This window comes from Trichosurus vulpecula, chromosome 2 (assembly GCF_011100635.1).
Source record: "Trichosurus vulpecula isolate mTriVul1 chromosome 2, mTriVul1.pri, whole genome shotgun sequence".
Lineage (NCBI taxonomy): Eukaryota > Metazoa > Chordata > Mammalia > Diprotodontia > Phalangeridae > Trichosurus > Trichosurus vulpecula.
The window spans coordinates 431,058,714-431,347,071 of NC_050574.1; the positions used below are offsets into that span (position 1 = coordinate 431,058,714).

A 288,358-nucleotide genomic window follows, 5' to 3' on the forward strand; every position below is an offset into this window, starting at 1 on the left:
ATAATTTATTGTTTATGTTTGTGATAAGATTATATTGATTATAATAATATATTCATTGTAAATACTATAATGTTTATAATTTTGATTTATTAAATTATGAATTTACTAATTAATGTTGACATTCTTAAATAAAATTTAATAAATAAAATAAAACCCTCATTTTACACAGGAATCATTTTTTCTTGTGCTCCTTTATATACCTCGATCACCTTCATAGTCATTCATTCCTCCTCTCAAAACCCTAAAATACGTCCTTTTTTATTTTTTCAGGGATTTTTTTCAGCTATAATAACTTCCTACCTAGGACAGGGAGATCTTTTATTTCCCTATTTAAGAGCTTAGTTTTATCCTCATTTTTCTTTTTGTTGCTGTTGTTGCTGACAGATTACACCATGCTTGTGTGGAATATTGATAGACCGATTTCCTGATGAACCTAAAGTTCTAAAGCCTTTGTTTGAGCATTTGATGTCTCATCTATTAGGGCTGAATTGATTAATTCCAACTGTTGTTGGTCTGAGCCCCTTTTTTTATACTAGGCCTATAAAAAAGGAGGTCAGTGGTAGGATCTGCCTTTGCCTTTCTATCCTTTTTGTTGTTCTTGTTTTCCCCTGTCAGAAGACAGACCAGAGAGCAGCCAAGCTAAGAGCTGACCTGCATTCTGAGAGCAAGAACTTATTCCTGCAAACAGCCCCTCCTCCCAGTTCTGGTAGCTACTTTGAGGCAGAAGCATGGGAGATCTTTATAAAGAAAGTTGCTGCAAAGCTTTTTCCCAGTAACTTATTTCCTGTCTAAATTTAACTGCATTACATATGTTTGTGCAAGAACTTTTAAACTTTATATAATCAAAATTGACCATTTTACCTTCTGTGATTCTCTCTCTCTCTCTCTCTCTCTCTCTCTCTTTCTCTCTTGTTTGGTCCTTACCATAGATCTGAAAGGTAATTTCTTCCTTATTCCTTTAATTTGCTTATGATATCACCTTTGATATTTTAAGTCATCCATACAGGAATACCTTGGGTATATTATGGGTTTGGTTCCAGACCACCACAATAAAGTGAATATTGCAATAAAGAGAATCATACATGTTTTGGTTTCCCAGTACATATAAAAGTTATGTTTATACTGTACTATAGTCTATTAAGTGTGCAATAGTATTATGTCTAAAAAAGAACAATGTACATACCTTAATTAAAAAATACTTCATTGCTAAAAAATGCTAAGCGTCACCTGAGCCTTTAGCAAGTCAGTCTTTTTTGCTGATGGGAGGGTCTTACCTCAAAGTTGGCTGCTCCCTGGTCAGGGTATTGGCTGCTGAAGATCTGCCAATTTCTTAAGACAACAACGAAGTTTGTGGCAGAGACTGACTCTTCCTTTCGCTCGAACATTTTGAGGCCATTGTAGGGTTACTAACTGGCCTAATTTCAATATTGCGTCTCATGGAATAGGGAAGCCCAAGGAGAGGGAGAGAGACTGGGGAACACTGGGTCAGTGAAGTAGTCAGGCCGCACACAATTTTAGCAGTTAAGTCCACTGTCTTATATGGGTGCAGCTCCTGGCACCCCAAAACAATCACAACAGTAGCATCAAAGATCACTGCTCACAGATCACCATAACAGATAGAATAGTGACGAAAAAGGCTGACATATTGTAAGAATTACCAAAATGCGGCACAGAGACACTATGCGAGCACATGCTGTTGGAAAAATGGCGCCAATAGACTTGCCCAATACAGGGTTGCCACGAACCTTCCATTTGTGAAAAAATGCAGTGTCTGTGAAGTGCAATAAAGCAAAGTGCAGCAAAACAAGGAATGTCTGTGTTTGGAATGTAAGTCGGTATGCCATGTGAGTGAGATATTGGTCTTCTTAAAACTCTCTACAAGGCTGATAGGTGGTGCAGCGGAAAGCATGCCAGCCCTTGAGTCAGGAAAACTTGAGTTCAAATCTAGCCTCAGACATTTACTAGCTGTGTGAGCCTGAACAAGTCACTTAACCCTGTTTGCCTCAATTTCTTCATCTGTAAGATGAGCTAGAGAAGGAAATGGCAAACTACTCCAGTATCTTTCCCAAGAAAACCCCAAATGGAGTCAAGAAGAGTCAGATATAACTGAAAAACAACTGAACAACCTTCAAAAACTGTCTACGATCTGACCTCCCTGGCTTCTGGTAAATCCCAGCTAAAACCTCACCTTCCTTCCAGGGGAACTTCCTGGGGAAGGAAGCATTCCCCAGCCCCTCTTAATTGCAGTGCCTTCCATCTATTAATTATTTCCTGTTTAGCTCACTCTGTATATATTTGTTTGCATGTTGTCTCCCCCTGTTAGATTGTAAGCTTTCTGAGGGCAGGGACTGTCTTTTGCCTCTTTTGTATCCCCAACTCTTAGTACAGTGCCTGGCACATACTGGGCACTTAATAAATGTATATTGATCAGGTGCCTGATGTGGGTGGAGACAAGAGCTTTTGGATCCCAAGTTACAGAATCCAACCTTCTAACTACAGAAGATGTCCCAGGCAGCTCCAGTCTGATCGCTGGCTATTTAGCAACGCTGAGCTCCTTCAGGGTGTTGTTAACTAACTCTGGGAGATTAGGTAGAGCCCTAGGATTTATAAGGAAGGAAGAATTATATTTACTCTTTATGTGATGCTGGGATTCCTTTACACATTTTCTTAATTTTAGTAGAACAAAATAAAGTCTGTACTACATATTTTCACATTGAATGTTGATGTGAGAGCTAAGTACCCTACTCCCCTACTATGGAGATTTAGGCATGAGCTAGGTTCAGAGATTTCCCAGAGTGAACTCTTAAATGGATTTTAAAAAATGGGCAAAGAGAGAGTGACTTGAAAGGACTGGAGTCAGGAGGACCTGAGTTCAAATTCAGCCTCAGACACTTGATATACTTACTAGCTGTGTGACCTTGGGCAAGTCACTTAACCCCAATTGCCCTGCTTCCCCCCCTGCAAAAAAAAAATTTAAAAATTAAAAAATAAAAAGAAAGAACTGTCCCTATGTTGAACCTGGTCTGTTTAAGAGGGAAGGGAAGAGAATAAGAATTTACATAGTAGCTATTATGTGCTGGGTATTGTACTAGCTACTTTAATCAAATTAATAAACATCAATTAAGTGCCCACTATGTGCCAGTATGGTGCCAAGTGCTTTACAAATATTATCTCATCTGATTCTCACAACAACCTTGCAGGGTAGATGTTGTTATCCTCATTCTACAGGTGATTAAACTAAGGCAAACAACTATTCAGTGACTTGCCCAGGGTCACACAGCTAATAAGTATCTGAGTTTGGATTTGAACTCAGGTCTTCCTGACTCCGGACCCAAGGGTCTCTCCACTTTGTCATTTAGCTTACCTTAGGTGCCAGACCACCCCTGCCGTTGAACATGGCATGTTTAAGACTAGCACATTAGGTGCTGAGTCTTGAATTAATAACATCTATCAATCAAAAAGCAACATGTCTTCTTAGGTAGGACCCGGGGCAGCTAGGGGGAGCAGCAGATAGAGTGCTGGGCTTGGCATCGGGAAGACTCATCTTCTAAGTTCAAATCCAGTCTTAGCCACTTAGCTATGTGACCCTGGGCAAGTCACTTCACCCTGTTTGCCTCAGTTTCCTCATCTGTAAAATGAGCTGGAGAAGGAAATGGCAAACTACTCCACTATCTTTGCCAAAAAAAAACCCCAAATAGGGTCACAAAGAGTTGGGCATGACTGAACAGCAGGCATGGCACAGTGTGAGGCCCTGTACAAACCAAGTAAGTCTGAGATGGCTTCTGCCCCCAAAACTTGTAAGCTCACATTCCCCATGCAAATATCTACTCATTTATTTCTGTTATACCCAGCAGGAAGGACAGGACCACAGGATGTGAGGGTGGGACCACCTAGTTCAAACCTCTCATTTGATTGTTGAGGAAATTAGGATCCAGAAAGGTGAAGGGTTATGTAAAAAATCACACCAGGAGAAATGACATAGCAAAGCAGATCTTTGGGTCTTAGAGTCTTCCTTTGTAAAATGAAGGGGTCGAAATCGATTTCTGAAGTCTCTTCTCTCTAAATCTGATCCAATGACTCCTGGTCCAGCTGACTTTCTACTATACCACACTTTCCTTCTGAATCAGTGTTCCTAACTACAGTCACTGTTCATCAGATCGTAAGATTTAGAATTGGAAGTTCACTCAGTCAAGTAGACTTCATGAAGCACCTACTATGTGCCAGGTACTATGCTAAGCACTGGATCTTATAAACCACCTAACCCTGCCCCTTCGTTTTACAGAGGGAGAAACAAAAAGGCAATATGACTTTTTCTTCTTATTTTTTCAGACTCAGTCACCCTATCTCACTCAGGCTAGAATGGTAGGGGCTACTCAAGGATCCAATCTCACTCTGATCGATGTGGGATCTTTGACCTGCTATGTATCTAACCTGAGCTAGTTTGCTCCTCTGCTCAGGGTTGCCCTTGCCCCCATTCCTGGGGGCTCACCATATTAATGTCAAATTTAGCTTAAACACACAGGATTAGTTTAGTCCACTGAAGCCCAGAACTTTTGAACTCGAGAGATCCATGAGCCTCAGCCACCTAGTAGCAGAAAGCTACCTACCATGCCCTGCCCAAGATCATATAGGCATTTATGGGGCAGAGTCAGGATTCAAATCTAGGTTTTCTGACTCCAAATTGATCCATGATAAGGATAAAAATTTTCTTTAAAGCTAGGAGCATTCACTTCAGCATTCCATCCAGACTTCCAACCTGAGGACATCCTCTAAGTCCCTGTGATTTTCCATGGTATGGTTTTACTTATTCAATATAATTTATTGCTACACCATATGGCATGTGGCATTAACATTACTGCTTAACAATCTCTGCTGGATAAAATCAGTATCCCAACAATATCACCAGTCCAATTTCTGTTCCCCTCAGGTGGCCTGGAAGGCTGCTCAGGTGTTTCAAGTTTAAAGAGTTTGCTGAGTGTGAGATAGCAGAGAAGGGGCTTAAAAGAGATTAAACAAAGGCTAGAATTATGCATGTGTATTATTGGCTTAGAGATAGGGAGGAAATGAGCAGAACCACAGACTTGTAGAGCTGGAAGGGACCTCAGGAGCCAAAGAGTCCAACCCTTGACTGAACAAGAATTATTACAACAGACCTTACAAGGTGGTGTATTGGTAATTAAGGTGGGACTTATTTTGACTGTTTTAGAATGCTAAATTAATTAAGTGTCTTTGATTGAGTCTTACTAGGTGCAAAACTGGTTAGCAAACTAGTTTACTAGTTTGAGAGAAGTGGGAAACCCCCAGGGCCCTAAGGGGAGTTGCTAAGACCAGAGCCAATAATAGGTGCCTAAGTTCTGGTCACTCAGATGATGTTTGATGATGTCTGAAGACTCTATAAAAAGAGAGAACAGAGTCATTTGCTTGAGGCTCTCACTCCTGGAGGAGTGTTGGCATGGGACTCTGGGCAGCTGCTCTAAGAGCCTCCCAGCTCATCAACCCAGATGTTGATGCTTTCCTGGTAACTGTGAATTGTGACTTGGTCTGTTTATATTGTGTATGTTTGTAATTTGTTTGTACTTGCTCTGAAGTTCAGGTTGCTGGCTTTTCCTCCTAAACTCAGTGAGTTTATATGTCTATGTTGGACTAAAGTAAGATTGTTAACCCCTTAACATTGCTTTCCTTAGTAAAGCCTATCAAAAGAACCTGTGCTGGCAGCATTCTTGTTGTTGGGCTTGTGTTGGTCTTTCACCCCACAGCAGCTGCTAGCCAAATGGTTGCTACAGGTGGTCATATAGCTTTTGTTCCAATACTGTCAATGATCAGGGAACCCACTATATCCTGAGGCATCCTGTCCCACTTTTGGATACTTCTCCTTGGTGATAAAAGTCATCAACATTCTTAATACCAATGTAGGGAGAAGAAAAACCTTGTTATTAAATGCCATTTCTTCTTTTGCTGACATTTTCTCTCCCAGAAGAGGAAGGACACTTGGCAAAAATCTAAGGTTTCTTTCCCAAACCTCCACAAATTCCTAAGAAGATGCAAATTCAAAGAAAAGGTTGAGTCCTTCCCTCATTCCCTCCCTCTTCTCTCCCATCCCCAACAGCAGCTGGGCAAAGAGAAAAAGGATAAGTCCTTTTCTATAAATCACCCCATATGATCTGAGTTATATATTGGATAGATCACTGGACTTGCAGTCAGGAAGCCCTGAGTTCAAATCCAAGCTCAGACATTTATTTGCTCTATGACCCTAGGAAATTCGCATAATCTCTGTCTGCTTCAATTTTCTCATCCATAAAATGAGGCTAATAATAATTTCTACTTCCCAGGGTTGTTATAAGGATAAAATTAGATAATGTTTGTAAAATATTTTATAAACCTTAATGTGCTATATAAATGCTGGCTACTATCAGCATCAGCATCATTATCACCACCATAACAATTCCTTTAGATAGGCGGGACAAATCATACTATCCCCATTTTTTAAAACAATGAAACAGGCCCAGAAAGAAGGCGTGACTTGCCTGAAGTGACACAGTTAAATTTTTCCCAGAACCCATTCCGGACCCTCTCATTCCACAGATGAGGTCACTGAAAGATGATGTGATCTGTCTGTTTTACACTCTTAGTGACAGAATCAGAATTTGAACCCAGGTCCTCCGTCTCCTGGGCCAGCACTCTCTCTACTGGACAATGTTGCTTCTCTTCCAGCAGCAAAGTGTCAATAATTTATAACAATTCCCATTTGTGATTTATTTAAAAACATTTGCCTCATAACCACCCTGTGAGGATGGTAGGAAAAAACATATGGGATCATAGGAGTTAGATCTGGAAAGAACTTTAAAGATCATCTAGGCCAGGGCAGCTAGGTGGCGCAGTGAGTAGAGCACTGGCCCTAGAGTCAGGAGGACCTGAGTTCAAATCCAGCCTCAGATGCTTGACACACTTACTAGCTGTGTGACCTTGGGCAAGTCACTTAATCCCAATTGCCCTGCCTTCCCCCCTCAAAAAAAAAGGATCATCTAGGCTGACCTTTATATTTTATAAAGGAAGAAACTGAGGCCCCAAGGGACAAGCTTGCCCAAGTTCACAATGTTAACAACAGAGCCAATTATCAAATTCAGGTCTTCTGGTATTAACTCCACTGCCTTTAACCACTACAGAGAATAAGGTAAAAATCAAGGTCACATTTATTTGTTTGTTTGTTTATCTATTTATTTGTGGCTACAGAATAATTTTGTTCCTTACTCAAGATGAAATAATAACAAAAATAAGAAACACAACGATTCACTGGGTAAAATGTAGTTTGGCAATGCGATTTGAAATTTGAGATTCCTTTGAATGAAAACTACCACAAAGATAAAATATCACAACAAATTATTAAATTTCAATGCGATGACTAGACCCAACATACTCTTTGACTTTGATGTTTTCGGAGTTGTTAATATGGCATAATAGAAAGAACACTGACCTCTGATTCAAAAGATTGTGGCACAAATCCTGGCCCTACCACTTTACTTTGTATGAACATGGGAAAATTATTTTATTTCCATGAGCCTCAATTTCCTCCTCTGTGAAATAGGAATACTAGAACAGGCAGTTTTCAAATGTAGAAATTAAAGCTATCTATAATTCTATGAAAAAATGCTCTAAATCACTATTGACTAGATAAATGCAAATTAAAACAACTCTGAGATTGTCTTACATCACACCTATCAGACTGGCTAACATGATAGAAGACGAAAATTATAAATGTTGGAGAAGACATGGGAAAATTGGAACACTAATGCATTGTTGGTGGAGCTTTGAGCTGATCCAACCATTCTGGAGAGCAATTTGGAACCATGCCCAAAGAGTTATGAAACTGTGCATACCTGTTGACCAAGCCATATTGTTCTAAATCTCTACCAGAAAGAAACCATAAAAATGGGGAAAGGATCCACACGCACAAAATATTTATGGCAGCTCTTTTTGTGGTGGCAAAGAATTGGAAATTGAAGGGATGTCCATCAATTGGGGAATGACTGAGCAAGTTGTGGTAACTAACTGTAATGGAATACTATTGTTCCATAAGAAATGATAAGCAGGCAGACTTCAGAAAAACCTGGAAAGACTTATATGAACTGATGCTGAGTGAAGCGAGCAGAACCAGGAGAACATTGTACACCGCAACCAGCTTTGATAGATTTAGCTCTTCTCAGTAATGCAAGGATCTAAGACAATTCCAAAAGACTCATGATAGAAAAGGCTATCCACATCCTGGGAAAGAACTATGAAGTCTGAATGTAGAATGAAACATAGTATTTTCTCTTTTTTTCTTTTGTTTATTCTTTCTCATGTTTTTTTTTTCCTTTGGCTCTAATTCTTCATTACAACATGACTGATGTGGAAATGTGTTCAATATGACTGTATATGTATAACCAATACCAGATTGCATGCTATCTTGGGGAGGGGGAAGGAGAGAAAGGGGAAGAAAATTCAGAATTCAAAATCTTATAGAATTGAATGCTGAAAACTAAAAATAAATATTTTTTTAAAAATAGGAATAACAGTACTTGCACAACCAGTTTCACAGGTTGTCATAAGCATCAAGTTTGATAATGCATCTGAAAGTATTTTGTCACCATCAAGTCTTGTGCTAATCATTATTATATTTCATTATTATAATTAATTTTAATATGACTGTAGATTCTTGAGAAAGATATCATCTGTACTCTATAAAGAAAAACAAATTCCTGTAGCACTACATTGTATAGCATTACCCTGTAACCTTCAAGGTCCCCAAAATCACTACCTCAGATTCAAGATACCCTGTATGTCCACATCCATTCAAAATGATTACTCCATGTTTATTTTTCTTTAGTCAGCCGAAGGAGACAATTAGTTCAAAGCAAAGATTTTAATGAAATAGTATTGTGAGAAGAGAAGTTTTCAACAAAACATTCCCCATCCGCTCAGAAACGAAAGGGAGAGTAAACATGTAGGCCCACTTATGGGGAATACATATGGAAGGGCAATTCATACCACCAATGTTGCATCATCAATGATGTCATGGGGCTGCCCTCACTGGGTTTGCAGTTCACCAGTCTTGACAAATAATGTCTCTGCTGCGGGGTGCTGCTAAGGTCTTGGTGGCCTTAGGACAGAGTCTCCACCAGTTTCTTGGTGACCACTGTGCATCTCATGAGGACAGTTGTTCTGCTGGTCCTTCTGGTCTCAGTAGGATGGTGTTCCAGTATCTGCTGAGCTCATAGGGTTTGGCTCCTGTAATGTTAGTGGAATAGGAAGATCTTTCCTGTCCATTAATAGGCCTATGTGAACACGTGTTCAGTCATGGATATTTTATTGTTTTGAGCTTCAGCCCAGTTGTGATATATCCTGAGTCATATAGAGCCCATTGGGGAGGGACTTGACTAAGAAGGAGCTTGCTTAGGGGGAGGTTTGCTTGTAGGAAGGCTTTCACACCTTTTGGTACTAAGTTAATTAGGCACTGAGCTATGAGGGTTGTGATGCCTTCTGACTCTAAGAAGTATATATTATACTCTGAGTTGGTATTTTGCTTTGGGGGGAGTTGCTTATGAGAAGGATCTTTTAATTTCCTGGTCGAGACTCTCAGTAGTCATATGTTCAGAGCTCCCCGACTGCTCAGATGTGAAGGCTCTCTCGATCCAGTGATATATGTAAAATATATAGCAATATTGCTTTGTCTATTGGTCTGTGCTAATTTCTCTGCTTGTAATTTCTCTGCTTGTATTTTCTCTGATGTTCAGGGTGCTGACTTTTCCCCTGAACTAGTGAATGTAATTAAAATAAATTGCTGATCCCTTTAAAGTTGCTCTCCTTTAAAAATAAACCTGTGCTAGCAAGCCATCCTGGGTACACTAGGGTGCTTGCTGCTACAAGTCCCTGCTTTCACATCATATCTCTTCAGGCCCAGTCAAGCCCTCTTGGTTTCAGTCTTTCAGGGCACAGAGGCTAGAACCTTTTCCTCAGAAAGATAGGCAGACATCTTTTTAAGCCAAAGCTGTCACATCATCTCACATCAGGGAGAATTCTGTCAAATTTTCCCTTCACTACTCCGGTGTCTAGCCGGAAACCAAAGCCTTCTGTTACAGCTAACTACCTAATTGGGACAGCAGTTAGGTGGCACAGTGGATAGAGTGCCAGGCCTGGACTCAGGAAGATTCATCTTCCTGGGTTCAAATCTGGCCTCAGACACTTATTTACGAGCTGCGTGACCCTGGGCAAGTCACTTAACCCTTTTTGTCTCAGATTCTTCACCTGTAAAATTGGACGGAAAAGGAAATGACAAACCACTCCAGTATCTTTGCCAAGGGAAAACCTCAAATTGAGCCACTAAGAGTCAGACACAATTCCTTCAGGGAGTGGACAAATAGGGTCATGAAAAGTCAGTCAGGACTAAAACAACTGAATGACAACAACTTAAATGGGAGTTAAATCCTCTCACCTACTACTAGGGTCCTATGTGGCTTACCTACAAATGGTTTTGAGCCATAGCAAGAGGTAAGTTAAAGAGGGAAAGTCATATTCTCTCTGTACTAGACCATGTTTCTATTTTGATTACACATCAGGAGCAGCAAAGTATGATTTTATTCCTGCTATAGATTGGCCAGAGGATAAATTTCAGTGTCCCTTCAGTACCAAAATAATTGAAGCATTTATGTTATTCACTAATTTAATCGTTATAACAGCAAGTGGAAATAAGTGGAAAGTTACCGTGCTTATTAAAGCATATTGGGCGCTTGGGTGTATGAGACCCCCTGCTAGGAAAGAAGACAGGAGTACAGAGCAAGGGGAAAAGCTCTTATCTGGACCTGAGAGCATCAGATCAAATCCTGATTCTTCCACTTCTTATCTGTATGACTTGAAGCAAGTAGCTGAACCTCTTGGGGGTCAAGTTTCCGCATCTGTAAAATGAGTGGCTTGGACTAGATGACCTATAAGGATCCTTACAGCTCTAAGTCTATAATCACACGAAGACTTATATCCTTTCAATTTCATCTGTCAGACAGGAAACCTGCATTTATTAAGCACCTATTAGCCCAGGCACTGTGCTAAACGCTAGAAAGAAAGGCAAACCCCACCTCCGGCCATCAAAAAAAAAAAAAAACCATAGCCCATATTCTCAAGGAGCTCACAAAGCAGAAAACATACCAAAAATATCCCTGTATAAACAAGAGAAATTGGGGGGTACTCTTAAAAGGAAGCATTAAGATTTAAAAAGACTGGTAAAAGCTTCTTGCAGAAGGTAGGACTCCACAATCAAAGTATGTTCCACATATCTCAAAGCACCAAGAATGCCAGAATAAAAGGCAATTGGATTTTAAAGTTAGTCTCATCAGTTTTTCCCAGTTAGTCTTATCTTCCCAAGACCTCTCACTATTACATAAGTTAAAAGGTGAAAATATTTTATAATAGACTTGTTTTTAATCTTTCAAATTTCCTATGAGAAAGCTGTGCGCTAAGAAACCAATCTTTATGTTCAGAATAACAACAGAAAAAAAACTGAAGGAATCCACTGAAGCTAGGAAGCAGAAATAAGGAGGGAGAACATTCCAGGCATGAGGGAAAAGGCATTGAAATCTCTCAAAGTCAAAGTTGGAAAATGGAGTGCTTTTTTTTGCAAGAAACAGTACAAAGGCCAGTGTCACTGGATTATAGAGTATAGTAGTCCCTCAACATTCTTGGGGTTAGGGATGCAGGACCCCCATGAATGTGAAAAACCATGAATACCTCTAGGCCTCACTCCAAAACTTATTTTTTAGTAATTCTGATCATCTTTATTTAACACACAAAGCTAGTAAAACAACATAATTCACTCATAAAACAGTTGCCATTTCTATTCAAGAGAGTTTAGTGGGGGGGGGGGGTCCAATCTGCAGCCTTAAGGCCGCATGTGACCTGCAGGTTCCCCACCCGATTTATTATCTTGCACACTATGAAGAGTCTTTGCAATCGCAGGTGCAAGTGTAGCAACTACTTCACAGATTTTTTTCTACAAACAGCACTAGATACTGCAGGAGAAAATTACGTGACAGAATCTGGATGGTGGTAAGATAAACAGGAGGCTTTACCAAAGAGATTGTATAACCCGCAGTTCTTTACCACACCGAAACTTTTAACCAAATTTAACTGTTTATAATAAATTTATGTAGGTATATTTATACTAGTAAATGATTAAATAATATACAGTATTTATTCATTCAAGACACTTTTTTGTTTTCTTTTCATATGCACATAGTCTTCAATTTTCTGCCATATACCACAAATCTCCAAAAATTCCCATTTAATTATCTATATCCAAAACCTCAAATAACTAAAACCTATGTCTGTACATGGCGGGAGAGTAAAGTGTACAAAAACTCGAAAGGTAAGAAGAGACCAGCTTATGAATGACTTTGACTGTCAAACAGAGGTTGCTATATTTGATTCAAGAGGTGACAGTAACCAACTAGAGTTTATTAGATAGTAGAGATATTGTCAGACCTGTGTTTTAGGAAGATCGATTTGATTAGCTGAAAGGAGGATGGATTTGAGTGGGAAGACATTTGAGTCAGAGAGATTCACCAGCACAGCAGTTGCAGTATTAAAAGAGAGAAGTGGTAGTATAAGAGAGATGTCATAAAGGAATATTTAAGATGAAAATAGGACTTACAATTTTATGTTGAACAGTTGTAAAGATAATAATCCTTATACTTACTACCTACCTCACAGAATTGTTGTGAGAAAAGAACTTTGCAAACCTTAAAGTGCTATATAAATGTCAGTTATTATGGAGATCTTTGTTAGAAATGGATGTCAGAATCTTCTGATGCTCAGTTGTCCTAGACAAGAGGGGCAACTTACTTGCATGAAGGCCTTCACTGGGAAATGATGTCTTAATTTGTGAAACCGTATCATTGTAAAAGTCCACAATCAAAATGTGTTCCATTTATCTTAAAGCCCAAAGATGTCACAATAGAAGGCAATTGTGTTTAAAAGATAGTCTAATCTTTCTAGGACTTTTCCCTATTGCATGAGTTGAAAGATGAAAACATTCTACAGTAAGCTTAAACTTAATCTTTCAAATTTCCTATGAGAAGGCAAAGTGTGCTAAGAATCCAATCTTTACAGTCACAAAAAATATTAAATTTACTTTGTTAGTGGGTTATAGCTACATGAAGAGCTAAGCCCAATAGATTAGACTCCAACCCAGTTATTTTGATTAAAAACTTTAAGGAAAGCACCCTCTTGACACAAAGATTAAGACAGCATTAATGGTAGTAATCTATTGATTCTGATGAGAAACTGGCTGGGTGCAAAGGTTGTAACTAATATTTTTAGAGGCAATTTGATATACTTTAGGAAAAATTACTTATAATGGGCTCATGCAGCATTACAATCTAATCTTTGCTCACAGAAATAGTTATGAGAAATTATGACAAAGTTCACTTATATTGCCAATGACCTGTATTATTATTTTACAACATAGGACAAAGGGTACACAAGTAAAGATAAATTCTGTATTTAATTAATCTCTTGTGCTTAGATATTTTTGCCTGGTTAGAGGGAAAAATGAGTAAGTAAGGTAGAAAACATAAATCAGACTCAAAATGAACTATCCCTGACACTCCCACAGCTTGTATAAATTTGTCTAACTAGTGGCACAAAGCAGCTAGGGATTCACACAGTTCTCAGGTCAAATCTTGGAAGCTTCTCAATAAATTTACTCTTTGCCCCCTGCCTTCAACTAGTGTTTCCCTCCAGATCACACAAAGTATGGCTCATTTTTTTAGCTCTCCCCAGGGGTATTCATTTTCTTCCTGCAAGCAACCAATGTATACTAAAATCAAACTTAATTAAAATTGATTTTATAAAGATTTAAGACTATAATGAACCAAAATTAGACTAGAATCCTACACCCTTTACAAAGGAATATGTGTGTGAGAGAAATGATTATTTCATTAATTACAATTACAATTAACTAATTGTGAATATTGGGGAGATCCAGAATTTTTTCCATTCCTATTTCCTCATTCTCTACTAGGTCAAATCAGCCTCTAAGGAATAGGGCTGATAATAAGATTGAATTTCAGAGTGTCTTCAATCTGGTTCTGACCCCTCCCAACTGGGAATGTTAGGTCTGATCAAAAGGTAAAGAGATTCTAACCTAGGTGATTTCCAACCGATTGTTCTAATCAGAGTGGTCTGAGTGGAAGTGGACCCCTTTTGTCTAGATTGGCCTAAGAAGGCGTGATCTCGGTAGAGATAAGTTTCTTTGTCTAAAACTGGGTGATCAGAGTCACATCCCCAGTCCCTCATTAGAATAAATCCATTTCTTATTATAATACTCATTTTTTCACTAATTGTTAACCAATCAAAGTTGATTGCTGCCTGTCAGGAACACCCACTCTTCTAAGGATACATAAGTGTCTAGAGGAGTCCAGGAGGGGTCTTTGATTTATGAGAGACAGCCAAATAACCGTCCTTTTATTAATTATTCACTAACCATAATTAATAAAATGATTAATTACCCAGAATTTATGTCTAAGTTTTTATATGTATACATTGTGTGTGTGTGTGTGTGTGTGTGTGTGTGTGTGTGTGTGGTGTTCATCCTTAGTTTTCAAAGAAGCCCAATGACATCATGAGGTAACGTCTTGACTTGCATATTAATTGGATTTAAGTGATGCAGAATTACACAAAGTTGTCAGCCTTACTCTCTCTTCCAGAGTCATCAAAGTCTAGTGGTAGGATAAAAGTCAGGATCTAAGATGCAGTGAATGACCTTGGCATCTTTGACTCTGACCAGGCTCTAAGCACTCCATCTGCCTTCATGAGTATTGGGAAAAAATTGTTCTCATCCATCCATTGTTCCAGGGGAAGTCTTCACAAGCTTGGGGTAGACATTTCATAATTCACCAATGGGTTCAAGAACTGTCAGTTACCCTCAACGTGGTTTAGTCCATCTGCTGAGAAGCTTTTACCAGGGTGTGGCCACTGTGTATGCTACAGGCTCTTGGAGCCACAGGGGAGAGCTAAGTGACAGGTAGACACCAAAGGTGGATGAGCAGCTGTGAAAAGGGCTAGTCCTCCATTCCCCACTTGTTCTGAATTTTTGTCCTTCATAGTCCCGTCTCAGATTTCCTAGCCTTCCACGCTCTAAAGCTAATTATGGCTGTTTGTTTTTTAAAAACTCAATAAAACTTTCCTCTACCTAAATTCAGTAAGGAGGGAAAATCAGAGCAGTATATTATGAACCATTTACAAAATGAAATGGTAACTGGCCAGAAGAGCTACAGGACACTCTTTAAGGTCACTTCCAGCTCTGAAATTCTATTAAACTGCTACCTTTATTCTGAAAGTATCCACCTGATTGATACCTTCAGACTGTGTGTGTGTGTGTAGAGGGAGAGAGTTATAATGTATATCTGTGCCTGTAATATTACATATTGTATACATATGACATGTATATGTGGTACACATAGATGTAACATATATACAGACATTATATGCATGTGTATATACAATATACATATATATACATACACACACACACACACACACACACACACACACACACATACACACACACACCTCCAGGTGAGTTCCATTCCTTTCTTTAATCTCCCCAATATGGTTCTCCTGCCCCACAATAGAGTAGCAACGCCTACAGGGAGTCTCAGTAGCCTGACTACATGCTTAGATAGGTCTTGAGTGAGGAGCAAGCTCTGCTTCCCCATCTACTGGTCTGCCTTTTTCCTCTGGGGTCAGGCACCTACCTCAGAGCTGATGGGGGTTCCTATTGTTATCTGCAGTTTTGCTGCCCCGTGACAATATGAACCTCTTGCCCAACTGTGGATGCAGCATCTTCTGCAGTTCCTCTCAACTTATCTGAAGCCCTTCTGGCCTTGCATCTTTCAATTTCAACTCACTTCCTATAGCCTCATCTCTACTGGCATTGATTCTGCTCCTGTTTCTCAGAAGTCTCTTGTGGTTCATCTCACAACAATCCCTGCTTTTCTCCAGAAGCTCTTCTTCCTTCTTTGGTAGAGTCCTTATTTTCATGGTCCTTTTCTTATTTAGTACTTGCATCCTCCTGCCTCCATCACTGAGGAGAAGGGGGAGAAGTTGGCAAAAATAAGAAAAAGGAGAAAAGGCTAGGAAGATTACCGCCATTTATTTTAAATCTTTTAAATATACAAATAGCAGCATAATAGTTGTATAATGGATTATTTCCTAATTTTCTTTCATATATGTATGTGTATAACATACACGGTAATAATAAAACATAGCACACATACACACATACACACACACACACACACATACACACATATATATATATATATATATATATATATATATATATATATATACATACATACGATGCCACTATATCATGTAAAAAAACAAGTAAAATAATTTATGGAACAGTTTTATATAGAATAAACTGGCATTTACTTCTTGAATTCAATAAAGAGAAAATCATTTGTGCCCTGCTTAGAAAAAAAGTAAAAATGACACATCTCTAGTTTATATTCATTCACCCCAGTCATATTCTTGGGCTCTCTCTCATTCTCTCTCTCTGTCTCTGAATATAGATGCGCATGTGTATATACACATACATATATACACATATATACACTCATATATGTGCATATTATATATATACATGTGGACACATATATAGACAATATATGCACATATATAGATATCTCTCTATATATACAAACATATGTAAATGTATGTTATATGTATACACGTATGTACGCATAGTAGGGGTGGGGTGGGGGTGTGTATGGGAGAGAGAGAGAGAGAGAGAGAGAGAGAGAGAGAGAGAGATTGAATTCTGTTCCATCTAATCAAGTCCTGTACCATCAGTGTCTGCCAGCTGATTTTCAGTTTTGATAATACCAGGTCATTAGCCAGATCCCAGCATCCCAGATCCCCAGCTATCATTATATACTTGGTAGCCTTCCGGAGCCAGATGCCAACAGACTATTTGATATTTTTCAATTTTGTACACTCTGGACAATTGGAAAACAAAATATCTATTTCCTAAAGGCATAGTGTCATCAGTGACAGCAGCAGAACGATTCTTGTAGTCAAGGATGATTAAATCCAGTGTAAGTGCCTTTTCTTCTCCTAGGAAAGCTGTTTACCCGAACCTCAATGGTTTCCAGCATGCTGATGGCTTTCACTAGTTTATTGTCATCATGTCATTGAGTAGTAATGCACTCAGCTGAGAACTGCAGTGGCAGTGGTTGTGTGAGAATGTTTCATTTGGTGTCCCATACTACCAACAACAGTACTTGTCTTCAGAGCCAAATGTCCTGGCCCCTTTCGATGGATAGTCTAATAAGGCTCTGAATAAAACACCAGTCTACAAACGTAGTAAAGTATCCCTCTCTCATAAAAAAAGTTGGAGGCCAGAACCATAGAGGTGATGGTTATAAAACTCTGAACTGGTTGTTCTGGTGATTAGCTGGTTTCTCTGGTTTTATTGTCACCTTTAGTTAACATCCTGACATTGTGATTTGATATCTTCTCTGGATTTCTTCTCTACAGAGCATCTCTACTAGTCTCATATGAAGACTGCCTTATTCTTTGCATTTAATGAAGATCTCTTATCTTGAACTTTTATCATAAATGTAAAATTTTTATTCAATTTTCACCCTTTTGATTGTTTTGTTTAGGATATCGTCTAACTAACAAACTTTGTTCCATGAGGGCCATCCCCAATTGTCCTGATCTATATCTGGTCAATGGACCCAGATGACTCCAGAGGAGAAAGTGAGGCTGGTGACTTTGCACAGCACCCCCTCACTTAAGCCCAATTCACTTGCATGTCATAGCATCATTTTCTTGATGTCATGGTCTTTTTTAAGAATAAAAGACAAACAACAACCCTTGTTTCTTAATTTTAAGGTACATTGATTTTATATAACCCTGAAAGTTATTAGACTTTTTATTTTTATTTTGTTCTTCAATTCCCCTTTAAGTATTTTAATAATACCAATACTCCTTTATTATGGTACTTGATATCATCCACACCTATGTCTATATTTTATTGGTTTTAGTTTACTACACATGTATTCATTTAGAGTAGGGATATGATTGCAATTAACTAATAGGGAGAAAAATAAGGCTACAGAATGATAAATTTAGGATAAAAATAGGGATAGTGTATTTTTAGGGACTTTGTAAGGCTTAATGTTAGGGATAGTTTTAGGGAAAGTAATGGGTTTTGTGAATAGAGACAAGTCAGGATTTAGTACATAAATAGATTTAGGTAAATATTGGTAAGAGAGATAGATGTTAAGGTTAGAATTAGGGAAGAAAAGCCTCAGATTAATTCAGACTTCAGATTAATAGTGTCAGATAAGGAAAAGCATGGCTCTATAATAAACTTTTCCATTGTCTGAGGATTCTAAGTGTCAGATATGTGATCCCCTCCCAAAGTTTTATAAGAGGCACGGAAATATCGGGTGCCAGGTAATAATCTACATTCTCATAAAGAGCAAGAAGCACCAGCAACGGACCATACTATGGTTCTAGTTTCAAATAAATGCAAAGTAATTAACTACAAAGAAATTTGTGAGGGAAAGCCCTAGAGTTTCATGGGATCAGGAAAAGCTTCATGAAAAAGTTGGTACTTGGGCTGAGTCTTTAAAAAAAAAAAGATTAAGATTTTATGATGTGGAGGAAAGGAAGGAATGCATTCCAAGCCTGTGCAGAAGCAATGAGATGGGAGGTACAGTGTCATGTATGAAGAAAATTAATAATAGCTAGCATTCATATAGCACTTTAAAGTTTGCAAGGTGTGTACATACAACACCTTATTGATCCTCCCAACACCCATGGGTGCTATTATTATCGATGAGGAAATTGAAGCAGAGGTTAAGTTTGCCCAGCGGCACATAGCTAGTAAATGTCTGAGGCTGGATTTGAATGTTGGTCTTCCTTACTCTAGTTCAAAACACATCTGTATTGGTTCATCCTGTGAAACTCACTCTGCTCCATTGAAAATGAAAAGCAGAGGAGAGAGGGAACCCAGGCCTTAAGCAGTCATTGCCCCTTATTGCAGAGGCCACTGACTAAGAGCTGCCTGCCCTGGTGGAGCCAAGAGGTTATCTATAGGCTGTGTGGTGGATATGCTGGGTGGTAGTGATTTCCCCAGTGGTACCTGCACTGTGCCTGCTGCATGTATCTGGAGAACAATTTGGTTAAAATTTCCCTGGGAGATTAATAACCATCAAAGAAGGGAGGAGAAGGTTCAAAGTTTGCAAAGCTACAGAAGAAGGTAAAATGGAGGAGTATGGGAGGATAAGGGTAGGTATGGTTGTATGAAAGTCCCACAAGTGGATACTATGAGGAAGGTGAGATTCAGCCCATCTTCTCACCTTTCAAATGGTTATTCACTCATCCCTAGGGGTTAGATATGCCAGAAGAATGACCCCCCCCCACTTTGGGGAGCACTGCCATAGATAACTATGAACCCAGGGAAGCTTGAGTTTGAACTGCATAGCAAAAGGGAGCAGCCTAGGATGCATTTGTAGGCTGTGCACCCTTTGTTGGCCAGTAGGGATATGGCAGCATTTAGGAAAGCTGTCCTATATCCTGTATAAGAAACAGAGGTGGCTAATGGGCTGGTGGCTTAAGGAGGACTCCACCCTATGGGGAACTCACATATTGCCCTCTCTTGATGATTAATTAATATAACTAAGGCATACTGGTCAATTTGGTTGGCTTACACCAGAATATCAGAAAAGCATTGCTTCCGAGTGTAACATGTGGGAAATAAGTGTATTTTTTTCATAATTCTTTTCAAAAATAAAATGCCAAGCTAACGGGCTGAAATACTTGATATATTGACTCATTCTGATAGTTAATAAGAAATGTAACCAGAAGGTGTTATTTTAGGATCTCGGTCAGCCAAAAAAAAAAAAAAAGTGTTTCACCATCATAGCCATTCATAGAGTGTGGGTTGGGTGTATCCAGGGTTTGCATATCCTAGGGTGACATTACCATTGGTTCTTTCCTTTCTACTCCATGCTTACCTATTTTAACATCAAACAACTATGGAGATGGTCTAAGAAGGGGAGCTGTACTCACTCAGTGGAAAGAATGGTTCATTTTTAAAGAGATGTGGGCTGGACGTGTTATTTTTCTTTTGCTTTGGAGCACAATTCTTCTTTGTTTGGGGTATTTTAAAAATGTATTTAATATTTTCTTTTTCCCCAGTTATATGTAAAAACAATTTTTAACATTCATTTTTCAAACTTTGAATTCCAAATTCTCTTCCTTCCTTGTCATCTCCCCTGACTCCCCCATTGAGAAAGCAAGCAATTTCAATTTGATATAAGTTATACATGTGTAGTCATTTGTTCTAAGTATTATAAGACCAAAGTTGTTAAGTCATGTCAAAATCTACTTTGGGCTTCCAAAACGATCAGAAATGGGTACAGATAAAGAGAGAAAGGGCACATACTGTGTAAGTGAACTTTTCTTTGTATGCCGTCATTCTTTGGAGTAAATTATCTTCACTACTGGATCAGTATGCATTCTGCCTGTTTTCCTGGCTGTGTTGTGGGATGAATACTGAATGTGTGTGAACAAAGCAAGGGGAAAATATTCAAACAGTATGTTTTGAAGACTACATCACAGAATCTGCCATGTTACCAATTAGAGACAAAAACAGAAGCCAACAAGGCTGAACATTCTTGGAAAGCAATACATCTTGAAGGAAAACATTACTGCCAATCAACCCAAACCCTTTATGTAAATTTATAAGAAGGATGTCACCAAGAGAAATTGTGAGTCTGACAGTAAACAAAACAACTGTATGAAAATACTGGTGCTTAAGGGACTACGTATATTCTAAGCACTATAATAAATTTATTTCTGTACCTCCTTCAAGAAATTCGTTTAAACAAATATAACTGGTATATGCTCTAGCTCACTCTCTCAAAGCCAGCTTGGCTACGTTTCCCACTCAGGAAGCTAGGGTATCCTGAAGAATGAAATCCCCACCAACTGTCTTCCCCCACCGAACCCTATAATTAAGGGCCAGCGACCAACCCCTCAGTTCCATTTAACCACTTAACACCAATTAGATTTTACAAAGGCATATTTACTTCAAAGATATAGCAAAAACAAACAAAATCTCTGGGGAATACTCTTCCCTAGGCCACTTTGATCTCTCTCTGGTGGAGTAAACTCAAACCTTAGCTAAATTCCTACATAGCCTTGGTCCCACCAAGTTCATATCCAGATGTAGCATGCTGTATGAATACTCGCCTGAGCTTCCATTGGCCTAGGTCAAAAAGGTCACTCATTGCTCATCAGGGCATCCTGTCACCTAGAACATAAAAAGGACAAACAGAAATGTTTAGACGCTAGGCCTGTTGGACATTGAGGTCCTAAGATTATCCCCCTTTCTTCATAGCCTATCACCAGATACTTTGAGCAAAAGAGTCACTGAACTTCCTTAGATAAAAATGAAGCAGAAGAGGAAATAGCTAGCCTTTTTTTAATGCTTCTAAAGCCAATTATAGGGACAGCTGGGTGGCACAGTGGATAAAGCACAGGCCCTGGAGTCAGGAGGACCTGAGTTCAAATCTGGCCTTAGCCACTTGACACTTACTAGCCCTAGGCAAGTAATTTCACCCAGATTGCCTTGCAAATAAATAAACAAATAAAACCAGTTAGAAGAGTTGCTCATTTACCACATAGTTATTCAGCAGGAACCAATTATACAGTGTATGTGTAAGCTCCACAATCTCTTCCAAGGGCATTACCCTTACATGTTACCATGTGGTTGATGGGGTACCACCATTACACAAAAACTCATTGAGCATTTACCACAGGCTATCTGGGGTAGGGAATCTGAGGACTTGAGGACAAGTGGCTTTCTAGGTCCTTGGGTGTGGCCTTTTGACTAAGCCCAAGTTTTACAGAACAAATCCTTTTATTAAGTGGATTTGGATTCAAAGAGCCACACTTGAGGACCTAGAGGGCTACATGTGGCCTTGAGGCTACAGGTTTCCCGGCCCTGGTAGATAATGGGGCAAGAATCTATCTTCATAGATCTGTGATCTCATAGATGTGAATTTTGCTTCCAATGTTACAGACTACAACCATCCCATGCCTGCCAATCCTGCAAGTCCCTTGTCCATGTCTTCCCATAAATCCTCCACAAGGGATCATCCATCCAATAAACTGGGCGACCTTCCTCCAGCTCTAGATCTCCTGACATCTCTTGGATACCAATGAAGCATTTGAGTTATGCATTGATTCTCCCTAGCTCTCAATACATGATTCTTCTTTTTTTTTTTCTGGTTATACATCTCTCTGATGACACTTTTTATGCCACTTCTCCTCCACAATTCTTTGTTCCTAAAGTGACATAGCATGTTCCCATGCATGACTTAAATTCTTCAGAGATTTTAGTATTGGTATATGATTCATAGTCATATATTATCCTTGGAAAATACAAATATTAGTAAGATTAAACCCCTACCTTCATGGCACTTACAATCCAATAGGGGAGAGGAGGTATGAGTACATATACACAAGTAAGAGCACAATAGAATATATATAATAGAATATAATAGAATAACAAAAATGCAGTGAGATGGGGGCAGAGGAAAGAAGTAATAGGACAAAAGCAAATTCTTAGAAATAACAAGCTTTCAAAAACCGTATAAAAGTTTGCTCCTAATCATTAATACTAGAGAAATACAAATAAAAATAACTGAAGTTTTCTATTACTTCTCTGCAAATGTCAAAAATGACAAAAGACAAAAATAATCAATGCTGGAAAAGAAGACAGGAACATTAATACATTTGTGGAATGTGGATTGGTCCAACCATTCTGGAAATGTTCTCTAATTGAGTGACTTTGTGAAAAGTCGCAGTCACACCAGAAACATGAAGGACAGCTCCTGCACAAAATTTGCAAATCCTAGTGAGATTTCATAAAGAAAATAAAAGACTGGGTTTCTCTATCCTGCCTGAGCTGGAGCTGCAAAGGCTACTTACAGACCAATCCCACACTGAAAAGCACAGGAGATTTGATCTGATCCATTTTTTTACCTCAGTCAATTCACATCTCCCCAGACAGCTTGGTTATCCCCTATTCCTAAAGAGTGCACAAAAATTAATGCCAAACTTAGTGCAGACACCCAGTTAGTTGCCTTAGTCCATCTCAGCTCAGTACTCCCCAGCTTGAGATCTAGCCTCAGCTTCCCCAGATGTAAGGGACTGTAGGCTTGTACTACCCTAGTGAGGTTTCTTGAAAGGATATGCTTTTAGACAGCTAAGCCCTCTGATAAATGATCTAAGACTGAAATTGTGAGTATTGTATGTTTTCTCCCAGGTAGTTCTAAGAAAAATGTCTTGCTTCAGGTCTCTAAATCAACTCTTACCATTTGCTGCCATCGCCCAGAGATCAGTTCACAAGGTACAGCAGCAGAAAAATGTCCTCACAATTTCCCTTTTATATTCAGGAAAAGTCAGAATACTCCTAGGTACTTTGATCTAGGCAACAACATGACATCGTGTCTTTAATTTGATATTCTTCAGATTTCACACAATGTTGAAGCTGAAATTCTTCAAGTTGAACTGAATCATAAAAAAGGTCTTTGACCAACAAAGCATACCTGTGATCAAACTGTAGAAGCCATGCTTTCTTGATATGGTTACAATACATTCTGTGCAATGAATGTGGCAGTTCTGAAACTTGCCAACCTCCCTGTCAGTGTAAGAAACATATATACTCAATAAGAGTAACAGGAGAGGGGCAGCTAGGTGGTGCAGTGAGTAGAACACCGGTGCTGAAGTCAGGAGGGCCTGAGTTCAAATGTGGCCCCAGACACTTGACACACTCACTAGTTGTGTGACCTTGGGCAAGTCATTTAACCCCAATTGTCCTGCCTTTCCCCTGCAAAAAAAAAAAAAGTACAGGAGAACAGTGTGGTGTCATAAAAAAAAAAAAACCGGGGCAGCACTGGCCCTGTAGTCAGGAAGACCTGAGTTCAAATCTGGCCTCAAACACTCGACACATTTACTAGCTGCGTGACCTTGGGCAAGTCACTTAACCCCAATTGCCCAGCCTTTCCCCCATCAAAAAAAAAAAAAAACAACCAAAAAAACCTAGAATCTGGAGTCAGAAGATGTGAATTGGACTGTATGACCTGTAAGGAACCTTCCAGCCCTAAGTTCTACGGTCCTAGGAACTAAATTGAACTTTTTATAGGGGTATTGTTTACTATTAAATATCAATTATCTTCCAATTCCCTTCATCCCTGGATATCCAAGTTTTCCATTCTACAGGTAAGAAAACTGAGGCTTAGGGAGGTTGCTGATGATCATATGATAAATGCTAGAGGTAAGATTTCTGATTTCAAATCCAAGGTCATTCTGCTGTGGTGTAGCTTCTCCAGAGTATTTATTCAGGAGGAAAGGGATAGGATGAAAGAGTGTCCATGAGAACTCCCCCACTATCCAATTGAAAATCTTCTCAATTTTTAATTTAATTATGGCCCAACAGGCTGCCATCTGGTAGGCAGTTAGATGAGAAAGACTGGATTCATTTGATTATCATTACATTAACACCCAACGACTTTTACAACTGTAAAAGCTTAGCATTACCAAAATTACATTTATTCATTCATCTAATATTGATGGAATGCTTACCATGTAAAAAAAAAAGTGTGCTAAATGCAGACACTATTTTTTTTAAATGTCAGTTTTCCCGTAGAGATATAAAGTGATTTTAGCACAATGTCATGAATAACCAGTGCTCCGAAGAAACGAAAGGCAGGAAGAAATGAAAACTTTGAAGATGGGACATTAAAGCTAGCAGGGGCAAGAGAGAAAGAAATAATGAAAAGAGCACGCATTAAAGAAAGAGAGAAAAAATAAGGTAAATTATGACATGAGATAAGCAAAATCCCAGAAAACTCCACAACACCAGCTCCTAGATGGTAAGAATGTTTTTTTTAAATCTCATCATTCTAATTTTCATTCTAGAAAGGCATGAGGTCACCTAAAACATTATTGTAAACACTAATAACATTGCCCCTAGGACTCTCTCCTGGGAAAGCTTCAAAACAGCAAAATGCATCATGTCAGAATGAGTTAATACTTGCTTCCAGAAGCCACTCAACTCCCAAACAGAAATAGATTGGATGAGGTAAAGCCAGTTAATCTAGTTTTATGGCCAGACTCAGGGAAAATGCAAATCAGATCATTTCCTCTCTAGACACAAGTTCAGTAAGTTATGCTACATATTTCGCTTACATTTTTATGGCTCCAGAGTCTGGCATCCCTGTCAAAGAAACGCCATCTTTTCATTTGGAATTTACAAAGCAGAGTGAAGTACGTGCAATAGAGAATAGACTTTAAAGTCATATTCTAATATTGAGTGGAATTCAAAATTTTATCTTTTAAGAAGAAATGACTGCAAAGCTGAAAGTACTTAGAAGAATTAGAAAACTCTAAGGAAAGGAAGAGAAAAAAGCTGAACGAGACTTTTGAGATCACCTGTTTCAGCCCTCTCTTACAAGAAAAGGAGATCAAAATCCAGAAGTGGAGTGATTTGCCCAAATTGAAGTGTACTAAGTACCAGAACCAGAATTCCAAAACAGGTCCTGTGGTACCAAACCCAATGGTCTTTCCACCTCACTAGGATGCTTTTATGAGGGAAGAAGGTACGGAAAATTGTAGGGGAAGGGTGCTGGGGATTAGCTTAACATTCAGGCTCAAGATTTAAAAGGCAATAGGCATTCTTGGGCTGTAAAATACATTTAAAGTCAATTTTATATTTATTTTGCCCACTTAAAGCTTTATTTAAGCATCACAATGATACCTTTCCAAGTTAAAAGGATATAAAATTACTCCCCTCCACCTCTACAATCACCAGGTCAGGAGACTCAGAAGAGGGAAAGCATCCCTGCAGACAGCAAGGGGTCAGCAGTTGCCATGACAAAGAGTCAGTATGACATTAGCCTGAAAGTAGTTTTTTTCAAAGTTACCATGGCAACCAGTCAGTTTGCCATTCCCTTGAAAGTAGTTGCCATGGCAACCAGTCACCTTACTGTTCTCCAAAAGCAGGAAAAACTCAGCAATATTCCCCAATCACCATTCTCCTTATGTCAGACCTTTTGTAGCATCTTAGCCAGGACCACCCATCTTCCCCTTGAAGGATCAGGGCAGCCTACATGCTGCTGGAGCAATTACCAGGTTTACAAAGCACAGGTGTTGGGCCATTAAGGAAAAAGGAGAAGGAAGTTAGGGGTCAGGGATGAAAAGGAAAGGAGGGAGGAGGGACTCTGACAATAAAAACCCAGTGGAGGCACAGACACAACCCTGCCCTCAGAAATGGGCAGCCATATTAGCCTGGTTTCTCCTCCCTCTAGTGCCCCACTCACTGTTTACATAAAATTATATCGCTTCCACCACATCCCACCCTTTTATGACAACATCCCAAAAATTTCCTAAGGGACCTTCCACTACTAAAACAGTTTCAAAGACACCCTAACAATCAGAGGAAGAGCTTAATACAAATAAAGACATGAAAAAACATGAACAGTCTTCTTAAAAAGATAGGGAAGTGATAACAAAGATAATTCATAAAAGTCTTCTGAGATAAACATCTATGATAGCCAGGAGTGGAACAGGGAAAATCTGGTCCACCAAATAAATGATGATAACTCCAACACCATCGCCAGTCCCTATCATAGGCCTGGATCATCTGACTCAAAACAGCTAAAAGGTTTACAGCTTCTCAAATGTAACTTCCATCAGGCCCAAAGATGACACTAGGACTGACCCCATATTACCACACATTCAGGGTTCCCAAGTTCACCAAGTGTTTCAACAATCCGGCTAGCAGCTGTTGTGGGGGTGAAAGACCACACAGCCAGCACCCAGAAAGCTGCCAGCACGCTGCAAAAGCACAGGTTCTTTTGATCTGCTTTAGTAAGGAAAGCAACATTAAGGAGTTGACAAGCTTACTTTAATTCAGCATACAAATATCATTCACTTAGTTCAGGGGAAAAAAACCACCACCCTGAGCTTCAGAGCAAAATACAAACAAATTACAAACATTAACAGACAGACCAAATACAGATTCATAGTTACCAACATCTAGGTTCAGCCCAGGAGCTCATGAAAAGGGCTGGTCCAGAGTCATGCACACCACCACGGCTGTGGGTAAGAGCTCCAAAGAAGAGAAAGCCAACCCCTGGTTTTATATCTTTTTCAGGGTCAGGGATGAGTCACACATGCGACTCACCCCGGTGACCTAGAATCATCACAAAGAGGTGACTTAAACCCACGTGGTCTAAAAGCCTCTGCTGTCCCAGACATGTCACTCAAACTCATGTGTAAACTAGGCCCTCTCCTTAGTTAGCGCCCCCTTGGGTACCACCTTAGTCACCAATCCATACCCATATAGGTTTAACACCTAACAGGGGTTTGGGCCTGGGGCTTAGCACCTAGTAAAACTCAATGAAATACACTAAATTACTCAAAGGAAACAAAAGCCAAACTCTTCAAGGGCACTTGGTTGAACTAAGTGCTAAGAGCCCATTTTGCTTACCAACACACCAAGTAAAACTTCTTCCTATCTTCATCCTTCTTGACTTCTTTGCCATCTTTGATACTGTTCATCACCTTCTTCTCCTGAACACTCTCTTCTTTCCAGATTTTTAGGACATTGACCTCTTCTATTTCTTTTCCTCCAAGTCCGACAGCAGGTCACCCACACTTACTGTGAACATCCTCCAAGGCTCTGTCTTGGGTCTTCTTCTCCTCATCCTCTACATTTTGATTGGTGATCTCACCAGTTCCCAGGCCTTCAATCACCATCTCTATGCAGATGATTCTCAGATCTATTTGCCCAGATCTAACCTTTCTCCCGATCTCCAGTCTAGCATTTCCAGCTTCCTATCTGATATCTCTGGGGCAGCTGGGTGGTACAATCGATAGAGTGCCAGGCCTAGGGGAGGACTCATCTTTCTGAATTCAAATCTGGCCTCAGATAATTACTAGCTATGTGACCTTGGGCAAGTCACTTAACCCTGTTGGCCTCAGCTTTCTTATCTGTAAAATGAGCTAGATAAGGAAATGGCAAACCACTGAAGAATCTTTGCCAAGAAAAGTCCAAATGAGATCATGAAGAGTCAGACACAACTGAAAAATGACTGAATGACAAAAATATGGAATCTCTAAATGTATATCCTGCATCTCATATTATAAAACTGAGCTCATTCCCCTAAACTTTGCCCTCTTCTAAACTTCCCCGTCACCATGGAGGGAACCACCATTCTTCTGATCACACAGATTTACAGATCTCCTTGCTGCCCTCTTCTACTCCTCTCTCTCTCCTCTCTCTCTCTCTCTCTCTCTCTTTCTGTGTCTCTCTCTCCCCCCCTTCTGTCTCCTCTCTCTCTCTCTCTCTCTCTCTCTCTCTCTCCCCCTCCCATATCCAATCTTTTGTCCACTTCTGTCATTTCAACTTTCACAACATCTTTTGAATACATCCCCTTTTCTCTCCTACAGCTACCAACTTGGTACAGGCCCCCATCACCCCACACCTGGACTATTTCAATAACCTGCTATTATTATTAAATAGCCTAAAAGTCTCCCCTTTCAAGTCCATCCTCCTCTCAGCTACCAAAGTGATCTTCCTAAATCTTAGGTCTGACTATGTTTACTTCTTTACTCAGTAAACCCTCGTAGCTCCCTATAACTTCTAGTATCTAATTTAAATCCTCTATTTGGCTTTTAAAGTTCTTGACAACCTGGCCCTTTCCTCGTTTTCCAGTCATTTTATACTTACTCCCCTCCACATATCCTACAATTCACTGACACTAGCTTTCTTGCTGTTCCTCCCACAGGATGCTTCATCTCCTGACTCCATGGCTTTTCCCCATGCCTGGAATTCTCAGTCTCCTTCCTCCTGTTTGCCTCCCGGCTTCCCCAGGTTCCTTCAAAACTCAGCTCCAAATCCACCTCTCTTGCCCCAACCCTCCAAATGCCTTCTCCCTTCAAATTTCTGTATAGTTTTTACATGGTGTTTCCCCCGCTAGACTGTGAGCTCCTTGGGGGAAGAGGCCATGTTCTTGTCTTTCTTTGTATTCCTAGCTAAAGTTTAGCACAAGACCTGGCACACAGTATGCACTAACAAATGTTTGTTGATTGATTGAAATGGCCTGGGGAAATCGGGTGAAAGTACCTTAAACTTCCCAAGAGAAAGTAAAAAGCTCCTGACTGGTCTCAGTTACTGGAATGGAGAACAAGACATTGAGATTAATAATCCATATCACTTACGGAGGCCCAAGCTACCTGGTCCCAACACTGACAAGATCAGGAATAGCCAAAGCATTTGACATCATAACTTTACTCAGCTTCCAATAACATAATATCACTTGCCAGGTACTATCCCCATGGGGTTATTATAAAGACAATTTGATTAATGAAGTACTCCAGTCTCCTTCATCTTTATTACTAGAGAGGAAATATCCTTAACACCACCTCCATCCCAGGCTTCAATATTGTTTAATATTAACCACATGCAATGGCTCAGGAAATTCCAAAGCCTTCTATTTAACCCAGTCCATGATAACCAGTATAGAAGCTATTCTAAGCTCTGGTGTAGGTACTGGTAGGCCAAAACTCATCATACACTGCCCCTGGTCAGACACCACAAATGCAACTCAAATGGAATCCTCTACCGACATCCACATGAGCAAGGCACTCCTTCCCTCTGTGGTCTACTCCCCAAAATCCCTCACAGGAACTGGATACCCCATGAAGCCATCAAAGGTACCTGGTATAATAGAAACCTGTTTGCCAGTATCTAGCAATCTCTTACATATTTGGCAATTCTCCCTTTCCAAGCCACAGCAACTCAAGCATATAGGCTCCAGTCTTCCTATGCCCTATTATTAAGACTGCCTGAGCCTCAGGGACCTAGGGTCTCGGAACTTTGTGTGTATGTGTGTGTGTGTGTGTGTGTGTGTGTGTGTGTGTGTGTGCGTGTGGGGGGGGGCTTATATAGACATATACACATATAGACATACATAAACATAGGTAGATACAAACACATACCATATATGCATATATATATGTATACAGATGTGTGTGTATATATAGATATATAGATATGCAGCTAGGTGGCACATGGATAGAGTGCCAGGTCTGGAGTCAGAAAGATTCATCTTCCTGAGTTCAAATCTGGTCTCAGAGACTCACTACCTGTGTGACTTTCTCTCAAGTCACTCAACCCTGTTTGCCTCAGTTTCCTCATCTGTAAAATAAGCTGGAGAAGGAAATGGCAAACCACTCCAGTGTCTCTATCAAGGAAATCCCAAATGGGGTCATGAAGAATCAGACACAATTGAAAAATTACTGAACAATGACAATGAGAGAGAGAGAGAGAGAGAGAGAGAGAGAGAGAGAGAGAATTATCTTTCAAGGTAATTTATTTCCTCAGTAATCCTATGTATTTTATACATTGAAAAATATCATTCTGAGAATAGGTCCATAAGCCTTAGCATACTGCCAGTGGGGTTCATGATACAAAAAAAGTCAAAGAACCCTGCCTTAGGAGTCCCTCACATATCTGTATATAATAATTTGTATGGCTCCAAACAACTAGGTAGGGTAGTGGAATGAGCAAGTGTGAGGGGAGAAGGGATGCAGGAATGACCAAACAGGGTGAAGACTTTTAAGGATATCCTGAATTTTGGCAGGGCAAAAATACTCTTAGTACCTTGGTCCTGTATATCTTAATACAATTTTACTAACATTTATCTTATCCACCCCAAGTTTTGAAAGCCATGACCAAAGTTCCTTAGAGAAAGGAATATCATTACCCTCTGCCCCATCTAACATGAGGGTGAGCATCAGCCCTTTTCCTATCACCCCCCCAAAGGGCCTATATGTATTAGTAGTCCTATTTTCCGGGACAGCTCTTGGGCCTCCCCCAAACTCACTCTTAAACTTCACCAATTGACCTGCTGAGGCCCATATTGTGATCTAGCAGATGAAGACCATAGCTAAGGCCAGACACTGTTCAGATGAGGCACCATCCAAAAGGTAAGAGGTAATCACATTCAAAGCGGGTTGGTCATAAGGAGTGGGGACTCATGGGAAGAGAACATAAATTTAAGCCACAAAACCCATCTCTTTAAAAAACATGACCCCTTCTTTTGCAGTCCCCAATCAGGGAACTGTCTGTGGAGTAATGAAATATGAAATATGCAGAACTTCCATTTTATTCCATGGAAAATGGACAAAGGGCAACCCCCAAATCTAGAACCTACAATTGATTCAAATGACTTGGCAAAAGCATATCATCTGTAAGCTCTGCCAGTTGATGAAATTTTGCAACTTACAAATACTCTGTCTCCATTAGATGCTAGTCTCATTACTCATTGTTCTAAGGATTCTTTGACTTACTGTTAATTTTTTTAAACCACCCACCTTTATTAGTGTTAAAAAAGTATGACAACAACAACTCATGCCAAAATATCGTGAGCTTAGCCTACCATTCACGTTGTGGGTTTAAAATGGAATAAGTACTCCTAGACTATAAAATCCAATTAAAACCAATTTTACTAATTAAGCATTAAAAAGATACACTTCAAAGTCAAAAAGGCTATAAAGTAACTCTCTTCCACCTCCACAGTCATCAGGTCAGGAAACTTAGGAGAGAAGGCCTCAGGAGATAATCTCAACACTCACCCCAACAACCAGGCAGTTTGGTGTTTCCCCTGGAAAGCAATAAAAACTCAACAGTACTCTCTGACCCCCATTCTCCTTAACTGAGGCCTTTAAATTTCAGCCTAGTCTCCCTGTCCCTTAAAGAAACAGGCTTCCTATTAGAAGCACTGGGTGAGTCTAGGAAGAAAAGGGAAAAGAGAATTGAGGTAGGAAGGAACAAGAAACAAAGAAGAAGGGCATCCCTCTATAGCTGGGGTTTTCTGAGGGTGGTCAGGATGCTCCTCCCCATGTTTCTCCCCAGTGTCCCACTCACTCGCTGTTCACATAAAATCTTCTACTTCCTAGCACAGGGTGTGAATTACAATCTAACACATACCACACTTAAAAGTGAACCATTTCCTAGAAAGTTCCCCAAAACAAAGTGCAGTTAGCAGAACCAGGACAATATGTAGAACAACTACCATGTAAATGGAAAAAATAAGAACTAACCCCCCAAAATCAAAAATTAATGTTGCAGTATTGCAAAAGAATGAGCTTGACTCCAAAGAGGAGTTATGAGAAGATACCCTCCCCTCTTCTCTTTGCAGTGTTCAAGGGCACATGGGTAAGTACCATAGCATGTAAGTATTGGGTTTTTTCAATGTATTGGTCAAATGTTTTGCTGAAGTTTTTTTCTTCTGTTTCCTCTTTTTCTTTTTAAAAAGAATTCTGTGTTGTAAGGGATGTGGGGAGGGGGGAATACAGAGGGAAATCTAGGTTATGTAAAAACAAAGTATGTCCATTAAAATATTTTTTAAAAATCAATTAAGAAGTTCTGTGTTTAATATAGTCTTTTTTTCATAATACTGTCTGTTTTTCTGGAGCTCCTCAAACTATGACACCTATTATTCAATAATAATTTAAGATATATTTATTAATTATTTACACAATTCAATCATTCCAGGTCTTCATGTTTATAAAACAAACCTTGGTTTATTTCATCTTACCTTTGGGATTTAATCCTCTACACCAGTGGTCTTCAAAGTAGAGGCCATAACTCGACTCTAAGAAGGCTTCATAGTGACCTCAAGTGTGACCATTCAACTAAAGGATGGAGAGATAGATTTCATCCCCCTCTCTCAGAATTAGACAATCCTGTGTCTACAACACATCTATCCTTATCCCGCAATGCTCTGTGACTTGGCCCCCTCCTTTGAAAGCATAAACTTCCAACCTCACCCCTTCTGAACTGGGGATGAGCCTCTCACAGGAGTTACAACCTAACTTTCAACTGAACATATGCCTTAGCAGGTATACAAGTGCAAGTGGGAAACATCTCACACAATCTTACACCCAGCACACATCCTAGGCACCCCTTACCCCAGATCACCTCGTGAGTCCACCTCTGCCCTTCTTGCTTTGGGTGGGACAGTGAGTCTCATAGGTTAAAAGGCATGAATGAATTTTGATATTCCCTGAAGCTCTCGTTAAATTATCTTTCCTCACCAAATCTGTCCCTCTTCCAAATGTTCCTATTATTGGTGTTGTTGTTCGGTTGTGTCTGACTCTTCGTGACCCCATTTGGGGTTTTCCTGGCAAAGATACTAGAGTGGCTTGCCATTTCCTTTTCCATCTCATTTTACAGACAAGGAAACTGAGGTAAACTGGGTTAAGTGACTTGCCCAGGGTCACACAGCTAGTAGGTATCTGAGGCCAGATTTGAACTCAGGTCTTACTAACTCCAGGCCTAGCACTCTATCCACTGCACCATCTAGCTGCCCTAAACTTTCCCATTACTGTACTGTTATTTTAGAAGTCCATTCCAGGACTCTGCTATGCTAGACACCCAAGTTAAACCCCTCACCCTATCTCACTCCACACATTTGGGCACATTTCTTTCTTTACATCTATACATACATGCATCATCCCCTTCTCTTTACTCATGCAGCTACCACCCTACCACCTCATCATGTCTTTCATGGACTATTTGGTCTCCATCTGTCAAGTCTCTCCAGTCTCCAATCCTGCCTTCACTCAGCTGCCAAGTTTTCCTCAAGTGCAATTCTGATTATGTCACTCCCCTACTCAATAAACTCCAAGGACTCCCTATTGACTTTATAATCTAATATTATTTCATTTTTATCTCATGCTTTTCTAATGTCTATTTTTTTGTTATCTAATGTATTATTAGTGTATTGATGCATATGTTTTTTCAAAGTAAGTAAATGTACATATCTTGGGTTATGTGTACAAAAATTTTTTTACCATTGGAACGTAAAAATAAAAAAGTCTGGAGTCCATTGACCTGGAATTTAATGAAGCCATGCCACTTTTTACAGGCTCAAATTCAGATTTTGGAACAAAGAAATTAGGGTGAACTGTGGAATAACTGAAATGAATCAGATGCCTAATTAACTTTCTAATTAGCCTGGGAAATATACCACTACCCCAAGGCTTCATACACTAAGGCTCACTACTGCAAGATGCAATATTGTCACCATAGGGAAGCAGTATGAAAAATACATTTTAGTAGACTGATTAAAGGCAGCTAGGTGGTTAAGTGGATAGAGATCCAGGCCTGGAGTCAGGAAGGCTCATCTTCCTGAGTTCAAATCTGACCTCAGACATTTACTAGCTGTGTGATCCTAGTCAAATAACTCAATCCTGTTTGCCTCAGCTTCTTCATCTGTAACATGAGCTGGAGAAAGAAATGGCAAATCACTCCAGTATCTCTGCCAAGAAAACCCCAAATGGGGTTATGAAGAGTCGGACACAACTGAAAACTGATGACTAACAACAGTGAAGACTGATTAAAATGCGGGCAAACTGTCAGCTTTGTAAAATTAAAGTTAAAGGTGTTTAAAATGGCATTTTGTTGCATTTAGTCATTGGTTACTTTTTGCTTTTGTTTTTCACTCAGCTCTCCCTCAATTCTAAGCCACCATGTCAACTGAACCCCACTCTCAGCTATTTTTTCCCATACCCACCCAAAAAGGATAATGGATTTAAAACAATAAACCAGTCTACATTTCTGATCCTGTGACTTCCTATGTGACTTAAGCTGTGCTATTGTGTTTCTGCTCCTCTTGTATAATGAAAGCTAACCATCCTATCATGCTGACATTTGTTTCATATGGTCCATTCAGCTGTAGACAAAAGGTCCCCAGTTCTCGAAACTATTTTTCTTTTTTTCCACTTAATAGTATTTTATTTTTTCTCATTACATGGAAAGATAGTTTTCAACACTCATTTTTATAAGATTTTGAGTTCCAAATTTTTCTTCCTCCCTCCTCTATCCAAGACAGCAAGCAATCTGATATAGGTTATACATGTATAATCATGTTAAACATATTTCCACATTAGTCATGTCGTGAAAGAAGAATCAGAACAAAAGGGAAAAACCACAGGAAAGAAAAAACAAAAAGCAGTGAAAATAGTCTGCTTCAATCTGCATTCAGACTCCATAGTTCTTTCTCTAGATGTGGATCGCATTTTCCATCAAGTCTTTTGGAAAAGATTTTTCATCGACTGTTCTTTGTAATCTCACCTATAAGCTTCACGAAAAATGTCTCTAATTAGAATGTTTTCTAACACCTTTAAGTTTTCACAGGACTCTGCCACTCAAGGAGGCTACAAACTCACAATAAGACAAATGAATTAACTCTCTCTCAATGGCATAAACCAATAAACATTTCCCCATCCCCCTCCCCCTACCCTCCTCACTATCCCACCTTTCCTACCCATAACCCTTCTTCACCATAGTGAACTGCTTAGTTCTAGGGAAGTCATCAGGTACCAGTATAAATGGGATTGCTTTAGGTTCAGGATTCGTTCGAAGCTTTGGAAAGCAGATAGATAGGTCTTGTAGTATTTCTTTGGAGAAGAAGAAGCAGTTGGAAGGACAAAGTTTGAGTCTCCCCAGGACTTTAAAGAGATCTTATTTAGAGTAGAAGCCAGTGCCTTAGGTCTCATTTATTGCAGATGTCAGAGATATATACAATTGTCTAGTAGAAGTCAGAGATAAATATAATTGTCTAGTAGTAGTAAGGAATATATACAATTTTCTGTATCTAGAGTCAGAGATGTAGACAAATTGCCATGTGGAGTCCAGGGGATTTGTTGTGAACAGGGTGAGGCCGCATCAGTTTAAAAGGAGAGATACCTTCTGCTGTTGTTCTGAAACTGTGAATTTTAACTCTCTCACTGAGACTCCCAATGAGAACTGAGGAATCTGGGTAGACCTCACCTCAAGAATTGGTTTCCCATCACCTCCTATCAGAAGTTAGTTGGCAAGGCAAATTAAATGAGAAAATGTGAGTGGAAGAAAAAGTTAAAGAAAATTGTAAGCTCCCTGTTATCAAAAGAACAACTGATACAGAAGATAGGACAATAAGGAATAATTCTATAATTATAAGAAATAATTTAAGAATCATTATACTTCTTGAAAGCTACCCTGACAGAAATGGCAACTGTTCATATATAATAATGGTTAATATCTTTATAGCACTTTAAGTTTTCAAAAAAAAAAATTATATCTGTGGCAGCTAGAGAACATGGAATGGCCTAGAAGTCTCTCTGGCCACCTTCTCTGCTGTGTGTCTCTTCTCCTGAGCGTAGGTGAGTGAACACCAAGCCTGAGATGTATATTCCTGTGAGTTTAAAAGCTTGGTCCCAACCTTGGTGGAGGGAGGCAGACAGAGGAACTCAAACTTTGGTACAGAGAGACAGTGTTAGTGTCTATAGCAGTATTCAACTTTGGCACACAGGGCAGTGGTCAGGGCCCTGTTTCTGTGTTAAGGTTGATGTATTTCTCTACAAACTGTGTGTGTGTGTGTGTGTGTGTGTGTGTGTGTGTATGTGTGTGTGTTCCCTCTTTTGTCTAGTTCAGATAAGAATGAGGTTCATCTGATTCCCTCACCCCCAATCCGTTCATGTTTATATAGTCTACTCACATTCTCTGATTACAAGAAATAATAAGGTCTCTTTCTACCCTAATGTATATTTTTCACTTTTTTCCCACTCTACCTTTTCTTCTGTGAAACCCATTAAAATAGTACAAATTCACCCCCAGGTCCTCCGTTTGTCTTACTTAACACCCTCTATTTTGTCTTGCTTAACACCTTTAATGTCTAAAGACATTAAAGTTCTGAAGGGACATTTGTTTCTTCTGTCTTTATTAAAATGTTAGCACTTTATCATCATAGTGGTCAAATATAATTGCCTTTCTAAATTTCTCTTGACTCTTATGTTTGAATTTCAAAATTTCTACTCTGCTCTGATCCTCTAATCAAGAATGTTTAAAGTCCTTTATTTCAAGAAAAGTCATGGATTTTCTCCTAGAGAATTGTATTCTGTTGCTTGTAAGCCTATATCTTTTGCTTTTTGTAGTATTGTATTCCAAGACCTCCTCTCATGTAAGAAGAAGCTACTAAGTCTTGTGTGATATTTACTGTGGTTTATCTGAACTCTTTCTTTACAGCTTTGAAACATTTATTCTTTGACATGGAAGCTCTAGATTTTGGCTGTGGCAGTGCCAATAGTTTTCCTTTTGGAATTTCTTTCAACAGGTGATTAGGGGATTCTTTCTATATTCACTTTGCCCTTTTGTTCTAACAGATATGTGCAGTTTTCATTTATTATTTCTTGAAATATAGCATCCAGACCTATTTCTTGGTCAGGGCTTTCAAGAGTACAAGGATTCTTGAGTTAATTCTTATTGACCTGCCTTCCAGATCTTTTTTGTTTGATTGGAGTTTCTTTTGTTGTTTTTTAATATCAGGGAGCTCACATTTCCTTGAATATTTTCCTCCTCTGAAGCTCTTTTTACTTAAATTGTTTTGTCAACCCATTTCTCCTAATGGGAGCTGATGAAAAGACCAAGGGAAAAAGTATATATAGAGAAGAGCCCTACCCCCCAAAGGCCCTGGAGCATGCATAATAAAAGTATACATATCCATCCATCCATCTATCTAGCTATCTGTGTATCCATCCATCTTTGCTTTTGATCCCGTCCAGTGCTCAGGTTCAGAAAATCTACATTTGGCTCATTTTTAGCTCTCTAGATCTGGAGATATTTAATTCTCTCTTTCAGTTGATAAGTGCCTTCCCAATGTCCAGTTAAACATAGAACAAATTTATTACAAAGCCGATACAGCACAGAAGAGCCTAGTTAGCAAGTGCCATTTCTTTCCCAGTCATTCTTCCCAAAAGTGCAGTCCCTCTCTTCATGAAAATAATCTCCCAACACCTCTAGAAAAACTCCCAATAGCATGAGAAGAGTTTGGGGAGTCATTAAAGTCAGTGCTGACATCTAGTTTCTCCCTTGTTTCCTCTGGAGCTCTGGTGGGGAACTTGCAGCCTTGAGACCACATGTGACCTTCCAGGTCCTTGGGTGAGGCTCTTTGACTGAGTCCAAATTTTACAGACCAAATACTTTAATTAAGGGGAGTTGTTCTGTGAAGTTTGGATTCAGTCAAAGGGCTGCACTTGAGGATCTAGAAGGCCACATGTGGCCTTGAGGCCACAGGTTCCCCACCCCTGCTGGAGGATATGCTCATTACTGGTTTTGACATCTAAGTTACTAGACCAGGGGTAGAGAATTGTAATAGCAATTTAGATTTGAAGAGCTTTCCCACCCATTAATAGGTCATGTGACCTGCTTACATCATAGGAAACCTAAGTCATATATGGTGGGAGTAGCTTGCTGAGAGAAAAAGGAAATTGTGTCACAGGAAATGCTAAGAGAACATTTACAACAGTTAGAGCTGAGGGAAAGAGAGCAGACATGTGATAGCTGTTCTGTGGTGGCTACGAGTATATTTGTGGGAAGGCCCCAGCAGGGGGGCGGAAGGTTGTGGGATGGAGTGGTTCTCTGCTGTGATGTTGTAGACTTATTGGTTATGGGATCTGGTTATTTGGTGTCTGAATAAATGGTTTACTTCTTCTACCTTCTATATGGAGAGTCCTATATATTTTGTGCCACAAAATGCCACATAGGCATTTTGACAATTATCATCTACATTGTGATTATTACCTTCCTGGTACAGGAATCTGCGGCCTCAAGGCCACATGTGGCCCTTTAGGTCTCCCATAGGTTTCCCATAATCAAACTAGACTATGCTAGTCAATTATCTCCTGATCCTACAAATCTGCACTCCATATAATACTGATAGAAAATTATGACTTCCATAGTTCATGCATTAGCTCAGAAATTCTGTGTTGCTTGACCATTAACATGCAACCATATCTATGTTTCTAATAGCCATCATAGTCCATAGGACACTGTCCATCTGCTTATGGATCCTCTCCCAAATAAAAGTTCATCTTTATGCCCCTTTGTGCATGCAACTTGGCCATAGCATTATGGGAAGGGAACTGCCATTCCTTTCACAGTAGATTTGGTCCTTCTTCATAACTGCTTGGGTTCTTTCCTATCAATCCTTGTCCACTGCTTATAAAATGAGAATAAAGGGTTGGAAAAGACCATGAATTTGGACCCAAAATGGACTTCAAAGTTCTAATCCAAATTCCTTCTTTTAGAGGAGGAAATAGAGACCCAGAGAGTTCATCCCTTGGCTAAAGCCATATATTCAGTCATCAGTCAATAAATATTTGTTTATTAAATGCCTATAATATCCCAGGCACTGTGATAAGTGCTGGAGATGCAAAAAAAAGGAAGAAGACAGTCTCTGCCCTCAAGGAACTCACAATCTAAAGGAGAAGACAAACAAGCAAATAGATATGTACAAACAAGCTATATACAGGGGGGAAAATAGGAAATAATTTAAAGAAGGAAGGCACTAAAATTAGGAGGTATTGAGAAAGGCTTCCTGTAAAAGATGGTATTTTAATTGGACGTTAAGGAAAGCCAAGGAAGCTTTAATTAAGGGGAGTTGTTCTGTGAAGTTTGGATTCAGTCAAAGGGTAGAGATGAGGAGGGAGAATACTCCAGGCATGGGGGGGGGGCAGCAAGAGAAAATGGTTACAGCTGAGAGATACAATGTCTAATTCATGGAACAGCAAGAATGCTATTGTCACTGGATTGAACATGATGGGCAGTAAGATGTAAGAAGAAAGGGAAAAGTAGGGGTGGGGAAGAAGTTATCAAGGGCTTTGAATGACCAACAGAAGATTTTTTTTTATTTGATCCTGACGGTGACAGGGAATCCACTGGAGTTTGTTGAGTGTAGGGGGAGGGGGTGATATGATTGGACTTCCCTTGTGATCTAGATTAGGATCTAGCAAAGAAGTCTGAGAAGGAGTAGTCAGATAGATAGGAGGAGAACCAGGAGAGAGTGGGGCCCTAAAAACCTAGACTGAGTTGAGTAACAAGAAGGAGAGGGTTGGTTGTTGTCCTTCATTCTTGAAGAGGACAAAAATGACATCACTATGTTGGAGACAAGTTACAATGCATCCAGTTGTGGCTGATCAGACAAGCTTGGAATGCTCTACCACAGATCAGGCACAATCCATGTGAACATTTGGGGTAGATTCTCTAAATTTGCCCATCTTGTGTTTCTTTTGAGCTACTTCAATTCTGCTTTGCTCATAGAGTACGGCACCTTCTCTGATGAGGGCACACCATGCTGGGCGGTCATGCTGGGCTGTACCAGTGGCTTCCATGTTACACAATCAATTCCAAAGTTCTTAAGAGAGAGCTTGAGAGTGTCCTTGTATTGCTTTTTCTGACCATGATATGAGCACTTGCCCTGTACAAATAGTCTTTTTGGCAAGGATGCATTTGGCATTCAAACAATTTGGCAAGCCCATCAGAGTTGTGTTCTCTGCAGTAGAATTTGAATGCTTGGCAGTTTAGCTCAAGAAAGGACTTCAGTGTCTGGTATCTTATCCTGCCAAGTGATCTTCAGAATCTTCCTAAGACAATTAAAATAGATGATTCAGTTTCCTGGCATGATGCTACCATACTGTCCAGATTTCATAGTCATATAACAGTGAGGTTGGCACCATGGCTCTGTAGACCTTCAATTTGGTAGTCAGTCTAATACCTCTTCTCTCCCGCACTTTCCTTCAGAGCCTCTCAAACACTGAGCTAGCTCTGGCAATGCATGCGTCAGCCTCCTTATCAATGTGTACATCCCTAGAAAGTATACTGCCAAGGTAATCAAACTTATACACAGTGTTCAAAACTTCTTCATTTGCTGTAAGCAATGGTTCCACATATGGGTGGTGTGGTACTGGCTGATGGAGTACAGCATGTTCAGGGAAGACTAGAAAGAGAGTCTGATCAATTGTCAATCTTATTGTTAGAAAACGTGACCTGGATGAGGACCCAGCAAAAGAGCCTGAGAAAGAATGTTCAGTTAAGTAGGAGCAGGAAAAGACTCAAGAAAAGGGCCGGGTAGAGTTGAACTGGTTCACCAAGGGATCAAGATGGAGAAAAGAGGCAAGGGTGGCTAGTACAAGGAAGATGGCCTGGGAGAAAATTGAGAGTGAGGGTTTAGAGATCATTGTATGGACAAAGAATAGGTTTTGGTAAGGGAAGGCAGGAGGAGAATTTAAGAATTCTTAAACCTGGAAGTGGTACGTTTATGGATGGTGGCAAGTGAATAGCAGAATTGGGATTCCAACGTAGATTCTCAGAGTCATAAGATCCTAGGTCTAGATCAGCAGGGTGCTCAGAGGTCATCTACTCTGACTTCTTCATATTACTCATAAGTAAACTTAGGTCCATGGAGGTCTACCTTTCCTTCTAGTTATATTTTTATTTCCAGTGCCTGGCACTTAATAGGCTCTTCAGAAATGTTTGTTGACTTGACAACTGACTTAAATTGGACTTTACCTGATGTACTAATGACCAGCTCAAACTGGTTTATGAGAGCCTATGGTTAAAGTGTGAATATTTATACCTTGAAAATCTGTAAAAGTTACAAATTGTTACAAAAAGTTACAGACTTGACTTTTTGTTTTGTTGAATTCTCTGAACTTAAGTAATGGAGAAAATATTCTTAATGCAAATTAAACTTAAAGGTGTGTAAGGAGTATATTCTATAGTACCCTACCCCACCACCAGCAAGTTGTTAAATATTTACCAACACACCCCTGGGCTGTTGTGTGATTTAAATGAAATAATGTGTGTCAACTGCTTCATAACCATAAAATCTAATGTAAGAAGGAATTTAAACATCCACTAGCCAAACTGAATTGTCTTTCTGTGGTTGTATGAGGAAGGCACCATGGTGTACTGGAAACAGCCCTAGATTTAGAGTCAGGAGGTCTGGTTACTAATCTATCAAATGACCTAGATAAGTCCTTTAACCTCTCTAGGTTCCAGTTTTCCCATTGGTAAAATGTGAGAAGGTCGAATTATATCAGAAGTTCTTCATCTTTTTATGGTCATGGACCCCTTCTGCGGTCTGGTAAAATCTATGGATCCTTTCTCAAATTAATGTTTTTTTAAATACATAAATAAAATGTTGTTGTTGTTATTCATTCTTTGTTTTCTAAGAGGACCAATGACATCAAGGGGTGATGTCTTGACTTGCAAGAGAATTGGATTTAAGTAAGGCAGAGTTGCACAAAGTCATCAGCCTCAATCTCTCCTCCAGAGTCGTAAAAATCCAGGGACAAGACCAAAGTCAGGACCAATGGCCCAGGATGTAGTGGATGACTTTGGTATCTTTAATGTCTGACCAAGCTCTAAGTTCTCCAGGTGTCTTCACGGCCACTGGAACACATTGCTCTCATCTGCGCATTCCGCAAGGGAAAGTCTTCACATGCTTGGATTAGACGTTCCCCCTAACTCACCAATGAGCTTGAGGACTGTCAGTTACCCTCAACCTGGCTTAGCCCATTTGCTGAGATGCTGACTGGGAGCACTTAGCAATTGAAAAGTTAAGGGGCAGCTAGGTGGCACGGTGGATAGAGTGCCAGCCCTAGAGTCAGGAGGACCTGAATTCAAATTAATCTCAGATACTTGACACTAGCTGTGTGGCACTGGGCAAGTCATTTAACCCCAACTGCCTTGCAAAAAAAGAAGAAAGAAAACAAAAGTTAAATAGGGAATTGAAAAGATTTTCTGACTCTAAGTCAGACCACTTCCTGTTGTTGACCAGTAATAGGTCAGATAGCAGCCTTCCTGGCTGTTGGAACAAATTATTCTCATTCACCCTTTCTGATAGAGAAAGTCTTCACATGACATCCCCTAACTCACTGATGGGTTTGAGGCCTCAACCTGGTTTAATCAGTCTGCTGAGATGGCTTTATTGGGATGTAGCTACTGTGCATGCTATAGCTTCTCAGAGAAGCAGGGGAATATAATACATAAGATCATAAAGAAAACCAATTGTAAGGAAATGCCATTATCAATTTTTTTAAAGTTCACAGAGTCAGAGTTAAGAACCCTTAAAAGAGATGATCTCTAAAGTTATAGAACCCTCTGAGCCTATGTTTTCTCCCTTCAGTGTCTTTGCTCACACTATTTCGTATGCATGTACGCCTGATTTGTTGAATTCCTCTCTGTCCTTAAAAACCCAAGTCAAATGTCTTCAGTCCTTCAGGGTTTTTATAGAGGATCTGGCTCCCTTCATAATTGTTGGGGTCCTTTCTTATTAGTGCATCTCCTGTATATATAAAAGAAATGATTTCTAAGTGCTCTTCCAGCTCTAGATCTAAGATTTTCAGTGCTCAGGTCAGTGTTATATAGAGGCACATCGCCCTTTTAAGTTTTATCTGCATTATTAACATTTCTTTCATCACTTTCTTAAGTACAGATAGTCAACAAAACAATAAACTAAACCCTAATTTTGTAGTTTACCCATTTCCCAGGTCACACTGAAATTTTAACAATTTACTCTTTAAAAAAGAATAGACATGGACTAAGAATTCTTGGGTTCTAGTCCTAGCTCTGACATTTATTAGATATGTGACACTCGAAAATTTACTTAATTTCATTTGTAAATTGGGAATAATAAAACTGTTCAACATACAAAGCTATGGCTAGAATGAAATGAAATAACGTGTCAAACGCCTTGGAACCGTAAAATCTTATGTAAATGTAAGGTATGTAACCAGCAGGTGTTGCTGTGCAGAGCAAAGTGGCTAACTTTATACTCCTAACTCCCTTCTGGAGAAGAGACTGAGATGAAATCTTCTCAGACCACTCAGATCTCTGCCTATAGCGCATGGCTTTCCTCTCAGGTAAAGCCCCTATTACTCCTCCTTTCCCCTGATGGTGGAGCTCTTGCCTAAGGAGCTGGACTATAGGTTTTCTTCCCTTTTCCCTCCTCTCCCTGTTTGAAATGGGGATTGGAAGTTTAATCAATCACATCTTGTTACAACAATAAACTAATTAATCTAGAGAGGATAAAAAAGAAACCCCAAGTCTGCTTTGAAGTCTGCCTTTCAGAGGTTTTATTGAATTATTTAATAAACAACATAGGTCCTGAGCCCCCACTTTAGGGATTCCCTAACTATTGGCCACAGAATGGAATCTTACTCTTATCTTATAATTTATGTGAATTTCAGATAATTGCTAAAGTCTTCAGATTAACCTCCTCAAGTCAACAGGCATTTAAGTGCTTAGCATATGCTAAGTATATATTAAGTGCTTAGCAATAAGTTAAAATGTGGGGATACAAAGAAAGTAAAAAACAGTCCACCCTCTTAAGGAGCTCACATTCCAATGAGACTACCTTCAACTATGTGCACACATACAAGATACATATGAGGTAAATTGGAGATAATCTCAAGCGGACGGTACTAGCATTAGAAGGAGTCAGGGGAAACTTATCGCAAAGGATTTTAGCTGAGATTTGAAAGTAGCCAGGGAAGTGAGCATTCCAGACATTGGTGACAGCCAGTGAAAATGCATGGAGTGAGGAGATGGAATATGTCCTAAAAAGAGAAGCCAGGAGGTCAATGTCATTAACTGTAAAATATGTGGCGGAGAGTAAAGACTGGAAAGGTAGAAAGGGGCTAGGTTGTGAAAAGCTTTAGAAGCCAGAGTTTTTCAAATGATATGAAGAATTGGACATGACTGACAAAATGACTGAACAACAAACAAATACTTAGAGAATCCTATAGAATCAACTAAAATACTAATTGAAATAGTTAAAAACTTTAGCAAAGTATCAAGTATAAGATAGATCCACATAAATCACTAGAATTCCCAAATATAACCCCCCACATCCAGCAAGAATAGCTAGAAAGAGAAATTGCGTCCAAACTAACTAAAGAAACTATAAAATGCTTGGGAGTGTATTTTCTAAGATATTCACAGAGACCATGTAAATCTAATTATAAAATATTCTTTGCAGAACTAAGAAGACCTAAATGATTGGATAAACCCAATAGTATATGAATACTATTGTGCTATGAGAAATGATGAAAGGCAGATTTCAGAAAAACTTGGAAAGACTTATATGAACTGATGCTGAGTGAAGTGAGCAGAACCAGAACATTGTACATAGTAACAGCCTGTGTTGGCAATCAAAATGGGCTCTTAGCACTCAGTTCAACCAAGTGTCCCTGAAGAGTTTGGCCTTTGTTTCCTTGATCAGATTGGGAGTCCTTGGTGACCTCCTTGCCTCAGGGGAGGACCTAGTTTACATGAGTTTGAGTGGCATGTTTGGGACATCAGAGGCTTTTAGACCACGTGGTTTTAAGTCGCCTCTTTGTGACGATTTAAGGTCATGTGGGTGAATCACATGTGTGACTCACCCTTGACCCTGAAAAAGATAAAACCAGGGGTTGGCTTTCTCTTTCTCAGAGGTCTGAGCCACAGGAGGAGTGGCAAGTGACTTTGGGCCAGCCCTTGTCGAGCTCCCCGGCTCGTGAACTCAGATGTTGATGCTTTTTGGTAACTATGAATTGTGATTTCGTCTGTTTCTAATGTATCTTTGTATTTGTATTTGCTCTGAAGTTCAGGGTGCTGGCTTTTTCCCCTGAACTAAGTGAGTGATATTTGTATGCTGGATTAAAGTAAACTTGTCAATCCCTTAATGTTGCTTTCCTTAGTAAAGTAGATCAAAAGAACCTGGACTTTTGCAGCGTTCTGTGAGCTGGTTGCTTTTGATTTTACACACCCTCACAGCAGCTGCTAGCTGAATTGTTGAAACACAGCCACAGTATGCGACTTATTTTGATAGACTTAGCCCTTCTCTGCAATGCAAGGACCTAAAACAATTCCAAAAGACTCATGATGGAAAATGCCATCTACATCCAGGGAAAGAACTATGGAGTCAGAATGCAGAGTGAAGCTGACTATTTTCTTTTTTGTTTTGTTTTTCTTTCTCATGGTTTCTCCCATTCACTATAATTCAACATGCAACATGACTAATGTGAAAATGTGTTTAATAGGAATGTATGTATAGAGCACATATCAGATTGCATGCTGTCTTGGGGAGGGAGAGGGAGAAGATTTAAAACTTATGGAAGTGAATGTTGAAAACTAAAAATACATAAATTAATAAAAAAATAAATAAAATGTCTAATAGGTAATAGATGTAAGATGAGGTCAGGAGAGGTCAAGGCTAGATAAATAGATAGGAGAATCATTTACATAGAGATGAGAAATAAATCCATAGAAGTTGATGAAACCACAAAGAAAAATAGTATAGAGGGAAAAGAGAAGAGGACATAAGACCTGTACCTAGGGGGATACTCACAGCTTATGGGTGCTTACTATAGGAAAATTCAGGAAAGGAGACTGAGAAACAGTAGGTAGGAGGAGAACTAAAACAGAACAAGTTTACAAAAACCTAGAAAGAAGAGACTATCTAGGAGAAAAGCTTGATAGACAATTTTAAAAGCTGGTGAGAGATCAGTATAATGCAATACAATATAATACACATTTATTAAGTGCCTATTACGTGCCTGGCTCTCTGCCTGGGGATATAAACAAGAAAAAGAAAGACAGTCCCTGCCCTCAAAGAACTTACAATCTAACAAGAGAAGACTACTCACAAAAGGAACCAGAAAAGGGAGGAAGGAGGTGAAGGTACCTGGCTTGGGGACAAGATGTTGGAGGAGTCTAATGGAAGAGATACAGCTGATGAGAAATGAAGGTCAAGAAGATGAAGATTAAGAAAAGGCCATCGAATTAGGCAATTGAGAGATCTTTGGTAACTTTGGAGAGAACAATTTCAGCTGAAAGATGAAGAGGAAAGCCAGACAATAGAGTTAAAAAGAGAGTGAGATAAAAGGAAGAGGAGGCATACTTGTAGACACAAAAGGAAGGTGAGCTATAAAGCTGTAAGGCAATAGCTCTCTGTGGTGGATAGTTTAAGTAAGGGTTTTTTTAAAAATAGGAGACACATGGGTATGTTGTAGGCAGCAAAGAAGCAGCTAGTAGAGATTTAAAAATAAGGAGAGTAAAGATAACAGAGGTGTCAAATCTACTGGAATACATGGGATGGAATGAGATCAAGGTTGCCTATGTACGGGCTTTTCTTGCCTAGAAAAATGGCTACCTCCTATGTGAAAAAAGAGTGAAGGAAGAAATGATTGGGGAAGGCATCTGAGTAATACGAAATGAGGAGGAGGAAGGTGGAGCTCTCAGCAAATAATCTCAATTTTTTTCATTAAATATGAGGCAAAGTTCTCAACTGAGAGGTTGGGAAAAGGGGAGCCATGTGAGATTTTTTTTGTTTGTTTTTTTGGTCAGAGCAATTGGGGTTAAGTGACTTGCCCAAGGTCACACAGCTAGTACATGTGTCAAGTGTCTGAGGCCAGATTTGAACTTAGGTCCTCCTGACTTCAGGGCCAGTGCTCTACTCACTGCACCACCTAGCTGCCCCTACCATGTGACATTTGAGAAGGGATGAAAATCGTTTGGAAAAGTTGTTGTGGTGAGTAGAACAATGAATTTAGCAAGGAGGTATAAAAGAATTGCCTTGCTGTAGGGAGGGCCCATATATAAATATGTATTGGACTCATCCAGCATGATTGTGATTCCTCAATTAAGCAGAACAAAAATAGGAGCAAAGGCAGTAGATGATGGGAATAGTCAAAGGCAGGGGCTTGTCAGAGTGACTGTGGCAATAGGATAAGAGGACAAGGGTGGGGTAAAGTTGAACTAATTCACCAAATGGTTGAAATGGAGAAGGGAGCATAGGCAGTGCTGGAGTCAAAATTAGATAAAAAACCAAGGGGTGAAGGGATTGTTAGGTCAAAGAATAGGGTTGGGGTGGTAAGGCAGAGAGAAAGATGGAATGATAAAATATTATTCTCAGGTAAAGGAATTTCAGCATTTATGATCATAAAAGTATAATATTTGTGGGTGACGGCCTGATAAGGATATGGGTGGCTGAGGTTAAGTGGAGGAGTAGGTCACAGGAAATGAGTAAACTGAGGAACAGGAAAGCTTAGGATGTTTGAGGGAACATCAACGCATATTTTGAAATCCCCTAGTATGTGAACAGAAGCTGCGGAGAAGAGAAGTACCATGAGCTAAGCATCAAACTCACTGAGGAATGAAGGAGAATATTCTGGGGAACAGTAGATAACAGCTACCAGAATTTGGTGATAGATGTGAACTGAATGAACCTCAAAAGAGGCAAGGTTCCTGACTGATGGTGGTACAAGTCTGGAAGTGGCACACGACCAACGAATTGGGATGGCATTAGTAAAACTGCAGCTAGTGCTAGGAAGGGGGACTGGGGAAGTGTCATTAAGAGAGAGACAGGCTTAGTAAACATAAAAAGATAAAAAAAGGAAAAGGACTAATATGAAATGGAGCAGGAATTCCAGAGAACACAGTAGAAGGAATGGGTAGATTGAGAGTGGGATCTCAGTGGCCTCCAATTGATAGGGATGGAAGTAAGAAAGCAGACAACATGGAACGGAGTTTGTACAATGACAGCAAGGGGTTCAAATTCACTGAGATAGGTTTAAAGAGGTAGGAGAATGTTAATGATTGAGGAAAGAGTTCAGGCAGATTATCAGTGACTAAAGAAAGTTCATGGAAGGAGGTAGATAATTGGACCGAACAGGGCCCTCTCTCAATGTCCAACTGTTTGACATGTAGTGTGAAGTTGGGTCCTCTGAGACCAGAGGCTCACCTCACATAGTCTGGAGGAGAAAAAGGTACAGCCACGGGGGAATAGGGAGCTACAATTTAAGGTGAGTCTGATCTGATAATTGCCTCCACAACACTGAAGAAGCTTCGGACAAAGACACAAGTTGGAGAGACCTCTGGCCTGGATCTGGGCTGATGCAAAAGCAAAAGCACAGGGCAGCATAGAGACAAACAGTACACAGCTCCAAATCAGGATAAAATACAAATTAAGGAAATACAGGGAAATAAACTGTATAATACCTGATAACCAGCAGGTACAGGTTAGAGGGAAAAACAAAACAAAACTTTCTGTAGTTTCTTAGAATTCTGAGAAAAAAAAGAACAATTCAGTTCAGCCCCCTGTGAACTTTTTGTTGATGACTGAAGGTTCGGCTACAGAGCCCAGCCTCTTGTGGCTAGAGGGGGAGTGGGGGGGTGGTGGTGGGAAGGGTGAGACTGTTTTGGCACCGTGGCTCAGCTAATCCCCTCTCCTTTTGCCCTTTCCCAAATCAGTTAAAAGACTTCCTCCTGCACAGTCTAACCCTGCCCCCAGTCTAGTATGTTAGTCAACATTTTATCTCTTCCCAGGCTAAGAAGAGGACAATAAAAATTTATAAGCCCCAGGCATCTCAGAGGGTCCAAACTACTTCCAGATGTTTGCAGGGGGAATTCAGCTGAATCTGTCCAAATGAGTAAGTGTCCAGGAGAAGGATAGGATAAGGAAAATAAAGTTTCCAGAAATATGCTATTGGCCAGTATTTTATTTCACAGAATCTCTGAGTTGGAAAGGTTTTCTGGGACCCAGGGGTGGGTAACCTGCAGCCTCAAGGCCACAGGTGACCCTCTGGGTCCTCAAGTGCAACCCTTTGACTGAATCCAGATTTCGCAGAATTTGTTCTATGGGCCACATTGGTTCTGTGAAGGAGGACCTAAAGGACCACCTGTGGCCTCAAGGCTGCAGGTTCCCCACTCTTGTTAGTCCAACCTGCACTTAACTAAGAATTCTTTTTACCCCATCATTGATAAGTGATCACCCAATCTTTGCTCAAGAATGTTCAATGAGGAAGAACCCACTACTTCTTGATGCTGCCCATTTCACTTTGGAAAAAAACTAATCGTTTGGAAATTTTTACTTAACACCAAGCCAAAGCTGCCTCTCTTAGTTCTGTGTTCTGTTGCCAAATAAAACAAGCCTGATCCCTCTTCCACACTGCAGGTTTTCAGATACTCAGAAACTACTCTCATGGCTCTTCCAACCCTGTCTCCCACTCCTAAGTCTTCTCTTCTCAGAGCTAAACATAATCAGTTACTTCAATCCCTGTGGCTCCATTGGGGCCCCAGTCATCTCACTGTCCTAGTCACCCTTTTCTGAATATACTTCAGCTTATCAGTATCCTTCCCAAAGTGAAATACTCAGAACTGGGCAAATGGGCTTTGACCTGGTCAGAGGAAAAGCAGGATTAGAAGAAATCTTGCTCTGATATATTTCTGTCATGCAACCTAGGATAGCATTAGCTTTGCTTCTGCCCTGTTACAGTGTTGTCTCAGAGTGAGTTTGCCATCAACTAAAACCCCCCGACTTTTTTTTTTATGCAGATTACTGTCTGGCCACAATTTCCCAATATTGTATTCTCTATTCTAGGCTAAAGTTCCCTATTATATCAACCATTCCTTATATGGTACCTGCTCACTCTTCTCTGGATATATTCCAATTTGTTAAATGTCCCTCTTAAAATGTGTTGCCCCAAACCAAACACAGTAGCATAGATATCAGAACAAAGCAGGGTACCGAATTTTTTTTTTCTGTTCGGTATTCTTCTGATAATGTAGCCTGAGTACACTTCCGAGCTGCCCCGCCTCCATAGCAATATTTAATTAAAATATGAAATCAATGTAAATAACAACAAAGAATCAAGTAGTAGAGTCTCTTTCCACCAACCCTACACAAATAAATGGAAGTACTTACAGGACCTAGGAAGAATATAATCTAATCCTCTCAATTCCCATCAATGTACCCTTTTCCCCTGTGCAAAGACATGGAAGGAAGTGGGGATAATATGTCATGGATGACTAACACCAAGTAATCTAAATTGGTTGGAATATAGAGTGCATGAAGGAGTGTAATGTACAATAAGCCTGGAAACGAAGGCTGAAGGCAGACTCTGAAGTATTTTAAAGCCAAGCAGAGTAATTTATAATTTATCCTAGAGGCAAGAGAAAGTCATTTTAGCTCCTTGAGCAGGGGCGGGATGTAGTCAGACCTGTGCTTTAAGAATACCAGTTTGGCAGCTCTCAGTGCAAAGATGAGGTAGGGAGACCAATAACGAAGTTATTGTAATAGTCCAGGCCAAGAGGTAATGAGGGCCTGAGCCACATTAGTAGATATATGATTGGAGAAAAGGGGAACAAATATGAGATATATTAGGGAAGTAGATCGACAAATCTTGGCAACTGATGGAATGTGAGGGGTAGGGAAAGACAATAGCGAAGGAAGACTAAAAAGGTGGTAGTAGTAACAGTAGTAGCATGAGCAGCAGCAGTAACTACTACTACTAGTAGTAATAGTATCAAATGGCCTCTGAAATCCCAACTCTGAGACTCCGTGAAAAAGATAATCCATTACCAAGACCCACAGGAGAATCTCAGGTTGCACTTGATTTATAATTTGCAAAGCGTTCTCACATACTTCATATGATCCTTAGAATACACTGTGTGTTACACAGGGTTCATATTATCTTGATTTTACTATTGAAAATACTTGAGGCTCAAGTCAGAAGTTCATTCAATCTACTCTTAGTTCAATGCTCTTTTCATTTTAGATTGTACCTCCCTGATCCAGCTTTTTCCCAAGATACACCATTTCTATCTGTTCCAATGAGTTTTTAGTACACATGTTTGCTCATTTTTTTTTCAGCTTTATGCAATCCAAAAATTAAATCAATCATGTTTATGCAGAATATTCTGTTGGCTTTTACAAGGTTATAGGGATTAATTTTGTATAATAAATCTTTATTAATAAAACTAAAGTAAATAAATAATTCATTCTTGTGTTATACAATTTGGAAATAAAGCTTTCATTAAAAAGTCTGGAGGTCCCATCCTTTAACCTAATCATATAATCTTTTATCCTAAATTACCATTTGTAATTTTACAATTTTGCAATTATATTTTCTGTTAAATACATACATAACAATCAGCACCTTGAAAATGTCCACCTATGAGGTTGTAGTCTCTTGGAGGACAGGGATATTTGAATGGTCATGCAACCCAGGGGCTACTATACTATAATGCTTGAGTGAACCAAGGATTTCTTCTTTTTGTTGGGGGTTCCTAACTTCTTACCTGTAAGGGTTTGTTTTTATTATCATATTTTGAGAAATTTTTCAACATAATTGGCTTTCTTTGTAATCCTATGTATTTTATTTTACACATTTAAAACCATTATTTGAAGAAGGGGACCATAGATTTCACCAGAATCTAAAAGGGATCGTGTCACAAGGGGTCAATAATTCCTTTCTTGAAGTTGAAGAAAGATTTTGAAGACAACTTTATACATCACTAAAAACTAAAATGCCTTCACATCCCTGTGAAGGATTCTTTTTTTTGGTAGCTAAATAGAATAATGAAAGCTGTAATCAAAATAAGCAACTATCATTAGAAATGTAAAGTTATATTCCATTTATAAGTCTTAGCAGGAAAATCACAGAACTTGAATACTCATTTTCTTTTCAATATGTGGTGCTAGTTTAGATTCAGTTTGAAAAAATTTTAGACACCTAGGACAAAATGTCTGCCTAAGCAAGTTGAATAATACAAAAAAAAGATAATTCACATGTAAATGTTAGCTATGAAATTATGTACCTAAATAATTCTGTTTAAGGGAGATTCCTAGATTTCATCTTTACACTCAAAATTTCCATAGAACCCGCAAGTGCCAACGACTCTATAGGCACACAGGACCCTGAAAGCCTTAGTAAATACTGTGATTAGTTAACAAGCATTAAATGAATACCTACGTTGAGCAAAGCAGGAGACCAGGTGATTTAGGATGACATAAAAGAGGTGAGGAAATCGCTCTAGCCCTTAAGCAATTTACCGGGTGGTTTAGGAGATAAAATACAAATGTATGGAGGATATGAGGATAATTAATATGCCAGAGAAAGGCCCAAGTGTTACAGGGTGATGAAAAAAAATTTAAATAGGTTTTTATTGACGTCTTTTGTTTTCAGCTTGCCTAGACTCTTCCTGCATATCCCTCTCTTTCCCTCTCCCAAAGAGCTAGAGGTTGTTACAACTGAGTTTTTTTTTTCAAAAAGACATTAAAAAAAGGGAAGGGTGGGGGAAGGGCCAGTAAAACTGATCAACAAATTGAAAAAAAAGTTGTCAGTGATTTAAGTCAAATACACGAGTGATTGAAAGAGCAGAAAAAAGCAAATAGAATTGGGCAGGATCAATCAGGGAATGAACTCATTCTTGCAACAAAAGCTGAACACACTATATTGTCAGAATATTAGAGGTGGACAGGATGGCCTGCACGAAGACAAAGAAGCAGAAATTTGAACATCATTGTAGGGCAAAATGGCAAAATGACAAGCAGAATACCTTGACCAAAGTGGGACAAGCATCTTGGTAGATTATGAAAATACAAGGGATGGTTTCTTCAGGCCATGGAATGCTAGGTTGAAAAGCCTCAGTTTGCTTTGGTAAAGGTCTTGGTTTCTTAATCAGGGAAATGAAATGATAAAAATTGTGGTTTAAGAGTATCGGGGAAGCTATCTTTCAAGATGAGGTGAAGCAGGAAGAGCTGTGGATGGTAACCAAGAAGGACAGAGGTTTTTAATTTTTTTGTGTCATGTAACCTTCTGGCAGCCTAGCGAATGTTACATGTCCCCTTCTCAGAAAAATGCTTTTAAATGCATCAAAAAAATGCGCAGGATGGCAAAGTACACTAATTCTATCCAGATACAGTTGTGAAAGTATTTTTAAAACAAGTTTACGGATCTCTGGTTAACAACCTCTGAGACAGAATAACATAAGGAGGGCCTTAGATTAGGATGGTCACTAGAGGACAAGTAAGGAAGGCATAGATTCTGGTGACATTACAGGAAGAATATACAGAATCTGAAAATGATATGAGAAGACAAACAAAAATAACTCCAAGATTATGAGCTTCAGTGACCTAAAAAGGGGATTAAAATTGTGATGATGATGAAAACAAACATAGTAAATAACTCAAGAATGTAACAATATTACATGGTTTAAAAAAATCAATAGATACACAAAATTATCTAATCTGAAAAACCTACATTAACGTAATCTATATTTACCCGTACCATCCATAGCCATTCCTGTTCCCTGTCTGATTTTGGTTTATGCCTCATCATTAAGTACAGAGGTAGTGGGGAATCCGTATCAACTTCGTTACCTTAAGAAGCACGAATAAAAAATATAAATAGTTTTATTGATCACAGATCCATAGAGGCTTATTAAAAAGTACGTCAGGGATATTCAGATTTACAGAGGCATAGTATACCATGCTGTCTCACAAAAAAGCCCTCTGTCAGCCAGTCAAAATACTGGGCACTGGCTATAGTCATAGAACATTAGTTTTAGAAAGAACATTAAAGGTCATTGATTAAATTCCTTCATTTTACAGCTGAGAAAACAGAAATCCAAAGTGGCAAAACAATTTGAGGAGACATTGTGTTACAGTGGAATGAATATTGGCCTCGTTAAGATATTAGGAGACATCCTGTTTTCTAGAGCTAAGGCCCAGCAAGCAAACTTGTGCCCTGAGCTTGACATAACAACAATCCTTTGCACTCACCCTCTGGATGATCTCAGACACAGTGAAATCCCAGAATTGTTTCATATATTTATTGTATTGCTTTGACCACACCAGGTGTTCTCTGTGCTCAGACAAGCACCTGCTGTATCCATGTTCTGATCATGAAGTCCTACTATGAAGTCAAGATCATTGAAAGTAGCTCCTGATAATAAATAGCTTGAGTGAAGGAAGGAAGAGAAGAGATTCTGACTGTCTCTCCTGCCCTCCCTTGACAAGATGATGACCTTGTGGATTTTGAAAAGCAGAACATTTGGGACTTCCCATGGTTATCCTAAGGGGCAGCTAGGTGGTATTGAAGATAGAGTGCCAGATCTGGAGTCAGGAATTTTCATCTTTCTGGGTTCAAATGTGGCCTCAGACACTTACTAGCTGTGTGACCCTGGGCAAGTCACTTAACCCTGTTTGCCTTAGTTTCCTCATCTGTAAAATGAGCTGGAGAAAAAAAAATGGAGAACTACTCCAGGATCTTTACCAAGAAACCCCAGATGGGGTCACAAAGAGTCAAACAAGACTGAACAACAACATGTGTATTCTAGTAGTGTCCTTAGAACAGCTGATGGCAGTTTCTACATCAGGAGCTGAAGACAAACTAGGCATGCTGAGAAAAGGCAAATTCAGAACTCTTAAGAGGATCCCCATAAAAATCTACACCATACTTAAAGGGAGCGTCATGAATGTTTCACAAAAGGAAAAAAGGAGTTCCAATCAACTGCTGAATTTGCCACATGTGCTCTCTAAGCTTGAACCCATTTTTCCCCAGGCTCTGTAGCATAATGGTTGAAGCTAATTTGTTAAGGTATTAGAAGCTATAGTATTAGAAAAAGGCATCCTAACCTCTCAGAGTTACCCCTAGAGAACTCTGAAGGAAGAAGTAGCATCCATCCTCTGGGGTTAATGGGAGTAGGGAGTTAGGTTAGCTACATCAAGCAAACCAAACTAAGAAACAACGGAAACGACAGGCAGAATCTGAATGTTATTTATCTTCAGGACCTCTGTTGAATTTTCTTTGAATTCAACATGATTCCTTCTAAGTCTGTGCTGTGCTTATTTTCATGGTTTGACTGAAAGCATGTATGATTCCACAGCTGACTTGACCCTGATTAGAAAAACTCTGTACCCTCATGACCTGCAGAATAATCATGATGTGGACCAAAGGTTCAAGGTGTGAAGAGCATCCAACTATTAAAGAAAGATCTAGGAAATAAGAAGTTTGAATGAATTTCCAGAATACAGTATACAAAAAAATCAAAACCTAAGACTTCTGTCTACCATATATTTCCAAATTACCTTCTGGTCCTTCCTTCCATCATTTGTCATTTTCTCCAGTTTTCTTTCTGAGGTGGTTTGGTAGGAGTATTCAACTTTTTTGAAAGAAACAAGCAGAAAAAGTTAGTGACAAGAGAATTTGTCCTGAGAGAAAGGGAAATTCTGTGTACTCAAACAAAGGCAATCAATTGTGGACAGACACAATACATACAAATATAGGTATTTACAAAAACAACTTTAATTGTAGGTGTGTTAATGTATATCACCTTGGGCCTCCCTCCTCAAGAAGGGCTGAAGACTAAAGGACTGATTGATGGTGAAACAAGACACCTAGAGTCATCTGCTGAATGAGGCAGTGAAGGGGGAGGGGGCGGTACTTCTGTAGGGCTGGTGGTGCTGCCGCCCCAACTCTGGGCCTGCTGGCTCTGGCCTTGGATATGTTAGCTTCTCTGAAAGACAAACGTCCCAGGACAGTGTCGGGGACAGTTTCCTTTAGCCAGCCTGCTCCCTCTCCTGAACACAGCTCCTTCAGAGGCTCTGGAAAGCATGGATTGGTGAAAGCAGGCTGCTTGGGGGAGGGGATAAAAGGGGAGTCGGATTCTAGGAATCCACACCGACTCCCTAAACATTCCCCAAGTCATGCACTCTAGCAATATCCAAGGGAGGGCTAAATGGGCATTGCACTGGCGGGATTCTGTAGTCACAGCAAGACTGCAAAGGGAACTCCGGGACGCGCTTCCACGCAAGGCAAAGCTCCCCAAGTGCAGCCCGTGCTGTTAGAGCTCCCGGTCCCCAGTGGCTGTGGCGGCGCCTCCACCTCCGCCTCAGCCTCCGCCTCCTCCACCCCCGCCCAGATCCAGTGGCCCTTTCGCTCCGGCTCTGGCAGTGGCGGTCGCAGCTGGAGGAACGCGCAGGCGCTGAGGCCGCAGCTGGCTGGGAGGGAGGCAGCGGCTGCAGCAGCGGTGGTCGTAGTAGCAGCTGGCCGGGCTCGGAGCGCGAGTAGCGGTGGCTGTCCTGCACGGGTGAGTGGGACCCCTACCTATTGGCCCTACCTTCCCGCCGCCCCCGCGTCCCCCAGCTCTGTTTTTCTTTGGGAAAGCTTTAGGGACTGCGAGTGGGTCTAGAAGAGGATTCCCGCGTGGGAAGGGTATTTCCACGCATTTCCAATGCCTTGCATTTCCCCGCCTCCCTGTCCGGAGCTACTCCCGGCAAGACTAGAGAAGCCGAGGGAGAAATGAAGCAGTGGGGCTCGTGCCACTGCTGCCTGGGTGTCAGAATCCAGCTGTGGGGCACGCATGTCCCCCGTAGCGCCCAGAGGACGGAGTTGGGGCTTTATCAGGAGTTTTTTGGGTGTTGGTGGGAAGGGGTAATGAGCACCAACCTTCCAGCACCGGGAAGAAAGTGGGTGACTTGCCTCCGGGAAGGGGATCGGACTTGAAGTTTGATTGCACCCACCAGTTCTCGGGCTTTGTCCGACCTACGGGCCTGAAGAGTTGTGCCGGATAATTTGGGGAGAAGGACTTGAGAATTTGGCTTGGGGCTTGGGGGGAGGGGTCGCGGAATAGCTGGGTCCCAGAGAATGATTTTCCCTGCCCCGGGAAAGGCAGAGCCGGAGTCCTTTTTTGGGGGGAGGTGCGCGATTGTGCCGAGTTTTATATCTCTTGTCTTTCTCTTCGGGGCTGTGGAGTTGCTGGAAAAGTTCTTCGTCGTTGGGGGTGAGGGTCGTGGAGGGGTAGTAGTCTAGGGTAGGCTACAGATCTAGTCCCCGCGTAGTGCCGGGGTAGGCGTGACGATTTATGACTTACTCCCCCACCCTTCGAGATTTTATGACTCCCACACTCTCCACTCCCTCCACGTGAGCATTGACCATTTTTCCGCTTCATTGTGTTGGTGGAAATTTTAACAAAGGGAATGGCTGTTTTCTAGGCAGCAATGTGTGACAGCCACTGGGGAGGAGGGAGGGAATCAGAGCTGGTGCTTGACTGTTGACTTAGGCTTGGCCCTCGGGGATTGGGGAACTTTCTTTAGGATATTAACTCCAGAGCTAGAAGGGACCTCTGGGGCCAACAAGTTCTTCCCTTTTTCTTTCTACCCCTTTTGCCCCCGGTCCATTTTTCAGATGTGGAGACTGAGATCCAGGGAGAAGTGACTTGCTCAACCAGTTCACACAGGTAAGTAACATCAGAGGTGGTATTTGAACCTTGGTCCTCTGGCACCCAAATCTGTGCTGTCTCCACTTTCCCAACAATTTTGCCTACTTCTGAGGAGTGAAGGAAGTGAAGAAAATTTTCTCTTCCCCTGACATTTGATATTATTTTCGTAGAAGCCATGATGGAGATAACTCTTAAAAAAAAGTGAACCATAGTACAGATCTGGGGCTGCTTTGGGCTAGAATCTGTCCGATTTTGTGATTGTGCTGTGAATGCTACCTACCTTTAAGTTGAAGGGGGTTCAGATCCATAAAAGATAAAGGAGGGGGATTTGAGAGAACATAGTTGGAAGGACGGGCTAAATGGCAAAGTTAAAGAGAAATTACGGGTGTGAAGTTAGGGGAGAAGTCAAATCTCAACACTGGAGAACATTTGGAGAAAGAAGAGATCAAGGTGTTACCAAAGGGATGAACAGTACTGATTAAATTTAATAGACAAGTTGGTTATGTGTAAAAAAAACTTCAGTTTCATTATGTTAGGACCTTGAAGATAATATGGTTTTTGTAAAAAACAACACAACACTGAATCTTGTATTGGCTAAAGATTCTTAGGCTTCCATTGTCTAATTTCTATTCTCAGTGGCACAAACAGTATGTGCATATGAGAACCTGGCTCAGTTCTGATGTAGATATTTTTACTCCTTTGTTCTGGTTAATACAACAAAACATTCTGGACTTCTTCCTCCTCCACCCCTTTCCCTTCATTGTTGAATCCTGTTTTACAAACACTGATTTTCAGATCTTTGTTCTGTTTAAAAGACAGTCACATCTTCCAAGTATGAAACAATCAGGGTTTTTGCTGAATACTGATTAAGGAAGGTCTTAATCCTTTAAAAAAAATCATTAAGACTAGTGCTTTGCAGTTAACAACACAAAATGCAGTATTTCATTAAAATGTAAACCTTTTCAATATTAAAATTTCCAGCATAGGTATACATTTAAAAAGTCCCACTAATTGGCAGTGATGGAACATGATCGCATTAGGGGTGGTATAGTATAACATTATATTCATTATGGCTTTAAAAAAAAACCTAGATATTCAAAATGGCAGACATATTTTCAAGTATTGTTGGAAAATGAAAATATTCTAGGTTTAAGATGTTGGGAACAGCCGTTAAAAAATAGAACCACTAACCTGTGTAACCACATCAAGGCCCTGGATTAGGCCCTGGAAGAAAAAATTATTCAAATATTCATATGCCTGAAAGATGGATAAGGATAAGGAAGCACTGTGAAGAGGCCTGGATTTAGAGTGAACTTCAGATCTTGGGTCCGACATTTACCAATGTACGTCAAACCCAAATCTGCACCACTATATCTTCTAACCATTACTTTCAACAAATACTTGAAAACATCTATCATGTCATTCCTATGACTTTTCTAGGTATACATCCCGTCTCTGGAATCAATCCAGATGTGGCATATTACCTAGTTTTCTCCCTATCCTGTTGAGCCTCGTCTTGACCTGGCTTTCAGTTCAGTATAACAAACATTTCTTAAGCTTCTACTATGAACAGAAGTTGCTCAGAATGAGAAACTGTGGTTGGGTTTCCTCCTTCTACATCTATGTGGTCAGAGATTCATTGAAGTATGTAATTTGATGTGCCAAATACTGTGGTATCCTCTAGGGATACAAACACACAAAAATAAAGCAGTGAAGGGGTTGTGTGAGAAATAGTGTGTACACGTATAAGTAAATGCAAGTTAATTTGAGGGAGGAGAGAACACTAACACCTGGAGGGCGGGGGAAGTAGTGGGAGAATAGGAAAGGCTTCCTTGAAGTTAGATGATGTTCTGAGAGATAGTTTTAGCTGCTTGGTGGTTCAGACGAGGTGATGATGAAGGCAACTTCTTTCTAGAAGTTTGTGAAATAGAGAATTCAATTTGGGATCATTGGATCATAAATCATATATAAATGCTAGACATTATTAATATTATAGAAGGGGGGATGGTAAGGTAAGTATTTACTATGTGCTAGGCAGTGTACTAAGCACTTACCAAATATTGGCTCATTTAATGTTCCCTACAACTCTGGGAGATAAATGCTGTTATTATCCCTATTTTACAGTCGAGGAAACTGAGGCATCTAGAGGTTAAGTGACATGCCCAGTGTCACACAGCTCGTAAGTGTCTGAGGCTAGATCTGAACTCCGGTCTTACTGACTCCAGATCTATCCCAGCATCCACTTTATCATCTAGTTTCCTCAATGAAGGGGGATCTCAGGAGGCCACTCAGTTCGTTTGACTGATGAGGCGGTCAAGTGAACTTAAATGACATCCAAGTTTGAAAGCTTGCCGGGAAAGCAGGCTTAAACGAAGGGAGAGGGAGAATGGGAGAGACTTGGTCATGTGTGTAGGAGAAGTAGAGAAGGAGCCAGTGAGTAAGGAGAGATTGTAGATGAGATTGGTAAGGGTGGATGAGGTAATTTATGGGAGAGTAGAGTTTACATCAAAGGTACCAGAAAGGGGGTTGGAATCTCCAAGGAGAAAGGCCTCTCTCATCACTAGAGACTGAACCAAAGGAGGAAGGTTTTTGAAACAGAGTAAGCAAGAAGCAAGAGCTTGAGCCAGATAGCCTATGTTTTCATTAATTCATCTAACAAACATTTAAATGCTTTCTGAATGCCAGGTTCTTGTGCTAGGCTCAAGGGGCTTATTAGGAGCTGCAACAAAGTAAAACTAAAATGGAAGCAAAGTAACTACAAAGTAATTTAGTGGAGGTGGGGGAGGCTGGCAGAAGCCCTCAGGGAGATCTGGATGGATCTTATGCACTTAAGGTGAGCCTTGAAGGAAATCAGAGGTGAGAAAAGGAGTGCATTCTGGGTGAGGAGGACAATGGCACAAAGGTGCAAAGATCAGAGGTGGAGTGTTGTACAAGGGAAACAGCAAGTAAAGAATTTTGGCTGGAGATGAAGTTTGCAATAAACTTAGACCGATTGTTAAAGCTTTAAATGGCAAGTTAGAGAAGTTTGATTCTAGAGAGGCAAGAGGGAGTCACTGAAGGTTCCTGATGGAGGGAATGTCGTGGTCAGACCTGTGCTTTAGGGATTTTGTCAGCCTCGAGGAGAGAGGATAAATTAGATAGGGAAAGCTTGGAGGCTAGCAGACAGTTAATTAGGAGGCTATTGTAGTAGTTCAGGTGAAAGCTAGACAAGAATCAGGAAAACCTGAGGCTGTGTTCCTACTGCCATATATTGCCGATGCGATCGTGGGCAAGTCACAAAATCAGAGCTTCAGGTCCCCAGTCTATAAAACAGGGATAATACTTTCACTATCTAGCCTCATGGGACTGTTTAAAGAAAGACACTTTGCTAGACATAGGAGGGGTAGGGAAATGCACTGGATCTATGGTCTCATTGGTATATGAAACCTTCCAGGTAAGGAAACTTCCTCTACCAAAACACTTGGGTATATTCTTTGCATTTCTATAGAGAGCTGTCTGGAGTAGCGATTTCAAATTAATCAAAGAGGGGGCCTCTAAACCATGTATAAGGATCCCTGCAGTCTTCATATGACTTAAAAAACCACATGTTAACATAATCTATGTTCTATTGTATTTTTATTTATTTTGTTAAACATTTCCCAATTACATTTTAATCTGATATGGGCTGCACTGGGAGTGTGGTGGGCCATGTATTTGATGTCTCTGGACTAGGAGACTTGAGAGATGGAGACAGGTGGGACGGGGGAACCCAGGGCTATCTGTGTTCCTAGGCCAGCTTTCTATTCACTCAGACTTGCTGCCTCTCTCCAGACACTGAACAAGTTACAAATCTACCTACTTTTACTCCAGCTCATATCTCTTCATCTTGCTCTTAAAGACAGCATGAGACTTTGTGGAAATCTTCTTGAGCTATTTCTACAACATTCCTATCATATATGAGTTCCTCTGCCTAGGAGGGAATAAGATGAGTCTGACATAACCTGTATTTTATTGATAACCACAGTTATCCCTTCCACATTGAGACTTTCCCCGTGGTGGTTTCGATATATCAAGGGTTGGCATAAGAAATTAAATGGGAATTTTTGGGGAGTTTTGCTTAAGCTGCAGATGACACACGAAGGCCAGCAGATGATACAGAGTCTATGACCAAATATTTAACCCAAATTTTACAATAAGGTACTGTAAACTCCCCATAAAAGAAAAAGAAAAAATTCACATTTACTTCTCTGGCATGGAGGGCCAAAAAATTTTATGTAGATTTTCCAGATCTCAGGAGGGCCTTGCCCCTAACCCAGGGGTGGGGAACTTGCAGCCTCAAGAACAGAGGAAGTTTGGATTCAGTCAGAGAGCCACACTTGAGGACCTAGATAGCCAGGTGTGGCCTTGAAGCTAGAGGTTGCCCACCCCTGCCCTAACCCCTTTGATGTGGAAAGGATAACTGTACTTTCTTTTCTGAATGCTCACAAGCCATTCATTCCCTTAATAATATGTCTACAGATAATGAAAGATACTCCCCTCCCTTTCAAGAGAACGGTGGGAGATTTTGGGTGCAGAATGTTTGCATGTATTGGTAGACAAGTTCACTGTTGCTTGTGTTTGCTTAATTGTCTTTGTTGTAAGGGAGGACTCATTGTGGGGAGGGGGCGATGTGACATAAGGTGAGTTGGATACAGAAATGAATTCTCTTCAAAACACATCAGAACATTTTTTAACAAGTGTTTTGGAATTTTGCCAATAGAAGCCAAGCTGAATGATCTTGTTAGTTATGAGGATGAACCCCCAAATCTGAAATAATTTAGAAGGAAATTTATTTGGTAGATAAGGAAAGCCAGAAGGAGGCCCCTTCCTCTGTCTCTGTGAGGTTTAAGTTATATAAAATACCAGCATTGGCATCACTGGTTGAAGTTAAGGTATTCTGTAGAGAGGGTAATTTCCAGTCAGGGTCCATTGTTATGTACACAAATAAACATGAACGTTCAAATTGAAGTTGATTGAGATGTAAACATAAAGCTTCAAATATGGGGTACCCTAAATGCTTTGCACCCTAGATTTGGGTGGGATCCAAGTATTCCCTGAAGCTATATGGCTTCCCTGGGAGTGTTTCCCACGTCACCCAATTTGTAGCCACATCAAGCTAGGTTTAAACAATATTAATAAATAGCATTTTCTGAGCAACATAATAAAATATTTCCCTACAATCTATAGTTTGTAGTCAGTATATAAACGTTTATTAAGCACTTCCTGTGTTTCAGGTACTCTACTAAGTACTAGGGATATAAAGACAGTCTCTGCTGTCAAGGAGCTCACAGTCTAATGGAGAAGACAAAATGCAAACAACTGTACAAAGAAGATACATGCTGGGTAGAGTGGAGATAATCTGGGGGAGAAGGACACTAAGAATAAGGAGGACTAGGCTTTTTCCTGAAGGTGGGACTTTATTGTTCTTCAGTCTTTTCAGTCAGGTCTGACTTGTGACCCCATTTGGGGTTTTCTTGGCAAAGATGTTGGAGTGGTTTACCATTTTCTTCTCCAGCTTATTTTGCAGGTGAGGAAACCAAGGCAGACAGGGTTGTCACTTGCCCAGGGTCACACAACTAGCAAGAGCCCAGATTTGAACTCGAAGATGAGACTTCCTGACTCCAGGCCTGGCACTTTATCTGCTGTACCACCTGGCTGCCCTATGTGACTTTAGCTGAGATCTGAAAGAAGTCGGGGTGGAGAGAGGGTTCCAGAGGAGGAAGAAAGTTCTATTCATGAGAGACAGCCAGTGAAAATCCAGTGTTTTGTGCAAGGAACAGTAACAAATTCAGTGGCATTAAGTGGAAAAGTACTTATGGGATTAATAAGGTGTAAGAAGACCAGAAAGGTATGTGTGTGTGAGAGCTGGTGATGAAGGCTTTGAGTGCCAAAGAAAGGATTTAATATTTGATCCCAAAGGCATCAGGGATCATTGGGGTTGATTGAATAGAGGGTTAACAAACCTGAGTTTTATGAAAATCACTTAGGCGGCCAAGTAGAGGATGGATTGTAGTGGGAAGAGACTTTTATTTACAGACTATATTCTCCTCCCTCTTTGAAAATTGGGGTGTTTGTCCTCTTCTGGTCCTAGACCACTTCTCCCTTTCTCCGAAAGTTTCTAAAGAGCATTGACAGTGACTTAGTAATCAGATCAGTTCATTAAGAAATGGTATTTTTAAAAATTTGGGATTGTGCATTAATTTTCTGTGCATTCATATTAGTTCTTTTGGGCAGTTCTTTTTTCTTCCCAATTTTCCAAATTTCATTTTTTAGATAAAGCTTTTCATCTCAAGATGAGAGGTATTGTGGCATTGTGGATAGAGCCAGTCTCAAAGCCTGGAGGATCTGTGTTCAGTTTCTGCCCTTGCTACATACTTGTTCCGTATGACCCTGGGACCACTTAACTTCTCAATGCGCTGGCAATTGCATGTGATTCCTAGCTTCAGAGAAGGTGCTGATGTGCTTTAATAGAGGGAACTTCCTTTCCTGGGAGCTCTTTATGTATATCACCTTAACTCTTCCATTCTACTGGCAGGTTGGGTTCCCAGCAAATAGCTACTTTTTCTCCTCAGGGTCCTGGGGACAACCTTGAGGGCCTGGGTTTTTTTTTTCCTAATACCATTTCTTTCAAATCTTTGTTCAGCGTGTTCCTCCATTATCACTCTACCAGTTCCCATGTCCCAAATATCAATTAACCAATTAATAGCAATTCGTTTTTATGGAGGGGATATATTGATGAGAAATTATAACAAGTACAGAAGAACAAAAACATTCTCAAACTCGGAACATGTTCCATTCCATACACCTTGGTCCCTGGGAAGAGTGATCTCAAACTTAAAATGGTAGCTATAAAACATTCCCTTCACCAAGAACGTCTGGCTGTGTGACACAGTAATAATAACTAGCATTTGTAGAGGCTTTCAAAGTTTGCAAAGCACATTACAAAAGTTATCTCATAACTGACGAGCTGCTCCCTTGAATGTTAGATGATGATGGGCTGGCTCCTGTGGCAGAGGGGCACTTTGAAACTCTCAACATCAGAACAAACCAATCCTCTCTGATACTCCATCACCTAAGATCAGGTGGGAATAAATACAACAGAGAGAAATAAATACAGCAGAAAGAAACAGAGGCCTTCAGGGGGAGAGACAGCCTAAGATCCCTGTCTCACCTGGAAGCTCACAGCATTTCTCCCCTTGCTTATCACCAGGGAAGAAATAGACTCCATCTGTTCTAGTCTTTTTATTTGCATTAAGTTTGTGCTCAGCAGCCAGTTAAAAGGCTTTTCATCACTGTAAAATAGATGGGAAACAGTGAGAAAATACCTGCTCTTTCTCCAAAGTGGTGAGAGGAAGCCTTCATCATGAATTTCCAGAAACAGGCTTATCAAACCTCCATCTGGATATTGCACATGCTCTCAGTTAGCCTGTGCTCTCATTGGCTAGTCACCCCTTTGCAATATTGATTGGTATAAGTACATGAAATTTATTCCTATCCCTTTATAGTTATCAAAATGCTTTCCTTACAACTACCCTAAAGGATAGGTAGTGCATTATTCCCATTTTATAGATGGGGGAATTGAGGCTCTGAAATGTTATGATTTATACATGCTCTAAAAGCTTAATAAGGACCTGAGGCAGGATTTTACCTTATACTTACTAACACCAAGTCCAGCACTAATTTCCCTTTTGTATTTGGTTTAAAAACTCCAGAAGACGATATGATATCTTTCTGTATACTCACCAGGCTAACAGTAGTACGTAATCATACACTTGAAATTAGTATTACTGGTGAATAAGTAACTGTCTCATTTTTCAGGTGTTAAATGTATAAGTAATTGAAAATGTGTTTATGGAAATGCCTTGGGGTCTTGTGGCAAAAGTCACTAGTAGGTTTATGCCATAACATATCATGGCTTAAATAGGATAGGCATCCAGTAAATATTTGTTGCATAAATAAATATCTGTTTTTGTTATATCCTCGTGCTATATCAATATAGAATTTTGAACCATTTCAATGAATAGGCGTTGAATAATTGTGATAGGAATTAGTGTGTGTTTTAATTTTAATAAACTTTGAAAATTTAAGTGATTTAAATTGCTAATTTACATTTGAAGCAAATTAAATGTGCTGGTAATTAGTATATCTTCTTCAGTTTTTTTGGGGGGGTGGGCAGGTGGGCTTCATTTCTTAGAACTTAAACTAACTTTTCCATAGAAATTAAATCTGACATACCTTTTCTTTGAGTTTCTACAGGATAATCTGACAAGGGGAAGGATAGGTTGGTTGAACTATAAACCTTTTACTCTTGCATAGAACTTTTTCTATTATGCTGTTAACTCTAATTAGGATGGATTTTTCAAGTTTAATGATGCTTGCACATGACATACACTACTGAATGATTTAAACAACTCTGGAGTCTGTTATATTTCTAGTGTGTTAGAATTCCTTTCTTCATTAACTCTCCTTTGGGGCTGTGTTAAATTCAGCTATATTGCAAGTTTCAATGTAAGATATCCTTGGAACCTGAGACTTCCACATTAATGAATTTCTTCAGTATCTCTGAACTAGTCTTTAGATGGACTATGGGGCATATTTGCCTTACACAGAATTCTGCTGTAGTGGAAAGAAAGTGTTATAAAACAAACAGGCTTGTAGTAAGTTTCCAGGACGGTCTATTTTCTTTATTGTTTCCTCACGTACCACGTACTTTTGGTAATTTATTATGTATCTTTTCTCCTCTTTTTGAAGAGCCTTAAATGAAGCAATAACTTAATGGGGGTGAAAAAACAGAGAAGTGCCCTTTAGCAGGGTATATCATTAAGGCACAATTCATGCTTTCAAAGAAAATCATGAATATGCCTGAATGGTCCAGAATCGCAAGATATAAGGAATTTTCTAAGTAGAAGGCAGAGGAGTTAAAGCATTTATTCAAGGTCCAAAATAACAGACCCATGGACCAGTGTCGCCAGTTCGATAACCTGGCAAGAACTTTCCAAAACCAATATGCCCATCTCACAATAGTGGCCAGGAGGTTACAGAAAAATATTATGGCAGAAAGCCAAGCCATACCGGTGCTTCCCCCCAATGCTAGGGCCCTCCAGTAAGAAGATTACCCACTGGCCTCAGGCCCTTGTTCAGCACTCTCCAGTCTAGATGAGAGTCCTGCTTTTAGTAGCGCCTGCTGCCACTGCCCCCACTTCTCCTTCTCCTCCCTCTACTACATCTCAATCTCCAAGCTATGTTCTCTCCTTTTATATAGTCACCAGAGGTCATCCTGTCGACTAGAACATCATCTGAGTGACCAGAACTCAGGTGCCTACCACTGGCTCTGGTCTTAGCCACTCCCCCTAGGACCCTGAGAGCCCCGCCTGGAGTCTATTCAAATGGGCAGGACAGATCTTCTCATTTATTGATTGGCTGTACACAGGGTGACCAAGTGTTTTCTGGAATTAGAAGCAGGAAGTTTGCTCTCCTTTCTGAAGATTACTAGCTGTTTCTGTTATCTATGTGGTACTTAATAAAACTATTTGATTTAATTAAGGCCCAGCTTAGAGAGGTCTGTCTTGTGGTTTCTAGGACATTTTGCCTAAACCCATTCAAGAGGTTTTTAAGGTCTATTGTTAAGGACTACAAAATTGAAAATTTGATGTGTGTATGTATGCATGTATGTATATTGTATCTAGATGTATGTAGATCCTTTTGTGACTGTAAGTGTAGATGATAATAATGGTGATATTTAATTTTTTTCCTATTTAGAAAATTTTATTTAAATACATCATCCACTTAGGCAGTTTGGGGCAGTGGATACGGTGCTGGACCTTGACCCCTCACTCTTAACTCTCCATAGCAAATATGTTGCCAATACCTGTTTATTTTAACTTAATAAACTCTTTTACAGATGCTCTTATCGAGCCTTGGACACTTGCCACCACCCTGATGCAAGGCCCTTATCACCTCCTATCAAGACTATTGCATTAACTCTCTGGGTGTTCTCCCTGCCTCAAGTCTTTTCCTAATCCATCCTCAACCCAGCTGTCATTTTGACAGCTCTTTCTAAACTTCAGGTCTGATTATGTCACTTCCTCCCCTCTCCCCTTAATAAGTTGCAGTGGAACTTTATCAACTATAGGATCAAGTATAAAATGCTGTTTGGCATTTAAAGCCCTTCATAGCTTTGTAACCTCTCCCCATGACCTCCTCCTCCACTTTTCTAGTCTTCTTACACCTTCCTCCCTACCAGTTCTCATACTATCCAGTGACAAGGGCCTCTTTGCTATTTCTTGAATAATACATTTGATCTCTGTCTGGATTCTGGGCGTTTTCACTGACTGTTCCCAGTACCAGGAATGTTGACTTTCATCTCTGCCTACTGGCTTCCCTTATTTCCTTCAATATCAGCTAACATCCATCTCCTACATGAAGCCTCTCCCAATTCTAGGACCTCCACTCTGCAGACCATTTCTGGTTTCTCTTGTATATATCTTGTGTTGTTTGCATATTGCCTCCTCCATATTATTAGACTGTGAATTCCTTGAGAGTAAGGGACTTATCTTAGTGCAGAGAACAAATGTATTAATGCCTAGCACCCAGTAGGCACTGAATAACTGTGTATTGACTGACTTACGTGGAAGTTTTGGAGACCAGAGTTCAAATCCTGCCCTATGAAACTTACTGGGTTTACAGTCATTGGTAAATCACCTTACCACTCTGAGCCTCAGACAACTCCCGTAGAGTGGAAAAAACAGCCCAATGAAGTCAGAAGCCCTAGATTCAAATTCTGCAGCTGATGCTTCTTGCTAAGGTAGAGTTGTCCATGATAATGACATAGTAACAGTAATGACGTGCTAACTAGTTTGGGATGTTTTACTAAAACAGACACATGACACAGTAGCCCAAGTACTCCTAAAATAGGAACCATAGTAATTAATGTAGTTCGCATTTGTGTTTTAAGCAAATTGCATGATTCCTGTGTGCCTTAGAGTCATCCCGTGCAAAAATAGATGTACATTATCTTCGAGGAACGATGAGATGTAAAATAAGATAATGTGCCCCAGTGCCCAGGGAGCTCTAGAAATGCATAATAGAGATTTTATCCCTGAAGTTGCTTAGTTCTCTCATCCTGGCTTGGTAATAACTGCTGTCGTTATTGTGAAGCCTATTCAAACAAAGATAATGAGCTTGTGAAAGAACCTATTATTAGATCTTTAAAAGGTGTGGCAGTTGAGGGGGGGGTGTGTGTGTGGAATTTAAATGAATTAGACTTCCTTTTGACTAGTGTTCAGCATGACTGTAACATAGAACCCATGATTGCTGTGGGAAGGGATGTTGGTCTTTTCCGAATCCTGAGCTTGAATTAAGTCAAACGTAGACTAGTTCTCCTTCAAATCCTGGCATTTTATAAAAATAAGATAAGTGTTTTTAGGACTTAACCTGTAGTCCCAAACTACTCGGGCTTGGTGCCAGGGAAAGGGTTGTTATACAGTGTTAGATTGTAGAGTTGCTAACGTCTTTTTCTGTCGGTGCCCAGGCTTTGTGGTCTGACATATAACATTATGAATTCTTTTTTTATGTGGTAAATCTACATGAATAACTTGCCCCAGTAATCCCTTAAGTAGCATTTTGCTGAAATTTAGAAAAAAAAATGTTAAAAATTGTTTGTATATGTACTTGGGAAAAAAAATTTTTTTTTTAAAAAAGGTATTTTGCTGAGAAGCCATAAGTCAGAAACATATGCACAAATTTGAATTTGCTGTCTCTGCAAGAAAAAAGTTAATTGAATGTTTCATGTTTCTCTATGTTACTGTTACTCATATGTCCAGAAAAATTTTTTAAAAATGTTCCTTTCTGTGTAATTTCCCCATACTTAGTATCCCAATAGCTTTTTTGGATTTTTCTACTAAAATATTATTGCATATGAAATTTGAAAGTAGATTTTTTTCTGTTAATAGACAAAATAGACTGAAAGTCCACATATTTTACTTTTATGAATATGAAGTATTATATAAAATGATAATTTTCTGTGTGGAATTCTGTTTGGAAACCTAGACTCCTTCAGGGCTTTAAAAAAAATTAGTTCTTAACATTTACATTTTGATCTATATGAAAGAATTAGGTTAAACATGCTTTCTAATGTACAAGGGTTGTGTATTTTTTTATTTGCAATTGAAAAGTTAATAAAATTAAGTAATTCAAATTAGCTTTGCCAATCATCTAATATCTGAAAATTTGATTTGTTCAGCAAATGTTTATTGAATGGATACTATTTACAAGGCACTATGGAAAACGCATTTATTCAGTAAGCATTTATTAAACTTCTATGTGTAAGGTACCGAGAAAAGAGAAAAATGAGCCCCTTCCCTCAAGGAGTTTACGTTATATTGGATGATGGAGAGGGAAACAATGTGCATAGAAAATTAACTACAAAACAGGTACAAAGTAATTGGGGAGGGGGAGCAGGGAAGACTATTAGGTACTGGGAAATCAGGGTAGGCTTTGCTACTTTGATTAGGTGGCCAATGTTGGTGGCCCTGGAGCTGAATATTAAAGAAGTTAAGACTTTTGAGAGGCAAGATGAGGAGGAAGCATATTCCTAGAATGTAAGAGATGCTGTGCAAAATCATGGAGGAGGGAGGATGAGGGAAGAAGGACCAATTATGGTGAACGGGAACCAGTGTGGTTTTGCTGGAACATAACATTAATGCTAAAGAATAACGTGGGAGAGATTTGAAGCAGGATTTTAAAGACAGATTAGGGGGCAGTTATACTAGCCTAAGTGAGATGTGAGGAGAACTTAACCCAGGAGGGTTGTGTACAAGTGGAGAGAAAAGTGTGGATGTCAGACTTAGTGTGGAGATAGAATTTACAAGATTTGGCAACTAATTGAATATGAGGAGGTTGCAAATCTTGGTGAGTGGAAGGATGTTGGTGCCCAGAAATAGAGAAGTTTGGTGGAAATGATAATGAATTCAGTTTTGAATGATTTGAGTTTGAAAGGTCTATAGGACCTCCAGTTGGTGATCCAGTTGGTGATTCCTGATGTTCAGTAGGCTTTCCTAGGTGGAGACTACTCCTTTCCCATGGAACTTATAGTTTACTAGGGAAGGTTGGACAGAATTAAATACAACGCAAGGAGAGAATGTAAAAATGGAGAACAGAAGAACAGTAAAAAGGGCTAAGGATAAAATGACTTCTGAACAGAGAATCAAGGAGGAACTGGTATTGATTAGTGCCTTGTGAACAAGGGGTCGGTGTTGGGTTGGCAGGATGGGAGGAGAAGGTGGGGCAAGGCATTCTTGCCAGGAAGCTTTAGAGCAGGAGTTTTTAAGTTTGTTGTTGTCATCGTTTGTCTAATGGATCCCCTTTAGCAGGGCAGCCAGGTGGTGGCCCAGTGGATAGAGCTCCAGGCCTGGAGTCAGGAAGACTCATCCCCCCGAGTTCAAATCTAGCCTCGGACACTTACTAGCTATGTGATCCTGGGCAAGTCACTTAAACCAGTTTGCCTCAGTTTCCTCATCTGTACAATGCAATGGAGAAGGAAATGGCAAACCACTCCAGTATGTTTGCTAACAAACCCCCAAATGAGGTCATGAAGAGTTGGTCATGACTGAATCCAATCTTCCTGACTCCAGGCCTGACACTCTATCCACTGCACCAACTTGTTGTCCTGATGGTATATAGGAGAAATATTATATGTATATTTATTTATGTGGTATATAATGGCTGTGGGAAAACCTGGAATTGGGGAGACCAGTTAAGAGATTACTATAATCAAATAAGTAATGAAGCCCTGACCCAAGGCTGTTGCAGGGGGAATGGAAAGAAGTGTGACAGCTATTTTGCATGGGAGAGATTATAGCAGCAGAATTGGTAGGACTACCCTGTCCCCATACCTGGAACATACTCCCTTCTCATTGTGACCTCCCAGAAGCCTTACATTCTTTAACAGTTCAGCCCTTAAGCAAAGCCTTCCTGATCCCATCAGTATTTTCTTCCTCTTAGGTTTCTTCTTATTTACTTATAGGTTTACATATTATTTCTTCTCAGTAATGTATGTGTCAGAGCCAGGGACTTTAAAAAAAAAACCATTTAAGATTCTTAACAAATGTTAAATGGAGCCAGGTGTGGTGGTTCTTGCCTGTAATCTCTGAAGTTAGAAAGGCTGAGGCTTGTGGGCCTGGTAGGGCTAAAACCAATCAGATGTCTGTGCTAAGTCTCAAACCAATATGATGAGCCCCTGGGAGACTGGGCAACCAAATAGAGCACACCATAGATTCCACCTCCGTCAGTTGTGGGGTCAGGCTGGTGAGTGGCTGCTGTACTTCCAGCCTGAGAGAGAGATAGGGAGACTGAGTCTCTTCATCCCAAACTCCCCTTACCCATCAACATTAACTGATTAATTTTAGGTGGCAGGCAGGCAGAAGGAATAAAAAAAAACACTCTAATGTTTAAAGCCTGGGTGATTGGGAGCTTTGCCATTTTTTAGAAGAGATGGAAGTCTAGTTCTACGTAGGAGATATTTGAAGTTTGAGACATTTTGAGGTTGGGCAGATTTTACGTTTGGGTGTAGATAGTTGTTCAGGAAATGGTTATGAGTCCTGGGTTCTAGTTTTGATTCTGCCTCTCTCTACCTGACTTTGTAACATTGGACTAGTAACAGCACTAAAACTCACCTTTAAAAGGAGGGGTTTGGTCTACATGAGCTTAAGGTTCTCTGGAATCAAGAGATTAGTTAATTTACCAATCATTCATGGAGCACCTGTTGTGTGTCAGACTCAGTGCTAGGTAGTAGGGTGTAGAGACCAAAATAAAAACAAAAACCAGTCTGTGCCCTCCTTGAGTTTACATTCTAATCTAAACTAAACTTACTTTTTGCTCTAATCTAATCTAAGAGGGGAAAAACTGGTACACAGATTAGATAAGGCAAATCAAGTGAAACAGCATTTTATCTGTAAGCACCATTCTGAGCCAGACACTGTACCACATGCTAGGGATATAAAGAAAAGCACCCTGCCCTCAAGGAGCTCACAAGGAGCTCACAATCCAACATGTAAGCAATTGTGTACAAAGAAGATGTATAGGGGATCAATTATAAATAATCACAGAGACAAGACACTAGCATTAAAGGGAGGCTTCTTGCAAGAGGTGAGATTTTAGTTGTGACTTGAAGGTAAGCCAGGGATGCCAGGAGGCAGAGGTGAGAAAGGAGAGAATTCCAGGTATGCCATACAGCCAGTGAATGAATTGTCTTGTTCAAGGAATAGAAAGAAGGTCTGAGTATAAGAAGACCAAAAAGGTAAATAAATAAAATAAATTAAAAAATAAGGAATGGTGAAAGATGAATAAGTAAATAAAAATATTTACAAACTTAGAAATTAATTTTTTAGGCATTGGCAGGGGAGGGAGATGCGCCAACAATCAGGATAGCCTCACAGTAGGATGTGGCATTTGGGCTGAGCTTGAAAGGAATGTAGGGTTTCTAAGAGGTGTAGAATTAAGGGGGAAGTGTATTCTAGGCATGAGGAGACAAGTTGTGCAAAAGCACACAAACAGGAGATAAAATATTGTGAAAGAGGAACAGCAAAGCAAATCAGTTTGGCTAGAGCATTAGTGTGTGAAGGAGAATACTGTACCAGGCTTCTAACCTGGAAGCACATTGTGTGAAGGGTGTTACATGTCAGGCAGAAGAGTTTGTATTGTATCCTAGAGGCAAGAGGAAGCCCATGGAGTATGTTGAGAAGAGGAATGATATAGACATATCTGTGCTTCAAGAAAATCACTTTAGTAGTTGGATGGATGGATGACGGATAAAAATGAGAGAGACGGGATTCAGGGAGACCACTGATTTGGACAGAAGGTGACAGAGACCTGAACGAGGGTCATGGCTAAGTCAGTGGATGGAAGGTGAGAGATGTGAGAAGGTGATGGGATTGGTGGCAGATGTGGTGGAACTGATAAGATTTGTCAGCTAATTGTGATGATCAAGAGAGAAGAGTTTAAGGTTGACCTCAAAGTTCTGAACCTGGGTGGCTGGAAAGAATTTTGGAACAAAACTAAAAATGAATCTTTTATCTCCTTTGACACCCTAAAGACCAAGGACATGTCTCTGATTTGCACAACCAGGGTCCAGAAGTCCTAGACATAAGTGGGGGGTGGAATGATGTGTGAGGGGAATAGAAGTGTACCTCAACAGAAATAGTAAGTTTAGGGAAGAAGGAAAGGTTTTGAGGAAAAGAAAATGAGTTCTGTTTTGAATATACTGAACTTGAAATCCCTATGAGATATCCAGGTGGAAATATCCAACAGACAGTTGGAGGTTTGGGGCTGTAGCTCAGAAGAGAGAGTAGGTCTGAAGCATAAAGATAATTTTGTTATTCAGTCTTGTCTCTTTTTTTTTAAGTTAACTTGTAATATATTTCCATTTTGGTAGCTTTCGAAAGGTTGTATCCCTTTGGTCTGACAGTATAATAAAAGAAATAGATAAGGATCATTTTACACAATGGAAAAATTAATAGTGGTACAAATGTCATTAAAATATTCCTGAATCTTGTGAAAATGAATGCTAAAAAATTACTTGACGTGTAACTGGGGGAAAAATAAAATACTATTTAAAAATAACAAATAAAATATTGCTGAAAGTGGTCATCTAAAAGAAACACAAAGCCATAACTCAATATCACTTATCCCTGTAATACCCAACTTCCTAATTATGATGATTTTCCATTATTTTGAGCCACTTACTTTCTTATAATAGAATTTCCTAATTTAAAATAGTATAGACTTATTGCTAATAAAAAAGTCTTCTCTTTTTTCTTTTTTTCACATCTTCTGTTAGCATTTATTTTTTAAATCATTATTTAATATTTTTGGTTTTCAGCATTAATTTTCACAAGAGTTTGAATTACAAATTTTCTCCCCATTTTTACCCTCCCCCCCACTCCAACATGGCATATATTCTGATTGTCCTGTTCCCTTCTGTCACCCCACTCCCCCCCCATCCCCTTTTCCCTTACTTTCTTGTAGGGCAAGATAGATTTTTATGCCCCATTGCCTGTATATCTTATTTCCTAATTGCCTGCAAAACCTTTTTTATTTTTTGAACATCTGCTTTTAAAACTTTGAGTTCCAAATTCTCCCCCCTCTTCCCTCCTCACCAGCCCTCCCTAAGAAGGCAAGCAATTCAACATAGGCCACATGTGTATCATTATGCAAATCCCTTCTACAATACTCATGTTGTAAAAGACTAACTATATTTTGCTTCTTCCTATCCTATCCTCCTTTATCTTTATCCTCCCTTGACCCTGTCCCTTTTCAAAAGTGTTTGCTTTTGATTACCTCTTCCTCCTATCTGCCCTCCCTTGTATCGCCCCCTTCCCCTTTTTTTTTATCTCCTTCCTCCTTCTTTTCTGTGGGGTAAGATACCCAATTGAGTGTGTATGTTATTCCCTACTGAGGTCAGATCTGATGAGAGCAAGATTCCCTCATTCCCCCTCACCTACCCCCTCTTCCCTTCCTACAGAACTGCTTTTTCTTGCCACTTTTATGTGAGATAATTTACCCCATTCTGTCTCTCCCTTTCTCCCTCTCTCAATATATTCCTCTCTCATGCCTTAATTTTATTTTTTTTTTTAGATATCATCCCTTCATATTCGACTCACCCTGTGCCCTCTGTCCATACACACACACACACACACACACACACACACACACACACACGTATTTATGTATATTCCCTTCAGCTACCCGAGTACTGAGGTCTCATGAATTATACAAATCATCTTCCCATGCAGGCATGTAAACAAAACAGTTCAACTTTAGTAAGTCCCTTATGATTTCTGTTTCTTGTATACCCTTTTCATGCTTCTTTGATTCTTGCGTTTGAAAGCCAAATTTTCTATTCAGCTCTGGTCTTTTCACTGAGAAAGCTTGAAAGTCCTCTATTTTATTGAAAGTCCGTATTTTGCCTTGGAGCATGATATTCAATTTTGCTGGGTAGGTGGTTCTTGGTTTTAATTCTAGCTCCATTGACCTCTGGAATATCGCATTCCAAGCCCTTCGATCTCTTAATGTAGAAGCTGCTAGATCTTGTGTTATCCTGATTGTGTTTCCACAATACTCAAATTGTTTCTTTCTGGCTGCATACAGTATTTTTTTCCTTGATCTGGGAGCTCTGGAATTCCTAGGAGTTTTCTTTTTGGGATCTTTTTCAGGAGGCGATCAGTGGATTCTTTCAATTTCTATTTTACCCTCTGGCTCTAGAATATCAGGGAAGTTCTCCTTGATTATTTCTTGAAAGATGATATCTAGGCTCTTTTTTTTGATCATGGCTTTCAGGTAGTCCAATAATTTTTAAATTATCTCTCCTGGATCTATTTTCCAGGTCAGTGGTTGTTCCAATGAGGTATTTCATAGTCTTTCATTTTTTTCATTCCTTTGGTTCTGTTTCATAATATCTTGATTTCTCATAAAGTCACTAGCTTCCACTTGCTCCAATCTCATTTTTAAGGTGGTATTTTCCTCAGTGGTCTTTTGTACCTCCTTTTCCATTTGGCTAATTCTGCCTTTCAAGGCATTCTTCTCCTCATTTGCTTTTTGGAGCTCATTTGCCATTTGAATTAGTCTATTTTTAAGGTGTTATTTTCTTCATTATTTTTTGGGTCTCCTTTAGCAAGTCATTGACTTGTTTTTCATGATTTTCTCACATCCTTCTCATTTCTCTTCCAAATTTTTCCTCTACTTCTCTAACTTGCTTTTCCAAATCCTTTTTGAGCTCTTCCATGGCCTGAGACCAGTTCATGTTTTTCTTGAAGGCTTTTGATGTAGTCTCTTTGACTTTGTTGACTTCTTCAGGCTGTATGTTTTGGTCTTCTTTGTCACCAAAGAAAGATTCCAAAGTCTGAGTCTGAATCTGAGTCCATTTTCACTGCCTGGTCATGTTCCCAGCCAACTACTTGACCCTTGAGTTTTTCATGGGCGTATGACTGCTTGTAGAGTAGAGAGTACTTTGTCCCAAGCTTGAGGGGCTGCGATGTTGTTTTCAGAGCTGTTTCTACACAGCAAGCTCTGCCACACCAGTGCTCCTTCCCCCCCAAGAACTGCCAACCCAGACCACGACTCAGATCTTAAATAGGCTCTGCATTTCTGCTCTGATCTGCCACTTAATTCCTCCCACCAGGTGGCCCTGAGGCCGGAAGCAACTGCAGGTGTAGTTCTGTCCTCAGAACTGCACCACCTCTGCTGTTCCTGGGATGGTGGCTGAACCTCGAACTCCTTTCACTTTGTCCCCGCAGCTTTTCCCACTAACCTTCTCTGTTGTCTTTGGGGTTTGTGGGTTGAGAAGTCTGGTAACTGCCACAGCTCACTGATTCAGGGTGCCAGAGCCTGTTCCACCCGGCTCCCTGTCTGGTTGGTCCAGGCGCTACTCGTGCTGGGCTCTACTCCCAGCTCAGTGCAATAGACCTTACCCCATGACCATCCAGGCTGTCCTGGGCTGGAGCCCTGCTTCCCTCAGCTATTTTGTGGGTTCTGCAGTTCTAGAATTTGTTCAAAGCCATTTTTATAGGTGTTTGGAGGGTCCTGGGGCAGAGCTTTAGGCAAGGCTTTCCAGCTGCCATCTGGGCTCTGCCCCCTTGTCTGACTCTTAATGACCCCATATGGGGTTTTCTTGGTAAAGATACTGGAGTAGCTTTCCATTTCCTTCTCCAGTTCATTTACAGATGAGAAAACTGAGACCAACAGGGTTAAGTGACTTGACCAGGGTCACACAGCTAAGTGGCTGAAGTCCAATTTGAACTCAGGTCTTCCTGACTCCAGGCCTATATCCACAGTGCCTTCTAGCTGCCTCATATAATGGGAGGAATTAAAGACAGGGATGAAGATCTTGGAAACGAGACAGAAGGTGCAACCAGATGAGTAGGAGGAGAAATGGGAAAGATTATCCTGAAGGAGCAGTTGATACAGATTTGAAGTATAAAGGTGATATTTATCATCATGATTAACATAACATGTTAATAAAGTATATGAAATATCTATTAATAATAATATATACATTATACAGTATAATTAATGTAATTTAAAAACTCATTCCTCCGCTATTTGTTCACAGATCATTGATTTAACAGACCTAAAGTCAGAATTTTTAATAATCAAGAAAACAGAATAGTTCTTTATTAGGAAATTAGGAAGATTTAATTGAATTATTTAAACAGCCTACTGAAAATAAAAAATGGAAAATGGACAACAGAAATGACATAGAAACCTAATATAATAATAATTTCATCAATAATTTAAACTAATGTAAATTAATTGTTACAATGAGGAGACCAAAAGAGCCCAGAAAGCGCCTTAGCCAACAGATGTTTGACTTAGTTGCTAAGCAGAGAGAGATAGCTGCCAAAGGTAACACTAGGATAGAATATAATAAAGTTGTTTGTAAAAATCTTATTAAGGAGTATGATGGGTGATAATGAGCAAATATCCTCATAAAGGGGAAAAAAGCAATAGTGGGCAAAACCAACCTAGATGATTTTTAGATATCAATGCTTTTTTCTATGATTTTTTTTCTACTCCACAGCTTCTCTTTAATTATATTGATTTATTTCATGCAAAAGGTTTTTTTAATTTTATGTAATCAAACTCATCTCTTTTATCTTGTATGTTTTTGCTATTTCTTGTTTGGCTCCCCCAGCATAGTTGTATGCAGTACCTCCTTCCATTATAATTTTTTTTATAGTGAGTCTTTTTATATTTAGGTCAGGGTGATTCATTTTTCAAAACATAAACAAAGTGATCCTTTTTCTTCAGTGTAAAGTACAAATTGAGTCAACTCTTACAATAACTGAATGGTAGTTATTAATTTTATGTGATCTACAATGTATGCTTGATTACAAAATAATTTCCTTCTGCATTCTCCCATTCTGCCTCCCCGTCAGCTCCCCCCCAAAAAACATGTTTTTCTGAACATCTTTCCCTATTGGTAAATCTGAGGAATGCAAATTTATCTTATTACCATCCTGCATCAAATAGAATTTTGCAAGAAGACTAAAAAATAATCTGTATCTGTCTCCCGTGATACTTGGAAAACCAATGCCATTTCTCTGACTGGGTGATCTTTCAAGGAGCAACCCTGAGGAATTTGTATAACCAGAGCCCAGAGGACCTGGACTTAACTGGGAGGGTGCAACCACATGTGGTGGGACTAGAAATGTATCTCCAAACCTTAACTCATTTGAGGGGTGCTAATGTGAGTGGAAAGCATACCCCTTGGGTTCTGGGTGAGAGAACCTATAGATTCCCCTTGAGCTACCCTAGGGAACCTAGAGTGGGTTATGGAGACAAAGTTGAGCCATGGAATGGGTCATACCCGTGTGAGGAGACTGTGTGGAGAGTTGGGCTGAGGTGCTTCGATGGAAAGCAAAGCAAGGTTTAACTATACTAATGACAAACCTGTTGCCCAAGGGACTATGGAGGAACTTTAACCCTCCCTCAGGCCCTAGTGTAATTGGTTTGTGGGCCTGTTCCCCAAGAGCTAGATGCTGGAGAATAGCTAGCACCAACTGGTAGGAGAGGACATACTCATGCTCTCTTACCCCAATATTCACATCAGTTCTCAAATCTCAGCATTTCTCCCTTCCCAACATCTCTAGGATACCACCCCTTCCTTCCACTCACAAAGCTACCACTTTAATTGCAGCCATCATTACCTCTTGTCTGGAGTATTACAACAATTGGCCTCCTTGCCTCCAGTCCCTCGCCCCTCCAGTCCATTCACCCTGTGGCTGCCAGCCATTTTCTTTACATGCAGATCAGACCATGGGATGCCTTTACTCTGTCAACTCTGGTGACTTCCTGTTGTCTCTCCTGTTTGGTTTTTAAAGCCTTTCACAACCTGCCCCCATCTAGCTTCCCAGCCTCATTGGGCATTACTTCTCATGTATTGGGAGCCAGCCAGACTGGCCTTCTCTGTGCCTCACATAGGACAGCCTAGTGATCATTGCCTCATGACCCTGCTGTGTTATTGCCCACCTCGAATTCCAGAATCTCCCTTCCTCCTCACCTCTAGTTCACAGAGTTCCTTTCTTCCTTTAAGGTACAGCTCAAACACCATTTTCCGAATGAAGTTTTTTTTCTGAGTTCCCCGCCTGTTAGTGCCTTCTTTCCAAATTACCTTATAATTTAACTAGCTAGATCAGGGGTGGGAAAACTTAGACCTCAAGGCCACCTGTGGCCCTCAAGATCCTCAAGTGGGGCCCTTTGACTGAGTCCAAGTTTTAGAGAACAAATCCCTTTATTAAGGTGATTTGTTCTGTGAAGTTTGGATTCAGTCAAAAGGCTGCACCCGAGGACCTAGAAGGCCACATGTGGCCTCCGCAGGTTCCCCACGCTGAGCTAGATGGTGAAGTGAATAGAGTCTGGGTTTGGAGCTAGGAAAACCTGAGTTCAAATCTAGCCTCAGATACTAGCTTTGTAGCCCTGGGCAAGTCACCTGACCCCTATTTGCCTCGTTTCCGAGCTGTAAAATAGGGGTGATGATAATAATAGCATCTCTCTCCCAGGATCATTATGAGAATCAAATGTGACATTTGTAAAACTCTGTTTATTTCCTGACACAAAATAGGCAATTAATAAATGTTTGTTTTCCTTTCTTCCTACTTTGTACTTGCTCATTTTGTCTCCTCCTTAAGAAAATAGGAAGCGTTTTATTATGCTTGATTCACCAGTGCCAGCACAGTGCCTGGCGCACATAGCTGGCACTTCGATGCTTTTTTGCTTGCTTGATTGACAGGTGTAAAAAGGATTCAGGACAATGTGTCAGAACTAGGGAGCTGTGTCTTAGAAGAGCAGGTTTATAAATGAGCTATGGAGCACAAAACACCAACTGGTAGAAGAGCACCTTGTAGGGATGCAGAGTATGTGACCCTGCTGGTAAAGGGCAGTAATGTGGGACTGAAAGTGTAGGGAGGGAGAAGAACCAGGGAGGAACTGCAGAGAAATAAAAGAGTAGTGAAGTGGGAGAGAGTGCATGGAGAATCCAGTCATCAGTTTATCCTCCTTGCAAGGGCTTCATTCAGGGACAGTATTACAGGTTGTCCCAGAAATCGTAGTGCAGTCTTAAACTTCAGTAATTTCAGACATGTAACCCCCTGTTGTTGTTGTTCAGTTGTGTCCAGTTCTTCATGACCCTGTGGACCAAAGCAGGACCATACTGGCCATGGGGTTTTCTTGGCAAAGATACTGAAGGGTTTGCCATTTCCTTCTCCAATTGAATAAGGCAGACAGAGATTAAATGATTTGCCCAGACAGCTAGTAAGCATCTGAAGGCAGATTTGAACTCAGTTCTTCTTGACTCTGGGCACAGTGCTCTACCCCACTGAACCCTAGCTGCCTCAAACTCATAACTACTATAAACCTACAAAAAATTTTGAAAAATAAATTATTTCCATTTTTAAAACATAAGTATACTTCTTGTTAAAAATAACCACTGCCTTGTGTTACACATTGCTCTAGGCAATTTTCGAACTTGGTGAAAACTTTCATCAGCTGCTGTTCACGAAGGGCTTGCATTTGTAATCCTAACCTTAAGATCATCCAAATAAAGAGTGAAATTTTCAAATGATTTTTTAAAAGTCTGTGCTTCTGAAGCATTTGTGCTTCTGAAGTTTTTGAAGCTCAAAAATGCACTAAGACTTTTGTGACACACTGTATGTGTTATGGGAACTCCATAGGCAATGCTGTATGCCCATGAGGACCCGTTAGGTCCCTGGGGAGAGGGTGGACTAATGGAGGAGGATGACTTTAATCTCTAGAGCGTGGATGTTAGTCCTTTTTTGTGTGTTTTACTGTGTAAATAAAACTATTCTAGGTTTTGAAGGCTTGTGAGCTTAAGGGCTGATAGGGAAGCTAGTGGTTCTCCTTGGGAGGGTGCCAGACGCTGAATTACCCAGCTTTCATCTGACTGGGGGCAGAGAGCCAGACAAGTGAGAGGTTCCCAAAGTGTACTTTGTGTCAGGAGGGAGACTGACACATTTGTTACATTTGGAGGAGTAACTTGCCAGAGGGAGAGGAGATGGATCCTATGTGTTATTCTGGAGTCAGGATTTTGTATTTTTTACTTAATCTAACCTTCATTTCAGTTAACGTGAATAATCAGTTAGCTGAAAATAAAGTATTAATTAGCCTTGGGTAAAGTAGGTTGGGTACTGTCATTGTCTTATATTTCTATACTTAGAATAGCCTTAATTTATTGACTAACTCTTGCAAATGGAGACCAGAGCCTCTTTGCCACATTTTCCTATAGGAAGAACCCATTATTTACATGATAAAAGGTAGGTTTAGGATTATAATGATACCTGACCTCTTGTTTTTTCTTCAAATGAATGATTCCTCTGGTTTCTTTTGGGGATTTCTTTCTTTTCCTTCTTTCCTTCCTTTCTCTCTCTTTTTTATTAATGGTATAATTGGATGGTGCAAGAGGTGCCAGGAAACATTTCTCAAATTGCTCCCGACACTCTCATCATGGCTCTCAACTATGCTGTGGAATGTAAAATAGACATTCGTGTTGCCAGAGATGATGGATTATGGAGACTCCGTTCGGCCCCTCTGGTACCATACCAGTTTTCCATAGTCAGGTGTTAACTGACAGACCTTGTCAGTCCCAGATAATAAGTAGGTCATCCACTTTTTAAAAATAGTTTTTGCAAAGGGGTATTTACTTTGAAAATATAACAAGAACAGAAATAGAAACATTTTCCCTTAACACAGGGAAAGGGAGGGTGCTCTTTTCCCTATACCACGTTGGTCCCTGAGGAGAGTAGGCTCAGATTTAATGTAGTTTTTAACCCAGCATTGACCCCCACCCAAGTTCACCTCCAAACGCAGCATGGCCTATGGATGGATGATTTCGCATCTCTACCACTCCTGGACTGAGTGGTGTAGGTCTCTCTGGATTTCATCCCTCACCATCTAGTTCCTAGAAAATTCTGACATGAACTCTGATTACCAAATCTCTGGTGCCTTGCTCTCCCAATTTCTGGAAGCTTACGAGGTCATAGCCATCTCCAAGCTCCTTCACTTGAAATAGAAAAGGGAAAAAATGCAAAGAACATAGGCTTGCGTTCACAGCCTGCTTTGGCTTCTAAGGGGGAGGATCTTACTGTATTGTTGCTCTCTTTCTTTTGAACAGCAATTAAGCAGGACCAAGGGACCGCCATATATGAAAGTAATATAGGACCATAGGCTGCAGGACTTAGGCTCTATAACCTCAGTGGGGAAATAAAAGCTTGAGCCCTGTCTTCCCAAGGAGGTCTTAGTCCTTACCTCCTTACTTGGACAGAGCCAAAGAGGAATAAGGGCCACCATTTTTTCTTTCTGTTTTAAAACATACTTATTAAGGCAAAATTTTACATGCATTCTATTTTTACTCTTTTATCAAAAGACAACTGGGACATGGGAGACAACTAATGACTTTCCATACATGTGAAAGGTGTTTTTCTCTTACTATGGTTTTGTTCAAGCTCTTGCTATGGAGAGTTTTACAGGACTGAACAACAGCTCACTACTGGTGCTCTCATCATCTTGAGTTTGCTTCATATATTCAGTTTGGCCACATTTTCGGATTCCTAATTCTGAAATTCTGGATTCCCTTCTGAAGCATGAAGCCCCAGAAGATAGCTTAATTGGAGATGATATCTACCTCCTTGGGCTAGATGAGTCATTACAGGGGCTCCAGTGGACTCCTGGTTCTTGAAATCTTTTCCATATTCCTCTTCCAGCACCCATTGTGTAGGGAAAATAGAGACCCAGAGGATGCAACCCTGGGCATGCTTCCTGGTCTTCCAAGTCTTATGCTTGTATTTCTGCTATAAAAATGTATTTCACTGTTTGGTACTGTAACAGCCTTGAGTTCTGTCTTTTCTTGTGAGTACACCTATGTGGGAAGGCTTAAAAGAAATTATTAATCATCACCAAACAGTATTTTATGAACTGAACTTGTTTCTACATAATGTTGACAGAAATCCCCAGTGTCTCTTTGATATATTTAGGAGTGTTAACAATAAATTTACAAAGGACGTTGAAAAGAAAGACAATGTTTGGGATCCCCAGTGAATGGAATCCTTTTTTAATAAGAAAGAAAAACAGAATGTTTTTGGCGAATGCAATTCTCTGTCTCTGTGGCACAGGTTTCAAAACCAACTCTGCGGTTGTCTCTGATATCCTGAGCTGGCGTTAGGGACTTGGGGCTCTGATGTTGCCCAATAATAATTAAAAAAACAAATGTCTAACATTTATATAGTACTTACAATGCTAAGCACCTTATATTTATTATATCATTTGTTCTTCACAACATCCCTGGGAGGTATTTGTTATTATCATCCCCATTTTATAGATGGGATTACTGAGGTAAACAGAGATTAAGTGACTTGCCCAGGATCACAAAGCTAGTAAGTATCTGAGAACTCAGATCTTCCTGACTCCAGGCCTGGCACTATATCTACTGCATCACTTAGGTGCCCAATAAGCCAGCATTTAATCAGTGCTTTAAGGTTTGCAAAGAGCTTTACAAATTTTATTTCACTGGATCATCACAACAACCCTAGAGCGGTTCACTGGATCCTCACAACCACCACTGTGAGGAATCTGAGGTTAAATGACCAGCCCAGGGTCTTTCCGGGTAGTGACTGTTTGAAGCTGGATCTGGACTCTTGTTTTCCTTACCCCAGGTCCAGCAGTCTCTCCTCTGGGTCAGCTAGCTGCCTTTATCTAGAGACAGAGAGATGTGCCCTTGTTGGTTACTTTGTACTGACCACTTCAGAGCCATAGCTATAGACTTTCCTGTCTCCTCTCCCTGAATATTGATTTGGCCATAAGAAGCAATAGGAAATGTTTGAAATCCTAGCTCCAATAATGCTTCCGGTCCTAAGAAAGCAGGTAGCTTGGGCATCTTTTCCTGGTACATAAAACCTCTTGTTAGGGATACCCTTGAGTTGTGTGCCTAGCTTCTTAGTGGAATGGTTTGTGGAGTATTTTGACAAGGGCAAATGTTAGCACCCACTGGTTACAGATTGTGTTGGCTTCTTGTGTAGTAGGAAAGCAGAGGGTCGTGAGGAGCTGAGCTGTTCCTCTGGGGTAGTGTTTGTACCATAGCTGGAGGTAGTCATGAGCAGAAACCCACACTACTTTTTCACCCATCTGGGCTTGGTAGAGAAGCAGGCACAATACCAGCACTTAAGCCCACCCGGGCTTCCTGACCCACCAGAGGTGTGGATGAGCTGGTTACCGTGCTCTTCACAGCTTACCGGGGGCACGGCCAATCATGGGATTGTTTAACCCAAAACAAAGAATCATTGCAGCTGAAGAAACAAAGTACATCTTTTCAGGTACTGTTCCTGTTTGAGCCTTATTAGCAATTGGAATGCCAGTTCTTCAAGTCTCAAAGTAAGAGGTGGAAGAAGAAAAGGGTCTTTTCCTCCACCCCACCCCCAAAACTACTGAAGTGGGAAAGAGCTTATTCTACACCTGTAGTCAGGAAGACTGGAGTTCAAATTCAGCCTCAGATACTGGTTGGCTATGTCAACCTGGCAAGTGACTCAGCCTCAGTTTCCTCATTTGTAAAATGGAGATGATGATTCCCCTCACAGGGTTGTTGTGGGGATCAAATGAGAAAACATGGGAAATGCTTTGTAAACCTCAAAGCACTATCTAAATGGTAGTTATTAGGATTGTATTTTGTAAATATTTGTTCAGTGAAGTAGCATATAAGCTCAGACCAACTAGAATGGTGTCATATAATACCTGTATGAATGGAATGTTTTTAATGACATAGATCCTTGTATGTCTTAGATATCCATGTAGGAAGGCATGAATTCAGGGGACATTCTTTCATGGGCAAGTAATGTGTTGAAGGCCCTGAACCACCAAAAATGTTTCAATTTGTCTTGTTTTGTGCAATAAAATCTTTCAGGAAATGTAGACTTAAAAAAAATTAGTGGGGCAATTTTAAACTGAATTCTTAGTGAGGTTATAAGTAGTAATCACAGAACATTATAGCCCAATTGGACCTTGGAGATCAAGTCACCCATTTTACTGATGAAGGAACTAAGGTAAGAGTGATGGAGCTAGGATTTGAACCCAAGTCTTCTGACTCCAAGCCCCACCCTACACTAATCAGTTAACTGAATGTGAATTATTTTTTTTTTGGTTTGGTTTTTTTTGGGGGGGGGCAGGGCATTTGGGGTTAAGTGACTTGCCCAAGGTCACACAGCTAGTACATGTGTCAAGTCTGAGGCTAGATTTGAACTCAGGTCCTTCTGACTCCAGGGCCGGTGCTCTACTCACTGCGCCACCTACCTGCCCCTGTGAATTATTGACATATCCTATTATTGTATAAGAAATTTCGAATTAGGCAACTAGGTGGCACAGTGGATAGAGCACTCAGCCTAGAGTCAGAAGACCAGAGTTCAAATGGGGCCTCAGACACTTCCTAAATGTGTGGCCTTGGACAAGTCACTTAACCTCCGTTTGTCTGTTTTCTCACCTGTAAAATGGGGATAATAACCGCATCTACCTCAAAGGATTGTTATGAGGATCAAATGAGATATTATTTGTAAAATGCTTAGTATAGTACCTGGCACATAGTAGCATTATAAATACTCCTTCCTTTCTCTTCCCTTTACCTTAAAATGAGGGTTAAAGAAAAAAAATTGTCCAGTAAGCAAATTGATCAGGAAAAGTACAGCCATAGATAAGTAAGTCAGTATGGAGAAGGTACATTATAAAATTCCAAGTGTTTTTGAAGAATAAATATTCAACAGTTTAATGTATTCATGATAGACTGAATAATACAGCAAGAATAAAACATTGGAAAAGGCTTGAACAAATATCATTTCTTACTTCTGCCTGCATGTGTAAGGACTGTGGGGAACAGTGAACTAGGTAATTAAATACATCCATCTTCATCATTATTACTTTCAAAGGCAGCCAAATTAAATCAGACTGTTTACATGAAAAACTCTAAAATTTGTACAAAGGTTACTTAGACCACTTCTCATTAAAGATTTAGGAGCCCAAACCTGTGCTGGAGCTATGACTGCAAACAGGGACAAGCCAAATGTTCTTTTGTACTATTTATTATGATTATAAATATAACGGAGACTAAAATTAATCAAAATACACTTTGCTAAACTCTGTGATTTTTAACTTATTCTCTCCTTCCATCTCCCTCGACCTCCAACTACTTATTCACAATTCTGACTGGTTTGTAGTACAAGCTACAACATTGGAATGAATTACAGGTCCCATTCCATTTGCTGTGTGCTCGTGAATGTTAATAAGATGCAAATAGCATGTTGGCATGCCACTGAAATGAGAGATTTGGCATTGCCTTACTCCATTACTAGGTGTTTTGAATTGAAACTTGAGATCCAGCCAGGTTTATTTAGCTTTATGATGCAAAATTTTTTCGATAGCCCCAGGATAGTTGTTGGAATTGGTTAATACTGCTTGATTGAAAAATATATAACAAAAACTACTGTAAAGTAAGTGACACTTTAAAATTAATATTTTGTTAATCATAGTATCTGTGAGGTGTAGATAGAGAGCTGGCTTTAGAGATAAGAAGACCTGGATTCAGGTTTTGCCCCATACTCATTAATGTCATGTTGTACAGGGTTAGTCACTTAACCTCTCAGAATGAGTATAATTACCTTACAAATGTGCTGCTGGTCTGCACCAGTGGACAGTTTTCATTCTGGAAGTTCCTCATACCAATGAAATTGTACTTTAAAAAAACAACAGCAGACAACTTAAACCCAAATAGCAGCTACATCCATTAGTTTGTTTGTTTTGAGGCAATTGAGATTGAGTGACTTGCCCAGGGTTGCACAGCTAGTAAGTGTCTGAGGTTGGATTTGAACTCAGATCCTCCTCACTCCAGGGCTGGTGTTCTAGTCATTGCACCATCTAGCTGCCCATAGTAGTTTTTTAAAAAAATTTTTTTTTCAATTCCAAATGGTCTCCCTGTCCACCTCTCTTCCACCCATTGAGAAGGCAAGAAATAAAAATACTCATTCAGATGAAGTCATATAAAATATTTTCACATTAGCCATGAGTAATTGTATACATTTAAGGAAAAAATGGTATGAATGCATGTTATGTTTCAGGCATAGGCTGAAAAAAGTATATTTGCGTATTTATTATACTGAGTCATATTGCATATTTCATTGTTGTGGGGGAAAAAATTTAAAATGGTCTCTAGGTCTACCTAGATGTTGGGCCTGGAGTCAGGGAGACTTCATCTTCCTGAATTCAAAGATGCCCTTAGACATTTATTAGCTGTGTGACCCTGGGCAAACCACTTAACTTCCATTTGCCTCAGTTTCCTAATCTGTGAAACAGGAATTGTAATATCGCCTCCCTCCCCGGGTTGTTGTGAGGATCAGATGTGACAATACTTATAAAAGTCTCTGCAAACCTCAAAGCACAATAGAAATGCTAGTTATTTTTGTTATTAGGATATTCACAAAACCTTTGCAGTCATTCTGTGCCTCTCCTTCCCTCTTTCCTACCCCAAACTGTTCTGCCCTGCCCCACACACTGGGGGAACCCTTGTTGTATCGAAGCCTTAGCTTTATCACTGACTAGCTGTGTGTCCTTCAGAGACTGCTGGGCCTGGAGTCTGAAGACTTTGTCTCCTTCGGGTACTGTAAATGAGGATGATAAGAGCATTTACCTCCCAGGGCTGTTGCTAGGATTAAAGGAGATAATAAGGTGACGTTGAAATAAGTTAATATTCGCAAAGCGATGAGCCCAGTGCTTGGCACATAGAAGGTGCTTAATAAATATTCATTTCCTCCCTTAATTTCTCTAGTGTAAGATAAGGGAGTTGGACTTGATAATCATCTCTCAGATTCCTTCCAGGTCTATCTTTGAATGATTCTATAATAGAAGAAAAGAATGGTGGTTGTTTGTTTTTATTTTTTTTGTGGGGGGGGGGAGGTATTATGCGGACACTGTCCTTTGACTTCTCTTTGGGAGATGAATTACAAGGTATTGACTCAATATCAGAGTCTGAAAGGTAGAGAAATGCCCTTTCTTAGAATAAGTGTAATTGGGGAGGGAGAGAGGCTTGCTGTATGGGGGAAGACTTTTCAAGATAGATACCACCTTGAATTGGATTCTTGTGACTTAAGAAACTTTTAGATGAATAAATATTCATACAAAGAACCAATCGTTTTTTCTTAGTGTCACTAAGAACTGAGCAAGTCCTTGTGGAGGTTAGAGTGCCTCTTATCCCAAAGGCTCAACCTTAAAATGCTGTTATAAATGTTAGTTCATAATTATCATTTTTTGTGGGTGTTCCCTGTAACAGCAGCATTATTAGATCAAGCTGCATGTATGTAACATGTCTGTTCCCTAGTAGTTTACATAGATGTAAGGAAGTAGATGATTTTTTTTAACTGAATCCAAATTATTTCCAGTGCCCGGGAGCTACACAATGGGATCATGTGATTTCTTTGGTTCTTTCCCAGTTTTACAGTGTTTACCCTGCAGTTTTTACTAATTGGCAGTAAATTGGTGCTGCCCCTTTAAGTCAGGAATCTGATTCCTGGATACTAAAGAACTCGAAGAACAGCTTTTAGTTTGGAGGAGTGAGAAGAATGCATTTCTTGTCATCTAGAAATGACAGTGAATCTGGGGCACTGGATTGGCATTCAGAAGATCTGGTTCAAGTTTCTTCCCTCTGCCACCTGTTCGCTGTCACCTTTGGAAGGTCAGTTCAAACTCTCAGGTCCTGTGTTCTTGATGGGGTGCTTGGATGCCTGTGCTTGGACCCTAATTGTAACATTTCTCTTTAGCCTCTGCTTGGGTGCCTGCACCCCAATTCCAAAATCACATCTCTCCCTAGCCTCAAAACATTATCCCTAGCAGTTTCTCTCTAGCAAAATTGGACAGCATGCACTGGAAAAACACTATCTCTCTTCCTGATACAGTAGCCAGCTGTACCTATAGAATTCATTGGTCTGACTCCCTGTGTACGTGCTAAATTGTCTGTGCACTGGGCTATAACGATATTTACTATTTACTGACCTTACTGATATGTATCCTAGACATAGTCAAATGTCTTACATTCATCTTGACATTGATGGAAGCAGCCTGGATATTTCTAGTCAGCCTCGACAATTAGTTGACTTAGTGACGTTTCAGGCCTAATACTACACCTCCAGGTAGCCCACCTTGGGCTATTTCCCAGTGAATTCTGGGTAAGATACCTGTGCAGTAGATAAAAAAGTGCATGTTCCTTTAAGAACTGACCACCCCTTAACCACTCCCTAATCCCACCCTAAAACACCTAAATTAACATATTTGGCACGTTTTACTAAAGAAGATCCTATGAAAACTTTTCCTGCACCCCTGTAAGGTTGCAGCTTCCCTAAGAACTCTTGCCTGCTGTAAGGCAGAATAAATCTTTGCCACCTTGGCTTGAAGAATGCTTGGGTCTGCAAATTCATTCCAGATGGCCCCAACCCTCTCCAGTACTCGGGTCCTTGAGGGGTACTCCCCCTCAACTACCCTGTCTGGGAACTCCGGTCTTGGGGTTCCTGGACCTCGTCTTCCCAACTCTCAACATTCTCATCAATGAAATCAAGGGGTTGGATCAGATGGTTACGAAGGTCTCCTTTAGCTCTTAATCTCTGATCTTGAATATGTTTTATGTTGCCCACATACTCAGTAACATTCAATGGCTCCCTGTTGCCTCCAGGTGACAACTCTTTTGTCCCATGCAGTTTTCATTATTGATTTCTTGAAATATAGCTCTGGAAAGCTAGGCTTTGATAAAGCACCTTGGAATTCAAAGAGAGCTAATTGATTATGCCTTTAAACCCAAAGGCTCTCACTGATTGACCAATAATAGATCCCAGCCCAAGGCTCACTTGCTCATGGTTTGGGTTTTGATGGCTCAGAATGAGTGTAAGTTAGCAGTTGTTTCTGTTCTGGCCAGAAATTCTGGAGATCTTCCGCTCCCAGATTAATTCTTTTGGGAAAGCAAACTAGGCCATCTTTTGGCCTTAGTTCCTACCTAGCCATTAATCACTGAATGGGCATTGCCTGAGACCAGGGAAAGATCTTAGCTTTTAAAAGGCCAGGGTCTCCCACTGCATCCTGGGCCATCGCCTGTTGTTCTGACCTAAGTCTTGCCATGATGACTCTGATGACTTCGCACAGCCCCGTCTCATTTAAATCCAATTCAGTTGCAAGTCAAGACATCTTCTTAGAGAATAAAGGACAAAAAACCAGCAACAACAGTTGTGCCAACACATACTCTTTGATCCAGACTGGCTGTTCTGCAAACAAAACACTCCAGCTGTCCCTTAGTTCTGAGCATTCTCTCTGCCTTTCCCCCTTGCCCTGACGTGCTTTTCCTCCTCCACTCTGACTACTGATCTCCTCCCCTTCCTTTCAGGCCCAACTAAAATCCTGCCTCCCACAGGAAGCCTTCCCTGACTTCTCTTAATTCCAGTGTCTTCTCTCTGTTAATTATTTCTAATTGTCTTGTACATAGCTTGCTTTACATATGTTTGTTAGCATGTATGCTCCCTGAGGGCAGGGACTATCTTTTACCTATTTTTTGTATTCCCAGTACTTAGTACAATGTCATATAGTAGGTGCTTCATGAATATTTATTAAATTGAATTAAATTTCAAGGCTTTGGTTAATTGGTAGCTAACATTTATTTAGGGCTTACTATGTGCCAGATACTATTAGGTGCTTTTAAATGTTATCTCAGGTAATCCTCACAGCAACTCAGAAAAGTAGGTGCTATTATCCTCATTATATAGTTGAGGAAACTGAGGCAGAGGTTAAGTGACTCGCCCAAGGTCACACAGCTAGTACACATCTGAGGCTATTTTGAACTCAGGTCCCCTTATGTCAAGCCCAATGCTCTTACTGTACCACCTAGATTTTATCAGAAGGTGTTCTTGGGTGTAGTAGGGAAAGGGAACTTCCCTAATGTTTACTGGTAAGTTCACCAGTGTTTCAGCTTGAAAAACTTTTGGGTAACAGTGGTATGTTCAGTAGTAGTAGACTTCCAGCAACTGAAATGGACAGGAACTAACCACTTCCATCAATCTCCTTTCCTAGAAAAGTGTGGCTCTGGTTACAGTTTCTCATTAAACTGAATGTTAGCCAGCGGTTCTTCCAGGAGCCTATATAAAGTTCTCATTCCTGTGACTATGAGTAGAAATGGGCAGGTACGGAGGAGAATCTCATTCCAGGAATTCTTGGTTCTAATAGTTTTGACATGTAAAGGGGGCAGCTAGGTGGCACAGTGGATAGAGAGCCAGGCATGGAATCAGAAGGACTCATCTTTGTAAGTTCAAATCTGACCTCAGACAATAGCTGTGTAACCCTGCGCTGGTCGCTGTTTGCCTCAGTTTCCCTATCTGTAAATGAGCTGGAGAAGGAAATGGCAAACCACTCTACTATCTTTGCCATGAAAACCCTCAAATGGGGTCATTAAGATTTGGACATGGGAGAGGATTCTGGGAAGATGGTGGAGTAGGTCAGAAAGTTCCAAGCTCTCAAGATGTCCCCCCACAAAAGAGTTAAAATAGCACCTTAGGACAAACAAAGTGGGGTGGAGACAAGAACAGGAGGACAACCAGGATCTTCCAGGGACAGTCTGAGATATGAAGAAGAACCTCAGGACTGGGTCTGGTACAGGCAAGGAGTAAACACATCCAGGTTAGGTTCTGTTTTAACAACAAGCAGCAAACCCTGGGGTTCGTTGGTTTGAGAGGCTGCCTCAGCCCCAGTCACTGGAACTTTTTACCCCAGGGTAGTAAGGGAAGTCATGCGTTTGAGCCCAGGAAGATTGCGGGAACCTCTCCTGATGTAGAACGCCAGACCCAGCTGTGCTGTGAAGAGCAGTGGGAGCGAGAAGGAACCAACACACGCCTGGTGAATGCAGAAGCAGTGGTGAAGAAAGCCCCTGGTTGTGGACACTTACAGGAGGTTGGAGGTTTGGCTTTGGTTCCAGGCTAAAGGGAACTGAAGATCTGGGGCAAGAGGCACCATTTCCCATACCCCAGGGCTAGAGGTGATTATAAAAATCAAGTTATTACCACAAAAAATTGCATAGGCAAAGGAGAAAGAATCTAACCACAGAAACCTATTACAGGAATAAAGATGACCGAGGTTCATTTTCAGAGGAGGACGTTGAAGTAAAGAAATCCCCAAAGAGCAATGTTAAATGGTCACTTGCCCAAAAAGAATTTATAGATCTTAAAAAAGACTTTAAAAATCAAATGACAGAGATAGAGGAAAAACTAAAAACTAAAATAAAAATAATCCAAGAAAAGCAAGAAGGTTATGAAAGGAAAGTCAAGCAATTAGAAAAGGAGATCCAGAATCTCAAGGAGGAAAATGACACCTTGAAAATTAGAGTTGGGCAAAGTGAAGCCACTGAAATTATAAGAGATGGAGAAATGATTAAACAAAACATGAATAATGAAAAAAAGCAGAGAAAGTGAAACATCTTCTAAGAGAAACAACAGATTTGGAGAATAGATCAAGAAGAGAAAATATAAAAATAATCAGAGTAACTGAAAGTCATGATCAAAAAAGAATCTTGATACAATAATACAAGAAATAATTAAAGAAAATTGTTCTGAAGCATTAGGACAAGGTAGGGAAGTAGAAATAGAAAAAATGCATCGAACACCACTTAAAAGAGATCCTATGAGAAAAACTCATAGGAATATTGTAGTCAAATTCCAAAATCCCCAGAAGAAGGATAAAATATTAAAAGCATCAAGATTAAAACAATTTAAATATGAGGGTACCACAATTAGAATTACACAAGACCCAGCAGCAGAGACATTAAAGGACTTGGAACACAATATGTCAAAGAGCAAAAGACCTGGGGCTCTTACCAAAAATATCATACCCTTCAAATTTCAGTATTATCTTGAATGAAAAAAATGGACACTTGACAAATCCTCAGACTTTCAAGACTTTGTCAAAAAAAATCCCCAACTTAATAGAAGATTTGATACAAGAACTAAGAGACACATAAGGTACATACCAAAGACTGACTATAAGGGATTTACAAGAACACACTGCTTGCCTTTTACATAACATAAAATGTAAAATGTATGTCTAACATTCTTATTAATAATTGTTGAGCTTATAAGAAAGAGAGTGATAAACCTGACTATGATATGAATTTAGAAACAGCAAAAAGAGTAACTATTTTATACAAGAGAGGTGCAAGAAGAAGAAAGGATACAGAGGATTTAGATGGGGAGGAGTGCTGATAGTTCTGGTAACCTACTTTCACTGGGAATGGGTTTAAGAGGGAACAATACATATATATTTAGAAGAGTATAAAAGTCTTCTAAATTTAGAAGAAATATAATGGTAGGGGTTTAGTGAGGGGGGAGAGGACAAGGGAGGGATTTTTAGAGGGGAGAATGAGGGAATAGGTAAAGGGAGTTTAGATTAATGGGATGGGGGATAGGGAAGAGATCCTTAGAGGGGGGAAGGCAAGTAATAAGAAGGCAATGTAGCAGGTAGAAGTAAAGTAGAGGAGGCAGGAAGGATAGGAAACAAAAGATATGTACAAACATAAAAAACAAAGATCAGGAGTAGATTATGTTTGGGAAAGTTTATGTCTATATATGCATGTATATATGTATAAGTGTATGTATATATCTGTATGTATATGTATATATCAAGAAATATCTAAATTATATTGTAGCCTTCTGGGGGGTTGGGGGGAGGGGAAAAAAGAACAAAGTTAAAAAGTGCACAGCAGAGAACAAAAGAGAACACAAGGAAGCAAAGAAAAGATGGACAATTCTCAACACAAGGTGTATGATTTATCATACAGGCTTTCTTGAAATGAAAATTTATTGTTACATATTTTGAATCCTCTGCTATATTCCGCTGCACACGACATGCTTCTTTTTTCTTTCTTACTTTATATTTAAGTTTCAATATTTAAGTTTATGATATGTTTTTGTTTCTTTTCTCTATTTTGTATTTGTGTTCTGGTAAAATAAAATTTAATAAAAAAAGAGTCGGACATGACTGAACAGCAAAATAGGTACAATGGTTGATACTATCAGAGTTTCATTTGTAGCACTGCGTATAACCAGAGTCCTCTGATTTGTAAGTACTTGTAAGCTATAAACAGCTGCCTACAATGCATTAATATTTCAGAAATGGTTTTCTTGTTTTAAATAAATTAACTGTTAATTGTTAAAAGTCATCGAATTCATTTTGTAAGAGAAACTTGAGTAGCCACTGTGCATTTTTTAATTGTAGTTGAGAAATAAAGCTTTTTTTCAGTGTTATCTGCTTGCCTGGATCTTTGCTAAGGGGATACAAATGAACGCTAGCTAGACAGTCACTGCCCTTAAGGGGCTTATATTCTAGTAAGGGAAGGTAACTTTAAAAGGTCCCAGAAAGGGTGGAGAATGCCCTTAATGGCCTTAGTGTGGAAATGAGTGGCTAGATGGGGTAAAAATCTCAGGTGTAAGAGCCTGAGGACCCAGGATCTGAGTCCAAAGTTCCCATGGAGATGGGGAGGAGGTAGTGGTCAAAGTAAAGAAAGCCTAGTGAGATGGCTGGAAATCTTTAATTATAAATTTCTTCAATTATCTTATTAACATAGTAGCTAACCATCCTATATATGATTAGCAACACTCTATACATTATCTCATTTACTAGTGTTTGGGCATCTGGCTCTATTCCTTGGTGGTAAAGTAAAGCTGAGGATAGGAGCCTCAGGCTGCTCATGAAGGTCTGCCATCTTGCTTTGTTGGGTTAGGCTGTAATATAACTGATAAACTGCTAGAAGAGATTTCACCTGTTAAATGTTTTCCTTTCTGTTCTCCTTTAGAAGACTAGAAGGGGGGAGGGTAGAAAAGTAAGGTTTTACTTATCTTTCCTTGGTAAGCATGGGTTGAGCACAATTATTTGCATTTAGTGAATCAACAACCCTAAGCCATGTGGAGCAATAAGGAGGAGTCCATATCAACCTATACAAAAGAAATTCTTAGCTACATAAACACAGAGGGAGTGTAAAGAAGAGGGAAACTTTTGCCTTCTGTGCAATTCTTTCTGTCTTTTAAATTAAGAACGGGAAGAGGAAAAAAATTATCCATTAAATGATTTAAGAGATGCTTTAAGTTTTACATAATGGTTAATTAAAGATCTAGTAAGACTGAGATTGCTCTTCTGTTCTTCCCTCCAGTCCCTTTCCAAAAAGAATAGAGAAAGGAAAAGGCAAAGCCACAAGTACTTATTAAAGGTCTGCTGTGTTTTGAGCAGTGTGCTATGCTCTGGAGAGTCCCTGCTCACTAGGAGTTGTCAGTCTATGGGGAAGATAACCTGGACTATGTACAACTAAGGATAAATTGGAGATAATCAACCTAGGGAAGGCATTAGCATATAGGTAGGGTTTTAACTGGGACTTAAGGAAGCCAAGGAAGTTAAGTGCCAGAAATGAGGAAGGAGAGCATTCCAAGCACAGGACATAGCCACTGAAGATGCACAGTGTCTGGAAAATGGAGTGTTTTATGTAAAGGAACAAGAAGAGGTCAGTGTCACTGGACTGAAAAATATGTGAAGGGAGGTAAGCTGTAAGAGGGCTGGTGTTAAGAAGGGCTTTGAACATTAAAGAGAACATTTTATGTTTGATACTGGAGGTGATAGGGAGCCACTAGAGTTTATTGAGAGAGGGGGGCGGGAGAGAGAGAGAGAGAGAGAGAGAGAGAGAGTATGTGACAGACAGACATGGTTATACCTGACTATATAGTTGAGTGAAGGATAGATTGGAGTAGGGAGAGACTTGTGGTAGGGAAATGAACCAGAAGGATATTACAATATTGTGGCAGTGGCATCAAAAAAGAGAGCATATTCGAGAGATATTACCACAGTAAAACTGAGAGGGCTTAGCAATAGATTGGATTTGTATTGATGAGAAAGTGAAGAGGCAAGGATGACACCTTGGCTGTGAACCTGGATGACTGGGAGGATGATGGTATCCTCTACATTAATATGAAGGGCTTGGAAGGGTAGATAGTAAATTCAGTTTTTTACATGTTGACTTGTATATGTCTATGGGATATTCTGTTTGAAATGTCCAGTAGGCAGTTGGAGATGAAAGATTAGAAGTCAGGAAAGGGATTAGGACTACATAATTAAATCTGAGAATTATCAGCATATAGATAATAATTGAATCCTTAGGAACTGATGAGATCACCAAGTGAAATAATATAGAAGATAAAAAGCCCTAGGACAGAGCCTTAGCTGACAGTCCATTGAGGTGGTGTGATCTGGGTGGAGATGCAGCAAAGGAGACTAAGGAGTGCTATGCTGGTTAGAAGGAGAACCAGGAGAAAGCAATGTCAGGTAAACTAAACTTAGAAAAGGGGCCAAGAGGGAGCCTGCCAAGAGGCCAAGAAGGATGATGATTGAGAAAAGGCCATTAGATTTCGTAATTATGGCATTCCTGTAACTGGAGAGAGCAGTTTCAATTCAGTGATGAGGTTGGAAACGAGAGAGTAGAGTTAAACAGGAAGTGAGAGGAAAGGGAATAGAACCATAAATTTTAGATTCTTATTTAGATTTAGATTTAGACGTTCTCAAGAATGTCAGCCATAGTAGGCAGGAGAGAAGTAGCATGATAGCTATTGGGGAAGACAGTGTACATATTTGGGTATACACAAGACACAAGGTAAACCTTTGTGGGGAAGGCATTGAGCTAATCAGATGTGGGGAAAGGGGTGAACATGGAGAGAGGAATTTGGAAAGAAAGGCCTTGCAAAAGATGAAACTCGATCTGGGTCTTGAAAGAATCCATGATTTCAAGAGTTGGATATGAGGGAGGGTGAGCATTTCAGGCATGTGAGAGAGGCAGATAGATAAAGCATTTTTTAAGTCCCTACTGTGTGTCAGATATTGTTCAAAATGCTGGGGATACAAATACCCTACCCCCGCAAAAGATAGTCCTTGCCTTCATGGAGCTCAAATTTTTTTGAAGAAAGATAATACATATAAGGGAGCTGAGATGGTGGGGAGGGGAGGGAGCAGGGAAAAAGTACCCAGGCCAGGGTAAGGTGAGAGACTAAATCTGGAGAGTCAAGAACTGAGCTATGTTTTAAGCAAGCATGACTGGCATATATACTTCCTCACATGGAGATTTACCCATTGGAAGAGGAGGAAGTGGGATGAAGGTATTGCCAAGATGAGAAGGCTGCAGGGTTAGAGTTGGAGAAGTAGATGGATTTCGCAAGTAATATTGTCCTGAGAAATCATTCAAATGATCCTCGAATGGTCACACAGCTAAGCACAAGAGGTAGCATTTGAGCCTAATTTAATTATTCCTGCCTTTTCCCACTCATTATCTTCTGCTGCTTTGATGGAGATGGGAAGAGAAAGATCTGGATTGATTTGGAACCAATCAGAAGTAGAATAGAAGAACTGAAATTACTTAAGAACAGGAGCACCAAAGTCTTTACTGACCAATGTCCAGGGGTGGGGAACCCCTGAGATAGGCATTTAAATGTTTCATTTTAAGGTTGTAGGCTTCAGTTCGCCGGCTCATTTCATCTCCAGTTGCCTTTTTTTTCATTTCTTTCCTTTATTTTTAGTGCTATATTTGTTTTGTAAGCTTTTATAGAGGAATTTTCTCTGATATTTTTCCTCAAGAATGAACCCCAAATGAGTGGCTAGCCCCTGATCATTTGATGATAGAGAGAACCCTTGATTCCTTGGAGTGGAAATATACAATTAGCCCTTGTTTTAGCTTTTTCGTATCAGTCCTTTTATTAAGAGGCCTAAGAGAGAAGATAGAGTGAATTACCTAGACTATTGATTATGTAAGCCTTGTCTGTCTTGTTAAAATAATATTTCTTGATGACTAGAAGTCATAGACAAATCTCCTGCCTCTAATCAAACTTCTGACTTCTTCTTCATGCTTTCTGCTCATCATTGTAGTTTGAGAAATAAGTTAAAGGTGTAATTTTCTCTGTTTTCTTCCTGAAGTGATGCTATATCCCTAAACTACCCTTCCCCCAACCCCTGCATTTCTAAGAATTCTTTACAGATACAATAAGCAAGATTAATTTTAATAGTTAAAAGTAAATTTAGTAACTTGCATCTGTTTCTTATTTCTTGATTATGATATGACTATAACAGATCATCATGACCTCATTTGAGGTTGCCAAATGGGTAATATTTCAGTGGCTGTTAATAATTATGATTTGAATGGGGTGGCTGAATGCTCCACTAGTATACCTTCTGTTTGCTCTCAGATTAGCCTTGGAGTAATCCCAGTTTTTTCCTATCCATCACCACTAAACCAGTTTCCATTTCACTATGATCCTGAGGAGAGAGGTCAAGTGGAATCAAGGAATAGATAACAGAGGATTAGGACAGTTTGCCTGATTTACTTGCAGGGGTTTAGGAGAGAAGTTATTATTTCGGGGAAGAGAGAAAATGACTTGCTCTTCCCTCCCTAATTTTCAGACCAATTGGTGATGGTAGAAGTAGTAGTAGTACTTAATAGTAGTTTGCGAAATAATGAGCATTAAGTGACAATTTTGGTTCTTTTTGAAATTGCTGCTTTTTATTTCGTATTGCTGTTATTTCTCAATTCTTCTGCACAGCCCCAACCTCCCTTCCCACCCACCCTCCCCCCACCCATTGACATAACTTTCTCAATCTTCTACACCCATAGTTTACTATCTAGTGAACTAGGTGGTGCCATGGATAGAGTGCAAGCCTGAAATCAAGTCTCAGATACCACCTGGCTGTGTGACCCTGGGCGAGTCACTTAACCCTGTTTATCTCAGTTTTTCTCCTCTGTAAAATGAGCTGGAGAAGGAAATGGCAAACCACTCCAGTATCTTTGCTAAGAAAAACCCCAAATCGGGCCACGAGAGTCAGACATGACTAAAATGACTCAACAGTGAACTCTTTACCAAGAGAGGTCCTCTGGGAATAAAACTGTTCTTGACATTTCATCCAAATACTTGTCTTACAGTGTTTTCGTTTACATTATCATGATCTCTGTGTACATTGTATCACACTGCTCAAGCATAATCCTCTAAATAAAATCGTCCCTGGGAGATGGAAGGGAAAGGAGCTGAGTGTTAGAAACTTTACTTTGTCCTTCCTCCTGAAAGAGCCTTTCCCATTTAAAAAAAATGCTCTTACTTTTTTCACTGCAAGGGTTATCCTTAGCTCAATTTCTCCTCCCACCAGCTTCCTGTCCAGTTGCCCAATTTTAGCTTTGCTCATCTATAAAGAGAGGCAACTCCTGCTGTACAGTGTACATAAGGCAAGCCCAGCCCTGGACCATAGGTGTACGCAGCCAGTCTTGGCATAACTCTACATTTCTCAGGGTGGGCTAATTTGCCAAATGGGAGTTTAGAACAGTGTTCAAGGAATGAGTACATTAAAAAAAAAAGCTTCTTGGGTTACATAGTTTCAGTTATTTTCAGACTGGACTCCAGAATGTCTTTCTCATTGGTCTTGTTCTCTTCTCTCAACTGGCCTCAGAAAGGCCAGAATCAATACCGATAAATATTATTATTTATGTAAATTGCTTGCCTAATTTTGCCTAATTACCATTCAGCATAATAACAATATGCATATCATCACATGTTCCAGATTAAGTTTGTTATAGATTTTATTACAACACTAAGCTATTCATTATGTCTTCATAGTTTGTTTCTTACGTAGTTTAGTCATCTCATCATAAATTAAAAGCCAAAAACCCCAAAAGAGTACTTTCTGATGCTTAAAAATATTTTTAAAAGGAGAAGGAAGAAGTTCCAATTAAGAAGTTCCAGTTAAGTCCCTGCTAAGAGGTTTGGGATTTTAAATTATGGTTACAAAATGTAGTGCCCATTTTCTTCTCTCCTTCCTTATTCTCTACTTATCTCTCTTACTTCCTCTTGGCTCTACTTTTCTTACCTTAGAAATTCACAAAACCTTTTAGGGATGCCAAATTTAGAGCCTTGTAGAAAATTCAGAGGGTCTCTAAACTTGGATGGGAAAAAAAATACATCTTTGTTTTCACTAACGTCTAGGAAATATTTTTTTTTCTTCAGTTCCTTCTGTTATTTGAAAACATTGTACCAAGAAGGGGTCTATATACTTCACCATACTATCAAAGGAGTGGGGTGGGGGAGCTATGTTACAAAAAAGGTTTAAAATGGCCTGATTTAGAGCTAAAGGATTATATATCCAATTCCCTAATTTTTGTTTTTTGTTGTTCAGTCATCTCAGTCGTATCTGACTCTTTTTGACCCCATTTGTGATTTTCTTGGCAAAAGTATTGGAGTGGTTTACCATTTCTTTCTCCAGCTCATTTGACAGATGAGGAAACTCAGGGAAACAAGGTTAAGTTACTTGCCCAGGGTCATACACACGGCTAGTAAATATCTGAATTCAGAAAATAGTCTTCCTGACTCCAGGCTTGGTACTACATCCACTTTGCCACCTATCTGCCCATCTTAATTTGACAAATGAGGAAATGGAGCAGTTAAGTGTCTTGCCCATGACCACAGAGGTTATAAATAGCCAAACTTTGACTTGCATGTTCTTGCCTTTGAACCACACTTAATCCCTCCACACGTATCCTAAATAATGGCGGTGAATGACAAGCTTTTTGCACCACGTATTTTATGAGTCAGAGCATGTAGGTTTGAATTCCCCTTCCCCACTTATTATCCATGTGACCTTATATGAGTAGCTTCTCTGGAACCCAATTTTCCCATCTATAAAATGAGGTGGGTTGAGCTGGACTGCAGCTCTAAATCTGTGATCCTGAGAGGATAGATTGAAATGTGGATTATTTAATAGCCTCACAGAACTCTGTGGCTCCACAGCTGTGGATAGGAGATGAGTCCTTGACCAAAAGATGGAACATGATTCTTAAGGTCAACTGTAGCCGTGTGGAGATAACTGTGGTGTACTGGGAAAAGCATTGGATTGTAGTCAGATAATCCCAATTTGGATCATGACTGTTACTTATTTGTGGAGTGTTCTTGGACAAGTCACTTAATTGCTGTACCTCAGTTTCCTCATCTATTACATGGTGATACTATTGGTACCGTTTAGCCCACTGGTCTTTTAAGATAATGTGTGTAAATGTTTCATAAAAGAGAAAGTGCTATACACAATGGCAGATTGTTTTATTATTGTGAAAGTGAGGTTACTCCATTTTCAAAGCCAGATAGGGGAGCTGTATGAATACATGCTCTACTGATGGGAACCAGAAATGGGAATTTTTGGTGAAAACTCTGGTCAGAACTCATTTTGATGAGTAACTGGAAAACTTCAGCCCACACACTTTACAATTTTTGGCTTAAGGCTTACATTTGAATTGCCTCCCTGGCCACCAAGCTTTAGGTCTCTTAGCAACCTTTAATGAGTATTGCTTGAGTTTGCACATTTCAACCAATGATATGCTTCATTAGGCACTCTTTTAAAGGTCCTTCTGAGAGCAGTGTTTTCTTCTGTAATTCCAGAAGCATATTCAGTTTGTCTTAGAAGATGTGTGATGCTGCTCACTGGGAATTTGCTAGCATTATGGTACACATATACACAGGCTTTGTAGAACAGTAAAACTTTTTAGTTCTCCCAAAGTGTCCTTGTTGAAGTGAAATTCCTCAGTACAACTGGATTTGTTTTTTAAAATTCTCCAAGAACAAAAATTGTTTGTAGAAGAAAATTTAAATTACAGTCAATTTATATTCCTTTTAGGGTTAAGATTCTTTGCGAAGTTAAATCTAACAAAACCACTTTTTCATTGTTGATTTCCAGTGATGCTAACTTTTACTGATTCTTTTCTCTTAATCTGAAGAAGCGCATTAAAGTTTAAAAGGTAAACCAAAATAAGCAGTTAATGCCATAGTACATGCTGATAACTAATAAAAGCAGAAGTTTAATATAGACTTCTCAGGATACTGCTGTGATGTAGAAAATTTCTGATTTTATTAGTGAGTGTGAATTCTCAGCATATTAAAAACACGAATTGTTCATGCCTCAGTTTCAAAAGAAAGGAAGGGAAATATGTGTATATATCAGATAGAGGTAGAAGGAAATGGCTTTTTATAAAAACTTCTTGTAAATTTTTAAATTTTTAATGATTTTTATGTCACTTTTTCTAAATATATCCATCCTTATTCTTCTTAGAGAGCCAAAACTTTTCAGAACTAACACACTCACACAATCCAATAGTGTGTGTATATGTATATATGTACATGTACATATATGCATATGTATATATATATATATACATACATAGAGAGAGAGAGAGAGAGAGAGAGAGAGAGTTCTAAAATGAGATAATATTCATAAAGTACTTAGCACAGTCCCTGGCACATAGTAGGTACTTAGTAAATGCTTGCTCCCTTTTCCTTTCTACTTCTACACTTACAGGCCTTCACTTCTCCAGTGAATTAAGGGAGGTGCGTTTTCTCGTCTTGCCTTTGGAAATAAGCTTTGTGATTATAATTACACAGTATTTAGTTAAATTTTTCTTGTTCTTTCCATTTACGTTGCTCATTCTTGTACTTAGATGTGTACTATGTAATATACATTTTCTTGTATTTCTTTGAATCCTTTATATTCTTTCTTTATAGCGAAGTGATATTCTGTTACATTCGTACAATCTTCTTTCCAAAAAATGGTTTTTAATGCTAGTTTTTACATTGGTCCATTTCTTATCTGTCTCCATTTGAAACTTCACTTATCAAAAAGACACAATAGTGCATTAGACAAAACAAATTGACCCATTGCCCATATTTGATGACATATGCTTCATTCCGTACCTGTTGTCCACTACCCTACCACTGAGAGGAATGAGGTCTGTTTTTTCATCAGACATTTTGGAATTAAGATTTGTCATTGCATTGATCAGAATTCTTATCTTTTAATGTTATTTTCCTTTGCATTATAGCAGTTATTTTATATATATTGTTTCTCAGTTCTGCTTACTTTGTTTTGCATAAGTTTACACAGATGTTTGTAAGTTTCTCTGAATTCTTTGTATTCAATTTTTATAGCATAATTATATTTGATTACTTCCCTAAACCACAATTTATTCAGCCATTCCTCAATTGATGAACATCCATTTTGTTTCCAGTTTCTGCTACCAGGAAGAGTTGTGTTAAAACTATTTTTAGCATATATGGAGCTTTTTGTAACTGATCCTCTCTGAATAGGTTTCCAGTAGAGGAAGGACTGGGCCAAGAAGTATGAAAGTTTAGTGACTCTTCTCACACAGTTCTCAATTATTTTCCAGAATGGGTAGGCTGACCAATTCATGGCTGCACCAACAGTATATTAATGTGCCTGTAGTACTACAACTATTTTGGTTGTTTTTTCTCCTTTTTTCTCCCTTATTTTCTCCATTTTGATGGGTATGAGATGAACTACAGAGATGTTTGAACATACAGCTTTTCTTTTTTTTCTTTTTCTTTTTTCTTTTTAGTTTACAACACTCAGTTCTACATAATTTTGACTTCCAGATTTTCTTCCCTCCTTCCCCAAGACCATATGGAATCCGATATGTCTTCTACGTTATAACTTTGTATTGAACTGATTTACACATTAGTCAAGTTGTGAAGAAGAATTATGACCAATGGAATGAATCATGAGAAAGAAGAAACAGAACCAAAAACAAAAAAAGAGAAAAAAAAAGGGAAAAAATGGCGAGCATAAAGTGTGTCTCAATCTGCATTCATACTTAATAGTCCTTTCTCTGGATGTAGATAGCATTCTCCATCGTGAGTCCTTTGGAGTTGTCTTTGCACCTTGTGTTTCTGAGAAGAGCAAAGTCTATCAGAGTTAGTCCTCAGAGAATCTATATATCTGTGGTTGTGTATAATGTTCTCCTGGTTCTGCTCCACTCATTCAGCATTATATCATGTAGGTTTTTCCAGGTTGTTATGAAGTCCATATCATCCCCATTTCTTATAGCACAATAGTATTCCATTACCTTCAAATACCACAACTTGTTCAGCCATTCACCAATTGATGGGCATCCCCTTGATTTCCAATTCTTAGTTACTACAAAATACAGCTTTTCTTTATTGGTAAGTATGATACATAAGGGCATTTTTCTCATTTTATTTGAGAGGCCTCATTTTAAAAAGTCTTTAAAGACAAATATTTTGTGTCAAGAATGATATTTAAAGAACAAGTAATTTTTGTTGCGTTGTCTTCCCTCTTTGTTGTGGTAAAATTAACAGGGCCATAATGTTTAGTCTTCTTTTTTTGTCCATTTTGCATTGCTGGTGTCAGATAATAGTTATTTTCATTTTATTTGGCTTAACTACTACTCTAGAACACCAAAGAGAAAGGTTTCTAATTCCAACTTTTTGGCTTGAATTGATGGCCTCTTGACGCTTTCCATTCTGTTCCTTAATTTTCTTTGAAAGTTTTTTTATATTTATACCTTGTTTTTTCCATCATCTTAATTTTTTTATATATCTCTTCTCTCTTTCCTACCTTGTGAAGAATCTCTTTGTAATAATAACAACAAAAAGAAAGAGGGTAAAAAAGCAGTTTAGTAAAATAAACATATCAGTCATGAATGATAGTATACGTAATTCCATATTCATGCTCCCTTCCCTCTTCAAAGAAGGGATCTCCCTGTTTTTTCTGCTTTTAATCCTTTCAGGTTCTAAATTCGTCCATGATGCTAATGTACTGTTGGTGGAGTTGTAAACTGGTTCAACCATTTTGGAGAACAATTTGGAACTGTGACAAAGGACTATAAAACTGTACATATCCTTTGATCTTGTAATACTACTACTAGGTCTTTATCCCAGAGAGATTTAAAAAGAAAAAAAGGAAAAAGCCCTGTATGTATAAAAATATCTTTAGCAGCTCTTTTGTGGTAACAAAGAATCAAAAAATGAAGGGATGCCTATCAATTGGGAATGGCTAAATAAGTTGTAGTATATGATTTCTTTTGAATACTACTTTGCTGTAAAACATGATGAAGAAGGTGATTTCAGAACAACCCCAGAAGACTTTTAAGAACTAATACGAAGTGAAGTGAGCAGAACCAGGAGAACATTGTACACAGTAACAATATTGTAATGATGATGATCAACTGTGAATGACTCAACTACTCTCATCAATACAGTGATCCAAGACAATTCTGAAGGACTAATGATGAGAGAGAACTAATGAACTAAGTGTAGATTGAAGCATACTTTTTCCACTTTCTTTGTTTTTCTTGGTTTTGGTTTTTGTTTTGGGGTTTTTTTTGGCAACCTGGCCAATGTGGAAATGTATTTTGATGACTTCACATGTATAATTGATACCACATTGCTTGCCTTCTCAATTGATGGGCAAGGCGTAGGAAGGAAGGAGAACATTCCGAGCTCAAAAAAAAATTTTAAATGAACACTAAAAACAAATAAATAATGAATTTGTTTTTGAAAAGTGAACAATTAAAAACTATAAAGTGCATGTAGTCTAGGAGACATACCTTATCTTTAGTTCCATAAGGCAGAAGAGGGAGAGTGATTTTTGAGGTATGGAGTACTGCCAGTTCAGGAAACCAGACTCCAGGTAAGACCAGCTTCGAAGTTACTCGGTGTTGTTTCAGGTTTACAATACTTGGTGCAGACTTTTGCTGCCACTGGTTCACTAATTGAGGTCCTTTCTGGCTAGAGACCCACCCCCACCTCATTCTGTGCCCTAGTAAGTTCTTAGCTCCTCCCTTGAAAGTCATCTGTTCTGCTTTCGCCTTCCCCATTCTGTATTCCTGCTGCCACACTCTGTTCTTTCCTGTTGTTCATTTTTAAATATTTCAGGACATCATTTCTGTCCCTGCCTTGTCCTTTGAGTTGGAAGGAACCTCAGTGGCCATGTACTGTGAGTTAACAGATGAGAGCTCATCCAGACTCTACTGGAACACTTCCAATAAAGGGAACCCAACCATCTCCTGAGATAGCCCATGACAATTTTAGACAGCTCCAGTGGTTGAGAAGTTTTCACTGTCATCAAGCCTACATTTGCATCTTCTATCTGTTGCTTCTTGTTCTGCTCTCTGGAGCCAAACAGAACACGTCTCATACTTCTATCATTTCTAATCTCACCCTTCTGCCCCACCCCACCACCCTCCATCGGTCTTATTTCTAGACTTTTAAGAAACTTCTTTACCATCCTGGTTGTCTTCCTCTGAATGCTGGCATTGTTATCATTGCTCTTCTGCACACAGGATTGCAGTTGTGGTCAGACTTGGGCAGAGTACAGAGAAACTGTCTTCTTTCTTATTCCTGCAACTTATGTCTCTCCTAATGTAGACCACATGACCTTTCTTGGTTGCCACATCATCCTGCTGACTCATTTTGTGATGTCATTGTTACCGAATAGCAGCCAGGATGCCATGAGGCACCCCCACCAGTTTTGGATTATATTTACAAGTGTTTAACACCCCATAGAAAGATCCAATAGAGCATTACTCCGACCTGCTTTCCAGAACTCTATAGTCACTCCAGTTGGGGGGGAGGATGAGGACATTCTTTTAAAAAAAAATTTCAGTTATTCTGTACTTGACAAGCACCAATTAACTTGAATATTTCTGTATGTAGAGATGAACAGAAAAAAGGGATTCTAAATATTAAAACACATTGCCTTTTAAGATATATATATATAATAAATTGAGTATGTAAGTTTTAAAGCTGTCTTGCTTATCTGTGTTTCCAGACTTCTGTTCCCTTCTATGGTTTTTTTTTGAAATAATAATAACTAACATGTATGGCACTTTAAGGTTTACAGAGGACATTACAAATATTACGCTATTTTATCCTTAGAACAACCCTGGGAGGTAAGTGCTATCATTTTTCCCACTTTACAGATGAGAAAGCCAAGGCAGACAGAAGCCAGATGATTTGCCTGGTCAAAAGCTAGTAAGTGTTGGAGTTAATACTTGAACTTAGGTTTTCCTGATCTCCAGGCTGCATTCTATCCACTGTGCCACCTAGCTTCCTGGAAGTACTTTGAAAAAAAAAGTAATTCCATGAACCTCTTATTTCTTTTGTTCCTTTTTTAAATCACTATTACTTAATATCCTTTCTTACCACATCTTCTCCCAAATTAAAAACAATAAAACAAAACAACTCTTGTAACAAATTAGCACAGTAAAACAAATTCATTCATTGGGATAGGTGGTACAGTGGATAGAGTGCGGTGCCCGATGTCAGGAAGACTTGAGTTAAAATCCCACCTTAGATACTTACTAGCTGTGTGACCCTCGATAAGTCACTTAACCCTGTTTGCCTCAGTTTCCTCATCTGTAAGATGATCTAGAGAAGAAAATGTCAAACTATTCCAGTATCTTTGCCAAGAAAACCCTAAATGGAGTCATGAAGTGTCAGGCTGGAATGACTAAACATCAACAATGCATTTTAAGTCCCGCACCTTCTGTGTTAGCAGGTGAATAGCCTACCCCTTTTCCCTTAGAAGAGGTCATTCTGATACAGATAAGCAACATGTTCCTATTCTGGGATCTGAACTCTCAATTCAGTAAACATTTATTTCACACCTTTTACGTATGTGTGTGTGTGTGTATGTATATATATATAGTCTCAACAATCATTTATTTAGTGCCAACTGTATGGCAGGCACTACATTGCTGGGCACTGGGAATACAAAGATCAAAAGAAAGCAGTTCTTGCCTGCAAAGGAGCTTATGTTTTAAATAAGTATATACAAAATGAATAAAAGAAATCTTTAGAATTGGTGTCCTGGCTTTGACAATATAAAAATGCAAAATTCAAGTGTTAATCATACATATGCTGTGATAAATGGGAGTTTTGTAGATATGAAGCTCAGATTGTACTCTGAACATACTGTAAGCAGGCATTTTGCATATTTTACACAAGGTCTAAGCTATCTGAAACTTTAATTTAAAGCAAAATTATCATCATATATATTAACATCTGTAGCATGTTTTCTCAACTAAAATCCTACGAAGCCTTATCATGTAGGTAACACCCTAGGTTCCTGAAGGTTATGTAAACAAAGAATAAACTCAGATAGGTTCTGCCAAACTTTAAACTCTGAGTATGGGCTTCATGGGAATCTATATGTCTCTAGACTAGTCTAGCTTAATTCATGGAGGTTCAAAGACAAAGTGACTGTAAGGTAACTCTACAAGACCATCTACTAAATTATATAAGGGTTATTTGCCATCTTCATTGGTGGAAGACAAAATTATAGATCTTTACAGCAACTAAGGTATTGTGACATTTACCTGAAATGCTTTCCATTCCATTCCCTTAACACATTATATATAGAAAATGATGCCTAATGGGCTTTAGATCACTTTGTTTCAAGGTCTCTGCTACAGCTCTTTTACTTTTCTAAAGTTAAAAATTAATATTTTAGTATATTAAGCATTAAATAGACATTCCTAATAAAAAGTCCAACCATACCCAGCTATGCCTTTATGTTTCAGAATTTTATAGATAAGATAAAAAAGGATATAGAAGGCTTCAGCAGAGAACAGAGTATTTCTAAAATAATATTTTTAAACTTCATTCAGGAATGGGTTGAGAACATAGCTGTAATTTGGGGCTATTGATATTTGCTAGCAAAAAATTCAGTTTTTCTATAAAGAGAAGTGATTTTGAGGAACCTTTAAATAAATGTAATAGATATTTACCTATGTATGCCAAGGTAAAAGCAGTTATTATCATAATAGTTTGGGGTTTTTTATTTGAATACAAAATATATTTTGTGTTATCTATACATGTAAAAAGAATGTCTGACTTGTTAGTAATCTTTCTGAGTCAAAATAGCCAAAGATAACATTAGTGTGTTTATACATGATGGAAGCTTCTCTTTTTAAAATGATGCTTCTGAAAGCAAGTAAGATAATTTCCTTATCCCACTCCCTAAAGCATTCCTGGAGGAAATTGCCATTTGGAAAATACGATGATATACTTATGTGAACATACTCATCTTTGGCCTAGTGCCTGGCACACAGTAAGTTCTATATAAATATTAGTTGTCTTCGTTAGTATTATTGTTATTACGAACCTAATATTTGTTTTGAAGAAATGCTGACATAAATAAGATTTAGAGAACATTTATGTTAATACAATTAATGTAATTATAATAGCAATAGAATATCAAAATACAATTTAAAAACCAAATTGTCATAAGATACTTTTTCATGTCCAATGAGAACTGATTTTGTGGCTGAAATGCATATAGCTGGAAAAATGTTTGTACCTATAACCTAACGTAATAATGTCTCATTAGCCATGGCATGCAAAATGTTTCAAGAGGATATTTTGTCGTTTTTACATGGTATTTACAACTGTAAAGGCTATATCACCACCAAGGTAAACACAAATCAGAATATACAATGTTAAACATTTGCATAGATGGGGAGATTAGTTTTAATTTATTTTAAATGTATGGAGAAATATTTTAACAGGTTTGGGGTTTTTAGACCAAGTCATACAAATTACTTAGAGGCCCGATTGCACACCAAAACCAGGTCCTTTGGGTGGCTCAGTCAAAGATGTAAGACTGCCAGCTGGCTCACAAGAGAAATGACCACTTCTTGGTCCAGGTTTTGCAACATTGCCAGCTTTCAGCTCATCAATTATCTCTTCAATATCCTTGGGTGTCGAAGCTTCATAGTAATTATCATTTATTTGAACCATTGGTGCATTTACACAGGCACCTAAACATTCCACTTATATTAGCGTGAAAAGCTTGTCAGGTGCAGTTTCTCCAGCCTTAATACCAAGCTTTTTCTGAATGGCCTCCAGTACGCTGTCAGAATCTCGAAGCATACAAGGTGCAGTGGTGCAGACTTGAATATGATATTTTCCAACTGGCTTTCGATTATACATTGTATAAAACGTTGCTACTTCATATACTCTCATTGGAGGTACTTGTAAAATTTCAGCAACCTTGTTCAAAGCAGAGATGGGCAACCATCCATTCTGCCTTTGGGCTAAGTCCAGTACTGGAAGCACAGCTGCTGCTTTATGTCCCTCTGGGTAATTCTTTACAATTGCTTCTATCCTCTTGTAGTTTTCTGGTGTGAAATCAAATGGAGTATCTGGGTTATTTTCAGGAGTATCTCTGTGCACAAATGAGGCTCCTCCAGCTTCACTTTGCACAGCTGTTTTGTGTAAGCATCTCATCTGTCTCCCCCAGTGGGCAACGAGACTGGCTGCCACCACCCGGAGTGACTAGGAGAAGAACATGGTGGCTCAGATTCTTCGGCTTCCCCCAGCTGAGTCCGAAGTCCTTGGGCACCTTTTTAACACCTTTTATATATAAAGTACTAGGTAGGCATGGAGATACAAAAGAAAAATAAAACAAAGCAGTCATTCCCTTCAAGATAGGTATAAAACAAGTACATTGATATGTGCATATTAAATATAGAAAATGCTTTAAAGTTAGATAAAGTATTTATTATGTATGTGCCAGCCACTGTTCTAACTTCTGGGATTCAAAAAGAAGAAAACAAGACAGTCTGTACTCAGGTAGTTGATAGAGGTGGAGTGGACCAGAGTGACCTGAGAGGGAGGCAGAACTTCTGATGATATGGCATTTCCAGGCAGGGACTCACTTCCCAGTCATCTAAATGAAGAGAGCACTGAAGACAGGATTAAGTGGGGGTGGAAAATGAGAAAGTCCTTACAAGGAAGCTAGAAATTCTAAGGGGTAGAACTAAGAGGGAATATATTCCAGAACAATTCAGTCTAGATGCCTAGCAAGTGTGAATTAATGTATGAAAAATCGTTTATTAGTCAATATTTAGCTAGATCTCTGCCAAACACTGGTGATATACTTACAAGAGATAGCCCTTGCCTTTGTGAAGCTTACCATATAATGGAAGAAGCTAACACATTGGGGAAGGGTGATTATGAAAGGGTGTTTTGTTCTGGGGAATCCTTGGTGGTCCTAAGGCAGTAGATAGAAGCAGTGATAGTATTAATTTGTTTACTATTGCAGAGCAAAAGATGGAAGAACGAGAATGGAGGTGTCATGTATGTTAGAGTGATAGGGAAGATGGTCCCAGTAAAGAACGGTCAGGGTCAGGCTGGCTAAACATAGGTGACTCTTACCAGGCTGAATAGCAAAGTGCCAGGGTGAGTTCCAAAGCTAAGCAGGGGTTTAGTTGCTCCAGAACACTGTCTTTGGAGGCATAGTTGGGAGGGCATAGCATGGCAGGAAATAAAAGTCTTCTTTTAAAAACTAATATAAGACATCGTGGGGCCTTTATTGAATGGGACTCAAATCCACCAGAACTTCTGAGCCTCTCTGAGCAACAAAAGTCCTTAGAAAGTAGGTGCTGCTGGGGACTCAGCTCAGCCATTGAGTGTGTGCCCTGCTAATGGGATTGCTCCTGAGAGTGTCTCATTTCCTTCTGTCTTGGCGTGAGGCTCTGGACTTGGTGCCAATTATGAGTTCAGCCTGGCATTAGGAACCTGAATTCTGGGTCTTGACTGACACAGACTCATGGCCAAAACTTTCTCCTACTTCTGGTTCATGACCTCTCTGCCAAGAGGTGGGAACCTTAATTCATTGTCAGATTTCTGGAGTCATAATTGGCCATTATATGATCATAGTTATTATAATAAGTAATTAAAGAGGACAGTAGGTGGTATAGTGGTTAGAATATTGGACTTGGAATCAGGAAGACCTGAGTTAGGATGTTCTCTCAGATCATTACTACCCGAGTAACCCTGGGCAATTCACGTAACCTCTGTTTGCCTCAGTTTCTTCATCTGTAAAATGGAGATAATAGCACCTACTTCCCTAGAATGTGAAGATCAAATGAAATAACCTATGCAAAGCTCTTTAAAAATCATAAAGCATTGTCCGATGTTAATTATTATCATAGTTCTGAAGCCTTTCACGGTTGTTTTTCTTTATAATGCTATAGTCATTTTACAAATTGTTCTCCTGGTTTTGCTCACTTAGCAAATTTTGCTCAAATTTGCAAATTTGTACCAATTCTTCCTATTTGTCATTTTTCATAGCTCAGTAATGTTCCATTATTTGCATGTACCAAAATATATTCAGCTATTCCCCCAAATGATGGGCATCCACTTTGATTCCAGTTTTTTGTTAAAATAAAAAGTCAGAAAAAAATAAAAAGTAAAAAAAGAGTCAGCTGTAAAAATTTTTGTGTATATAGATCCTTTCTCTCATTTTTGGGGGTTATAAGAAGTTGAAATATTGTTATGGAACCCATCAATGCTGGTTTGGGGAATTTGGGAATATGGATGAAGGGAAATTTTTGTTTTAAAGTAAAGGCAATTAAGCTTAGTTATATATACAGAAAAAAATTCACAATTCCATTTTTGACCTATAATTTCTTATTTTATTTTATTTTATCTTTTGGTTCAGACTTATTTCTGGGAGCTTTCCATTGCAAATTGACGGCTTGCATTTAATTCAGTCTTGGTTGCCTGGGATACTGAGAGTTTAATTCATTAGTCCAGTGACTTCTACTGGAAGTATATGTTGTGAGGTGGACTTGGAATCCTTACCGTCTTAACTCTAGGGCCAGCTCTTATTGACTCCTGTCTTCAAGACTGGCCTTCTCTCCACTCCACTACACTGCCTCACATTTGCTGTTTTCAAGGGGTAAATTATCATTAATATGGACATTTTATTTTGGAATCCCCTTTTTACGTCATGTGGAATACACTTTAGGGAATACTTGGTTGGGAAATCTCAGACAACAGAACAGTGGGAGCAAAGTTGTACTACTCTGTTGAGATGGCGTGATAGATTGGCAAGAGTGCTGGATTTGGAATCCGGCAGAGATCTGAATTTGAATCCCGACTCTGCCACTTTCTAGTTTTGTGACCATGGACTAGGTAACCTCCCTAAGTCTCACTCAGTTTTCTCAGCTTTAGAATTAGGATAATATCTTAGAACTAAACTTGCTGGTTTGAATATAGTTATCCCTTCCACATTGTGGGGGTTGGGGACACGGTGTCCCTATGATCTGGAAAATCTGTGTAGAATTTTTTATCCTTCTCCTCATACCAGAGAAGAAGTCTGAATTATTATAACATTAAAAGATAAAATATATTGATGCTATAAAAGCTATACATATATTTTATGTATTCCTGAATTTCTAAACTTTTTCTGGGTTGTCTGTTGGCCTTCACATGAAAACTCCCAAAAAGCTCCCATGACTACCACGATACATCGAATGGGGAAAGTCACAACATGAAAGACATAACTATATATTATTTTGTAGAACTTAAGGTGTTCAATGAATAATAATTGTTATTATCATATTGAAACAGTGCAAGGTATTTTGAAGGAATAATGAGTAGAATGATTTGTGTGGAGACAGCTGGGTGGCACAGTGGATAGAACACAGGCCCTGGAGTCAGGAGCACCTAAGTTCAAATTTGGCCTCAGACAATTATTAGCTGTGTGACCTTGGGCAGTCACTTAATCCCAATTGTCCCCCCCCCCACCCCCGCCCCCAAAAAGAATAATTTGTGTGGAGTAGTGTTTTCAAATTTGGGAATAGTAGAGATAAGTGTGAAAAGGTGGATTAAGGTCTTATTGTAGGGCATCTTGAATTCCAGGCTTAGGAGTTTGGTTGTGTTGGGTCAGTAGTAGGGAGCCAGTGCAGGGATTTTAAGGACAAGAGTGACTTGTTAAAATACTGTTTTAGGAAGTTTAGTGTGATAGCAGTGTGCAGGATAGATTGAAGTGGGAAGAAATCAGGTGTATTTTCCCAGAACCTTTATTTAAGGAGGATGCCCAGGCCAGTGAATTCTCATTCCTCTGCAGGCTTTACTCCAGACTATTTATATTGTTTCTCCCTGGCCCCACCTTTGTCTTACTCCCTCCTCCCTCACCCCCTTTTCAGCTTCCTTTTACATGTTGACTTCCCCCTTTAAAATATAAGTTCTTTGATGTCTGGGACTGTCTTTCTACTTGTATATGTATTTCCAGAGCTAAAATAATCTTTTCTTATACAGTGCCTGGTATATATCTAGTGATTAATCTATAGTGGTATAATCTAGTGATTAATAAATGTTGGTTAACTAGATTTGAAAAAAGTTATTGGAGTAATCTAGATGTGAAGTGACAAGGGCTTAAATTGAGATATACTGTTTGATAAGAGATTTGGATTCAAACCTCAACCCTGCCACCAGCTTTGACAATTTGGGCAAGTCTGTGATCCTCAGTTTCCGCCTTCGTAAATGTGGCGGCTTAGACTAGAAGCCGTTTTTAATGTCCCCTCTAGCTCTGACATCCTAGTGTGGCCAGTGGGAATGGAAGAGCAGATAGTACCAGAGGGACATTTTGAAGGAAAAATCAACAGGACTTGGTTAGCAGGTATGATTTATGACATAATCAGAAATAACTACAAGGTTTCCAGTCCCATGACTGAGAGAATGGTGCTAATAACATCTCTAAAGAGGGAAATTAAGAAGGGGAATTGGATTGGGAAGGAAGATAGTGTTTTAAATATCTCAGGTAGACATTTCCAGTGGACAGTGAGAAATTCAGGACTGATGGTTGGAAAGAGGGACGGACTAGGGATGGAGATTCTAGAATCAATCATTTGCCTGAAGGCAATAGCTGAATGTGGGATTGATGTAATCAGCGAAGGAAGAGAACATAGGAAATTGAGTTGACTTTATCAGTCAATTTGTAGATATAATTTATGGCAACTTCCATACTTTATTCATTGAAAGGTTCTTTTATAGAGTTATAATTTATTTAGATTGTTATTCCATTATCTTTAATATTTTATTGAGTACTTGATATACATTCCATTGTCATATAAAATTAATATCTATGACTTGGTAGTTATTAGTGAAATGATGGCTTTATACCTGATATTATTAATCATATTGAATATTTGTTCTTCAGTCTGTGTTTTATTCTGCACTTTTTTGGGCAGTATTTTTTTAAATAAAAAGTCAATAAACTATTTTACAAAAGCTACCACCTTGTCAATGGTAAAATAATGAAGTCATTATTTTAAGAACAGAAGTGTTCTTTTTCCAAGTAATTTCATTATAATTAAGCAAACTAATTTGTTCTAACCTTTCTATATATCAATATTTAATTGGACAGAATCCTAAGAGTTGGAGGTGAGAGAGTGAATTGGGAAGATGTCCAATGGAAAAGAAATGGAAAAAGAAGTGTGCTGAGTAAGGAATAGGGAGAAGACTTGCTCCTTTGTTCCTTCTTTCCTTCCTTCTTCTTTCCTGCTTTCTTTACTTTTCTGGCTCAAAGAGAGAGAGGTCCAAACTGATACAGTTTCCCCATGAATTCAGACATGTCTCTTCCCCCAAGATGATTTTAGGTAACATTTATATCAGCGGTTCTGGTTCCAAGCTTTTTGGTTCCAAGACCTTTCACACTCTTAAAAATTTAGTACCCGAAAGAGCTTTGTTTATGTGGCTTATCATGTTAGAAAATAAAAGTGATAAAGTATTTATTGTCTCATTTACAATAGGTTAATTCATTAACCCATTACATGTTCACATAAGTAAATTGTTATGGAAATAACTAGATTTTCCAAAATAAAAAATAAATTTAGCAAGAAAACTGGCATTGTTTTATATAGTTGGGTTTTCATGCTTGCTTCTGCATTCACTCTGTTGCAGTATTATTTCAATTGAAATAGATAAAGAAAAGCCAGCCTCACACAGATTGTAGTTGGAAAACTCTCAGTCTTATTATGAGAATAATTTTGAGAACCTCTGATTTATAGGAATCTTTGAGGAAAATCACAGTTTGGAGTTAAAACTATAGTAACTACTCAGTTCCTCAGTTGACTACTCCCTTCAAGTTGTTTTACTGGAGTAAAAAAGGGATCTCCTTCCTTGATCCATATCTTAAACCCCTCCTCTTGGAGAAGTTGGATTAAGGTAAACATACCATGGGCAGCTAGGTGTTTCAGTGGATAGAGTGCTGGGCTCGAAGTCAAGAAGACTGAGTTCAAATCTAGTCTCACTTATTAGCTGTGTGACCCCCAGGCAAGTCACTTAACCCTGTTTACCTCAATTTCCTCATCTGTAAAATGCATTGGAAAAGGAAATGGCAAACCACTGCAGTATCTTTGTCAAGAATACCCAAATGGGGTCACGAAGAGTCACACACAACTAAACAAAAGTCATACCAATTCCTTCAGGGAATGCACAGATAGGCGATTGCCCTTAGATGGCTCAATAGCCCTATTTAAGGCTTGTCTAATTTTTGATTACCATGTTTAATCCATTTCCCTAAGAGAGGCCTTTATTAATTCTTAATATTTTTAAAGAAACTCTAAGTGAAGTTTTAACTGTTTCCAAAATGTGACTTTCTCCATACAAAATACCTAACATGGCATTAAGCAGAGCACTTAGTGCCGTATAAAATACTTAGCCACAAGAGTGTTGGAAAGGGAAATGTGCATTTTGGTGTCTCCATGAGCAAATGGCTTACAGCCTCGGTTTCTTTTCTTGTAAAATGGTGATAATACCTGTTCTGACTTCATTAGAGGGTTGTTGTGAGGAAAGCATGCTGTAGAATTTTCCTCTCATTTATAGAATGCTTTATTATCATCACATGCGGTAAATAAGTACTGTGATACTCCGAGGTTACTGGCTAGACTCAGGTGTTAGCTTGGGCCATTGCCAACTGCTCAATTTGCATCTCTGAGTAGGCAAAACAAAATTATAACAAAATTTTGCAAACAACCTTACTGTGTCATTTGGTTCTCATGAGGATATTGTCAACCTTGGTTGGTGTGGGCATCGTTACTCACGTTGTGCCGGTACTTCTTTATTCCTGCCCTCTACACAGTCAGTTATGACTGTAGTGGTCAATTATAATCAGTCCCTGAACATTTATTAAGTGCTTACTATGTGGCAGGCTTTGTGCTAAGTGCCAAAGCTGCAAATAAAGCAAAATATTCTCTGCTCTCAGGAGCTCGCAGTCTAATGAGGGAGAAAACATGCAAACGACTATGCACAAATAAGATACATTGAAGGATAAAAAATTGGGGGTCAGCAGAGCCAATACCTAAGAACCTGGGAAACACCACCAGTCTTTTGTAGTCCCAAAAGTGCTCTGACCATTATGTTCTTCTGTGACATTTCCACCCTTGCTCTGGGCCTAGCAGAAATACTGGAGGTGTAAATCAGGTCTGTGGTGTTAATGAAATGATATACTCTGAGAGCTCTAATCTTGTTACTGTTCAATTTGCATATGGGACCAGAGGCCTAAGAATTATAGTTAGTTCTATTCATTTATCTCTATTTTCACTGTAAAATGAATTCTCTTTCCCATATGCTTTTTCATGTGAGGATGAAATACTTATGATATTAATTTATATTTCTGGTCAGTTTAGTTAGTAATATTGAGGAAGCCTGGAAAATTTTAAGTTAATTGAAAATAGGTTTTAGTTAAACTAGTTGGAATGTCTTAGCCTAAGATGAAGCTAATTTGCCTTTAGCCACTCTGTAGAACAAAGGGCTGAACCAGGAAGTGAACTTGTTTTTTTAAAAAAAATATTTTGGTAAAGGTATTTTGATGTAATTGGTTTCCTTTGTAATCTTGTGCATTTTGTATTGTGTAAATTATTCCAGAAAACTATTGTGGAAAATTATTACAGAAAAACAGCTTAGTTTTATAAAAACCATTTAATCACAAAATGGAGTTGCTCATGATAAGGAAGGAGGGAGGGAGCTGTGTTGCTCAACTGGAACTAGACAGTTCCCCAGTGGGGTTGCTACTACAACTCACAGGTTGTTGTTCATCCTTCCTTCTCAAAGAGGACCATGATATCAGGAAGGAGATCAGAATGAAAGCATCTTTTGTAGAGAGCTTGTCAGAACACTTCAGCTTCTCTTTGGGCTAGGCTTTTTTCCTCCCTCCTCCCACCACCCCACATCCTATATGTGCTTTGTAAGTGTCTCAGTTTTCCTCTGTTCTCTCATTATGGCTTATTCTCAGTTTTCCACATTCATTGGTGAAAAGATCAGTTTCCACATTGGCTAGGTACACGGGAGTCTCTGTAGAGGCTGACTCAGGAGCAGGTGATAATTAATTCTTGGCCTTACAAATTATGGGCAGGAAATCTTGAGGGTGCATTAGATATGCCACTAAGGGAACAGACTCATTGATTTTAGAGTAATAAAAGAGATGATATTGCAGGCAGCCAGAAGAAATTTTAGCAGAAGTTTTAATTCTGGAAGTTTCCTAATCTCACATGAAGGATTTGAGAGTTGTATTTTTTTCTCCTCCTTTTCACTTCCAATTCATTTGTGTATAGCATAATTTTATTCAATGTTATTACAGTATAACATTGATTAACGTTGCTTATATTTTCATTTTTTTTCAATGTATTAATCAGTTTTGCTAATTGTTTTTTTTTTTCCTTTTTAATCATTGTTAGATTGGATGGCTCTTTGGGATAGTGGAGGAATACAGGGGAAATTTCAGGTGATGGAAAAACAAAAGATAAATGTTTTTAAAATCAGGTCAATCAACAAAGCAAATTAATAAGCATCTAATAAGCTCCTACAGAGTACCAGGGATTATTCTAAGTACTGGGGATACAAAGAAAAGTATGAGGCGGTTCATGTTCTCAAGGAGACTCTAAGGGGGAAGAAAACCTGCAAACAACTTAGTACAAGCAAGATATATACAGCATACTTTAGAAATAATCCGCAGAAGGAAGGGAGGCACTAAGATGGAGGAAAGACTTCTTGTAAAAGATAGGATGTTAGCTGAGACTTGAAAGAAGCCAGGAGTTGGAGATGAGGAAGGAAAGAGGTCCAGTTATGGGAGCCAGCCAGTGAAAATTCACAGAGTTCAGAGATAGGGTGTCTTGTAAGAAGACAGCAAGGAGGCCAGTATAAATTTCATTACAGAGTACATCAAAAAAATTGCACAGTGGATAAAGTTCTTCTGGGCCTAGTCAGGAAGACCCGAGTTCAAATGTGGCCTCAAGATTTGTGTGACTCTGGGCAAGTCCTTTCCCCCCTGTTTCCTTCGGTTTCATCAGTAAATAGGGGTGATAACAGCACCCCACATCCCCCAGGGTTGTCATAAGGATCAAATGACACAATAACTGCAAAGGTCTTAGCGCAGTGCCTGGCATGGTTGTTGCTGTTGTTCCTGAGTCATGTCTTACTCTCCTTTGGGGTTTTCTTGGCAAAGATACGAGAGGGTTTTGCCATTTCATTCTCCAGCTCATTTGACAGATGAGGAAACCGAGGCAAACAGAGTCTAACTTGCCCAGCTGGTAAGCGTCTGAGGACACATTTGACCTCAGGAAGATCAGTCTTCCTGACTCCAGGCCGGTCACTCACTCAGCTGCCCGCTTGGTGCATAGTTAGCCCTACGTAAATCCTTGTTGTTGTTATTTGTCGTTTTCATCACTAGCAAGAGGACTCAAGATGTGGATTCTAGTTCTGATGGCCACTTTTGTGACCTTGGGCAGTCATTGAACCTTTGTAATCCTCAATTTCTGCATCTATTTAAAAAAAAAATCACTTTTCCTCCCTACTTTCAGTTACTATGGGAAGTCAAATGAAGTATAGTCTATGGAAACATGTTGCAAAACCTAAAATGCTGTAAAGACCAGCAGTGTGAGCCATGAAAAGCATCTACATTTGGATAGTTCTGATGGGTAGGTTTTATATCTTTGCACTAGTACCACTGTAGCTGCTGCATTAAAGGCAGTCATGACCCTCTGGTGCTAATCCAGCCCCCAGCCCTGCAGAAGGGGGCTGCTCCTGAACAAATTCACAAGGGAAGGACTGGACAAATTCTTACTCTTTTTTTAAGTCGGGTTTGCAGGAGAAAGCCATTTTTACTTTAGGACTGAAACATTCATCACTGTATATATAACCTCAGATTCGGACTATTATCTCCTGGGTCACCTACAGATTTACCAAATCGTGCTCTAACATTTGTACACCAAACACCATATACTTTTAAGATAACAGTCAATTAATCTGGTGTGGGACTTAAACTAAGATCTTTCCGACACTAAGATCATTGCTCTATTGGCTGTATATTATGCTGCATCTCTCAACATAAATCAAAACCACATAGTTAACTACAGATTAGTTTGTGATCAAGGGCACTTGCATTTGGGAACAACAGGAAAGGCTTCATGTAGACAGTGGTACTTGAGTTATAAGAGAGGGAACTCATTGAGGTAGAAGTGAGGAGGGGATACATTCCATACTTGGGAAAATGCCAGTGCATAGACATAGATATGGTAGATGAAGTGCCATGTGTGAGGATCAGAGAGAAAGCCTGTTTAATGGCATCATAGAATTAAGGGAGAAAGGTGAGAATAGAAATAACATACAGTGAAGCTGGAAAGATAACTGGGACTAGCTTGGGAAAGACTTTAAAAGCCAAAGAGTTTATATTTGATGCTAGTACCTTTATTGAAGATGTACTGTTATGTTCTGGGGAAAAGGAAATAGGTTATCTCCTTTAATTTACACATAAGCAGACTGAGTCACAAAGAGTTTTATTTGCGCAAGGTCAACAAGCCAGTTGTTGAGAAGGCCAGGATTTAGAATGTGTGCTTCTAGTCCATATTTTATTTGACATCACCTACTATACAATTTAGCACAATTTATATTGGTTTTGCTTCTAATTGCTTCCTATAGGCATGTTACTTATCCTCATGTAAGTCATAAACTTGTGGGCAGAGACCGTGTCTTATGCTTCTTTTATTGCCCTTGAAGTATTCAGTAATGACTGGTACCCCACCAAAAAATGGCTAGTTAATTGATTGTTTCCTCTCTTCATTAAGGGTTCAATGCTGTTTGAGTAAGACCACTGTTGAATTTTTTCAGCCTGTGTATGTTTTGTTCATGCCTTTGGGAAAAATTAAACAGAGCAGGATTTTTTTTTACCCTTGCATACTTTTGTATTTGTGTGTGTATTTTTTCTCTTAAGTACTCTATTCTATGTCCACTGTTAATTCTCTGTTCATTAAAGACGTTTTTGTGTGATTTCATTGGTGTAGAGAGGAAACTAGCTTTAATAATGCAATCTATAGTAATCTGCAACTTATGGTCTGAGTTAAGTAGGGCCACACAGCCAGTATGTGTCACAGTTAGGGATGTCAACCTAGATCTTCCGGACTCTCAGCTGGATTTTATCCAATACACCATACTGCCTATCTAATCATTAAATTAGATAGTTTAATAGTAATAGCTTGCCTGGAATGCTGTGCTTAATCATGACTCTGTCAATTTCATTAGCATCCCAGAGGGTGATGCTTTCAGTTAATGTGCAGAAAATACATTGAACTTAATAGAGAATTAAACTATAGTTGTCCAAGGGATGGAGAACAGACAAGTTGATAAGGAGAATATGCAGGAATATAAGCTGTAGCTGGAATCTCTAGGCATTTTCTACAGCTGAGAGTTAAGTAAAGTGGTACGTAACTTTCTGTCTCTCTCTGTCTCTCTCTTTCTTTCTCTCTCTTTTGGTCAGCAATAGAAACTTCAGCTTGGGGGTGGGGAGTAGGGAGTGGAGGCTGGAGAAGAAATATGTCCAGAGGGCAACTATGAACTTTGCACTGAGGTTAGACAGCTTGTCTTTTGTATTTAAGTCAGAAAGAAAAGATTAATATTAAGATCAAGTGGTTTGATATAGACCAAAAGGAAATGCTCACATTTACTGTATAAGAATCAGAACTTCAGGAAACTCATCCTAATTCACAAGTTAACCTTTGCAAAACTGATGATATGTTTATATCATGTTTTATACAGGGTCATTATCATCCAAGGGCCTACCTAAAACCAAAGAGAAAAGTCATGGAGAGAGGTAAGTTACTCTTTACTTTTAGGTGGTGTTAATGTTGCAAGTTGTTTTAGGATTAGCTTACCCCCAGGCTGGATAATTCTATTTTTAATGGCAAGTTCTTTTGTGGGAACTTTTTTTTTTCTTCTGTTGTATCACAAGGTTTGTACCTGAGTGGGTAAATTCAACCTCAGCCCAACCCAGGTATGTGAAGTAAATGACCTGGAGCAAACCACATGCAGCTAATAAAACCACTTCTGCCTGTGGCCTCCTACAAACAAGGGCAGAAATATGCCTCCCTTCTCCCTCCTCCTCTTTCATTTCTTTCCCCTTTGGAGAGCTACCATGTAGTCATTGATGAAGGGAGAAAGAGGGATTCTAAATTAATACTGGTCCTGATTAGTAACAACTCTCCCCCTCAGATTTTACATAGTTTTATTGTTATCCTGGGCCTAAAGGAAAAGAAGACATTTGCTCATCTTGTATTATGGAGCTCATGGCTAAATATTCATCACCATAAAATAATCATAGCTCACATTTTTAGCACTTTAAAGTTTCCTGTGCTTTACACTCATTATTGTACTTGATTCTGAGAACCGTGTGCCTGTTTTATAGATGAGGAAATTAAGACTCAGGGAGGGAAGTGATTTGCCAAAGATCACACAACTAGTGTCAGCGGTGAGATTCAAACCCAGGTCTTAATACTTCATGCACATATAGAAATATTTTTTGTGCATATACCTCTTTCACGCCTATCTCTGTCCTCTCTGGGGCTGTTGTGGTCCGTGGTGGATCATATAGGGTATACATGGTATAGTGACTTTGGGGGTATAGTTCTCAACTGCATTCCCAAATGTTTGGCCTACTTCATGGTTCCACCAACAATGAAGCAGTGGTCTATCTCAAATATTTGCTAGTTCTGCGATCCTGGGTAAGTCACCTAACCTCTATTGAGCCTTAGTTCTCTTCATCTGTAAAAGACGGATAATAGTGGCACCTACTTCATGAAGTGGTTTTGAATATCAAATGATATAGTATAGGTAAAATTCTTTCCAAACCTTAAACACTTTATTTACTTCATAAATATTAACTATTTCTTGGCTATCAGACTATTATGAGAGAAATTTGCTGTAAAGATTCTTTGACTAGACTAGATTAACTTGTACCAGATTATTTTGTGGTTTTCTGAACAGCTTTTCTCATGTAATAAATCCTTACTCTAGTAGACAGTGGCTTGGGTTTATCAAATGGTGTGCCACTGTTAGAATGCTTCTTGGTCTTGTTTACCTAATCTGTTCCACTGAACAGTTTTGCTAAACTTTAATTAGTACTCAGTAGTTTTGATGATTACTGCTTTTGAGATATAATACTTGCTTCTTTGGTTGACGGAAGTGATTATAGTTGTCAATTTCCCCCTTAGGACTTTTTTGGCTACATCAGGGCTGTCCAACCTCAGGTTTTTATTGAAACAATAGACAATATATTTTGATCTGCTGTTTTAGGGAGAGCTCTGCAGTAGCTCGGCTTCATTTACTAAAGCATTTATGTAAATTTCTATGCTTGTAGGCAGGCTGCATAAATCGCACTGCAGCTGCATTTTGGACAGCCCTGGGCTACATCCTAAAAGTTTCAGTTTGTTGTTTTATTGCTATATTTTCCTTTGGTAAAACTGTTGTTTCCATCATTTGTTCTTTGGTCCACACTTTTTTAGGATTATATTGTTTAGTATCCATTTAAGTTTGAATTCTTTCTTCAAATGTATCTTACTGATGATAGTTTTTATTCTGTTCTGGCTAGTAAAGGATATGTTTAACATACTTGCTTTTCTATTATTTGTTATGAGTTCTTTGTACCCTAGTGATATGGATAGCTTTGTGGTAAAGCTATCGTACAAAAGTAAGAATTATGTGTACTCTTCATGATCCCCATTTAGTGATTACCTAAGCCTTCATATGCCTAACTTTTCCAAAATTCTATTCATTCTCTTTCTCGTATAATTTTCTTGGATTTTTTTTTCTGAAAGGGGAATCTTTTTTTTGCTGTCTGTTACTCCCCGTAATTAAATGAGCTTTTGCTTGAAATTTTTATATACAGTGTCATTTAGTATATATTGATATTTGACATTGATTTTTATTTCATTATCTATTGACCCATGAAGCATATTGTAGTTTCCTCCTTATTTCTTCTATGTGTTTTTATTGCCTTATCTGAGATCATGATCTCCACCCCTACTTTTTTAATTTATCTGAAATGTAAGATTCGACTCAACCCCATGTGAATCTTCATGTTTCAAATGAATTTCTTGTAAGCCATAAGTGGTTGGATTCTCTTTCTAATCTATGTCACTCACTATCTTCCTTTTCTGTGGGTGACTTCATCCTGTTTACATTCATGGTTCTTATTGAGAGTAGTGTTTTTCCCTTCCTTATAACCCTTTTAATTTTCCTCTCTTTACCTTCCTTTTCTCTTCCTTACAAAATAAAATAAGATGTTGAAAAAAAGAGAATATGGTTTATGCTAGTAATCTATAATTGGGGTTGTCAGATCCTGTTCTTCTACCCTTTCTTCCCCCCTCCCCCATCAGTCTTCTGTAGTTAAAAGTTTGTTTAGCTCTTGATTATTCCTGTCTCAATTCTCCCTTTCCTCTGGAAACTGCTTTCTGTCCATTCCTGTTTTTCCATTGACTTGAATGCTTTTTTTTAACACCAAAACTCGTGTGTGTGTGTGTGTGTGTGTGTGTGTGTGTGTGTGTGTGTATGTGTGTTCAATCCCCCTTTGTTTGGTTCAGATAAAAGGGAGGTTCATGCTATGCTTGCTCTTTCTACCACTTCCTCCATTTGTGCACAGTCTCCTGCTTCTTGTATTTGTTTTGCATATTCCTACATGTGTACATGTTGTTTCCCTGATAGAACCAAGACTTTTGAGGGCAGAGGCTATTTCATTTTTTTCTTTGTATCCCTAGAAACACTGTGCTTGGCACATACTAGCTGCCTAATACATGCTTGTTGGTTTGCAAAGTAACACTAAAACAACTGTGTTGTAGGACTTCTTTGACTAACAAGATTGCAGGAGTTTTTATATTAGTCTGATTTAAAACTTATTAAGTAATTTCAGGCTGTTGAATGAAACAAAGAAGAGATTGAACTACTTTAAATTATTTATTCTGTGAAAAACAGTATTCTTTATCCTCTGGGAAGCTGCCAAGACGAATTCATTACTGTCTGTGCTCAAGACCCGCGTTTTCAGTGTTTGTTTCTTTGGGTAGTAGAAAACAGATTAGTCTAATGTTGGGTTTCTTCCATCGGTGGGTGTGGTACACGCACTGGCAGAAGCTCTAGGGATTCTGATTTAGTCTTAGGGATCCCTGTACCCAAAAGTTGGTGAAGTTGGGCCAGTTTTTGGCCATTTTTCCTAGGAGTCTTAGCTGCTTTTTAGCTCAGGGTTTCCGATGAAGATACCTTCCTTCTTCCAATAGAACAGTGACTTGAATACTAGGGTTGGGGAAAGGAAGAGAATAAGCATTTATATAGGCTACTCTGTTTCAGACACTAGGCTAAGTGCTAACTATATGATCCTGGGCAAGTCACCTAACCTCTTTATCTCAGTTTCCTCAGTTGCAAAATGTGGATAATAAGAGCACCAGCCTCTCAGGATGGTTGTGAGGATGAAATGAGGCAATATTTGTCAAATACCTAGCCCAGTGCCTGGTACATAGTAGGTGCTATATAACTGCTTTCGGGGAGGAACAAACAAGCACCTGGGGGGATCTGGAACATTCTCATACACTTTATATGAGTTTTAAAGGAAATCTAGGGATTACAACAATTGGAGATAAGAAAAGAGAGCATCCCAGGCATGAAGGACAACCAGTGCAAATACATGATGATAGGTTCTGCTACCAGAGAGCAATCCCCAGCAGGGTCTATCATGCTTAAAAGGCTTTAATTGGGCTCTGAGACTATATCTGTCTGTGATGGCAGGTAAAGCTAAATACACGAAGGCTCATTACTGGTAAACAGACTTCTTGGTGATGTGTCTTGGCTGTGTCAAATTATGGAACCAAAATTCCAAAGGACACTTAGTTTTGCATGACCACTTTCTCTTTCAGCAACAATGGTGGCCAAGAAGTGTTAAGAATCACTCTTTGTAGACTTCCCCTAAACATGGGCTTAACTGTTGACATTCCAAATGTGAGATCCTTTTCCAGTGGCGAACAAGTACACATACCACTTAATCGTGTAAGTTTCGATGCTTTAACTCCAAATGAAATTAGAAGGTACAGGTAGCCATGTGGATGATTTCCTCACAAGTTCGAGGCAAACAAAGGAACTGGGACAGGTGGTTTTATTGTATGTTTAAAAGCGACCAGAAGCATTTCATGGGACATTTGGTTTGAAGAAATATGCTATAAAAATCATTCCATGTTTTTATGGTCATGTAAGAGATTGTAAATTAAGTCCATAAAAGCTAACCAAAGGAGAATGCAGTAGAGGTAGAGTAAGGATCTGAATTTCTCATCAGGCAATCATTGCTGCCCATGATCAGCCAATGTCCATGTACTCTTTGGGCCTCGGAAATCCATTTCACTGTATATTGAGCCTTTGTTTACCTAGCAAATCATAATAATTATAGATTTAGACCTGGACACAACCAAAGAGGTCAAATACTTCAACGCATGCTTAAAGCATGAGCTTTATCGGCAAGCAGCTTCTGTCTTAAGACTTCCAGGTATGGGGAAATCACCACTCCCTGAGGTGCATCACATTCTAACACTTGTGTGTGTAAAATAATCGTGTATGAAGTCAATGAGGGTATGATGACTTTCTTCTCCTGAGAAAGATACACTAATAAATTCTTGTTTCAAGACCGTATTGCTAGATACAACATGGCATAGTAGCAATACAGCTGAGTGCCTCCCCGCAAAAACCATTCTAAACATATATTAGACTGAAATGTTACCAGCCTGAATCCTGATGGGGAAATCCAAGAAAAAATCATAGGGAGGCAGAAAGGAAAGTCTGCTGACACTGGGGATGGGGCTTAGCTAGGAGTACATTGTTTGAGAAGCACTCCACTGAGTAGCAGGGCAGCAGGAGGTTCCAAACCCACACTGGGGCTCCAAGTATGAACAGGTGCCAACCAGCAGCTTTGTCACCCACTACTCCATCCTAAGCTCCAGATTCAGGAACAGGCTACAGAAAGGTACCTGTGCCCAGTTGTGGCATTCTAAGGTGAGAAAGTTCTAGGATGAGAGGAGAAATTTGAGCAGCAAGCATTAGCAGTGTGACTCCAGCACCAGGAACAGAGATATGTTTAAGTTCCAGCTTCTAGCCCAGTTTGAACGCTGCAAAGGAATAACCAGGGAAGTAATCCTAAACCGAAAGGAGGCCTACAGTTCTGTTATTTAGAACCAGCAGTGCTTTCCAGCTGTCTGATAGTGATGGTGTCAGGCAACAGTTGGTCTATTATTGTTCAGAACTTGCAGAGCTCAGACCCAGGGAGCAGTAACCAGACTCTGTGCTGGATTTTTTTTTTTTAAATTGGACATAGCGGCATTTAATGTTTGTTGTATTAGGTTGTATTTCAACTCTATATCCTTAGTGAGTTGCCCAAAGCAGGCACTTACATATTTACTGAATTAAATTCAATGGCTAATACACAGTTTTTGTTGGGCAATTTTTAACATGTACAGAAAACTGGGTTCTTGGTGGCTCCGGCAGCTCTTCCTCCTCTTCCTCTCTCTTCTTTTTTGGTTGCCTTTTTGACCATGGTTTGCTGCCTTTTCTCACTTCCAGCAGAGCTAGGGCAGTAGCTACTTTGGGAGGACTAAAAATTTGCAGATCACCAGCCTGAGATCTTGGAATAGCACAACACTCAATACCCCCAAGAAAGCAACAGGATTAGCCCAAACCTTCCCTCCAGAAGTGCCTAATATCAAGCTTGAAGGCAGGAAGTAGGTTGGAAGAATGAGGAAACAACAAAAAGTAACAATCCAACCATAAAAAGCTGTTATGGTTTGTGCTTAGGATGACTTAGAATTACTCGAAAATATCTACATGTAGTTCCTCAAAGGAAAACTCAACTAGAAGATGAAGCAAGAGTTTTTTTAAAGAGTTTAAAATGTTTTTATCAATTAAATAAGAACTTTAGAGAAAAAAAAATAGAAACTAAATGAGAACTATGGAAGAAAGAATTGGAAAGCTAATTAAAACCTTGCCCAGCCAACAAATTCCCTGAAAATTATAATGACCCAAAAAGAAGCCAGTGACTCCATGAGTTACTAAATATTGAAACAAAGTCAAAAGGTGGGGAAAAAATGAAAAAAAATGTAAAGAATCTCATCACAAAACAACTAGCCTCAAAAACAGATTGAGAAGAAAAAAAATAAGAATCATTTAAGCTATCAAAATGCCATGACCAAAAGAACCTAGACAGCATATTTCAAGAAATTAAAAAAAAAAACTATCCAGATCATTTCAAACCAGGGTAGAATAGAAATAGGAAGAATCTACTGGTCACCTCCTGATAGAAACCCTAAAATAAAAACTTTTAAGAACACCATAATCAAAATCCAGAGCTTCTAGGTTTAAAAAAAAAAGGTTTTACAGGCAGCCAAAAAGAAAAATTCAAGTACAGAGGGACCACAGTCAAGTTCAAAAATGATTTAGCTTCTACCACCATAAAAGAATGGAGAGTTTAGGATACAGTATTCCCAAGACAAAGAATAACATATCCAGCAAAAACTAAGTAAAATCCTATGGGGAGAAATGGACTTTTAATGACATAGAGAACTTCCAAACATTCCTGATTAAAAAAAAAAAAGACCAGAGCTATGTAGAAACTTTTATTTATTTATTTATTTTAATTAAATTTATTTATTTAACATATTTGGTTTTCAGCATTGATTTTCACAACAGTTTGAATTACAAATTTTCTCCCCATTTCTACCCTCCCCCCCACTCCAAGATGGCTTATATTCTGGTTGCCCTGTTCCCCAGTCAGCCCTCCCCTCTATCACCCCCCTCCCCTCTCATCCCCTTTTCCCTTCCTTTCTTGTAGGGCAAGATAAATTTCTACACCCCATTGCCTTGTGTATCTTATTTTCTAGTTGCATGCAAAAACTTTTTTTGTTTTTGAACATCTGATTTTAAAACTTTGAGTTCCAAATTCTCTCCCCTCTTCCCTTCCCACCCACCCTCCCTAAGAAGTCGAGCAATTCAACCTAGGCCACACACGTATCATTATGTTATATGTTATATATCATTATGTTATATCAATACTCATGTTGTGAAAGGCTAACTACATTTTGCTCCTTCCCAGCCCATCCCGCTTTATTGAATTTTCTCCCTTGACCCTGTCCCCTTTCCAAAGTGTTTGTTTTGATTACCTCCACCCCCATCTGCCCTCCCCTCCATCATCCCCCCTTTTTTTTATCTTCCTCCCTCTTCTTCCCTGTGGGGTAAGATACCCAACTGAGTATGTATGGTATTCCCCCTCAGGCCAAATCTGGTGAGAGCAAGGTTCACTTATTCCCCCCTCACCTGCCCTCTCCCCTCCTCCCACAGAACTGCTTCCTCTTGCCACCTTTATGGGAGATAATCCACCCCATTCTATCTCTCCCTATCTCCCTCTCTCAGTATGTTGCTCTCTCATCACTTAATTTCATTTTATTTCTTTTAGATATCTTCCCTTCATCTTCAACTCACCCTGTGTCTGCTCTCTCTCTTTTACATATATATATATATATACACACATACATACATATACACATAGATATACACATACATACATATTCACTTATATATATACATAAACATATATATATATATATATATATATATATATATATATATATGCATATTCCCTTCAACTACCCTAATACTGAGGTCTCATGAATCATACACATCCTCTTTCCATGTAGGAATGTAAACAAAACAGTTCAACTTTAGTAAGTCCCTTGCAATTTCCGTTTCTTGATTACCTTTTCATGCTTCTCTTGATTCTTGTGTTTGAAAGTCAAATTTTCTATTCAGTTCTGGTCTTTTCACTGAGAAAGCTTGAAAGTCCTCTATTTTATTGAAAATCCATATTTTGCCTTGGAACATGATACTCAGTTTTGCTGGGTAGGTGATTCTAGGTTTTAATCCTAGCTCCATTGACCTCCAGAATATCGCATTCCCAGCCCTTTGATCTCTTAATTTAGAAGCTGCCAGATCTTGGGTTATTCTGATTGGGTTTCCACAATACTCAAATTGTTTCTTTCTGGCTGCTTGCAGTATTTTCTCCTTGATCTGGGAGCTCTGGAATTTGGCGACAATATTCCTAGGAGATTTCTTTTTGGGATCTATTTGAGGAGGCGATCGATGGATTCTTTCAATTTCTATTTTGCCCTGTGGCTCTAGAATATCAGGGCAGTTCTCCTTGATAATTTCTTGAAAGATGGTATCTAGGCTCTTTTTTGATCATGGCTTTCAGGTAGTCCAATAATTTTTAAATTATCTCTCCTGGACCTATTTTCCAGGTCAGTGGTTTTTCCAAGGAGATATTTGACATTGTCTTCCATTTTTTCATTCCTTTGGTTCTGTTTTATAATATCCTGATTTCTCATAAAGTCACTAGCTTCCACTTGCTCCAATCTAATTTTTAAAGTAGTATTTTCTTCAGTGGTCTTTTGGAACTCCTTTTCCATTTGGCTAATTCTGCCTTTCAAGGCATTCTTCTCCTCATTGGCTTTTTGGAGCTCTTTTGCCATTTGAGTTAGTCTGTTTTTTAAGGTGTTGTTTTCTTCAGTGTATTTTTCAGTATTTTTTTGGGTCTCCTTTAGCAAGTCATTGACTTGTTTTTCATGGTTTTCTCATATCCTTCTCATTTCTCTTCCCAATTTTTCCTCTCCTTCTCTAACTTGCTTTTCCAAATCCTTTTTGAGCTCTTCTATGGCCTGGGGCCAGTTCATGTTTTTCTTGGAGGCTTTGGTTGTAGTCTCTATGACTTTGTTGTCTTCTTTAGGCTGTATGTTTTGGTCTTCTTTGTCACTAAAGAAAGAATCCAAAGTCTGAGACTGAATCTGGGTGCGTCTTCACTGCCTGGCCATATTCCCAACCCACTAACTTGACCCTTGAGTTTTTCAGTAGGGTATGACTGCTTGTAGACTACAGAGTTCTATGTTCCACGTTTGGGGGGGAGGTGCCAGCTCTGCCACACTAGCACTGCTCCTTCTCCAACACCCAACCCGAACTGGGCTTAGATCTTCGGCAGGCTGTGCACCCCTGCTCTGATCCGCCACTTAATTCCTCCCACCAGGTGGGCCTGGAGCCGGAAGTAACAACAGCTGTAGCTGCCCCACCTCCGCTGCCCCCTGGGCTGGAAGCCGAACCGCGAACTCCTTCCACTCCCGCAGCTTTTCCCACTAACCTTCTCCGCAGTCCTTGGTGTTTGTGGGTCGAGGGGTCTGGTAACTGCCGCAGCTCACATATTCAGGGCGCTAGGGCCCCCTCCACCCGGCTTCTGGTCTGGATCGTCCATGCCGCTCAGGCTGGGCTCTGGTCCACTCCGTTCCCAGCTCCCAGCTCCGTGTGGAATAGACCTCACCCAAAGACCATCCAGGCTGTCCTGGGCTGGAGCCCTGCTTCTTTCTGCTGTTCTGTGAGTTCTGCCGTTCTAGAATTGGTTCAGAGCCATTTTTATAGGTTTTTGGAGGGACTCGGGTACGGAGCTCACACTAGTCCCTGCTTACCAGCCGCCATCTTGGCTCTGCCCCCCCAGAAACTTTTATTTAAACATAGGTGTTAAGAGAAGCATAAAAAGGTAAACAGGAATGAAAAGTGATAAAAGACATTACTCATAGCTAGCATTGATATATCACCTGTTATATGTCAGGGACTGTGTTAAGTGTTTTTAAAATATCTCATTTTATCCTCAGAACAACCCTTTGAAGTGGGTGCTTTTATTATCCCCATTTTGCAGTTGAGGAAACTGAGGCAAACAGTTTAAGTGAATTTGATAAACAGCTCACATTCTAACATGGGAAAATAATGCATGTTTCCCCTATGAGCCTTATCATCGTCAGAGCTTATAGAGAGAGTCTAATTAGATAAGGATTGGGAATGCTTCTCTTCTATCTCAATTTTAAGAGAATAGAGAAAGGAAAAGGAATCTAGTGGGGGTGGGGAGGAGAGGAAATTCAGGGGAAATTCTCTCTGGTAATCAGGGTACACAGGTAGACATTTATGCAAACAAAGAGAGGAGGATGATGGGAGGAACAATTAATACTTGCATCTCACTCTCGCCCGAACTGGGCAAAGAAGGGAAGAATACCCACAGTTGGGTACAGAAATACATAGCGCTCAACAGACAAATGGGGGCAGGGGGGAGGAAAGGGAGAAGGGAATAGGAGAATTAGAGAGAGAGTAAATTCAGGAGAGATTATCCGAAGCAAAAGAAAATCTAAGAAAATACAAAAATATTTTTATCTGTTTTAGAAGATGCAAATTAGGGGAGTACCCTTAAAGTCTTAAATGGGGTTGGACAAGAAATGGTATACAAATATGGAATATTATCATACTGTAAGAAATTAAGGAAGTGAGGGACCATTTGGCAGCCTCTTTTCTGAGTAATTAGAACTATATTCATAAAGATAATTGTTTAACACTCCTAGAAAGTGGCTGGACAAAAGCCACTAAAGTTTCATGGCTTATAAAATGAGGACTCTTAGAAATATCTTAATAAATTGGAAAGATCGCCAGAATTAGAGTCAGAATATTGGGATGTAAATTCCAGTCTTTGTGACTGTGAGCAAGTCCCTTTCACTCTCTGGGTCTTCATTTCGTTGTTCATAAAAGAGTCCCTTCTTCACTTCAAAATTCTGTGATATATGAACAAAGATAATAGCCATTGCATCCTTAGAAGTTTGGAAAACTTGAGTTCAAATTTGGCCTCAGATACTTACTAAGTGTGTAACTTTGGATAAGTCACTTAACCTCTGTTTGTCTTTGTTTCTTCAATTGTGAAATAGCTACAAAGTTTCTGTGGCCAAATTTGAACGAGGGTCTTCCTTACTCCAGGTCTACGGTTCTATTCACTGTGGCACATTCTATCCACAGGATTCTGTCCTGTATGCCTACTAATGGCACACTAAGAGCCTGCTTTTCCTAAGAGAGACTGAATAACCATGGAGTGAGTTATTTTTCCTTTTTCTTTTTGCTAAGAGCAAAAAGATAAGACAGTAAGTAGCTAGGTGTTAGTTACTAATTGTAATGTTGCCAAGGATGACTAAGTAACAACCCTTTCATTTCCTCCCTGAACCATTTAGGCATTTCAGAAGAAATGATAAAAGTTCAGTCTTCCTTACAGGGTTATATTATGAAGAAAGCCACTGAGTTCTTCCTTGGAAAAGTATTCTGAAAGTGACTTGTTCTTTTATGCTCACACTTGAGTAGAATTTATTGTTTTTTCGTGATGGTTTTCTGTCTCAAGACGTCTTTGTCAAAGTGTACCACTCTTTATCTTCTTAGTCATGTAGCTGCAATGTTTTTCTTCTTTAGTTGATGAAAGATTCCATTTTAATTGAGCATATATAAAATCCATTTTTCTGTAAAGCATCACCAAAAATTGTTGGAACAACTTGAAAAACAATTCATTAGTTAAGGCATATTATGTAGCATTCCGGTGGGCTAAAATGGCGATAGCCTTCCTGTGCCAATGTCAAGGTCAAACTGTTTTTAGAATTAATTTTACCCATCACTCTAGAAGGCTGATTGGAAAATCGTAAATGAGAAAGAAGAAACGAAACCAAAAAAAAGAAGGAAAAAAAAAGAGAGCAAAAAGTTTGCCTCAATGTGCATTCTTTCTCTGGATGTGCATAGCTTTTTCTGTCATGAGTCTTTTGGAGCTGTCTTTGAACCTTGCAGATGAGAGGAGTCAAGTCTATCAAAGTTAGTCCTTACAGATACCGTGTGTCTGTAATCGTGTATAATGATCTCCTGGTTCTGCTCCCCTCACTCATTCCAGGTTATAATGAAGTCTTGGTTAAAGTTCTTCTTTACAACTTGGACTACTATATATATAAGTTCAGTGTGAAGGTATATGTAGAACCTGTGTTGGATTACATGCTGTCTTGGGAGGTAGCGGAGAGGAGAGGAAGAGAGAGAAAATTTGGAACCCAAAAACTTGTGGAACTAAGTGTTGTAAACTAAAAATAAAAAATAAATTTATAAATAAAGAAAAAAAGAAAAATCCTAAATGCTTTTATGTTGAATTTGTTATGTAGCTTACATTGGTTGAATATTCAGTAAGCTTTTTTTCTTTTCTAAGATGACAATCTTCTGGAATATCTAGCACGGTAAAGGAAACTTTGAAATGGAATTCGAGCCCATTGCTGACAAATGTTTGCCTTTTCTCAAAGATAAAAACTTTCTCTCGTCATTTTTAATCCTCTGCAAGTGTGATTATTGTTGTTCAGTTGTTTCAGTTGTGTCTGACTCTTCATGTCTCCATCTGGGATTTTCTTGGCAAAGATAATGTAGTGGTTTGCCATTTCCTTCTCCAGCTCATTTTATAGATGTAGGAAACTGAGGCAAACAGGTTAAGTGACTTGCCCAGGGTCACACAGCTAATCAGTATCTGAGGCCGGACCTAAACTCCGGTCTTTCTGCCTCCAGGCCTGGCGCCTGTCCACTGCACCACCTAACTGCCCAAGTGAGGGTTTTCCAGGGCTTTATCCTGTCCTGGATTCTCAGAAGGCTATGTTAAAGTATAAGCTCTTCTATCAGGTTCAAAGTCAGCTCTCAGACTAATCTAAGGTCAACCCTACCAAAGGGTTGGCCACTGGATAATGAGTTCTTTGGCCATGGTAACCCAGGAAAGGCAGCATGACTGAGTATATAGTAGCTTGAGTATGGTATCAGGAAGACCTGAAATTCCCTGAATTTCTTTTAAAAACTGTTTTTATATCACCTCAATTTCCGCTATATTCCCAGAAAGCATCCCTTATAAAAAAAATTTAAGATTTAAAAAACTTACAAACTCAAATGATACTGTTGGTTCTTTTAACTTTTTTAAACTGAGGTGGACCCATTTATCTCTGTAAGAAATCTTCTTGGGCATATGTGCCATATTTGTCCATCTCCCCAATTCTAGGCCCCTGGGGTAATATTAAGCGCTCTTCTCAAGTTCCATCCCCAGTGCCTTTTACCACGAAATAGTCCTAATAAAATCAATGCGGTAGAGTTCCTAATGGTCTCCCAGATGTCATTTAAAAAATCCTAGGTAGTTCTTTTCTTTGGCACAGTTCTCAGCTCTGAAATTAGAATCTGGTAGGGACTGGGGGGAGGTGGCACAGGCCTTCAACAGCTTTTTAGACCCTGAAGATCACTATTGCTCCCAAATAAAACAATTATGAAAATTCAACACATGATAATTTCCAGCATTTAAAGAGCATTTAAAGAGTAATAGTTAACATTCAATAGTCCTTACAATGTGCCTGGCTAAGCACTTTACAATTATTAGATCATTTATCAACTTCAGAGCATGGTTCTTTTTTCACTCCTTCCTCTAATTTACTATTTATTTTTAGCATTTAAAAAAATTAGTTCTGAATTTTTCCTTCCCTCTAGCCCTTCCCCTAGGTATTGAGAATGCAAGTAGTGATGTCAGTTATACATGTGAAATCAGACAAAACGTTTCTATATTAGCCATGTTGCAAAAAAGCAAGAAGAATAAAGTGAAAAAAATACATAGTTTAGTTTGCACTCAGAGTTCATCAGTTCTCTCTCTGGAGGTAGTTACCATTTTTCATCACGAGTCCATTGGAATTGTCTTGGATCATTATATTGATCATTGAGTAGCTAAATCTTTTACAGTTGATCATCATTATAATACTGCTGTGTGTGAAATGACCTCCTGGTTCTTCTCACTCCACTCTGCATCAGTTTAAATAAGTTTTCTCAGGTTTTTCTGAAATCCTCCTGCTCATCATTTCACCCAATCGTATTCCATCACAGTCGTGTGCCACAACTTGTTCAGCCATTCCCCAATTGATGGGCATCTCCTCAATTTCCAATTCTTTGCCACCACAAAAAGAGCTGCTATAAATATTTTTTTTTTGTACAAATAGGTCCTTTTCCGTTTTCTTTGATGTCTTTGGTATTTCTTTGAACTATTTGTGATCTAGTAGTGGTGTTGCCGGGTCAATGGGTATACACGGTTTTATAGCCTTTGGGCATAGTTCCAGATTGTTCTCTAGAATGATCGGGCTAATTCACAATTCCAGTGCTATTATTAGTGTCCTAATTTTTCCATATCCCCTCCAGCCTTTGTCATTTTCCTTTTCTATCATGTTAGCTAATCTGATAGGTATGAGTCTAGTATCTTAGAGTTGTTTAATTTTACATTTCTCTAATCAATAATAGAGATTCTTTTCATGTGATTGTAGATAGTTTTGATTTTTTTTTCTTTTTAAAATGGTCTATTCATATCCTTTGACCTTTTATTGATCAGGGAATTGCTCTTATTTCTATAAATTTTTCTTAATTACCTATATATTTGAGAAATGAGACCTTTATCAGAGAAACTTGCTGCAAAAATTTTTAACTTCGTTGTCTATGGCACTGTTTAGTAAGGTGTATTTGCTCTTTTAATTAGGTCTATTTTTGCTTTTACTTTGTCTAAGATCATGATTACTACCCCTGCCTTTTTGACTTGGGCTGAAGCATCATAGATTCAACTCTAACCCCTTATTTTAACTCTGTGTGTTTTTGTTTCAAGTGTGTTTCTTCTAAGCAATATATTGTTGAATTCTGGTTTCTAATACATTCTGCTATTTACTTCCATTTTGTGAATGAGTTCATCCCATTCACATTCATAGTTATGATTACTTTGTATTTTCCTCCATTCTGTTTTCTTCTGTTTTTCCTTCTCTCTTTTTATCCTGTCCCTCCTCAAAAATTGTTTTGCATCTGACAAGTGCCTCCCTTAATCCACTCTCTTTTTGATAACTCTTCCCACCTTTTCTTCCTAATTCTTAGCTTTCCTTCCTACTTCCCTGTTAAATAAGATAGATTTCTATACCCCACTGAGTGTGTGTATATTTTTTTTTCTTCCCTCTTTGAAAACCAGTTCTGGTGAGAGTGAGGTTCAAACATTGCCCACCACTCTTTATTTTCCCCTCCACTGGAAAAGCTCTTCCTTCTGCATCATTTTTTTTTTTGAGATCATCCCAACATTCTCAACTCACACCCTTGTCCTCTTGTCTATGTAGACTCCCATCTGATTATTCTAATAATGATTAAGTTCTTAGGAGTTACATGTTTCATCTTCCCAGGAATGTAAACAGTTTAACCTTAAGTCTCTTATGATTTCTTGTTCATGTTTATGTCATTTCATCAGAAATGGGATTTAAAGTCCTCTATTCCATTAAGTATCCATTTTCCCCCTAAAGGATTGTACTCAGTTTTGCTGGGTCATTTATTCTTGATTATAATCCTAGCTCCTTTGCTTTCTGGAATATCATATACCAAACCCTCTACTCCTTTCACATGAAAGCTACTAAATCTTGTTATGACCCTGACTGCATGTGTGACTCCATGATCTTTGAATTACCTGTTTCTCGCTGCTTGCAATATTTTTTCATCCTAGGAGTACAAGAATTTGGCTATAATATTTTTGGGAGTTTTCATTTTGGCATCTCTTTCAGGCAATGACTGGTGGATTCTTTTAATTTCTATTTTGCCCTCTGGTTCTAAGATATTAGGGGAGTTTTTCTTTGTAACGAAATATGTTGTCTAGGCTCCTTTAGATCATGGCTTTCAGGGAGTCCAATAATTCTTGCATTATCTCCTCAAATCTATTTTCCAGGTCAGTTGTTTTTCCAGTGAGGTATTTCACATTTTCTTCTGTTTTCATTCTTTTGACTTTGTTTGGAGTCATTAGCTTCCACTTACCCAATTCTAATTTTTAGTTATTTATTGTATTCGGCAAGCTTTTGTAACTCTTTTTCCATTTGGCCGGTTTTGCTTTTTAAGGAGTCCTTTTCTTTAGTGAACTTTTGTGCCTCTTTTACCATTGGCCATTTCTGTTTTTTAAGGTTTTTCAGTTAATTCTCTTTTCATGATTCTCTTGCATCACTCTCATTTCTTTTCCTAATTTTCTTCAACCATTCTTATCTGTCCCTTAACTCTTCCATGAATTTTTTTTAGGCTTGTGTCCAATTTGCATTTTTTTTCCCATTGAGGCTTTGCTTGTAGCTATTTTGACATCACTGTCTAGCGAGTTTGTGTCTTCATATTCCCAGTCACCGTGGTGGGTTTTTGTAGTCAGGTTCTTTTGTAGTTGTTCTTTGCTCATTTTTCCAGCCTGTTTCTTGATTTGAACTTTATATTACAGTTGGACTGTGCTTACCTGAGAGTGGGGAAGTGCTATTCCGAGCTTTAGTCTGTTTCATGCTCCTGTTTTCAGAGCTAATTCTGGAGTCTGAATTTTTTTGTTTTTTCCAAAGTGGTGTTATCCTGGAAGAGATGTGATCAGTGCTCTCCTAGTCTGTGCGCTGATCTTTACCTGGGAAGGGCCCTTAGTCCCCTGCAACTGCAAGCACTAGTGTCCCTCTCTGCCCTGGAATTGGGACCCAGGGTCAGCACTGCTTTGCGATATACCACAAGCACTTCTTTCTGCTCTGGAAATACAACCCACTACTGTGCGTGGGCAATAGGGTTGCCAAACAACATCTCAGCCTGTGCCCAGTGTCAGCTCAGGGTCCCTTCTAAACTCTTTCTGACAAGCTGTCCAATCCCTTTACTGTCTCGGGACTCAGGGCTCCTGATATTTCTGTTGCTGCTATTGCTGGTGTTCCTGCTGCTTGCTCTCTGGCCTGGCCCCCACTCCAATGACACACACCTTTCCTGGTGACCTCCTAAATCGTCTTGAACTGGAAAAATGTATCACCTGAACCTTTTGTTGGCCTCGTCTCTCCAGAATTCAGTATAATATGTCATTTTAAAGTCGTGTGGAGGGGCTGTTGGGAGAATTTAGATGGATCGCCATCTCCCTCTGTTACCCTGGCTCCACCTCAGACGATGGTTCTTCAAGAACATTCACATCTTCCTTAATTGGCTGAATGCCCACAGACAATTTACTCTCTACTCTCCCTTCCTGTAAGCGTTTAGCGCTGATAGAAGCTTGGAGACCACCTGGCTCCCCTTTCTCTTCATCTCCCTTCCCCAAATGCAACAATGCCTGTCTGATCCAGTCTTTCCAGTTATACCAAATGTAAAAGGCTGCATTTGATGGAGACCCATCTGGTAGTTCAGCTTTGAGATTAGAATGAACTCAAACAATTGTGTATCACTTACCAGTTAAAAAAAAAAAAAGCTTAGCCATAGTGGGGAAAGATTACTTGGCAGAAGTGCAGCATTGATTCCATTGGGCATAGCTTCCTTGCTTCTGGGTGGGTCCCACTGATATACAACTCAGAAGCTGGAGGAGGGAGCGGTAACTTCTCATGCCCCGTCTCTTTTTGTTCTTAGGTACCAACAAAGCCATAGTCATAGTCGGAGCCTTAGGCATTTCAGCCAATTGAGTTTGAAGGATGGTTTCTGAACTTTTTAAAGGAAGGGCTAACCTAGTATCCGTGGGGGAGGGTCTTGGAAGATAGTTCTTAGCCTGGGTCAGCTCTGGGAGAGCTTGGCTTTCTACGTGGCCGTGTCGCCATCTTAACCAGAAATCATGATCATGTTTTCGGTGAATATTCTCGGGGCAGCAAAGTGACAGCTTTTTAAACCCCAGTACTATTTCAGAACTAATAGCAATGATGATGATCACAACAAAGGTGCTAATAACAGCTAGCATTGGTATGGTACTTCCTGTGTGTCAAGCACTGTGCTAAGTGCTTCACAGTTATGATCTCACTCTTCTTCAGAGATAGATGCTATTATCTCATTTTACAGATGAGGAAAGTGAGGCAAACAGGTTCAGTGTCTAAGGCTGGATTTGAATTCAGGTCTTCCTAACTCTATGCCCAGCACTCTATCCACTGTGCCATGTAGCTGCCTGCTTTCTGCTCCTTCCCCATTTGCAAAGTGGCCATAAATAATACCAGTTATACATTTAATTTAGTTTAATGTAGCTAATATTGGGTGGGTGGGGAAACAATGAATAAAACACATTTGAATGCAGCCACGAGCATCCATGTCAAAATCAGATTTCTCTCCTCCACTTTAAACTCTTTGATATATGTTTAACCTTTTCTTTAATCCTGGCTTTGCTATTAACTGCTTTGTGGTCTTGGGTAAATCAGTTCTACCTGGTTCTCTTTTTCCTCTTCTGTAAAATGAGAAGATTGGATCAAGTGGTCTCTAGGAGTCCCTTCCACTACTAGAATTTCATGGCTATCAAATCTTTAAATTCTGCATGACCTTTTTTCTGAACCTTTATTAATCATTTACCCATATTTGGACCCATAACCTTTCCCTTTACATCTCTCTCTTTCCCTCCCTTTCCCCATAAAGGAAGGACATAGAGGTGATTTGAACTTCCTGTCCTCTCTCTCTAAAGACAGCTCACATTACCCCTAAGCCACTTGTTTCCTGCTCTGGCTTTTAGGCATCGTTCCTTTCCTCTGCGGAAACAAAGCTAAACTAGCACTGCCTTGATTATCCTGGGGATGACTCCTTTGGAATTTATACTCATGATCTGTGTAATATGGAGTAGCCACTGATCTATAGACACCACTGAGAAATTCTAGAAGTTTGGATTTCATAAACTCTCTGCTCATTTGTGAAGGTACATGGAAGCAATATTCCTTCCCATAAAGGAATATCCAACTTAAATTTTGGCATATATCCTGCTTCTTACAAAGTAGTATGAGTAATTTCTGAGCCTCTTGTCCCTCTGCCATAGGAGATCCCAAAGAAGCCCTGGTATGTTTCTATCTTTCATTTTTTTTCTGGATCTCACTGTGAAAAGAGATAAAAGTGAAACAATTTGTCCTTTCTTTAAAGAGCTTATTAGGTTCTTAGTCAGGTCAAGTCAACAAACATTTATTGTCAGTGCCAAGCATTGTGACAAGGGCTGGGGACAAGAAAGGAGGCAAAAACGTCCCTGCCCTCAAGGAACTTCCAATCTAACAACTGCGTACAAATAAAACACATGTAGAACTTACATTAGGGATGGTCTCAGAAGGAAGACACTAGTGTTAAGAGGCGACCATGAAAGGGTTATTTATTATTATAATTTTATCCTGGTGCTTGAAGGAAGCCAGGGAAAGAAAAACTAGGAGGAGGGAGAGAATTCCAGTCTATAGGAACAGCCAGTCAGTGAAAATGCACAGGTGTGGAAGGTGGAGTGTATGAGCAACAGCAAGGAGGCCAGAGCTGCAGGTTCAGAGAACTTGGAAAGGAGTAAGGTGTAAGAGGAAGCCAAAGAGAGGAAGAGGCCGGGTTATGAAGGGCTTTGAAAGCCAGCCAGAGGATTTTCTCTTTGATTCTGGAGGTAATAAGGAGTAAGACTGACACGATCAGTCCTGTTCTTTAGGAAGATTACTTTTGTTATGGGAAACAACATCTGGAGTTTGAGGAGTTATTAAACCCCTCAATGGTAAATGCTGCTGATGATACAAAAATGTGTAAAATGCACATTCTCTGTCCTAAAGGAGCTCCCAGCCTGGTTGGGGAGGTGGTCATACAGATGTAAGAAGACAACATTACTCTGTGCACAGTAAGTGGCATAGATAGAAGTAAGAAATGCTAGAGGAGTTCTGAGGAGAGGGCTGGTTGCATTAGGGTATGTTGGGGCTCTCTTGGGGAGTGAAAATAGGAGGTGCCCAGGTGATGCAGTGGATAGAGCGCTGGACTGGCAGTCAGAAAGACCTGAGTTCAAATGTGACCTCAGACGCTTAGTAGCTGTGTGACTCTGGGCAAGTCGCTTAACCTCTGTGTGCCTTAATCTACTGGAGAAGGAAATGACAAACCATTCCAGTATCTTTGCCATGATAATCTCATAGACAGTATTGGCATGCTATGGTCCATAGGGTGACAGAGTCGAGCATGACTGAACAACAGCCACCTTAGTAGGGAGGCAGAATTTTGGAGGGCAGTTAGGTAGAATGGTGAATAGAGTGCCTGGCCTGGAGTCAGGAAGACTCTTCTTCCTGAGTTCAAATCTGGCCTCAGATACTTAGTAGCTTTGTGACCCTGGGCAGGTCACTTCACCCTGTTAGCCTCAGTTTCCTGATTTGTAAAATGAGTTGGAGAAGGAAATGGCAAAACTACTCCAATATCTTTGCCATCTTTGCCAAGAAAACCCTAGATGGGATCACAAAAAGTCAGACATGACAAAAAACGACTGAACAACAAGAACTGCATATTCAGCATTCAGTGTCACAGGGCTATCCTTCCAGTACATTCAGCCTGCCTGGTAGTGGTAATGGGGTTATAGTTCTGTTAGAATAATGAGGGAAAAATAGTTTTTATTAACTGTTGAAAGGCAGTGCTATTCTATTTTTTTTAACTAACTCACTTTTTTTTTTAACCTTAAGCTTGTCTTTTCCCTATGTCTCTGTTTCCTTATATATGAAATGAGAGTATTAGATTGTATGATCTCTAATGTTATTTCCAGCGATGCTGTTTCTGTTTTTTCTAACAAGTACAGTTATTAATGGACTTTACAAATATACCAATAACATAAGGATGGTAACAGTGAACATTTTTTTGTTGTTGTTGTTGTGACTTTATAACAAAGCTAACCTTAGAGAAAATTCTAAAGGGCTATCAGTTGTATTTTCCATTTTTACTCAGTCTTGAATAAAAGAGACTTTTAGGCCTCAGATTTTGCTAATTTGCATATCTTTAGTACCTCATGGAGCACAAACATTTATCAGAAAGTCAATATTTAGGATAAAGATGCACAGTTTATGGACTCTATAGTAATTATACATCTTTGATTTATCGTTAAACTATTGCTCGCTGGAGACCATATCAAAACTTTAAACCTGCTTGTCTTGTTCTGTATTTCCAAGGACAGAACAAAGCTTTAAACCCACAAGTCCTGGAAAGTGATTATCTTGTAATGTAGTACCTAATTTTATTTGGCAGTTCTCTGGTTTATAACCCGTGTGAAGGCTAGTGACAGCTTACATACACACTTATAGGCAATTAATTATTTCATTCTATTTGTCTCCATTAAAACCCTACCCTTTCTTGATTTATTGTTGTAGCACATTCATGTTCTGTAGTTAAGATGATGTCAACAATTCATTGTAAACCCTTATCTTCAGAATTTTAAAACTGTAATACAAATCTGCTTGATGTTGACAATTGCCATCATTTTTTCCTTAGCAGGATTTTCTCTCTAGAAAAATTGCCTGCCTACTTTCATGACAGACAATTTTTCTTAAGCTGCTGTGATTCCTGGGTTGTGTTGTGTTGTGTTGTGGTATGTGTGTGTGTGTGTATTTTAATAATAAGTATTTACATGTAAAATTAATTCCATATACATTTTGCCTGTTAAAGACAGAAACATTTCCTAGATTCTTCAACATAAAGAAATGGAAGCGTATCCTTATTGTTGTTTAGTCATTTTGGACTCTTCACGATCCCATTGGATTTTTCTTGACAAAGATACTAGAGCGATTTGTAATTTCCTTCTCCAACTCCAACTTTTACAGATGAGGAAACTGAGGCAAACAGGGTTAGGTGACTTGGCTAGAGTCACACAACAACTAAGTATCTGAGGTCAGATGACTCTTCCTGACCTCAGGCCCAGTGCTCTTAACCACTGCTCCACATAGCCATCCTATTTTATCCTTATAATTACTCTATAAGGTAAGTTGTGATCCCCACTTTACAGATGAGGAAACTGAGGCAAACTTAGGCTAAGTAACTTGCCCAGGGTCACATAATACTAATGCTGTTTGAAGTCATATTTGAACTCAGGTTTTCCTGAGTCAGGATCTAATACTCAGTATATTATTTTTCCCCAATTACATGTAAAGACAGTTTTCATCATTCATTTTAAAAATTTCCCTTCGTACCACACTCATTGAGAAGGCAAGCAATTTGTTATAGGTTATATCCGTGTAGTCATACAAAACATATTTCCGTATTAGTCATGTTGTAAAAAAAATTGGGTCTAAATACTCTTATACACTGTACAACCTACCTGCCTCTAACTAACTGTTATTATCAATAAACCAGTTTAGACTCGTGACATTTCAGAATTCTGTTGTTTTGTAGCACGTTGGTGGGTCCGTATTCAAACTTCTTCTTCTGTAAAATGGCAGGGTGTGGTGCAGGGGGAGTGGGATGATGTGTTGGCTGCCTTATGCTCTATTCCAACATTATATCTATGAGCCTATGTTTCTCTGTAGTTGAGTAGAACCTACACAGGCTTGTGATGTCTTGACACGGATTTTTGAGAACCCATGGTCATCTCCATATAGCAAAGAGGCATAAAATCAGCTTTCGTGGAGGTTTACATGTCTTTACTCAAATGGATCCTCAATCGCCTCAGAAAACCCTATCTACATTGTCCCATTCTCTGTGGTTTTTGTCCATGTTGTCCTTCAAGTTCTCCACAGAAAATCTGCCTGACACACTTGAGACTTTCTTCTTGATTTTTTATGTTTTGTAGCCACAGATATAGTGCTGGTATTCATTTCTTATCCTTTGTCCTTATTTCACAAAGGACCTATCTCTTTTTCTTTTTCTCTTTTATTATAAATTTAAAAACATATGCATTTATAATGATGGTAATTGTCAACACCAGATAGATTTGTACCGCATTTTTAAAATTTAGTATATAAGGGTTGATACTGAGTTGTTGACATCATCTTAACCACAGAAGCTTGAATGTGCCACCACAATAAATCAAGAAAAGGTAAGGTTCTGATGCAGACAAGTAAAATGAAATAATTAATTGTCTATAAATGTATATATAAATTGTCACCAAGCCTTCACATGAGTTAAAAACTAGGGAACTACCAAAATTTAAATTTAAAACACCAGCAAACATGAACAGTTTAATATGTACAGTAAAGCAAAAATGCAGATTATATATGAACCTGTGGACTTAGATATATACGGTTTCTTTGCCACCCTATTATAAAAAGCTTGGGCGATTTTTTTCCCCCCTCTGTACAATTCAAATTTAACAAGGCAATTCCAAGATAGTGCCCTGTTTGTCTGTATACTCTTGCCTACTTCTCCAGTCACACATTTCCTAGATAATATCCCTTATGCCTCTCTTTGTGACTAAGTGATCTAGTGACTTATTATTCCTAATTTGGAAATGGGATCTATACTTTATGAAAAACTATAATAAGAGCTTACATGGTGTCTAATGGTAAAAACAATTTAAAAAGAACATAATGTTTAAAAATGCTATGAGATCAGTAGTCTGTTTTGATAAGGTGAGGAAAGCAAGACTTTAAAGAGGTTAGGTGATGGTGTCTTGGGTATATAAATGGCAAAACCTAAATTTGAATCTTGATCTTTTATGTTCTCAATCCAGGATTCTTTCTAGTACAAAAACAAATAGGGAAATATATTCTTTGTGTTATGTTAAGTTACATTATGTTGTATACTTGTAACTTGTTTGAGGTCATCTATCCCCATTCCGTGGAAAACAAATCTTGTTCTTTAGAACTCTGATCAGTACAATGTCCACTATGTGCCTACTATGTGCCAAGTACTGTGCTGAGTGCTGGGGATACAACATAAGACAAAAGAAGGCCTTGTCCTTGAGGAGCTTATAGTCTAGTTGGGGAGAAAATATACAAATTACGACCTACAGGCAAGCTACTACGTACAGAATAAATTGGAGATAGTCAGCAGAGAGAAAGCACTAGAATTAAGAAAGATTGGGAAAGACTTCCTATAGAAGGTGGGATTTTAGCTGGGGCTAGAAGGAAGCTAGGGAAGCCTGATAATGAATCATGGAACTCATGTTCTGATAGAAAGATGAAAGCTCAGGATCTAGAATGAGATACATTTTTGGGTATGATCAATGCAGGAAATGGTTTTGCTCAGATATCTATGATTGGTTTTGCTTCACAATCCATGTTTGTTTCTAGGGTTTTGTCTTCCTTTCTTTTATTTTTCAGCTGGTGGGAGGGAAAGCATAGAAATGCTCATTAATTGAAAAAAAGTTACATTGAAAAAGTAAACTTATTGATAAGTGATGAACTATATTTTGACTGTATTGTTTTGGATCTTATATGTTTGGGGTTTATCTTAGTTTCTTCTTTGCCTATTCTAATTCTTTCAATTTCTTTTTCTTCTCTTATTGCTAAAGCTAATGTTTCTAGCACCATATTGAATTATGGTAGTGATAATGGACATCCTTGTTTCACCCTTGATCTTATTGGAAATGCATATAGCTTACCCCCATCACTTATAATGCTTGCTGATGGTTTTAGGTAGATGCTACCTATCATTTTAAGGAAGGCTCCATTTATTCCTATGCTCTCTAGTGTTTTTAATAGGAATGGGTGTTGTATTTTGTCAAAAGCTTTTTTCTGCATCTATTGAGATAATCATATGGTTTCTGTTAGTTTTGTTGTTGATATGCTCAATTATGCTGATCGCTTTCCTAATATTGAACCAGCCTTGCATTCCTGGAATAAGTCCTACCTGGTCATAGTATATTATTCTTGAGATAAGTTGCTGTAATCTTTTTTGCTAATATTATATTTAAATTTTTTGCATCTGTATTCATTAGGGAAATTGGTCTATAATTTTCTTTCTCTGTTTTGACTCTTCCTGGTTTAGGTATCAGTACCACATTTGTATCATAAAAAAGAATTTGGTAGGACTCTTTCTTCACCTATTTTCCCAAATAGTCTATATAATACTGGAATTAATTGATCTTTAAATGTTTGATAGAATTTGCTTGTAAATCCATCTGGCCCTGGAGATTTTTTCCTAGAGAGTTTATTGATGGTTTGTTCAATTTCTTTTTCTGAGATGGGATTATTTAAGTATTTTACTTTCTGTTCTGTTAATCTGGGCAATTTATATTTTTGTAACTGTTCATTCATTTCACTAAGATTGTCAAATTTATTGACATACAGTTAGGCAAAATAATTTCTAATTATTGTTTCCTCTTCTTTAGTGGTGAATTCACCCTTTTCATTTTTTTATACTGGTAATTTGGTTTTCTTTTCTTTGTTTTAATCAAATTAACCAAAGGTTTATCTACTTTATTGGTTTTTTTATAAAACCAGCTCTTAATTTTATTTATTAGTTCAATAGTTTTCTTAATTTCAATTTTATTAATCTCTCCTTTGGTCTTCAGAATTTCTAATTTGGTATTTAATTGGGAATTTTTAATTTGTTCTTTTTCTGGCTTTTGTAGTTGCATGCCCAATTCATTGATCTCCTCATTCTCTATTTATTCATGTAAGCATACAGAGATATAGAACTTCCCCTAAGAACCATTTTGCTGCATTCCATAAGTTTTGATATGTTGTCTATCATTATTCTCTTGGATGAAGTTATTGATTGTTTCTGTCATTTGTTCTTTGACCCACTCATTCTTTAAGATTAGATTATTTGGTTTCCAATTAATTTTTAGTTTATCTTTCCATGGCCCTTTATTACATATAAATTTTATTGCATCATGATCTGAAAAGGATGAATTTAATATATTTGCCTTTTTGCATTGGATTGTGAGGTTTTTATGCCCTAGTGCATCATCAGTTTTTGTGTAGGTGCCATTTATCACTGAGAAAAAGGTATATTCCTTTCTATCCCTATTCAGTTTTCTCCAGAGGTCTGTCATATCTAACTTTTCTAAAATTCTGTTCACCTTCTTAATTTCTTTCTTGTTTATTTTGTGGTTAGATTTATCTAGTTCAGAGAGGGGGAGGTTGAGGTCCCCCACTAGTATAATTTTGCTGTCTATTTCTTTCTGTAACTCTCTTAATTTCTTCTCCAAGAATTTGGATGCTATATGACTTGGTGCATATTAAGTAATGATATTACTACATTGTCTGTGGCACCTTTTTAGCAGGATGTAGTTTTCCTTCCTTATCTCTTTTAATTAGACCTCTTTTTGTTTCTGCTTTGTCTGAGATCAGGATTGCTACACCTGCTTTTTTCACTTCAGTTGAAGCATAATATATTCTACTTTAGTCTTTTACCTTTACCCTGTATGTATCCCCATTTCAAATGTGTTTCTTATAAACAACATATTATAGGATTATGGCTTTTAATCCATTCTGCTATCTGCTTTGTTTTATGGGAGAGTTCATCCCATTCACATATACAGTTTGTCTTTCTCTCCATCCTATTCCCCTCCACCCCTGTTTGTGCTTTTATTTCTCCTTTCCTCTCCTCAAAAGAGTTTTGATTTTGACCACTGCCTCCCTCAATCTTCACTCCCTTATATCACCCCCTCCCTTTTCTTTCCTCTTTCTCCTCCTAATGCCTGTAGGACAAGTTAGATTTCTATTCCTGAATATGTTATTCCCTCCTTGAACCAAATCCAATGAGACTAAAGTTCAAACAATGCTCATCTACCTCCTTACTTTCCCTCAAGTGTAATGTTTTTGTGTCTTCATGTGATGTAATTTTCATTTTTCTGCTTCCTCCTTTCCTCTTCTCCCCTTACAATCACCTTTCACGCCTTAATTAGGTTTTTTTTAATAATCACATCAGTTAATTTATACCTCCACCCTCTGTCTATGTACATCCCTTTTAAATATCCTGATAAATACACAATTCTCAAGATTTACAGATGTCATCTTCCCATGTAGGGATGTAAACAGTTTGTCCTTATTGAACAATGTGTTTTTTTTTCTTTCCTGTTTACCTTTTTATGCCTGTCTTGAGTCTTGTATTTGAAGATCAAATTTTCCACTGAGCTCTGTTTTTTTCATCTGGAAGTTCTGGAAATCCCCTATTTCATTGAATGCCCCTCTCCTGGCCTGAAGGATTATGCTCAATTTTGCTAACATCCTTGGTTGTAGTGCAAGCTCCTTTTGCCTTACAGAATATCAGTATTCCAAGCCTTCTGATCTTTTAATATAGAAGCTGCAAGGTCCTGCATAATCTGGACTGTAGTTCCACAATATTTGAATTGTTTCTTTCTGGCTACTTGCAGTATTTTCTCCTTGACCTCTTAATTCTGGAATGTGAATATGATGTTCCTTGGCGTTTTCAATTCGGGATCTCTTTCGGGGGGTTTGGTAGATTCTTTCTATGACTATTTTCCCTTTGGTTCTAGGACCTTGAGGCAGTTTTCTTTGATGATTTCTTAGCAAATGCTATCCAGGCTCTTTTTTTTTCATCATGGCTTTGAGGTAGACCAATAATTCTTAAATTACCTCTCCTGGGTCTATTTTCCAGGTCAGTTGTTTTTCCAGTGAGGTATTTTATGTTTTGTTTTATTTTTTTTCATTCTTTTTATTTCATTTGACTGATTTTTGATATTTCATAAAGTCATTAGCTTTCACTTGCCCAATTCTAATTTTTAACACATTGTTTTCTTCAATTAGTTTTTGTACCTCCTTTTCCATTTGGCCAATTCTATTTTTTAAGGATTTATTTTCTTCAGTGTACTTTTTTTTTTCCATTTTGTCAATTGTATTTTTAAAGGAATTTTTCAATTTTTCTTCTACCTCTCTAATTTGACTTTTAAAATCCTTCTTGAGATCTTCCAAGAAGGCTTTTTGGGCTTCAGACCAGTTCATATTCCCCTTTGAGGTTTCAAATGTAGGTATGGTGATAATGCTGTCCTCTTCTGAATTTGTGTTTTGGTCTTCCCTGTTCCCATAATAAGAATCTATGGCCTTTGTTCTTCTATGTTGCTTTTTGCTCATGGTGTTTGCCTTTTTCCTGACTTTTAAAGTTGATCTCTGCTTCTGGGGAATGGAGGGCCTCGTCCCACATTTCTTATGCTTGGGGCTAGGGGCCTAGCTATTGGCTTTGTGCACTGGGGCCTCAGATTCTGGAAGCTGGAGTCTGTAGGGGCTGTAGCTTACCTGGTGCTGAGCTGGAGCACATGGTGGCTGGTATGTGCCTATGCCAGGTGGGGTTTTACTGAGTTCTCCTGGCTTACACTGTAGTTCACAGGATGAGGTGTGGGGGTGGGGTGGTCTGGACACTGGAGGTCACCTCCTTGCCAGGGCTGCAGAAGAGCAAGGTTAGGCTCAGCCGCTGGTGGACACCCGTACACAGTGCAAGTGGTGGTTCTCTGCGCTGGTGTCTGCTGGTTCCCCTATCTGTGCAAAGGCATGATCGGGGGGTGGGGGGAGGGCGATGGTGTTGGCACTTGTCCACTCCACCACTCTGGGGCTCAGGATCTCCTGCTGGTTTGCTGAGGTGTGACTTGCCGCTGGCTTGCCAGGATGCCTCTCTATCCTGTACTGGTAACCTTCAGCCACAGCAAGAGGGACCTTTCTTGTTAATCCGCTACTCTCACAAGCTAAAAAACTGCTGTACCCCATCATTCTGTTGGCTTCACTGTTCCAGGATTTTTTCTGAGGCAGTATTTTCTCGGTTTTTCAAGGTTAGTAAGGGAGAGTGAAAGTGACTTACTGCTTACTTCACCATCTTGGCTCCCGGAAGTCAATATGTTTGGGGTTTAAAACCCTACAAGATATTTGACCTTTTAGATGAGATAATTGGCATTTTTAGTCATTTGCCTAGTCAATAGGGAAAAAAGGGGGTAGGGAGGGACTGGATCTATGAATTCACTGTTATGGCGATAACTCCTGGATAAGAATCCTTGTTTGTCAGTGCAGCTTGGCACCTTCTATGCAATGTATAGTCTTGGAAAGTGAACCAGAGCACCGAAGGGTTCCCGGCATGCTTAGGGTCACCCAAGCAGAATGTGTCTAAGGTGAGACTAAACTCAGGTCATTTTGGGTTCAAGGCAAGCTCTCTATCCACTACCCTAACTGCTGCTAATAAAAGAGAAACTTGGGTCATTTTCTTACATTTTAGTTTGTGTTGTCAAATAAAGAATCATTACACTAGAAACTTCTAAATATACAAAATAACTTAGTTTTCAGCAAGATCATAATGAGTTGGGGAAAAGACATAGTAATGCTCAGAAAAAAAAAGGAAAAAAATATTGACTTTTCAGACCCGCAGTACTTCCTTTGAGCCTCTTCTGTTATATAAATCCATTTCTGGCATGTTATCTAACTTTATTCCAGGAAACCCTATTGTTATACTTGTTTTTGTTTCATGGAACCTCCTCTCCCAAGCTCAAGGACATTTTAGATGCTGATTTATCCAAAATGTCCCTAGGCATCAGTTTCTGTGTATTAAAGACACAAAGGAAAATAGCCACTTGTCTCTTTCTCAAGACAAACAAACAAACAAACTCTAAGGGGTCATTTTTTAAAAAAAAGACTTATTGAAAGACTTCTTTGGTGACAGGCTTTTGGAGTGACAGTCAAGCTCAATCTCAGAAATCTTTCTAAGCTGAAAGCTTAATGATCATAAAACTAAGCCAAGTTTTATGAGTATTAAGGATCCTTGTATGTATTTTCATGTAGATTTAATTAAATTCAGTAAAAATTTATTAAGCCCCTATTATGTGCCAGGCACTAAGCTAAGAGCTACATGCCCTCAAGGAGCTTACATTCTAATAGGGGAGATAACTTACAAACATATATACAGATCAAGCTCTATACAGAATAAATAGGAAATAATTAACAGAAGGAAGACACTGGAGTTTAGAGGGGTTGGACAAAACTTCCTGTGGCAGGTAGGATTTTAGTTGGGACTTAAAGGAAGTCAGTAGTGGAGTGGAGGAGGGAGAGCATGTTAGGTGTGAGGGAGAACCAGAGAGAAAGCCAGGGGCTAAGAGTTGGAGTATCTTGTTCGTGGAAATCAGGAGGCCAGTGTCCCTGGATTAAATAAGTACATATTGATGTTAGGAGAATGCGAAGGTAAAAGGGCAGGGTTAGGAAGGGCTTTGAATGCCAAAAAATTGCATTTTGTATTTGCTCCTGGAGGGACTAGGAAGGCACTGGAGTTTATTGACTAGGGAGTGACATGATTAGACTTGAGTTTTAGGAAAAAAGCACCTTAGTGGCTGAATGGATGGTGGATTGGGGTAGGGAGAAACTTGGGGCAGGCAGACCCACCAGCAGGTTATTGCAGTACTCAAGGCCTGAGCTGGTAAGAGCCTGCACTCATAGCAGGAGAGAAGGGGGCATATTTGAGAGATGTTGCAAGGGTGAAAATGAAGGGTCTTGGCAAGAGATTGGATATGAAGGGTGAGAGCTCATAAGGAATCCAGAAGGACTCCAAGGTTGTGATCTTGAGGAGAATGGTGTTGCCCTCTATAGTAATATGGAAGGAGGGGAGGTTAGGTGGAAAAATAATAAATTCTGTTTTGGACATGTTAAATTTAAGATGTCTACTGATCATCCAATCTGAGAGGGAAAGGCAGATTTGAGAATGATCTGAATAAAGATGGTAATTAAATCCATGGGATCAGAGATCCCAAGTAAAGTAGTATAGAGGAAGAAGTGAAGAGCACCCCAGGACAGAACCTTGAGGAATATTTGTGTTTAGAGGATGTAATCTGGAGGAGGATCCATCGAAGGAGAGAGGAGCAACCAGAGAGGTAGGAGGAGAACCAGAAGAAAGTAGTGTCCTGAAAACCTAGAGAAGAGATTATCAATGAGGAGAGAGTGATCAGCAATGTCAAAGGCTGCAGAGAGGTTGGGGGAATGAGGATAGAGAAAAGGCTGCTGGATTTGGCAGCGAAGAGGTCATTGGTGACTTTGGAGAGAGTTGTCCCCATAGAATGATAAGGTTAGAAACCAGATTGTAAGGGATTAAAAAAAAAAGTAGGAGGAGAGAAGATGGAAGCACTTATTGTAGACAGCCCTTTCAAGGAATTTAGCTAGAAAGGGCAGGAGAGAAGAGAGTAGAAGAGAATTAAGATCATAGTTGGAGGGGATGGAAGGATCCAGTGAGGGGTTTTTTCAGGATAGAGAAGACACAGGTATGTTTATAGGCAGTAAGAAATGAGCTAATAGAGAGGGAGAGATTGAAAACAAGTGATGAATGGGGATGACAGAGGGAGCAATCTGTTGGAGGAGACTGGATAGAATGAACAAATAGAGGGGTTAGCTTTGGTAAAGAGTAAAGCCACTGTATCATATCCGTACTTTTGGCTGTGTTCACCTTTAACTCTCAATGTCTTAGGTAAGAAAAGTAACTTTCGATATCATTTAGGCCCTCATATTTAATATATATTTAATAATGCCCCCCCCCATTAGCTGCAGCTTTCAGTTTACATAGGTATAAGTTACATTTTCACAGCCATTGTCTCATTCCTCAATTCCTTCTGCAAGTGAAATTGTACCTGGAACATAGTAGGCAATTCAGTAAGTAAAGTGCCTACTGTGTGCCGGGCAAGGTGCTAAGCATTGGGAGTATAAATATGAAAAAGAGACAGTCCCTGCCTTCAGGGAGCTTATCACATAATTGTGGAAGACTCTACACAAAAGGAATCTAAAAAGAGGAAGAGGAAGGGCAGCAGGAGTTCCTTGGATTCAAACCCAAAAAGAGCTGTTGATGGAAAATGGAATTATTAGGAAGATTGTGACCCCTCCATAAAGAAAGGCCTTGGGAGGGGTTTAGTGCTCTGCCCTCTAGCTCTCCAGTTGGAGAAGAGAAGCAACTGAGGGTGGATTGAGAAGATGTTGAGCATCAAACTGAGTCAGTCTTCCTGGTGATGAGACTTTAGTTAATCTTATCCTGAGAAGGGCAAACGATATGGTTCCTTGGAATTAAGACAAATAGAGCTGCTTTTGACAGGTACAAGTATTGTGGTTTGAGACAGGCACAGGTATCGTCATATCCAGTTTCCAGGACAAGTCAAGTCAACACACATATATCAAACACCCTGTACTGTATGGCAGGCGTTGGGCTAAGCTTTGGGGATACAAAAAAAGAGGCAAAATACAGTGTGTGCTCTCAAGGAGCTCACAGTATAAGGACACTGAAATTCAGAGAGGTTCACAACCTTGCCTTTTGTCAGTCGGTAAATGGTAGTGCTGGGGCTTGAACTCCAATCTTTAGAATCTGTACTTCCAATGGTGTTTCTACCTCCCCATGCTACCCAGCATATGGTACCTAAATAAACAAAGTTTGGCATTGTTATTTGTCTCCATCCTTTATTTCTTAGTAAGAAAAAGTTCGTATTTGAATCTTTGTCTTCATTGGGAAATTAAATTTCTCTATATGTGGTCACAGCCTGCTTAGCTGCCAAACAAAACATAAACACCCTACAATGGAAGGAAGAGCTCGATTCAAAGAAAGCAGGCCAGAGCTTGGCAGATATTACAAGACTATGTTCAGAGTGTCAGAAAAACATAACCTGCGAGAAAGCCATTCCATAATGTTCCTGTATATTTGAGAACTGGGGTGGGTGGGGAGGAAATATTTGAGACTTTCCTTTGAGAGGCACCTAGGTGGTACAGTGGGTAGAGCACTGGGCCTGGAGCCAGAGAGACCTGAGTTCAAATGTGGCCTTAGAAATTACTAGCTGTGTGATCCCAGGCAAGTCCACCTTAGTATCTTCAAATAGACCATAGTGATAATAACAGCACCTCTTTTACAGAGTTTTTGTAAGGATTAAATGAATTCATATTTGTAAAGTGCTTAGCACAGTGCCTGGCACATTGTAGGTGCTTAATAAAATCTTTTACCCTTCCCTTCCCTTCTTATTCTGTTTTGGCAAGCAAAGAAAAAGCCAAACAAGTCTAGCTAAATGACCACCTCACACATGCTCACATTTAGCCAGCTAACTGCACCTCACTCTTAGCTATAAATACAATTCTCTGTCATAGAATCCCAGAAGGTAGAGCCTGAAAGAGAACTTAAACATCTACCATATAGTCTAACACACCCATTTTAACAACAGGGAGACCAAAATGATTTATCCAAGGCTGGATAGCTAGTAATCTCCTGATTCACTCTTATATGTCCTTTCAATTGCAGACATGTCTCCCATATCCAGTAATTTTCTTTTTCATGGTACAGTGCTCGAAAAAGTGAGGAATAAATGTTGCCTGCCTCACTCCTAATGTTATGTTTTAGTTCTATTGATGCCCTTTGATTTTATACCAGCGATTTCTCTTTATCTGTTCCCCTCACCCACACTGAATCCATTAAAAGTCCTTTGTAATAAAGAAAAGGATTTAGCAAAACCAGTAGACCCACTAACCACATCTGATAGTATGCACCCATCACCCGCCTCTGTAACTTCCCTGCCTTTTTTTCTGAGAGGACAGAAGGGTGTTTCATCATCACTTCTTTGGAACTGAGATTGGTTTTTACAATTTAGTAGAGTTGAACCTTAAATATACTGTATGAAATAGTTGCAGAGGATCCCAGGTGTCAAATATGTATTCCAGCAAATATTTAAAGAGTGCCAGACCAAAAAGTGATTAGAAAACCTAAAGAGAAGTTATAGTTTAAAAAATAAAAAAGCCAGTGCAAAAGAAGACTCAAGCTTCCCAGGTTGCACCAGAGATGCTCCAGGGGCACCTAAAGCTTATCTCTGCATTCAGGAAGAGCAGAGGGAAACTTAACCATGCTCTGAACAATAAGCATATTTAAGAACAAAAATAGAAGATTCCAAATGGAAGAAAAATGGAAAAGCCTTGCAAAAAAATATTTTAATAGTTTTTTTCCTCCCCCACCAAAGGCAATGGAATCTCTCACTATACTTGGACCGTCACACTATAGCTATGATAGAGTGCTGGGCCTGCAATCAGGAAGACTCATCTTCCTGAGTTCAAATCCAGCCTCAGACACCACTAGGTGTGTGACCCTGGGCAAGTCAGTTAGTCCTGTTTGCCTCAGTTTATTTTTTGGGTTTTTTTCTTTGGGAGTGGGGAAGGCAGGGCATTTGGGGTTAAGTGACTTGCCCAAAGTCACACAGCTAGTAAGTGTGTCAAGTGTCTGAGTCCAGATTTGAACTCAGGTCCTCCTAACTCCAGGGCCAGTGGTCCGCTCACTGCACAACCTAGCTGCCCCTGTCTCAATTTCTTTACCTGTAAAGATAAGCCAGAGAAAGAAATGGCAAACCCATTGCAGTGTCTCTGCTGAGAAAACCTCAAATGGAGTCATGAAGAGTCAGATGTGACTGAAGGGCCTGAACAACAACAGAATACTACAGTACCAGATATATTGATGGAGGAAGTAAAAGAGGCCCAAAAGAGAACAAAAGTGGCAAAAACAGCTGGGTTAAATCAAATGCATATAGGCCATACAATGGTGAGGGTGTTGAAGGACCTGTGTATGAGATATCTGAGGAAGTAGGAGATGCTAAAGGTATGGATAAAAAAAAAAACCCACCTCAAATCTTTTTAATACTGAAAAAAGGTAACTGAGGAAACATCAGTAATCACTGACCTATACAGTCCTACTTTCCAATCTATACAAAATCTTTTTTGGGAGTCACCTGTGCATGAATCTAGGACAAGGATTCTTAACCTGGAGTCTGTACAATGGATTTCAAGGAGTTTATCAACTTGGATGGAAAAAAAAATTACATCTTTATTTTTACTGAATTTGAAAATATGGCATTTCTTTTAATCATAAATTTTTAAAAAAACAAACCATTATTCTAAGAAGGGTTCTGTGATAGTACTGATACCCACCAGGGTTTCCTTGTGCCTTTCACTATCTCAGAATGGGTCAGATTCATGGTTCTCCAAGTTACCCAACCTGCCCAACAGGGGATTCATTTTCCTCTGTCCCAGTACCCTTAGGCTACGTTGATGTGTCTTCCTGGTCACCTAGATGTATAAAAGCCACATCCATGTCTAATCCAGCCCTTTCAGACTTGGTGGATGCTCCAAGACCCTGGGAGTTAACATATCCTGCCCCTCGGGCCATCTTTCCTTAAGGAGACTGCATCTGCCCAAACGGAAGCTAAGTGCTAATGTGGCTTTGCTGCTATCCTTTCTGTGCTATAGCTACATAAATCCCTTTTGTTAACTGTTTGATGACTCCCAAGTGCTTCATTTCATCCCAATTCAAATTGAACTAACAGGGTGCCATCTTTGCGCCTTCCATTAAGAGAACAAATAGGCCTTTGCAGTAATGGACCACATCTTTACCATTTCACAGTTAGCTGAAAGATACAGGAAACATAACGTCCCATTGTGCATATTGTTGCTTGCAGAAAGGCATTTGATTTGGTAGGAAAAAAACGTGATCTTGTAGCCTCCTTTAGCAGAAGGTGTTTCCCATCCTTATACCAAAATCATTTAAGATTCCTTTAACTACAGAAAGAAACCATGTTCAAGTAGCAGTTGACAATTAACATCAGTTGAAGCATGAACAGGGAGATTGTATGTTCATCCAAGGTATTTGCCATTATGTTGGAAGAGATCTAGTTTCAGAAGGACTTCCATGTGGATGGTAAGCATCCCCCCAAATCCTTCTGTTTGCTGGTGACACTGTGGCAATTTTAGCAATATTCAGAATATTTCAGAGCCCCCTTAAAGGAGTTTGGCCCGACCATGTACGAAGGAAAGACTAAGTGGATGTAGAATGTTTATTGCCCAAATTTCATCAAGTTTTCTTTGGACGCTATATATATCATACATACAATTGGAACAGCTCATATGGACAGTGAATTGGGCCCAGAGATGAATGAGAGAAAGACAGTTAGCTGGATTGGTTTTGGGAAATTGCAAAGCTCTTTATTCATCCCAAGGAACCCATGAAAGCATATGAAGGAAGATGTTATCTGCATCCAGAGAAAGGCTCCTCTTTTCAGTGGTAACCTTTTACCAGCACTTCGTTTGGCAGCAACAAATGGAATTCATTTTCTGGAACTAGAAATGAGTGTTTTATAGGGAAAAGTACATGGTGGTCACGAGCAGTTTGTAATATAATAACCAAAAAGAAACAACAAAGAAGAAGAGGATTAAAAGGTTTCATCAGCGAATTTTATGATAGGAAGAGGAGCTGGATTGTGCGGCAAGACCAAGGATAGGTAGACAGTCAAATGCCCTATTGCTATCTAACCCTCGCAATGTTAAGTAAAAACAAGGTAGGCCTCCAACATGGCAAATGAATCCCTTTTGGTGAAGTTTCAGGACTTGGCAAAGAGTCACACAGGATCGATGGGCATAAAAAGGTTATAGGGGAATTCCTAAGGTAATGAGGTGGCAGAACTATTTAAATATTGGGTTTCCTCTTGCTATGATATTACTTTTTGCCTCCTTCCCTTATTCCTAATTTGCTGCTGCTTCTGTTGGGATGGAAAACTATTTAAACAAACAATGGGTAACATTCAGTGGAAAATAAGAGAGTCTAAGTGAGAGCCTGAAGAACTTATCTTCTTCTTTTTTAAAATAGCATTTTATTTTTTCCAATTACGTGTAAAGATGGTTTTTAATATTCATTTTAAAAAATTTGAGTCCCAAGTTTTCTCCCTTCTGCCTCTCTAAGCTGGTAAGCAATTTGATATAGGTTATATATGTACAATCATGTAAAGCATTTCTATAATAGTCATGTTGTGAAAGAAGAAACCAAAAGAAAAAAACACAAAAAATTTAAAAAGTGGAAATAGTATCCTTAGACTCATCAGTTCTTTCTCTGGAGATGGACAACATTTGCTATCATGAGTCCTTTGTAATTACTGAAGGACTTTCAATGAGTAGAATGCATTAACTTGGTGCCAGGTATTTTGAATGCCTTGAGACCTCTTTCCTGCATTAATTCATGTTTCTAGATTTTGTCTTGCACATTTGAGCTTGCTGGATAAGTGTCCTCTAGATCATGACCTATATTTCTAATAATCTAATCATAACAACAGTGCTCTAAGATCTTAAATTGCTTTCTGAGTCATGAATGAACACTTCAAAATAAAAGGCATAATGTAGCTTTTAAGCAAAGTACTTTGCATTTACATTTCTTAAAACTGCTGTATATAGTCTTATCTAGTGACTCCAAATTCCACTAAGACTTTACTCTGATATTTCATTATTGTTTGTTGGTAAGCCTGGTTTTTTGAAGGTTACCATGGGAAAGTGTAAGCTATGCTATGTCCTACCAAACTGAGAAGGCTTTGAGTACAATTTTGGGCAACATTATTATGTCTTTTTTCTAAGAAGATCGTGCAAAAAAGCTCTTCACCAGATGATTTTTTGGGGGCGTGAGGTGGACAGGAAAAGGGAGAGTGGGGATAATAAGTTTACCAAGGAATGGGAGGGTCTTCAGGTAACTAGAGGAGGTACATCCATGAATAAAATCATAGATGTTTTTGGAATATTTGAGTTTATGTGTTGACATCAGGGGAAGTTATGTGTGTGTATTTACACGTAAATGGCAATTAGCCAGACACGTTGCATTCTTTAACCTTTTTAGAGAAACAGGAATTTCTCTCCTCCGCTTTCAAAGGATACTTTAGCTGAGTGGAGTGCCCTTTATTTGTGATATTACTGAGATTCTAGTGTTGATTGTGTGGCAAAATATGCACCTGTATAGATTGTGTTTAAAGCCATTGGTTTAAACTCTTACAATTTTGCAGTCTCGTACATTACTTTAGTTGATCTTCTCTGAAGTGTTTAAGAATCTTAAAAGGGAGCCAAGATGGCGGCTGGAAAGCAGGGACTAGCATGAGCTCCGTACCGAATCCCTCCAAAAACCTATAAAAAATGGCTCTGAACCAATTCTAGAACTGCAGAACCCACAAAACAGCAGAGGGAAGCAGGGCTCCAGCCCAGGACAGCCTGGATGGTCTCTGGGTGAGATCTATCCCACACGGAGCTGGGAGCTGGGAGCTGGGAGCTGGGAACGGAGTGGAGCAGAACCCAGTCTGAGCAGCATGGACCATCCAGACCAGAAGCCAGGTGGAGGGGGCCCTAGCGCCCTGAATCAGTGAGCTGCGGCAGTTACCAGACTCCTCAACCCACAAACACCAAAGACTGCAGACAAGGTTAGTGGGAAAAGCTGCGCGTGGAAGGAGTTCCCAGTTCTGCTTCCAGCCCCAGGGGCAGCGGAGGTGGGGCAGCTACAGCTGCTGCTGCCGCTTCTGGCCCCAGGCCCACCTGGTGGGAGGAATTAAGTGGTGGATCAGAGCAGGAGTGCACAGCCTGCTGAAGATCTAAGCCCAGTCCCGGTTGGGGGTTCTTGGGGAAGGATCAGTGCTGGTGTGGCAGAGCTGGTGTGGCAGAGCTGGTGCATCCCTCCCAAACGTGGAACATAGAACTCGTTAGTCTACAAGCAGTCATACTCCACTGAAAAACTCAAGGGTCAAGTTACTTGGTTGGGAATATGGCCAGGCAGCGAAAACACACCCAGATTCAGTCTCAGACTTTGGATTCTTTCTTTGGTGACAAAGAAGACCAAAACATACAGCCTAAAGAAGACAACAAAGTCATAGAGCCTACAACAAAAGCCTCCAAGAAAAACATGAACTGGTCCCAGGCCATGGAAGAGCTCAAAAAGGATTTGGAAAAGCAAGTTAGAGAAGTAGAGGAAAAATTGGGAAGAGAAATGAGAAGGATATGAGAAAACCATGAAAAACAAGTCAATGACTTGCTAAAGGAGACCCAAAAAAATACTGAAAAAAAGACTGAAGAAAACAACACCTTAAAAAATAGACTAACTCAAATGGCAAAAGAGCTCCAAAAAGCCAATGAGGAGAAGAATGCCATGAAAGGCAGAATTAGCCAAATGGAAAAGGAGGTCCGAAAGACCACTGAAGAAAATACTACTTTAAAAATTAGATTGGAGCAAGTGGAAGCTAGTGACTTGATGAGAAATCAAGATATTCAAAAACAGAACAAAAGGAATGAAAAAATGGAAGACAATGTGAAATATCTCATTGGAAAAACCACTGACCTGGAAAATAGATCCAGGAGAGATAATTTAAAAATTATTGGACTACCTGAAAGGCATGATCAAAAAAGAGCCTAGATACCATCTTTCAAGAAATTATCAAGGAGAACTGCCCTGATATTCTAGAGCCACAGGGCAAAATAGAAATTGAAAGAATCCATCGATCACCTCCTCAAATAGATCCCAAAAAGAAATCTCCTAGGAATATTGTTGCCAAATTCCAGAGCTCCCAGATCAAGGACAAAATACTGCAAGCAGCCAGAAAAAAACAATTTGAGTATTGTGGAAACCCAATCAGAATAACCCAAGATATGGCAGCTTCTACATTAAGAGATCGAAGGGCTTGGAATGCAATATTCCGGAGGTCAATGGAGCTAGGATTAAAACCAAGAATCACCTACCCAGCAAAACTGAGTATCATTCTCCAAGGCAAAATACGGATTTTCAATAAAATAGAGGACTTTCAAGCTTTCTCAGTGAAAAGACCAGAACTGAATAGAAAATTTGACTTTCCAACACAAGATTCAAGAGAAGCATGAAAAGGTAATCAAGAAACTGAAATTGCAAGGGACTTACTAAAGTTGAACTGTTTTGTTTACATTCCTACATGGAAAGATGACATGTATGATTCATGAGACCTCAGTATTAGGGTAGCTGAAGGGAATATGCATATATATATGTACATGTTTATGTATATATATATAAGTGAATGTGTATGTATGTATATATCTGTGTGTGTGTACATATATACATATACATACATATATATATATATTTATATATAAGAGAGAGAGAGAGCAGACACAGGGTGAGTTGGAGATGAAGGGAAGATATCTAAAAGAAATAAAATCAAATTAAGGGATGAGAGAGCAACATACTGAGAGAGGGAGATAGGGAGAGAGAGAATGGGGTGGATTATCTCACATAAAAGTGGCAAGAGGAAGCAGTTCTGTGGGAGGAGGGGAGAGGGCAGGTGATGGGGGAATGAGTGAACCTTGCTCTCATCAGATATGGCCTGAGGAGGGAATACCATACATACTCAACTGGGTATCTTACCCCACAGGAAAGAAGAGGGAGGAAGATTAAAAAAAGGGGGGATGATGGAGGGGAGGGCAGATGGGGGTGGAGGTAATCAAAAACAAACACTTTGGAAAGGGGACAGGGTCAAGGGAGAAAATTCAATAAAGCGGAATGGGTTGGGAAGGAGCAAAATATAGTTAGTCTTTCACAACATGACTATTGTGGAAGGATTATACATAATGATACACATGTGGCCTATGTTGAATTGCTTGACTTCTTAGGGAGGGTGGGTGAGAAGCAAATGTCAATTATGTCACCCCTATATCTCATGGCACAGCCTCAGTAGGACTGTCTGTCACTATGATTCTGGGAATTACTATCTAGGATCCTTGGGGCTATTCTGGGAGTTATTATCTAGCACTTGGAAACTATACAGTGCCATGGCCTTGGATCCTGAGAAATTAAACTCTAAAAAGTATAGCAAAATCCTCCTTACTTACAGGCATCCAGGCCCATATTTTAACAAGCTGTGAATCTTTGTGTTTCTAAAGTGTTTCTTGTAAATAGCATATTGTTGGATGGTGCTTTTTAATCCATTCTGCTATACTCTTCTGTTTTATGGGTGAATTCTTTCCCTTCACATTCATAATTACAGTGGTTAAGTTTTCATTTCCCTTTGTCAAATCCAAATACTTTCTTCCCCTCTCTACTCTTTCACCTACCTTAGTAAGTGACATAGTGGTAAAAGAGAAGGAATGTCATTAACACTAGTAATCTATAATTAAAGTAGTTTAATCTCACTCCTTTGCCCTTCCTCTCTTCAGCTACTTCATTTCCTGACTGCTGGTTCTTATCCTTTGTTTTCTCCTTTTGGTCCCCCCTTTATGACCCATTCTCAGAGGGCAAAGTTTTACTTCTGACTATTTGCTTTCCTTCTCTTACTTCTTCATAAACCACCATCTTCTCTCTCCTTTTCTGCCTGTTTTCCTTATTTCTTCTCTCTCTATTCCCCTTTTTTCTTCTTTTAAAAACTTATAGTATGGGGCAAATTCATCCTCAGCCCCTTCATTCCTTTTATTTTATTTTAGTCTCTGTGATCCCAGAAAACAGTGAGATTCTGAGGAGATACTTGGCCCTGTTCCCTTTGTAGCTTGGATACTACTGCTGCCACAGGATGAATTGGGTGCTTAAGAGTAGTCTCTCTACTGGAATTCCTGGTTTATGAATATCTCCTGTTGGCCTGCAATGAATTTTCATCTTGGTCCTTCTCTATCTCCTTCTCCTCCTATCAATCAGTAGTTGACTGTTTCTCCCCGCTATGTGTGGCCCTGTCAGGTTCCATTATTCACCATGTCGCAGCATGTGGCTTTGGCTCAGGCTGACCTAGTTTTAGAGTTCCAAAAGTTGGCTTCAGGCTTCTTTATGGATCCTTGGTGCACAAGCTTCCTGAGAACTATGTTGCAGTGTCATTATTGGCCTGACTCCAATTATCCTGACTCTAATTTTTACAGGGATGGGGAACCTGTGGCCTTCTAGGTCCCTGGGTGCGCCCTTTTGACTGAGTCCAAGTTTTACAGAACAAATCTTTTATTAAGGGTATTTGTTCTGTTTTGGATTCAATCAAAGGTCTGCGCTTGAGGACCTAGAGGGCCACATGTGGCCTTGAGGCCACAGGTTCCCCATCCTGCAGCTCAGGGTCAAGATTGGACAGAATGAGATTAAGAATGTCCATCAGTTAGCAAAAATGGAGGGGTGTGGGAGGGTTACCCAGATGTGTTAAGGAAAACATAGTCAAAATGAATATAGATTTGAATTGATTCAGCTTGGTTTCCCTGCATCATGTTGGTCTACCAGTCAGAAACCAGAAAGGGACACTGTTGAATCCTCATGTGGGTTCCTTTACTATTTGGACTGCCAAAAACCTATATCAATGACCTGAAACTTAAATTCTTTGAGATAATTAAGTTTTGAGCATGGTGTCAGTATTTTTAAAGAAAATATTAAGCTAGTCTACATTGCAGAGGCTGCTCCTACTGCTCCCCACCCTGTGGTTGCAAGGTCTCTAAGGTCTTCTAATGAACCTTCGCCATTCAGTTGCTTTAGGTACCTACAGAACAGCTCTGGGCCTGGGGATGTGAGAAGCCTGTCTCAGGCTGCACTAGGGAAGATAGAGGTAAACTAAAACAGAAACAGGAAAACAAATGAAGAAAATAAAACAATTGTTAAGAGAATAAATAAAAGCATTGTAACAGTACACTGAAGGAGTGACAGACATGCAGGAGAATGAATACCAGAAGTCCCAATATTTTACTTCTCCCCTTTGGAAGGACCAAGTCCCAGATCTTAACAGTCTTTTCATAGATGGTTATTTATTTTGCCCATCACACGTAGAATGGTTCTTCTACAGCAAGGGTTCTTTTTTCCCCCCTCAATTAGATGTATAAACAATTTTTAACATTGTTTTAAATAAAATTTTTGTGTTCCAAACTCTCTCCCTCCCCTCCCTGAGACAGTAAGCAGTTTGATATAGGTCATACATGTGCAATCATGCAAAACATCTTTCCATATTAGTCATTTTGTGAAAGAAAACACAGACCAAAAAACCCACTAAAAAAAAAAAAAACTAACAGTGAAAAATAGCATGCTTCAATCTGAATTCAGGCACATTTAGTTCTTTCTCTGGAGGTGGAAAGTATTTTTCATCATGAGTCCTTTGGATTATTGTATTACTGAGAATAGTTAAGTAATTTGCAGTTCATCATTTTGCAATATGGCTGTTACTGTGAACAATGTTCTCCTGGTTCTGCTTACTTCACTTTGCATCAGCTCATCTAAGTCTTTCCAGGTTTTTCTGAAATCATGCTGCTCATCATTTCTTATATTACAACAGTATTTGATTACAATCAGATAACACAACTTGTTCATCCATTCCCCAGTTGATTTCAATTTCCAATTCTTTGCCACCACAAATAGGCCCTTTTCCCTTTTTCTTTATTTCCTTCTTTTTTTTTTAAATCTCTTTGGGATACAGACCTCGTAGTAGTATTGAAATATGCAGTTTGATAGCCCTTTGGGCATAGGTTCAAATTGTTCTCCAGAATGGTTGGATCAGTTCACAACTCCACCAACAGCACGTTAGTGTCCCAGCTTATTTACATCCCCTCCAACATTTATCATTTTCCTTTTCTGTTGTATTAGCCAGTCTGATAAGCATGAAGTGGTACCTCAGAGTTGTTTTAATTTGCATTGCTCTAATCAATAGTGATTTAGAGCATTTTTAAAAATTTGGTCATAGATAGCTTTGATATCTTTGAAAACTGCCTATTCATATTTTTGGCCATTTATCAATTGGGGAATGACTTGTATTCTTATCATTTTTACTCAGTTCTTTATCGGAGACACTTTTTAATAATTGTTTCCCAGCTTTCTGCTTTCCTTGGTCAGCTAGGGTTCTGAAACCTGGGGACTTTGAACTTATTTTTTGTCTTTAAATTTGGGTTTGTTTGCAATCTTGTGTATTTCATCTTATGCACTTAAAAACATTGTTCTGTGAAAGAGTCCATAGGTTTCACCAGGCTGCTAAAGGGAGGCTCTGATGCAAAAAAAAAAAAAAAGTTAACTCCTCTAGGTATCTTTTTGAGAATATGCCTTGTGGTGAAAATATCTTTTAGCACAAGGTATTTGAAAAACGTGCTTAACATGGAGTCAGCAGACATTTGGGATACAGATTTCCTCTGTGGTCCTCTGTGACTATGATAAAGTCACCTATCCCTCTGAACCTCAATTTCCTCATTTGCAAAGCAGAGATAACACCTTCTACCTCTGTGACACATGGATTTTGCAAGCATCAAATCAGATTTGTGAAAAGCTTTGCAAACACTGTGTAAATGTCAGTATTATGATGTTATTTAAAGTATTCAATCCAGGATACAAAGGGGGCCCTCCAATTGAGATTATATTGTGGACAAATGACTGCTGTCAGTGCAACAGCTCAGGAACCAGGAACAGGAAACTGGGGGTGGAAGGAGTCAAGGCCTGGAGGAGTCGGAGTCAGCTTCTCCTGTTTAAAAGTTTTAAGAAATAAACTCCTTTGATAGTATATCTTGGAAAACCAGTCAAAATTCACCATGGTCAGTTGGTTAGAAAACCTGGATCATCGTTCTGATTACTTTTCATAAATTTTTTGCTCCAGTGGTGAAACAGAAATCAGGAGATTTCTGAGGAGAAAATAAGGAGAGTTTTTTAAATATTCCAAGTTCTCCTTTCTCCTAAGATTATATTCTGGTAATTATGGCTGTGGTTAATTTAGGATCCTGTTATATCTACAATCAAGTATCATGGATACATTCAAATTCAAAATTATGCACCGTGAATCTCATTGCAAGTTCTTAGTAACATATAGAGCAAATAACCCCTTTAAACTGTTTATTACTTTTTGTTTATTTTTTTTTTACTGGTACGTAAACCTACAGGTCAGTAGATAATTTAAAGCTGATAATTTAAACTTTCCGTTTGGAAAAAAAAAAATAAGGTGATTTGCAGAGTAATTGCACCATGAACAGAAATTAGAAAATCAAAGATTTAGGGGGCAAAGATGCTGAGTTTGACGATTTGGGTAGTAAGAGGTAGATGTTTCCAGTACTTGGGAGAGAGGTCAAAGCAGGGGTGTATAAACTGAGTTGTCATCTATCAACATGATACCTCTCATCCTCCCTGTATGTAATATGTTGCTACTGTTAATTCTACCTTTGTAACATATCTCAAACATTCCCTCTTCTTTCCTCTGATACTGTCACTGACCACACTGGTGCCCGGTCTCATGGTATCCCTAGACCTTTGCGGTCCTCTTCTCGGTTTCTCCCCATCTTAAGTCTCTCCTCGGCTACCAAGATCTTCCTAAAGTACGGGTCTGATCATGTCACACCCCTAACCACCCCTGGTCAGTGAAACAGTGACTCTCTATTAGACTGTGGGATCAAAGTATAAAATCCTCCCTTTGGCAAGTAACTCCTTCATTACCTGGTCTTTTACTACCATTCCAGTCTTCTTGCATATTACTCCCCTCCGTATGATCTTAGGATCCAGTGATACAGGCCTTGTAGCTATTCTTGGTACATGACACCCTATCTCCTGAACTGATGATACATTTTCATGGAAGTAGAGATTTCGAGGTACTTCTTTTGAGTACTTTTGTCTAAAGAGTTTCTATTTCTCCCTTGTAGATCTTGCCTTTGGCCTCCTCTTGTTTTTGATATGCCTTATTCTTTATTGTTGTTGTTCAGTCGTTTCAGTCGTGTCTTGACTCTTTGTGACCCCATTTGGAGTTTTCTTAGCAAAGATACTGGAGTGGTTTGCCATTTCCTTCTCCAGCTCATTTTGCAGAGGAGGAACCTGGGGCAAACAGGGTGAAGTGACTTGCCCAGGGTCATACGGCTAGCAAGTGTCTGAGGTTGGATATGAATTCAGGAAGATGAGCCTTTTTATTAACTTTTTATTAACTTTTGACTTGATGAGGGAACAATTCATACTCCCCTCTGTTTTTTTCTTTTACTTCATTTTATGTGCCCTTTCATTTTGTAATTTGGGCACATTGGTAGCACAGTGGATAGAGTGCCAGCCTTGAGTCAGGAGACTCATCTTCATGAGTTCAGATCTCATCACCAGCACTTACTAGTTGGGCGACCCTGGCCAGTGACTTAAGTCTGTTTGCCTCAGTTTCCTTATCTGTAAAATGAGCTGGAGAAGGAAATGGCAAAGCACTCCAGTGTTTCTGCCAAGACAACCCCAAATGGGGTCACAAAGTGTTGAACACAGCTGAAACAACTGAGCAACAACAACAAATTCTGTGATCTAATTCTTCACCACTTCTATTTGACTTCTGTTTTCACCACTGTCTCTTGGTGTACATTGAGAAACAATTTTTTTTTTTTAATGAGCTCTCTGTTAGTTTGTTGTCGGTTGTCTTTGGTTACTCTGGTCCTCTTGTATTCCTGCTGTCTGGTATACATGAGAAGCAAATAATTTCTTCCAGTTTTCTTTATAGGAATGTTTCAAATGACTCTTTAATGAACACCCACTTATTTTCATTTATCGTTGGATTTGTGGGATGGGTCACCTTGGATTACATCTTGAGCTCTTTTGCTCATTGGAATCTGTAACTCAATTTTCTCCTCTGATTTCTGGGAGAGAGTACAGAATAGTTTTGTGTTTTTCAAATTTTCTTTCCTTTCCTTTGTATTTGAAGGTCTTTTTCCTGGTTACTTGAAGAATTTATCATTTGCCGGTTTAATTGTTAAATTTAACCATTACATGTCCTGGTGTTTGCTGTATGGGATTATATTTTTCTAGATATGATCTGTATATTCTTTTTGTTGTCTTCTGCACTTAAGAATTCTGGGCAGTTTTCTTGTATTATTTCTTGAATTGTGGTATTGAGGTGTTTTTGTAAACACATATTCTTCTGGAAGACCTGTAATCCTTAAATTCTATGTACACAGCCTTTCTTGGAGATCAGTTTGTTTTGCTAGAATGGAGAACATGCCTTTTAAAAAAATATATTTTTTTCTTTTCCTCTAACTTGTCCTTTACTTTCATGTATTTTCATTCACAATCAATTGTCCTCTCTGTTGTTTCTTTTATGAGACTTACTACTGTGGATTCATGTTTTCCTACTCTGCCAGTTATTTCTGCTGTGTGGGCCATAAATTCTACTTTCACAAATTTTATTTCTTTTATAAACCATCCAGGAACATCCTGCTCTTTGTGGTTCCATCTTCTCCTCAGAATCTCTTCAGATTCTCTTCAGAATCTCCTCATCAGGTGTTGACTCATTTTCTCTTTGTGGTTCCATCTTCTCTTCAGATTCTCTTCAGAATCTCCTCATCTGGTGTTGATTCATTTTCTTCAGACTCACAATACTTATTCAAAGATCCCTGATCTCTCCTCCCTGATCTGCAGTTCATTTCCCTTCCTGTTATTGCTGTCTTCCCAGTTGGTTTACCTGCTTCTGGTAAAGGTTTTCAATAGAGTTTTCTTCTTTAAGTATTTGTTAATTTTAGTCTTTTTCCTTTATTTCCTCCTTTTACTCACTTTATATGTTCTCTTCCCTTGGAGGGCATTTCCCCTGGGGCTAAATTTCAAAGCAGCCTCCCTCCTGCTGGCCAGTTCATTTAACCACTCCAGCTTTCTGCCCCAAGTGACTCCTGAGAGGACAGATGTAGTCCCAGCCTGGTGCTTTCTTTCAGACATTTTGGAGCCTCACAGAGCCCCACGTACATGTCCTGATCTGGTTCCCTCTTTTCCACAGTTCTCTAACCTAGTTCTGTTGCATCATTGAGTAATACCACTCAGGAACTCAGTGGCACTAGGTTGAGGTGGAAGCTAGAGTACAGAGCTGAGTTCTGTCACAAGTGCATGGGCCAAATTTTGGAGCCTTGCTGCCAAGAGGTGGGGAGGTGTTGAGGTGGCGGGCACTTTGGGAATTGATCAGGATTAGAGATTAGCCTTCTCTGTTCTTAATTTGTTGAGTTTTTGCCTTATTTGGGTTCTTAGTGTTTTTGTCCATGAAAATAGCTAAAATTGTTTTATTCTGGTGCATGATTTCTATTTTGGAGAGGTTTGAGAGGTTGTGAGGATCAGAAAAAATAGCTAATTTACCCAGAAGTAGAATCCATGTATTTTCATTGGTCGTTTCCTTGTCTCTTCCTCCTGGCTTACTACAAATATCAGATAAAATCCTACCTTCTGTAAGAAGCCTTTTCTCATTCCTTTTAATGCTACATCCTTCCCCATGAGGTTACCTACAATGAACCCTGTATATGTCTTGTTTATACATGGTTTTTTACCATGTTTACATGTTTACATGTTGTCTCCCTCAGGAAGACCTGAATCCAAATCCTGGCTTGGACATTACTCCTGGGCAAGTCACATAATCATTTTGCCTTAGTTTCCTCGACTATAAAGCGGGGGGTAATAACAGCAGGCCCCTCACAGGATTATTGTCAGGATCACATATCAGTATTTGTAAAGAGCTTAGCACAGTGTCTGGCCCATAGTTGGTGCTATATAAATGCTTATTCCATTCCTCTTCCTCCATTAGATTGTGAGCTCCGGTAAGGTCTACTTTTGCCTCTCTTTGCTGTCCTGGCTTATCTTAGTGTCTCAAACATAGCAAAAATGCTTGTTGATTTGTGAGCTCCTGGAAGGCAGGGACTGTCTTTTAATTTATTTTCATATCCACAGCTCTTAAAACAGTGCATGGCACAGAGTAGGTGCTTAATAAATGTTTGTTGATTAATTTTATTTGGCTTTTCTGGGTTTCTGTTTTTAAGGGTTCTAGAATTTCATTTAAAAATGTTCATTATTGATGACTAAATTGGGGCAAAATCTAAATTACAAGAAAAGTAGGCTTCGATTTTCTGTTACATGAATGGATGGGTATATCGACTCATAAAGCCATCATATTCAGTTCTCAGATTTATTTATTCAGATTTAACCTCCAGTTTCTCATCTTTTATACTGTCATTATTGGTGCTGCATTGAGACATCTGTATGGTGCAGGAAAAGTGTGCTAAAAACAATGAATTATGCCATTCTCCATAGCCAGTGAGCCACCAGTGACATTTTTTTATGTGCACAGGTAGGGAGGAACCCCCTGAGATTCAGTGATTTGGACCACTGAGTGCTAATACTTCAGCCATCAGTTTTCATTTTGAATGTTTAAAACCAATTTCTTTTTGAAGTGTGTTTCTATTTTCCCATCTTTTTCAGTTTTCCTCACTGAAGAGAAAGCCAATTCAGTATTAAAACGTTACCCAAGAGCAAATGGTTTTTTGGAAGAGATAAGACAAGGAAATATTGAACGTGAATGCAAAGAAGAAGTTTGTACTTATGAAGAGGCAAGAGAAGCCTTTGAAAATGATGTGAAGACTGTAAGTATTGAAGGGGGAAAATAATTAAAGATACTCCCTAGTAGATTTGTCTTTCCTCTCTATACTACTGAATATGGAAATCCTACATTTCAAAAAAGTAGGCCTAGCTGAAATACAAACTCAGCCTGGCTTTCCTCAGCCTGTGTCACTTTGTCTCCTCATTGTGAATAGAAGCCTGTGACCTGAACATTTCTGAGGAGCTCCGAAGGTGGTTCTGAAAGAAAGAAGAATTGTGTAATAGCCTTGTGAGCATTGAGCATTGAGAAATCTTTTGCCAGTATTTCTTCAGAATCTCTCATAAGCTGGGTTATGACCTCTGCAGCCTGGAAGGAAGCCTTTATTCTCATGAATAGCTTTGTTCCTGAAAACATTATTATGTGGTAAAATTTTCTTTGTTTTATGAAGCCAAGATTGATCAGTTTTATTAAAAGATAATCTGGCTAAGCTGAGGGATGCTGCTTCCTTCAAAAGTAATTCCTAATCTTTATGAGATCAAAGTGGTTATAGATGTTAGCGGACAGGGGGAAAAATTCCTTTTGTGAGAGGCCACTATATCTAGACTTTCTTCAGTGTCTGCATTGAGGAATACTACTATAAAACACAGAAATTGAGGGAGGACATAAGCTTAAGGGTTATGTAGGAGGCACTTACATTAGGCTGGCTTTTCTTGGCCAGTCAGCATCTTCCTTGGCACAGAAGCATATAATTTGAGAAAAAAGGGAGAAGAGAGTCTCAGAGTATTGCTTTGGATGAAGGAACAGGAAAAGGGTAGTTTTTAAATGGAGGTAGCTAAGTTGGCTTCTACAATCTCCTCCTTTTTGTCTTTTCAAGGACAATGTGCTTTTTCCTTCTAAAGATGAAGCAAAGAGGTCAAAATGGTCCTTGGAGGAGCATTGGACCAAGACTATTTTCAGGGACTTCTCTCTTCTCATTCCTATTGGAGCACCAGGAAAGTGTGAAGAGTTTGCAGTCTCCAGATAGGAGGATACAGAAGGAAAATCCCTGGGGAGGAGGAGTTTCCTCTTCTGGATAGGGGCAAAGACCAAAAGTCCTAAATAATACAAAACTATCCTTGAGGGCTATGATGAGGTCTAAAAGGAGGCTAACACTTGGAAGAATTAATAACCGTACAATTCCTTCTTCTACTCTGAGTTCTGGAAAATGATGCTGTAGAAGCCATTGGCTTTATCCTGCAGGCTTTTACAGAGAGGGTGAGTCAAAGGAAAAGGTAATGGAAAACATTGAATTAGTCTATGGCACTGTTACAAATCACCCCGACTGCTACCCAAAGGGCAATGGTTAAAAACACTAGGGTCTATAGACCGAGTTGTAAATATGTCTTATCCCCTAAACAAGAACAGTAGCCAATTCCATCACCCCAGGGCATGATTGTTCCTCCTACCTTATATTTATGGGTGGTTTTTGATCCTGCCTTTCCGTGTAGTACTTGAGCCTTCATGGAGGTCTGCACTCCATCCCAGATGATCTGCCTCGCTGTAATGATACCATATCTCTTCTAATCTTCACAACTCTTTGAGGTAGATTTTATTATCCCCATTTTATAGATAAGGTAACCGAATGACTTGCCCAAGGTCACATAACTAGTAAGTATCTGAGGTAGGAATCAAGCTTAGGTCCTCCTGAGTCCAAGTCTAACTGTATCCCTGATGCCTCTCATGGGAGCCCTAGGGCCACTGTTAGCAGCCCAGAACTTACTTCCTGAGCTTCAGCTGATAAGGTGTAGGTTAGCTATGATCAGTGAGCTAATTAAATTTTGAAGAGAAGGAGGTGAGCCCCGTCTCAGTGATTGGTGTATATTCATGCTTCATGTCCTTAGAGATGGTCTTTTAGGACCCACTCTTCTTTCTTGAGCTGGTGGCATGTTCCCATGGGACTATCTGAGGCTAGAAATGAGAAGCCTGTACACAGCTCATGAGTACATGGCAATCAGTGAAAATACCTAGCATTGCCCAGTTCATTTTTATCCTCCTCTTACCCTTTTCATTTATGATACATGTAAATGAAGTATGGGATTAAAGGGAGCACCAGGTAGTCTGTTTTGGACTCTTGGGCCCTTAGGCTCTTCTGAGCTAGTCTACAACCATCTGCATACTTGTTGTTTCCCTTTAATGGACTTTACATTAACATTGTTGATAGATCTGGGTTGTATAGTGACAGTAAAACTTGTCAAAGGGAATTTGTTGTCCAGAAAAATTAAGTATAGAAAAGAAAGTGGGAAATCCTTCTGACATATTTCCTGCTGAGTTTGAGTTTGAAAAGTATAGACTGACTTCCTATGGCAAAGTAAAAAAAAAATCATCTGTTTGAATCTTAGGCAAAGGTCAGAAAATATTTGGAGCAGCCCGTTTATAATTTGTACTCAGAGGGTACAGCAGCCAGCTCCATAGTCTCCAAGGTAGAGAACTTTCCCCTTCAAAATAGAAACAACACAGTTGAGAAAGGGAGATAAGAGAATCCTTTCATTACCGCCATAAAACTATGCCCAACACTACACAGTTGGCTACACAGCCAACTAAAATTGACTCTGGTACCCTGGGTGTCAGGCATCACACCATGCAGTTACCTATGGTCACTTTTCTTTGTATAACAGATTATCAACTCAGTACAATAACCACTTTTACCAGGATTCAAGCTGTGATCAAATCAAATTACAGTCCTACAAAGTTCCACTTCATCGTAATTTTCACTGTGTACAGTTTGGTGCAGGGCATTGTTGCTGTTAACATTAATAGTACGGGGCAGATAGGTGATGGATAGAGAGAACCTTGGGCTTGGAGTCCTAAAGACCTAAGTCCAAATCTGGCCTCTGACACATACTAGCTGTGTGACCTTGAACAAGTCATTTAACTTCTGTCTGCCTCAGTTTCATCATCTGTAAAGTGGAGATAATAATTACACATACCTCACAGTTGTTATGAGAATTAAATGAGATAATGTTTGTAAAGTGGTTAGCACAGTGCTAAGGATGGCTAGGTAGTTCAGTAGATAGCATGCTGGGCCTGGAGTCCGGATGACTCATTTTTCCTGAGTTCAAGTCCAGCCTCAGACACTAGCTGTGCCTCTGGGCAACTCACTTAACCCTCTTTGCCTCAGTTTCCTCATCTGCAAAATGATCTGGAGAAGGAGATGGCAAACCACTCCAGTATCTTTGCAAGTAAACCCCAAATGGGGTCATGACGAGTCAGACACGACTGAAATGACAGTTTCTTCCCAACGATAGAAAGTATTGGGGTAATTCTGCAGTTGTAACATGATACACGCCAATCATTGAAAACATCCATTTTTGGATCTATTTTGTTCTCATGAAAAATTTGCTCATACAAAAAAAAATTCTAAAAGCATCCTGCTCTCTTGCCTTCTGATTCTCCTGCTTCATCTTCCCTTCCTATATGTGCCATGCCCTTTTTCTTTCATATTCCAAAGCAAGCATCACAAGTACAAATCAGCAATCCCCAAATAACACGATGCCATTATGAGATTTCAGAAAGAATGCTAGGGCTCACTGAAATGCAGAAAGACACTTGTCAACATTGCCGATTCTCAGAGGTTGTTGGGACTGCATTGTGTTGATCCTGTTCTCAGGGTGAGAGCAAGTTAACAGCACAGACATTCTTCCTTTGCCTTTCTTGTTTACCTTTTCATGCTTCTCTTGATTCTTGTGTTTGAAAGTCCAATTTTCTGTTCAGCTCTGGTCTTTTCACTGAGATAGCTTGAAGGTCCTCTATTTTATTGAGAGTCCATATTTTGCCTTGGAGCATGATACTCAGTTTTGCTGGGTAGGTGATTCTTGGTTTTAATCCTAGCTCCATTGACCTCCGGAATATCGTATTCCAAGCCCTTCGATCCCTTAATGTGGAAGCTGCTAGATCCTGTATTATCCTGATTTGTGTTTCCACAATACTCAAATTGTTTCTTTCTGGCTGCTTGCAGTATTTTGTCCTTGATCTGGGAGCTCTGGAATTTGGCGACGATGTTCCTAGGAGTTTTCTTTTTGGGATCTTTTTGAGGAGGCAATCTGTAGATTCTTTCAATTTCTATTTTACCCTCTGGCTCTAGAATATCAGGGCAATTCTCCTTGATAATTTCTTGAAAGATGATATCTAGGCTCTTTTTTTGATCATGGCTTTCAGGTAGTCCAATAATTTTTAAATTCTCTCTCCTGGATCTATTTTCCAGGTCAGTGGTTTTTCCAATGAGATATTTCACCTTGTCTTCCACTTTTTCATTCCTTTGATTCTGTGTTATAATGTCTTGATTTCTCATCAAGTCACTAGCTTCCACTTGCTCCAATCTCACTTTTAAGGTAGTATTTTCTTCAGTGGTCTTTTGGACCTCCTTTTCCATTTGGGTAATTCTGCCTTTCAAGACGTTCTTCTCCTCATTTGCTTTTTGGAGCTCTTTTGCCATTTGAGTTAGTCTATTTTTTAAGGTGTTGTTTTCTTCAGTCTTTTTTTCAGTATTTTTTGGGGTCTCCTTTAGCAAGTCATTGACTTGTTTTTCATGGTTTTCTCGTATCCTTCTCATTTCTCTTCCCAATTTTTCCTCTACTTCTCTAACTTGCTTTTCCAACTCCTTTTTGAGCTCTTCCATGGCCTGAGACCAGTTCATGTTTTTCTTGGAGGCTTTTGATGTAGGCTATTTGACTTTGTTGACTTCTGGCTGTATGTTTTGGTCTTCTTTGTCACCAAAGAAAGGTTCCAAAGTCTGAGACTGAATCTGGGTGTGTTTTCGCTGCCTGGCCATGTTCCCAGCCAACTTACTTGACCCTTGAGTTTTTTGTCGGGGTATGACTGCTTGTAGAGCAAAGAGTACTTTGTTCCAAGCTTGAGGGGATGTGCCATTGATTTCATAGCTATTTCTATACAGCCAGCTCTGCCACACCAGCACTCCTCCTTCCTCGAGTACCACCAACCCAGAGCTGACGAAAATCTTAAGCAGGCTGTGCACTCCTGCTCTGATCCGACACTTAATTCCTCCCACCAGGTGGGCCTGGGGCCAGAAGTAACTGCAGCTGTAGTTCTGTAGCTACACCACCCCTGCCACCCCTGGGGCGGTGGCCATACCGGGAACTCTGTCCCCCACAGCCTTTCCCACTAACCTTCTCTGTTGTCTTTGGTGTTTGTGGGTTGAGAAGTCTGGTAACTGCCACAGCTCACTGATTCAGGGTGCTAGGGCCTGTTTCGCCAGGCTCCTGGTCTGGTTGGTCCTGCTGGGCTCCGCTCCCCTCCGCTCCGTGCGTGATAGACCTCATCCAGTGACCATCCAAGCTGTCCTCTGCTTCCCTCTGCTATTTTGTGGGTTCTGCAGTTCTAGAATTTGTTCAGAGCCATTTTTATAGGTTTTTTATAGGCAAGTCCCTGCTTTCCAGCCGCTGTCTTTGCTCCGCCCCCTCTCTCTCTCTGACACTCTTCCTTTGTGTTTTAATAATGATTTCTAGAGGTCAGATGCAGAGCCATGAGAATAATTTAAGCAATAATATTATAAGGAAAATCAAGTTTCAAAGATTTAAGAATCCTTATCAATGTAATGACAAACTCTGATTCCATAGGACTCATGGTGAGGACATAGAGAGGTGACGCAACATGTAGAGCAAGACATTTTTCACACACCACCAGTGTGGAAATGAATTGTTTTGTTTGATCATGGTGCATATCTATTACAAGAGCTTTCTTTTTCTTTATTTCCTTTTTTTTTGGCCAGTTGGAGGGTGAGATGTGGGAGAAGTAAATACTTTTTAATTTAAACAAATTAATTTAATTTTTCAAAAAAGAGAGGAATTGAAAAAGACACCAAGCTTGGGTCGTGTCCTCAGCAGTAACATGGAATTAGGGAGAGAGGTGAGTTGGGGGAGAAAAATCATATTTTCTGTTTTGGTGTTTTTTCAGATACCTATGGGACATCCACTTCAAAATGTCTGATAATCTATTCAGAGGGATTTTAGTAGTTTGGACAAAAGGTGCCCTATTTGGTTTGGTTTTCTCATGCTTCTCAGGATGAGGTATTTTTAACTATAGATCAGGGTGGGACTCTTCTCTACTGTGTAAGAAAAGTTGCTGCCTGTGTCAGTCTTTACCTAATTTATAATAGCCAGCCATACCTGAAATTAACCCTTAGAATATCATGGTTTTTCTGATCAGATTTAACTCTAACTGGTCACCTATATGCCCATTGGAGAGCCTCTAAATAGTTAGCCTATTGGGACTACTTATTGTTTCTTGTAATTAATTGGTAATCATAAGGACCTCTTCCTGTATTGAGACTCAACAAACTTGAGTAGTAGAACTCTGATGCTAAAAGCCCTAATCTTTCACCTGGACAAATTCCCCACTGGAAAATCCTGACTAATGAAATAGATCATGGTAAGATTTTGGACTAGGATAAATTGGGGAAACTGGGAAAGGATCTGTCTTTTAGACTGGGAGAAGTCCAAATAATTCCTACAGGAATTAAGCAGACTTTAAAGAGAACAATAGTTAAGGCCCCAGTAAGTAAGAATCAGGGAGTCCAAGAAACAGACTTAGGATTTAGGGCCCAGGTAAAAAGATCTCATGGATATCTTAAACTTTAGGTTCTTAGATAAATGATATTTCATTATCTAGCATGATCCAAAATTACAGTTCCTCTTGTGGGATTAAAAAAAATCTCAATGAAATCATTCTCTTTATAATTCCATTGAGTTAGATTCCAAAAGATAATAAGATTTTGTTTGAATAACCTCTTGTTCCTCTTAAGGAAGAGGCATCTAGGTACCCCCAGTGGATAAAGTGCTGGGCTTGAAGTCAAGAAGGCCTGTGTTCAAATGTGGCTTCAGATTTTTCCTATTTGTGCGACCGTGCGTGAGACATTTAATCTCTGTCTGCTTCCATTTCCTCAACTGTAAAAATGGGGATAGTAACAACACCTGCCTCCCAGGGTTGTTGGGAAGATCAAATGATATGATATTTGTAAAATGCCTAGCATATAGAGTAGGTGATATTAGGCGCTGTATAAATGCTTATTCCCTTCCCCTTAAGGAACATACTTTCTATTTATAGGCAGAAGCTTCTAAAAATAAAGCTGAATTCTTGGCAGAGAATCATTAAGACATTAGAATCAATTAAAACTGCAAATCCAGAAATGCAACGGAGGACCTGACCTCCCCAAATTACTGCTTAGCTTCTAGCCCTCTCAAGGCCAAGAGAGCTGCAACTTCAAAGTCAGCGAATTTTCTCCAGTCGTTTTAAATCAGCGAAACTTCTCTGAATATAAAGAAAATGTTACTCGAGTCTGGGATACAAAAACAAAAGGGAAGTCTCAAAAACTGGCTTAGTTCTCAATAGAGGAAGAGTGTGTGTGTGTATGTGTGTGTGCGTGCGTGCACACGCGCACATGCCTGTGCACATGTGATCACTCTGCTTTAAATGTAGCTGCAGTAATTTGGGGAATAAAAAAAATATAAACCTTTGGCCTCAGTTATAGCTCACTAAGTAAAGTTAAGTAGGGATTTTAAGACTATACTGTTTGTTCCCAAATAGACTGGGCCCAGAGAAGTTGGGAGTGTTTATTATTCACTATTTATTCCTAGAACTAAGTGCTGTTAGGCTAACTAAATTCTTCGACTATGATATCTTTGGTCTTAAGGTTTTCTTTATGAATATAAATTATACTTGCAGACTGAGGGGGGAGGGGAGAAATGCTTAAGTTTTCATTTTAAATGGAGATACAAATGGCCTTGGAAGCGAGTGACAGTCTATAATTGTCATTTATTTTCTGCAGTTTGTTAGAATATATCGACAAAAATTGACCAACACAACTGTACTAAAAGCCTCAGGATGCTTTAGTTACTATTAATCTTGTAAAAATAAGTTTTTCTTTTTTATGATGTGCTAGCACCATGGCTAGAGCGGAAGACCTGTATTCAAAATTAGCCTAACCCTTACTAGTTAAGCCATATAGCTTCTACATGCCTCTATTTCCTCATCTGTAAAATGGGAATGCTGATAGCACCTGTACTCCAAGGTTGTTGTGAGAATAAAAGTGGTAATATTTTAAAGTGCATTACAAACCTTGACGCACTACATGAATTCTAGCCATTAGCTATTATGATGATGATAGAGGCTTAGTATTCTACTGTATATTTAATATTACTCATTTCCAAACAGCAACTTTGAAAAAGATTATTTGTCTGTACAGGGTGTTTTGTGGTTTATTATTTATTTTTTGTTTCTATTTTCTCAGCCTCATGTTAGACACAGCAAAAAATGCATAAATGTGGTTGAATATATGGAAGGCTGAGAGAGAATCAGGAGTTGAGAGTAAGGATTGTTCAGATTATAAACTTGGGGAACAGGAAGATTGGTGAGGCTTTTCACAGATATTTGGGCTTGGATGGAAAGATGTCTTTTGCTTTTGGACATGTTAAATCTGAGATGTTTTGGGGGCATTTTAAATGTCTATTTGGCAATTTGTTATGCACAGCCGGAGTCAGGAGAAAGACTTGGGCTATGTATAAAGGTTTTGATGTCATCTGCATAGATATGACAATCCCATGGAAGCTGATGATGTCACCAAGGGAAGAGGGCTTAGAAAAAAAGGCTTTGGGAACATCCACAGTTGGTAGCCTGATATAAATGATGATCCGGCAAAGGAGACTGAGGAAGAGTGGCTAGATAGGTAAGAAGAAAACCAGTAAAGAGTACTCTCAGGAAGAAAAGAATATCCAAGAAGAAAATATGGTCAACAGTGTCGAATGAAGTAGATGGGTTGAGAAGGATTAGAACTGGAAAAAAATCAGATTAAGAGATTGTTGCTATTTGTGGAAGTAACAGTTTAGATTTAGAGACGAAGTCAGAAACCAGGTTGGGTTGATGGGTATGTGAGAGGAGAGGAAGTGGACACAATGAGTGGAGACAAATTCTTCTGAGAGGCAGTAGATAACTATCTGTCCCTAAGACTGTTCTCAGAGCCTTTCTAGCTTGGGTAGGGTCTATTAGAACTCGCATTCTGCTGGCATCACCTTCAGTATCTGTGGGTAGCCTCTACCATACATTAAAGATGTAAAATTAGGACTCTGGTGTCCTGGTAGAGCCACTTTGGACAAGAAGAGTCGAGCGTGGATGTGTTAGCTGTCTTCCAGAATCTGAAGGACTGTCATATGGAGGAGGGATTAGACTACGGTTATCCCTTCCACAGTGCTACTTTCCCCATTGTGGTTTTGATATAGCACAGGTTGGCATAAGAATTTAAATGGGAATTTGGGGGGAGTTTTGTAGAAGCCACAGACAACATGCGAAGGTCAGCAGATGACACAGAGACTATGACCAATTATTTAACCCATATTTTACAATAAGGTACTGTAAACATCCCATAAGAAAAAAATTCAAACTTCTTCTCTGGTACCAAGGGAGGGCCAAAACATTTTATGTGGATTTTCCAGATGGCAGGGGTGCTGCACCCCTAAGCCCCATGATGTAGAAGGGATAATTGTAATTCCATTTGGCCTCTGTGGGTAGAGCCACGGAGAGACCATTTTGAATTTGATGTAAAAAAAACCCATTTTTCCCTAACAATTGAGCTGTCCCAACATGAAACAGACCTAGAAAGGTGGTGGGTTGGTTCCCCTCCTTGAAAGTCTTCAGGAAGAAGCTTTTCAGTCTCTTTTTGGGCATATTAATAATGAGGATTTCTTTTGTTTATGGGTTAGACTAGAGGGCTGCTGACATCCCTTCTAACTTTCACATTTTGAAATGTTGTGATTTATGGGAGGACATGACAAAGTATACCACAAGATGAGATGTGGTTGGACAGGTTGCTATTTGTGCTTTTTGAGGAAGAACCCATGTTAATGAAAACATAGGCACATTGAAGTCTAGAATCATAGAGTGTCAGAGCTAAAAAGCATTTCAGAGATGGCTCAGTTCATCCATTCCTGGTTGTGTAGATGAAAAAATGGAGAGAGGCAGAGTTGAAATGACATGCTTCCATTTACATACAACTCTGTGTGCCCAGTTGTATGCTGATAATATTTTTGAGACTTCTAGATGCTCATAAACACTTGGTGAAATCATTGCCTTTATGCCATGTGCCATATTCCAACATATCTCTGTATGAACTTTAAAACATGATATTGCATAGAAATACTGAACTGAACATCAGGAACCTGAGTCCCAGCCCTGACACTTAGCTGGATAACCATGGGCATGTCATTGAACCCTCTCTGTGTCTCAGTTTCCCAATCTTTAAGTGAAGATAATAATATTTACATAATAGGGTTTTGATTTAAGTGTTAGGTAAATGTTAAAGTCCTATAAAAATGAACTGTTATTATTCAAAATAACAAAACTTTGTTCTCGGAGAATTTGTTAATTGGAGGTGTCTCCGTACAGATCGGTAACATCTTTACACTAAGCACATCAGACCTTCTCGTAAGAGTTTTAGACTGCTCTGACTTCTAATCTGTGGCCTGTATAACTTAGAATATTTAGAAAAGTCTACAACATCATATTGCTTAAAGGAATCTATCGTGATTTTCTGCTAGCAAATTTCATTTCCATTTAATGCGAATGTTAGGGTTCATGATACTTAATTATGCAATGCTGGTTAAACCTAGAAACTGAATTAAACTTCAGACAACCTTGAACTCAAGCTGGTTTGTGATTTGTGCCTGTCCAATGGCTGAATGTGAGAGATACCCTGAGAACAAGTCCAGGGAAGGAGAATGCATGTTAGAACTTGTTGAGACACATTCATAGTTCTTGATTTTTAAACACCAGGAAGGTTGTTGCATGAGTAATTATTTCACTTTAGACAAGATTGTGAATGTGCATCAATTGTTGGTATGCACACCAACTGAAGAACAATAGTGTGTGTGTGTGTGTGTGTGTGTGTGTGTGTGTGTGTGTGTTCTAGAATGTGTTTATTCCCCTTCCCTCCCCTAACTGCAGATTGTTATCACAGAATTGAGATTGGAAGGAACTTACCCAAACAAAAGTCGTCTATGAATAGACCTGCCTGAGAAGCGGCCATCCATCTCTTACCTATGGTAAGAGAGAACCCAGTCCTGCAGAAGGAAACCCAATCTACCTGGGTTCAGCTCTCATTATTAAGATGGTTTTCGTTACATTTGGTGAAAATCTGAGTCTTTAGTCACTCCAGCCCTTGTTTCTAGTTTTACCCTCTTGGGACCACATGGAACAATTCTGATCCCCTTTAAACATGCTTTTATATTCTTGAGGACGGCTATCATGTCCCTTATATTCAAGTAAAACCTCATTAAACATTAGGGAATCAGGAATCTTCCAAGGCAAAATCTAGTTTTAAAACCTTTCTGTACTTTTTCCAGAGTTGGTCTAGATTTCTAATCAGTATGTAAGGGCATCTCAACAAAGGTATCTCTAGGAGGATAAATATTTTTCCATCTCTCACAAATTCCTTCTTAGAACTCTCATAACATATTGTAAAATAGTTTTTGCTGATCTGCATATGACAGAATGAAGGCATGACTTCCATGTTTAATAAAGTCTAGTCCTTAGGTTTTTGAAAAGAAATCAGATGTTCTTTTTGCTCTTCAAGGACCATTTAAGGGTGCTGAAAGATTTACTTGGGGATGATGATAGTTCATCTATATTGCTCTGTAATTCCAACTAAAATTTTCTTTGTTCAGATAATTTTCATATGTCATGAACTTTCATTATCATGGCTTTCCCCTCAGTGTTCTCCAGTTTTCCAGTGTTCTCTGAGAACAGAACACAATATTTCAAATGTGCCTGGCTAGGGGAGAGAACAGCAAAATTATTGCCTCCCTAGGCCACACTTTTGGCTTCCATATCATCCTGTTGATTCATTAAACTTTAAGTCCACTGAAATGGCTTGATCTTATTCAGATAAACTCATGTCTGCATTGCCTCAAGTGTTCTATATTGGTGCTCTTGATTTTTTGACCCCAAGTGTAAGACTATACATTTATCCTTATTACATTTTATCTTTTTTGGTTTTTTGGTTTAGCCTAGTGTTTCAACCTGTCCAGATCTTCTTGGATCTTTACTCTGTCATTAAATTAGCCATTTGCACAAGCATTGTATCATCTGGGGGGCAGTGGATAGAGTGCCAGGCCTGAAGTCAGCAAGTTTGTTCTGTCATTTCAGTTGTGTCCCACTCTTCATGACCCTGTTTAGGGTTTTCTTGGTAGAGATACTGAAGTGGTTTGCCATTTCCTTCTCCAGCTCATTTTACAGATGAGGAAACTGAAGGCAAACAGGGCTAAGTGATTTGCCCAGGGTCACACAGCTAGTAAGTGTCTGAGGCCAGATTTGAACCCAGGAAGACGAGTCTTCCTGATTCCAGACCCATCATTCTATCCACTGCACCACCTAGCTATATAAATGTCAACTATAACCCCAACAGTTATTTATTATTGTTGTTTTTAGCAAATTTAGTAAGCCTGTCCTCGATGCCTGTATGCATACCGTTGATAAAAATGTTAAACAATACAAGAACAATTCTTTTTTAAGCGGGATGGTTTTCTGTAACAGGGATGAGAGATTGAGTTTATTGAGTGCCTCCTGTGTGCCAGGTACTGCGCTAAGCCCTTTATATATATTATATATATCCTCACAACAATCTTGGCAGGTAGGTGCTTTTATTCTCCGTGTTTTATAGTCGGTGAAACTGAAGAAAAAGAAAAACTGAAGCATACAAAGATTTGTCTGAGGCCAACTTTAAACTCAGATCTTCCTGGTTCCAGGCTCAGCATTCTATCCACTGTTCCATCTAAATGATAGGGATAGAGGGAGATAGGTAGGCAATTTAAAAAACCAGAAGATATCAGTAAAATCTGTGTTTAAACAAGGTCGAAGACAACTCCCTGAGCCACTCTGTTAGAGACCTCCTTGAAAGGTGGCATTTAATAAAACAGGCATTTATTTTGAACCACTAAGGACTATGCTTTAAGTTCTAGCTGTTCAGCTAGTTCCAAATTCACTGAAATATACTGTGATCTAGCCTATATCTCTTCCACAAAGATAACATGAGAGACTTATTCATATACTAAATTAAATCTAGACAAATTTTATTGTGAAAACGTTAAAGTTAGGCCGGTATGACCTGTTTTTGAGTCATACTGGCTCTTTGTAATCACCACTGCCTTTTCTCTATGTTCGCTAATCATCCTTTTAATGGTATTATAGAAGTTTTCCAGGGATTGAAGTAAAACTCATTGACCTATAGTTTGCAGTTTCGTGGTTTTCCTTTGTTGTTGTTGTTGGCAATTAGGAAATTTCGTCTCTGAACCTAAATTGACTCTCCCATTTTCCTTGTCCTGTATGATTTTGTCCATGTCTGTCCATAATTCTTCCCCAGTTATCTACCCTGCACGTTGGAGAATATTTTGTAAATATCATTGTAATATTTGTCCTCTCTCCTTCAAAAAAAATTATTAATGCTCTTTCATATCACTCAGTTTCCGGTTACATCCTTCCTCCTAGAAACGTCCCTTGTAACAAAATAATCAAGCAAAAACATAAAATAAAAATCAACACATTCTTGTCTGAAAAATGTATGCCTTTTCTACTCTTACGATTTAGCGCCCTCTTCCTCTAACATCATCAGGATTAGTCACTGCATTGATCAGAGTTCCGAAGTCTCTAAATGCTGTTTTCCTTTATATTATGGGAGTAATCATATAATTGGTTCTCCTGGTTATGCTCATTTCCCTCTGTCTTCCCAAATCTTCCCATGTTTCTCTGAGTTTTTCCTGCTCATTTATTATAAGTGTAAGTAGCAGGACTGGGATTTGAACCAAGGCCCTTTGACTGGATTTTGAATCCAACAAATTTTCCTATTATTTAAATTATTATTAATATGGAACATTCAGTAATATGATTGTTAGTAAGTTGAATTTCTTCTTTTGAAAGCTATTTTTACAGATCATTTTACCACTATTCTTTTGGGGCATGGGAGTAATGGTTCCTGTTTTCATACGTTTGCATCAGTACCCTGTGTATCTTGAATATTAGACACATATTAGAAATATTTGCCAGCCTAGACTATGTCTCTGGATAGTTAGACATGCCTTACTTTAAAGAAATAGGATGGGTAAAATGGAGTGGGATAGCACTGTACATTAAAATACTAGATACACTCAGGTGAGGAAATCCAGGAACCAGAAGGTGGGGTGGAGAGTTCTTAGGTAAAGATCAGTGAGGGGAGAAACAGGATGATTTTTTTCACTTGAGAAGACTACAGACCATTTGGACAGAAAGAGGAACTAGATGAATAATTAGGGAAAGAGATCACAAACCTAGCACGGAGGCATTGATATACTAAGTAGTGGTGAAGGGTTTCAGTTATCCGGACATCTGCTTGAGTTCTCTCTATCAACAGCAAAAGCTTCTTAACTTTAAAAAAAGCCTCTTAACTTGCCTGATGGATAGTATCATCCTCAAAAGGTAGAGAAACCAACAAGGGGAAATTCTTGTCTGGAACTGATTCTTACCCATGGGAAGAACTGGTTAATGGGGTATAAATGATGGGAACCCTAGAATAAAGAAATTGCTCACTTTTAGTGAGAGCAGAGGATTAGAAATCCAGGCATAGTCTGACATGGACCCTAGGTATGGGGCAAGTGAATTTTAGAATTATTTAGAGGAAAGATCAATAGGATTCTGTGAATTAAAATATTAATAGAGAGTCAGTTCATTAGGCTTGGGAAGTGCTTAAAAACTATTAAGTTCTACAGACATAAAGGAAACAATTGCAGTAAGGAATAAAAGTGGAATTTGTTTGAAGAGACCAATGTAGAAGCACAGTGAACTCACCCACCAACTCAGAATTTAAAAAGAAATATACAAAAGATGGAAGTAAGGCCTGGTAATAGAGGATGAACTCTTATGCTGTGACAGAACTAAAAAAAAATGTCAGGAATCCTGAATCTCAAAATGACCTGAGTCTACTGAAGGAAACTTAAAGACATTAAAAAGGGTCTTTGGGTTCTTTGTTGTTATTGGGTTTAGGATATTTTGGGAGAAAAAGGATCAAAGAAGGGATAGGACCATAACATGAATGTATGGGAGGATGATAACCAACAGAGCTTCAGTTTTTGATTTTTGCTTCATTTTCTATGTCAAGGAAAATGACACTTGAACTAGAAGTGACAGAATAGAAATGACTTAAAGGAATTGTTACCCAAGCAAGGAAATTGTAAGAAATTACTTAGCTTCCTTTGATGAATTCAGGTCACCTGGCTCTAGTGAATTATATCCTCGGGCAGATGTGATTTCTGAGCTATTGACAATGAAATTTGAAAGAACATGGAAAATAAGAGAGGATGCTACAAGGTTAGAGAAAAGCAATGTTATCCTGATTTTTCTTTTCTTTTTATTATCTTTTAAATTTAATTTTTAACATTCATTTAAAAATTTTTTGAGTTCCAGATTCTCTCCTTCCTTCCTGTCCCTCCTCCACTCACTGAGAAAGCAAGCAATATGATATCACTTATACATGTGAGGTCATGCAAAACATATTTTATATTAGCCATATTGCAAAAAAAATTTAAAGCAAGAAAAATAAAGTGAAAAAATATGCTTTATTCTATACTCAGAGTTCATCAGTTCTCTCTCTGGAGGTGAATAGCATTTTTCTTCATGAGTCCTTTGGAATTGTCTTGGATCATTGCCTTGATCAGAGTAGCTAACTCTTTCATGATTGATTACTGTCTTGATTTTTTGTGAAGGGAAGAGAACAGTCTGCACACAGTTGGAAGCAGTGAAACTAGAAAGCCGGTAAGCTTCATCAAGGATAGACCATACCAATGATGACGGAAAGGTGATGGATGGGAGGTGCAGAATGAGATATATGTGTATGTATATGTGTATATATATATATATATATATATATATATATATATATATATGTATAGACACATATTTATATATGCACCTTTTCAGACATGGCCTGTCTGTGGATTTGTTTGGATTGATTTCACTTATTTGTCATATGAAAAGTGTTGTTCTTTTTAATTTGGGAGGTAGAAATTTAGAGGTTCGTATGATGCTAGAAGAACAGAAGAGGATCATTGAAGCATTTTAAAATTCTTTTTAAACATAAAAGAGAAGAGAATGAAAGTTCATAGGGAGATGCAGGCAACAGGACAACTTTCAAAGTAACAGATTGAATTTATTATGCTTTTTTTAAGCAAGCTGTTTGTTTTAGAGATCCGTAGTTTCATACAATCATTTTCTGTTCTTTGAATACAGAATATTGTGATCATTGGTTTCTATCAAATTCAAAATAACAAAAAGTAAAAGTTATTTTCGATACTCCCCTGGTATAGACCCTCATCACCTCCCACCTGGACTATTGCAATGAACTTCTGGTTGGTCTTCTTGTCTTGATGTCTCCCCAATACTATCCATCTTTTGCTCATCTACTAAAGAGACCTTTCTGAAACATAGATCTGACCATGTCACCCCCTCCACTCAGTAAACTCTGGTGGCTTCCAATTACTTCTAAGATGAAATACATAAAATCCTTTTGTTTCACTTTTAAAGTTTTTCATAATCTATCCCCTTCCTGCCTTTCCAGTCTTCTCACGCTTTACTCCCCTCCATGATACGGTGACATAGGCTCCCTTACTGTTCCTCCCATAAGACACTCCATCCCCTCACACAGTCAAGGGTTCACTGACCATCCCCCATGCCTGGAATGCTCTCCCTTCCTGTCTCTGCCTTCTGGCTTCCTCTAAATCTCAGCTAAAAGCTCGTCTTCTGCAAGAAGCTCTTCGTGATGCTTTGATGCTAGTGCCTTCTCTCTGAAAAGTCTCTGAATTATCGTGTATTTGTATTTTATTGGTACATAGTTGTTTGTATATTGGCTCGCCCCATTAGGATGTGAGTTCCTCAAGGGTGGAAGCTGATTTTTTTTCCTCTTTATTTTGTAACCCAGCATTTAACACAGGGTCTGGCGCATGGTAAACATTTAATAAATACTTGTTGAGAGACAGACAGACAAAGTATACGGAGAGAGGGAAAGAGAGACTGAAACCATTACCTTCCAACCTTGGAGAAATTAGCCCAGCCAATGACATCAGCAGTCTTACATGTGACCTCAGCAAGGACAGCTTTGGAGGCAGAGAGGGTTTCCAGCTGGGAAATGACTCAAGGCGTTGCCTTGACTAACCATGTTTCCTGTCTGTTCCTTCTGCCACTGGTGACAGGGTCATCTGTGCAAGAGTATGTCCCAGTGGGGCTGGCCAGAGAAGTTCCTTGTTTCATACCTTGTTCTCTTACTTAAATGCCACTTGCTTTGAGAAAAGGTCGTGCCAGGCAAAAGTAATTTCCTTTTTTGGATAAGACTACTAAACTAATAATAATAATAGTAGCTAGCCTTTATACAGTGCCTACTGTGTGCCTGGCACTGTGTTAAGGGCTTTACAAATATCTCCTTCAATCCTCACAATGACTCTTCAAGGTATGTGCTCTCATCATCCCCATTTTACAGGTGAGGAAACTGGGCAGACGGAGAATTATACTGCCACTATGATTGCCCAGGATCATTATGATGCTGGGTATTGTATGTTATCAGGGTAGCCAGGCCAGTGAAGAGCCTTAAATTTACATCACATTAGAGTCAGTCAGTTGTAAAAACTAGGCATGTTTAGTTAGCCTGAGAAGACATTGGGGATGCGATAGCTGTTCCAAGTATTTGAAGGACTGGAAGGGGGATTAGACTTTGTTCTGTCTGGCTGCAGGGAGTAGAAGCAGAAACAATGGGTGGAAATTGTGCAGGCCAATTCGGACTTGACGTTAGGACAAACTTCCTAACAAAGAGAGCTTTCCAGAAGTGTCCTGGACTCCAGAAGGTGGGGGGTTCCCCCTCCTTGCAGATGTTCAAGAAGAGGTTGGGTGATCACAATCTCTAAAAAATAATGCTGCTTATGCATGATTAAACTAAGGTTAACCCAATACTTTAAAACTAAGTGTTCCTCTTTAGAAATAAGTTATTTTCTCAGAATAGCCATACATAATTGTTGCATTGGAAAGCCAAGACATCAGTGCCTGGCTCTGAGTGTTTGAGGTGTTTATTGCCAACTGAGTTAAATTAACATGACAAGTGCCATGGTCTAAAAAGACATTTGCATTTGACAAGAATATTTACCGTGATACCTTAGCCTATTCCAGTTAAATTTCTCACAGTAGTGTCATGTGGATAGGGCATATGTTATTTCTGTCAGTCTTGGGCATGCAAACAGTAAACCAGGTGGTGAGAGATGGTTCCTGAGCTCCCAGAGTTCTCTCTGCCATGAGAAACTGGCAGATGTTGGAAGATTTGGTGTTATGTGTACCCTGTTGGGGCTCAGGCACCAGAAGCTGAACATCATCCCCATAAACCCAGGGTGCTCAGGTTGTGTTTGTATTCATTTATTTGCTTGTGGTTTTTGAAATTATGTTTTTATGTTAGAAAATGTTCCTCTTCTTCCCTGCTGACTTTTGCATATTTAAATTTGTTATGCAAAGCAAATTTGTTATGCAAATTTTGTTATGCAAAATAGTTTAGCCACATGATAGAAACAGGAGCTTAAAGACCAGGACAATTCTCAAGCATTTAATTAATAGCCAAATGATACTTTTATGGTGAATCATGTTTGACATTCCATCAAATATGTAGATGTTTTGGGGCATGCATAATGTTAGCATAACTCAGTGAATCAACACCATTCCCCAAGTCCAGGCTCCCTCTCTCCCCACCAACCTAAGCCTGGTCTTGCTTCACCCAGATAAGAACTCTGTTAAATAAACAAAACAAAACACCGTACTTTTGGTGTCACTTTCCACAGAGTCACAAGTGCAACTTTTCCCATCATCTCCAACAGTTCTTATTTTAAGTTCCCCTCAATAAAAGGCTTCCTTGCCTTTCTTTCTGTTGACTGCCCATTTGTGGTACGTTTCCTTGAACAGCACTTTGGAATCCTGAACCTCAGATCAGTCCCTGCTGGTTAGGGAACTGACTGTTAAAATTTCAGTGGGAGCATTTTTATCTTGAATTAGCAAACACTAGAAAATCAGGGCTTGGTTTTGTTTTTTATTTCATTTTGACTTGTTTTGATTTTGTTGATTTTTTTTTTCTTTTGTTGATTTTCTGGATTTAAGAAAGAATTGGAGAAAATATTAACAAGGCAGATTAAATTTAGTGCATATTCTTTTTTTCTTCTGAGAAATGGTTGTCAACCATTTATGAGCACATCCCTGCCTAACCTTGTAACAATATTAAGCCAGTCTGTAATTTAGTCCTAAGTGGAGCATTGAAGGTTTATATGACTAGTGCTCAAGGTCACACTGATATCATATATCAGAGACAGATGTTCTAGACCTGAAGGCTGACTCTTATGTCCACTGTCTTACAGGGGGGCTGCCCTGCTCTCTTCCCCCTCATTTATCATTCTTTCACCATCCCTGTTAATTTATATGTAATTTGTACATGCTCATTGTATATACATGCTGTATTTCAGGGTAGAATGTGAGCATGTAAGCTCCTGAGGGAAGGGTTTCTTTTTCTTCTTGTTTTTATATCTCCAGTAGTCAGTGTCTTATCTTAGAGGAGGTGCCTTAATAAATGCTTTTTGAATTGAATTACCAGATTTTATTAATTCATAGCTTTACTTTGCTTTTTGTTGAGCTGGATTTACTGCAGTAGTCGATTTTGGAAGTTTTTGAAAAGCTTTTGAAAAGCTGCTAAGTGTTAGTTTTTATTGATAGGCCTGGTGTTATACATGAACTTCAAATTTTGTTGTAGCTAGCAAAAAATACTCCTTTTGTTAGGACTAAGATCTCATTAAAGGTAAATTTTTCTCTGATATGGCCTTATACATTTTCAAACACTAATGACCAGGTGAGTTGTTCAGTATAATCTTTCATTGTAGGTGTGTGAGTTTTCCGTACCACTTAAATTTTTCATAATGTGATTATTTAGTCCTACTTTGTATCAGCCTGGCAGATGAGCACTCACCTACTTGCCAAGATTCAAGACAGTTATCGTAGTCAGCCTCGGTTTCCTCATCTTTAAAGCAGGGATTTAATGTGTGTGTTCTGTATAATGTAGGGTTGTTGTTGAGGTTCAGCGAGATTTATGGAAATGTTTTATGAACCACAAAATGTTTTATAAATGTGAGCTGAGATTGTAAAGGCCTCCTAGGCTGTTGTATCCATTTTGGTTAAGAGATACTTGGAGGTCATTTCCACTAGCTGCCCTAGAACTCATGAAACACTCCCCATTTCCAGGGAGGGAAGAAGGATAGAGTGTCATTGATTACAATTATTATAAATAGAAGAAAGAATTTGGCAAGCTACTTGAATTTTCATAGGCTAATAGCGAAAACTCAGGCAGGCACATTTTGAAAATCTAGCTATAAGACTGCAGTACATAGTTTCTGGTTTTATTTTCTAAATCTTTGTTGCTTATTTATGTGGGCATTTTTACCCACCTCTTCCCTGTCTTCCTTGTTTGGAATTCAGCTCCATTGGTAGGATGTGACATGTGTCAAGCAGGAAATAACAATTCTGTCATAATTAAGAAGTGAAGAACAAAGTGAATCATCAACTATATCTTATAGGGGAATTTTATGTGAATAAGGTATAATTAGGATTGGGGCAGGACACTAGAACAGCTTGCCTACTTGGCAGGGAGGTGGGGGGACTGTACTATGAGATTTTAATGACTCTAGGTGTTTCGCAGATCTGTTTATTGTCCTAGTTGAAAGATGACTTCATCACATGCTGCTTTAATGTCATTTTGGAAAAAGCGGTTCATCCAGGCAGAAGAATTCATGCTAGCCAGGGACTGATGATGCAGTGGAGAGTGCATTGACTTAAAATCCTGGAGACCTGGTTCTTGTCCTGACTGCCATTTACTAATTATGTCACCTTGGGTAAATCCCTCACTTCATCCTTCTGGGCTTCTCTTGTCTGTAAAATAAGGGACTTGGAGTGAGTGGTCTTTAAGTTTTATAAAAAGGAAGAAAATAAGTATTTATTAAGCACCTACTGTGTGTCAGGCATTGTGTCAAGTGCTTTACAAATATTATCTCACGTGATCTTCTATCAACCTTGGGAGATAGATGCTATTATCCCCATGTTACAGTTGAAGAACCTGAGGCAGACAGAGGTAAGAGGACTTGCCTGGGGCCACACAGCCCAAAGTGTCTGAGGATAGATTTGAACTTAGGCCTTCCCAACCCCAGGCTCTTTTCTTTGTCTATTATGCCACCTATCTTACCTCTAATTAATAGTATATAGACATGACAAGTATTGCCAGTAATGCTGAACTTTCCCCATCCCCCACCATCCTTCCTTTTTTAGCCCACTTCTAGGCTGTGTTGGCATATACTTTTTGGATATTGGTTAGGAGAAAATCAGCCCAATTGGTCGATCTGCAGTTATGGACAAAGACGCTAGATTTTAACACAGTTAATTTACCAAATACTTCACTGCCTCACCTTTAGGTTTTGATATCTCTGTGATCCCTTAATCACTTACATGTATGACCTTTCATATAATCTACATCCTAGACCAGTTGGCCGAGTTGGCACTCTCTGTGGCACTCATCGTGGCATCTCCCACCTCCCTTCCTTTGCTCAAGTTGCTCCTCCCATCTGGATTGTTCTTCCTACTCATCTCCCCTTCTTGGAACCAGTAATTCCTTTCGAGGCCCATCTCAAGGGTCACCTCCTTCAGGTGCCCTTTCCTGATTGACTCCCACTTTTTAGTGTTGTCGTTTAGTCATGTCTGACTCTTTGTGACCCTATTTTGGGTTTTCTTGCCAAAGATACTGGAATGGTTTGCCATTTCATTCTCCAGCTACTTTACAGATGAGGAAACTGAGGCAAACAGGGGTAAGTGACTTGCCCAGGGTCACACAGCTAGTGAGTATCTGAGGACAGATTTGAATTCAGGAAAATGAGACTTTCTGACTCCAGGCTGGGCTGTCCATATGCTGCACCACGTAGCTGCCCACTTTTTGGTGTTTTTCCCATTAAATAAGTTGTATATATTGTGTACTTACTATATACATGTTCCCCACCCTCTCTCCTCCAAGTAGAATGTAAGCTCCATGAGGGAGGGGACTATTTTTGTCTTCAGCACTCTGGGAAAGGTCTGGCAAAGTAATTGTGGGAGATGAGAAGGAGACGGAGGGGACTGGAGATGTGATTTCTCAATGGAACAATTCCCACTGCCAATCCAGTTTAGTGCTTGCTCTAGAGCCTAAGATCTTAGAGTTTCCTGAGAGTATTGAGAGGTTACTTATCCAAGGTCAAACAGCCAATATGTGTCAGAGATAGAACCTGAACCCAGATATTTTTACTCAGAGCCTGATTCTTTATGTAATATGTCATGCTTTGTGAGTATGTGAACCTACTCTCACATTGTCTTGTAGTAGACAATATGTCTACCATGAGACATCTCATGTAGTAATTAATTAGTAAATGCTTATCAAATTAATTTCATTGTTTTAAACTGACCCTTTGCTACTCAGTAACAAATTGAACTAGATAGAGTGTATATTTGATTCTAGAAACAATCAGGAACCTTTGGAATTTACTGAATAAGGGAGAGGCATAGTCTTGGTTGCAATGTGTAGGATGGACTGCCACAGACAGAGACTTGAGGCAGAGAGACCAATGAGGAGACTGTTAGAATAATCTGAGAGAGAGTGATTTATGGCTCAAACTAATGAGGAAGCTGTGAGTATAGAGAAGGAGCCATATTCAAGAGATGTTATGGAGACAGAAACAGCCAGTTGGTTATGTAGGATGATGTGTAGTGAGCTGTTACGGAAAATGCTGAGGTTGTGAACCTTGGACACTGGAAGGATGGGGCCATCTTTGACAGAATTAGGGAAGTTTGGAAGGAGAGAGGATTGGGGGGGGGGGTAGGTGATGACAGTGTCCAAAGTTTTGGACATGTTGAGCTTCAGGTGTCTCTGAGATATCTATTTTGAATATCTAATCAGCAGTTGGTGATAGGAATCTGAAGCTCAAGGGAGGCTTCCTAGGAAGCTACCGGTTTTGCCTGTGTTCACCAAGGGTCATCAAATTCAACCTCCTCATTTTCGTTCATAGATAAATAAATGTTCATGTTGTAGAAACATGATTTTTTTTTATTAACTGTTATATGGATTACAAGAGTCCCATTTCATTCCATTCCCAAACTTAAACCACTGGACCAGCCTGAAGAATGCTGAAATCACATCAAAACTCCCCTTTATGTATTTGGTTTGGAAGATTGGGAACAGATGAAATAATAAAACTCTCACTCCTGATGGCCATATCCTGCCCAAGTGATTCCATGATCCTCTGGGTCTAAGCTCGGAAGGATTCATCTAGTTGAATGGAATTTCCTTTGTGGCAATCTAAAGTGTTGTTAATGATTTATATCCACTCAACATATTCGGTTAGGTGGTAAGAATATCTGTAAGACAGAAGGAAATTTATCTAAGCAAAAAGAACTAGGAATGTGGGGAGAAGAAAGAGAAAGGGGCCCTATGGAAATCCTATGCCTATGTTTGTTGATTGATTGACTGAATTGTAGAAGGTTCTTAAAGAATTATAAGTTTGTTACTTTCAAGGGCTTCATATTCTGAAGTCCCAAGATGATATTTAGAGGTAAAGTGAATTAAATCGGTTGATAATTATAATGCCCAGTAAGCCCAGACCCCATAATAGTGTACAGTATCATTAAATATTAACATAATGAGTTATATTCTTCCATTTTAACTTTTTACCTCTTTAAAACTATGTCTGGGATCAATTCTAAGCAGTTGAGAAGTTTTCCTATTAGGAATTTTAATTTTGTGTTATTAACTTACCTCATAGATCTTCCCTTTTCATACTGTTTCCCCTCTTTTCAGTACTACTTCTGCTCTTAAAATTCTCAGGCTTTCCTGGTCTCTTTTATGAAAGAGAAAAATGATCTGCTTAATTTTATATTTATATTAATAACTCCATTTGATAATCTCAGGAAAAGATGGTTTTAAGGAAAGGATAGTATTTAAACAAGAGGAATGAATTGTGGATTACAGGCACTGAAGCCGCTAGGAGGGAGGCAGATTGCCAGAGTAGCAGGAGGCTTCCTGGCTCCTCTCAAGTCAGGCTTCCTAGGAAGCTAAAGGTTTTGCCTGTGTTCACCAAGGGTCATCAAATTCAACCTCCTCATTTTTCAGATGAGAAAACTGAGGCCCAGAGAGGTTAAAATATTTTGCCCAAGGCCCACACAAGTAGCTACTGTCGAAGGTAGAATGATCCTTTCCCAGAGCTTTTCACGCAGCTCAGGAGGAAAAAGAAAAGTCAAATATTGGCAATGCAGCAGAAAACTTTCAGTGTGTCTATTCTCAGCAGAGAATCAGAGTCAATGAAAAATCCATCCCATTTGCTAGCTAGGACCTGAGCTGATGCAGTTGTGATGAGACCTACTTGTTGGAATGTAAGGGCAAAATGCCCAACTGTGATTTTTAAAATTATGTACCTATGAGTCCTTCTGGTCTTAATTCATTTTCCCAGTGACATCATATTTCCTTTTCTTAGGTCGGAGGTAGAAAATACAAAATAGAAATAGCTAAAATCCTCTTGATCTGTCTTGATAGATTTACTTCTTCCCCCCCCCCCCCCCGCCCCCACCATCCCTCTCCACTTTCTTTTTCTCTTTAGGGTTTTATTGATATGTTTTGTTTGTTACATGACCTTCATTTCCACATATACCCCCATTCCCTGCTCTGCCCCCCAGAGAGCCACTACTTGTAACAGAAAACTAAGCAAAATATTTTGATAGACTTGTAAGAACTATTTCATTTGGTTCTGGAAAGTCTCACATGAAGCCTCCGGCCAGCAGAATTTCCTTCCCCTGAAATAAGTAGTAGTGAAGCTCTCACAGCTTCAGATGAATTTAGTTTTATCATTAATATAATTTCAGCTTTATCTAAAAGCTGAGAATTTTAATAAGTCTTCTCTCCTTTAAGTAAATATTTTACATCATATATGTAATAATGTGTACATATCAGAATGCTGTAAAATATGACTAAATTACTTATAGAAGTGTTTAATTACACACTCAAAAGTTGTACTAGCATCATTTTAGCTAGTTATTTTCATCCTTCAAAATGTTGCCCTATCATGCTTTAATGTCACATTCATGGATATGTACTTTTTCATAATCTTTCATGCTGATTTTTTTTTACCATATGGGCCACAATGGCACATAAATTCTTTGTATGAACTGTGCTTATTTGTTCATATAAATAAAATATAATTTGTTCTTTAAATTCAAGTAAGCTTTAATTTGATCTGCAGTCCAGGGTAGAGGAGATAGTCTAATTACTGAAGAAATTAGTCTGTCACCACATACTTTTTTATCCAGGTAGATATATAAGGATAGCTAAAGCTCTGAGGTTTGGTTACCCTAATTAAAGATATTGTAATCTCCTGTGAAGTGAGCCAACTAACTTTTTCTCCTGAGTATTCATTTTAATTAAATGGTATGAAGATTGAGTTTTCCTGGAAAATGGTAGATAAATTCAGAGCCATCTAATACATCAAAGTAATTTAAGTTTTAAGAAGAAACACTGAATTTTTCTTTGGGTAATAGGACTGGGATGGGTAGGAAAAGAATATGGGAGCACATGAGCTAAAGAGAAATTTATGTAAGTTTAGTAGACCCAAGAATGGAAGTTCCATTGTAAAATGAGACTATGTCTGTGCACCTAGCCCGGTGACTTTCATATAGTAGGTACTTAATGCTTGTTACATGAATGGGGATTTGTAGAAGACATTGAGAATGCAGGAAGACTTTTTTCTTTTCTTCCTTTTATTAGCAGTGACTCATATCTATAAAAATAGTCTGTTTTCTCTTTACCATCAATATATGATGCTCTTCAAGCTCTTTAAAGGCATGGAGTACGTCTAATGTTTAATATTGATTCCAATGTCTCAATACCTGCTGAACCCTTCAATTATTCAATAAATTTTCTTGGTCCTCATCAACATTTCATAATTTTTCTAAAGTAAAATGTCATATAGTCTTTGTGTTTACCATATATCTAGTGTATGTATATCTATATATCTGTGAATACGATATATCTACATCTTGAACGTGTTTCCTCTCCGTTCTTGCTTTCTTCTCTAGTATATTCCTTTTTCCTTCCTTTTCTTTCATCACTTAAGAGCAAGAAAACAGTGGACATATCCCATTACCACACACACCCCAGCCTGCTCTATTCGTCTTATTTAATTTTCTCTGTTACCTTTGAAGACATTAAGGTTCTGAAGGGAAATTCCATTCTTGTCCCCAACTAGAAGATAACTTCTTTATTATGACCCCTTCCATTTGCTGAAATAGATCTGCCTTTCTAGGTGTCTCTCCACTCCTGTGCTTCTCTTTCCGTGTTTCTGCTCGATTTTATTGGCTTCATCAGAAATGCTTGAAAACTGTTTATTATAGAATCATAGGTCTAGAGCTAGAAGAGACCTCAGATGCCATCTAGTCCAATTTTGTCATGTTACAGATGAGGGAACTGAAGCCTATAACCTGCCCAAAGTCATACAGGTAGTAAGTATCACAGGACAGATTTAAACTTGGTTCCTGTGACTCCAGAGCCAGTACTGTATACTGAATAATTTGAAATATACTGAATAATTTGAAATATACTGTAAATTTTTTTTACACCTGTAGGATTGTACTAAGTTTTTAAGAATAAGTTATTCGTAGTTACAAGACCTTATCATTTGCCTTTTGGAATATCATGTTACAAGATCTTTTTTCATAGCTGGTAAGATTTGTGTGACCCAGCCTGGTTCCTCCTTTGTCCTTAAATTCTTTCTGGTTTCTTGCAATGTTTTAAAATTTTTTTTCTCTGACCAAGAAAGAAGCTTTGCATTTCAGCTATGATATTCCTAAAGATTTTCATTTTGAAGTTTATTTCTGAAGATTTTTGGATTGTTTTCTCACTTTGCCCACTGATTCTGCTAGATCTGGAAGTGTTCACTTGTGATTTCATGACGTATAATATCCAAGCTTATGGGAGAGGGGAGGAGAATCATGGTTTTCTAGAGATTTTTCTCTCCATTTCCCATGTCAGTTGTTTTTAATAATTGATACTTTATATTATTTTAAACTTTCAGTTTTCCCTCTACTATTTCTAGTTATCTCATGGAGTTGTTGATTCTGTTTTATCTAATTTTCAGGGAGTCTGTTTCTTCAGTAAGCTTTACTACTTTCTGTTCTAAGCTGCTGACTCTCCTTTAAATTCCTTCTTACATAACTCATTTAATTTATCATCTTATTTATCTCTTGCTTCATTTTTTCCAGGTATTCTTGTAGTCCTTGTGTTCATGCCATTTTCTTGCCTCTGATACTCTACCATCTTCTTTCAGATTTTCCTTTCGGGTGATTTTTGTTCCATAATATTCCTTCGTAGTTCTTGGTTATCTTTTCTGGTTTAGTCATATCTCTAACCTCAGGTTTTGATCTGTGACCTTGTGCCAGGGCAGAGCTCTTTTTTTTTCCTTTCTTTTTTTTTTGGTGAGGCAATTGGGGTTAAGTGACTTGCCTGGAGTCACACAGCTAGTGAGTGTCAAGTGTCTGAGGCCACAGGGCAGAGCTCTTCCCCATCTTGTACACTTGAATAGGTTAGTCAAGGTCCTAATTTCACTTTCTGTTTTACATTTCCCTTAGTGTATCTATGCTCAGAGCATTGGCAAGCTTCATCACCTCCTATCATAGCTCAGTGGGTACCTTTCCCTGATATCAGGGCTCTTTGTGATCTTCTGTTTCCTTTGGAGTTCTGTGATCAGAATGCCAGCTGATCTCTTCCCTCTGGAGCTTCCCTGGGCAGAGTACTGCCACAGGTGCCGTGTTTGGGGTGCTTCCGTGGGTTTCCAGTCCACTTAACTACACTGACAAGACCCTTCTCTAGTGCTCACAGATTTCTACTATTTCTTTGTGTAGCCCTAAGTTGGATGAAAGAGTTTACTAGTGTTTCTTTTTGGACTTCTTGATTGTTACTCAACCTGATGCTCTTTCTAGGCATTTGCTGGAATAAAAGTGATCTCCGTTGTAATCTATCATACACCTATCCTGATCAAAAGGCACTTCATAATGACTAATTTTTTATTTCCCTCCATTACATTCTCTTACGCTTTTTCTTCTCTTTGCCACTCATTCCCCTCTAGAAAGAAGGTGGTGAGTGATGGAGAATGTGATCGACACTGTTAATCTATATTTGAAGCAGACCGCTCCCACTCCAATGCCACTCTTCTCTCTACCTCTCTCAGAACCCAGGCACTGGTTCTTACCATGTCTTTCTTTCCACTTCTCCTTTAATCTTTATGGGAATGATTTCTGCTTTGTGCTTATTAGTGTGACTTTTATATATTTTATCTCAGTTGATCCTTATAAGCCCAAATAGTAAACCTAAAAGAAAGTAACTCTATAGTTACTCGAAGCTTGAGAAAAAGAGAGAGAGAGAGACTCAGATGCAGGAACTACAGGAGTACCTGGAAGAAATGAAGGAAGAGATGAAAAATGAAATTTTCATGAAATAAAAGCTCTAGAGGGAAAAAAAAAAACTTCAAAGAGAATAAATAGAACAGAAGGGCCATGTTCAACCTCTTCTCATACATATTCCTGAATAGAATGATCAAGCTACTGTTAGGTGCTTTCTCTTATTTTCTGTGCTCCTCCTTCTGGCTTCAACCTCCTTTGGTTTGTCTGCACTTCCAAAGTACTAGCAGACTTCAGGCCCCTTCATTAGAACACTAGTTATCTTGTACCCAGAGTTTTCCTGGTCAGAGTTCTGAGGACTTCTGTGCTTCCTGGAATGTCCCTGATCTAAGCATTAGCAGACTTGTACTGTCTTCCCTGCACATTCCTCTTTCATACCTACAGGCCTTTGGTTGTCTTTTTGTGCAGTTCTGGCCTGGATAGAGAAGTTTACTGTTTGAGTGTTTTCTTTTTGGATTTCTATTTCATTATTCAGTCTGTTATTTTTTTTTCTGGACTATATTTGGGAGATTTGGATGCTTCTAAAGCTTTTCATATTATCATTTTAGCAGCCAGATTATTTTCTTAAGATTAATTTGTTGCAACTAGTGATGCAGCTAGACTGCAGAAGTCTGACTTCCCAATCAGTACCAGGAATAAGCAGGAGTAACATGGATTATATGAATTTACATTTTAATAGGAGCAATTTACATTTGTAAATTAGTATTTTAGTAAAATAGTAAATTAGTATTTAGTAAAATAGTATTTTATAATCAAAGAGCACTTTACCTTTATTTTGTTATTACCAGAAACTGCAGCAGCCAGGTAGGGAAGTAGAGTGCTGCACCTAAAGTCAGAGTTCAGATGTGGCTTCAGACACTTACTAGCTGTGTGACTCTGGGCAAGTCACTTAACCCTGCTTACCTCAGTTTCCTCATCTGTAAAATGATCTGGAGAAAAAAAAATGTCAAACTGCTCCAGTATCTTTGCCAAGAAGACCCCAAATGAGGTCACCAAGAGTCTGAAACAACTGAATAACAAAGAAATCCTTTGAGGTAGGTAGTGCAAATATTATAATTCCCACTTTACAGAGAAGGAAACAGAATCTCAGAGAGATTGTGCCCTGGATTATTTGGATCTAGAGTTTCTGACTCCTCTTTCATTGCTGATAGAATGCCACTCTGCCTTGGTAATCTGGCTGATGTTTTCAGTAAGTCAAAAAACACTTATTAAGTGCCTACTATGTGGCAGGCACTGTGGTAAATACTAGGTATGCAAAGAAAGGCAAAAGACAGTACCTTTTCCGAAGGGGCTCCCAGTCTCACAGGGGGAAACAACGTGCAAACAAGTATAGACAAACAAAATCCATAGAGGATGATGAAGGAAAAGCATTAGCATTAAACAGTGTAGGGAAGGGCTTCTCCATAGATGATGGGATTTCAAGTGGGTTTGAAGGAAGGCAGGAGGCAGGAATGGAGGAGAGTATTCCAGGCATCGCAAGAATAGCCAATAGATGGAGTGTTTGGTGTGAGGAACCACAAGGAGGTCGGTTCTCTTTCATATTGCAAAGTTGATTCTCAAATTATTATAACAACAGAAAGGAAGACATTCTTTGGATAATTAAAAAACAGACAGTATCCAAAATGCGATTTGTATTTGGTTGAGATAATTTTGTAATACAATAATTAGTCTAATATTAGCTCCTATTCTGAGGGTAGAGGTGGATGAAGGGAAGAAGTGGTAGCCTGGCAATTTTCTAGGTGAGTGGAAAAAAAAAACAACTTATATTTGACACAGTGTTTAATTTAAAATTAGCCACATATAATCCCTAAGGTAGCTTAATAATTTAGAGAGTGAAGAATGAACTACCTGAAAACTGAAGATTAACATGAAATCTTTTTTTTTCAGTAAGTTTAATATAATTTAGTATATATATGTGTGTGTGTGTGTGTGTGTGTGTGTGTGTGTGTGTGTGTGTGTGTTCTGTCAGGAAGTTACATCATCACTTCTGTGCTGTATAATTTCATTTGTGACTAGCTCTGGAGTTAGAGGACCTGTATTCAAATCTTCCTTCTGATGCTTAGTACTTGTGTGACTTCAGGCTAGTCATTAAAACTCCCTGAGCTTCAATTTCCTAATCTGAGAAATGGAGGAGTTGTACTAGACAGCTACTGGGGTCCTCCTGATTATCCTGTAATTCTACTATAATCCACACCGTAGTAGTTTCATGAGTTTGCTGTGGATGAAAAATTTCATCACCTGAGAGTCACCCCCATGATTATTAATAAGTCTCTCTGGACTTACCCTAATTTAGTCCTTGGACAGCAGGTTAGATTAGAGTATCCTGCTGAGAGCCCATTATGGACTACACTTGCCTGAAATAGCCATTTATACATTGTCCAACAGATTATTCCATGTTCTATTAAGCTTTATATTTGTCATGCTTTTATGTTCAATATGTCTATTAAACTTTGTGGAAATTATGTTGGTGTTATATGTGCCAGTTTTAGAGATGCTTAAAAAGGCCTAATGTTCTGGTCTGTTATCCAGTCTTTTTACTGTTGAAGAAAAAGAAAACCCAAATGTGTTTTTAGAATCTGCTGATCATTTCTTGTGTGTCTTTGTAAAATATTAAATAATCTCAAAGTTCCATGTGTACAGCTAAATTTTTTTACAGATTTTGTCACCATTTTTGGCAAATCATGTAAAAATGTGGATTTACAATACTGATAACTCTTAGGAGTAATTACTTACTTTACAGAAAGTTTGTTTTTCCAAAGGATTCACAATTGTGTTCTTCTCTGGTGCATTTTTAAAAATTTACATACACATCTTCAGGAACACCTAGTTCAAAAAAAAAAAGCAAAAGACAATTATATAAAATATCACCTGTGGCTGATTTTATAATTAAGCGACAAAATGAATTATTAAATGATTAAATTTTCTCCATTAGCAATGATAAAATGCAAAGAGGTACATTGTGCTATACTTTTGCTGCTTTTCATTTTCATATGAATCATCTGGTTGGGGCTGTGCCCATTTCCTCCTACAGTTCATCATCATCTACATATTTGAAATATGCATAATAGCAGCAGTAAATGTATTTCTGTTTCTTAGCATCATAAAATACTAGAACTCAAAGCTAACCCTGGATAGCATGTGGTCCAACCCAGAATCCCCAAATATTATTTCTTTTTTTTTTCCAAATATTATTTCTACAGGAACCTTAGAGATTCACTCATTTTATAGAGGAAGAAACAGGCTACAGAGGTAAATGGCAAGGCTAAGGTCAAATGTCTAGGCAGTGTTAGAGCTGGGTACTCAAACCTAGGTCTTCTTACTCTAAACTCTGTCCAATATTGTCTTCTTTTTACCAAACAGAAGTGGGGGAAAACCCTCATTTGACTATTCCTTCTGTGACTTTCACTTTCTCCTTTAATTTTACACTGTTTATTCCAAGTCTTCCTTGTTATTAAAGCCAAGTCTCCATAATAGAATCCATTGCCTGTGGCTCCTGCAGCTCTCTAAGTGCAATTAACTTTGTGGGGAGGGGGAGCTAAATTTTAAGCTTAAAATTTTAAGGATGGCACAAGCAAATCAATAGTCCTGGCCACAGGGCTGCTCTTTGAGCCTGGGTTAGGACCAAATTAATCACTCATTTTGAAGCAGAGACTTGATAATGTTATAGGAAGAAGTAATGAAGTGTTTTATCTGGAGTTCAATTCTGTGAACATAGGTTTCTGCTTTGTATGGAATCCTAATCACATTATTACCTTTATTTAAAAAAAAAAACTCCTCTAGCTAAATACAGTAGAAACATGAAAATGTTAAAGAACCCAGGTCTAGTCAGCAGAGAGATCAATTACAAGGGAGTTTGGGGGCGTGGGGGAGAACACAGAGGATTAAGGGGCAGGCAGCAGGATGTTTACCCCGAAAGAAAAAGTGGTGTGAGCCATTTAAATCCTTTAACCTGGGTCTAACTTTTTTCATTGTGGTTATTGAATGTTCAGCCTTTCTGTTTGTCCCCTTTTAACCATCTCAGTTTCTGATCGATTCTGTCTTACTGTTTTTAGAAGGAATTCTGGGACACCTACACAAAGGAACATCAGGGAGAAAGTAGCAGAGGAAGTAACTGGTATCCATTTTACCTTGCGTTTCCATTAATCATTGGCCTTTTTGTTATCCTCCTCATCATATTCATAACTTGGAGATATCTCCTAAAAAAGAAAACTCGCAGACAAACCATGTACATGAGACGGGGAGCTCTGGAAGCTAGTAGCGATGGCACCATGACAGACGGTCGAGGCCCTCTCCCGTCCCACCTCAGCATCGCTCATTCCCCACAGGAAGAACTATTTGACAGCGGTGGGCTGTCCCCGGGATTTCTGGGTTACGTAGGTGGGCGCTCAGATTCTGTCTCTACACGGCTCTCTAACTGCGATCCGCCACCTACCTACGAGGAAGCCACTGGTCAGACAAACCTGAGAAGGAGTGAAACAGAGCCTCATTTAGATCCACCCCCCCAGTACGACGACATCATGAACTCCAGCTCAGCCAGCGCCATTGCCATGGTGCCCGTCGTCACCACCATCAAGTAAAGCAGAAAAGAGTCTTCATTTCTCTGGTTCTTTTTAAACTACTAATGGGAGAATTTTGTAGCACTTTATCACTGCATAATCATGCATTTACATAATTTATTGGACCTTCAAAGCATACCACTTCCCCCCCTCCCAAATCATTTTCCTTCTTCGTTTTTGTTTCTTTTCTTTCAGGTTTTGGCTAGTGGGGGGATAGGAACCCACAGCAGTGTTCACATGGGAGTGCATATAAATGCCAACACAGTATATATGCAACTGGCTTAAAAAATCCTTCTATCTTAGTCACCTAGGGAGGGAGACTCACCAGAAGCTGCAAAGTGTAGCACTTAACTCTATTTGCAGATTAGAAAGCCAGCAACATGGTGTTGAATTTTGCAAGTAGGAAATTTTGGTGGACTAACTTTCCTCACTATCTTCCCGTTTACCTTAAAAGGAAAATGCATGTGGTAATCAGAATTTAGACACTTCTGACGGAGATAGCAATAAATGATAAAGTGCTAACAACTTCTAACTAGTAAGATAATTGGTTATTAATATCATTTCAGGGTTTGTGGTGTACTTCGTAAAGAACCAAACAGTGTTTATGTATTTCTAGATGACTTTGGTCATATTTATTCATTTTGTGCTTTCTTTTTCCTTTTACCACGAGATCATTTTTGAAGTGGATATAGAAATCTATTACAGCAAGATATATGCTCAGATTTGATCTTAATTCCTTCCTTACTTCCCCACTGTCCATTAACACCATCCCAAATTCTCATCCCTTCCCACTTGGCTCTTCCCCATTCTCTTAGGAATATAATTAAGATTAAAATCTCTGAAATAAAATTATTTTGTTACAGTTATAGGTTAGGCTGATGTCATTGCCTTGGGATTATAGGGAGGCAATTTCCCATAAAGTTAGATATAAAAGAGTTAAAGCACTGTGATTTTTATATTGGTTTTCTATCGATGGAGAAAGATTGTGTGGTGCCAGGGGCAAATTGGAATCCAATTATAGCCTCATATAGGTCTTTGATTGTCACTGTTTTCTTTTCATGTTGTTATGTTTTGGGGGCTTAAAGGTATAACTCCCCAAAAGTAGGGAGTTGATGCTATGCCCGCCCCCCAGGCAGAATGTTTGAGAAAGGAATGCAAACCTTCTGTCTTGGCAGCTATGCTGGTCCCTGCAGTTAAGGGGTGAGTTTCTGTGTTGCACTGATACGAAATTGATCCACCTGAATGTTTTCATGCAGCCCCACTCCCATGTTCTCAAACACTTCTCCACAAAACCATAAAGGCCAGTCCCCACAGAGTCAAAGGGAATTGTTCCCTGGATAAAAGAAATGCCTATTTGGCATACACGTAGAAAAGAAAGATGAGGGCTTTGCACCAAGTAGATTGTGTGTTGTGAAAGGTTTCAGCAACAATAGTCCATTGCCCGGGAACTGTGAATCATTAATTCATAGTGCTTTCACACAGTCAAGAGGGTAAAGCAAACTTCTCTTGACCTTGCCACCACCATGGTACTTCATTCAGCCTTGGTCCCACACATCTTCTACCATCTATTACTATGCTGACATCGGAATTGCTTGCTCAGCAATAACTGTGCAAAGGCCCAGCGGAAAGTTTTATAAGTGACTTTAAAATTCAAAAAGTTACTAACAATTCAATTATGGATTACAGCCTTGACACTAAGGACATTGTTTTCTTGAGTCTCATGGACATGGTTATAAATATACAGTAGACAGAGTTGCCTCCTCTACAAAATGAAGAGGTGGGGACAATATGGCTTCTGAGATCTCTTCCAGTTATTAATCTATATGCTGTGTACCCTCAATCTTTGGCATTTTTTAGAGACTAATCAGGAATTTTTACTTCAAAAATTGGTTTTTTTTTTTTAACGTTCTGTAGAAGTTGGCCAAAGCTCTCCGTTAGCATAGTGCAGGGCTTGGGTTGGACCAGTAACTAGAAGGAATTGAAGGACAAGAGCCAGGTATACAGGCCTGAATTATGTTTATTTCCAATTTTAAGCCCCTGGGCTTAATTTTACTGCTGCTTTTTATGAATATCCAAACCACAATACAGAATGGATTTTGGCCTTTTGAAATTTCACAAAGGACAAATCCTTAAATATATCAATCAGTGACTACAGCTGTCAATCAGAGAAAACCCTACACATGACTGATAAAAGGCAACGAGCCAGAAATGTCTGTGAAAGAGGCCAGAGGGGGGAAAAACACCACCCGTTTTGTTTAAAATTCATTTAGCATTTGGTATTTCCACTGTCATCCTGAAATGAAAATCCAGTTTTATAGACTAAATTTCTTAACATTTGCAGAAGACAAGGGGCTCATTCAAAGTAGCAATATATTTTTTATGTTTATGCCTTTCCAATCTGACTGATATTGCATTTGCCTTTAATGGTTTTTAATAAAGGTTTATTTTTGCAGAATATATTTACTACCTTTCTTAAACTAACTAAATTGAATCGTTTTTGCATTAAATAACCGAAGTAGAATTTACAGCCTTAGCCCTGGATGTTTTATAAGCCTCCCGTGTGCTATGACTGTGTTTGTGGACCTCTAAGACAAGCAACCTTGCCTTCTTTGAATGTAACAATGAGTTGCATCATATGCAAACAATATAGTGATTTCTGATTTTCTGATGACCCATGTGGATAGAGGCACCGTTGTTGTTCATTCAGTAGTTGAATGATTACTTCAAGATTAGTTACCTGATTGATATACCTGTGGAGGTCATTCTAACTTGGTTTTGTGTAAATAACATGTATTTGATTACAAGATTTAATATTGGAAGACATTTGGTTTACATTAAATTATGGTATTTAAACATTTTGTTTATGTTCATAATAGATGAGGTTTTTCTTTGTCTCTGTGATTTTTGGTATGCTAAATAAAGCTATTTTTAAAACCAAGAAATTCTTTATGCCTAAAGTATCAAAGCTATCACAAGATTATAGTAGCCAATAAAAATGATACTGTATACGGTCTCCTTCCAATAATTTTTTTTCCTAGGAATTTTGTATTTTAGCAGAGTAAATCTCTAAATTTTCAATCTTGGGGTATATCTCCAAAATTTTCCTCTTAAAGAAATCCAAGAATAGCTAGTAAAATGTAACACTAACATATTCTAAGTGGGAGTTTAAAATATTGAGAGAGAAAAACACTTTTCTCTGGGAGCTGGCATCAAATGGCCCTGGAATGATATGAACTGGAACTCTTCCTTTCCAAAGGAGAGGATTGCATTTGTCTGCTTTTGTGTACTTTGTCAGGATCTGAGAATGGCCAAAAAAATGGAGATTCTTAAGGATTGGCTATGTTTGCCTAACAGAAGTAAAGACTTCTGTTCGGCAGATGAATAATGGCAGCCAAGGATGAAAATCTTTGTGACTACACAAAACTTCTTCAGTTCATTCACATTGAAGATAGAACCATGTCACCGTGTTCACTGTCTCACAAACCAGTTAAAAGTAAGTATTCATATCTGAACGGTGTGGAGTAAAATGATTTCAAACCTCTTCCTTTCCTCTTGAGATTTAGAGATGTGTGTTAATCTGAAAGATGGTGTGCTTTTCATAGAACCATAGAATTGGATGAAGTCTTCTAGACCTACTGTTTTTAAGCTGGATTCTGTAAACTTTTAAATTGATAACTCTTATGACATAATTGGGTCAGCTAAGTGGTAAAGTGGATGGAGTAGTGTGCCTGAAGTCAGGAAGACTCATCTTCCTGAGTTCCAATCTTGCCCCAGATACTTACTAGTCGTGTGACCCTGGGCAAGTCATTTAACCCTGTTTGCCTCCATTTCCTCATCTGTAAAATGAGATGGAGAAGAAAATGGCAAACTGAAGAGTTGGACATGACTGAACAACATGACATAATTGTTATTCTTTGTAATCCTACATATTTTATTTTAAGCATCTGATATTGTTCTTCTGAGAAGGGGTCTGTGGATTTCACCAGACTGTCAAAGGGATCCATGACATAAAATAGGTGAAGAACCCCTAGTCTGGACCATCTCATCCAACCTCCCATCCAAAGGAGGAATCCTCATCATCCCTGACTTTTAGAGTGTGCCTGCTTCAGGATTTTCTTAACCTAAGCTTAGGTCCATTCCTGCTTGTGTAGATAAATACCCATAAAAGAGTTCACAAAAAGCAAAATAGGACAGCAGATTTTAATTTGTAGCTCTTAAATGACCTAGAGACAGCAGCACAAGTTTGCAAAGCAACATACCATTTAGTCCATCTTCCTGCTGTCCAGAGAGTGCTCTCCAACTCATCAATTCATATGTATCATCTAAAGCACCCTAAAGGCAGAGACCGTATGTTAACACCATGGTAAGCATGCAGTAAATATTGGTTCTTAAAACAAGAGTTATGCAACAGAAGTGGGATCTCTTTCTGTATCCCTGAATATGTCAAATCAACAGCTTCTTTCCTGGTCTCTCATAACTACCTCTCCCCTCTATTACTCACATTGCTTATTTTCAAACTAAGCTCATCAATCCTGATTACACTATGTAATTCTCCCCCCTCCTACGCCTGCATACCTTTCCCAAGAACTTATGGCTGTCTGTGGTCTCTGTCAAATCTAAGCTCTGGCATAGTTCTGAATGCATTTGACAAACTGGTAATCCTTATGTTCCTCAGTGTACACCCTATAATTTAATTAATTGTTTATTGATTATCTCCTTTGTGCCCCTGAAAAGCTTGTAATCTAATTGGAACTGATTTCTCCTAGCCATCTTAATTTAGTCCTACCACCTTTATTATATAGGTCTTTCTCTACTTCAGCCTACTTGGATATCTCCCTTCTTTGAACTTCTATGGAATTTGCAGTCTATATAATTTAATTGAACAAATCTATATTTCTATATGCTATTCCTTTTTTTGTTCATCTTCTTTCCCCAACTATTTTCTTGAGGGTAGGAGCCATTGTAAATAAGAGGGTAGAAATGCAAAATATTATAATTCTGTTTGGTCAAAAAAATATTTAATCAAAAAGAAATTAATGCCAATTCATTTCACCTCCGATCAGTGCTTATGCCTTCTGTTTACACTCCATCAGTTTTATACTTATTTTTATGTTACCATTTAAGTGTCTCATTTCATGTACATATTTTATCTTCAGGTAAACTATAAGCTTCTTGAGGGCAGAAGCAACTTTGGTTTCTTTTAAATCCAATCGGAAAAATGGATGCCTAATAAAATGATGAATTCTTGAGCCTGAAATAACTCCTTTTCTGGGACTTTTGTCTACTAATTGCAGAATTTTAAACATCATTTCAAGATAAGTTTTATGTCAATTTTTTTGTTTTCCACTTTAAAATTAAACCTCTCAATTTTATCCAGATATTTTCTCTACCCTTGATGCAAACTAAATTTGTTTATGCAAGGGCTTTTGTGGGCTTTCAGAGATTTTGAGACAGTGTCAGATTTAACACCATTGCCCCTCCATCAAAGCTGTACTCCCCCATTGGGGGAAGAAATTGAGTTTTGTAATTGCTATTCCTTGCCAAAGTTCCATTTCTCTTCAGTCATTAGATACTCTGTTCTTTGGACATTGAAGTCCTTTTTCCAAGATTACAAAACCGGAGAACACTAGTGAGCAATGATCCTGTTTTGTATTATCTGACAGGACTTAAGAAGTTAGGAGTCAAGTTGTATCCAAAATGAACAGTCATAGAGGTTAAGTACTTTTCTAGCCCATAAACAAATTCTGAATCATCTGTTGTGCATTTATTCAGACTACAGGCGGGTTTATTCTTAGTTATAACTGCTCATCCAACTAAATCGTATAAGTGTTATATAGGGCCATTTCTTTCTTGTCTTCATTTCTACTATTGCCAGATCTAAAATTATTTTTTGGCATAATTCCTTTAAATTTTAAATAAAGCAAAATTCTCTGTGCATGCTCTTTTCCACCCAAATTAGGAAATGCACTTACGAAGTACCATGAGCTTCAAAAATTATTTGGAAATTGGAGGAGAAAAATGGGAGTCTTGCATTAGGCCATCTATCTTTGTATCTGAATACATTTCAGAATAACCTCAAAATGTACTTTCCCAACTGACTTTACAATAACCAATCCCTACAAACTCAGCCACAAAACAATATTTTATTTTCATTGCCTTTTTTTAAGAAGCCCAAAATAGAAATTTGGTCATTCCATTAAAGTATCTTTCTGATGCCTCATCAAAGTGTAGACAAACGGCCTTGGGTCTTTGCAAAATTTGGCAGATCTTGTCGAGCTGCAAAGGCTTCAGGTATGGGCTAAGCCATATTCTATTGTCAGAAAACCACTGAAACCCTAAATTGAAGGTAAGTTCTTTGGGAGCAGAGACTTCATTTTTTACTTTGTATTCCTTATGCCTGAGAATAGAGCCTTGCATATAGTAAAATCTTAATAAATGTCGGTTATATTGAACTGAATTGAGGCAAGTTTGAAGAGGCTTATCACCAAAAGTTTGACCTCCAGAAGATTATAATTAATAATAGCAATTGCTATTATTAATATTATTTGCTTTTGTGATTTGCAAATCTACCTTATAGAAGGGCAAACCAGAGGGTGTATGTAAAGCACTTTGTTGGTCAATGTGTTAGGTCAGAAGTACTGTAAATGCTTACCCTGTGCTAAGCATTGGGACACAGTGAAAGGCATAGGTACTTATCCTCAAGGAGCTTATTTTCAAATGGAAGAGACAAGATAAAATCAAAAAGATACTCAAGATATATACGTGGTAGATGGAAAATTACCTTAGAAGAGTAATCTGGCAGCTGGAGGAATTGGGGAGAGCCTTCTACTAAAGGTGGCATTTGAGCTGAGTCTTGAAGGAGACCTGGGATTCTAAGAGGTAGAAGGTAATGAGACAGAACATTCTAGAAATCAGGGAGAACTAGTCAAAAGTATGGAAATGGGAAATTATCTATTGTATTCAAATAACATCAAAAATCCTAGTGTTACTGGATCACAGAGTATGTAAAGGGGAAGAAATAATAAGACTGGAGAGGTAGGAAGGGTCAGGGTATGAAAAGCTTTATTTAAATGCCAAACGAAGGACTTTATATTTGATCCTGGAGATATTAGGGAGCCACTAGAGTTTATTGAAATGAGGAGCGACATCATCTTATGCTTTAGGAAAATCATTTTGGTAAGTGGGTGGAAGACCAACTGGAGTAGAGACACTAGGTTAGAAGTCTATTAAAATACCCTAGACACAAGGTGATGAAGGCCTGGACTAGGGTGATGTCTTTATGAGATGAGAAGAAGAGAGATGGAGAGAAGTATTTGATAGATATTGTAAAGGAAGGAATAACAAGATTGGGCAATGTATTGGAGATGGGGGCTAAGAGTGAGCAGAAGAACTGCTTTGAGATTCGGGCTGAATATATGGATCTGGGAATTATCTACATAGGGAAGATAATTAAATCCATTTGAGGATACCACTTAGTGAGATAGTAGAGAGCAGAAAGAGAAGAGGGCCTGTGATGGCCTTTGTAAATATTGGAATATATGAATTGGCTTGTTTGAATGCTATTAAAAATAAACAAATCATTGAAGCATGGAGATCTGTGCAAGGAGTACGAACCTCAGTAAAAATCACAAATCTTCAAGTAGTTTTTTAGTCATTTGTGGTATTACTAATTGGGCATGTGAATTTTTCTTTGTTAGCCTTATCCTGCTCTTAGAATTGGAAAGTACACAGAATTGTTAATCTCATCCTAATCTTAGAGTTGGACAGTACACAAAGGTAATTTTGACCCGTGGATCTCTAGTATAACATCCCGCCCCTTGATTTTGGGGCAGTTAGGTGATGCAATGGATAGAGTGCTAGGCCTGGAGTCAAGAGGACCTGAATTCAAATCCAACCTCAGACACTTATTAGATGTGTCACCCTTGGCAAATCACTTAACCTTGTTGGCTTCAGTTTCCTCATCTGTAAAATGAGCTGGAGAAGGAAATGGCAAACCACTCCAGGATCTTTGCCAAGAAAACCCCAAATAGGGTCCTAAAGACTCAGATAGAACTGAAACGACTAAACAATAAGCCTCGATCATTTGCAAAACTCCAGTAGAGGGAAAACCCAACACATTCTGAAGCAATCCATTCTGATTTTAGACAGTTTTGATTGTTGCTTTTAATATATGGAAAAACTTGTTAATTTATTCCCTCCAGTTTAGGATCATAGGATTATAGCAAGTAGGGATGATCATTTTGTCCAGCTTTCTTATTTTGCAGATTTAGGAATCTGAAACCCAGAGAATGTTTGTGCTTTACCCAAAGACCACACAAGTAGGAAGAAACAATCAGGATTCAAACCCTAGTCCTCTGATTAAAAATCCAATGTTTTTACTACTGTACCATAGCACCCTAAATGAAAGAATGAACAAGTCTGATCCTTCCTCTCCAGCAATTGCTCCTAAAATATTCAATGATTCCCCAAACTCTTCTCTTATTTTAAGCACAGTAAGAAATAAATATGTATGCTTTTCTGTTTTCTAGAACTTCCTGTTTTGGAAACTCAGTTGAATTTCTTTGAATTAGATCTGCTGTGTTTTCCAATGATGTTTGTAAATAGTGGCTAAGATTTCTCCGGATAATTCAGTGTGGATGTTAAAATCTGCTCCAGTAGTGACTTTCTCCCTATGTAATCCCCGTGGATTTGGAGCCTAAACAAGATCAGAATGCCAGCATCTTGCTGAAAACATGTGCTTTTATTTAAAATCTACCAGTGCACAGGGGAAAATGAAATAGCTAGTAGTTTGGTAAATCCATTCTGACATCTTCCCATATTCCTCCTTCCCCTGGAGTGACCTTGTCCATGAATCATTTACCTCGTGGCATGGTGGCTCAGGGCTGTAAATGGCAACTAAATGACAAATCCCTCCCTCATGGTCTCACCCTGTTTATATTTCTTGCCCCCACACTTGTCCTTCAGAAACATTTCAGAAGGACCTTTTTCAAAGTGTTATTAACCTTAAAAATGATGACTGGTGGCTTTGTATTGTCCATTTTAGCTCAGAAGCCACCTTACTGAAATAGTATGGAGCACTTTTTCATTTACAGGTATTCCCCACAGAATTCTTCCCAGATGTCTTTGCAACATCCCTAACCCAGAGACAGCATATAAAAAGAGGGCTGGCACTTGAGTCAGTTGACTTTGATTTGAATCCAAATTTTGCTATCTTTCTCAGCCTCAGTTTTCTGGTTTGTAAAATGAGAGGGTTGCACTCAGATGATCTCAGAGGTCCCTTCAGCTCTAAATCTATGACCCTGTGACTCAGCTTCTTTTAATTTCCCCATTCCATTTAACACCTCCTTGCAAGGTAAGTTCAATTGTTTTGTCCAACAGTGTGTCTTCTTGGAACCAGTTAGGGTGTAGTTATGGGTTAGCAGGCTAGTCAGCCTAGAAAAAGTCTTTAACTCCCTCAATTAGTATGATTTCCACTATAGTCAAAGGGAATGACATTGTGGGAAGAGGATAAGGAAAGAGAATTTACCTCCTTCCCACATGACGGTAGTACCATGTTTATTCATCTAATGTAGCAAACATTTTTACTGCTAAAATCAGGAGCAGTGAATGATACTGGTAAATTTCTCTCAGTGCCTAACAGGAGAGGAAAAGCTTCCCCAGGCTGTGAACACCAAATATTGTCCCTTAAAGTGGCACTGGAAGTTTGTGATCATTGAAAAAGTAGGTTCAACAAGTTAAGCATGGTTCCTTTTAAGTTCAGCCAAGGGGCTGACTCATGCCACGTTCAACTGCTCAAATGAGGTAATAGCTTAAATTTATGTTTAACCTTGAGGAGCCACTGCTGGGCTCCCAGGGGTACTGTTCCACTCCCTAGTCTGTACCCAGGCATGTGTTTTGGCCCACGTTCAATCCTGGGGAGCTTGGCCCCCTAATGAGAGCTCCGTTTTCTCACACTTCCACCCATAAAACTTCCCACTCACACAAGAAATTATGACTCAAAAACATGCCCTAACAGCAGGATCCAGTAACATGACTATGATTATAATTGGCTCAGAGGCTCATACTTAAACTTCATCAGAACATAAGGCAGTTAGTTGGTGGGATCACTGATTAGGTATTTTACATTTCACCTTGGTCTGCACTGTCCAAACAACTCTCAGGAAACGTCTATTCATTCAATGGCTATCCTCTGCAATACAAAAGCCAGCTCCAAACTGATGGGATTTAAAGCCTCTGGATATTTCCAGGTCCCAAGGGTACCTCTAATCTTGGACACATTCACCTCAAGAATCATATTTTAGTCACCTATTAGTAAAAGGAAAAATCAAAAGGTACCCTGTGGTTCCAGATGCAAGCTCACCTGGTTGAGTGAGTAATGAATGAACAAATAAAGGAAAGAAGGAAAAATATTTTAAATTGTTTACTATGTGCTAAACACTGGAGTTGTTCAATTGTTTTCAGTTGTGTCTAAGTGACCCAGTTTGGGGTTTTCTTGGCAAAGATACCGAAGTAGTTTGCCATTTCCTTCTCCAGCTCATTTGACAGGTGAGGAAACTGAGGCACACAGGGTTAAGTGACAGGGTCACACATCTAATAAAAGTATCTGAGGTCAGATTTGAACGCAGGGAGATGAGTCTTCCTGACTCCAGACTGCACTTTAATCACTGCACCACATAGCAGCTCTTGAACTGGAGGCACAAATACAAAAACAAGATAGTTCCTGTCTGCAAAGAGTTTGCATTCTAATAAATGAGAGACTATACGTAAAGGGGAGTGTTGGTTAGGGAAGGGAGTTACAGTCTGAGAAGCCACAAAGATGGTAAACAGAAGAGTAGGCCATTAATAGGGCCTTTCCAGGAGTGGTCGTGATCCTGGTGATTTGATTCCAGCTCTTGGAGAAAAAAAGGTAAAAAGAATGAAGAGGAAGACACATGTTAGCAGAAGGTACAGAGCCAGGTGGCCTAGTTCCTTACAGGCATGGTCTCTGGAGGCCTAGTTTAGAGGATGGTTCGACTGGAGTGGTAGGGCTAAAAATGAAGGATGAAGATGATGTCACTGCTGAGAGACTAAGCTCCGTCTAGAGCTTCTGGTGAGTCTGTTTTTCACATGGAAAACATGGGCATTGGTGTTGAATAGAGGAAGAAGACAGCCCTCCCCCTCATGGAGTGTAGAGTATACTACTTGCTACATGAGAGAAACAAACAAAGAGACCCAAACAAAAATGATCTCTTAATAGATGCAGCCCCTTGCCCCACCTACCTGCCACTGTCACATGGCAGGGCAATGACAGAGACCACTCAGGGTTTAACATGTCACACTAAAATTCAGAGTAAAACTCACCACTTTGGCCTAAACCGAAATGGAACCTTCCCACATGGTGAACCAGAACCAGAAATGGGAAGCAAGTTTCATTGGGAAAGCCCTTGTAATACAATTCAACATTATCACTTAAGCTTTAAAGCTGTGCAAAGTGCTTTATGTGCACTGTCTCATTTGAGCTTCACAACAACCCTGTGAAGATGATACAATAGGTATTAGCTCCATTTTATAGAAAATTGAGGCTCATGTCCTTAGCCCATATTCTTATGGCCAGTAAGGAACAGAAGCAGGATTCCAACGCAGGCTCTTTTTGACTCCAATTCTGGTACTCTTTCTTCAGCACACATACATAAGACATGTAATAATTTTATATACATACACACACATACGTGTGTGTATACATACTACATATATATTTACATATATATACTACATATATATATATATCATAACATTTTGCAAGGCTTAAAGCACTGGACAAATGTCAGTTATTGGCAAACTTTTACCAAGTGATGAAATTATCCTGAAAAAAAAATTTTTATGTTTGCTACTTGGAGTTGAGGGGGAAAGGGAACAAACAAGAGAGAAAACATGTCAATAAATACTGTCTGTAGATTAAATTTAGAGACATAAGGAACAAACATGTGCAGGAAGTTCTGCTCCTGGACCCTCTGGCTTTTGGTTCATCGCCACAGGACATAGACGCCAAAGGCATCTGCCTACTGAGCAAACACACAGTGAACATCTGATAGTCTCCAGTATTTGGGGTTCTTCTTTCTTGACTGTTAATGTTTTAAACTTAGGGGAATTTTTTTTTATTTCTACATTAATTGGTTGAAAGATATTGAGGTAAGAATGGAATAAGTTGATTATATGTGATCCTGGTCACCTTTAGTATTGGAAATAAACAGCTGATAACTGAGCAAATAAATAGGTGGCCAAAGAAATTTTAAAGAAGGCTCATTTTCATTCCTTTCTCAGTGTCTGGGATCCCTTTCTTCATATCCCTATGTACTGCAGTGCTGGGTTCATCCTGTCAGCTTTTGTAGTCTTTGGTTACATTGACATCTACTGGTGGAAAATGAGCTTGCAGCACCTAATCATCTAAGTGCAGGAATGAGTCAGTCAAAGAGCATTTTTAAAGCATTTATAAAGCTTTTAAAATTAATTTTTAAAAATTACTTTTGAGCCAGGCACTTCATTAGGTGCCAGAGAGGAAGAAGACCACTCCCTCAAAGGAAGCCTTGGCACCCAGCTCTTACTTAGTAGGACAAAGTCTGGGCCCCTTGGGCCCAGTGGCTGTTCAATATTGAGTACACCAGAGATTATTTTTAAACATCCAAAATTTAAAATTCTGGTGCCTAAAACTTGCTAAAGTGGTATGGCTCAGTAACTGAGAAGTAACTGTGAGTGGCTTTCAAGACTGAACCTTTTAAGCTGGCAGGATTTCTTTTTTTCTAAAGAAAATTGTCTGAAATTATTGCTGTTGAAGATGCAAGTTGGAAGACAGTGACAAAAAGGAATAGAAGGTTGACCACTGGAAAGGTCACTTTATGACTGCCACTAACTGAATTAAAAAATTGTACCCTTGCTAGTTAAAGATGAGTGAGAAAGGAAACAACAAAGAAGGAAAATAAACCCATAAATATTGTCTCTAGGTTAAATTTAGGGATATAAGGAACAAACATGTGCAGAAAGTTCTGCTCCTGGACCCTCTGACTTTTGGTTTCTTATAGGACACACATGCGAAGGGTGTAACTGAGACCTGGGATGTATACTCTGGGCTCCATCACTTTCTAGCTGTGTGACTTTGGAAAAATCACTTTCCATCTTTCAAGCTCAATTCCCTCAGCTGTGAAATGATGGTAATACCCCTACTATGTGCTTCATGCACAGGGTTGGCATGGCAAGAAAGTGCTTTGTGTCAGCTCAGGAGAACGTAAACTAAAAACTAGAAAGTATTTTATTTTCAATCCACCAACATTTTATTTAACACTTACTTTGTGCCAGATGCTTCACTAGGCTTTGGGGATGTAATTCTAACAATGAAGCAATCTCTAATCTCAAAAGATTTATGTTCTAATGAGTGAGAAAAGTATGGTATGCACACAAGTACATACAGAACAAATATAAAGAGAATGCGTATAAATAAATAGAAGGTTTTGTTGGTGAGTCAGTTCAGATTCCCCATTTGAAGTTTTCTTGGGAAAAATACCGGAGTGCCATTTCATTCTCCAGCTCATTTTACAGATCAGAAAACTAAACCAAAATGCAACCTTCCTACACAGTGAACCAGAAATGGGAAGCAAGCTTCATGGGAAAGCCCTTGTAATACAGTTCAACATTATCACTTAAGCTTTAAAGTTTTGCTAAGTGCTTTATGTACAGAAAACTAAGGTAAACAGGGATAAGTGACTTGCCCAGGGCCACATAGCTAGTGTCTGAGGCCAAATATAAACTCAGATATGAGTCTTCCTGATTTCCAGTCAAGCACTCTAACCAGTGAACCACCTATCTGCCCTAAATACAAGGAAGTTAACCACAAAATACTTTGGGATGGAGGACAGTAGCAAATGAGGGTGATCAAGGAAAGCTTCGTGTAGAAGATGGGGCTTGTGCTGTGTTGTGAGGGAATAAGGAGAGAGTGCATTCCAGACATAGGGGATGGCCAATGCAAAGGCATAAGGATGGGTACGGTAGCTTTTTGAGTAACAGAGAGAAAGCCAGCTTGCTTGGATCACAGTGAAAGAAGAATAATGTGCAACACCGTTGGAAAAATAGATTGGGGCTAGTTTGAAAAGAGCTTTCAAAGCTAAACAAACGATTTAATATTTGATCTTAGAGGCACTAGGGAGCCAGTGGAGTTTATAGAGTAGGAAAATGACACAGTGAGATATGTACTTAAGGAAAATTCCTTTGTAGTTGTGTGAAAAATAAACTGAAATGGAGGGAGACTTAAGACTGGAGACCGATTAGGAGGTCATTGCAATTCTTACAATAGTTGGGGTAAGAGGTGATGAAAATTGTGGTTATGTGATTAGGAAGAAGGAGTCAGATGTAAGAGATGTTTAAATAAATATTGATTGCAACGTTGGACAACTTACTGGATATGTGGGATGAGGAAAATGAAGAGTCAAGAATAACACCAAAGGTACAAATCTGAATGACTGGAAAATGGTGGTATTTTTGACAGAAACAGGGGATTTTAGAAGAGGAGAGGCTTTGGTGGGAAGGAGGACAGAAGAGTTCTGTTTTGGATATATCAAGTTTGAGATATCTATGAGACACTGAGTTTGAAATGACTGGTGATGTGGACCTGAAGTTCAGGTAAGAGTCTGAGACTGGATATACAGATTTGTGCATAATCTGCATGGAAATTATCATTAAACCATGAGAATGAGGTCACTAAAGAAAAAAAGAATTGAAGGTGAGACGGATCTGGGAAACACCCAGGAAGGGGTCATGATATGGATTATGAGCAAAAGAAACATCAGACAAGTGGGAGGTAAGCCAGGAGAGAGTGGTGTCACTAAAACCCAGAAAGGCAAGAGCATTCAGGGGGAATACAGGGCGGTCAATAGAGTCAAATGCCTCAGAGAGGTCAGGAAGGATAAAGCCTGAGAAAATATAATCTGGTTTGGCAATTAAGGGAGAAAAGTTTCAGAATGGTCATGAGGTCAGGAGCCAGATTGCAAAGAATTGAGAGGTGAGCGAGAGAAGATGAAGTGGAGGCAAAAAATGTAGAGTAATTAAAACTTAAACTGCTCTAAGACTTTTGGCAATCCTATACATAGCTTGTATCCTTCACTCAAAAAAAAACTGTACATGTGAAATTAGTAATAATGAAATTTGATAAGAATCTTAAATTTGTAGGGTGCTATTATTAAGCATTCTTAAGATCCAGATGAATGGTACTGTTGTGATAAAACGTCAATTGTCAAAAGCTACCCACTACAAAATGTGCTATTGGGGTGGCTAGGTGGTGCAGTGTATAGTGCTGGACCGGAAGTCACAAAGGCTCATCTTCCTGAATTCAGATGTAGCTGTGTGACCCTGAGCAAGTCACTTAACCCTGTTTGCCTCAGTTTCCTCATTTTTTAAATGATCTGGAGGAGGAAACGGCAAACCACTCCAGTATCTTTGCCAAGACAACCCCTAAAGGGGTCAAGAAGAGGTCAAGAAACGATTGGAGAACAACAAAAAAATGTGGAGCATGCGGTCATATTGCCATAGTTCCTTAGCAGTGAAGGATGTACAGATGAATGTTTATTCTGCTCATCTCATATTCACCGAGGAAAATAAATGATCCAGTGCATGTGCGTCAGAATCAGTTCCTGACTTCAAATCCCCCCAGCGCATTCAATTTTCAAAACTGAAATCCATTTTCACAGCAAGTGTTTGCCATTCGTTTTAAACTAAGAATAGGGACTTTTAGGGTTTGCAAAGCACCTCATAGATGTTATCTCATTTGATCTTTGCAACAAGTACATGATTATTATTTCCTTCTTACAGATGAGATAACTGAGGTAGACAGTGACTTGCCCAGGGTCATATAGCTAGTAAGTATCTGAGGTTGTATTTGAACTCGGGTCTTCCCTAGGTTCAGCCTTCCACCCATTGTGTTACATAGCTGAAAAAAATAAACAGCGAGGTTTACCAGAAATATACTAACTGCCTTAATATTTTTTTGAACTCACAGACTACAAATATACAAACCCTTACCGTGTCAAGTGAATCTCTGGTAAAACTAATATTAAACAGAGAAGAATATTCTTTCAGCCAAACTCTGAATTTGTGATGGAGAGCCGAGATTGCTCCCTGCAATTCCTTTTCAAAAGATCTTTATTCTGCCAGCTCAAATTCCATCTTTCCCTTAGGTTAAACTTTCTTCTTTAAATGCAGGAGGCAGCCTGTGGATACCGTGTAACCAAAGAGACCACGTTGTGCTCAGCTCGCAATGGTTTTATGAACAAGAGACTATAGGTGTCCCCTCCGGTTCTGGCTGCAGCATCCGTCAACATTCTTTCTTCTTTGTCAGTGTCATGGTACTACCACTGGGGATAATGAAAAATTTTCTTTTTCCAGAATGCTTGTCATAGGTCAGACATAATCTGTCATTGTAATCTTCTGATCTCTGCTTCCTTTCTGCATGCACATCACAGTTCTCTTTCTATTTAAAAACTCCCTTTCTGTCATAGAATGCCAATGTTGTTCATCTCTCCAGACCCCTGCAGGCTGTACAGTGACACCATTCCAAGGTGACATCATTCTCTCTGAAGTTTACCCAACATGAAAGTTACTTTTAGGACTATTTTTATGTTCTTATTGTTTGCATAAAAGCTAGAAATAATGTAGGCAAAAAAACTTAACTGCTTAGAGTGCGTCCTGCAGGAGTTTGTGATGAAGGATATTTTAGTGTTTTTTTTAGCTAAATGCACATACTTAATGCCAGAAAGTACTATTCTCAGTAACATGTAGGGTACTGATCTGGAAATCAGTTAAGTCACATGTTTTACAAAGAAGTCTCAAAGTGACACAACCAAACAATTGTAACATGTTGTCTAGGATGCACAAAATGCATTGTGTTTCTTCTGGAAAGGAGACAAGCATTTATTAAGCACCTGCTATGTACTAGACAGAGTGCTAAGTGCTTTGGTAAATATTATCTCATTAGCTCTTTACAACAACCCTGGGGGGTAGGTGCTTTATTACATTATTATTAATTTCCATGTTGCATTACACATTATTACATAATTTTGCATTTTACAGCTGAAGAAACTGAGGTTAAGTGATTTGCCCAGGGTCACTGCTAATAAGTGTCAAGGCTAGATTTGAACTCAGGTCTTAAGTCTGCTTAACTGTATTTCACCAACTTTAATCAGCCACATGGCATTCACTTCAATTAGTAAAACTCACATAAGGTCAACAGGGGAAATAAAAGACTTTATTCCTTCCCAATGTAACCTTTTATTGGATCAATAACTGCATGGGCTTCTGGTAGTTGTAGTTTTCCAGTCTGGAAAGATACTCAACCATCATGAGATCGAGCCTCCAAAAAGAGTTCAGGGAGCCTGGGAAGTTTTGAAATAGTAGGGGGAGGGGGATAGAGAGCGTGGGACCACAGTGGCATCAATGTAGGACATTTTTTGCATGCACACTGATTTTAAACATTGAACTTTTGGAGGCTTTGCTCACAGCTCTGTTTATTTAGCAAAAATCTCATTTGGGAAGATTAGCCTGGCTCTTTCCTGAAGAAATACCAGAGTCTGGTGAATTTGTTGTCTTTCTCTTTGTTCCCATCCCTTTTCACTCTACAAGGGAGGAGGTTCGAATCCCCAGGCTCCATTTCCTTTTCATTAAACCCTTCTTTATTGTTTCATTAACACGTCAAATCCAGCTTTCTCTGGATAAAAGAGAAGATTGATCTGAATTCTTGATAGACACATGTGTGCATATGTATGTATAAAATCCTGTCTATATGCGAACAAAGGCCTCTTCTGTTTGTACTCTCTCTAATTAAAGACAGATAGATGTCTTTAATTACATAGAGAGAGTATATACACATATATATGTCTTTAATTGTGTAGAGATTATACATACAAGTGCGTACATGCATTTACATGTATGTCTTTAATTGTGTAAATATGTACCTATATGTGTCTTTATGTAGCAAGAGTGTAAACAGGAAAAGCCTTTGTCTATTTGTATATAGACAGGATTTTTACAAGTCAGGGATCCTTATCTCTAGGGGGAAAAGAGTTAAGGAATTTCTTTTTAACTGAAGACTTGTGTTGTTATTATAATATTAATAATCTGCATTAATAAACTTCCAAAGATACGGAAAAAGGACGTATGAACTTGCCAACTATTGCCTCAGCCTAATAACCCTGAGTATATCTGATATCTTCAGTAGGTGGAAGAAAGTCACTTGGGCAGCGGATAGAGAGTTGGCCCTGAGGTCAGGAGGACCTGACTTCAAATTCAGCCTCAGACACTTACTGGTTGTTTGACCTTGGGCAAGTCACTTAACCCTGTTTGCCTCAGTTTCCTCATTTGTAAAATGAAGTGGCGGAGGAAATGGCAAGTCCACTCTAGTAACTTTGGCAAGAAATCCCCAAATGGCATCACAAAGAGACAAGACCAACCGACTAAACAAGGACAACGGAGAAGTGTGGCCAAGGCCCTTTGGGTGGAGACAAGCATGGTCTGGGGAGAGTGCTTACCCCTTTCTGAAGGGAGGGGAAAGAGACTCCTCTAGACAAACTCTATCATCCAGGATGAGATCTGCTGTCTACCCTAAGTACTTTTCAGAGCCCTTCATATTCAGAGTCTTTCCAACATGTCCTGGACCACGTTCTTGAGTCCCACCTTGACCTGTGAATCCCAGGGCAGAAATCTGAAACCTTCCAGGGGCTGTTTTGTTCTTTTTATTTAAAATTCCCAACTGCCACAGCTTGATTGATTTAACAAAAATCTTGCTCCAACATCTTTCTCCCCACTTGCAAAACACAACATAAAGTACCATTATTTTCACATCTACCCCAGTTTTAATTTTTAATCTTGTTTCTTTGGATATCATCCCTTCTTGTGGATAAGACTCAAGGATGTTAAGGAATTTTATTATATATGCTCTATGTGAACTGTAAGAATGGTACTGTAACCTGTAATAACTAGTTACTCGGACTCAATGCAGCAGCTAGAACTTGTGAAACCAACTTTATGACTTTATGAACTTTATGAACAATGAAGTCTATGGTATGCTAGAAGCAGCATTGTACTAGATTTAAAATCAGAGGGTCTGAGTTCAAATTCAGCCTCTTTCAATTACTACCTGTGTAACTTGATCATTACTCTACCTCATCTAGAAAATAAAGGAGTTTGAGTAGATGACCTCTAAGGTCACTTCTACCTAGTGGATCAATATATCCAGTCCCAACCTGTCTCCTGGGCACCAGTGCTTTACCAACAGCTGAACATTGAATCTTTTGAACTAGATGTCCCATAGGTATTTCAAAGTCAGCAAGTCCAAAACAAAACTCATTATTTACCCCAAGCCCACCCACGTAGAAGTGGAGTTATCGGTTTAAACACAGAAAATACATTGATCAAGAACCTTTGTCAACTCAACATGATAATAGATTTAAACTTCAGTGGAAGAGTTGTTTGTATTTCTGTTCTGATTATTGTACCTTACTAAATAGTTTACAGTGTGAGAAAGTAGAAGGAAAAAGAAAGAAAGAAGAAAGGAAGGAAAAATAAAGAAGGAAAGAAAGAGAAAGGAAGGAAGGAGGAGGGAAGGAAAGAAAGAAAGAAAGAAAGAAAGAAAGAAAGAAAGAAAGAAAGAAAGAAAGAAAGAAAGAAAGAAAGAAAGAAAGAAAGAAAGAAAGAAAGAAAGAAAAGAGGGAGGGAGGGAAGGAAGGAAGGAAGAAGAAGGAAGAAAGAGGGAGGGAGGGAAGAAGGAAGTAAGGAAGGAAGGAAGGAAGGAAGGAAAGAGAAACTTTTATGGACCGTTCCAGAGATAAGAGGACAACAAAGTCTCCAGTTCTAGAGTTACGAGTATGCTGAACACATGGGGTTTCCTCATCAAGTGTCTCCTTGAAAAGTATTTGTAATTGTGGACCCATCCCTACATATACTGAATGCAGGGTGTGTGTGTGTGTGTGCGTGTGTGTGCGCGTGCGCGTGTGTGTTTCATTGAACAAAAGTTCCTGAGTGAAGAAATTTTTTTCTCTTTTGCATTTGTATCCCTATCACCTGACAGTGCCCAGCATGGTAGATTCAAAGTAAAAGCTTGTTGATTTATTGACTTCAAGTTAGGAGGTATCTTAGAAATTAATCAAGTCCAAACCTCACATCTTACAACTGACAAAACACATAGTGTTTCTTTTATTATAGTTATTTGTATATGAACCTTATCTCTATTACTATATTGTAAGTTCCCTGAGGACCAGGACTATGCCTTGTATCTCTGGACCCTCTAGAGCATCTTGGGCATCTCTGATGGAACTCTACACTTCTGATTTCATCTTTGTAGGAAACTCCTTCCACCAAAGCAGCTTAGCAATTCATCTGTAATTTATAGTTTTAGAGATTTGTCTGAAGCACTCCGAGGTTAAGTGACTTGCCCATGCTTATATAGTCAATACGTGTCACAGGCAGGATGAGAATCCATTTTTTCCCCAATTCCGTCTATCTATTAGACCACTTTGACGCTCACCTGGAAAATACTGTGCTTAATGAATATTTATTGAATCGAGCTGAGTTTGTGTATGTTGTCTCCCAATAATCCATCATGGCCTAGTTATTTGATAATCAGAATGATGCTTTCTATGGAAATAACTTTCAAATAAGCTTTCAATCTGAGGTGAATCCAGGACAGGCCCTGGTCATGTGTGAATTAATGGTGAATGGAGATGTGGTTCGGAAGGAGCAGAAAAGTCTGGTAACTTCAAAAGGACATTCATTTTACTTTCAAATTACAGCAGTCGTTATTAAGAGCAAGATTCATCATTTAGAAACTAATATACATATGTTCGCTTATCTCGGCACGGCACAACAGATGGCAGTTATGTCTCCCCAAGTCTACTAACTGCAGAAATGATTTCACCAATTTGAGTGAAGGTTGAATGATTTATCCAGACTACACTGTGAAATCTACAAAAATAACTCCATTCCGATAATTATCCTCAGGCTATTTAGTGTAAACTAAACAATTTACAATGTTTAAAAATCCTAAAGTAATATTCCAGTGCCTATTAGTTCTGTTTTATGAGAGAGGAATTTTAAATGCAAGGCGATAAAATTGAGAAAGGCAACGGCACAGTGGAATACACGCATTGCCATTAAGCTTAAGGAATTCATTCCTCATATTTCACTGAGTTTAAAGAAACATATCAAATTTTTATAAAGTAGCTTAACACTAGCCCTCATTAAAGGAGGCAGTGCCCTCTGAAGGAAACTTTTTTCAAGTGTAAATACAAGGAATGTTTAGAATTTCAGTGCCCCTGTTTTGAACTCTGGGTCTTATAAGGGTTTTCATTGTCATAGGGACAGAGTCAGCAGCAAGTGGTAGAAGAAAGAATACTCTGCTGCAAATCAGCATTCTACTCTCAGATCTATCACTCGCATTTTTTCTTTAAAAAATTTTTAAATTCAGGGCAGCTAGGTGGCACAGTGAGTAGAGCACAGGCCCTGGAGTCAGGAGGACCTGAGTTCAAAATGGGCCTCAGACACTTGACACACTTACTAGCTGTGTGACCTTGGGCAAGTCACTTATTCCCAATTGTCCTGCCTTCCACCCTCCAAAAAAAAGAAAAAAAATTAATTCAATTTTATTTTATTTTCAATTCCAAATTTCCACCCGTTGAAAAGGCAAGAAAAACAAAATCCATTACAAATATGTGTTGTTATGCAAAACATTTCCACATTAGCTGTGCTTTTTAAAAAAAAAAGGCAAAAGTCTTTTATCAGAGAAACTTGCTGTCCCAGTTTTCTGCCTATCTTTTAATTTTAGCTGCATTGGTTTTGTTTGTACAAAACCTTTTTAATTTTGTGTAATCAAAATCATCCATTTTACCTCCTATAAACCTCCTTCTCCTTTGGTCATAAACTCTTCCCCTAGCTATAGAACTAACAGGTAATTTTTACCATGCTCTGCCAATTTGCTTATAATATCACCCTTTATGTCTAAATTATATATCCATTTTGACCTTATTTTGGGAAGCAATGTGAGATGTTGGTTTATGCCTAGTGTCTGCCAGACTACTTTTCAGTTTTCCCAACTTTTTTTTTTGCAAACAATGAGTTCTTTTGCCTATAGCTGGTATCTTTGGGACAATCAAACTCTAGCTTACTGTGTCATTTCTTATGATTTATTATACGCCAGGTACTGCCCTAAGCACTTGGGAAACAAAGGCAAAAAAATCCCTGCCTTAAAAAAACTCACATTCAACTGGGGGAGCAAATGTTGTTAAATGACTGGGTATGCATAAGATATAGAAGAAAGAAGATAAGGTCAAAGGGAAGGCACTTGCATGGACCCACATGGCATCCAGAGACCAATAAAGAGATGGAGTATTATGTTGAAGGAGGGGAGGTAAATAGAAGGAGACAACAATTAGGCCTGTGCAACTGGATGAAAGAGTGAGGAAACTGAAAAGGTGTGAAAGCCCTAGGTTGTAAAAGGCTTTAAAAGTCAAACAGGGTTTTTCATCTTTGATCATGGAGGTAATAGGGAGCCAGTGCAGATTATAACTTACCTTAGCAACTTAACTTCTCCGTACCTGTTTCCTCATCTGCAAAATAATAGAACTAGACTAGATGATATTTACCCCTAAAAACCATGTTAGGTTGAGAGTGGGATGTAAGCTGCATCACCACCTCCTTCACAGATATGGCATACGATGGATCACTGTTGGGTAGTGAATGAAAATTGTACCTATCCAAGCAATGAGCAACAGGAACATAGGTTTTAGCAGCATTCAAGCTCCTTTGGTAGGACAAATGGTGAGGACATTTGGAAAGGATGCTGGCATGAAGAGAGGGTAAACGTGTAGGAATGCAGTGGAAGAGGACCAACTCAATTTTATAAACATTTATTAAGTACCTAATATGTATAAGACATTAAGCTAGACACTGGGGCTACCATACCCCCCAAAAATAGTTCCTGCCCTTACATCATATTGGAAAGATATTACATTCTACTGGTGGACATGATCTGTAAAAGTACTATGTAAATTCACAGTTATGTGGAAAGGAAAAGTATACTTGCAACTAGGAGAATCAAGAAATGATTCCCATAGGAGGTGGTGCCCAAGCTAAGCTTTGAATGAAGTTAATAATCCTAAGAGATGAGGATGAGAAAGAAGTGCATCCTAGGCATGGAGAGTAGCCTACACAAAGGCTAACCACTGACCATCATTGCTAGGACAAGTGAGGAAAGCTCATGCAAAGTCTAAGCCCCAGGCAGAGATCTCTGCCTACACTAGTATGGAAATTCTGTTTCTTGTCTCTTCCCAAGATTTGTCCTCAGTTTGGTCTCAGAAGTGGTGACAAGTCTTTGTTCTCTTGGTTTAATAGGAGAATTGGTAGAGTTTCCTATTGGTCTGTGTTTCACTGTGAGATAGAACCTGGAGTCTGTCTATCCAAGACCACAACCTCAGTGGAGTGGCCGATGGGGCGGGGTGGGGGGTAAATAATGGACCCAGACTATGTCTGAGCTGATGTGTCAGTACATGATGATGGGAAGTGGAGGAAAGACAGCCAACACTGTCACTATCAGAGATTTGGAGAAGGAGTTTGCCCCAAACCAATAGTCATCTGGCTGATAGTAAGGGGTTGATAATCAAAGCAATATTACCACTGTTACTCTAAAGGGCATAACAATCTGCTCCTTGGTGGCTTCAGTTAAAATCCTTGTGGTTCAGAGTCACAGGTTACCTAGGCTGAAAATTCCTGACCACCATTTCTTGCTCCTTCATACCCAACTATGTCAACCCCATCCTTCTGGTGTCATCCTATTCTTCCTTGCTCTTCCATTGTGCCCTCTGGAATTCTGGTTCTATCATTAACAAATTGACTGTGCTCTCCTCCTAGGGACTATTTCATGTATGTTTTGTATTTACTCATAAATTCACACCTTGTTCTTGCCTTCCCCCAGGCCTCCAGCAGAATATAAGTTCTTTAAGGAAGTGATTGCTTTCTTTTGTGTTTAGATCTCCACCACCTGGTACATCACCCAGTACCTGGAAGAGAACAAGCACTTGATACATTCCTGTGAAATTGAATTGTCCACTATGAGCCTTCTGATTCCATGCAGGATGCCTTAGCTTGAAGTTTCCTCTCTGGTTACTTGTTTTCTAAGCTAGACCAAGATGGTAAAATAGAAGGAAACCATAGAGCTCAGCTTTCTCCCACCACTAACCTCTATCACTAAACAACTCAGCCTCTTAGACAAGTGGTAAACATGATTCTGATCCCCTGAAGGAGAAAAGTGTAAGATTCCAGTGCTAAAAAAAACCTCAGTCGTAAGAAAAAAGCCCCTAACTCTAAATTTCTTAGATTTGGGAGTTCCTGAGAAATCCTGGCTTCTGTTCATCGCTGGTTCCTAAACTATGACCTTTTCCTAAGAAGGGGGAGGAGGTTTCCCTCAGTCCTGTTCATTGTCTAAATCACACTCAAAGTAATTGTGAATGTGAATCATAGCTATGGGAGATGTGTCAGGCACAGACTGATTTAATCTAATTGATTCAAGTGGGCAGGTGAGACTGAATTGATTCCAAATTGGCAAATCTGGAGTATGCTTATGTCTCAAAAGGTATCCAAGAAACTTTCTCTTTCTCTGTTTTCAAAGAATTCTGTTGGGGAGGATTAAAGTCCTCTAACAGTTTCACTCTAGAATATTGTGATTCTAAATTGTGACATTCACCATCACTTTATATGTATGGGATTATATAACCAAGCCTCAAAAAGCTAATTTCTGTCAGATATTTACATTCAGCATGAGAGTCAGCATGACGTAGTACAGATGTTGGCAAACTATAGAATGATCCAGCCCTTGGCCTGTTTTTATACAGCCAAAGAGCTAAGAATGGATTTTACATTTTAAAATATAACTTATTTAAAGTGTAAAGTCCATTTTAAATAAGTTATATTTTAAAATGTAAAATTCATTCTTAATTGCTGCCCTACAAAATCAGGTTATGAGACAATTGGGCCCCCTGATTTTGTGATCATTTGCCCAGGGAGGGGCAGCTACACGCTGAAGTGGATAGAGCACCTGGCCTGGGGTTAGGACCTAAGTTCAAATCTGGCCTTAGACACTTACTAACTGTGTGACCTTGGGCAAATCACTTCACCCTGTTTGCCTCAGTTTCCCCATCTGTCAAATGAGCTAGAGAAGGAAATGGCAAACCACTCTGGTATCTTTGCCAAGAAAACCCCAAATGGGGTCATGCAGAGTTGACATGACTGAAATGACTGAACCACAACAACAGGAAGCCTAGGGAATGGAGAATTGGCCTGAGATTCTACATGATCTGTGTTCAAGTATTGTTTCTGAGACGTGCTTGCTCTTGCTCGGTGACCCTGGGGAAATTACAGACTCGTAGATTTGGAACTGGGAAGGGACATTAGAGGCCTTTGAGTCCAACTCCCTCATATTGACAGATAAGGCAACCCAAGCTCAGAGAGGTTAAATGATTTGCTCAGGGTCACACAGCTAGTAAGTGTCTGGAGCACTATTTGAACCCAGGTCTTAACACTCTCTCTACTGCTCCATGTTGCTGCCTCCCCTCAAGTCATTCAACCTCTCAGTAAGTTGCAGAACAGGTGCCAACCTGCCTTAGTCCTGGGGGGTCCCCACTTAGAGCTCTCTACATCAATTCACTCATAGGTGTGGTCACACACCACACATTTACCTACAGTTACGATAGGATGCCCAGATGGACAATGGTAGTGCCTTGGCTAATGGCTCTTATAGTCCTGATAGCTGGACTTCCCCAAAGCACAGTTAACTGAGAGATGCGTTTCTGTTTATTTGTCATATATACATAACATTCTTTATTAACCAGCATTTTTATGTCTTTAAAAAGGACACGCAGACTGAATGAATGAAAAAGCATTTATTGAACATTCACTATGTGGCAGGAACTATGCTAAGTGGCAAGAGTATACATACAAATAAGACAATCCCTCAAGAAGCTTACATTCTGATTTGTCCATCGTTGTAGTATTGATGCTGTGGTAGAAGCTGTTCTTATCCTGCTTACTTTGCTTTGTATCAATTCTTACATTTCTTTCCATGTCTCTTTGAAGTCCTCTATTTCCTTGTTTTTTTATAGCAGACCAGTATTCAATCACATTTATATGCCACAATTTATTCAGCCATTCTTTAATTGATGAACATCCCTTTAATTTCCAGATTTTGCGACCACAAAAAGAGCTGTTATGAGTATTCTTTATTATTTTTTGAAAGGGGGGAAGGCAAGGCAATTGGGGTTAAGTGACTTGCCCAAGGTCACACAGCTAGTAAGTGTGTCAAGTGTCTGAGGCCAGATTTGAACTCAGGTCCTCATGATTCCAGGGCCAGTGCTCTACTCACTGTGTCATTTAGCTGCCCCTCTTGTACGTATTATTGGACAGATAGTACCTTTTTGCTGTTTCTTTGATCTCTTCTTGATGTCCTAACTAGTCCTAACTAGTAATGGCATAGCTGAGTCAAAGTGTATACAAGAGGGTATACACTTTGACCCAGCTAAATATATATGTATGTATGTATGTATGTGTATATATAGTGTGTGTGTATACATATATATATTTCACAGTTGTGGAATTTTGTGTTTAATTCCAAATTGCATTCTAGAATGGTTATACCCATTCACAGGTCTACCAATAGTGCATGAGTGTGCCTGTTTTTCCATAGCTCCTATAACAATTGTCATTTTTTTCTTTTTCTTCCTTCTTTCTTTCCTTCCTTCCTTCCTTTCTCCTTCCCTCCCTCCCTCCCTCTCTCTCTTCCTTCCTTCCTTTCTTTTTCTTTTTTCTTTCTTTTCTTTTTTCTTGCTGTCTTTGCCAATCTGACAATAATATATAATCTCAGATCTATTTTAATTTGTATTTTGTTAATTAGCAGTGATTTGAAACATTTTTTCATATGGCTATTGATAACCTTGGTTTTTTCCCTTGAGAATGGCCTATTCATATCCTAAGCCCTTATCATTTGAGGAATGGCTCTTGTCATACATTTGAAATAGTTTGTTATGTATCTTAGAAATGAGACCTTTATCAGAGAAACTTGCTGCAAGGTTGTTTTTTTTGTTCACCAAGTTAATTGTTTCCTTTGTATCTTTTTCTTTTTTTTTTTTAGATTTGCTTGTGCAAAAGCTTATAATTTTATGTAATCAAAACCATCCATTTTATCTTCTGTGATCCTCTGTATCCTTTGAACTATTCTTCTGTCCATAGACCTGATAGGTAAAATTTTCCATGTTTCTCTAATTTATTTATGATGTGATTTCTTATATTATTTTTATATATTTACTGATGAAAAACCAGTAGAACAATTTATACAATAACAAAATAGCATGTTGTTTATTTATACAATAATAATAACACTGTAAAGGCAAACAACTTTAAAGCTGTAAGAACTGTGATTATAGCCATCTATAATTCCACAAGATCAGGGATAATATATGCTATCCACGTCCTGACAGAGAAGTTGATGGATTTAGAGTGTAGAGACATATATTTGTTTTAACAAAGCCAATGAAGGAATTTGTTTTGCTTGACTATGCATATTTGTTATAAAGAATTTGTGTTTTTTTGTTGTTGTCATGGGGTGGGAGAAAGAGAAAATAAATTTCTGCTAGTTACAAAATAAAACTAAAGATTAGAGACAATGTTGCATGCACTTTCAGATTCAGTCACTGTATTTGTTAGTTTTGCTTAATTGTTTTACTTTGTGGGGATAAATCTGGAAATGTTTATAATGTAAAAACAAAAATCAATAAAACTTTTTTTAAAAAAATGAGGAAAAAGTAGTTTACATTATAATAGAAGAAGAGTAACACTTATGGGGAACTAAAGTAGGAAAGTGGGGTGGAGGGGCAGGAGGAGGGTGAAAGCTAGGAGCCCAGGCTCCCAGGTGGGAATCTGAATGCCAGAGTGGAGATACAATGATTTAGAGCCTGAGTGCAGATAGAATGGTTTGGAGACAGCCAGGAAGGGTCAAGTGAGTCCCCAGCTGGACAAGGTAAGATACAATCTCACCAATCAGAGCCTAGGCTCCTAGGGGCAGAAGTCCAAGTTCCAATGGAATGAGAGAGAAGAGGTCAAAGCTAGGTGACGAAGTAAATGCTACCACCTAGTTGGAATTATTTATCTTTGTTCACTAATCTATTCTTTTTTTTAAATTAAATTTATTTATTTTTTGTTTTCAACATTCACTTTTATAAGATTTTGAATTCTAAATTTGTCCCCTGCCTCTCCCTCCCCAAGATGGCATACAATCTGACATAGGCTATACATGTATAATCATATAAAATATATTTCCACATTAATCATGTTGTGAAAGAATGATTCTTTCTCTTTCAGAATAAAAGGGAATCAATAATCCATTCTTGTCAAACACTGCTCATTTACCTAATTCTGCAGCCTGACCTACCTGAAACCCTTCTTGGGCAAAAAACACCACCTGCTCTTTACAAGTCAGATGAGCAAAAGCTTTATTTAAGAAACCAGAAGATATAGATGCATACACCTATGTAACTACAGAGGTTGTTAAACCTACAGTTTTCTTTAAGAAAAAAAAAATCTTCCCACTTCCTTAAGTAGCTTGAAGGGGGTCTTAAGAAAAGCAGCTAGTTTCCATTTATATTAGCTCTGCAGCTGGGGCTTATCTGCATTTCAGCCTGACTGCAGAACTCTCGAATTGTTTAGCCTATAACAGGATGGTCTGTCTATCATCCTAGTTGGGGGGGAGAAACAGGATTAGAGAGAGTTTAAGGAGAAAAGGGCAAAGAGGAACTCAAGATGCTTCATTTTTGAATGGAATGGAGGCCAGTTTCTAAGGGGGAGTAATTACATTAAAAAAGGGGAAGAAACCCACATGTACAAAAATCTTTACAGCAGTTCTTTTTGTGGTGGCAAAGATTGGAAATTGAGGTATATGAATACTATTGTGCTATAAGAAATGATGAAAGGTGGATTTCAGAAAAACCTGGAAAGACTTATATGAACTGATGCTGAGTGAAATGAGCAGAACCGGGAGAACATCATACATAGTAACAGCCACAGTATGCAATGACTGATTTTGATAGACTTAGCCCTTCTCAGCAGTGAAAGGACCTAAAATAATTCCAGAGGACTCATGATGAAAAATGCCATCTACATCCAGAGAAGGAACTATGGAGTCTGAATGCAGATCGAAGATTATTTTTTTTTGTTTTTCTTTCTTATGGTTTTTCCCATTCATTATAATTCTTCTATACAACATGACAAATGTGAAAATATGTTTAATAGGAATGTATATTGTAGGAATTTAATAGGAATGTAGAGCCTATATCAGATTGCAGGCCACCTTGGGGAGGGAAGGGAAAAGGAGGGGGAGAAAATTTAAAAATTATGGAAGTGAACGTTGAAAACTAAAAATAAATTAACTGATAACAAAAATTCCAAAAAAAAAAAATAGAGAAAAGCATCTTCAAATTTTGCTGAAGGCCAGTCCTACTCCAAGGATAAGGAGAAGAAAGTCCTTTTCCTTCCGACTCTCCCTCATGCATGGCCAACACTCAGGTAAGCACTACTAGCTCTAGTGCTCAAGTTAAAAAAAAAAAAGGAAATCAATACTTCAAATCTTTGTGGTTTCCCAATCACCAGTAATCTGTAACTTTTAGTTTTAGAAATTTGCCCAAGGCTCAGAAAGGTTAGGTTGTTTTTGTATTTTGTTTTCAAATAGGACCATGGTATCAGGGAAATGATGACATGACTTGCAGTTGACTTTGATTTGAGTGAAGGAGGGCTGTGCAAGGTCGCCAGCCTCACTTTCTCCTCCAGAGCCAACTAGGTCCAGTGGCCTGATATTCATCAGGATGACTGGAGATGAAGAGGTTTAAGAAAATGATGATGGTAGGGAACCATAGGTTTCTAGGGGTGCTCGAGACCCCAAATACCTACACGCCAGGTCCTGCCAAAAGAATTTGACTCAAGCCTTCTCAGCCACGGAAAAAGACAAAGTTTATTAAGGGTTTGCCATAATGGGCTGTCTTAAGAAATCCCACCCTTTGTGACACCTGTTTTCACAAGCGGGCCAGATTCAATCTACTGAGCTAGATTGAATCTGAGTGCCTTCATGGAGGCAAGATGGAGGTTATATACACAAAGACTGTGGGGGGGATTGAGGGGTGGTGTGGGGCAACTAGAGGAGGGGTTTAGGGAAGGTCTTGAGGAGGAGTCTAAGGAGGAGCTTGATGGGACTAAAATGAGGTCAGACTCCAGGGTGGGAAATAGCTGAAGGCATGGATATCGGTAGTATCAAGGGTAGAAAATAGCTGGACAATAAAGGGCAAGGCTCGGTAGAGATTTGGGAAGGTAAGGTTATAGCCTCAGGCCAAGGCCAGATCAAGTGGGAAGATTCAAGGAGAGTTCAAGGGGGTTCCCAGAGACTGTGCCCTTATCAGAGATGGCCCAGGATGCAATTGGAGACCCTGGCCCTTTTAGGCTATAAGGCCTTTTCATGTACTCACTTAGAGTGAGGTAAAGCTCATTCAGTGAATAGGCCTCTTTAAGAAGTGAGTCAAGGGATGGCCCCTTTAATTAGAAAAAATGAACAAAAAATCAAGCTGGGAGCTAAAGACCCTCAGGTTTGCTGTTCCAAAGAGAAAAAGTTATCATTGACATTCACTCTAAGCTGGGAGGGCCCAAAATACAGTTATTAAGTGGAGTTTGGGCAGGGACCTATTGTGGTCCAATCTATGAGCTTCCTAACTCCCAGCCAAGGCCATATCCACTATGTAATTAACTTGCTCAGTTGAAGTCACAAGGTAGGAGACAGATGGGTGAGTAGTGGATTGAGTGCTGAATTCAGAGTCAGAAGTCCAAAACTTGAATCCTGCTCTGGACAAAGCACTTAAGAGCCTGTTTCCTCATCTGTAAAACAGAGATTGTTGTGCAAATCAAATTGTTCATCCTTCATTCTCAAAGAAGACCAATGACATCATGAGGGAGATGTCTCAACTTGCATGAATTGGATTTAAGTGAGGAAGAGGTGTGCAAAGTCTTCAGCCTCGCTTTCTGCTCCAGAGTTATCAGAGTCAAGGTGACTGACAATGGCCCAGGATGCATTGAGTGACCTTGGCCTTTCTAAATTAAGATCTTTCCCAGGTCTCAGTTTGTCTAAGGCAATGCCCATTTAATGACTAAGGGTTAGGTGAGAATTGAGACAAAAGATAGCCTAGTTTACCACCACAAAATTATCAGTCTGGGAGGGGAAGACCCTCAGAGTGTCTGGAAAGAGCAGAAAACAATTGCTAAAACTCACTCTAAGCCATCAAACCCAAACAATGAGCAACAGAGGCTTGGTCTGGGGCCTATTCAATGAAAGCCAGACTGAGTGAGAATCAAGTAACATAAAATATGACACATTTTACAAAGATTAAAGTTCTATAAAAGATTATCTCATAAAATTGAGTATAATCATAAAAGGGAAAAATAACCTTTGAGAAAGAGTTAGAGAGAAAGAGGGAGAGGGAGAAAGAGAGAGAGTAACAGAGCTGAAATTCAAACTCATAGGATTTAGCTCTGTGTGAGGTGGTGAGAAAATAAAACGTGAAGACTTCACAGGGAATATGTATGTATAAACATATATCTATATCTATTCATATCTATACTTAGAAATTATTAAAATTCAAGAAATAGGGAAATAGGGAAGTGGAAAAATTCTGAGGCTGTGAGAGCCTGATAGCTCAGCCTCTGAGAAAGTTTCTGTTTTTTTCTCCTGAAACTTTTTGTTCTTTCTTCTGGTTCTGGTTCAAAGATTTATTAAGTATGGATAGGGTCACTGTGACCTGCTTTCCTTTATTGTAAAAGTACTGTAGAAGAATGGAGAGGGTCTCCCCCTCCCCTTATCCTATTCTCCTTCTTTAGATTTATAGATGTCACCTCAGTTGTAATCATTAACTAAGGTAGTGGCAATTGGAGTTTCTGTGCCTTGATTTCCTGGTTCTTTGTCTCCTTTTTGTGCTCAGATTGTAAGCCCGCCTCCCAGCCAATGGTGAGAAGGGTCAGAGGTGGGCGGGAATTCTCTTGCGTTAGGTATAATTATTAGAGCTTTGCTCCTTGTACGGGGCACCCCTTGCTAGATCTGTTCTGGCAGACGATGCCCCCTATTCTCGCAAGAATTGAATAAAATTTTATTTCTGTTCCCACCCTGAGATGACTCCTTATTAAAAATTAAATTTTTTTTAATTGGCAAGGGTCTTTCATCCCACACAGTTAATTCTAGAAAGTCTGAAAATATACTAGGGCAAGTAGAAAGTATCAAAATGAGATAATAATTGTAAAGCACTTACTTAGCACAGCCACATAGTAAGCACTGTATAATGTATAATCATTGTTTTCACAACTCAGGGAAAGTGTTAGTAACTGTGACTTGATCAGACAGAAAACATGCCTTCTCTCACTCACTCTGGAGTGCTTTCATGATTGAAATTTAACAAAAGGGTAAGCTGAGACAATTCTCTGTGCAAGATAACATTTACTAGGGGCATGCTGCCTGTCAATAAATGGGTCAATGGATTGTCTCTATTTATGCCAAAGACCCCAAGCAAAAGGACAGTTCCCCTTTTGTGGTTTTGGTGAGTACAGAACAAAGAACAGAGCAAGGTAGATGATATCATGAAATAGGGGACAACATGATTGGTTACAAAGCTGAGGTGCAGGGAACAACATGACTGGTTGGAAATTTGGTAATGGGGGCTAGAAATGACACCCCCACCACCACCAGACCCCTTCTCTCATGAGAGGAAGAAGTATTCATTGTTTGAGTGCAGATGAGAAAAAGGATCAGACTTTGGACCACAAATCAGACACCTTATAATAGCTTGGTAGTATAAACATATTAGGCCCAATTCCCTTTGTGTTCACACACATCCTGCAAGGTCACTTAAATTTCTTGAGGCAAGAATAGATAACCAATAGATAAGAATAGATGGATAAGAATACATAATCCAGTGGGGGAGCTGGAAATCTAAAATTAACTAAATTCAGAGACAAAGAGCCATGACTTAAGCAATTACAGGACAAAATCAATTAATTGTAAATAGAATCAATAAGAAAATTATACAGGATCGATTCACTTTTCTCAGTGCTTTGGTGGGCATGTTCAGTTCAATGAGAAGTAATACAATCTGCCTAGAAGGGGAGCCCCTTTTCTTGATGGCTTAGGGTAAGGTAAAACATTGGACTGACAGCCACCCTGTAAAAGCTTCCCTGAAGCAGCTAATTTACTAGCTAGATTAAAGGGCAAGTTTCCAAGCCTTGATATGAATATCAATCAGTTCCATGGAGATATTTAGCTACTCCATGATGCCTTGGAAAAGGTACCAGGCTAGGAAACCGAAGGCTCCACCAGCAGAAAATAACACTATGGACTCTGAAGAAATAATCACTCCAGTAAAGAGCAGTGAGCAGATATCTTGGGAAGAAGTCCACCAACCCATTACTAGCAGGCTTTGAACAAATCCCACTACAACCCTGCAACTAACACCCAGTTGTTAGTATGTAGATCTAGAATGGAGAACTATCCCCACAGACAGAAGCCATAGTAAGAATTTTGGTAGGTTCAGGGAAACAAGGCTATGGGGGGCAGGGAGAAGGGTAAGGGGGGAGGTGTATTAGGGGAGGAGTACAGTTTAACCCTAAGTCTCATATCTTATCTTGACAGTTGCCTGAGGGATCTGTAGTGTGTGCTCCCCAGAGTGATATAGCATCCTGTTTTGGAGGATGCAAGCAATTTCAAGGAGGGTTAGAACATGGCCATTTGCTTGGGCTGCCATTTTTATTATATTGCCTTTTTTTAAGGACCAAATATAAATCTTTCATATTTACCTGATTCCTGAAGTCCTCCCTGAGGGAATTACTTCCACCAACCAATATTCAACAATAACCTCAGAGTGATCGGCAGCTCTTCAGCCTCCCTCACCAGGCAGCCTCTCTGTAAGGGACAGAGAAAGGGGCAAAGGGAGCTCATTTGACTGCAGCTGCTATTGGATTCAACTTTTCATGATATTATTGATGATTCTCAGCAAAATTGTTAATTAACACCACTGTGGTCTAAGAAAGGATTCATTCTAAGCTAAATCTAGACCCTGAGACAACAGAGATCAGAGCTAATTTGCCATTGCTGAGCCAGTGGATATTTGCCCAAAGGAAAGGACAGTGAAGACTCTGTGAGACTTTGGAGATTCGTTAGTGCCTCCCAGGGTGCTAACGTTCCTATTTGATCCTATTTAAGCTTCCTTATTGGTAAACTATGGCTAGTTATTGGTAGGTTATATGTGTCGGGATTCAAATGAATTAACAACCAGTTCTCCACTGAACTGAGCCTAGGCGCTGCACCCGCTGCTGACTTGGTGGGCACAGACCCTGCCTCCGCTGACAACCAGTTTGCAGAACTCAACCTAAGATTAGGTACTACTTCTAGTGAACCAGTATGAACCAATGGAATCCCAACACTGTGTTATGGCTAGTTATGGCTGCAATTAGGAGGAAACTGGGCTATCTGGTAGCACCAGGTTTCTGGAAATAACACCTCTGAATTTTAACTTGGGGTCTTCCTGCCAAGGGTTTATACATATGTGAAAGAACTAGAGAGCAATTGTGAAGCAACATGTAAACAAGCATAAGGTGTTTCATGAGAATCTCTCTCTTTTTTTGCCTTTAGAGTAGAATTCAGTTTATTGTTGTTTGTCCTTTGTTCTTGAAGAGGACCATGACATTGGGGAGGTGATGCTATGACATGAAAGTGAATTGGATTTAAGTAAGGGAGGGCTGTACAAAGTCATCAGTCTCACCTTCTCCTCTGGAGCCATCTGGGTTCAGTGGCAAGATACAGATCAGGATGCCTGGAGATGGCCCCCAGCATTCAATTTAAGTAATGGATCCACCGTCCAATCAATTACCAAAATACCAAAACAAACACTTTCACGTAAAGCTGCCTCACGTAGGAAGTGTTCCTCCAGCATGTACCCCTAGAAAACATTATTATGAAATTCTAACATCTAGTATAGTGGAAAAAACACTGGGTTTGGAGACAGAGGACCTGGGTTAGATTTCCACCAAATAATGAGACAGCTAGGTTGCTCAGGGGTTAGAGCCCTGGGCTTAAAATAAGGAAAAACTGAGTTCAAATTCTGCCTCAGGTAAGTGTAAAGTGCTTAGCACAGTGCCTGCCCCATATTGTTATTGTTATCTTACAACTTAGGGAAAGTGTTAATAACAGTGACTTGATCAGACAGAAGGTGCTTTCTCTCTGTGTGGTGGCACAATGAACTCACTCTGGAGTGCTTTGGGGGTACGTCCAATTCAATTAGAAATAAAGCAATCTTGCAGCCTCCATTTCCTCTTCTGTAGAATGGGGATGGTAATAACACTTATCACATAAGGTTGTTGGGAAGATCGAATGGGATGGCACATGTGAAGCACTTTGCAATCCTTGAAATGCCATCGAATAATTATTACTCAATAGCCATGTGATTTTAGACAACCTCTCTGAACTTCAGTGTTCTCATCTACAGAATAGAGATGCAAATATTGGCACTACCTATCACTCAGGATTGTTATAAAAATCAAATAGAGTCAGGCACAGAAAGCACTGTGTAAACTCCTAAAGTCGATGTCAGCTACTACCAGCACACTGATGAAAAATGGGCCATGAGTGGGTCTGGTATCTGTGAATTCATCCTTGTGGCATTCCTTCCACCAGTTAATAGTCAAAATTTCAGAGTCATTCTCAACTCTATTTTCCCTCACTTCTCATATCCAGTTGTTTGCCAAGTCTCATTTAATTGTGTCTACAACATCTATCTATTACTGTTGTCCATGTCCATGTCATTGTCCGCATGGTCACTACCCTAATCAGGGCCTTATTCTCTCCCCCATAGACTAATTCAGTAGCCTTCTTATCAGTCTCTTTGCCTAAACTTTCTCCTCTTCAGTCCATAAACATTGCTGCCAAACTGATATTTATAAAGCACATCTGACCTGATCACCCTTTTCTTACCCAGGGTGCCCCTGTGGCTCTTGTAGCTACAAATACAGTTCAGACTCCATTTGCCATTTAACGTTCCTCACAATCTGGCTCCATGTTTTCCAGGCTTTTTGCACATTGCTCTCTCTTAGCCAGATCACCCTCTTTGCTGTTCCACATGCACAGTACTCCACGAAACTATCCAGGCCCTCAGTGACTCAGCAAGCACTTATTGGGCTCGTTATATGCTAGGCCCAGTGCTAAGTGCTGGGTATTCAAATAAAAGCTAAAAGAAAGACAGTCCCTGCCTGCAAGGAGCTTACATTCTATTAGAGGAAGACAACACATAGAAGGTAACTGAAAAGGGGTGAGGAGAATAGGAAGTACCTGGTGCGGCGCATGAAGGAGAAGTCCAGAGGGCAGCCTGTTGAGAAATGAAGAAATGCCTGGCCGGGAGAAGCTATCCAATCAGAGGGAGAGGCTACAAGGGTAAAGTGTGTACTTCGAAGGTATGAATTTCAGAGCTAAGTGATTGTCCAGGATGAAGAGGTTGCTGGGGCATGATGGAGAAGTTAGGCATCCAGGCTGCTGAAAAGTGAAGAAAAGCCTACATTCTACTGTGGGGCTAGGGAAGGGGAGGAGCTGGGGAGGGGGGAGAAGGGGACACTGCACATAAACGGATAAATACACACATCCTAATTTGAGGAGGGAGAAAGCATAAACAACTAGTGGGATCAGGAGAGGTTTTTCAAAGGAGATGGCACATGAGCCTCAGAGGGAGCTAGGGATTCTTAGTGGCAAAGATAAGGAGGGTTAGAAATGACACCCTGACTTCAGGAAAGAACAAGAAGGTTAATGCCTGGAGTGTAATGTCTATGAAGGGGGATGGGGTTAGGAAATAGACCTTTAATTTTATTGGTATGGATTCTCCCACATGAGGAAATTCCCTCTACTAAGGCAGGTGGGCAACACCTCTGCTATATATAGAGAGCTGCAATTTAGAGGATGGCTCGAGGCCCTGAGGGGTTAAGCAACTTGCCCAGGGTCACAACTCCAGCATGTGACAGGGTTGGGACTTAAACACAGATCTTCCTAGTTTCAGAGTCAGTTCTTCGTCCCCTATACCACACTGATTCTTGGGTTAGGAGCAGAGTAGGAAACAAGTCTGGAAAAGTAGATTGGCACCAAACTATGAAGGAAAGATTTTGAATTCCAAACTAAAGAGTTTGTGTTTAATCCAAGAGATAGTAGGGAGCATTTGAAGATTCTTGAGTAGGGGAGTAACATGGTCAGATTTCTACTTCAAGAAGGTGGTTTTCTGAGCTGGTGAATGATGTGGTATGGAGGGAGGTAGACTGAGAGCTGAGAATCCAGTTATGAAGTTAGGAGGCAATTCCAATAGTTCAGAAGAGAGAAGATGAACCCCTGAATCAAGATGATGGCCATATAAATGGGGGGAAGGGAAAGGATTCAAGGGACATTGTTATGGTAGAACTCATAAGACTTGTCAGCTGATTAACTGGGTATAGGTGGGAAAGGAAGTGTCCAGGTTATAGACCCTAGAATCTAGGATGTTGCAACATCCTCCCCCACTTTTTTCTCCCTCCCCAGCCTTTCCCACTACTACCAAAGGACCTTCCAGTGGCAGGTTGAACTGTTTTCTGGAGAAAGAGATGAGACTCTTGGTGGTTCTACATCTCCTGCTGGCGCCCTGTTGTGGGAGGACTCATAGGTATTCCCACTCATCCACTAGTTAGACACAGCTAGATGGCTGGTAGATAGAGATTTAGGCCTAGAGTCAGGAAGACCTGAGCTGAAATCTAGCCTCAGACACTTACTAGATGTGTTACCCTGGCCAAGTCACTTAACTTCTGTCTGCCTCAGTTTCTTCAACTGGGGTTGGGGAGGAGTGAAAAGTACCTGGTGCATACTGAGAAATAGTGCCTACCTCCCTGTGTTGTTATGAGGATAAACTGAGATACTATTTGTAAAGAATCTGGCACATAATAAGCATTTAACAAATGCTTAGTTCCTTCCCTCCACTCCCAATCCAAACATTGCTTCTGTCACTGGGTCTATAAAGCCTTTCTAGCTTCATAGGACTTGTCAGAGCATTAACTCTCCTGGCACAATCTTTGAAAACCCAGGATCACCTCCATACCAAAAAGAGGTGTTGGGAGACCTTAGTGGAAATACTATTCGGCAAGAAATGAATGAATCAATCAACAAGCATTTATTGAACACCTACTATGTGCTAGATACTGTGCTATGTTCTAGGAATACAAATAATAAGAACGAAACAATGAGAAAGATGATAACTGTCTACATAGGTATATATGACACAAACATAAAGTGAGCAAATATACACATATACAAAGTAGTTAAATGAAAAGACACATGTAATCAAGGTTCCCCTAACAGCCTTGGATTCAGAGGAGTGTTTGAGATTAATCCCAATTAGGCAAATATAGCTGGAGTCCTTATTCTTGTGTATTCTCTATTCACAAACCATGTAAGAGTCAAAAATAAAATAGCAAAGTGTTTAATTGTGACACAATAGTTAGGTAAATGTATGCAGGAAAATAAGAAGACATTGGACCCACTCTCAATTTCCTCCCTCCCCCCAATGGCTACATCTTCCCATAGGTACCAGCAAGGAAGTAAAAATTTCTTAGAGAATTTCACAAGAGGAAGAGAAAATTCTCCCCTCTATTTAGGACCAGACAGGGTAGAGACAGAGTAATTTCCCATCTTCTGTCATCTTGGTGTTGGTAGGCAGGATGTAGATCAATGTGTGTCAGGAACAATAATTTGCCTTGTTAGCTCAGGATCTGCTAAGACTTTGGGGTTTGGAGATGCTATTGCATACACATCCACATGGGCTTTCTTTCATATCTTCACTCTGAACGATTTCTGGCAATTCCAGTTCCTTGGACTTCTTTTCCCCATGACACAGTCATCATGGGTAGTTGGACATTGAGGGCAATGACCAACATGTTTTTATTATACATAAAAAGTGAAGAAAAATAGAAAAAAGATAAGCCTATGTGTCACACAACCATAGATATATTAAAAACCTAACAATAACTTCCAAAATGCAATAAAGTGACTTAAAAGAAAAAGACATCTGAAGAGGATGTAGAAACAATATGATTGCTGTCGTTTTGATAAAGTTATTCAAAATCTCTTAAAATAACCATAGTTTGATGTATGTGGTTGTATATTTGGCTTATTTTTTGTTTTGTTTGAATTTTGTGGATAGTTACACATTTTATAATAAAATTAAAATAAAATCTGTGTGACTACACTTTTTGTTAATGTTTCTTCTTGTTTGTTTGAAGATTTTGATGTTACAGAGACAAAAGCCATAGACTTACAAGCATGAATATTTCTAACTCATATTCTCTATTTTTAAAAGACACTTTAAGCAATGCTGAGAAATAAGGACTTTCGGATCATAGATCAAGCGTTGGAAGGGACCTCAGAGGCCATCTAGGTCAACTTCATCTTACAGATAAAGAAGCTGAGGCCTAGAAAAACTGCATGTTTTAAGGTTCTACCAGCTGTGCTTAAAAGTGTGTGTGTGTGCACGTGCACACATACGCACACACACACAATATCTCTTGTTTTACATCACCATAATTTTAAAAAATATCTTTCTTCCCCCCCACCTTTGTCCTTTCCTTTCCCTTCATCTCTGAAGGGAGCCATCTCTAATAAAACTGAACAAACAAAAAAACAAACAAAACAGTTTGGCAAGAAGCACGTAAACCAAGTCTGACAGTATATAGAATGTTGTATACCCATTCATCAGTTATGCTTTTAAAGCCCATCATTTGCAAATACCCATTTTCTGTAACAGTCATTTAGAGATTTTAGAACTATTTTTGCTTTCCCCAGATCAGGTCCTTTTAACCCACTAAAAACAAGACTCAGGAGGGAAATTTTTCTGGATGCCATTTTACATATGACAATAATATTGCTGCTGCTGGGGCCCTTTATCCTCTGCTTTCGTAAGAGACTTTTCTTCCTTCTAGACCCTCATCATTCAAGCGAAGCTGCTCCCTCCAAACTCAGCAGCAATGTCTTAATTTCCCGACCTTATGGTCTTTTTTCAGTCTTCTTTGTTGGCCTATTTGCTGCATCAGGCCACCCTCCACTCATAGCTCTTCTTTCCTCTCTGAGTTTTCATGACACTACTCTGTTGCAGTTCATCTCCTATATTTCTGACCTATCCTTAGTCTCCTTTGCTAGTTCATCATCCATGTCATCAGTGGTGGGATTCAAATGAATTAACAACAAGTTCTCCATGGAGTCCAGCCAAGGCACCAGCCCTGCCACTGACCTGGCAGGAGCAGGCCCCACCCCCGCTAACAATTGATTCACAGAACTCAACCTAAAATTAGGTACCGGTTGGGAACTGGCTGAATCCCACCACTGCATGTCATGTCCCCCAAAAGAGGCTTTTCCTCTATTGGAAGTCCTGCCCTGAGTCCCCTCCTCTCCCCTCTGTATACACTCTTTCCTGGTGACCTCATCAGCTCCCATGAATTCTTGCAGGCTGCTCCCAGACCTATGGATCTAGCCTGTCTCTGCCCTGAGCTTAAATCCTGTATCACCAATTACCTCATTGATATTTGAACCTGGATGTCAGGAGTCATCTCAAACTCAATATATCCAAAACAGAACTTAATTACCTTTCCTTTCTCTGCTTAGCTTTTTAAAGCCCTTTGCAACCTCGCCCCAACCTATCTTTCTGTCTTCATAGGCATTACTCCCTCTCTCTCACTCTGTGATAAAGTCAAACTGGCTTTCTCTCTATTCCTCGCACATAGCACTCCGTTTCTTCTCTTCTTACCTTTTCACTGGCTGACCCCCATGCCTGGAATGTACTCCCGCTCACCTCTGCCTAGAAAATTCCGCTCTTCTTTTAACATACAGTTCAAGCGCTGTTTTTTTACAAGACAACTTTCCTGACCACTTCAACTGCTGCCTTGTTTTTACACTTCTTTGTACTGATTATCTTTATATTTATTCTGTAATTCACGTGGGTAGACAGCCAACTGGCTCAGTGGATAGAGTGCTGGGCCTGGAGTCAGAAAGACCTGAGTTCAAATCTGTCCTCTGGGACCCTGGACAAATCATAATCTCTGCTTGCCTTAATCCACCAGAGAAGGAAATGGCAAACCACTCTAGTGTCTTTGCCAAGAAAATCCCATTAAAAAAAAGGGTTGGGGTTGTTGTTGTTGGCCCTCCTTCATTCTCAAAGAGGGTGATGTTTTGACTTGCAAGTGGATTTAAGTGAGGCAGTCTCCTTTTCTCCTCCCAAGAGTCATGCCAGTGGCAAGACATAGGTCAGGATGACTGACGATGGCCCAGGGTGCAGTGGGAAACCTTGACCTTTTTAAGCTAAGGTCTTTCCCAGATCTCAGTTTGTCTGAAGCAACACCCATTCAATAATTAAAGGCTAGGCAAGCACTGAGGCAAAAGATGGCTTAGTTCACCTTCACAGAAGGATCAGTCTGGGAGGAGAAGACCTTCAGAATTTCTGACCAGAACGGAAACAGTTGCTATTTACACTCCCTCTGAGCCATCAAAACCCAGACAATATGAAGAGGACTCAGGAAACAACACACGTACATAAATGCATCTATTATTGCTGACTTCCCTGTTGGAAGGTAAGCTTCTTTGTCATCAGGGATTGTTATATTTATAGTATCTGTGACACCAGAGTCTAGTACAAGGCCTGGAACAGAGTAGCCTCTTAATAAATGCTTACTGACCCATTCACTGATAAAACTGCTTAGAAAGAGGCACATACGGCTATGAGTGTGGTTAGGTTGCCATCTAGAGGAAATAAGGATTCATGCGCCATCTTGTTCTGCCAGCTGTAACTGCAAATTTGGTAACATGAGTCTCATGGCCTTGTCAAAAGGTCATCAAATATATGAAATGAACCCCTTCTCCCCAACACATCAGAGCCAATTTGTTCCTGGAACTCCATAACAGCAGAGGAGAGAAGGAAAATCTCAGCTTTTAATAACCTGGGGAAGTTTACAGGTGGGTCATGCTATGTGGGGAGCCTAGAGTACACTTTTTGAGGATGAGGCCTTAGTTTACCACTCCACCCCTGCCTCAAAAAAAAAAAAACCCAAACAAACAACCTACCAAGGCTAGAGAGAAATATTCCAACTACTTATTTTAGTGGCGCTTATAAATACCCATCTTAGAAATGTGTAGGACCTGGGACAAATCCCAGAGCTTGCTGTCTCTGTCCCTATAGTCCACATTTTTATATAGGTTAAAATAAGCATTAAAGACTGACTTGAATGATGAAAAAATTTAACAAGAGGATATTTATATATGTATATATATGTATATATATACAAATATACATACACATATGTCTGTATACATACATATATATTATATCATGAAGGTACTATATGTATATACATACATATATTATGCCATGAAGGTAGTATATATACATACATACATAGGCACATATGTATTATATAATAAATAATGTATATAATATACATATATATTATATATACACATATATCATGAAGGTAGTGTCTGTATATACATACATATCTGCATATATATTATGAAGGCAGCATGTATATACATACACACACACACACACACACATATATTATATCATGAAGGCAGAGTGTGTCTGAACCAAAGAAAGGTCTGTTCTACCTTTTACTCTCTGATGATTTAGGAAGGGGGATTAATGCTAAGAGTCTCTTACATTTATATAGTGCTTTAAGATTTACCAAGTGATTTTAGAATGTAGTGCAAGCTTACTATAGTCTTTACCTGAAAGTTTTGTTGGCCAGGTATTATTATACTTCTTGTTATTATTAATATGATTATTATTTGTGAACTTCTAGAAAAATAGAGTTTCTACTAGGGAACACTGAGTTCCCTAGTCTGTCTCTCTGTCTCTGTCATCTCTCCATCTTTCTGTTTTTGCTCTTGATCTTGAATGGACTTCCAAGAGGAAGGTGGAATGGGTGATCAAGGAAGGAGAGACAATCATGCCACAATAATTGGGAGTGCAATTTATATTATTTCTATTTCAAATGAGGATAATGAGTCTCAGAGAAGTGAAGTCACATAGCTTCAGTGGTTGAACTAGGGTTTGAATTGTGGTTTCTCTTGAAGACAAGTCTGCATGTACTATCTTTTCTACTATCCATCCATCAGTCAGCAAGCATTTATTATGCACTAACTATTTGCCAGTCAAGGTACTAAGGGCTGAGACTATAGAGAAAGGAAAAAACATAGTCTCTGCCACCAGGGAGCTCACATTCTACTAGGGGAGACAACATATAAACAACTATTACATACAAGAACAAATGGGAGGTAATCCCAAAGAGGGGGGAAAACCCAAAGAACAGTAGTGGGGAAGGAAGGAAAGAAGGAAAGACTTCTAGATGGAAGCCAGGAGGTGGAGGTAAGGAGGGAGAGCATTCCAGGCATGGAGGACAGCTAGTGAAAAGCAGAGTTGGGAGATGAAGGGTCATGTGAGAAGAATGGCAGGAAGACCAGTGTCACTGGATCCTAGATTATGTGGAGTGGCGAGTAAAGCATCAGAAGATTGGAAAATGCAAGAAGGGATGATTGTGAAGGGCTTTAAAAACCAAACAGGATTTTATACTTGTGCCTAAAGAAATAGGAGTCACTGAGGTTTATTGAGTGGGGAATAGGGGTGTGTTGGGGTGGGGAACTCACGTGAGGGAGGAGGAGGGGCACAGAATTGACATGGTCAGACCTGAGTCTTAGAAAGATTGCTTTGGCAGTTTAGAGTGGAGTGAGAAAAGATTTGAAGCAAGGAGAGAGAGAGAGAGAGAGAGAGAGAGAGAGAGAGAGAGAGAGAGAGAGAGAGAGAATAATTAGCAAATTGGTATATCAAAGGATTTTCTTTTGGTTGTCTAGTAAAGTTTAACAGCTATGCTGAAAAATATTTTTATAAAACAGTTCATCTTTTTTTTTAACCATTCTTGAGTATTGTTCAATAGAAACTTTTTTCCTGTCCAGAAGAAATATCAACTCATTTCCTTTGCACAAAGAAAAACAACAAAACAAAGCAAAGCAAAAAAAAAACCTCTTCTGTTTGTTGGCAAACCTCCAACTATGAAACTCCTCTCTTGTTTTGTGTTGCTATATGAGCACTAGGCCAGAGGAATTGTGGTGGAGTGGTTTAAATAGAAAATTTTCTGATGGCAACAGCTATAGTACCTTACTGGTCCCTTTTTCTGTTTAGTTTTTTTCTTTTGAAATCATTTCCTATAGATGTGAAACAGATTCCAGATGGGTATACATAATAATGACATATTCTTTTGGCTAATTATACTTATTTCAGTGTGTTGAAAGCTCCATAGACTCATCAGTATGGGTACTATTTCTGCTATTGTAATTCACCCCTTTACTAGGTGAGCTACTGTGGGGAAAAAAAATAATTCCTTACCCAGTGGCCTTCCTACTGGCAAATATCTATGAATCTGTTTGTATGGTCCTTAGATTTAGTAGATGTGGAACCATGGGCAAGTGGCTGTCTCTTAGCCTTGGTTTCTTCATTGGTAAAATGTGGGTGAGTGCCTATAGAACCTAACTCACAGGATTGTTATAAAGGAAGCATCTCATGAAGCTTAAAGGATGATAGAAATGTGATTTATTGTTTCATGGGGCAGTTGGATGGTGTAGTGTATAGAGTGTTGGAATGGACTCAGGAAGACCTGAGTTTTAATTCTGCCTCACACACTTGTTCCCTGTGTGGCCCTGGGCAAACCACTTAACGTCTCTCAGTCTCAGTTTCTTTATCTATAGAATGGGGAGAGTCATAGCATGGTAGCTTAGAGGGCTATTGTAAAGGTCTAATGAGATAACGTAAGCAAAGTGCTTTGAAAACATTAAAACACTGTATTGTTATTGTTCAGCTGTTTCTCAGTCATCTCCAACTCTTCATGACCCCATTTGAGGGTTTCCTTGGCAAAGATGCTGGAGCAGTTTTCCATTTCCTTCTCCAGCTCATTTTACAGATGAGGAAACTGAGGCAAACAGGGTTAAGAGACTTGCCCAGGGTCGAACAGCTAGTAAGTGTCTGAGGCCAGATTTGAACTCATGGAGATGAGTCTTCCTGACTCCAGGCCCTAATCTGCTCTATCCACTGGGCCACCCAGCCGCCCAAACACAACATAAGTGCTAACTATTACTGCTATGGCTGCTATAGTTCATTTGTTCCATCATTCACTGTAACATGTGGCGTAGGTGCCTGAAGTCAGGAAGACTTGGACTCAAATCCAGCTTTGGACACTTACTCACTGTGTGATCCCGGGCAAGTCATTTCATCGCTGCCTACCTCAGTTTCCTTAAATGTAAAATGGCAATTTTTATAGCACCTACCTCCCAGTATTTTTGCAGGGATCAAGTGAAACACACGTAAAGCACTTAGCATAGTGCCTGGAACGTAGCAGGCATTTAATAAATGTTTATTCCCTCCCTTCCCACTCCTCTTCCTAACATGAGCATCCTGCATGAAGGTGAGTATATGTAGGGCTTCATCTGGCCACAAGTGACTCAAAGGTCTTTGGGGGTGATGAGCTCCTTCTTTGATGCTTTTTTGATGACCCTCTACATATTCAAGTTGGAGAAGTAACCCAGAGGGAGTGTTACAGGTATAAATTTAAACACCTACAAAGTTAACACAAAATAGTAGAGTGCAGCACTCATAGGCTCCGGGATCAGGAAAGGCCTTATGTAGCACGCGGCAATTGAGCGGAGCTCTGAAGAAGAAGAGGTGAGGAGGCTTTGCATTCTAAGCATGGATAATTCTGTACAATTGCATGGAGATCAGAGGTGGAATTTCATACACAAGAAACAGCCTTTCTTTTATAGAGGATGACTGCAAATATCTCTCAGTATTTGATGTGCTGAGAACCATCTTTCCCCTCACTTCAAAACATTATCCAATGGAATGAGCTGAAGTCATGGCTGGGAGGATTTGGGTTAGATAATGCAGGAAGGACTTCCAGAGAATGTTAAAAATAATGCTAGATCCCAGCGTCTATTAACAAGAGAGTGCCCTGCAGTTTGGAAGCCAGAGGGTAGGAGTAAACTACATGAGTCTTTAAAGTTCTTTCTGCCCCTGTGATGCGAAACTTTGAATTATGTGTTCACACAGATACAAGTTGTGACTTCCCAATGTTCTCAGTGATATTCAAAGACACTTTAGCAGTTAAATTCTTTCTAAGAACGGCTGATCTCTTTATAGAAAGCTTTAGATTCCATAAATCATTTGATGAAGTAGGAAGAAGGGATATAGATGGGTAGTAGCCAGCTTCTTTCCACTCTGCTGACTGACCTTCAAGTCAGTCCAAAGAAAGAAAACACAGAAATAGCCTTAATTATTGCCATTCATTTTATGTACCAACAAGCTATATAATAAAAGGCACCATCAGGCTAGAATCTTGACCATGGAAATGGTTTCCAAGAGCAATGATGAGAAACAGAGTAAGTCTTGAATAATTCCACTGTCATTTGTATGGCTTTTGAAAAACCAAGATAACCTGATAGTGACCATCATGATAACTATAGTACTTTATGGTTTGCAAGCTACTTTACAAATATCATCTCATTTTATTTGCACAACAGCCCTAGGAGGGAAGGAGGTGTGCTACTATTATCCCCATTTTACAGAGGAGGAAACTGAGACAAACAGAAATGTAAGTGACTTGCCTAGGATCATACAGCTGGTGTCTGAGGCTGGATTTGAGCTCAAGGTCTTCCTAATTCCAGACCCTATCCACTGCACCACTTATCTGCCCAGTATAATTCCTTCAAAAACAATTTAACAAAAGCTTGGGCAGGCCCTTTCACTCCTCTAGACCTCAGTTTCCCCACAAAGAAAGAAGTTAGATAAGGTAGGCTCTAAGGTACCTCCTAGCTCTCGACATTCTAGGATTACATTTTTACCTCAGGTCTGCACATAGGTGTGTTGTTGTTGGTGAGTTTTTTCGCTCATGTCTGACTCTTCATGACTTCATTCGGGGTTTTCTTGATATAGATACTGGAGCGGTTTGCCATTTCCTTCTTGTGTCAACAATCCAGCTAGCAGCTTCTGTCGGGGTGTAAGATCCACCAACAACCAGCACCCAGAAAGCTGCCAACACAGGTCCTTTTGATCTGCTTTACTTAAAGAAAGCAACGTTAAGGGGTTAACAATTTTACTTTAATCCAGCATACAAATGTCATTTGCTTAGTTCAGGGGAAAAAATCAGCACCCTGAATTACAGACCAAATACAATTCAACATCTGGGTGTACAGCCCAGGAGCTCATTATAACGGCTGGCCCAGAGTCACGGGCCACTCCTGCTGTGGCTCAGAGCTCCTAGCAAGAATGTTAACTTTTGCGCTTATATATCCTGTTTGGGCCTGTGAGGGCCCTGACCTCACCCAGGCTGGGCATGGAGAAGTTCCCCACCCCCAATATCTCATCAGATACAAATCAATGGCTCCCAATTGTCTCAGTGCTGAGAAATACAAAAACATGCCACTTTATCCGTCCCATTCAAACAAAGGCCAGAATCATTAAAGGTCAACAGCAAAAAGTCCCACCTTAATTACTATTATACTTCTCCAGCTATTTTACAGTTGAGGAACTAAGGCAAACAGGGTTAAGTGACTTGCCCAAGATCACACAGCTAGAAAGTATCTGAGGCTGAATTTGAATTCAAGTCTTCCTGATTCCAAGCCTAGAGCTCTATCCACAGAACCACCTAGCTGCCTCGTACCGTTATTTACAATACTCTAAATCTGCTCCCACAAAATATTACTTTCTTTTCCTTAACATTCAACCTTTTTTATTTTCGTTTACCATATTTTATTCTTTTCTTGCCCTGTGACACCTCTTCCATCTCTAATTCTGAGTCTTTCTGTTATTCTCTCTTCCAAATTACCTTGTATCTCCCTGGTCTATATTCTGTATCTGTTGAAAGGGGTACATGTTTTCTACCATTAACCCTCTCAAGGATGAGGACGGTTTTGTTTTTTTGTCTCTGTATCCCTAATGCCTACCACAATGATTGGCGTATAGTAGGAACTTAATAAATACTTGTTTATAGGATCAAAGATTTAGAGCTGGAAGGGCTCTTAGGAGAGATCTAGTCCAACCCTTCCATTGTTGATTAATTATCTCTTTATAATAATATAAAAAGCTGACACATATTAACACTTTATTGGTAAAGCACTCTGCTTTATGTATACATATCTATGCATCCATGAAAATACACATGCATATGTATATATAATTTTTCTTTGTATCCCTAAAACACATGGTAAGCACCTAATATGTGCTTGGTTGATTTATTTGTTGCTATTTTATTTGATCCTCCCTACATACATGACACTGTACTGAGTTATGGGCAGCTAGTTGGTGCAGTGGATGGAATGTCAGGCTTGGAGTCGGGAAGACTCATCTTCCTGAGTTCAACTCTGGCCTCAGATGTTTACTAGCTGTGTGACCCTCGGCAAGTCACAACCCGGTTTTGCCACAGTTTTCTCATCTGTAAAATGAGCTGGAGAAGGAAATGGCAAACCACTCCAGTATCTTTGCCAAGAAAACCCTAAATGGAATCACAGAGTGAGACATGACCGAGAAACGACTGAACGATAACAAGGACTAAGGTCCAGAGAGGTTGTGACTTGCCTAGGATCACTGGCCTAGTAAATGTCTGCAATGAGATTTGCCTTGAGGGTTTCCTGATTCCAGGTCAGGTGCTCTATCCACCAAGCCAGTGGTGTCAAAATCATAGAAATGGGGGCCACTAAACATGTGGGCCCTGGGCAGCGTATTGACTTAGATAACCATGTGTTAATTTATCTATGTTCTACTGTATTTTGATTAATTTTGTTAAATAGTTCCCAATTATATTTTAATTGGGTTCAGGACCTCTTAGGGAATGTTGTAGGCTCTATGCTACTCACTGGCCTCATGTTTGACAACCTTTGCACTAGGCCATGTGTCTCGGTAGCTTTCTGTCCACTTCTACAAAAGAAAAAAAAAGACTACATACATATCAAGTAATTAATGTTTTTGTTCGTTTCTTTTTTTGCTGAGGTGGGGGGTGGGGAGGAAGGGGAGCATTTCGAGTTTTTTGTCTTTAGAAGGACATTTTAGCTTCCCGGCTTTAGTTCTATTTTTGCTTCATGGGATAGAGTGCATTTTTAAATTTTGTCACTGGGAGTCTCCCTTGTATTTCAATGATCCACATCTCCGAGTCTGATTAGAAGATGAAGGCCCAGATAGATACCTGCTTTGGTACAGAAGGCACTGAAGAATCAGACGTGACTGAAACCACTTAATGGCAGCAGGCAAAATGAGAAACTGGACAACAGAAAGTCTAAACTTAAGTAATCAGTTACTTGGCCCATTGTGGGGGGAGGATGGTACCATTCATTCCCTGTTATGTAACTAGACACACCGTCTAGATCACATTCAGGCCAGAAAAGCATGGACTTCAAGGAGAGGAGGGTGTCTTGTTCTCATGCTCTGTCTCATTAAAATCCACTCCAACTCCCTAGAGACAATTTTATTTAAAACTTAGGTTATGGCTTATGTTTAGGATTAAGGTGGCAGGAATAAAAAAACAGCGCCCCTCCCCCCCAAAAAAAAATTACTCAACATAATCAGGTATGTGACAGGTAATATATTTCTATGTACAAAAGAAATGTCACATATAATACTCACAGCTTGTTTCAGCTGAGTCAAATCACTGCCCCCACCTCCCCTTGGGTCACAGTGGAGACAGTTCAGAACCTTGAGCCCAAGATCCTTAGAATAGCAATGTACTTGAAACTGAAAGAGCGGCCTGGCCTCCAAAGTCATTATTAAAAGGGATAGTTTCTATGGAGAATAGACCTACTCTCCTTGCCACCACCACCACCTGCTGCTGATCATTAGAACCCAAATGTCAAGTAAGCTCAGGAGCCCCTGGAATAGCAGTGCTTCCTCTGTTTCCTAGCCTCCTTGGATATTATCCAGGAGCAAACCTTATGAAAGGGTAGCCAGACATTCCTCCTAACTGCCACCCTCAGGACAGGTGCCAAGCTGAAGGCATCCTGAGAGATAGGAAGCAGTATGTGCCAGGTGAGTAAACCACCACCACCTCAACTACCATCTTCCCACAGAACACAATGAAGGCAGCACAAAACCTTGAGCCCATGAGTTCTTCCAACAGCAACACCCCACTGCAGACCACCAGCCCTGATTCCAAGCCCAGCCTCCCACCCCGTCACCCAGGGAACCCACCCTTGTGGAGATGGGGTGTGCAACTGCTTCTGAAGGTTCTGCAGTTCTTTTCTCTGCAACAGTCACAGCTACTGAATATCCAAAAATAGGTTGAATTCACAATAAACGTCCTATTATCAAAATCCTTGGCACTGTCAAATAGTTTAATGTCAGGAACAGATAGAGTTTTGTCAGTGGACATAACACTAAAGAAGATGTATTGCTATCTGCTCTGCGACTGCAGCCTAAAGAGTGTGGGGCCTTTCTCTCTGACTTGCAGATGAAACCTCCTATAAGTGTTCCTTCCCCCTCTTAGAATATGAGATCCACGAGAGCAAGTATTACTTTCCTATTTGCATCTCCAGCTCTTAGTGTAGTGCTTTGTATATAGTAAGTACTTAATAAATTATTTTTGTCATTCATTCATTCATTCATTTACGGAATTTTCAGGATTTAGTGACTCAGCTTATAATTACTGTTACAATCTCTTCGGAGACTGAAGTATAAACCTCATCAGAACATAAAATAGTCCGAAGGCTACTAATTAGGCATTTTATATTTCCCCTCAACTCTGCACTGTCCAAATAACCCCCAGCACAAGCCTACCGGTAAAAATGGCCAGGCTTGGGCCAGTCCTCTTCATGGTGACCATCTTCTCTACCAGCATTGGAGTAGCGGCTACCATTCACCTCCAACCCAATGTGACCTTAGGTCTTCTTGAACTCCCAAAGTTGCTCTAAGCCCGGGCACATCCACTGTGGAATAAGTACTCATTTGTCTCATATCAGGAAACAAAAAGCATAAGAGACAACCCAAATCAAGACTCCAGCTTGCCCAGGCCAAGGTTAGGGTTTTCTTCCACCCCCTACTGGGAAAGCAGCTCAAAACATTCTTGACACAATTTTCAATCAGAAAGGAAGAATAAGGCTGAGGGTAGGTCACTTGCTTTTGTAAATCCAATAAGTCACCAGCTTTTCTGGACAACATGGGGGGCTCCTTATCGTTTCAAAATCTGAACCCTTTAGCCCGGATTCTCACGTTGCTAGAAGCAGGCCCCAAAGCTCCCATTCAGTCAACAACAACAAGTCAGAGTACACAGTGATGAGCCTAAGCATATTCCATGTCTCTATTGACCTATTGAGTCTTTGCTCTGTAAAGAAGGAAAGGATTTGTGTCCATGTGCCAGGTGCTAGCTAAGAGCTTTATGAAAACTATTTCATTTGAGCTTCATAACAACTCTGAGAGATAAGTGCTATGATTATCCCCATTTTACAATTGAGGAAACTGAAGCAAATTCAGGTTAAATTACTTGCCCAGAATCACACAGGTAGTAGGTGTCTATAAGGTTAATGGGGTATAAGATCTTCCCCTCCCCTTAATAGGCCTCACATGGAGCCCATTAAGGGAAGCTTGCTTATCGGAGGCTTACTTGTAGGAAGGCTTTCACACCTTCTGGTACCAAGTTGCTGAGTCACAAGGGCTTGTGATGCCTTCTGGCTCTGAGAAGGGTATATATACTCTGAATTGGTATTTTGCTTTGGGGGCTCGCTTATGAGAAGGACCTTGTGATTCCCTGGTTGAGACTCTGAGTAGCATATGTTCAGACCCCCGACTGCTCAGATACAAAGGCTCTCTCGATCCAGTGATACGTGTAAAGAGTATAGCAATATTGCTTTGATTCAGGCAGTCAGAGTCCTGTCTTTATGCTAAATTCTCTGCTTATATTTTCTCTGACATTCAGGGTACTAACCCTTTCCCTGAACTAGTGAATGTAATTAAAAGTAGGATTGTTAACCCCTTTTTGAGCTGTGTTTCCTAGAAAAGCAGATCTTAGAACCTGTGCTAGCCAGCCATCCTGGGTACACTAGGGTGCTTGCTGTTACAGTGTCTGAGGCTAAATTTGAACTCAGGTCCTCCTGACCCCAGGCTCAGCATTCTATCCACTGCCTTGTAAAAGAAAGTCAACACAGAGCAATGAACCTTGTGCCACCTATACCCTCCTTGCCTTCTAGGCTGCTGCCTTGGCCTATAAACAAAGATTCAAAAGGACAGAAAGGGATATGTTGCTTTATTGAACAAGATTGACAGATACAAAGATTACTCAAGCTGGAAAAGACCTAAGAGATTATCTAGTTCAATCTACTTATTTGACAAGTAGAGAAACTGAGGCCAAAAGAGGTGATGTGATTTGCTCAAGATTATAGTGGTAGAGAGAGTTGTCCTGGGAGGGGGGTGGTTAGGAAGACGCCAAGTTCAAGTTTCACACCTGACTTATTCTAACCACGTGACCTTAAGCAAGACACTTTTACCTTCTAGTACCCCAGACAATTCTCTAAGAATAAGTTGTAGAACAGGTGTGGCTTTACATTGGTAGAGTTTTCTGATCAGGAGTTCCTTATGCCACCCAAAAGCCAAACTCAATGAGCCAGGTGGTAGAGGAGCCATTTTTCCTGGATATCCCTACGTTGCTGTTCAGTCATTCAGTTGTGTCCAATTCTTTGTGACCCTACAGACCAGACCCTTCTGTTCTCCACTCCCTCCCAAAGTCTCTCCAAGTTCATATTTGTTGCTTCCATGACACTATCCATCTCATCCTCTGCCGTCCCTTTCTCCTTTTGCATTCAATCTTTCTGAGCATCAGTCTTCTCCAGTGAATTCTGCCTTTTCATTCACTATGTGGCCAAAGTATTTAAGCTTCAGTTTCAGTATTTTCACTGATTCATTCATTTCATTGAATAGTCAGAGTTAATTTCTCTATTTTGAACTCTGCCATAATAAATCACTTGAAGTTGCTTCCCAAAACCTCTTATCCTTTTCCTTCCCAAGTCAAATTTTTGTGAGACTTCCTACCTGACACAGTTACTTCAGTGCTGCACTACTTTCTCCTATGAAAGAGAGAGAGGGAGAGAGAGACAGAGACAGAGAGAGACAGAGAGACAGAGACAGAGAGAGACAGAGAGACAGAGAGAGACAGAAAGACAGAGACTGAATCTGTGATTTCATTTGTATCAGGAACTTCCAGATGAGGACACTTAGGAGAGAAAGTGTGGGGAGTAGGAAGTAAAAGGGGTTGACCGAGAGCACTATCACCACTTTGATAGAAAGGAGAAAAATTAGGTAAAAACAGAGGAAAATTAGACTTTTTGGATACTAAAAAGGGTCAGGATAGATTTAATCTTTGTATCTCAACTCAAGTACTGAACCAAACAAATGACAAATTTATTTATTGGTACCTTTGAAAAGCTATGATTTTTAGCAACCACATAATTCCAAAGGGAGTAGGAAATTTTCTCCTGTCCTGGTTACCCTTTCATTGTATAAGCAAGCTTGTGGCAGAGAACAACAACCACACCTGGAAACACTGTGGGTATCTCTCATTTCTTGGATCCATTGACCCATCCAGGCAGAACTTGGAAATGGCTGGCACTCTCCCCTGTGTGGTCATCATCTCTCTTTATAAGTATTCAACCTGATAAGACTAAAAATGTAGAGCAGCTTTGTTTATGAATTAAAGGCTTTGTATCCAAGTTCATGGAGAAAACAGAGATCCTCAAATAAGCCACCCTTTCCATAAGAGGAAAGATAGATAAAGGAAAGCAACCATTGATTAAATGCCTGCTATGTGTCAGGCAACTGTGCTAAAAATTTTATAAATATCTCATCTGATCCTCACAATAACCCTACAAGGTAAGTACTGTTATTAATCCCATTATAAGGAAGAGAAAACTGAGGCAGATACAGTGACTAGCCCAGCTTCATATAGTTATTAAGTGCCTGAGGCTAAATTTGAACTCAGACCTTCCTGACTATAGGACCACTTAGCTGCTCTGTACAGTTCTTCCCAAAAGAGATTCCTCACCTTGATAGTAAGGAAGCTGGAGCTTTTACCTCCATATCAGGTTTCCCCTCTAAGACTTCTTTGTCAGCAGCAGGGTCACTACTGTTATAGTGACCTGTTGTTTTCATTCCCAACCAGTAGTAATTCACCTTAGCTCTGCGAATCAGACTCCTGTAACATAGCTCCCTTGTTGTTCAGTCATGTCCAATACTTCACAACTCCATTTAGGGTTTCCCTGTCAAGGATACTGGAGTGGTTTTCCATTTCCTTCTCCAGCTCATTTTTACAGATGAGGAAACTGAGGCAAACAGTGTTTGGTGACTTGCCCAGGGTCACACAGCTAGTAAGTATCTGAGGCCAGATTTGAACTCAGGAAGATGAGTCTTCCTGACTCCAGGTCCAGCGCTCTGTCCACTGTCCCACTGAATTATCTAGCTCCCTTGTGTGCTCTTTTCTGGCAGGTGCTACTTGTTACCTTCCCTGAGGGACAAACATTCTAGCCCCTGGCCTGTAGAATGGTTACCCTGGAGTCTCAGCTAAATGTGTTACAGCTCAAAATACACCTCTGGATCAGTGTTTCTGTTCTTTTGAAACTTTTCATTTTTGAGCATTGAGACACCACAACTCATACTGACCTTGTTCAAGAAGTTTCTCAGTGTGATGGAAATACTCTTTTCTCACACTGTTCATACTGTTTACTCCTGGCTGTTTTAGAGCGATTCTATCTGGCTTCTTTGTTCCCTCAGTGGTAGATGGCATGCCTCCCTCTTGCACAGAAACCTACTCCATGTTGTGTTTTCTATTAGATTTATTAGCATCACATTTTATCATTTCATTTAACTGTAAGGAGAGTTTCTCAGACCGCCATAGTCACACCATGCATTTGGGGGGACTCTAACAGAATCAACTCGTTTCTATATAGTCTCAAAACTAGCACAGGCTGCTTTTTACAAATCCATGGTTTCCAAACTGTCCAGCGGGGTTGCCCTAGGGCACCCCATCAAACTCACAAAGGTACCACAGGATATTTTAAATTTTTGAAGGAAACAACAGTGAGCCCCAGGATGCTACCAGCTTGAGGTAGTTCACAGCTTCAACATTGGACTGATCTTCATTCCTTTTTGATGACATTCTTGAAATATTCAAGTCATTTTTTGCTTACTTGTACTTCCTGCTAAGTTGGTAACTATTTGAACTTTTTCTTTTAAGAAGTCATATTTTTGCCAAAGCTAGGTTTTCCCTGGTTGTTCTGATAAGGATATCTAGCAAAAATCAATGTGGAGCAGGAAAATGACGGTAAGGGTATCCTATACGAGTCCAAGGTTGGAGAAGTTGTGCAGTGCTCCAAAGGGACACACATCCATTAGTAAGTAATTTTGGTTAAGAATGAAATTAAAATGTTATTTTTTCTTTTAACTTCTGTTGATTATTTTTTTCAAAAGTTGATAGGGCATTTATACTTATTAAGTTGTCTGGATTCAACTACTTAATAAATAGAACTGTTAGCTATTTCTGTTAGCCTAGGGAGTCTGTCGGGGCAGCTATGTGGCACAAATAGATAGAGTGCCAGGCCTGGAGTTCAAATCAGGTGTCAGACACTTATTCACTATTTGACCCCACTAGGCAAGTCACCAAACTGTTTGCCTCAGTTCCCTCATCAGTAAAATGAGCTGGAGAAGGAAATGGCAAACCACGCCAGCATCTTTGCCAAGAAAACCCCAAATGGCATGATAAAGAGTCAGACACAACTGAAACAACTGAACAATGAACCGAAGGTCTATGAAAAAATTACTGAGACACCAAGGGTTCCATGAATGGAGAAAGTTGGAGAACCTCTGACCTATTTGAGAAATGGTACAGAGTAGGACAGAATTATTATCTCAAGGATGTAAACTCAAGGACCCTTTGTAGTGTTAATGGGAGAGGACATAATATATAACCTCAAGCACTCTCTGATGTGAGGTCTTAACCCTTAGCAACTTCTAAACAAGTAGCTTTTGATTCTTGTTCCAGCTCTAAGAACAAACTATTATAGTTCATATTCAATAGTCCCTTCTCTCCTCTTTCAGTCCAAATTTATTTACGGTTTGAGGTCTGTTTCATTTACTTCTATATACTCATGTCAGTAACTGCCACTCAGCCTTTGTTTTTTTATTTTTTTGGAGACAGGGTCTCCTTTTCTTGCCCCGTTTGGAAGTGCAGTGGTGTCCCATGGTCCTGATGGGACAGAAGCCTTGACCTGTTGTATTTTAGACCTGGGCCAGTTCACTCTTCCTTAGACATCCTGGTGACATCCCCTTTCCCCTTCCTCTTACCCACTCCTAGTGGCTCACCATATTGGTACGCAGCTTAGTTGGGCCAACTAATTGTCTTGAACTCTCTTCCAGCTGAGAGCTCCTAAGCTCAATTGATTCACCAGCCTCAATCTCCCCAGGAGTTTCCATCATAGCATCACCATTCTCAACATTCTCACCAGGTCTTGAGGTTTGTAGAACCAATGGTACTCTTCCCCCCCTAGTTTCTTTTAATTTCCTTGACTAGGGCTAGATCTGGTAATGCAAAGTGGCTTCTTGAAAGACCTCCAAAAGGGAGGGCAGGCTACATGCCCTAATTAAGGGCACTTGCCTGGAGGGTGAAGAAGTATTGAAGTCTTTGATCCACTTGGCTTCCTCCAAATTCTTTGGGGCTGTGCCTTATAGTACCTCACAGACTATGCTCTCTGTCTTCCCCTGTATTGCACGGAAAAATCAGATTTTTGCGAATTTGGCTTTTGAAAAGTAGTTGTTATGGGTGCTGACAGGGCAGAGACAACCAAAGCCTCCAAATACATTGAACTTGTTGCCTTTGAAAATGTATTTTTCTTCCAACCTGATCTCACTATCAGCTTTAATCTAGAATTGTTCAGGTATACATAAGCCTTATGTCTGACTGTAATCCTGCTGTCCATCAAAAATGTGCTTTTCATGTTCTAGATTGACACCTTTGAAAATTCTCTCAATGGACAGCTTTCAGTGAACCTTTTGCTACTACATTTTTCCTCATGTACTTTGGATAGGATAATGATTTAAAACTGGAAAGGACTTTAGTGCAAACTGTTCATTTTATAGTTGAAGAATCTGAGGCCCAGTGAGCTCAAATGACTTGGCCAAGATTATACCAACAAATGGTAAAAAAGAGATTTGAAACCATGTCATCTGTCTCTAAATCTAGTACCCTCATTGCTTGCAGCAGCCTGTCAATATGCTTCCTCTGCCACTGACTGCCACAGTAAAATAATGAGTGCCATACAAACTTCTTTGGTTGAAATACCAGATTTACCAAGGATTCTCCTTTTTCAGTTATTACAATTGAGTCCAATCATATTTCTTGCTGCTAGGCACCTTCATTTCATTAATATGCAAAGCCACCACCTTACATAAAAGGGATTGATTCCATCCATATTAACCATATTCTATTGCTTATTTTCAGTAATATTGCTTTTGGCTTACAATTTATTGAAGATGACAAGATGCCACCTACAAACAGGAAATATGTTTTATTTTCTCTCCCTATGGAATATTCCATGGGGTGTACAGAGCCTACATAGCTTCTATTCTTTTTCAAAGACCTGTTTTGTGAAATTAATTTACTGAGAGCTCAAGGCTCCAATTAAATTACATTTAAAAACTAATTTAAACATGATTTAATTCTCGATATTTAGAGATAAAACCTATATTAGAATCCCGTAGAGATTGGTCTTTCCTTAAATATTAAAATTTTTAAAAGACAAAAAGGAGGAGTGATAGAGATAGACTAGAAAACTTTGCCTTAGAAAGGTTTCCTATCGGACCTGCAGCTCAGGAAATCTAATCTTTCCAAAGATGAGCCAGTTGTAGACTTTCTTATTATTTCTCACATTCAGTGGAAAATTCCCTGCTAAGAAAGTATTCAATTTTAGAGTTTTGGCTACCAAAAGCCTTCTAGACATCTATAGACACAATTGTGTCACCTGGGGGGGGGGAAATCGATGCTATTGAAGAGTGCCATAATTTCCAGAGCAAATTCCCTTTCTTCTTTTGCTTGGTCATCTTAGATACCCCATACTATTATAAAAGGATATTGAAATAATGGGCAGCTAGGAGGTGCAGTGGATAGAATAACAGGCCTGGAGTCAGGAAGGCTCATCTCAGACACTTACTAGCTGTGTGACCCTGGGACAAGTGACTTAACCCTGTTTGCCTCGCTTTCCTCATCTGTTAAATGAGTTGGAAAAGGAAACAGCAAACTACTCCAGTATCTCTGCCAAGAAAACCCCATAGGAAGTCACAAAGAATTGAATGCGACTGAAAAACAACTGAAGAACAACAACATTATAATAATTCATCATTATTATAATCATTTTGTCTTGGACCTTTGATTTCACTGCTCTAGGTGTCAAACAACCAGTCCACCAACCTGAAAACTCCTGAGTTTGTTCAGAACTAGATTAAAATGTAATTGGGAAATGTTTAACAAAAAAATAAAGATAAAATGCAACATGGATAATGTTAATTTGTGGTTTTCTAAGTCAATATGCAGCTGGGAGGGACCATTTCTATTTGAGTTTGACACCACTGCTATAGAGAACTCCCTTGAGCAATGCAGACAAACTCCTATTCTACAGCCTACAGTGTTTGAGAGCTGCCTGGAACATTGAGAAATTAAGTGACTTGCCCAGGGTCACACAGCCAGTATCTCTCAGCAGAAAGACTTCAACCTGTGTCTTCATGACTCTGAGGTCGGTTTCTATCCGCCAACACTGCCTTGTTTATCATGTCACTGATAAATTCTGACAATTTTTTCTGATGTTTTGCATTTTGAATCTCTTTTTAAAATATAAATATGGGCTTGGATATGTGTCTGCATATGTATGCAGGTAACTGATAGAAGTCACTCATCCAGAATATTGATTGAGAATGGCCACTGTGAAGAGGACACCAGAATGAACTCTGGGCACAGAGACAGGAACTTTAATAATAGCTGTTAGGGAGGGGAGAGTCCGAGGACTAGAGTCAAAAGGCCTGAGTTCAAATTCTGAACCTGCCACTTACAACCTGTGTGCCCTAGGCAAGTTACTTAACCCCTCTGGTTTCAGAAACCTCTTCTGGTTTTCTTTTTTACAGTTTCCTCATCTGTAAATCCAAGGGATTAGGAGAGGGAATCTGTAAAAACTCTTCTAACTCTAAATGTATGATCTCATGAATTTATCTGGGGAAAGAAAAGTCACATATGCAGAAAAAATCTAAACACTTTACAAAACCATGCACCAACAATTACAAATTAATTAGAACAAACTGCGCATATAAATGCTGAGAGGGTACAGAGTAAAAAAGGGTGATCAGCACCCAGTGGGATTAATCAAGGCAGGAAGGCTCTTAGGAGATGAGCTCTCCTCTAGTATGATAATGATTTTCATTTTTTCAAGGAGGAGACCTTTTTAAAAAAACATTCAATCCGTTTTCCCTTCCCAGATCCTACCAATTTTCTCCATTATGTTCTTAAGATGAGAGCAGCAACATCGCAAAATATGTGACTTTTTTTTTCCAGTTCCCTTGTTTGAGCAGCTGCATTTTGGTGGGGGCAGCTGTGGGTCTGGGGGCCTGGCTATCTGCTTTGCAGGCTCAGAAACCATGTTCTGAACACTTTTACCAGGGGGTGACCAGATCCCAGTATTGAGATTATTCTTTCTGCTTATTTGTTAACTTGTTTATAATGGTAGGGAAACAAACAGCCTACCATTTTCAGAAGAGGGGAGGGGAGGGAAGGAGGGAAAAATTTGGAACTCAAAATCTTGTAAAAGCGAATGCTAGAAATTTTCTTGATGTGTAACTGGGGAAAAAATAAAATACTACAAAAATAATGATATGGAAATAAGGACTGGTCATCTGCTCAAGCCATATCCCTGTGGTGGGTAAGTCCCCTCAGTAGACCTTATTATACATTAAAACATTGCTTATTATTCAAAAGAAATAGAAAAAGGCAATGTCCCAACATGCATCTGTAGTAAGCTATTATAGACTCCATTATAGGAATATTTGTATAAGCAACAGTCATTTATAATCATGTAGTGCTTGTCTCATAAGTGCTATGTAAGTAGGCAGTTATAGATATTCCGTAATTCAAATGAAAGTGAAACTCAAATTGGTGGTGTGTCTTGGCCAAAGCTTGGGGATTTAATGGCACTTAACCTCCCTGGGCCTCAGTGACTAATTGTCAAAGTTGGGATTTGAACTGATTCCAGGTCCAGTATTTTGGGTTCCCCCCTCCCTTTGACTATAATGTAAGTAAGATTGGTCCCCTAGAATCAGAGGACCTTTCCCTTCCCTTGGGCAGTACTAGATAAATACTCTTAATCCTAGAATGTTAGAGCTGGAAGGCACTTTGGAGATAATCTAGACCAACTACTTTGCTGGAGCCCAGAGACAGGAAGTGTGAAAGTCATGCAGTAAATTAAGTAGCAATTTTCTGTTATTCCCTTTAGACCCTATTGTGATCTGTCGCTAGTACTTAAAGGGATTTCAAATAAAAATTAGATGAGCCAGTCAATGCTGACAGCCCTTTATGTGACACATTTTAGTCTAGGTAAGGGAATGAATGAATGAAGTGTTTATTAAATACTTAGAGTCAGCTAAGTGCTGGGGATTCAAATATAAAAGCAAATTAGTGCATGTCCTCAAGGAGCTTACATTCTGGTAGTGGGAGACAACACATATGAGGCAATGGTGGCCAGGAAAGGGTGTTATTATGTTTGTGAAGTCATAAGGATGATAGGTAGAGACATAGAAGATTCAATTGGTATAGACCGGTCATAGCAGCAGGAAGCTGGTCTTTCTTTAAATTTATGCATTACCACAAATGTCTACGGATCCAAATGTTCAGGAAATCCAAACCAAGTTTGTTGTCAAGTTTATTAATTTTGAGATTTATCATGTGGATTTATGTATAGCAGGAGTACCTCTAATCACATTTGGGTACCCCCCCCAAAAAGAAGTACCCCGTAGCCTTCCTTTCCGCTTTGGGGGAAACATACATGTTCATTCACGCTTTAGGTGAGATAAAAAGGAAGAAAGGAAAGGATAGGGTGAGTAAATACAAAATTAGATTGCAGAGGCAAAAATTCACATTAAATTTTTTGGCAGGTGATGGGGAAAATCTTATAGTGTTATGGTATATTTTTGTGTTTTACTTATAGTCAGTGTTCTATAATGTTAAAAAAATAAAAAAAAAAACTTTGGCCTAAGAGAGGTGTCTGTCACTTGTTATATAACCTTGGCCAAGTCTTTTAACCTCTCTAATACAATTTCTTCTTATTTTTTCAAATTCCACTTAAATTATTTATCAATAAGTACATTTGTCTATTTTCATATTAACTTAATGTATTAATTTAAGGTTTTATTGTTTTTATACCAAAGTCATTGCTAGGAACATCTCCAATGCCGCACAAGTGAGACTTCCCTTCTCAAAAAAGTTTGTTTTTGTTTTTTTTTAAACAGTTAAGAAAAACAGTGAAGGAAAACCTTGTAACATAAGTAATGCATCTGACAACACACACAGCACCTTGCGTCTGCTGTCCCCCATCTTTTCAATGAAAAGAAGGACTCACATTTCTTTAATATTTCTCTGGAATCATGGTTTAGGCCTCTGTTACTTCCACTATAAAATGTAAGTAGCCTTGCTGTGACAATAATGTGCATATTACTTACCTTACAGGGACTTTGCCAGGGAAGTACTTTGTTTTCTTTGTTTGTTTGCTTTTTTCACAGGGCTATTGGGGTTAAGCGACTTACCCAAGGTCACACAGCTAGTACATGTGTCAAGTGTCAGAGGACAGATTTGAACTCAGGTCCTCCTGACTCCAGGGCTGGTGCTCTACTCACTGACCCACCTAGCTGCCCCCAGGGAAGTACTTTGTAAAGCTCTTTAAAGCTATGAGCCATTACCATTTCAGCATTTTTTACCTTTGTTGTTGTTGTTTTATTTACCTTGCACAAGAGTAAAGAGACTTTACCTTCTCACTAGACCATTGTATTTCATGTCTTATGCTGAAAAAATAAATCTTACTTTTAAGAGTGGTAACAAAACATCGACTATTTTTGTAGTTTTATTACTTACCGATTAATTTATATATGGCAGCCTTCCTTCTTCCTAAGAGCTAAGTTGCAAAACTGACCAATTTTAAATTTAAAATTGACCAATTTTATTCCAAATGTCTAGGAATGTGATTTGTGCATTTTGAAGAAAAACTTAATGGGGTTTAATTCATTAGGTGACCTTCTTTTAGACTAATCACAAAGAAGCTGCCTAGCTTCATTTCCATCATAGGATAAATAACTTATAAGCCAACATGCATAGAGTTATATACCTGCCATTTTCTGATTTTTGAAACACTATCTGCAAGTAAGTGAAGAGAACAATTATACAAAATATGGTTGTTCCATCCAGTCTGTGGTGTTATCTACTGGCGATATCAGTTTGATGTGTCTTGAGACCAACAGACTTTGGTCTGCTAGAGCAATGATTGTAAGCAAGAATTGGTCAAAAAACATTCTTGACTCTCACACAAATTCATATCCTAAGAGAAATCTATTCCATATAAATTCTACAAGTTGCATGAGAATCTAAAAGATTGCTTTTCTAAAGAGTAAATAATAGTTGTCATTTCTGACATCTAGTTTCAGGTATGGAATTACATTTTGGACGACCTTAGCTTTGTCTCTTTCTCTCTCTCAGGAACCCAAATATTGGATTTTTTCAGGCTTCCAGTTTGCAAATCTGTCACTCATTGTCATTTGTAATGTAAATCACAAATAAACCCTCAGACTCATTTGGTCCAAGTTGCTAATTAACAACTATTACATAGGAAAATACTATTTTTTTTGTGTCAGAGTTACATGATCCCATTTTGGGGAGTAAAGGTAACATATGCATGTTGTCAACCTGAAAGTTTGGTTAAAGGAGGCAAAACAGGTTAGGTGATATGTAAATTCATATTATTTATTCCCTTAAAGCTAGCAGATACATACATGTATGAAGCCAGACAAAATCTGACCGCCTGAACAGAAGAATGAGAAGGTTTAAATACATTTTTGGAACAGTCGCAACTCAGCATGTCTGTGTTACTCAATTTTGTGATCTCCATGTATGTTTAACCATGATACAAGAAAAGGACTTTTCTAAATTGAATAGGTTGTAAATACAATAAGATAAGAGAGTTGACAAAGGTCAACTGAAACTACAACCCAGAATTTCTGTGTTTAATTTACCATTAACATTCCATAATATAGTATATGCCCATAAAATATTAAGCAAGAGCATGTCTTGGGTTAAGGGTCTCATCTTTAATGGCTAACAGACAGAGGAAAGAATGCTCTTAAATCAGCCCAATCTGGCCTTGTTGACATAGGAAGAGGTATTCTCTGAGTTTACTCAGAGAACAAAGAGATTGTTAGTTTCAGACTCTTCTTCTGGTTAATCAGTTCAGGCTCTGACCCTCACTGAAGTTACTAAATTGATATGAAATGATTATCAATGTTTATGGAAATTATTTTGTATTCAACAGCTAACTGCAGTCAGTGATATTGTCAGAGGTAACAAGCAAAACAAGATAAAACTTGGATTGGAGAAATTTTCCAATCAATCAGATTATGGTGCTGGCTGGTAACTTACAGAAATAATTCCATTTACTGTATTTTGAACCTACATTGGTGAAGTTTTGCTGAATTCATTTAATTTTCTTTATGCTTATGCATTCCCTTTAGAATTTTAAAGAATTCTTAGTTCTAAAAAGTTCCTTTTATTTTTGGCAAAATATCTATCCCCTCCCTCTTCCCATTTATCCATGCTACCTACTCCCCAATGTAGTATTCAAGTCAAAAATGACTCAGAATGATTCCCTATGGGAAATGAAGTCCTGAATATGCTCCTTGTTGAAGATGACATTGTGTTGATTGTGTTAAGCCCTAGAAAACTACAGGGCCTCCTAAATAAGATTCATACGCGATCAAAAGAATTTAGCCTGACATCCAAGCAAGAAACTCCAAGTGGATGAAAAATGAATATTGTACAAAGTATGATACACAGTTAGATAAACTACAGAGCTCATATCCGAGAGACAATGTGAATAGATATTGTGCTGGGCCTCAAATTAAATATGAAGAAGAGAGCATACTGTAAATGCCCTTGGGAGATTGTTCAGAGTTTTTTTTTTTTATTACCATGAGCTTCATCACTAAAAAACAATAATGCCAGCCTCTTTCCAGTGTTATTGTATGATGGGGAGAGAACAGACACTACAGTCTGTGGAAAAACTGATGCTGAGAACAATGGAGAGGCAACTGGTGAAGGTGAAGATGCTGCAGCAAGTTACAAATGAGGAATTATGCAGGAGAAGTCTTGTAAGGAATGTCATCAAGGAAGCGTTTACCTGGAAAACATGATAGGTAGTAAGAGCAAGTCATAACCAATGGACAAGTCATACAGCTAGCAAATATGTAAAGAAGGATTTGAACCCAAGACTTCTTGATTACTATTCTAGACAATCATCCAATATTCCAAGCTGCCTCCCAATAGAGAGAGAGAGGAAGCATGGCATAACAGACTACTGGATCTGGATTGAGGAAAATCTGAGTTCAAATCCAGCTATTCACAATGAACAGCTGTGTAGAAATTCGCATAAGTTCTCTGAGCTCAGTCTTCATATATGTAAAATAGAACAATAACACCTGTAGCACCTGCCCCAACAGTTGTCATGAGGTTCAAATGAGGGAATATATACAAAACACTTTTGTTCTTGTTGAGTTGAGACTGACCCTTTGTGATCCCATGTGGGAGTTTTCTCGGCAAAGATACTTGTTTGCCATTTCCTTCTCCAGTGCCCTAAAGTGTTCCATGTGCATCAAGAGGTGTGATAATGGTGGATAAGGAGCTAGTCTTGTTGCCAGGAAGACCTAGGTTCAAGGGAGATTAAGTGACTTGCTCCAAGTCAGGGGCTTAGACTCAGGAGTGGGGAAGCTTTGGCCTCAAGGACACATGTGGCCCTCTAGGTCCTCAAGTGCAGCACTTTATCTGAATCCAAACTTCACAGGACAAATCCCCTTAATAAAAGGATTTGTTTTGTAAAACTTGGGCTCAGCCCAAAAAGCTTGGACAAATTCAAGGACCTAGAAGGCCGCATGTGGCCTCAAGTCTGTAGCTTCCCTACTCCTGGTAATAAAGTATCAGAGAGGAAATTGGTTCCCAGGAGTGGTTTACATTTTTTTCCCTCTCTGTTTGCTTTAGTATTCAGGGGTATTTTTATGAGGTTGGAAAGCCAGCAACTTCTCTTCTGCAAACTGGAAAAGGTCACCTTTGGCACATTGTCAAACTAAATAGAATTAATGTTTAATTATTTCTAGCTGCTGTAATGACCATGACTGAGAAGTGTGTATCTGCAACACCCTTCTTCATCATCCTGATGTCAGGATAGATTGCAACTTTCCTGTCTAATGCTATTTATATCACCCTCCCCAAAGTATTTTAAGAAACTGTCAAGTTTAAAGCCATTTCTATATATCCCTTTGGCTTGAGGCCCAATGACAAAATTAGCAACTTTATTTATGAATACATAGTAACCAAGGGTATCAAATCACTAAGTATGCCTTGACACCTAATTGCATTTGCCCAACTAACAAAAATAACAGGACCATAATAAGGCCAGTACTATATTTAATGCAAGTGTCCTTTCTAAGGAGTTCTGAGATTTCCATACTGAATCCTCCTTCTGGGTCTTTGCTTTTAGAAATGGGATGAGGCTGACAGTCTAGAGAAACTTACTCCATTTGGGAATTACTTAAAAACCACAGTGACTCATATATTGATGTTTAGAGAGCACCATTTCCGATACATCCTAGGTTTTCTGGTAGAGGCAGGGTTTGGGAGGATTTTCTAGCCAGTATTTGAGATGTGGGAGTGGGGATGTGGGGAGGACCACAACCAATTCAAAACTAGTTTTTGTAAAAGTGTATGCAAACCTTTTAGACCCACTTCCACCAACGCCTCAACGTTAATGCCCTCACAATCGTGCTTTTAATTGCTGTTCTGGGCCGAGTCTAATCAGAACAGTATGGTGATTCAGGCTTGGGGGTTGGAATAGAACGAGTCCCTCATGGACCATAAAATGCAATAAAAAATTTGCTGATAACAAGAGTTTTAAATAATACAATTTATCAAGTTAAAAAGAATATTGACTCAAATAAAATACTAGTCCCTTCTTTCTCCACAGTCACCATGGCAACTGTGGTCAAGCAGGCATTGCCCTCAGCGTAGTTGGGGCTTGCATAAACCCTCCAAAATCAACGCTGTCTAAGCTGGCCCTTTTTCGCCTTGGGCATTAAGGAAACCAAAAAGTTACCCTGCTCCCATAAAGGACCTACATAAACAGGTGCTGCTTCTACTTTAGTAAGCAAATTGGATATTGCCATAGAGACAATGTGCATTTTGTGGAAGGCTGTTTACCTATAAGTACGATATTCTATTTAGTAAATTACATCCCCTCTATCTTCCCGAGTCATCATTTCATTAGCTGGTCATTCCTTTAACTCATTAATTCATGTACAAATATGATTAGCTTCCTTGGTTAGTATACGATTCTAAAATTCTCAAGATCATAGATCTGATGTAATTTCATTCTATTTGTGGTAGTCAGTTGGTGGTTTGATTTTCATGTAGAAAGGCATACCAAATAAATGTGGAAATAGCACATTTCTGCATATGCTTATCTTTTATTATTTTATTATTATTTATAATAATATCAATAAATATATAAGCATGAATATGTAAGTATACATATATGCCATTATGATAACAGATATATAACTGTTGTACCAGAAGCGAGCGAGACACACCACAGAAAATAAGTTTTAAGTGGAGAATTTATTAGCCGGTGGCCATCGGGGTACGGCACCACAAATTAATGGCAAATGTGTTGGGGTGATGGCTTGGCTTATATAGGATATGGGGGTACAGAGTGGGGGGAAAAACAGGAACAAAGGTCCTGGCTGATCAAAAGATTCAGTCAGGTTATCGTACTAGTGGGATAATCTCATTTACATTCCTTGGTGGAGTCACGGAGTCCCAGGGATATCTCCCAGGAAGGGTCTGTCAAGTTATCTCTCAGTGGGATGGTCCTATCTATTGAGATTCCTTGGTGGAGTCATGGAGTCCCAGAGGGTTTGCTAAATGCCAAAGATATCTGAGTCCATTCTTTCTGGGGGGGCTTGTCAGTAGCTAGGGGTTACTCAGGGGTTCCTAATTTTCCTTGTATTACATAACTATAGCTTTTCAAATGCATTGGTTGTATCTCTTCATAATGTACCCTTTATAAGCATCATAAATGAAATATTTTCATTTGAAACCATCTTGGTAAGTGATCACTCTCTCAATGCCTTCAACATAATGTTGTCTCCAGCACATGTCTGCTTTCCCATAATTTGTCTAGTCCTACTGCTCTGCCCGTCTTAATTGTCTTTCATACCATTTCTCTCAGGAAATGTCATGTTAAGGAAGTAGCTCTGTGGTCATGTATGGTTGGAAGAATATTGAAGACTGATCTTTTCCATTTTAAGCAAGATTTGCAAAGCACTCTACAATTATCTGTTTATCCTCAAAACAATCCTTGAAGGTAGGTAGGTTTTATCTCCATTTTACAGATGAGGAGACTGAGGCAGATAGGTTAAATGACCTGCCAAGGGTCACACAGCTAGTGAGCAGCTGAGGCTGGATTTGAACTCAGGTCCAGAACTCTATTCACTACCTGTGTTAGCCATATTTGTTTTCATCCTTAAATGCTGTACAGTTCATTTGACTGAACTGAATCTCTTACCCAGCTTCCTGAAAACTTATTTTCCCCCATTGCTTCTTGCTGTTTTATGAGGTGATAATGCCTATTATCTTCTATTATCCTCCTCTGTAAGATTTTTATAGCCTGATATTATATCCTAAACTGATTTTGCCCTTGACTGATGTAACTTTCCATTTGATAAGGATCACGGGATCATAGATTTAGAGAAAGAAGGGACCTTAGTGGTCATTTAGTTTAACTCAATGATTTTACAGAGAGAAAACTGAGGCCCAGGAGGTTAAGTGACTTGACCAAGGTCACACAGTGTTAAGCAGCAGAGCTCAGATTTGAGTCCACTTCATCTCCAGCACTCATCACACTGTGTCCTGCCAAGTGTTGGCTGGCTAAGTTTCTTTCTAGGCTTTTTTGGTCTCTCATTATGTCAGGTGATTTGCATTGGTTATTTATTGATATTATTTGCAATAATTTTATTATTTATAATTAGTTAAAATAATATTGTATATTAAAAATATAATATATTAATTTATAATAATATCAATAAATATATCATAAACATATAATTAAACATGCATGAATATGTATATATGTCTATCTATATCTATCCATAAAAAGGTGTGCTGGAGCCAGCTGGGACTGGCTTTTAAGAACCAATTATTAAATTTTCACTATGAATATTTACACTTCTGAAACTGGCAAATGTTACAAATTATTCTTGTATTCATTGTCTGGACTTAAAATAATGAAAAACATTGATAATGCAGATTAGATTTAGAATATATTTTATACACACACACATTTAGAGAACCAATTGTTACTATACCTTTACCAGCACGTCTGTCTCTCTATCTGCCTGTCTGTCTGCCTGTCTATACATCCATCTTTCTATACTTTACTATTTACTACCTTTATGATCTTGTGTGAGTTACTTCATCTTTCTTTTGTCCTCAATTTTCTCATCTGGAGTGGTACTAGATGCTCATTAGGGATTAAAAAATCACTTTTTAACAGAATCATAAAGTAGTGACTCAGTCAAGCTGGTATAACTGGGTCCTGAATACTCTACTGGGTACTTTGTGAAAATAAAAAGGAAATTAAAAAAAATTACCATAGTATCAGGAGTGGTCGCCAATGGTAGTTACAAGGTGAGTTTCTTGAGGGTGGGACAGTGTTTTTGCCTTAATTTTTTCATTAGTTTTTTAAAAATAAAAAATGAATGAATACATTGAAAATGTTCCCTGTGTTTGACATTGTGGAGATCTCCAAATCTGTGTAATTAGAAATGTATTTCTATGTATTTAATTTATTTTTTAAAATTCTATTTTTAATTTATGGAATAAAACAAGCATTTGGTACAATAAAAAGATTATTACTAATGAAACTGTAAATACACTTATAGACAACATATTTAATTTCTGAAGATGAATTATTTCATGAGTCACCAAGATCAATGAATTTGTCACTTAGTGGCTATAAGAAGGATTCACAATCTGAAAATAACACTCATGTGTTAATGATTTGATAAATTTAAATTAGAGGATTAAGGAAAAACATCCTCCACTAAAATTCTACTTTGGTGCTCCCTCATTGTATGGAGAAGACTCTGGGTTGTTCAAGGCCTTACCAGTGGAGCCTACCAATTTAGACTGCCTTTGAGCATACCCCAGAAAGACTGTGTATCTATTCTCCAAAGATTAGGTTATAACTAAGTTTGGAAAAATTCAACATCCAAAGTTTGGCCACCAAGTAATAAGTTTTTGGCCTTAGCAATTCACGAAGACTGTATTTAAAGTTGTGAGAAATGGGAGTTTTGTTTCCACAGGATAGTGATAGCAGATTGTAAGTCAGGTGACTGGTTCTAATCAGAGCTGTGATCTAACAGAGACCAGGCTTCTGATCTGGTAAAAGGTTAGAGGCTTGTACTCATGCTTAATGAGCCGTTTGAGGAGGGCATGGTGTAAGCAGTCATGGGGTTGCTTCTGGCCAATGAAGAGCCAGGGTGGAAATTCTAATTGGGAGTCAACAAAAGGACTGGTATTTTTTCTGAGTCCTTGTGTACCAGCCCAACCACACAGCGAGCAAGACATGTCACAGAGTATAAGTTTTAATCGGAGAATTTATTAGCCGGCAGCCATCTAGGGCACAAGCAACCCAAATCAGAGTGGCCCCAAACAGAGCTCAGGGGCAGACTTTTATACCAAAATATTAATGGTTGAGCAAGCAAAAGGATACAGAAGCCAAGGTTCAGAGGTTAATTATTTCCTTAATTTTATGGGTCATGTCGCAAGGTCTGGGGAACGGGAACGAGGACTCTGAATGATGTCTTTAGTTGGCATAATTCTATCTATTGACATTACCTGGAACAGCCATGGGGCCCCAGGGACATCTGTCAAACGTTGACTGGTAAGGTCCAAGTTCATTCTCCCTTGTGCAATCTGCGGGGGGTTTTATCGGGAGCCGAGGGGCAACCTGTGTCTACTGACAAGGGCTGGCTGTCAATATTCAGCAATAACTGATTTCTCAAGTATCACACTTGTACTCTCCTATACTCTGTTCAGGGGAGGAACCCATTTATTCAGACTGAGTAAATGTAAAATATACTTAAAACCTTCCTGGCTTTTCAACGAGTATTGTTTATTCCTAGAGAGCGTAAGTATGTTTATAACAAAGTCATTTGGGGTAGTGTAAAAAGGACTCACATTGATGAAATGGTATATGCCACTACAAATTATCTCTCCCTTCTCAGATTTTTCTAGAGCCTTTTGGTAAGGTCTTTCCTTTGTCCTCATGTCTCATATCACATTTATTTACATTGGTATCAATTTCTTGGACACTACCAACTCCTTGAGTGCAGGAATGGTGCTTTCTTTTCATTCTGTAGCACATGAATATAGTAGGTACCTAATAAATGTTTGTAATGGGATTGGAGAAACTCCATACCTCGTTGCAAAATTGGGTAAGGGAAGGGGTTCAGAGGAAGGCAGTGACTTTTATGTGGTCCTATTTATTATTTGATTGCTGTTGTTTGTCCTTCATCTCAAAGAGGACCATGACATTAGGGAGGTGATGTCATGACATGCAAGTGAAGTGGATTTAAGTGAGGGAGGGCTATGCAACGTCACCAGCCTCACTTTCTCCTCTGGAGCCATTTGGGTCCAGTGGCCAGATACAGATCAGGATAACTGGAGATGGTCCAGGGTATAGTGGGGTACCTTGGCCTTTTCTAGCTAAGGTCTTTAACAGGTTTCAATTTGATTGAGGCAATACACAAATAGTGATTAAGACTAGGTAAGAAATGAGGCAGAGAATGACCTCTTTTACCTACCTAGTCAAAAAAAAATCAGTCTGCTAGGGGAAGACCCTCTGGGCTTCTGGCCAAAACAGAAGCAATTGCGATTTACATTCATTCTGAGCCCAAACAATGACACAAGCCAAAACAAGTGGGGCTTGGCCTGAGACCTATTGTTGGCCAAGCAATGAGAGCTAGAGTGATTTGAATTTAAGGCTTGGTCCTTAAGAAAGAAATCTACCACAAACCCCAGGATATCTTGGTCAGTTTCAGTGATCAAAATTTACATTCTTTCAGGCAGAGCACCCACAGGTAAGTTTATGACACCTATGTAGACAGAGGGAAGGAAAGGCAATGAAGGAAGGAAGAAAGAAAGAAGGAAAGAAAGAAAGAAAGAAAGAAAGAAAGAAAGAAAGAAAGAAAGAAAGAAAGAAAGACAGAAAGAAAGGAAGGAAGGAAGGAAGAAAAAAAATCACAATTATATTCTTTTGATGTATTATTTTATGAGTACTACTCCATATCAGCATGCTGGACAGGGGCAACAAGGAGGCTGTCTATTAAGAGACAGTTTTGAATGATTCAGGATCAAACAGAGTTGTACTCAATCAACAAGAATTTACATAAACATGTAAGTTTACTTTATGCCGGACACTATGCAAAGCACTGGAGATACAAAGAAAGGCATAAATGTAGTCATTGTTCTCAAGGCACTCACATGCTAATAGGGGAGATGACATGTAAACAACTACGTGCATTCAAGACATATAAAGGATCTTTGGAGAGAATCTCAGAGGGAAGGCATTAGCAGCCATGGGGACCAGGAAAAGCAGGCTGCAGAAGATGGAATTTCAGCTGAGTACTGAAGGATACCAGGGAAGTCAGGAGGGGGAGATGAAGACAGAAAGATGTGGAGTGGGGAAATGGCCTGCTCTGCACATGGAGCAGCAAGAAGCCCAGTGTTGCTAGATTGTAAAGTATGTAGAGGGAAGTAAAGTAAAAAGAGACTGGGAAGTTAGGAAAAGGCTGGTGATGAAGGGTTTTAAAAGTGAAACAGAGGGAGGCTCTGGAGTGGGGCATCGGTGCATCCTGGCCATGGCGCTAACAGGAACCACTCAGAGAGCGGAGTGATTGTCAACAACACAGAGAACATTCTAATGACGTACGATCATGTGGAGCTCTCCTTCAGTGACATGGATCACGTGACAGATGCCTTCAAAGGAACCAAGAAAGGCAGCCTGTATTTGACTCCTTACCGAGTTATTTCTCTGTCCAAGGGAAAGGACTCTATGCAGTCATTCACGATGCTGTTTTACCTAATTAAGGACTATGAGATCAAGCAGCCTGTGTTTGGTGCAAATTACATCAGAGGAACAGTGAAGGCTGAAGCAGGGGGTGGCTGCCAAGGATCAGCTGTATACAGATTGATCTTTGCAGCAGGGGGCGCCATCGAGTTTGGACAGCCAATGCCACAGGTAGCTTCCCAAGCCTCCAGAGGTGAAGCCCCCGATGGAGCTTATGGGTACTCTTACGTGTGCAATGGAATCTATGTTTTTCCTATGCCAGCTACCAATGGAACGTACCCAAACCTTCCAAGCTATCCCTCTGCGCCACCTCCACCTGAGTTTTATGCAGGACCTACCGTGATGGATGGGGCCATAGGGTACATGCAGTACATGCAGCCCTCACCACCTCTGTATCTTGAACCCATGGAGCCACTTGGTGGTAACCTTGATGTACCATCTACTCCTGTAACTGAAGCAAAAGCTGCTGCCAGCACCTGCTATGACCCTCTAAATCCCCATAATGTCTACATGCCCATGGACCAGCCTCCACCACCTCCATTCTACCCCCCAGAAGACAAGAAGACCCAGTAGATGTTCCTGCAGTCTCCTCATCACTCGCATGCTACCTTATTCCCCCAGGCCTGAGTTTGGAGTTGTTGGGGAGGCTTTTGTCAGACCTGGCCTTTCCAGTAACAGGCATGGAGAGAAGGGGAGTAGCCTGGGAGAGTTCCTGCTGACCTAGGGACATTGACACCTCCCCCTCCACCTTCATCAGTAGGACTTTCCACTTGAGTGGCCATTTCCATTTTACTTCTATTGCATTAACACAGTTTCCCATAAAGGAGGGGACTGTTCCTGATCAGCTCCTCGGCTCCAGCATTCTTATTTTTAAATTCATTTTGAACTATACTTGTGACTCCTCCCAGCCCAAATCAGAAGAAGTATCTTTGTCTCCCAGAGCTGGGAAGGTGGCTTGAACTCATCCCCCAAGGGTCCCCTTCCAGCCCCTACCCATACTCTGTCACCACCCTAATCTCTCTCCAATTGTGAAGTCTAGTCTGGGTTTCCAGTGTGACCATAGGATTGGGTGGTGGTATGCCCTCAAGAGTCCCATCTTTTCCATTCCCATCCCTTTTGGGGTATCACACCTCTTCATACTCCTACTATCTTTTCTTTTATATCTCTACCACCTTGTTGTAGTTTTGGATTGTGAGCCTGCAATGCCTAGGAGTGGTGGAGGGAGAATAAAGGGAAGACTGTTCAGCTGGGGAGAAAACATAGAAATAAATGCTTGGCTTTGCTCCCTTGTATTCCTAACTCACACTTTTAGAAGGTCTTGAGGTTCCATCCTGTGCACAGAGGGGCTGCCTTGGCTTGGAGCAACTGAAAGATTGCACATCTTATCTAACCCTCCTTAAGGGCTCCTCTTTAGGTGGAAATCAGGCATACCTGGGGCCAAGTGTTCCATGAAGCTTGGGGGCCTGGCTTAGTTCTGACTAAAAAGGTGTCCATTGTCAGTGCGAAATCGGTACTCATCTCTTCCTTTAAGTTTCATGCCTGATTGGTCACCCTCCCCTGGATGCACTAATTTCCTTTGATTTCCTCCTGGACTGGCCAGAGTTTGAGAAGATCATTATTCAAAAGAGTACTCCCTATTTATTTGAACAAAAATCCAGTGAATATATTAATGTGAAATAAACCCTGTTGCACCATGAAAAAAAGTGAAACAGAGGATTTTTTATTTGATCTTGGGTGTAATAGGGAGCCATTAAAGTTTGATGAGTAGGAGACTGACATGGTTAGACCTGAACTTTGGAAAGATCACCTTGGCAGCTGAATGGAGGATGTGCGAGAATGTGGAGAGATTTGAGGCAGGGAGACCAACGAGAAGCCTTTTGAAATAGTCCAAGTATGATGTGATGAGGGCCTGGACCAGGGTGGTGGCAGTGTCAAAGGAGAGGGATGTAAATGAGAGATGTTGTGAAGGCAGAAACAAGTAAGCAATGGATTGGATATAGTGTGTTGAGTCCTAGTAAGGAATTGAAGATATAGGCTGTGAGCTTGGATGCCTGAGATGGTGATCACTTGCAATTCCAATTTTATTGAAAACCATTCATAGCTTTGGACCACTTATCTACTGAAAAATGACTGTTGGGGTCATATACTTATGTTAGTTCTCATGCATTTTGCATGTCAGACTTTTATTGGTGACATCTGATGTAAATGTTTATCCTACTCAGCAGCTTCTCTTTAATTTTGTCTTTATTAATTTTTATACTGCAGATACAATTTTCACTCCTTAGAAACTTAGAACTCCTTTCATTCACTGAAGGAAAAGTGAACTATGAACATAGTTTGTTGAGATAGAGATCAACTGGCAATGTAGAAAATATCTAGAAGCACCAACTCCTGCAATGATATGAAATCATGACAGAGACCAAGGTCCATAACAAGCCAAGACAGAGTGCATCTAGGTGCCAAGATGATAACTGACATGCCTTTGTTGGTCTTCAGTACTTGCATTTTCCTTAATTCTGCCAGAACCACAGATGTTTGCTTTAATTCTGCAGAGATTCCTGTGATGTTTCTAAGTGGGGCAGCTATCGATGAGTCAGACTTTTAATGACTTTTATCGTATAGCAGAATGCCTGGTCTCTTGGACAGGAATTATTGGTTCCTTGTTATGACCTTGTTTAGCATTCAATTTTTTGAAGTTCTTTAATATATTTATTTGTGTATACACACATATCTACATATATATGCAAGCATATTCATATAAAGGGTGTCCCATAAGTCTTAATGCAGCTTAAAACTATTAAAGCTTAAAACTGCATTAAGACTTTGGAGACATCCTGCATGTGTCATCTGGACCTGTGATTCCACTGGCTTAAGGAATTCCTAATGAGAAATGTCTACCTCTCTATGCAGATCAGCAACTTCTCTATAACTTATAGTATCAGAGGCTTGCCCAGATTCAGTGGGTGTCAGAAGTGGTGTTTGAGAATTCAGATCTTCCTGATAGCAGGACTGGCTCTCTGTCTCTGAAACTTTTTGTTCTCTACATTCCTTTATACTCTTATAATAAAGAATTTTTTTGTGGGTTGTATTTTGATGTTTATTGATTTATTGGTATCTTGATGTATCTTGAAATTTATCACATTAAAATTTTGAATGGATAATTTTAAAAAACATATTTAATTCATTAAATTGACAATAGTAAACCTGTTACTGTATTAACAAAAATAACATTTTTATGAAAATAATTATTTTACAAAACAAAGAAAAATGAGAAAAGAAGCATTATTTTATATATTTTTGTAACTCTCTTTAATGTCTGATTTAATTAAAGACAGTTGGATTCTCATATCTGCTTGGCATTCAGTCTGTGGCAATATGTTGTTTGTTGAAATGCGCAAAGAAAATCCTGCCTCACACAGATAGATAGCTAGAAAAATGAGGAGTATTTTAATAATCAATTAACATCTTAGTAAATTGTGAAAATAATTTTGACCTCATAAATCCCTAAAAGGGTCTCAAGGATCCCAGGGATTCTCCGAACACACTTTGAGAACCATCGTCCTACACCATGCTGCTTTTTTCCTTTGTTGTTGTTATTGTTCAGTTGTTTCAGTCATGTCCGACTCTTCATGAGCCCATTTGGGGTTTTCTTGGCAAAGATACTGGAGTGGTTTGCCATTTCTTGTCCAGCTCATTTTATAGATTAAGAAACTGAGGAAAACTGGCTTAAATGACTTGTCCAGGGTCACACAGCTAGTAAGTGTTTGAGGCCAGATTTGAACTCAGGAAGATGAGTTCCTCACTCCAAACCCAGCACTCCACTACATCACCTATCTGCCCTTTTTTCCTTTGGTATCTTATCACAAATGTAAGTCCATTACAACTTATGAAGTAGGTAGGCTAGGTAATATTCATTTTAAACACAGAGTACCAGAGACAGAAAAAGATAAAATGCCTCTCCCAAAATCAAATAGCTAGTTGCAAGAATTGAGACTAGAATTCATATCATTGTTTCCTCCTGCCCCAGATAAAAGGATCCATCTTGGAGAGTTAGTGACTTCATGACATTTGCAATCATGAGACCTTCAAAGTAGCTCACAAGGACTATAAAACTGGCACAAAGACAAAATCGGGAGTGATAGGGTCCTGCAGCTAGCTGGGTCTCAGCCAGGAGTCTCATTTTGATAAAAGCAAAGCATAAGATAAATTCTTAAACTGTCTTCTTTACAGCCTCATCTCTCAGAAGGCAGAGGAAGTAATGGGGCTAACATACTCTGGAATAATTTGGACCAAAATGGAAAGCTTGGTTGGGATGTAGAAGTGACAACAACCTTGGGAATAAATAACCTTGTCATATTAGATTTTGTAATAGCAAAAGAAGGCAACTCTGAGCAGAATCCTAGATTTTATGAAAGTAAATGTCATAAATTTAAAAAAAGATAATGCTATCCCATCCATGGTGACATTCTAAAAAGGGAATGCTCACAAATCTCTAAGAAAAAAAAAGTTCCCATGATATAATTACAACTACTCCCAATGAAAATGAGAAGATGTAGGCATCTAAAGCATGGGGAAACTAACAATTAGGCAAAAGAATACATAGGAATGATGGCAGGTAGAGTATATGTGTGTGTATACGTGTGTGTGTGTGCGTGCGTATGCACGCACTCACATTTGGGTATGGAGAGAAGCAAATATAAGATTTGCACAGATTGCTAAGAGCATAAAGACTAAAAGCCAGGACCAGCTTGTAAAACATGCAGAGAACAGAGAGGGCTTTCAAAGTTTTGCTTAAAGCAAGAAGACCAAAGATGCAATAGTCTCAGTGCTTCAGGACATTGTTCCTGGGGCGTTCTGCTCTGATAGGTAAGCTTTCATCTTATATTTCCCAAAAGCAAGCTTCCAAGTCCCTTCCTGACACTTTCCACACCATGTTACTGCACGCATCCCTTCTTTTCCTTCCTTTTTCCATCTTCCCTTTATATATTGTCTTCCCCCTTTAGAGTGTAAGCTCCTTGAGGGCAGACACTATCTTCTTGCTTGTTTGTGTATCCTCAGCACTTAACACAGTGTTTGGCACATAGGAAGAGTTTAACACATGCTTTACCTTCCTATGGTTCAATATTAACAGAGAGATTAAAGTGAGAAAGCAGACTTAGTCAATTCCTGTTTTACTTCTGTCTTCTATGTCAAGGAGAATGATCTTCAAGCTGGAAAGGGTAGAACAAACATGGATAAGATGGTATAGAAGCCTAAGGCAAAAAAAAGCACCCCGTGACCCAGAGTTCAAGCTCCTAAGCCAGGTCTGCATATCCCCAGGTTGTGGAGAGATTTTAAGAGATCTGTGAATTTGGATGGGAAAAAAAAAACTTACATATTAATTTTCACTAACCTCTAACTGAAATTTAGAATTTTCTTCAATTATGAATTAAAAAAATTGTTCTGAGAAATCCATTGGCTTCACCAGGTTGCCAAAATACTCCACAACACAAAAGAGAACCCCTGCTCTAAGCACAAGAAAATTCCACTCCAGAGTACCAAAAGAACATGTAGATGTGATCAAAGAATTCCAGTCAATCATCTTCAAGGACTCACCTAAGATGGGGGAACTTCCAGAAGACTAGAGAGAGGCAAGTTGTTCAAATTTCTGAAAGAGAAAGTTTCTAGAAATTACACATCAGTAAAGTTGCTATTGCTTCCTATCAAAATTCTAAAATTCTTAAATATGCAGAACAGAGGCAATCGTGGGAACCTCCTGTTCTGCCATGCCAGGGCACCTCCCACGGATCTGGCAATGTGCATTCTGGCTTCATAGGGTTCTCATATGCTCTGACCGAATGCTGAAGGACTCATGCTTTAGGATAACACAGTGATCTTTTATTGGTCCCTGTAACTGATGGCTGGGTCTGAATCTGAGGGCTCTAAAGTCCTTTGATTGGGTCTTAGCCCCGGTGAGAGGTGCTTCTTACAACATGGGGCTTTGAGGAGGGAAGAGAGGAGAAAGAGAAACCCCTTCTGCCCCTCCCTTGAAGTCTGAAGTAGAGTGGTATTCTAAACCATCAAGGACTCATGGAGATCTAAAAACTATTTCTCTTCATTATTCTTATGGGAGAGGGCAGGGAGGATCAGAAGATGCCCTGTTGATCTGTTCTGCCTAAGATTTGAAGTCTAGTCTCTAGTCTCCAACTCATTTAGACCAGCATGTTCTTGCTTCTGGTGATTGTTGATGGGGAATGGGGGATGGGGGTTGGAGAGCAGGAGAAAGGAAAGAAATACTCTTCTTTGTCTCTCTTTGGAAGTTCAAGGGAGAGTTCCAAGCCACACTTTTGGAAAAGAGGAAGAAGAGGGTGATTTTGAAAGTTATTTCTCATTTTAAGCCTACTAAGTAAGCTGCTATTCCTATACTCATTGCCTCAGAGACCAAGGCACCAATAAGGAGTTCTTTGTCATGCCAAAGTATGAGTTCTTCAGCAATGAGTCATATATGTCATTGGAAGTGACTGGGGGAGCTCAGTTCAGCTCAATGGATATTCCATGAGATGGACCTCTGAAGGCTGTGGTAAGAGGAATAACTATCAGGGTTGTGGTACTATGAAGGGTAGGGTATTAGAAAGAGTATTTATCATCGTTCTCTACCATGTGGGTTAGGTTAGTTCTTTCCAATACAAGGTTTTGACACCATCTTTGAGATTTAATGGGTTCAGAGGACTAAAGGCTCAGGCCTTTGGTGTAGCTTCTTGGTTGCCTAGACATGAGAAAGAACAAAAGAAGCTCCAGCTGGTTTCTCAAATGTGACAAATGGATTATCATGGGCAACCCCGAGGAGGGAAGCTGCACTCAACTCTATCAAGGCTGTATCCTTGCCGAGTATCCTTTCTCTTCTCCTTCCTTTGTTATGGCTAATCAAACCTGTTAACTGTTTCTGTTAATTTGTTTCCCAGTGTTAGACTCGGCTCTAGTCTTCTACCTAAGGTATCACTGTGGTAGTTTATGCCTTGTATGCTATAGAGAAAACAAACTATTCAGGAGCATTTTGCAAATATGCTCATCTAGAGTAAGTAACTCTCATAAACTTATGAATAACCAAATACAAAGAAAGCAGCTAAAGATGCATACTTGAATTGATACAATTCTTTGAATTCATCGATCACTCTTTTTTTTCATGTTGATATGTCTACTACCTGTTACTTCTGTCCATCAACCCAACCAGGGAAAAGGAACCAGATCTTACCAGGCTGACTCAGGAAGTATTGTTCTTGGTTTAATTGGGGCATTACCTACATCTTATTTGGGGTGTTGACAAACTAAAGCATACCCAGAGAGGGATGTCTTAAAGAATGACTAATATAGAGAAGCATCTGAAAACCATTCTGTATGAACAAGAGTTGAGTAAAATATAGATGTGTAGCTTGGTGAAGAGATGAATTAGAAGTTGGTCTAATAACTGCTTTCATATATGTGGGAGAGGAAATAAATTTATTCTTTTTAAAATTAAATTAAACTTTCTTCAATTACCAAAAATCTGCCTCATCTTCCTCTCTGCCCCCCTCCCCCAGTTAAACAAGAAATTAAAAGCAAAACCTCTGTGGCGCATATGTACAATCCTTATTGGCCATGTACAAAAAATTGTCTCAATCTGCATTTAAAACCTCTGTCAGGAGATAGGTAACATGTATCATCATGACTTCTCTTGGGTAATGGCTGGTCATTGTTTTGATTAGAGTTAATGTCTTTCAGAGTTGTTTATCTTCATGATGTTACTGCTATTATGCAAATTGTCTCTTAGTTCTGCTCACTTTAGTCTGTATCAGTTCAAACACGTCTTCTCAGGTCTCTCAAAAACCGTCTCTTTCTTCATTGCTTACACTACAATAGTATTCCACACCACGATTTGTTCATCCATTCCTTAATTGATTGGTACCACCTCACTTTCCATAAACTTATTCTTTATAGTTTTAAAGGGAAGAGCTAAAATCTACTGGTAGAAGCAAAGGGGCAAGAGATTTTGTTTCTGAATAAGGAATTATCTTTTTAAAAAAAGGACAGTCCTTAAGTGAATTTAGATGCCTTGCACAGGCTTCCCCTCATTGGAAGTTTTGAAGCAGAGGTTGGATGACTATTGGTCAAGGAGACAGAAGAGATTCTTACTTTGGAGAAAGATTAGATCTGATGACCTTTAAGGTACTTCCAGTTTGGGGATTTTATGAATTTATAATATCTATTTTTCAAAGTTATAGAAGCAGAAATTTTAGAATAAGAATGAAAGGATATGTGGAAAGCCTTTTTTGAGTGAATCCATACAGTTTTGGGGGTCATTTTAGAAAAAAGTGTATGCCTATTCATACCTCTTCCCCTTGGCTAGCAACACCATCAACATCCTTGTTTAGTAGAGTTTTATCAACTTGTTGGAATCTAGAATAAGCTAGTATCAAATTGATGGCCTCATTTTATTTATTTCTAATCACTTGACTAAGTGAAATAAATCTGTTAGAAAAGACTGTTACCACAGGATAATGGGCCCTAGCTTTAAAAATAAATATTGAGATGAGATAAATGCCGTCATTGTTTTCCTTGACATTTGTCTGGCAGCAGAAGAGCTTTAGACTGATATAATGTTCTGTTCCATTGACTTATCTTTGCTATCCTTTTTATAGATGCCCCAATCTTTTGCACACTTGTTCCCTCACCACTTCCAAGCACTCACACATCTTCCCTGTGTCCACTATCGTTAGGTGACTGAATTCTAATTCTGTGTGCTTGTCTGCTCATTCCCAAATCCAAATGCACGACATGACCTCCTCCCACCCCAATCTAAATATTACCACACTTCATCTCATTGACAGCGAGTACTGGCTTGCAGTTGTAACTGGGGAAAGATCACAGTTATTAATTTCAAGTAAATGAATGAACCGTTCACTTGTATGTCAAAAATAGTGGTATATTAAAGGCTTTTTTGGAACATTCTAAATGCAAAATTAAATATAATTGGATCCTTAAGACACTGGCAGGTTTGTTTTTCTTTGCTATTTTTGAGCTTTACAATTTTTGGTTGTTGCCTATTAAAAATGGCTTAGATCTTAATAAAAGTACTAGCTAAAACATACAATTGCACAGTCAACTTGTGAGTTTCTAAAATTCAGTAGGAGCTCTGCAAGGTCAGGAGAAATTGTGGAAGGTCTCATGGTTTTTAAAGGATTGAAAATCACTGAACTGGATTTCTTTTTCTTTCTCCACATGATTTCCAGTCTGTTATGTCTTCTGACTTGACTGCCTTCTGTGACGATTCCACACAGCCTTGGAAAAAATATAACAAATTCTACTCTGTCTCACAAATCAGCAGGAGAACTTGCCAACTTGGAGCTTTACGAATATTGATCAAGAAAATGAAACTCGATTCTTTTTTTCACCTTAGGAGTTAGATTCATCATGCTGAATATAAGCTTAAAAACTCTTTCAGCTTATAAATGTACTACATTTGACTTGGGGATTATTGAGAAATAGCAAGAAGTCCAGGATCCAGCATTAAAGACTGTCTCCAATAAAACAGTGGTGAAAAGCAGGGAGGGAAGGAGCAGGAAGGTTCAGGAGGTCCTTTGCCCAGGTTAGACTCATGTCTGGTACAATCCTGACCCCTTTCCTGGAATCTCTCACTCTTTCCAAGGCTCACCTCAGTTGTAAGTGCTTTCTTGCCACAGAGAAATTATTGTCTGTGTCTGGATTATCTGTCTTACTTTATATTTACCTATTTGTATATACTTTGTACTTATCCACTTATGTACTTATTATATTGCTCAGTAGAATCTACACTCTTCCAGGGCAAGGATTTTTTTTCCTTTGTCTACCTTGCACCTAATTCACTACCTTGCCCATAGCAGATGCTTAGTAGATGTTTGCTGAATGAAACTGAATTGAATTCAAAAGAGGTGGAGACCAAGAAAATGCAGTTCAACTTCACTTAGGATTTATGTTTGAATGCCTGAAATCTACACTCTGGCTCTGCCTTGCCAACCTTTTCCAAGTCAGTTATATCCTTTGACACATCCTCACGTCCTGACTACCTCACTGCTAGACTGTTGCAAAGGCTTACCTGGTTTCTTTGCTTCAAATGGCTTTAACTTCTAGGCTACTAATTTCAGTTTAGTTTGGTTTAAACATCATACAAATAGGTCCCAGTTAGTGACCCTGGTGAAGAGATCACCTGTATTTGAGTCGATAGTATTCAAAGTTATAAATATTGAAAATGTGGTAATTGGTGAAATTGTGTAAATATGGAATGCACTGAAAATATGCAGTGCCAACTCAAATAATGTGACCACTTAACAGGATTCCTTATTTGCACTAATCAGGACCTAGCTATATTTATCACATCATATCAGTGCTAAAGAAGACACAATGACGCCTTTTCCATATAATTCCAGAATTTATTTGTTATTTTAATTATTCATATTATTGTTAATTATTAATAAATGCTTACATAAAATCTAAACTTTACTCTGTTAACTTTTCAACTTCAAGTTTTTGAAAATTATTTTTTATTGTTGCTTTGAGTTTGACAAACACTAATTAACAGGAACACATGTGTATACAAAAACAGAAAAAAAATTTCATATAAAACATGAATATCATGCATATAAAAACTAAATATTTTAATTTCAAGGCTGTCCTGCTTGTCACTCTGGAGACCCTCTGACCTTTCTCCTGTTTTCTTCTATATCTTTTTAAAAAGCTTTGGTGATTTTCTTTTCCTTCCTTTTTTTTTTATGTCACAGTCTTCCTCCTCTCCCACATAAATCCTCCTCCTCCCCAAAAAAACACCAAACCTTCTCTCCTGTCAGATACAGTCAAGCAAAACATACACATTGGCTACATCGGAAAAATGTATAACTCATTCAGCATGCTGAATTCACCCTTTCTGTTTCAGGAGGCATGTTTTTATAATGAGTTCTCTGCACCTATGACTGTTTACTACATTGATAAGAGTTCTTAAGGTTTGCAAAATAG

The 288,358-nt window shown here is 39.2% G+C and overlaps 2 protein-coding genes and 1 pseudogene across 2 annotated transcripts; 2 read left to right on the forward strand and 1 right to left on the reverse strand.

The window, feature by feature from the left end:
• Positions 1-56,753: 56,753 nt before the first annotated feature.
• Positions 56,754-207,714, forward strand: PRRG1 (proline rich and Gla domain 1). The gene is made up of 4 exons (XM_036746804.1): positions 56,754-56,869; positions 122,818-122,872; positions 171,460-171,620; positions 204,211-207,714. The coding sequence occupies exons 2-4, from the start codon at positions 122,863-122,865 to the stop codon at positions 204,733-204,735; spliced, it is 696 nt and encodes a 231-aa protein (XP_036602699.1). The 5' UTR covers positions 56,754-56,869; positions 122,818-122,862; the 3' UTR covers positions 204,736-207,714.
• LOC118839344 lies at positions 110,539-111,288 on the reverse strand (annotated as a pseudogene).
• A 66,184-nt stretch (positions 207,715-273,898) lies between the features above and the next one.
• On the forward strand, positions 273,899-277,930 carry LOC118837310 (WW domain-binding protein 2-like). The gene is made up of 3 exons (XM_036744195.1): positions 273,899-273,912; positions 276,354-276,368; positions 277,162-277,930. The coding sequence occupies exons 1-3, from the start codon at positions 273,899-273,901 to the stop codon at positions 277,928-277,930; spliced, it is 798 nt and encodes a 265-aa protein (XP_036600090.1).
• The last annotated feature ends 10,428 nt before the right edge of the window (positions 277,931-288,358 follow it).

Coding starts and splice junctions, on each gene's coding strand:
- PRRG1 (XM_036746804.1), top strand. Junction 171,621..204,210: donor TTGAAAATGATGTGAAGACT/GTAAGTATTGAA, acceptor TACTGTTTTTAG/AAGGAATTCTGGGACACCTA.